This window comes from Elephas maximus, chromosome 2 (assembly GCF_024166365.1).
Source record: "Elephas maximus indicus isolate mEleMax1 chromosome 2, mEleMax1 primary haplotype, whole genome shotgun sequence".
NCBI lineage: Eukaryota > Metazoa > Chordata > Mammalia > Proboscidea > Elephantidae > Elephas > Elephas maximus.
Window position 1 is genome coordinate 35,658,795 of NC_064820.1, and position 288,358 is coordinate 35,947,152.

Genomic DNA, 288,358 nt, shown 5'->3' on the forward strand with positions numbered 1-288,358 from the left:
AGAATTGACTCAACAGCAGCAGGTTTGGTTTGGTTTTTTTGGTTTACCAGTGAGAAAGACCTGTCTACCTCTTCCTAAAAATCCCCGCTGTGTCCAGTCATGAAGTTCACGCTACAGACAAATTTCTCTCATGGAGATGATGCTGCCAGTCCATACAATTTTCTCTGTCTTTGAAATTCTATAGAAATTGTAGTCAGGGTGCAACATGGGAAAATACATATTTTTAATTAGATGAGTTAACATTAAACTTTTAGTTCATCTGTGCTTTTTCATATCCTTCAAATCAATAAATAAACAATCATTTTCAGCACCATCCACAATTCAGCCGGAACTTCATGGGTCAAACAAAGTCAAGCCCTTAAACAAGAATGAGTCTATTTCATATATAAACTTTTTTTTTTTTAATATTTGTAATTGGTTTGTACTCCTATTATTTTAGGTATATAAGGGCTTTCTTTACATCAGCCTTCATGTATATATATACATATATATGTATGTATATATATAAATTAGATATAACTGCAATATAACAAAAAATAAAGTACTTCTGTAACAAACCTACAGGCCTAGAGAGATTACTAGGGAGTCTTTGCAGACACATCTGAGCAGAAATCATAGAAATTAGAAAGCTCTAAAGTGCACGGAAAAATATTTAATGTTCTCTCATCCTAAAGTTTTCTTTGATAGTTTTTCTTTGTTTTGTATCAAGCCACTTTATTTCTGTGCATATGGCACAATTGGTTAAGCACTTGTGCAGTGGTTAAAGCAATCTACTATTAACAGGAAGTTTGATGATTCAAAACCACCAGTGACTCCATGAAAGAAAGGTGTGGCAATCTGCTTCCATAGAGATTTACAGCCTTGGTAACCCTACAGGGTTGCTATGAGTTGGAATTGACTAGAAGGCAGTGGATTTGGTTTTTTGGTTTGGTAATAGCTGAAAGGTTAGCTGTTGGAATCCACCCTGAGTCACTCACTGGCCTAGCGATCTGCTTCCAAAAAGGCCACAGTCTTGAAAACCGTGTGGAGAAGTTCTACTCTGTACACACGGTGTTGCCATGAGTTGAAATCAGTTCTAGGCCAACAAACAATTAACAACAATAACGTGTTCCCGGCTATGCTTCCTTAAGTTTGAACTTACAATATAATACTGACAAAGTAAAAGTGGATAACACAAAAATAAAAGAATTCCAAATACTACAAGTGTCGTTAATTGGAGACCTGGTGGAGTAGTGGTTAACAGTCCTACTGCTAAACAAAATGTTGATAGTTCAAACCCACCAGCCACTCTTTGGAAACCCTATGGGGCAGTTCTACTCTGTCCAACAGGGTCTCTATAAGTCAGAATTTACTCAACGGCAGTGGGTTTTTTTTTTTTTTAGTTTGGTCTGTTAATTTAGAAAGCATTTCTTAAAACATGCCAAGAGTCATCTCAACCACATAGAGAATATATTATCTATAGCATATGTAAGCTTATCTATAGCACATATAAACTCGAAATTTATTACATGTTAGTAATTTATTTACTAATGATAAGTTTATGTGCTACTTGTTAAAAACTGTACTCGAAAATTTTACACTTTTATTTAATTGCTCAGAGTCTGCTCTCTGTACTAGGCTGCAAACTCAGTGATCACGATTGTATTATTCACTATTATAATAATTTTTTTTTTTTTTTATAATTCTACCAACTAGATTAGTATTGGCCAATACTATAGCCAATATCCATGTGAGGCTATTGTACACTTGAAATGTGGCTATTCCAATTTGGGTTATACTGTGAGTGTAAAATGAACATTAAATTTTGAGGACTTAGTAAAAACAATAATTCTAGTATCTCGTTAATTTTTATATTGGCTCTATGTTGAAATCATGATATCTTGGATATAGTGTGTTAAATAAAGTATATAAAAATTAGTTTTACCTGGTTCTTTTTTACTTTTTTTTTATACTTTTTATTGTACTTTAAGCGAAAGTTTACAAAACAAGTCAGTCTTTCACACAAAAACCCATATATATCTTGCTACACACTCCCAATTACTGTCCCCCTAATAAGACAGCCTGCTCCCTCCCTCCACTCTCTCTTTTCCTGTCCATTTTGCCAGCTTCTAACCCCCTCCACCCTCTCATCTCCCCTCCAGGCAGGAGATGCCAACATAGTCTCAAGTGTCCACCTCATCCAAGAAGCTCACTCCTCACCACCATCCCTCTCCAACCCATTGTCCAGTCCAGTCCATGTCTAAAGAGTTGGCTTCGGGAATGATTCCTGTCCTGGGCCAACAGAAGGTCTGGGGGCCATGACCACTGAGGTCTTGCTAGTCTTAGACCATGAAGTCTGATCTTATGAGAATTTGGGGTCTGCATCCCACTGGTCTCCTGCTCCCTCAGGGGTTCTCTGTTGTGTTCTCTGTCAGGGCAGTCATCCATTGTAGCCAGGCACCATCTAGTTCTTCTGGTCTCAGGATGATATAGTCTCTGGTTCATGTGGCCCTTTCTGTCTCCTGGGCTTGTAAATGCCTTGTGTCCTTGATGTTTTTCATTCTCCTTTGATCCAGGTGGGTTGAGACCAACTGATGTATCTTAGATGGCTGCTTGCTAGAGTTTAAGACCCAGACACCACTCTTCAAAGCGGGATACAGAACATTTTCTTAATAGATTTTATTATGCCAATTGACTTAGATGTTTCCTGAAACCATGGTCCCAGACCCCTGCCCCTGTTACACTGGCCTTCAAAGCATTCAGTTTATTCAGGAAACTTCTTTGCTTTTGGTTTAGTCCAATTGTGCTGACCTCCCCTGTATTGTGTGCTCTCTTTCCTTTCACCTAAAGTAGTTCTTATCTAACATCTAATTAGTGAATGCCCCTTCCCACCCTCCTCCCTCCCCCCTTCTCATAACCACAAAAGAATGTTTTCTTCTCAGTTTAAACTATTTCTCAAGTTCTTATAATAGTGGTTTTATACGATATTTGTCCTTTTGCAACTGACTAATTTCGTTCAGCATAATGCCTTCCAGGTTCCTCCATGTTATGAAATGTTTCACAGATTCCTCACTGTTCTTTATCGATGCATGGTATTCCATTGTGTGGGTATAACAGAATTTATTTATCGATTCATCCCCGGATGGACGCCTTGGTTGCTTCCATCTTTTTCTATTGTAAACAGTGCTGTAATAAACATGGTTGTGCATATATCTGTTCATGTAAAGGCTCTTATTTCTCTGGGATATATTCCAGGGAGTGAGATTGCTGGATCATATGGTAGTTCTATTTCTAGCTTTTAAGGAAGCGCCAAATCAATTTCCAAAGTGGTTGTACCATTTTACATTCCCACCAGCAGCGTATACGTGTTCCAATCCCTCCACAGCCTCTCCAACATTTATTATTTTGTGTTTTTTGGATTAATGCCAGCCTTGTTGGAGTGAGATGGAATCTCATTGTAGTTTTGATCTGCATTTCTCTAATGGCTAATGATTGTGAACATTTCCTCATGTATCTGTTAGCTACTTGAATGCCTTCTTTAGTGAAGTGTCTATTCTTATCTTTTGCCCATTTTTTAATAGGGTTATTTGTCTTTTTGTAGTTGCATTTTTGCAGTATCACGTAGATTTTAGAGATCAGGCACTGATCAGAAATGTCATAGCTAAAAACTTTTTCCCAGTCTGTAGGTAGCCTTTTTACTCTTTTGGTGAAGTGTTTGGATGAGCATAGATGTTTGATTTTTAGGAGCTCCCCATTATCTAGTTTTTCTTCTACATTCCTTATAATGTTTTGTATACTGTTTATGCCATGTATTAGGGCTCCTAACGTTGTCACTATTTTTTCTTCCATGATCTTTATCGTTTCAGATTTTATATTTCTATCTTTGATCCATTTTGAGATAGTTTTTGTGCATGGAGTAAGTATGGGTCTTGTTTCATTTTTGTTGCAGGTGGATGTTCAGTTATGGCAGCACCATTTGTTAAAAACACTGTCTTTTCCCCCATTTAACTGTTTTGGGGCCTTTGTCAAATACCAGCTGCTCATATGTGGATGGATTTATGTCTGGATTCTCAATTCTGTTCCATTGGTCCATGTATCTGTTGTCGTACCAGTACCAGGCTGTTTGACTACTGTGGCAGTATAATAGGTTCTAAAATGAGGTAGAGTAAGGCCTCCCACTTTGTTCTTCTTTTTCAGTAATGCCTTATTTATCCAGGACCTCTTTCCCTTCCATATGAAGTTGGTGATTTCTTTCTCCCTCTCATTAAAGAATGCCGTTGGGATTTGGATCAGACTTGCATTAAATGTATAGATCGCTTTTGGTAGAATAGACCTTTTTATAATGTTAAGTCTTCCCATCCACGAGCAAGGTATGTTTTTCCACTTATGTAAGCCTCTTTTGGTTTCTTGCAGAAGCGTACTGTAGTTTTCTTTGTATAAGTCTTTTACATCTCTGGTAAGATTTATTCCTAAGTATTTTATCTTTTGGGGGGCTATTGTAAATGGCGTTGATTTGGTGATTTCCTCTTTGATGTTCTTTTTGTTGCTGTAGAGGAATCCAACTGACCTTTGTATGTTTATCTTGTATCCTGATAGTCTGCTGAACTCTTCCACTTGTTTCAGTAGTTTTCTGGAGGATTCCTTAAGGTTTCCTGTGTATAAGATTTGCAGCCCTGTCATCTGCAAATAGAGATACTTTTACTTTTTCCTTGCCAATATGGATGCACTTTATATCTTTATCTAGCCTAATTGCTCTGGCTAGGACCTCCAACACAATGTTGAATAAGAGCAGTGATAAAGGGCATCCTTGCCTGGTTCCTGATCTCAATGGGAATGTTTTCAGGCTCTCTCCACTTAGAGTGAGGTTGGCTGTTGGCTTTGTATAAATGCCCTTTATTATGCTGAGGAATTTTCCTTCTATTCCTATTTTGCTGAGAGTTTTTATCATGAATGAGTGTTGAAATTTGTCAAATGCCTTTTCTGTATAAATTGATAAAATCATGTGATTCTTTTGTTTTATTTATGTGGTGGATTACATTAATTGTTTTTCTAATGTTGAACCATTCCTGCATACCTGGTATGAGTCCCACTTGGTCTTGGTGAATTATTTTTTTGATATGTTGTTGAATTCTATTGGCTAGAATTTTGTCGAGGATTTTTACATCTAGGCTAGAATTTTGTCGAGGATTTTTACATCTAAGTTCATGAGGAATATAGGTCTCTAATTTTCTTTTCTTGTGGTGCCTTTACCTGGTTTTGCTATCAGGGATATGGTGGCTTCATAGAATGAGTTTGGTAGTATTCTGTCCTTTTCTATGCTCTGAAATACCTTTAGTGGTAGTGGTGTTAACTCTTCTCTGAAACTTTGGTAGAGCTCTGCAGTGAAGCCGTCAGGACCAGGGCTTTTTTTTGTTGGGAGTTTTTTGATTACCTTTTCAATCTCTTCTTTTGTTATGGGTCTCTTTAGTTGTTCTACCTCTGTTTGTGTTAGTTTAGGTAGGTAGTGTGTTTCTAGGAATTCATCCATTTCTTCTAGGTTTTCAAATTTGTTTGAGTGTAGTTTTTCATAGTAATCTGACATGATTCTTTTAATTTCAGTTGGTTCTGTTGTAATATGGCCCAACTCATTTCTTATTTGGGATATTTGCTTCCTCTCCTGTTTTTCTTTTGTCAGTTTGGCCAGTGGTTTATCAATTTTGTTGAGTTTTTCAAAAAAACAGCTTTTGGTCTTGTTAATTCTTTCAGTTGTTTTTCTGTTTTCTATTCCATTTATTTCAGCTCTCATTTTTATTATTTGTTTTCTTCTGGTGCCTGTGGGTTTCTTTTGTTGCTCTCTTTCTGTTTGTTCAAGTTGTAGGCATAATTCTTTTATTTTGACCCTTTGTTCTTTTTGGATGTGTGCATTTATTTATATAAATTGGCCTCTGAGCACCACTTTTGCTGTGTCCCAAAGGTTCTGATAGGAAGTGTTTTCATTCTGATTGGATTCTCTGATTTTCTTTATTCCATCCTTAATGTCTTCTATAATCCACTCTTTTTTGAGCAGGATATTGTTAAGCCTCCCAGTGTTTGATTTCTTTTCCCTGCTTTTCCTGTTATTGATTTCCACTTTTATGGCCTTATGGTCAGAGAAGATGCTTTGTAATATTTCAATGTTTTGGATTCTGCTAAGGCTTGCTTTATGACCTAATATGTGGTCTATTCTAGAGAATGTTCCATGTGCACTAGAAAAGAAAGTATACTCGCTTGCTGTTGAATGGAGTGTTCTGTATATATCCACGAGGTCAAGTTGGTTGATTGTGGTGTTTCGATCTTCCGTGTCTTTATCGAGCTTCTCTCTGGATGTCCTGTCCTTCACCAAAAGTGGTGTGTTGAAGTCTCCTACTGTTATTGTGGAGATGTCTATCTCACTTTTCAATGCTGATAGAGTTTGTTTTATGTATCTTGCAGCCCTGTCATTGGGTGCATAAATATTTAATATGGTTATATCTTCTTGGTGTATTGTCCCTTTAATCATTATATAGTGTCCTTCCTTATCCTTTCTGATGGATTTAACTTTAAAGTCTATTTTGTCAGAAATTAATATTGACACTCCTGCTCTCCTTTGATGATTGTTTCCTTGATATGTTTTTTCCATCCTTTGAGTTTTAGTTTGTTTGTGTCTCTAAGTCTAAGGTGTGTCTCTTGTAGGCAGCATATAGATGGATCTTGTTTTTTAGTCCATACTGCCCACTCTGTCTCTTTATTGGTGCATTTAGTCCTTTTACATTCAGGGTAATTATGGATAGGTATGAACTTAGTGCTATCATTTTGATGTCTTTTTTTGTGTGTCGACAGCTTCTTTTTCTCACTTGATTTTATGTGTTAAGTAGATTCTCTTTATATATTGTCCTTTCCTCATATACGTTGTTGTTGATTTTGTTTCTGCTGAGTTTGTGTTTTTCCCTTGTGTTTTATTTTGACTAGTAGGATAGTTTGTCTCCTTTGTTGTTACCTTATTATTTACCCCTAATTTTCTAAATTTGAAGCTAACTTTTATTTCTTTGTATCGCCGTGTCTTCCGCTCCATATGGAAGGTGTATGATTACATTTCTTAGTCCCTCTTTATTATTTTAATGCTGTCTTCTTTTATATAATAACATTGTTATTACCCTGTTTTGGGCTTTTTTTTTTTAAATATCATGCTTTGTTTTTTTGGGTATCCCGGTCTGGGTTGACTTCTGGTTGCTCTGCCCAGTGTTCTAGTCTTGGGCTGATACTTGATAATATTGATTTTCTAACCAAAGAACTCCCTTTAGTATTTCTTGTAGTTTTGGTTTGGTTTTTATGAATTCTCTCAACTCATGTTTATCTGGAAATGTCTTAATTTCACCTTCATATTTAAGAGACAGTTTTGATGCATATATAATTCTTGCTAGGCAATTTTTTTCCTTCAATTTTTTAAATATGTCATCCCATTGCCTTCTGGCCTGCATGGTTTCTGCCGAATAGTCCAAGCATATTCTTATTGACTCTCCTTTGTAGGTGACTTTTCGTTTATCTCTCGCTGCTCTAATAATTGTCTTTTTAATCTTTGGCTTTGGCAAGCTTGATCATAATATGTCTTGGTGACTCTCTTTTAACATCTACCTTATGTGGAGTTCGATGAGCATCTTGGATAGATACTTTCTCATCTTTCACAATATCAGGGAAGTTTTCTGCCAACAAATCTTCAACAATTTTCTCTATATTTTCTGTTATCCCTCCCTGTTCTGGTACTCCAATCACTCATAGGCAATTTCTCTTGATAAAGTCCCACATTATTCTTAAGGTTTCTTCATTTTTTAAAATTCTTTTATCTGGTTTTTCTTCAAATATATTAGTGCCAAGTGGTTTATCTTCGAGTTCAGAAATTCTAGCTTCTACTTGCTCAATTCTGCTCCTCTGACTTTCTATTGAGTTATCTAATTCTATAATTTTATTGTTAATCTTCTGAATTTCTGATTGCTGTCAGTCTATGGATTTCGCCAGCTTATTAAACTTTTCATTATGTTCCTGAATAATCTAATTTCTTCAGTTTTTTTGTCTGTGTGTTCCTTGGCTTTTTCTGGGTATTGCCTCATTTCCTTCCTGATTTCTTGAAGAGTTCTGTATATTAAACTTTTGTATTCTGCATCAGGTAATTCCAGGAATGCACTTTCATCTAGAAGATCCCTGGATTCTTTGTTTTGAGAGCCTGTTGAGGTGATCATGGTCTGTTTCTTTATGCGGCTTGATATTGACTGTTGTCTCCGAGCCATGTATAAGTTATTGTATTTAGTTTATGCTTGCTTACTGTGTCATAGCTGCTTGCTTTGTTTTATTTTGGTATACCCCTATGGGTTGCTTGAGTGAGCTACCTTGATTATTTTCACCTTTGGAGTTCTGGTATCCTGTCCCCAGCTGGCTAGAGCTGTTATCAGGTATATCAGTGTAGGAATCCCTTCGGTTCTCTTGTATGAATTCAGCTCAGGTGTCCAGGTAGCTGACCATCAAGTGCGTGGTACAGGCTCTGTCCTACAGTCTTAGAGGGGCAGGGGTGAGTGGTGTATATACCGGTATCTGATTGCAGCAGGGGGCCATGCTCTGAACAAGGCAGGGGGCTGAGAACCAACCCCCAAGTATCTCTGAGGAAAACATGTCTCTGTTTCCTAGAGTGCTGGTGGGTGGGCTCTGCAGAGGGACCGTGGGCACCCAAAGTTTTTGGTTGTAAGGACTGGGAGGTACCAGTTATCTTTGGACCTCTGTCGCGTGTGGCTGGGTGATCTGAGTGGAGCTACCAGTCCTTAGGTCCCTGATGTGGGTAGGTGAGGACCACGTTTAATAGGCAAAGTGATGTCAATCTTAGAACACCCACCTCTTCACCGTACAGCTGAAATGGTTGGAGTTTGCCAACGAGGGCCTATTCTCCCAAAATAGGTCCACACAGGTCCATGCAGAAGGGAAAGTTGTTCAAGGTCCATGGACAGTTTATGCCTGGACAGGAGCCGCTTCTGTCCTGAGAGCCACCAGTTAATGGAGCTAGCAAATTACCTTTTCCCCCCAGTTGCAAATTTTTCCTTCTCCCAAGGCTGGGAGGATGGCTCTAGGTGCTCACCAGGGTCTATCTCAGGCCCAGGCACTCAGCCACTGAAGCCTGCTTGGGGGTGGGGGGGGCATAGTAAAATATACGCAAGTATTTAGCTTTTGCTGACAGCGCCATTCTCCTCAGGTTCCAGAGGTGTGAGTAGGCTGTGCAGCTGGCTGCTTCTCCCTAAGGAAACTGCGGCCGAATGCTAGTACCAGCCTGCCACCTCTGCTGCTGCCACTCTGGGAATGGTTTGCCTGAGGGCTCCCCGCAATTCAGGTCCAGTAACTCCTGTCCACTTCTGAAGGGCCTCTTCCTCCCCCTGCCCCTCAGTTCGTTGTCTAAGTTTGCCTTTGATGCTCAGGGCTCCCAGCTTGTCACAAATATACTCGTTTCACTTGTTTTTTCTGGTCTTTGTTGTAAGAGGGCTCGACGGAAGCATCTGTCTGTTCTGCCATCTTGGCTCCTCCCCTTTTTTACTTTTCTTGGTGTGAAATTACAAAATTAATAAATGGCACCTGTGGCTTGTATTAGACAGCAATAATGCATTAAGACTTTCAATAATGTCCCTCATATGAATAAGAAAATGAATAAACATATTCCATAATATCTTAAAATAACTGTTTCCTGCTACATTTATTTATTGTCTTTTTTTTTTTAATATTAATTATTTAAAGAAAATTTGAAAAAATCTAAACAATTGCCTGGGGATATAATTTTCTCTTTTATGTTTTACATGGTTGACTTTTATTTTTCAATATACAATGCTACTATTCATATTATTTATAATATGCAGCACAAACAAATTTTAGCTTTTTAATAAGCTGTCTACTTGACACTAAAGCATAAACACAACTAACGTCATTGAATTGTATGCATGAAGAATGTAGACATGGCAAATGATTTATTACATATATATTTACCACAATAAAAAAATTGCAATTTTAATCTTAAGCCAAACGATCTATTTCCCAGTTTTTAAAAATATAATTACTATTTTTCTCTGAACTGACTACATGTTTTGACATTGTTAATCCTTTTGGTGATACATACTATCATATTTAAAACAAATATTTTGGTAATAATTATCACAGGCTTTGAAACAAAAGCATATGCCAATGGCAATCCCAGCAGGGCAGTTAGTTTCTACTCGCTTCTTCAGAGAGTACTCATGGCCACACACTCTCATTCATCATGACAGACACCTGCATTCTCACAAAAGTCCATGTTGTTGCTGTTAGGTGCTTTTGAGTCGGTTCTGACTCATAATTGCCCTATGTACAAAAGAACAAAACACTGCCTGGTCCTGTGCCATCCTGCTAACAATTGTTGTTATGCTTCAGCTCATTGTTGCAGCCGCTGTGTCAATCCATCTCATTGAGATTCTTCCATTCTTTTGCTGACCCTCTACTTTACGAAGCATGATGTCCTTCTCCAGGGACTAATCCCTCCTGACAACGCACCCAAAGTAACACACAGTCTCGCTCCCCTTGCTTCTAAGGAGCATTCTGGTTGTACTACTTCCAAGACAGATTTTTCTTTGTTTTGGCAGTCCACGGTACATTCCATATTTTTCCCCAACATCAGAATTCAAAGGCGTCAATTATTCTTTGGTCTTCCTTATTCATCGTCCGGTTTTCCTATGCATATAAGGCAATTGAAAACACCACGGATTTGGTCAAGCTCACCTTAGTCTTCCAGGTGACATCTTTGCTTTTTAACAGTTTAAAGTTAAAAATGGACTTGACAGCACTTATTGACATTATTCTCTCTCTAAAAAGTAAAGAATGTTGTTGTCATGTGCTATTAAGCTACCCCATGTACTACAAAGTAGAAATTCCCCGTAGGATTTTCCTGTAATCTTTAGGAGAGCAGGACTCCAGGTCTCTCCCTTGCAAAGCCACTGGGTGGTTACAAGCACAAACCTTTGGATTAGCAGCCGCTTGCTCAACCGTTGCTCCACCAGGGATCCTTACAAAATCCATATAAAGAGTAAACAACTTTGAGCCAAAGCTCAGAGCTTCAGGTTCGATTACCAAGAACTGGCCTATTTATCCAAACTGATACTTAAAGGCAAGCTTTAGATGAAGGTTTACAGAGCAGATTAGTTTCTCATTAAACAATTAATACACATATTGTTTTGTGACATTGGTTGCCAACACCACATGTCAACACTCTCTCCTTCTCCACTTTGAGTTACCCATTACCAGCTTTCCTGATGCCCCCTGCCTTCTCGTCCTTGCCCCTGGACTGGTGTGCCCATTTAGTATAGTTTTGTTTTTTGGACCTGTCTAATCTTTGACTGAAGGGTGAACTTCAGGAGTGACTTTCAGTTAAAAGGGCATCCAGGGGCCATACTCGGGGTCTCTCCAGTCTCCACCATACCTGTAAGTCTGGTCTTTTTTAGTGAATTAGAATTTTGTTCTACATTTTTCTCTAGCTCTGCCCAGGACCTTCTGTTGTGATTCCAATCAGAGCAGTCAGTGGTGGTAGCCAAGCTAGAGCGTTTTTTCGAGAGTACCTAATGCCACCTGGTTCTCCTCTACCTGCAGAGCATTGTCTGTGGGCTATACAATTGAGATATTTGTCTTAATGAGAAGAAATTGCCATGGATCCTGACAGAACACAAAAGGAAAATAAGTTTTCCAGCAGCATATGAAAATATAGAACTTTTAAGCAGCATTTTTTTTTCAGAGAATTTTAGAACTGGCCTATGAAATCCAGCCCAACCCTCTTACTTTACAAATGCACCACCAGCTGCCTTGAGAGGCTAATTGATGGGCTGACTGTCTTAGAGTGAGATGTGTCCTTCTCATCCAGCTCTCTTCTCGGTGTAACATGCGGTTGTCCCTTCACTGTGAATTTTTTTCACGAGAGACATTCGTATAGGTTAACTAAACTAGGGTTTAAACAAGTGGGCTATCAAAATTCCTCAAACTTAGTATATAAGAGAAATAATCATTGGGATGAGGAACACTTGCTTAAATTCAATGAGATAGTGAAATGAGTGACATCAGTCAGAGATGCTAAAGAATCATTTTTTTAGCATGGTAATAGCCATGGATAAAATTTTTTATACCTGTACATGTACATGGCTATGTATGTATTTTCCTTCTGGATTTGTCCTAATTCTGAATGAAAACCATATTGAAATAAACCATCCCAGAATCCTCTGCCCTTAGCCATACCTTTTTTCCTCTAAGATCCTTGGAATGATTATTCTATGAATTGTTTGTCATGTATGGCTATCTTGTATGATTTATAATAATTCAGACATTTCTTCTTTATAATTACATTACGATTATATCTTGAGAACAATCACTGTGCTTTATAAATTGTTTTAATTCAGATAGTCCCTCATTAGAGAATGCACTTTGCATACTAGACAATCAATAGATGCAAGTTGATTGGCTGTTATCAGTTGTCACCCTACTACGGGTCTGTGCGAGGTTAATATATTCCAGATACTGAAAGAAAGATTCGGGTTGAAAGAATTCACAACTGGCAATACCTATTGAGTCCTTTTGTTGTGCAAAGGTTTAATGAGGTAGTCAGCTAACTGAAAGGTTAGAAGTTCTAGTCCATCCAGAGGTACCTTGGAAGAAAGTCCCATTAATCTACTTCCAAAAAATCAGCCATTAAAACCCTAAGGAGAGCAGTTCTATTTTGATGCACATGTGGCTGCCATGAGTTAGAATCGACTCAGTGGCAAATGGTTTCATTGATTATGTGTCATGGCAACGCTGACCAAATCCAGAAGTGAAGGAACAAGGTAATACAAGCTTCCATACTAGGGTTTTCTCGTCTGAACAAGTTCTGTGGCCTTGCATGTCTGTAGTATTTTTCTGGACTAGAGAAGGTCATAGCACTTTACAGACAATGTCAAATTTAGCTTTACGATATTCTCTGAGAGTTGAGAAGGGGCTAATGCTTAGCCCATTTCCCTCTATTGCCACAGGGAAAAATATAAGCAAAGAGCGCCTGAATCATTTATACAGCACTGCACCATAAGGCAATGAAAGAGGCAGGTGCAGGTCTCAGATGGTTGTCTAAGTCCAAATTCCACGCTCTATCTGCTAGATAATCCTGCCTTCCCTCTCAATAGAATATTTCCCTAGATAGTTCCTGAAACATTTATAGCAGAAGTCTGCGGAGTGACTGTTAGAGAAGTTTGTGGATAACTTCCAGGCATCTAAAAATGTTAAGAAGCGGCCACATTTCACTTTGGGTATTCACATTTGAGAAGGGATTTTTCCCCCTCCCCTCAGATATTCAAAAGTTTGATCTAAAGCAAAAGTTTTACTATTCCTCCCTAAACTGGAGGAATGGAAATACCCATGAATTTTCATCAGTTTGCTGTAGGCAGAAATTTGCCAGTTTGTGGGAAAATGGCTTAAAAATCAAAGCTGAGATGAAACACTTGAACTTTTTGTGTGAACCTATGAAAGTAATATTTTTCTTTATCAACTGATATGAAGGTTTGCACAACCCTACATTACTTCGGTATAAAAACAACTTTTCTTGTCTAAAATGTCACGAAACTATTTGGATTCTGCAGGGCGTATTTATAAAAGGATTTTCTTCCTCTTAATTTTGGCATACGCCATTTCCCTTTTATTCTTTATCTAGTCTCATATTTATAGAAACTCCCTGTAACTAAGTTCCTTTAGGAGCCCTGGTGGCACAGTGATTAAGCGTTCAGCTGCCAACCAAAAGGTTGGCAGTTCAAATCCACCAACTTCTCCTTGGAAACCCTATGGGGCAGTTCTACTCTGTCCTGTAGGGTTTCCCTAACCTCCACTGTGAGGTACATATGTGTGAAAAAAAAAAAAAAAAAAACTGGGACTGGGTAAATGGCTTAAAATTAGGTAACTTTTTTTTTCTCAGGGTACCAAAAAACTGCAAAGGCCAGAAACCTGCCCCCTGTCTGGTGTAAACTGTGATCATATTGAATGTAGTAGAGACCTCAGACTAATGTGCACCCCGAACCATAAACATTGGGTGTGTGCTTTCCTGAATAATCAACTATGTTGTGGTAACAAGATGGTTGCTCACTTAGGCCATTTGATCGAAAATTATAATCACCACAGCCAAAGCCGGTTTTGTGTCAAGATGCTTCACCCACTAATGGTGCCAGAAAGATTCATTAGACCACACTTTGCTCTGCTTCTTTCTTTGTCACACCAGCTAGTGAGTCAGTTTTACCTCTATGACATGCATCTAATGAAACCATCTCTCAAGACATTTTCTTTTTTAATTTTAGATCAACAAATATTTCTGGAGGCATCAATTACCTGAAAGCAGCTGTGATAGATGCTATAAATATTTATGCTGATAATCACATTAGTAGTGTAAATATGGATTTTAAAATCCATCCAATCAGAGGAATCTATTTGTTCAAGAAATTAGTTAGCTTTACAAGATGTATGCTTACTCCCAGACAGACTTATAGGTGAAGTACTAGATAATCTTTTCACTAATATTCTATTTTCACAAATCATTTTGTTGGGATTTCTTAATCATTAGACTTGAAAAACAGCAAAAAGTCCAAATAAATTGGCTATATTAGAATGCTGAAGCAAGTGGATGCCTTGACTTTTATTAAATTTGTCTCATACATACCTTCACTTCAAGTGCGAATATAGATCTCTGCCTCAGAAATATCCTATTGTAAGAGTGCAAATGTGTTGAGCTACTTTTGTAGTAATTGTAGGGAAATTTTACACATTCACATTCTCTAGTTGGCTGATTATTCGGATCCCAGATTGGTAAGAAAGAATTGTAAGGCTGCTGGGTGAGTTAGAAAGAGGCACAGGTTATCATTAGAGAATAAAGGAAATCGATCAGCGTACACAGGAAGCAAAACATATACGTGGCCTCATTAGTATTACAAAGTAGACTATTTCCAGCATATTTACTTGTTGTTGTTGTTAGGTGCCACCAAGTCTGTTCCTACACACAGCTACCCTTGTACAACAGAAAGAAAAACTGCCCGCTCCTGCACTGTCCTCACAATCATTGCTATGTTTGAGCCCATTGTTGAAGCCACGGGATTAATCCATCTCCTGAGGGTCTTCCTCTTTTTCACTGACCTTCTAGTATACCCAGCATGATGTCATCCTCTGGGGACTTGTTCCTCCTGATAACAAGTCAAAATTTCATGAGACCAAGTCTCACCATCCTCACTTCTAAGGAGTAATTCAGCTGTACTTCTTCCAGGACAGATTTGTTTGTTCTTGCCGTCCACGGTATATTCAACATTCCCTGCCAACACCGTAATCCAAAGGCATCAATAGTTTGGTCTTCCTTAATTCATTCTCCAGCTTTCACATGCATATGAGGCAACTGAAAAACACCATTGGATTGGGTCAGATGCACTTTATTCCTCAAAGTGACATTTTTGTTTTGAAACACTTTAAAGAGGTCTTTTGGAGCAGATTTGCCCAATGCAATGCCTTGTTTATTTCTTGACTGCCGCTTCCACTGGTGTTGATCATGGATCCAAGTAAGATGAAATCCTTGACAACCTCATTCTTTTATCAGATTAAGCGATGTTGCTTATTGGTCTAGTTGTGAGGATTTTTGTTTTCTTTATGGTAAGGTGTAGCCTTTACAGAAGGCTGTAGACTTTGATCTTCATCAGTAAGTGCTCCAAGTCCTGTTTACTTTCAGCAAGCGAGGTTGTGTCATATGCATAATGGAGGTTGTTATTGAGCCTTCCTTCAATCCTGATGCCATGTTCTTCTTCATATAGACTTCTCAGATTATTTGTTCAGCATACAGATTGAATAAGTAGGGTAATAAGATATGAGCCTGATGCACACGGCTCTTGATTTTGAACCAGGCATTATCCTTTGTTCTCTTTAAACAACTGACTCTTGGTCTACGCAGAGATTCCTCATGAGCACAATTAAGTGTTCTGGAATTCCCATCCTTTGAAATTTATCAAAAATTTGTTATTATCCACACAATCAAAAGCTTTTGTGTAGTCAATAAATTGTAAGTAAACATCTTTCTGGTGTTGTCAGCTTTTAGCCAAGATCCGTCCAACATTAGCAATGATATCCCTAGTTCCACATTCTGTTCTGAATCTAGCTTGAATTTCAGGCAGTACCCTGTCAATACACTGCTGCAATTGTTTTCGAATGACATTCAACAAAATTGTACTTTCTTGTGTTCTTAATGATAACAACAGCAACAACAACAAAACGCCCATTGCTGTCATGTCAATTCCAAATCATAGCAATCCTATAAGACAGAGTAGAACTGCCCCATAGGATTCCCAAGGAGTGAATGGTAGATACAAACTGCTAACCTTTTAGTTAGCAGTGAGTTCTTAATCACCGCTCCACCATTTGTTTGATAATTTCTGCATTTTGTTGAATCACCTTTCTTTGGAATGGACTCAGATATGGATTTCTTCCAGTCAGTTGGTCAGGTAGCTGTCTTCCAAATTTCTTGGCGTAAATGAGTGAGGGCTTCCAGTTTTGCGTCCATTTGTTGCAACATCTCAGTTGGTACTCTGTCAATTCTTGCTTTTCACCAATGTCTTCAGTGTAGCTTAGACTTCTTCCTTCAGTACCCTCAGCTCTTGAGCGTATGCTACTTCCTGAAATGTTTGAACATCGACTAATTCTTTTTGGAAGAGTATCTCTGTGTATGCCTTCCATCCTCTTTTGAGGTTTCCTGTGTCATTCAATATTTTGCCTATAGAATCCCTCAATATTGCAACTCGAAGCTTGAAGTTTTCCTTCTGTTTTTTCAGCTTTAGAAATGCCGCGTGTGTTCTCCCCTTTTGGTTTTCTAACTCCAGGTCTTTGCACATGTCGTTATAATACTTCGTCTTCCTGAAACACCCTTTGAAATATTCTATTCAGCTCTTTTACTTCATAATTTCTTCCATTTGCTTCAGCTACTCTACATTCAAGGTCAACTTTCAGAATCTCCTCTGATATCCGTTTTGGTCTTTTCTTTCTTTCTTGACTTTATAATGACCTTTTTCTTTCTTCATGTATGATATCCTTGATGTTGTCTCACAACCCCTCTGATCTTTGGTCATTAGTGTTCAATGCATCAAATCTATTCTTGAGATGGTCTCTATATTCAGGTAGAATATGCTCAAGTTCATACGTCAGCTCTTATAAAAAAGCTCTTACAGGCATGTTTTAAGGTTCTTCACCTTCAACTTAAATTTGCATATGAGCAATTGATGGTCTGTTCCACAGTTGGCTCCTGTCCTTGTTCTGACTGATGATATTGAGCTTCTCCATTATCCCTTTCCACAGATGTAGTCGATTTGATTCCTTTGTATTCCACCTGGTGAGATGCACACATATAGGCATTTTTTATGTTGTTGAAAAAAAAAACATTTGCCATGATTAAGTCATTGGTCTTGCAAAATTCTATTGTGTTATCTCCAGTGTCATTTCTATCATAAAGATCATGCTTTCCAACTCCTGATCTTCCCTCTTGTTTCCAACTTATGCATTCCAATCACCAGTAATTACCAATGAATCTTGAGTGCATGTTTCATCAACTTCAAACTGTAGAATTTGATAAAAATCTTCAATTTCCTCACCATTGGCCTTAGTGTTTGGCTCTTAAATTTGAGTTATAGTCATACTAACTGGTCTTCTTTGTAGGCATATGGATTATTATCCTACAACCAATGATGTTGTACTTCAGGATAGATCTTGAAATATTCTTTTTGAGGATGAATGTAATGCCATTGCTCTTCAATTTGTCATTCCCAGCATAGTAGACCACATGATTGTCTGATTCAAAATGCCCAATAACTGTCCATTTTAACTAATTATTGACTAGGATCTTGATCTTTATGCATTTTTGATGACTTCGAATTTTCCTAGATTCATACTTCACACTTTCCAATATTCCAGTTATTAATGGATGTTTGTAGCTGTCTCTTCTCATTTTGAGTCATGACACATCAGCTAATGAAGGTCCTGAAAACTTTGCTCCGTCCACATGCTTTGAATAGCTCTTCCCCAGTATTTTGAGTGTCTTCCAACCTGAGGAGTTCATCTTTCAGCGCCGTAATAGACAGTGTTCCGCAGCTATTCATAAGGTTTTCACTGGCCAATTTTTTTAGAAGTAGACGTCCAGGTCCTGTTTCCTAGCCTGTCTTTGTCTGAAAGCTCCACTGAAACCTGCCCACCATGAATAATCCTACTGGTCTTTGAAATACCAATGGCATAGTTCCAGCATCACAGCAGCACACAAGCCACCACAATATGAAAAACTTATAGATGAGTTGTGAATACTTAAACACCACAAATTGACTTGTGTTTTCATTCAACACCTATGTGTTATTACAGGCTCTCTGTGAAGCAGATGCCAGTACGGGATTAAATGGGCAAGAGATTTTTTAGGAGAAATGCCTTTGAGGGACAATTGAGAGGGACCCAAGAGAGTTTTGGTGAGCCCTTACACTACAAGTTTACCTGTCCATTGTGAAGGGCAAGGGGGGGAAGTATGGCTGGAAGACAGTTCCAAGAAAGTTGGACAAGATCAATGACAAATGAGAATACTCAAGTCAAAGTGGTCCTTCAGAGGAATCTCCTATCTTCCAGAAATGTGCTTACTCCCTTGCTGTACTCAGCATTGTCTGGAAGAAGCTCATGAAAAGGGAAAACTTGAAAAGATACTAGTAAAGGATTTCATAGTGTAGCAGCTACAGCCACTGGTCAAGAATACTTCCCTCCGTCCAAGATTTGAGAGGCATATTTTTATGGCTGCCGTAGCCTACCTTTTGCCCAGGTCTACTCTTCACAGGTTCAGAAAGCAGCTCCTTCATGGTTTTCATGGGCCTCTCCCCCAGACTAGAAACTCAGAAAAGAGAGTTTTGATGCAGTTGATCTAGTGACTACAACTGATATTCAAACTCCTTCCTCCCTATCTATTCTTAATTCCCTTCACCATCAGCAATTACCTCAAAATGTTGATGATGGCATATCTTGTGGTGTGACACAAAATATCATTCCTGGGGGGTCTGTATCCTTGATAATCATATTCTTCTCAGCTGGAGGTTGTTGCACATATCTGTTAACCATTACAATAGGCTAAGAGGTTACTAGAATGTGCCCGAAGAAATCACATGGATTTTGTACATTTTCCTCCCCACTCGTATTATGTAAAAAGTAAGCCTACATTGTCCCGCTGATCCGAGTCAATTACTTCTGCCATGTTACCACCATCACTTCTCCTCTGGTGGTCTTTGGGCACTAGGGGTTTAAGGTGCTGAGGCAGCAACTGTAAATTGTATTTTAATGGGGTCTCCACTATGTCCCCTGGCAAGAGTATGCCCCTTTTTGCTTACCCCAGCCTCCAACTGTGCAAAACCTAGAGTTGTGAGGTTGATTTTGGTAAAATTCTCCAACAATATCTGAGAGTGACAATAAGTGAGGATGTTCTTGCTCCTGCTCTTTGGTTCCTGGAGTCATGTATTCGTCCTGTTGGGGATACAGCACCACATAGAGATCTCTGATTTAATGCAACACTACAACCTGAAGGACACATCCCCAACATTTTAGAGTGTTGTCTCTGGGTTGACGCTTCAGCTCAATGTTCAGAAGGTCATTTCAGAGTTCTGTGAGACAGACTGGTTCTAGATGGCACATTACACAATATAACCGGTGAATCCTATGGTCATCTGCCCTTTGCCTCATCTCTTTGCTATGATGTTTGCCCACTGATTGGATATTATATTGCATGAGATTCCTTGCCTGTAGATCACACCATACAGTAGTACTAGATGAGATGATGCAGGCAGGAAAGGCAAACTTATACGCAGAATAGATACACATCCTTGTGTGAATGAACTACTGGCCCTCCCATGATGGAAGGACCCAAATATGGTCAACTTGCCATAAAATGGCTGTTTTGTCTCCTGAAGGAACACTTCACATTGGAGGCTCAGCATTAGTCTCTCTTGCTGACAATTTGGACATTCAGGGGCAGCAACATAAAGATCAGCCTTGGTAAGCAAATATGTTCATTATGATGTTAAGCCCAAACATAGACTCAATCTCTGCCATCACGGCCACTTTGCATGCACCCATTGTGCCGAACCTGGAGTAACTATTAATGAAGGCTGTCTAATGTCAGCTACCTGGATTATATTTATCTACTTGGTTGTTTACTGCCTCATCCTTGGTGGATGCTTTCTAGAAGGCATCAATGTATGAAACAAAAAATCTTTACACTGAATGTCCTCTTCCGTACATCCAATCACATACCTCTACTTCAGTCCCCCTTCTCTCCTCTTTTCAGTCTTTTTCTTTCCAGGCCTCAACCAGATGGTCTGGACACTGGCCACTTCCCAGGAGTGTGTGTGTATATTTTCACCTTTGGCTACTCCTCTTCTCACACAAAGATGATGACCAAGTACATCCCTCATGATTCTGCCCATATCCATTTTTGGCCTGTGTCCAGAGACTGACAAGACCCAAATGTAAACCAAGTTGGGCTTTTCTCACTTGTTTCAGCTGGCAATATAGGAATCGCCATTTGGCCATAGGTACAAGCCAGAGGAAAACACTGGTGCAACATGGAATAACATGGAGTTCTGAGTTTGCTGCTCTGTGGCTTACTGTGCTCTCTGGCCATGTACCAGCTTGATTACAAATGGACCGTTTTCATTTTAGTATAGACTGCTCCTGGGGATGTTCAACTTCCTAATTTGATGAGTACAATAAAATCCAGTTTGTAATGGGTCTTTCTGGATGTGTTGTTGCTTGGTATTCCAAGTTCAAGCATTCTATCTCTACCAGGACCAAACAACACAGCAGAAGCTATTTCTCAAAGATGTGTATTTCCCTGCTTCCGGTGACATGGTCTTGCTCCTGAATTCCACAGCCTGTGTAGTGACTCTCCCGTTGGGGCTTGCCATAGTTCCACTGATACTCCAACACTATGAGGTCTATAAGACTGTATTGCTAAGGCTGCACTACAAATTGCATCTGCTGCATAGCCCTTCAGTGTCACCCAGCATACAATCAGAACAGTATTCTTAAATATAGAATATGTTAACTATAGAACGCAAAGAGGCGTACCAGGCATTGTGATTTCTTCTTTGTGGTAGGAAATGCTAAATGCATCAACCTATCTTTTCTTTTGGAGAGGACATTGCAGCACACCCCTGACCACTAGACTTCTAAAAACTTCAATAAAGTGACAGGGCTCTGTATTTTCAGAGCGTTTGTCTTCTATCCTTTGGAGTGTATGCTTTCTTCCAAAGTTTCCATCATGCTTGTCTCCTCTTGCTTTTCCTGTCCAGTCAGCATGATGTCATTGATATAAAGGATCAGTATGATTCTGTGCAGTGCCCAAGTTATCCAGACCTCTTTTGAGTATATCATGATAGAGACAGGAAGGTTAACACAGACTTAACAAAGATCTGAGGCAAACCTGTAAAGGAATATTGTTCATCCTATATGAATACTTAATTCTGTTCCAAACATGTCAATGAGGCAATTGCTAATGATAATTTCTCAAGAAGGAGACAAAATGGGTGCTGGGAGTTTGCTGGGTATACGGAAAGGCAAGTCACCATTGCCCTGAGAACAGCCTTTTGATTTCAGTCAAAAGCCAGGATAAATTTTCACATTTGTTTAACTAAATTGAAACCTCCATGTGGGTATTATAGTCCCTGGGGGTGAAATTTACTGAATGGCAACTAACAACAATATACTTGCCATGGTTATGCAGGGTCCTTTTAGGGACCCACCCACCTCTTCAGAAATGGGTTTTGTATTGGCAGATTGGCTTGGGTCTGGGAACTGAGCAAGGAATTGTTAATTTTTATTGGATCAATCAACTTCAGGTTTCTGTTCCTCCATTCTTGGCCTTTCGCAGGGAGGGGAAAAGAAGGTAGAACTGTTATATTACACTCTTGTTTGTTAACTACCTATTTTGTCAGCCTTTTCAGTAATTGTGGCCTCCTGGCTTCTGGCACTTAAGCCTTGCTATCTGGTCTCTAAGGACTCCTTTTCTCCTACCGTCAGACGTGGCCTGCTGAGACCTCACTGAGCTTTTTGATGATACTGGCACCCGTCTGACCCTTCTATTTCTAATGGCCTTGGTGAGTGTTGTAATCTATAGACCCTTCTGTGGAATACAGTTCTCTGCTGGGTCTTCTGGTTTCCCGTAGCACATCCACTCCAGCATGCCTGCTTTACCCAGCTTCTTTATTCCTGCCTTTTACTTTTGACAAGGCAACTCAGACGTTTCTACTTCACTTAGTGTTGGTCATCATTTTTCCTAGGCTTCAAACAGCCACTCCAGCAACAAGTCTGCCCTACCTTCTAGGGTCCTTGCCAGGATGTGCCCTATCCCAAAAGTGTTAATTGTCCCAAGTCAAGAATTCTTGCTTACATAGGCATACATTCTGGCGCCCTCAAAATCTCATTCTAGAAGTACTTCCCTGGATGAGGCCAGAACATGCTAGCTAATTCTTGCAGCTCATTAGGTGTATATCTTTCTCAGGCTCAGTGTGGCTATTCTGGGATTTAACATTAATTATCAAACTGCAGCAAGGATTGGAAAGAGAGCAGCTCCTGAGGGGATTATCTGTTTTCTTATTGAGGAGAGGCATCTGCAGGATCTTCCAGCACAGTTAAAATGGTAGCTCTAGGAAAGGGCAGGCCCCCTTTCCAAGCCCAGAGGATCCATGGGGAATGTGGAGCCAATATGCTCAGAGACATTCATGGGATGTTCCAATTGTATATCTAACGGCTTGGGGTTTTCTCAACCAACACCCCGGTCTTTGAGTAACAAAGCCAATCAAATATCTCTGGAGCTCTGCAACTCTAACAGATCTTAAGCCTATTACCCAGCACTGTCTGTGTTTCCACTACAGGAGATTAGGGCCTCTTTGGGAACTACTAAAGAGACCCTCTGGCTCTCACATTTGATCATTAACTGGGTGTTAACAGCCCTGAGTCTTAATTTTCCCTCTTTAGGACATTACAATAATTTAGTAGTAAACAATTAACTCTACTGTCTTTGTAGGCACTGTTGCCCCCAAGCCTTTCAAATACTTGAATCCTTATATCCTATCACAGCATTCCTCTCCACCAAGCATTTTCCTGGTCACCAGTGAAATCCTTAACAATTGAATGACCACCCTGCACCAGGGAACATCTGTGCACCACCTACCACCAGTATGGTGTGCTCGTCACTCATGAGGCAGTAAGTAACTAGTCCCAATTCCCTGTCTTACTGCTTGTTTTGTTTGTTTCATTTTGTTTTTTGGTTAATTCCTGATGCCACTTACTTTATTGGTATACCCCAATAAGCAGATAACACCAAGACAGAAATACGCCTGTAAAGATTTATTAGGAAAACATCTGTGAGCAAAATTCAGAAAGAAAATGGGGGAGATGAAAGAGCAGATAGTAATACAGGTCTGACCCCTTTGAAGGGGAGAGAGAAGGAAGAAAAATTGAGTGCAAAAGTCTTCGACATCACAACAGTTCTAAGAAAGTTTGGCAAGGCTACTGGGGAGTCCTGAAGCCCAAACTGGCCCTCAGAGGAGTCTCCCATGTCCCAAAATAATCTCCTGCCTTAGCATCCCTTGGTCAGTGATTGGGAACAGCCAATGGATGCTTGGCCTTGGTGCAAATGCTGAGACGGATTGCAGTGCAGCAGCTGGGGCTGTCAACAGTGACTCTCCTCACAGTTGGAGATCTGAGAGGTGCATCCTCATGGCCACCACAACCTGTTATTCACTAACACCTCTTCAAGATTCCTACTGATCTATTACCTCCCTTGATTGAAACAAGTTGAAGCCATTTTTTAAAATAAGTCTCCAAAGCACTTATTGGTGACAGTCTCTGGCTCTTACACATGGGAAAAATATGCCTTGTTGACTGTTAATTAAACTACTGAGTTAAAATGTTTAATTTCATCAAAACTCAAAAGTAAAGAACACAGTGACCTTCATGGACTGTATCTTTTCAAGTTAAAAACTTTTTTTACTTTATTTTATTTTAGCTATGTGTATGCCATTGCTACAATCTCTATTTCCTTTGGTTTTATAATTTTATTTTTATTAGCTTTGTCAACCTCAAGAGTTCCAAAGATATTATATAAATTACTTTATGATTAAATTATGAGCTGTAAATTGTTACATTGAGAATTTTAAATAAATCAATGAGTGGGGGCAGGGGGGCGATAAGTGATTTTTAAAAGAAGGTATGTTTTCAGTCATAAATTAAGCATAATTAAAACACTAAATTATTTTGGCAGAATTTAATCACTCTTCATATAGTATTGCATTAACATAGGTAGCAATTCTATAAATGCACAGGAACCTTCTATCTTTCCTTAGGTTTTCTGCACCAGGTTTTTTTCTTTTATCATATTCATCAATGGATAGAGTCTCAAGAGAGGTGATTTTACCTGCATCTACACCTTTCCTGGAATCTCACCAGGTTGCTTCAATATCTATGAAATACAATGTTCATATGATTGAGCATTAAATATCTAGAGACAGAGACTACCTACTCTAAATTAGTAATAACTAACTGACATGATCATTGTATATGTTCATTTTCTTTTTGTTACTTTTATTATATCAATTTTTTCCATACTCAAATGAATTTCTCTTATATATATATGTAATACTCTATTAACAACATATACATAAAACATTTTCCTACTGAGGCAATTTTTTTTTTTTTTTGGTGGTGGGGAGACTCATAGACCTTAAGGATTTTGGTAACCAAGTCAGTTTTCTTCCTGAGTGAAATTCAAGTGCCTGTCTTTTCAAATGATCTCAGAGAAGATAATAAACCTTGTCAATACAGTACAATTGATTCTACTTGTCTGTTATTAATTTATAAGAATGGCCCATCTCCAAAGAAATGATCAAATTGACTATAAAGAAATATATACTGACATTAATATTGACATTAGTATAGCAGAAAATAATGTAGTCTCTTCTTTTTCAGTTGGGTAGACATAGCCTCAGACAAGAAACAGATTTTCAGTAAATAGTATGATGAGTTTATTTCCTTAGAATCCTTTATGAAAAGAAGGAATTTATCATGAATGCAATTCCCATTACGAGCATGTTCTTTACCAATTCCTAATTGCCATCTTTGCTAGATCTGAAGTTAATATATGAGTCAAATGTTCTTCATTTATTGGTTGCAGTAGGGCTACTTAGATTCTTGTCATAGGAACTTCAGTGGAATCAACATAAAACTGAAGAGCCATTTTTAAACCTTTAACTTAAGGTTTTTATTACAAAGCACCTTGAGAAAACTATTCCATTTATCTTCATAGGGTTCAACATTAGTTCATGCTTCACCTTCATGGATACAATTGATGATCAGGGGACATATCCACACCCATTAGAAATATAGATGTGAAGGAGGAGAGCAGAGGCCCACCCAAGGAGAGGTCTGACTAGTAGAATAGAGGAAAATCAGAATAATAATCAAAGAAAGTGAATGTCTCTACGCTGGTCCATTTATATTCACTTTATTCTTTATATTTACAAACTGGATGCCATAATATGGTGGCCTTATTTCATTTCTGAAGATTCCATTTTTATGTGCAGGTTTAAGACTCCTCCAGCTTAGGGACAGGTTGAAGGAAGTCTTGTACATCCCCTACAGTAAGGTACTTAACTCAAAGTAGGAGAATAGTTTCACCTGCTGAGATCATTTGCAATATAGTGCATGAACACACATTTATCTGAGGAAGAGACAACTATAAAAGCAACTACAACATCAAAAAATAATAATGATCACTGTCTTGCTTTCTTTGTGTTTGTTTTTTCACGCTTCCTGTTGGAGTCAGCTCGACGGCAATGAATTTGGGTTTTTTTGGGGGGGGGTCATATTTCTTTCTGTGTTGCAGGATTTCTATAGGACTATGGAAATACTTGCCTCTGAACTCCTTGATCATCAAGTCTAGTGCAACTTTCACTCTTCCTCAGATTCAAGTCTTTGCTTACAGAACATTCTTTTACCTTCTACTTCACTGAGAAAATAATTCACGTGATGTAATCATTCCAATTGAAAAAGTGTTTTCTTGACAAAAGTAATTTCATTTCCTCTTTCTCATTTGACAGGTCCCTCATATTCTCCAAAATGTATTTACCCACCAGGGCATCAATCACAGTTCTTCAAAATCTCAACGATCCAGCTACCACACTTACCACATTCCCTCAAGCCTCATTAATTCTACCTATGTCTCAATTCACCCTGCTACTTTCTTGTGAAATTCCCCTTTACCTACACATACTTCAAAATTTACACTAACTAAAAAAGCTGATAAAATAAGAGTCCAATTCCAAAAGCACTGGAAGAAAGCATAAGTAAGTCTCCTATTAGCATTGGCAAGGTATTTCTAAACACTAAAACAAAGAAAAAAAATCAGAAAGAAAACTAAGGTTATGTTTCCATCATAACATTTTTTAAACTTATAAATTTTAAAAAGATAAACTCAACAACAAATGACAAACTAAAATATTGGTCACATATCATGCAAATAGTGTGCTAATAATCTCAATACATAATTATATTTACAAATTCATATGCAAGGAAAATACGCCAACAAAATATCCCAAAAGGAAATGCATACAGAAGTGAATAGTTAATTCACACACCAAATAAAGGTACATATTTATTTTTTGCATTCACCAAAGATAGCTTGAAAGGCTACCATGTATCCGATCGTGTTCTAGGCATCGTTGGCAGAGCGGTAACTATACCAGAAAAAAAAAAAATAGAAGCTTGTAACCTATCTTAGTTATCTAGTGCTGCCAAAACAGAAATAGCACAAGTGGGTGGTTTAACAAACAGAAATTCATTCTCTCATAGTTTGGAGGCTGGAAGTCTGAATTCAGGGCACCAGCTCCCCGGGTAGGCTTTCTTTCTCTGTCAGCTCTGACCGAAGGTTCTTGTCATCAATCTTCCCCTGGTCTAAGAGCTTCTCGGAAACCCTGGTGGTGTAGTGGTTAAATGCTATAGCTGCTAACCAAGAGGTCGGCAGTTCGAATCTGCCAGGCGCTCCTTGGAAACTCCATGGGGCAGTTCTACTCTGTCTTCTGGGTTGCTATGAGTCGGAATTGACTCAACGGCAGTGGGTTTGGTTTTGGGTTTAAGGGCTTCTCAGTGCAGGGACCCTGGGTCCAAAGGACATGCTCCCCTCCTGAATTTTCATTCTTGATGGCATAAGGCCCCTCTCCTCTTTGCTTGATTCTTTCTTTTATATTTCAAAAGAGATTGACTCAAAATACAGCCTAATCTTATAGATCGAGTCCTGCCCCATTAACATAACTGCCTCTACTCCTGCCTCGTTAACATCAGAGAGGTTAGGATTTACAACACATAGGATAACCGCATCAGATCGCAAAATGTCAGACAACCGCACAATACTGGAAATCATGGCCTAGCCAAGTTGACACACATTTTTTGGGGCACACCATTCAACCCATAACAAACCCAAATAGTGAGAGACTGAATATAAATAAATGTATGTTGGTAAATGCTATGGAGGTAAAAATGAGGGAAAAAAAAGTGCCTGGGTTGAGAATAAGTTAGCATAAATATAATCAACATAGAAAATTAAAAATAGAAAAAAAAAAAAACTCTTTGTCATGAAGTTGCTTTCAACTCATAATCATATAGAACAGATCAGAACTGCCCCATAGGGTTTTCAAGGACCAGCTGATAGATTCAAACTGCCAACCATTTGATTAGCACCCAAGTTCTTAACCACTGCACCTAAAGTACATTAAATTAACACTGTTACTGATTTATTTATGTAAAAGTCAGAAAGGATTGAAAAAATTATGATAATACCCAGTATGGGTGTGGGTGAGGGGAGGCTGAGACTGTGTAAATGAATAGAGGCTTTCTGGCAAAGCAACATGACAGTATGTTGAACATGCCTTTTCAGGATCTAAGTGTTTGTTTCAGTAATGGTGCTTTTAAGAATTCGTCTTATAGAAAAACACACTGGACAAATGGGAAAAGATGAATATATATGGATATTTACAACAGTGCTGATTTTAAAAACAAAATTAGAAGGCACACAAAATAATGACAAATAAGGGATTGATAAAATATCTTTTGATGCAGGCATTCATGAAACACGCTGCAATTTTAAAATCACATTTTTAATGCATCTAAAGACCTATAAAGTCATAGATATTATTTGTAATATATAAAGCTATATGTATATATATATATATTTTATATATATATATACACACACACATAATTATTTGGAACAATGGGTTATAAAACACAGTATTATGTAGTTCCCGTGTTTTGAAACTATGTTTATACAAAGTCTGGAAATATACAAACCAAAATGTCAACATATTTTATTCTTGATGGTAGAATTTTTTTTTTTTGCATTATTGTTCCATAATTTGTTAAGTGTTCTGAGAAAAATAGATTTGTATATTTGACTTATTAAAAATTTCTTTAAAGTGTTTTTTGTTTTAAAGGATCCACAAAGATGATTGAAATATTTATGATGGAAAAAAAATAGTAACTTTGAACTGAAGATAATGTTGTTATGTTAACGTGCAAAAGTCCACAGCTAGTGACAGGAAAATATTAAGATAAACCTTCTTACTCTAAAACCAGTGCTCTTTACCGATTTATGTAAATCTAAAAGGCTTCTACTCAGCGTAACTTATCACTATATGAAAAGCAATGATTTAATTTAAAAACTTTTCTTCACCTATCAGAACTCTTAGATAGCTCTGATTAGATAGATTTGGAAACAAAATGACATCTAATTTTAAAAGTTTGATTATGATTATCTTTGAGAAGATAATCAGTTGTCTCTAATAAAATAAAAAGCAATTAACATATTTTTTAGGGTTTCTTAAAGATTAAAAATTCAAAATGAATTTAAAAGAGCTTTGTAAACTGCAAATACCTGTGCACCATTATTTTATTAATTTTATTAACAATATTCAAGATGTAGTATTCTTTCCTTTTGTTACCTAGGACCCAGAATTCTGAAGTAATTAATGGAATATTCTCAGCTGTAGAATATAGAATTGCTGTGTACCTTCTGGCTGGAAGATACTTCTGGGGAAAAAAAAAGGTTAATCTTCTTTAACAAAAATTATCAACTTTTAAAATTAAAAGGAATGCCCTTAAAAAGCTAGAATTAGAACTACCATACGATCCAGCAATCCCACCCGTTGGAATATATCCTAGAGAAATAAGAGCCTTTACACAAACAAATATATGTACACCCATGTTTATTGCAGCACTGTTTACAATAGGAAAAACATGGAAGTAACCAAGGTGCCCATCAATGGATGAATGGATAAATAAATTATGGTCTATTCACACAATGGAATACTACACATCAATAAAGAACAGTGAGGAATCTGTGAAACATTTCGTAACATGGAGGAACCTGGAAGGCATTATGCTGAAATTAGTCAGTGGCAAAAGGACAAATATTGTATAAGACCACTATTATAAGAACTTAAGAAATAGTTTAAACTGAGAAGAAAACATTCTTTTGTGGTTACGAGAGGAGGGAGGGAGGGAGGGAGGGTGAGAGGGGGTATTCACTAATTAGATGGTAGGTAAGAACTACTTTAGGTGAAGGGAAAGACAACACACAGTACAGGGGAGGTCAGCACAGCTGGAGTAAACCAAAAGCAGTTTCCTGAATAAACTGAATGCTTTGAAGGCCAGTGTAACAGGGGCAGGGGTTTGGGGATCATGATTTCAGGGGACATCTAAGTCAATTGGCATAATAAAATCTATTAAGAAAACATTCTGCAACCCACTTTGAAGAGTGGCGTCTGCGGTTTTAAATGCTAGCAAGCAGCCATCTAAGATGATGCATCAATTGATCTCAACCCACCTAGATCAAAGGCGAATGAAGAACACCAAGGACACAAGGCAATTAGGAGCCCAAGAGACAGAAAAGGCCACATGAACCAGCGACTACATCATCCTGAAACCAGAAGAACTAGATGGTGCCCGGCTACAACCGATGACTGCCCTGACAGGGAACACAACAGAGAACCCCTGAGGGAGCAGGAGACCAGTGGGATGCAGACCCCAAATTCTCATAAAAAGATCAGACTTAATGGTCTGACTGAGACTGGAAGGACCCTGGTGGTTATGGCCCCCAGAACTTCTGTTGGCCCAGGACAGGAACCATTCCCAAAGACAGCTCTTCAGACATGAATTGGACTGGACGATGGGTTGGAGAGGGATGCTGGTGAGGAGTGAGCTTCTTGGATCAGGTGGACACTTGAGACTATGTTGGCATACCCTGCCTGGATGGGAGATAAGAGAGTAGAGGGGGTTAGAAGCTGGCGAAAAGGACACGAAAAGAGAGAGTGGAGGGAGAAAGCAGGCTGTCTCATTAGGGGGCGAATAATTGGCAGTATGCATCAAGGTGTATATAAGTTTTTATATGAGAGACTGACTTGATTTGTAAACTTTCACTTAAAGCACAAAAAATTAAAAAAAAAAAAAAAGGAATGCTATCTCGGCTTCAAAAAATGCTATGCTTGGCACTCCACTCTTAATCCTTCAATCATTAAATAGATGAAAGGATAGATTCAATAGATAAAAAAAAATCAATAGATGATAGATAAATGGATAGATCAATAGATAGAGAGACAGATAGACAGAGATAGATGATAGATAGATGATAGAGAGAGAGAAAGAGATGATAGGGAAGGAGGGAGGAAAGAAGGAAGACTCACATTCATTTACACATTACCTATATTCATATTCTCTGCTAAAATAGTTTTAAAAATACAAAAAATAGTTCGAGGGTAATTCTTCCAAAAGAATGATGGATTTAACATCAGAAAACAGATGTACCATTTGTCTGAAACTAGAAATTTAGTTGATGCCAGAGCTCCTTCCCCCTACCCCCTCACCCCAGAAGCCTTTGTTTCTCATGACATTCCAAGAACATGGTCATTCCCCACACTTAGGGGGGGTTTATACTTTTCACAAACCTTGTGCAGGCACTTTTGGTAGTGTGAACAGAATGATTGGTACGGCCTCAGAAAAAAACTCAAGGATCACATGCGCTTGGCCACCTAGTCCTCTGTCAGGAGATGTCAAAAGGCAGCCGTGCTCCAATACCAACGAAGGGTGATCTTAGAGAGCACCCGTGCTTGGGCAAAGAACAATGACTAACAGCAACTGTACCCTCAAAGATGAAGGATTTAAGGAAAAAGCCCAATAATTCAGAAATACCCATCATAATCACGAGTGTTAGGGATTTCCTTGGAAATGAAGAAAAGCTAAATCTCTCCCAAAGATGCACATGGAAACAAAATATTTTAGTGATAGAAAAACATTTGTACTTTATCATTTTTTTAAAGAATCATACAAGCAAAAGACACCAATATTTGTTTGAAAATAGGATGAAAGCCATATTTGGCAAGAGTGCACTTGAAATCTTTCCAGAATGTATTTTTGTTCTCAATGGAACAACAGAGCTTGGACTTTTCCCAATTTTAAAAAGGCATACACATATTTATATGTGTGCAGGTTTGTGTCAAAGCAAATGAAAAGTGTGACTTTAACAGATGATCTTCTGTCCAGCCTAACCCGAGCCCCTTTTTCCCTGACATACAAGCAAGACTCAAGAGATAAAGACTGATTGTAATGACAGCTGTATTGATGCTTTGAAGGACTTTTCCCGAGGGGAGGGGACTTCGCCAGGTGTGTCGTTTTTTAAAGGTGTTGATGATAAGCATGATACGTATTTATAAAAATACAGTTTCATAAATATTGTTTTGTGTCAATTGTCTTTGCTTTGCTTTGCTTTTGCTCAGAAATCTGTCCTAGAGAGCTTTCCATTGATGGTACATATAACTGTTTCTTTTAACTGTAGAAAGTCCGTTAATAATAAACCCATTGCCTCAAGTCAATTCGAATGCATAGTGACCCTATAGGACAGAATAGAACTGCCCCATAGAGCTTCCAAGGAGCAGCTGATGGATTCAAACCGCTGACCATTTGGTTAGCAGCCTAACACTAACCACTGTGCGACCATGGCCCCCCCCTTAATAGCCAATATTTATTGAACGTCTATTATGTGCAAACACTTTTGGTGTTTTACTTGTATCATATCATTTATTTCCCACAAATGAGTCAAGTACTCTTATTATCATCTCCATTTTACATGAGAAAACGAAGTCCCAGAGGCGTTTAACTGTATCTCCGAGCTCACTGTGGAGAAAAGGCATAACTGGGTTTTGAATCCAAATGTTCTAACTCTTCTCTACTGTATTTCACAACCTCTTTTTATAAATGCCTAAGAATTTTTTTAACCATTCCATGTTAATTGACAATTAGCTTATTTCAAGGTTGTGGTTTCCGTTGTTTTTAAACTGCTGCAGTAACCACGCCTCTCAACTTCTTGGAGCACACATATGAGCACCCCCTAGTGTGCACATTTAAAAGTGCAATTCCTAGTAGACGGTGATTCATGAGTCATCCCTCAGTACTTAGCTTAACCTGGAGTAGAGAGGTTAGGAATCAGACAGACCTAAATTCAAATGTGTTTTTCACCTTAGGGATTGTGGGCAAACTGTTTACTCATCAGTAAAATGAGAATACAGTACCTCTTTCAAACTTTTGGGAGAGAATAAGTGAGCTAATGCATACATTCACTTTAGTCATTGTGGCGAACTAATTAAGAATGAGAGAGCTGGAACCATATTTTTACATTGTGGCCTGGAGAAGCCTGCATGGTTGTCATATTGATCAGATCAAAACACTAAGTGTAAAGTTTTTTTTGGTGGTTTTTGATTCGTTCAATTTCAGCCTTTTAAAATCGGTTATCATTTCTTCAAGTTTTTGTTTTTTTTTTTTAATTTGAAAATCACATTGTCACATGAAAAGTAACAGCAAGGGTAAATTGACCATGCCTGAATGGAAGGAATGTAAAGAAATGACTAAGGGATTCTTCATTTGAAAGCCAAAGAGATGGGGAAGAATGGAATTCAATGCCTTATGCATGGTGAATGTTCGGGATATAATCGCTACCATTATTAACATCTCTGGGAAGCTCCCCCCTGAATCCCCACTCTAAGGGAGGCATCCTAAAATATATTCCCATTTTGTTCTACAGCGCCCTATAAGTCATAAATTATGACTCCCCACTATATCGTAAGCGATCACGTATTTGACGATCTCTCTCTGAATTTTATGTTTCCAGGTAGAAGGGGCTGTAGTATCTCTAGGCATCTGCAAATATACCTCGACGGTGTCCTTGATATCATCCCTGCTTTATGAATGAGTGAATATTTGAGGTTCAGCAAACATTTGAAAAACGCTCTTTCCAATTCTTCCCCATTTTTTTGGCTTTTAAATTAATCATCCCTTGATCACGTTGATTTCTTTACATGCCTTCCATTCAGACATAATCAACTTTCTCTTGTCACAATTTTTCATGGGACAATGATTTAAAAAAAAAAAAAAACCTGAAGAAATGATAACCGATTGTAAAAGGATGAAATCCTTCTGAAATTGGGACAAATCAAAAGCCACCAAAAAACTTGACACTTGGTGTTCTGATTCTGATCCATATGACAACCATGCAGGCTCCTGCAGGCCACAATGCAAAAATGTGGTTCCGGCTCTCTCATTTAGTTATGTACATTGGTCAAAATAAGTGGAGAGTGAAAAATTTCCATTTCATTCTGTGTTGTATAGACACCGCATGAAGCTGTTGCAGTTTGTTTTATTTTGTTTGCCTAGAGGAAAAGTCATTTTGCTGTTTTAATAATACATTGAGGTGATTTAATGACGAATGAGGTTTCAGCCTTCTTAATCAGCTCAGCACAATGACTAGCGTAAAGTGAGTCTGGGCAACCTTAATAGAGATGAGAAGAAATGCCACCCAACCTATGATGAATGATGTTAGCATCACTCAATAATGACTTTACCATAGGCTTTAAACTTTTATTTCATTAAAAGTTTTAATGAAAACTTTTTTTTTCTGTCCTTTTTCTTCTGGCTTCTCTAGTTTTTATTCTTACATTTTAATTATTTCATTATACCTTTGTGTGTTCATAACTACTCCAAACCCTATGTTTGGAAATTTTGCTTTCATTCAGATAGGAATTTGAGATTCATTCTTAGGTAAGGTCAAAAGAAAAAAATACGTGCAGCTAAATTTGCACGTTTGCCAGAATACAAATGTGAAATGAAACGTAGGAAAAACATCCAACCTGAGAATGAAAAGACACACAGAAATGCAGGGAATTGGAAGTGGTCAGGCCTTCATCTGTCTAATTTCTGTAATTTCTTCCCTTTGCCAGATTTCATCATTCTGTATGTGTATGTTGTATAATTTGTTATTAAAATACTCTCCTGGAATTTAAATTGAACCCAGGGCTGGATTCAATCCTAAAATTCATTCCAGCATTGGAAAGTAAAGAATTCAGGTGGCAGAACCTAGAAAGAGAGATGGTCCACATCATGATAAAAACGGATGGAGAGACAAAACATGAAAGAACAAGAAGCAGAGTCCTGCCTGTGACCAGATGCAAAGTTGGAAAGTGTTTAGCAGCTCTGGCAGCTTCTGCCAAAAGAGCAATACTGTAAGGCAGAGGCAGATGTCCAAATGGCCTTAACAGTCAGCCCCAATCCTACCACCATGTACCCAACACACCCATTAAGGGTCGGTGCACAGCAGTCTTGATCTGATGCCCACTGAGGTAGGCTCCAACTCTACTTACAAAGAGCAGCAGGATTATTTCTGACTCTGCTCCAGCCAGCCACTACACTAATGAATTGTTCCCTTCACAGTCAAGTTAGATTTTAAAAAGGAATATTTGGCTTAGTATTAAAAAAATAGAAATAAACAAACACTCACACACACACAAAAAAAAAAAAACCCATTGCTGTCAAGTCCATTTCAACTCATAGCAACCCTATATTCTCTATAGAATAGAGAAATATTAAAATTTCATCTTCAATATCATATAAAAACTTCTCATACCACACACCAAAGTTCCTAAACAAAAGTGTAATTAGCCGGAGCTCTAGGGGAAAACCTGTGTAACAAAGTTCTTATGTTAATACCTAGTGCCGTCGAGTCAATTTAATGACAGTGGCTAAACCCTGAGGAACTGATAAAACCCTCAGCTGTAGGAAAATGCCTCTATCTTAATTCTATCAAGATTCTCGTATCAGTCTCCTAGTTCTTTTGTGTTCACTATAAGCAGCACCATTTCATAACACACTGGGAATTGCATTGCACATGTGCCAAAAATATTTTCATAAATTCACAGTATTTCTGACTGCCATTGTTCAATTTTCTGTGGCTTTTTTTCTAAGCACAGTTACTGCTAATTTCACACTCTTGGAGCCAAAACTTATGGTGGTTCATTAATTTGCAACTGGTGTTGTGCAAATGTTCTCAGTAATTTCTTGTTAGTTGGACAGGATTTCTTTAAGTTACGTTTCAATTACCCAGGAGTAATTGATTATTCTTTGCTCTTGGATATTATCGTTGGGTGCCATTGAGCCCATTCAGACTCATAGTGACCCTTGCATAACAAAACTAAACAGTGCCCAGACTTGCGCCATCCTCACAATCGTTGCTGTGTTTGAGCCCATTGTTGCAGCCACTCTGTCAATTCTTCCTCTTTTTTGCTGACCCTTTACTTTACCAAGCATGATGTCCTTCTCCAGGGACATGTTCAAAGTACGTGAGGAGTCTTGCCATCCTTGCTTCTAAGGAGCACTCTGGCTGTACTTCTTCCAAGACAGACTCGTTCCTTCCTCTGGCAGTCCACGGTAACTAAAATAGCTTCCCAAATTATCACTTAAAGGTTGTGTAAACATCTCTGGTTCAAAGAGGTATGGCTTACAAAGGCATTTATCCATCCACTTAATCACCTAAAAGTCACTTATCGAACATGTACTTAAGGCGAACCACTCTGAAAGAGCTGGGGCTGTGCAAGTATGTTTTATGACATTACAATCCAGTGGAGAAAGAGAAACACTTAAACCAATTTGTGTTATAAAGTGTGGTATACCCTGTCAAGGAGGTACAGATGAAGAAAAAGGAAGCTGCCAACCACTCAGGAAGAGAGAATGTTCATCTCTACACCTCAGGAATTCCTGGAGTACCGTCAAAACAATGTAGCGCTCAGCTAAAGTGCATGCCATTAACCAGGAACTCTGAACATGTAACATTACAGTCAAATAAGGCTATTCAGTGGTCTCTTCAGAGCTTCACCCTCCTTCATACACAGAAGCAAAACGTGAATTCTGAGTTTGAAAAATATTTACCTCAAGAAAAATTTTTAAGACTATTTGTTTCTTATATTTTTTAGACACTTCCACAGCCTTCGTTGAGTTCTACCTCAACATCAGAATCTAAGAAAATTAACAATCTTTCAAAAACCAAAAACAACAACAAAAACCATTTCTGTTGAGTGAATTCTGGCTCATTGCAACCCTGCGTGTTACAGAGTAGAACTGCTTCATAGGGTTTTCTTGGTTATAACCTTTGTGGAAGCAGATGGACAAGCCTTTCTTCCCTGACACTGTTGGGTGGATTGAAACCACCAGCCTTTCAGTTAGTAGTCCTGTGCACACAGTTTTTGCCACCCAGCGACCTTAATCTTTCTAGATTGGCAGTGCTCACTTCAAACAGAAATCAATTAACGGGTACATTTTTTACATGCTAGAATATTACTTAGCAATTAATTTAAGAATTAACTTTTATATATTCCTTAAGAATTACTCTTTAAAAAAAAATTTTTTTAATTATTTTTCTCAGTGTAAAAACTATACATTAACTATCCTCCTGGGCAAATAAAGCCTGGTACTGCAGCGTTTCATGTTTAATCCCTCAAAAATCCAGAAAGAAAATGTAGCACTGTGCTATTAATTGCTAATGCCTTCTATAAAAAACTTTTTGATGATTTTCACGTACTCCACAAGTTCTGCTTCGGTGTCTTTTTTTCTTTTTTTTTTTTTAGTGTGTTTTCAAGTAATCATCAATAGAATTAAATCATTCTGAGTTGTCAGACAAGCACATCAGTAACAGAACATATATTGGGTGATTTTTAGGGTTCTCAAGTTGAGACACTGTTGTGATTATTTATAGCACCTTCTTAAAGGATATAACCTCTAAAAAGCATGAGAGTCTCTTCCATAGCCTCACCATAAAATCTATGCAAATTGATCAGTTGAATTAGTCATATTCTACCTTCTATAAGTAGTGAAGTCAATAACTATAGCTTATAATTATTGGAAACATTCTAAAATCCATTTTCAAAAATAAGAGTTTTGATCTTTTTATGATGATACTCAATGCCTGGCCATCAGTTTAGCAGTAAAAGGACCATAGGAATTATTTGATCTTTATGATCAAAAAGTTTTTGAAATAATTAAGTAATGCATACGCTTGAATAAAAAACATAGAAAGGAATTTGAAAGAATAAAATCACTCATCATCCTTCTCCCCAGGGCTACCACTATTTTCCTGTACACACACACACACAGACAGGAATGCATGAATGAAATCATTAAGGAACTGTTACCTTTCAAAGAAAGAAAATGACAATTAAAATTACTTTGATAGCAATGAAAACTATTACTGTGACAAAAGTAATAGATAATAACCAACATCACAATGCACAGCAATGCTGACATTTCTTAAAATCTCTTGCCTACGGTAATTATGATAATAAATAAATACATGTAAACATTTTCATAGCAATAAATAACAGCAAACATAGCATAAAACTGAAACACCCATCAAAAAGAAATGTTCGTGCTGACAACCGGCTTGTGTAGTGTATGTTCTATGCGTTTCCCTGGATGAGATATTGTCACTGAGACTGGAGAGAGAACAGGATCGGCACTGTGAGTGATCAATTTAAAACAAAACAAATAAGTAAACCTTGTTAGTTATAAGGTAGTGTGAGCAGCAGGGATTGGGCTGGGGGACAACAAATGATGTGCTTTTTAATATCACCTTCTATTGCCCCAGAGGAGGTATGTTGCTTTTTGGTGCAATTAGTTCCCACAAGAACCCTGCTCTAAGGAGCCAGAGGCTATTTTCTGTACTTTCCAGGAACGACTATAATAATATATTTAATTATTATGAAGCTTCCCCCAAGATGCTCAGGGTGCTACATCAACAATTAAAACATCATCATCATAAACAATAATAATTAAAACCACATAAAGTGCACAGTCACGGAGCACCACGCTCAAATGGCACTGTTCAAGGAGAATGACCTTCTTGCAGAGCTTCCTTTAATGAGGTATTACAGAGCTACTTTCTGAAGTTCAAAACCAGAAGCAGTTCAAAAGGCATTATGAATTTACCAACTACAAAATGCCTAGAGGTTAATCTATGATACATCGCTTTTGTATTCAAGAGAATTACTTAGTACCCACAGTTTCCTTTAAAATCAGAGCTTTAAAAAAAAAAAAATGTATTGCCCATTAAAATGAGAAAAAACCTGCCAACAGAATTCCTGACTCAATAGGCAACGCTTGCAGGATTTTAATAGTTCTATCTCCTTTTTTCACATTCCTTTAATGGTGATGATCACTAAGCTGCTTAGTCCATTGACAGTTTGATTTCAACATCTATAAACTGAGGAACAAAATAGTAGCTCACACCAGAGAAATTACTTTAGGGTGTACAAACTAAAGATTCTATTTATCTCCTGAATAATTCAATAATCCTCCTGACGAATCCAATGGAGAGCTAGGGAGATCAACTCTCTACTTTAGAAATATGCAATTTTCCTTGAGATATTTTAAGGAAATGCTGTTCAGTGACATCTTTATAAAAATACAACTGTATTTTCTCTTTTAATTAACAAGCATTTTATTGAAGTCTACTGGATGGCAGTGGGTTTGGGTTGGCATTGGTTTTTCTAATATCATAGAGTGAGAAAATTATACATGTATAACTTAACAAATTTTCACAAAATTAGCACACCCGGGTAATCAGCAGTCCTTGAATAAATAAAACAATTCTGGCTCCACAGAAGCCTTCCTCCTTTCCACTGCAAAGCATTACATTTGTCTCAGGAAAGCAACCAGTAGGCTGACTTTTATGACCATCCCTTTGCACTACTTGTTTTTGAACTGTATCCCTGAGGAACAGTTCCTGTCTTGGGCTAACAGAAGGTCTGGGGACCATGCCCACAGGGGTCCTTCTAGTCTCAGTAAGACCATTAAGTCTAGTCTTTTTATGAGAATTTGAGGGCTGCATCCGCTGCTCTCCTGCTCCCTCAGGGGTTCTCTGTTGTGTTCCCTGTCAGGGCAGTCGTCGGTTGTAGCCAGGCACCATCTAGTTCTTCTGGTCTCAGGATGAAGTAGTCTCTGGCTCATGTGGCCCTTTTTGTCTCTTGGGCTCGTAATTACCTTGTGTCCTTGGTGTTCTTCATTCTCCTTTGCTCCAGGCGGGTTGAGACCGATTGGTGCATCTTAGATGGCCACTTACTAGCATTTAAGACCCCAGATGCCACTTTCTAAAGTGGGATGATTTCTTAATAGATTTTATAATGCCAAGTGACTTATATGTCCCATGAAACCATGGTCCCCAAACCTCTGCCCCTACTACTCTGGCCTTCGAAGTGAAAGAATGCAAACTTTTAAGTTGACTTTCACCTGACATGCTGTGATAAAGGAGATATAACATAGTTAATTTTTGTAAACTTGCATTGAGATAAGTAAAAAAAAACCTCCCTAATCTCTAACCTCAAAGAAAAGATGTGTTATTGGTCTCATCTCTAACCTTAGACAAAAGTCTTTGATGTCACACTGGCCCTCACTGTGTGAGGCCAAGGCGAGAATTTCACATATACACCCTGCACTTCCACTCACTCACTGAGAGAAGACAGAGGTAAAGGGATATTTCTCTAGTCTCTTACTCTTTCCTGAAGACCAAGAGCCTGCTGAGACTTTGCCTACTGCCACCGACCTTGGACCCTAGCTACAAGGGACCTCTGCTGAGTTTGAGCCTTAGCTAAGTCCTCCTCCTGAGACTTCTCGTTAAAGGTAAAAGCCTGATGTTTAAAGATTAGGACTCTACCATTAAATAATATTGTAATTGTTAATTCTGATTCTCTGGTAATAAATTAATTATGGAGTTGGTGAAGAATATTGACTATATCATGGGCTGCCAGAAGAATGAAAAAATCTGTTTTGGAAGAAGTACAACCAGAATGCTCCTTAGAAGCAAGGATGATAAGACTTCATCTCAAATACTTCGGACATGTTATCAGGAGGGATCAGACCCTGGAGAAGGACATCATGCTTGGTAGAAAGTCAGTGAAAAAGAGGAAGACCCTCAACGAGATGGGCTGACACAGTGGCTGAAACAACGGGCTCAAACATAGCAATGATTGTGAGAATGGTGCAGGACCGGGCAGTGTTTCATTCTGTTATATGTGGAGTCGGAATTGACTCAACAGCACCTAACAACAGCTACAGATGAATGTTGTATGCCTTGCCATGACTGCCTTGCAATAAACTAAATGATTTTATGCATGATAAACCTGAGTATCTCTATTAATTTTCTAAGATAAAATCCCACATGACACCTTGGGTGGTACAAATGGGTTGCATTTGTCTACTAACCTAAATGTTGGTAGTTTGAACCCACCCAGTGGCATCACAGAAGAAAGGTCAGGCAACCTGCTTCCATAAAAATCGCAGTCAAGAAAAATCTTTATAGCAGCATGTACGTATTCAGTCTATATTGCCAGTTTTTCAAAATGGCTAGCTCATTTTCCTCAAACATCATGTGTGCATGTGAGCTCCAGTTGCTCAATATCCTCCTCAAAGTTGTCATTTTCAGCATTTTAAAAATTTTTAACTTTTATTTTTAAGTTAATTTGTACAATTTACATTTTTAATATTATCTCATTTTGGATTTAACTTGAATTTCTCTGATAACTAAAGATGTTCAGCAATATTGTTTATACATTTTGGACATTTGAATATCTTCATTTGTGAAGTGCCTCTTTAATATTTTACTCACTTTCTTTTTAATTGAGTTGTCTGTATTTTCTTGATGATATAAAGAAGCTCTTTGCATACCCTGGATATGAGTTGTTTTTCAGATATATGCATTGCAAACATTTCCCTCCATTCTGTGGCTTGGCTATTCTCTCACCTACTGTAAGGATGGCAATTCAATTTGTGTTGCAATTCAGCCACTTGTGGGATGAGACTTAGGGTTTGATTTTCAACAATCTCAGTCTGTGGCTAAAGGAAATAAGGTTTTCTTTCAAGATACACATAACTACTTTCAGGCCGTATATGTGGCACTACAGCTGGGAATTTGAAGTCCTGAGATCATTCTTTTCTTTGCCCACTGTATCCAAGGAAAATAGGAGCATCAGCCAATGTCATTCTAATTATCAATATGACAAAAATGTTCTAAGATGTCAAATACAGGATCACCCAGGACTTTGTCTCTTTATTATTGTTAGTTGCTGTTGAGTTGATACTGAGTCATGGCAACCACATGTGTGCAGAGTAGAACTGTGCTCCATAGGGTTTTCAAGGATGTGAACTTTCAGAAGCAGATCTCTAGGCCTGTCTTCTGAGGCACCTTTGTGTGGGTGTGAACTGCCAACCTTTCAGCTACTAGTTAAGTGTTCAATAGTTTGCATCATGCAGGGATCCCTTGTCTCTTGTAAGTATTGGATTTGATGTATCCAGTGGTGATATTCTGTGTATCTTTATTGCCACAACATGCTGTGGACTATCTTTACTCTTTACTTTTGGAAATAGGTCATTAGTCTCTTTTAATCTAACCAGATTAGAGAAACCCTGGAACCAGTTCAAAAGCCAATCCTTAAGATTCTGTTCCTCTATAACAAGTCTTAGTACAAAAACGTGTATTAGTCAAGGTTCTCCAGGGAAACAGAACACATATGAGAAACAAAAAGAGGAGAGAGATTTATTTCAGGGATCTCTGAGTACTGGCAAGACTAAAATCCATAAGTCAGGAAACAGGCTGAAAACTTGAGCAGGGTGTCTATGTTACAGTCTTGAAACAGTCCGTCTTCTCTAAGAAACCTCAGTTTTTTGCTCTTAAGGCCTTCAACTGATTAGATGTTGTCATGGATTGAATTGTGTCCCCCCAAAATATCTGTCAACTTGGCTAGGTCATGATTCCCAGTATTGTATGACTGTCTACCATTTTGTCATCTGATGTGATTTCCCCATCTGTTGTAAATTCTATGACTACGATATAATGAAATGGATAGTGGCAGTTATGTTGATGAGATCTATAAGATTAGATAGTGCCTTAAGCCAATCTCCTTTGAGATATAAAAGAGACAAGTGAACAGAGAGACATGGGAACCTCATACTACCAAGAATGGAGAGCAGAAGTATGCATCCTTTGGACTCGGGGTCCCTGCACTGAGAAGCTTCTTTACCAGGGAAGATTGATGACAAGGGCCTTCCCCCAGAGCCAAAAAGAGAAAGCTTTCTCCTGGAGCCGATGCCCAAAGTTGGGTTTGTAGCCTACTGGACTGTGAGAGAATAAATTTCTCTTTATTGAAGTCATCCACTTGTGGTATTTGTTATAGCAGCACTAGATGACTAAGACAGATGTTAATCACATCAAGAAAATACTTTCACAGCAACATCTACACTAGTATTTGACCAAACAACTGGGAACCTTATCCTAAATACATACAATTAGTCATCATACATAATGAATTACACTGATTGATTTTTTTAATGTTAACCCAATGTTAAATTCCCAGAAAAAAAATATACCAAACAATTTTTGTTCACATTTTCTCAAAGATTTCCAAATATTAGGAAAAACTATTATAGAATTAATAAAACTTTTAAAAACCTTATTTTCGACAGGTTCTGACTCCTTTCTATAAGGCATGCAAAGTTGCCCACTAGAGATGATGTCATTGTTTTTCACTTATTCATAGGGATGCTTTTGTTTTGACCTGAAGAATTCTCACTTTCTTGGTCCCATTATAGTTCATATAACCAAGAAACTAGTATTTGAAGGCCTTCAGAATAAACAAAATGTAGCATATTTACTGTGTTCTAGGAGAATGCTTTACTCTTAATAACAAAGACTTTATTTTTGAAATTGGGTGAATAACTGGCTTTCAATTAATTATACACATAGCCTTTGTAATAACCAATTATTGTGTCCTCTTTAAAATACCGATGAAGGGTTTTAGAATTATAAGCCAAATTTATGTGAGCTTCCTCAAGTCTTGGAGTCATAATCTACTTTTCAGCATCTCCTTCCAACTCATCTTATACTTCTCAATGGTAAGTTTCATACATACAGGAAGATGTGGTTTATGAAAGATCTAAATGCCACGTAAAGATGTATAATATAGTCTTACTCACTTTAAATGTGTTCTGTCCTTCTACTATATTTGCAACATTTAGAATTGGAATTGTATACCAAATGATATGGAATGGAAATACTTAGTAGCAACAGACTCACCTTTTCTAAAAAGTTTTTTTTTTTTTAGCTTTTGGTTAAATTACACAAAAGAATCACTAATTAAAGGAAGCAAGTGGAAGAATTTATGAACAAGTCATTCAGAATTTGAAGGTTGCCACATATTTTAATGTGGCAATTGACACATATTTTAGATGAGAGAATTAATAATCAGCATTTGAGATTCCAGTAATGTTTCATGTTCAAATATAAAGTGTGGAAACTAAGCCAAGATGTTAGTTTGGGAAGCAGCTGCAAGTCATTTTAGAAGCATGCATGGGCATTCCTTCAATGCTGTCACCGAGGTACCAAATTTAGCACAAAACAACGAAGCTTGGAAAAATCAGAGTCAGGGCTTGGAAGCTCTTCTTCCACAAGAATGTAAAGGTGTGATAGGCTTTGTGAAATAAGTTTATACGATTTAGCACAGCTAAATTGTTTTTTGTTTAGTCATTTGTAGTAAAATATAAATGGCTTGTCTCTGTCCTCATTCTTTAAAGCATGTTAGTATTGAAAGTATACCTTATCTAATGCATGAAAACTTTCAATCAAACAAAATTTTGAACTTGTATTATATCCTTTACACAATATCTAGGGATCATCTAATTTTTTGAATTCCTAGCAGGTAGTACAATGCCTTCCATGTAATACATATTGAACATATATTTAATAATTAAGAAACCCTGGTAGTGCAATGGTTAAGTGCTCAGCTGATATCTAAAAGTCTGGTGCTTCTAACACACTCAGCAGCTCCACAGGAGAAAGACCTGGAGATCTGCTCCCATAAAGACTGTTGTTGTTAGGTGCCATTGAGTCATTTCTGACCCATAACAACCCTGTGTACAACAAAAGGAAACACTGCCCAGTCCTGTGTCATCTTCATAATCCTTGCTATATTTGAGCCCATTTTTGCTGTCACTGTGTCAATCCATCTTGTTGAGGGTCTTCCTCTTACTTACTGATCTTCTACCTTACCAACTTTAGACAATACAGAGCAAACTAGCTTCTCAGTAAACAATTAATACACATATTGTTTTGTGACATTGGTTGCCAACTCCACAACAGGTCAACACCCTCCCCTTCTCAACCTTAAGTTCCCTATTACCAGCTTTCTGGTCCCTCCTGCCTTCTTCTCCCTGCCCTTGGAGTGGTGTGCCCCTTTAGTCTGGTTTTGTTTTATGGGCCTGTCTAATCTTTGGCTGAAGGGTGAAGCTCAGGAGTGACTTCGTTACTCAGCTAAATGGTGTCCAGGGCCATACTCTCAGGTTTCTCCTGTCTTAGTCAGACCAGTAAGTCTGGTTTTTTTTTTTTTTTTTTTTTTGAGTTAGAATTTTATTCTCCATTTTTCTCCAGCTCTGTCTGGGACCCTCTATTGTGATCCCTGTCAGAGCAGTCAGTGGTGGTAGTCGGGCACCATCTAGTTGTGCTGGACTCAGTCTGGTGGAGGCTGTGGTTCTTGTGGTTCATTAGTCTTTTGGACTAATCTTTCCCTTGTGTCTTTGGTTTCTTCATTCTCCCTAGTTCCAGGTGGGTTGATACCAGTGGAGTATCTTAGATGGCCAATCACAAAATTTTAAGACCCCAGACGATACTCACCAAAGTTGGTATAAACTATGTTATACCAACTGAACTAGATGTTTCCCCAAGACCATGGTCCCCACAGTCCTCAGCCCAGTAATCTGGTTCCTCAGGGAGTTTGGATGTGTCTATGGAGCTTCCATGACCTTGCCTTTGTCAAGTTGTGCTGGCTTCCAACATTGTGTACTGCCTTACCTTTCACTAAAGTTACCACTTACCTATTGTCTGTTTAGTTTTTCCTTCCCAGCCTCTCTCCTTCTTCATAACCATCAAAGATTGTTTCTTTTTTGTATATATATCTTTTCATGAGTTTTTATAGATTGACCTATTTCACTCAGCATAATGCCCTCCAGATTCATCCATGTTGTGAGATGTGTCACAGATTCATTTTTGTTCATTATCATTGCTTAGTATTCCATTGTGTGTATGTACCCGTAGTTTGTTTATCCATTCATCTGTTCATGGGCATCTAGGTTGTTCCCATCTTTTTGCTATTGTGAATAATGCTGCAGTGAACATGGGTGTACATATGTCTGTTTGTGTGACGGCTCTTATTTTTCTAGGGTATATTCCTAGAAGTAAAATTGCTGGGTAATATGGTATTTCTATTTATAGCTTTTTAAGGAAGTGCCATATTGTTTTCCAAAATGGTTGTATCCTTTCACGCTCCCACCAGCAGTTCATGAGAGTTCCAATCTTTCTGCAGCCTCTCCAACATTTCTTATTTTCTGTTTTATTGATACATGCCAGTAATCCCAGGGTGAGATGATATCTCATTGTGGTTTTGATTTGCATTTCTCTAGTGGCTAGTGATTGGTAGCAAGCATTTCCTCACGTGTCTGTTAGCCACCTGGATGTCTTCATTGTTGAAGTGTCTGTTCATTTCCTTTGCCCATTTTTTAATTGGATTGTCTTTTTGTTGTAGAGGTGTTGGATTTTCCTGTAGGTTTTAGAGTTTAGAACTTTGTTGAATTTGTCATAGATGAAATTTTTTTTCCAGTCTGTAGGTTGCACTTACTCTTTTTACTCTTTTGATGAAGTCTTTTGGTAATATTAACTGTCTAATTTTTAGAAGATCCCAGTTATCTAGCATATCTCCTGGAATTTGTGTGTTGTTAGTTATGGTTTGTATCCTGTTAATGCTGTGTATTAGGGTCTCTAGCATTGATCTAATTTTTTCTTCTTTGATCTTTATAGTTTTTTGTTTTCTACTTAGGTCTTTGATCCATTTTGAATTAGCTTTTGTGTATAGTATGAGATATGGGTCCTGTTTCAATTTTTTGCTGATGGACATCCAGTTTTGCCAGCACCATTTGTTAAAAAGACTGTCTTTTCCCCATTGATGCACTATGGGCCCTTGTCAAATCAGGTGACCTGACTGTAGGTGGATGGATATACATCTGGGTTCTCAATTCTGTTCCATTTGTCAGTGTATCTGTTGTTGTACTGGTACCAGGCTGCTTTGACTACTGTAGCTGTATAGTAGGTTCTGAGGTTGGGTAGTGCGAGTCCTCCTGCTTTATTCTTCTTCTTCAATTAGTGCTTTACTTATCCAGGGCAACTTCCCTTTCCATATGAAGTTAATGATTAGTTTTTACATCCCTTTAATGAATGCTGTTGGTATTTGGATTGGTATTGCATCGTATTTGCAGATTGCTTTGGGTAGAATTGATGTTTTCACCATATTGAGTCTACCTGTCCATGAGCATGGTATGTTTTTCCAGTTATGTAGATCTCTTTTGATTTCTTGCAGTAGTGTTTTATAGTTTTCTTTACACAGGTGTTTTAAATCCCTGGTTAGATTTATTCCTAAGCATTTTATTTTTTTTAGGGGCTATTATAAATGGTATTGTTTTCTTGATTCCCTTTTCATTGTTCTCTTGATTAGTGTATAGGAATTCAGATGGTTTTTGTATGTTTGTCTTATACCCTGCTACTGTACTGAATCTTTCTATTAGTTCCAGTAGTTTTCTAGTAGAGTCTTTTGGGTTTTCTATGTATAGTATCATATCATCCGCAAATAGGGACAGTTTTACTTTTTCCTTATCTATTTGGATGCCCTTTATTTCTTTTTCTTGCCTTATTGCTCTAGCTAGGACTTCCAGCACAATGTTAAATGGGAGTAGTAATGAAGGGTGTCCTTGTCTAATGAATAACTTTTTGATTAAACAATGAAGCAATTCAAATTTAAAATTTTTGTCTTTAATAATCTTGATGATGTAATAGTCCATGGGCCAAGTTTATTATTATTGTTTTTGCTAGCTGTCATTGAGTTGTCTCTGACTCACAGAGTACTTATATTTAACAGAATGAAAGGTTTACTGGCCATGTGTCTTCTTCATGATCATAGGTATGTTTGAGTCTACTGTTGTGCCAATCCACCTCATTGGGGGTTTCTATTTTTGCTGACCCTCTACTTTACCAAACAGGATGTCCTTTTCTAGCAATTGGCTTTTCCTGATGGCATGTCCAGTGTAAGCAAGATGAAGTCTCAAAATCCTCACTTCTAAAAAGCACTCCGATAGTATTTCTTGTAAGACTAATGTGTTTACTCTAGTGGCAGCGCATGATATATTTGATATTCTTTGACAAAACCACAATTCGAATGTATTAGCTCTTCTTCTGTCTTCCTTTTTTCTTTCCCCAGCTTTTGCATGCATATGAGGCAATTGAAAATACCACAGCTTGGGTCAGGTACAACTTAGTCATCAAAATGACATCTTTGCTTTTTAAAACTTTAAAGGCTATAGAGAGGTTTTTTGCAGCAGATTTGCCCAATGAAATGCAGAATTTGATTTCTTGACTGTTGCTTCTGTGGATGTTGATTGTTGAACCAAGCAGAATGTAATCGTTGACAACTTCAATTTCTTTTGTGTTTATCATGACATTGTTTATCTGCAGTTGTGAGGATTTTCATTTTCTTTATATTCAGGTGTATTCCACATGTAAAAAAAGTTTCATGTCCTTACTCTTACCCCTCATTAGTTATTAATCATGAGGAATCCTTGGAGGTCGGACTCATGTTCAAAACTATTATTTTAGGAATAGAAGTAAAACTTTCTCAGATACTCTAAAGATAAAAAATTATTAAGATGTGAAATTAAAAAAAAAAAAAATCTTTTCCAAATGACAAATCTCATCTTGGAAGAGAGAGTTCTGTGGTTCTGAAGAACTTATACTGAATTTTTACTCAAATTTCACTTTTTGTGTTACTTCTTATCCTATTAATGCAATCCCTAACGGGGCACTTTAGGAAAGGAGTTTTTCCAAAAATTGACAGTGCAGAGGCTTACTTTCTATGTGAATTTTTTCATAACAACTTTATATTGCACTTTCATAAATACTCAGATAAATAAAAATATGAAATTAGTTTGTTATGGATGTTTCTATAATCTTTTCAAACCACATTTGTAAAAGGCACTGTTATGTCTGCCTCTGCAATGCTGTTAAGCCACATATACATAATTCGCTTATAATGTAACATTAAAAAAAACCACTGCCCTTGAGTCAATTCTGACTCATAGTGACCCTATAGGACAGAGGAGAACTGCCCATTAGGGTTTCCAAGAAGCAACTGGTGGATTTGAACTGCTGACCTTTTGTTTAGCAGCCAAGCTCTTAACAACTGTGCTACCACTGTGTTATTAGAAGCAGAAAATTCTGAATTCATAAATGAAAAATAGGAGTATGTGAAGTATGTCAGGCACAGAGTGAATAACCTCTTTGAGTTGGCTTTGCACCTACATATGTGATTTAAAAAAAAAAAAAAAGTAGCATATAGTCAAATCTCTGTAAGGTAGCCTTAAGACATTACTAAGTCGTAACCATCTCTCTTAATCTCTTACCTTAAAGGAAAGATGCTACACATGGCTAATCTCTGATGTTAGAGAAAACAATATAACAAACTAGACTTCATTAGACATTACATCATCTGGTCTTCTCATGAGAAACCCAGATGATGAAAGCATTACAAGCCATGGACTTGAGACCACTCACTGAGAGAAGGCAGTAGCAGACTCTGCCTGCCGTTGTCATTCTCAGACCTCAGCTATGAGGGACCTCTGTCAAGCAGGAGCCATGGCCAAGCCTTTCTCCTAAGACCACTTCTTAAAGATAAAAGCCTGAAGTCTAAAGATTTGGACTCTAATCATTTGACTAATCTTATATTATCATGATTCTCAGGTCCTAATTGAATGACTTGTAGTCTTAACCTGTGTGCCTTGACATGACTACCTTGCAATAAACTAAATGAGATTGTGCATGATAAATTTGAGAGTTTCTTTACTTGAATTCAAATTAATCACCACAGTAGATAGTTTAATGGCTTTTTATATTTATCAAATAATTTTGGGCACCTCTGTCTATCTCCATGTGATATTTATTGACAACAAATAGTTTTCTTCAGATTGCATAAGGCAGAAATGGCCTGTGTCCCAGAACTTTGATTTAAAGAGATATAAAGGAATATTCCATCAACTTAAAAGAATAAAAGTGGTATGGTGGAGGCCTTTATATACTGTGTGCCGTTGTAGGCTTGTCGCTGTTATATTTAGATGCTCCCATATCAGCCTTTTTTTCAAATCTTTCAGCACCTTTTTTTTTTTTTTTTTGGCTTTAATTATTCATTTAAACAATGAAATAGGGAGGAAACTTCACCCATTTCTAAAAATAGCATTAAAACCTTCTAGGTCAAATTATATTATTCTCCACACATTCCTATTGACTTGGTTAATAGCCTTTGATTATGGAGTGAGAATGGAGAACTTACTGGGAGTTCTAAGTTTCTCTCAACAGTACACTTAAAAGTTTGGAAGTAAAATTTTTTATTAACTACCTAAAAACATTTAAAAATCACCATGTCACTTTCATAATTTAGTCCAGAAATTTAGAGCTGGAGCTAGGGAACACTATTACTTGAGAACACACACAACGCACTTCATAAGAAATAACTCTGTTGTTACAGAAGAACAGAGGGGACCCGGCTCTATAAAAGAAAAAGTTTTGTTACTCCCATTCCCTGAAAGGATAAATGTTCTTAACCATATCCAGCATAAATATGTTTGAATGAAATATGCCATGTTGTTACATTTGAATTTTTTTCAGTGTTATGTTGGTGATATATTTACTCTTGGGGTTTGTTTATTTTTCCAGAAAGTTAGAAATCTAGAAACAATATAAAGCATCTACCTAAAGAGAGGTTAGAACTAAATTCTAAGAATTTTGACCATATTTTGTTTAACTTGTTACTGGGATTCATTCTAAATTGAATTAAATCCCAAAAGAAATTTAAGTATTGCTTCTTCTAATGACATTTCCTAAAGAGGTATAATAAGACCAATACCCAATATACAGCAATTATTTTATTTCCATGTATAACGAGAGTATATATACACATATATATATACCAAAACATCACATCTCATAATTTTGAACTCAAAGAATTTTGAAATACTGACATTCAAGTATTAACACAGAGCTATTTTACATAATCTACACCAAAATTATATCTCTATTCCTAAATAGATAAGAATCTTTGATAAATTCTTAGATAGTGTTACAGAGTGAGAGTAGAACAAATTCTTTCTTAATAAATTTAGAAGTGCCTAATAAACTCTATTTTATAGATCTGGAAATAGATACACACACACATATATATCAAAATATATAAATAACATTACATCACAATATTTTCATCTTATTGCAATAATTTCATTACTAACAAACTCTGTATTCTCCAAAAGCAGACATTTTCTACTATGCAATATGAATCCTTTGAACAAATTCAGCCTTCATTTAGGGTGAAGTCTGTTAAAGCCAGCTGTACCTTAGGACTTACTTATCATTGTTAATCTCATAGTTAATTACTCAGTCTCTTATTCTTCTGTACCTTTTCACATGTTCTAGGGCTGTTTGTCTATTAATCCATTTCCTCTTTGGTTTACATGGCTATTTACACTGCACTTCACAGGTGTTCAATACATGTTTTTTGCATAGTATTTAATTAAATTATTCCATCTTTAGAGGCTCAGAATGCTTGACTTATTGATATGACTTCTAAAAGAGACCTTTGTTCATTCTGTTTAATATTTCTTCCATTATCTCATGCTTAGAAGTCCCTCAAACTACAGCTTGTTCCATGCAGAATAACCATTACGATGTAACACTGTTACCATGCTGTGTTTCTACTCTTAAAAACTATCAAGGCCCTCTGTTGCCTAATAGTATAAATATAATCATTCAAACAATATTTATTGAATATTTTCTGTGTGCCAAGGTATTGTTCAGACTTCATGGACTGGGATTCAGGCCCCTTTGAATGTGGCCATAATCAACATTTTTAATAATATCTCCAAACTCTGGCCTCCTTGAATCTTACATTCTAGCTTATTTTGTCTTCTATTTTACCTCCCTTATACACAACTTGTGTTGTTAAGAGCTCCAGCTGATAACCAAAAAGGCCAGCCATTTGAATCCACCAGCCGCTCCTTGGAAACCCTATGAGGTCATTCTACTCTGTCCTGTAGAGTTGCTATGAGTTGGAATCAACTCAGTGGCAATGAGTTTTCCACTTACCAAATTTTGCACATTTAAAATACTCTTTTCCCCAATGTTTAACCTAATTTTAAAGACAGAGTCAAATTCAACCTCCTTTATGAAAATTTAATTGTCTCTTAATTGTGGGCTGCTTTATAACATATTTTATTTATTTTACTGATTTTATTATGTTAGTCAAAACTGTATAATGAAAAGAATATGGGTTTTAGAATTGAGCATAACCCACCCAAAGATCAAATTTCCAGTAACCTAGGCTATTCATGGGATATCGGTTAAATTGTTTTCTGAATGGTTTTCTTAGCTGTACATTGAAATAACTAGACTTCTCAGGTGAAGATTCAGTGAAATAGCATTGATACTTACTTAATGCCTACCATTTTCCTATAGTCTTGTATTTTTTTATATGTATATTTATGTTCACCAACTACTCTGGAAGGCTTTGAGAGCAAAACTATTTTATTATATTTTACTAGATATACTATTATAAACTGCCACGTTTGTCAGTTTGTTGTGCTGCAGGGGCTTGTGTGTTGCTGTGATGCTGGAAGCTATGCCACCGAAATTCAAATACTAGCAGGGTCACCAATGGAGGACAGGTTTCAGCTGAGCTTTCAGACTAAGACAGACTTGGAAGAAGGACCCGGCAGTCTACTTCTGAAAAGAGTTAGCCAGTGAAAACCTTACAAATAGCAGTGGAACACTGTCTGATATAGTGCTGGAAGATGAGACCCACAGGTTGGAAGGCACTCAAAAGATGATTGGGAAAGAGCTGTCTCCTCAAAGGAGAGCCCACCTCATGACGTGGATGGAATCAAACCTTTGGGGACTTCATTTGCTAATACGGCACAACTGAAAATGAGAAGAAAGAGCAGCAAACATCCATTAATAATCAGAACCTGGAATGTATGAAGTATGAATCTAGGAAAATTATAAATTGTCAAAAATGAAATGGAATGCATAAACATTGATATCCTAGGTATTATGGAGCTGAAATGGGCTGGTATTGGCTGAAATGGGCCATAATCATACTATACCAGGAATGACAACTTGAAGAGGAATGGTGCTGCATTCATCAACAAAAAGAACATTTCAAGATTTATACTGAAGTACAGCTCTGTTAGCGATAGGATAATATCCAAAAACCTACAAGGAAGACCAGCTAACACAACTATTATTCAAATTTATGCACCAATCACTGAGGCCAAAGATGAAGAAATTGAAGATTTTTATCAGCTTCTGCAGTTTGAAATTGATGAAACATGCAATCAGGATGCATTGAAATTACTGGTGAATGGAATGCAAACATTGGAAGCAAAGAAGAAGGATCAGTAGTTGGAAAATATGGCCTTGGTGATAAAAAACCATGCTGGAGATTGACAGCATTTTGCAAGACCTATGACTTCTTCATTGCAAATACCTTTTTTCATCAACATAAATGGCTATTATACACATGGACTTCACCAGAAGGAATACACAAGAATCAAATTGACTATGTCTGTGGAAAGAGACAGTGGAAAAGCTCAATATCGTCAGTCAGAACAAGGCCAGGGGCTGACTATGGAACAGAGCATCAATTGCTTATATGCAAGTTCAAGTTGAAACTGAAGAAAATCAGAGCAAGTCCATGAAAGCCAAAATATGACCTTGAGCATACACCACTTGAATTTAGAGGCCATCTGAAGAATAGATTTGATGCATTGGACACTAGTGACCGAAGACCAGACAAGTTGTGGAATGACATCAAGGACATCATCCATGAAGAAAGCAAGAGGTCGTTGAAAACACAGAAAAGAAAGAAAAACCAAGACGGATGTCAGAGGAGACTCTAAAACTTGCTTTCAAACCTTGAGTAGCTAAAACAAAAGGAAGAAATGATGAAGTAAGAGAAATCAACAGAAGATTTCAAAGGGTAGCTTGAGAAGACAAAGTAAAGTATTATAATGACACGTGCAAAGAGCTGAAGATAGAAAACCAAAAGGGAAGAACACCCTTGGCATTTTTCAAGCTGAAAGAACCGAAGGAAAAATTCAAGCTTTGAGTTGCAATAGTGAAGGATTCCATGGGGAGTATATTAAACGATGCAGGAAGCATCAAAAGAAGATGGAAGGAATACACAGAGTCATTATTCCAAAAAGGATTTGCCAACTTTCAACCATCTCAAGAGGTAGCATATGCTCAGCAACCGATGGTACTGAAGGAAAAGTCCAAGCTGCACTGAAGGCATTGACAAAAAACAAGGCTCCAGGAATTAACAGAATATCAATTGCAATGTTTCAACAAATGGATGCAATGCTGGAAGTACTCACTCATCTATGCCAAGAAATTTGGAAGACAGCTACCTGGCCAACCGACTGGAAGAGATCTATATTTATGCTTATACCCAAGAAAGGTGATCCAACCAAATGCGGAAATTATCGAACAATACCATTAATATCACAGGTAACCAAAATTTTGCTGAAGATCATTCAAAAGTGGCTGCAGCAGTGTATCAACAGGGAACTGCCAGAAATTCAGGCCGGATTCAGAAGAGGATGTGGAACTAGGGATATCACTGCTGATGTCAGATGGATCCTGGCTGAAAGCAGAGAATACCAGAAGGATGTTTACCTGTGTTTTATTGACTATGCAAAGACATTCAGCTGTGTGGATCATAACAAATTATGGATAACATTACGAAGACTGGGAATTCTGAAACGCTTAATTGTGCTCATGAGGAACCTGTACATTGATCAAGAGGCAGTTGTTCGGATGGAGCAAGAGGATACTGAGTGGTTTAAAGTCAGGAAAGGTGTGCATCAGGGTTGTATCTTTTCACCATATGCTGAGCAAATAATCTGAGAAGCTGGACTATATGAAGAATAATGGGGTATCAGGATTGGAGGAAGCCTTATTAACAACCTGCGTTATACAGACGGTACAACCTTGCTTGCTGAAAGTGAAGAGGACTTGAAGCACTTACTATAATGAAGATCAAAGACCACAGCCTTCAGTACAAATTATACCTGAACATAAAGAAAACAAAAATCCTCACAACTGGACCGATAAGCCACATCATGATAAACGGAGAAAATATTGTTGTCAAGGACTTCATTTTACTTGGATCCACAATCAACACCCATAGAAGCAGCAGTCAAGAAATCAAACGACGCGTTGCACTGGGCAAATCTGCTGTAAAGGACCTCTTTAAAATGTTGAAAGGCAAGGATATCACCTCAAAGACTAAGGTGCGCCTGACCCAAGCCATGGTATTTTCAATTGCATCGTATGCATGTGAAGCTGGACAATGAACACGGAAAACTGAAAAGAACTGATGCCTTTGAATTGTGGTGTTGGCGAAGAATATCAAATATACCATCGACTGCCAAAAGAACAAACAAATCTGTCTTGGAAGAAGTGCAACCAGAGTGCTCCTTAGAAGCAAGGATGGTGAGACTGTGTCTCACATAGTTTGGACATGTTGTCAGGAGGGATTAGTCCCTGGAGATGGACATCATACTGGGTAAGAGGAAGACCCTCCAGGAGACGGATTGACACGGTGGCTGCAACAAGAGGCTCAAGCATAGCAATGATTGTAAGGATGGTGCAGGACCTGGGAGTGTTTCATTCTGTGGTACATACAGTTGGTATGAGTCAGAATCGACTTGATGCCACCTAACAACAACATAATAACAACAACAATTATAAAGACTAAAGCGTAGTGACCCTGTAGGACAGACTAGAACTACCTCATAGGATTTTCGAAGCTGTTCATCTTCACAGAAGTACGTTTTTACAGACTGCCACACCTATTTCCTGAAGTGCAGCTGGTGGGTTTGAACCACTGACCTTTCCATAAGCAGCTGAGCACTCAACCACTGTGCCACCAGGGCTCATGCTAAAAAGACTAGGAGCATAGAAAACTTTTCTGTAATGATTGATTGTTTTCTAAGTAATTATCCTATGCATATGCTTATAGGGAAACAAAAAATTAAAAAACCATGGAGATAAGAACACAAAAGAAAGTTAATACCCTATCATTGAATAATTAATACTAAAATATACATATATGTATACATTTATGCACACTCATACACACACATATGTGTGTATTTTTATATATATGCATGTTTATATAAATTATATATGTAGGTACACTTATATGTATGCATGTATAAATGTTTATACATTCTTGTATATATAGGTGTGTGTATACCTACATGTGGAGTCCTGATGGTACAGTTTGGTTTGGTTTTCATATACATACATATACACTCAAACATATTTATATGTACATATATGTGTGCAACCATACATGTGTGTGTGTATCTTCACACAAAAACATAATTAACCAGATGAGAAAATATTATCTTCAGTTGAAATATTTCTAAATAGCAATCTCTGTTGGAAAGGCATTCAGAAGTAATAATTCACTATCTTGGAGGGCAGTTTATCAACATTCTCAGGCTTCAGTTTGAAGAAGGCTCAAAATCTGTATTTTGAACTGATCAGATTTAAGTATATGAAAGGAGGATCATTATGTCAGTAAAATATTCCAAAATGCTTTCTTAAATTATGCTAATTGAAAATTATTTCTCTAAAGAGTTGCTTTTAAAGAGCATTTCTGGATTTAGGATGAATTTCAAACTTAATCTTTCATTGCATTATTGATCAACTTGATGAAAGGAGCAGCTCCCATTTTTCCCTATTTTACTTGTTACATTAAAATTCAAACACACGGTTCTGTGGCATTGCCCTTCATTTGTTCTTACCAGGTGGAATGCAGAGCTAATCTCTCAAGGGAATGTTCTTGCTATTTGTTATTGATTTTATAGCTCAAAAGTGTAAGTGGGCAGCAAACAGGCTGGCTTTCAGATTAGGAAATCACCACTTAGAAGAAGAAACCAGCTGGACACTTGTGATAAACTGCTATTCTCTGTCTGAATTTTATACCTAGTAATAGGTAGTTTAAAGAATTAAGCTCCATATGGACAAAGCGTTACTGAGGGGACTGCCACATAACCTGTGCAGGGTTACAGATGCTTCTCCCTGCCTTTTGGGACACATTTTAGGAGAAACGTGTTGTAATCGGGGATTTAGGAATAATGAAAGATTTGGCTTTCATCTGTTTTGCGCGGATTTACCAGAGCTTGAGATAAAGGAAACAAACAGACACAAATGTCAGCTGTGATGGCATCAAAGCAGACTACACAAAATGCCCCCCGAATGTGATTGATCACATGCGCACACACGCGCACATAGGCACACACGCGCACATACGCACACACGCGCACATACGCACACACGCATGCTCACACCACCACCGCTAGGAGTGTAAGATCCAGTGAAGAAATAGTTCCCATGCTTTTCAGAAATGTAGAAATAAATTTTGTCTAAAAGAAGAAAAGAATCTTGATGAATTACTCAGTAGTTTTCTTGACTTTATATGATCTAATCTAAACATGAGTGATAAGAGAAATCCCAACTGCTGATCTACCAGGAGTCTTTTAATTTATAATAATGACTTCTAATTTATAATAATGACTTATCTGTAACCATGTATTATTTAAAATTTATTATAAATAATGTATTAGTCAGATTTCGGTCAGGAAACTGAAAGCACTAAATACTTGAAACAAACAAAACGTAGTGCCAATCTCAAGCTCATTGCTGTCGAGTTGATTCTGACTCAAAGCGACCCGATAGGGCAGAGTAGAACTGCCCCATAGGGTTTCCAAGGAGTGGCTAGTAGATTCGAACTGCCAACATTTTGGTTAGCAGCTGTAGCTCTTAACCACTGCGCCACCAGGGCTCCCAAAATGTAATTCTGAGATTGGTTATACTTGTGATGGAAATGCTGAGTGGCCACACAGGGGAGAGAAAGCAAACCTGACCTTAGCGAAAGCATGAAGCCACTAGTACCTGCAGGCTAGAGACACAATGGGACGGGATGATATTATAGGAGCCCAGGGTTATGAATTAAAAGGAGACTGGGGCCAAGGTCAACCTTTCTAGCAGAAACTGGGTTCATGGAGAAGATGCAGTTACTGCTGGAGAGGGAAGAGGAGAAATAATCCAGCTTTTCCTTTCCACTACCCTCCCTCCCCAAACGGCTAACCAGTACCTCCCATTGGCTAAACCCAACCAGAAGCCATCTAACACAGGAAAATACTGCCTACTGGGGCAATTCCCCTGTGATTTCTGTTTCTGGAAAAAATTATGGAACTGTTCTGAGGATAAACAAGCATGGGGCCAGAAATGGCATTTATGTAATTTTCACATTACAATATGTCAAACCTCAAACTATTTAGAATGCAATACGTTACTTTGAAATTCCAGATGCCTATGGAATTACATTGCCAAACTACTGAAAATAGAAACAATATCAAGGTTAAAGAAAAATTGCTTGCACTGTTGAAAATTTTAGACACTTCTCATAGTTATGCCAATATAATAGTCAATTTTTATTGTAGTTTTCCAAAGATAATTACCATAAATTATTTTGGAAAATACAATTATACCTCTTACTTTAGATAGACTCATCAATGTATTTTATTGTTTTTTGATTATCTTTTCCTAAAATCAACATCATTAACTATAAGAAAATATGCATTTTAAATATTTATTTTCTACAATTTAACATTATCATAAAATATTAATATTCTTGATTTGAGAAAAAATACCAGCTCAAATAACCTGTTCTATAGATTACAAAGAGTACCATAAGTTTTTATTATCATTTATTCTGATAATAATTGGCTAGTTATTTCAAGGTCCCACCACAGATTTAACTTTTCACAGTATATTTCACTCTAGCTGTGAGTGCATGATCCAAGGACTTTATCTATAAGTTAAAGTGTCAACATTTGATCCAGTATTTTTAAATAAATAGAAAATGGTGTTTTCAGTGATACACTCTAATTAAAAATCACATTGTAACCCATGGGAATACGAATAATAAAAATAAGCCTGTGGCATTTTTCTCAATTCCCTTATTCTCTAGCATATCACCAAAGCCCCATTTCTTCAGGCTTATAAGCTTCAAGGAAAATATTTTTAGTAGAAACTAGAATTTTTACATTATTTCTGGTTCAGTCATCTCTATTGCCTGACGAACTTTTGTGATAGCACAGAAAATCTTACGCATTGACAGATCATAACTACATCCCATGATTTCATGATTCACCACCTAAATCAGTCCTACCTCCCTTGAAACAATCTCACCCCTTTTCAGACTTCCACATTAATCTTGAAAACACTGAATTCCTGATTCATGCTGGACTATATTGCAATGCAGTACAAGATAGACAAATATGATAAGGCTATTAAAACCAAGAAATGAAAACATATCTAAAAAGGAAGAAACTAAAAAGAATGACCCCAGTCAAAGGCCCTTCTAACCAAAACTCATAAATGGTAAACATACCAGCACAAATATTACAGAGAATATTTATCTATGAAATACTTTTAGCAGGATATACTTGATTTTTCTGCTGTTGCTGTTAGTTGCTGATGATTCAGCTCCAGCTCATGGCTATCGTATACATAAGAGAACAAAATGTCACCAGGTCCTGAGCCGTCTCCATTGCTGATATGTTTCAGTTCATTGTTTTGGCTGCTGTGTCAATCCACCTTGCCAAGGACCTCCCTCCCCTTTGCCATCTTTCCACTATACCAGCCATGATGTCATTTTCTAGAGATTGGTCTTTCTAGATGGCCTGTTCAAAGTAAGTCTGAACATCCTCATTCCTAAGGAGCATTCTGGTTGTATTTCTTCCAAGACTGATTTGTTAATTCTTCTGATAGTCCACGGTGTAATGAATATTCTTCACCAACACTAAATTCAAATTCATCAATTCTTTCTTTGTCTTCTTTTTTCATTGCCCAGCTTTCATACACACATGAGGTGACTGAAAATGCTATGGCTTGGGCCAGGTGCACCTTAATCATTAAAGTGATTTCTTTGTCTTTTAAAACTTATTAAAGTTACTAAACAAGCCTGGACTGTGAAGATTTATGTCGCAATGTGGTAGGGGAAGGATTTTGGGGATCTGTGAGGATGAATTGGAATTCCACAAGGGAAGAAGAATTTGCCTGTGTCTGTGATGGTTCACAGATCTGATCTGACAATTTGATCCATTGTGTTTTCTCACTGCCCTTTAAAATACTGAATGTCTTTATTTAATGGCCATAAGGTCTGGAGATTAGGAAAGACTTAAATGAAGAAACTTTTAGAACGCCAGCATTAACACATTAAAACGGCCTCCCACACAGTCTCACACCTTCTTGCCCAGCACCCCAAAATGCATTAACCAGTTCGCTTTGAATGAGGGCTACCCTTGCCGCTCTGAAAATCATCAACAGAATATTTTGTTTTTTGAGGAAAAACAGACAACCTATGCTATTTTTGAGACTAGAAATGGGAAACCTGTAGTATCAAATCTTGAACTATTCTCGAGTTAGTCATTTCATCTGTCACGTCAAGGAAAATGCAACAACGGAGTTAGAATAATAGGCCATGTGGGATCCAGCCCCCTTGTAGCTTCTCTCCAGTAAAGGATAATTACAAGCGTGGAACGGGATCTCCTGCAAAACAGAAATTCTGAGCAGATCTTGAGTTTCTTATCTGTACATCTTAAAAACATCACTTCATGTCAGGGAAATGTATACGTTCTTATTCACAATCACATATTTGTTATTATTTAGAAATGTTTTAAGTTACTGTTTTGGAAGGAAGAACAAATTTGGAGTAATCTGCTACCTCTCTTTTTTCAGTTTATGAAAAACATAGAGATTAAAATATCATCTAATAATCAGAAAACTGGAAATATTTTTAAAAGCCTCTGTAATATTAAAGAAAGATTAAACAAGATGTCATTAGTCAAAGTGGCTACAATGTTTTGATATTAAGAAAAACAATAGAAAGTCCTTGTTGTTGTTCTTAGGTGCCCTCAAGTCAGTTCTGACTCATAGTGATCCTATACACAACAAAACGAAACAACGCCCAGTCCTGCACCATCCTCACAATTGCTGCTATGCTTGAAGCCACTGTTGCAGCCACTGTATTAATCCACCTTGTTGAGGGTCTTCCTCTTTTTCACTGATCCTCTACTTTACCAAGCGTGATGTCCTTCTCCAGGGACTGATCCCTCCTGATAACATATAAGTATATAAGATGTAGTCTCGCCTTCCTTGCTTCTAAGGAGCATTCTGATTGTACTTCTTCCAAGACACATTTGTTCGTTCTTTTCGCAGTCCATGGTATATTCAATATTCTTCACTAACACCACAACTGAGCCTCAATACTTCCGTCTTCCTTATTCATCGTTCAGCTTTCCCATGCATATGAAGCGGCTGAAAACACTATGGCTTGGGTCAAGAGCACCTTAGTCCTGAAGGTGAGCCCTTGCTTTCGAACACTTTAAAGAGATCTTTTGCAGCTGATTTTCCCAACGCAATGTGCCATTTGATTTCTTGACTGCTGCTTCCATGGGTGTTGATGGTGGATCCATGTAAAAGGAAATCCTTGACAACCTCAGTCTCCTCTCCGTTTATCATGACGTTGCTTATTGGTCCAGTTGTGAGGATTTTTGCTTTCTTTATGTTGAGGTGTAATCCATACTGAAGGTTGTGGTCTTTGATCTACTTCGAGTACTTCAAGTTCTCTTCACTTTGAGCAAGCAAGAGTATGTCATCTGCGTAACGCAAGTTGTTAATGAGTCTTCCTCCAATTCTGATGCCCTGTTCTTCTTCTTATAGTCCAGCTTCTTGGATTATTTGCTCAGCATACAGATTGAATAGGTATGGTGAAAGGATACAATCCTGAGGCACACCTTTCTTAACTTTAAACCACGAAGTATCCCATTGTTCTGTTTGAACAACTGCTTCTTGATCCACGTACGGATTCCTCATGAGCACAATTAAGTGTTCTGGGATTCCCGTTGTCTGTAATGTTGTCCATAATTTGTTATGATCCACACAGCCGAATGCCTTTGCATAGTCAATAAAACTCAGTAAACATCTTTCTGGTATTCTCTGCTTTCAGTCAGTATCCATCTGACATCAGCCATGATATCCCTGGTTCCATGTCCTCTTCTGAAACCGACCTGAATTTCTGGCAGTTCCCTGTCCATATACTGCTGCAGCCACTTTTGAATGATCTACAGCAAAATTTTGTTTGCATGTGATAATAATGATATTGCTTGATAATTTCCCTCTCAGTTAGATTATCTTTCTTGGGAATAGGCATAAATATGGATCTCTTCCAGTCAGTTGGCCAGAGAGCTGTCTTCCAAATTTCTTGACATAGACAAGTGAGCACTTCCAGCTCTGCATCCATTTTTTGAAACATCTCAATTGGCATTCTGTCAGTTCCCAGAGCCTTTTCTTTTTTTTTTCCTCCAATGCCTTCAGTGCAGCTTGGACTTCTTCCAACAGTACCATCAGTTGCTGATCATATGTTACCTCCTGAAATGGATGAACGTTGTCCAGTTCTTTTCAGTACACTGACTTTGTGTTTTCCTTCCATCTTCTTTTGATGCTTCCTGGGTCGGTTAATATTTTCCCCATAGAATCCTTCAGTATTGCAACTTGAGGCTTGAGAAATGCTGAGTCTGTTCTTCCTTTTTGTTTTCTACCTCTAGGTTTTTGCACATGTCATCATAATACTTTACTTTGTCTTCTCAAGCTGCCCTTTCATGTGAAATATTTTCTGTTAGATTAAAGAGTTAATAATCATTTCACGATCTGATGAAGCATCATTTACTAATTTCTAAGCCTTTTATGTAAGGCTTTATTTGTAAAATACCATGCCACGTAGCTTTTTACTGCATTTTCACTCCGTAAGAGAGAGATCTTAGATATTGCCTCTTTACTAAGAAGAATTGAACCATTTATTAATTAGTAGAAATGACAAGTAATTTTGAAACTTCTCCCTACCTCCTCCTGGTCCAATGGTCTTACATTAAGAAAATTAGAAACCACACAATAAACTTTTCCAATTAAATAAATCTAAGGCACTATGAGCTATGCATAATAAAGTAACATTTTGAGGTCACTGTCAGTTCACATAAAAATCAAATGATGACTCATTTTTTCTCCAGAAAGACAATTTGAAAGATAGTGATAAGACTGAGTTTGAAATACTAAAAAAGTTGTGAGAACATAGAAAGATAAAAAAAGACTTCAAATTAATAATTTTAGAAAGCTCATTGATAGAAAAAAAAAAAACAGCATTTTCCTTCCAAAAGGAATAGTTTCTCTCTGAGATATTCCTGGGTAGAAAATAGGAGACTATCAAAAAAACTATCACCAAAGTAACTTTTATGAATCCATTTATTTTGTAAATAATGAGTACAGGGACTGTACTGAAACAGGGACAAAGTGGCCAAAAAAAAAAAAAAAATGGAGTGGAGATAGTCTAATATCACAGAATTTCCAATATGGTAGAAAGCACATCCAAGAGGTCAAGACAGCTAGGAGAAGGAAAGTAGAGACTCGATAAGAACACGCGGACTGGGAACTATATCTCAACATAGGAGAAAAGAGTGGAACGTAGACTTCAAAGACTTTTTAAATTTGAGACTCAAAAGATGAGTTAGCTTTGGGAAGAAGTAGGAAGTGGAGGGACAGTGACACTGGAGGTGAGTGCTCTCCAGCCAGAGGGAACAATTATCAGAAAACCTGTGGAAGATGGAAACTGTGTAAGGCAGAAATCTCTCAGAGAAGGAAAACTCAAATATTTTCCATTAAATAGAGAGTGATAGAAAAGTGGTGACTACACCCTGTCAAAGGCAGAAAACTTGTGAGACCAGGAAAGACAAGGTAGCCCCATTGAGTTCCAGCTCTCACAGTTTTCCCTGTATATAAGTTCAGGAGATCAGAACTGCAAGATAAGACTTGTTCAAAAACATGAAAGAAATTCAGTAGGGCTGGAGCCTAGCAATGTCAGGGAATTTTAACTTTCCCAGGAGTGATGGAAATAACTGAGATTTCATGCTCAGGACTAACATAATGAAATTTGTATTTGGAAATATTACTTCAGTGGAGGTATGATGTGATGGAGGGATGGGGCCCAGGCAAGAGGAAAGAAAGGTTAAGGAAGTGTTCCCACTAAGGCAGGTCCAAAGGAACAGTGGAGGGGAAGGAGAAAAAGGGACTAATGCTACGGATATTGAGAGGGAAAATGGGAACTGAGTGATTTTTTTTTTTATTTCATGTGGCAAGTCAATTAAAGGAAAAAGTAAACGATGATACCCAATGTCTGGCCGTGCCGGTACTCTTCATTAGCAAAGGGGTGCAGGGGGCGTAGAAGCTATATACCAAAAAATATGAGGAGGGGGACAAAAAGCAAGCAGGTTATATTTCAGTTTTGAATTATTATGAAAGCTGAACCTTTCCAAAAAGTCACAATCATTCAAGCTGTCGCGAGAATATTAGTGAAAGAGAATAATGGCAGATATACCACAGTACAAAATAAGCCACAAAAAAAATAATAAATAAAATAACTGCATAAATGAATTGAAAAAACAGGAGGTTAAAAAAAGAAACTGCAAATCAATTAGCTAACTTGCAAAGTGAACAAGAGTGTTGAAGTTCAAAGTATCGATTTGAATACTAGCTAACTTAATGCAAATCTTACAAAAACCCTACAAAGGAAAACCCAGTGAATGGATTTAAAATTAAGTTTAAATAGCTTCTACCTGTTACAGGCTTTACCATCACCTGTATTATGTACTGTGAAATCCATCTCAGGAATATTACACTTAAGAACATTAACTCTTTTGAAATACGAGGTGACCAAACCAAACTAAACCAAACTGGAAAGGGTAAAGCTTTGTTAAAATAGGGCTACGTATCCAGTGAAACACAGTTCTCTTCCTCAGAAACCGAATGAAAAATGTTTTCACGTATTAAAGCAGCTACACATATTTGTCAAAAATGAGTCTTGTCAAGCATAGTGTTTTTCTTTGATCTTTTAGGCAGGACGATGTAGTATACGCCATGTGGAAATCAGTTTGGCTTTGAACATTCACACTTGGCAAACAAAGATCGGCAAACAAGAAGACTGATAGTACTCTGGCATACAAAGAATGTCAAAGAAGAAGCTGGGCAATTAGTCAAGAGTCTGTATTGAACATAAGCAAGTGGAAAACTATAAAAGATTCTTTTTTTCTATCATGATGACAAAACCATACTAGTGAATTTAATGATATAGACTTGCTTCTTTCAACTAATTAAAGAGCACATTCCTGTTTAAAGCAAGTGTAAGAACTATAAAAGGGGTGATTAGATTAATCCTGTCAACTATGCAACACATTTTGAGTAACTGTGCTCCTTGGGTGGCACAAATGATTTGCATTCATCTACTAACCTAAAGGTTGGTGGTTCGAACCCCTTCGATGGTGCCATGGAAGAAAGGCCTGGTGATCTGCCTTGGTAAAGATCGTAAACCTTGGCTGAGTCAATTCCAACTCTTAGTGACTCTATAGGACAGAGTAGAACTGCCCCATAGGGTTTCCAAGGAGCAGCTGGTAGATCTTAACTGCAGATCTTTTTGGTTAACAGCCAAGCTCTTAACTACTGCTCCACCAGGGCTCCACTATAAATTCTAAAATGTCATTTATTATGATGATGAGATTGTGATAGGCTAGATATATAGGTATGAATAACCAAGCAAGTAAGCTGTACATTTTTTTATGCCACAGTTACTCTCCAGTTCTGCTACGATTAGTTCAGAATGATCATTCTCTCATTCTTTCAACACCTTTGAGATTTTAATATGTGCTCAGGCTGTTGAGACTCAGGGGTATCCACAACAAACGAACAAGGAGAAGACGATGAAAAGGAAGGAAGGAAGAGAGAAAGGAAGGAAGTGAGGGAGGGAAGGAGGGCAGAAGAGAGGGAAGGATGAAGGATAGAAGGAAGAAAGGGAAGGAGGGAGGGAGGGAAGGAGGAAGGGAGGGAGGGAAGAGAAGGGAAGGAGAGAGGAAAGAGAATGGAGGACGGGAGGAAAGGAAGACAGAAAGACAACAATGTTCATAACCTCAAAGAGCTCATATTCTCATTGAGAAGTGAGTTTCCTGTTGTAGAATGCACCCAAAAGACTAAAGAACCCCATGGAAGTGGTATTGAAGATAGGATTCAAGTTAGGAGAAAAGTTGCAAGAGAAAGCTGTTAAGCTTCTTTTTAGCCCCAAGACTTTCTGATGTTACTTTGCAGAAGATTCATATCCACTTTTCATGGTCTGATAATCTAGGTCATATAGATACAGTCCTGGTTTAGTAGAGAAAAAAAAGAAAAATCCATTGCTGGTATCTTTTAATTTCAGCGAGCTTTCTGTGAATTGTATCAGAGATATTATTTTGCAGGGTGTTTCACAGCCACTTTGCTCTTTCCTCCCTAGACTAGGCTGACCTCAGAACCGAATGACATATTTCTTCTTAGAATCTGCAAAGCCACATAAGTCCCTAATGACACCACAGCTACAGAACAAGGAGACTCAAATAATGTCTATTTTTGGAGGAAACTCAGGCTTTATCACTTTTTTGAAGGTGACATAGGAAAGTAGGGCAGGGCTAATCACAGGTAAGATTGGATTTAGAAAAGAAAAAAAATCTTTTTTATAAAAGAGGGAATGTTATAACAGAAATGAATCATAGAATTTGCAGGTAAGGGTAAGGAATAATTACTAACGGAGACAAATCTTCAATAAAAGCAGTGAGAGACCTTTCTACAATGAAATAAGAAAGTTTTAAATTCTTTTAAACATAATTCCTAAACCCTCCTCACACTTTCCATGAATAAAATATTATTTTAGTTCATCTGAAGTGCACGAATTGTGTTTCATAGGCAAAACATTGCTTTCTATGGCCTAAAGTTAATTTTATTTTCAGGGGCTTCCCTAATAACTTAGAAAGTTTAAAAAAAAAAAAAAGTCAACTTCCGTTTTCACAAAACACTTTGATTTAACTTATAGTGGTTTTAGAAAAGCCGTGTTGCAGAAAGGAAATTCTACCATGAGTGCTACAGACACAGAGCCGAGCTCCCCAAGGAGCCCAGACAATCCTTGTCAACCCTTTGAGGTAAAATTTCTCTTACTTTATGTGTATGGTTTTTATCATTTTTGGTGAACCTGATCCTCATTCCATCCCACATCCTTTGAGGTGATTTTATTCAGAGAGCTCACAGTGACTTCATTAAGGCGAACTGTGAAGTGCAGCTCTCCTTGGCCCTGAAAGCTTCTGCTGCCTTAAGAAGCTCGGGAGCACGCTTTAGGCGGTTAATGTAGCATCTATAACCACCATGGCTTGACGGCCACTATAGGCAGAGAAATATTTTTATCTTCCCTGGTTTTTCTCCTTAACATTGTCTGATGAATCTCCTCCAATTTTAAAAAGACTTTATTATTTAGTCACATTTTTTAACTTTTCCACAAGTAGGCAGTATTTCCATGGTATATGTCTAGATAGGAGTTTTTCTTTTTTATTTCTCTTTTCTTTTGGGTGGATTACCTCAATGAGTAAGTGGGTTTTATGGATGAGGTAAGTTAAAGGAAAAGTAAAGGGAAAGAGAAGCTCAGGGCTTGGTCTTTATTCTCCAATAATTAGAGCATGGCAGATGCTTAAACAAATCCTTAATCCCCCTCTCAATGTCAGCGCTGAACTAAGAGGATGATGGAGTATCTACTTATGGCTGGAAAAGCTTAGATAGTACCTTGCTGGGTCCTCCTGCATCTGAGAATGCCAAATACTTAAACAATTCCCAACAGGCAGACACTACGCTGAAGACAACTCAAACACGATCCAATGCAGTCAGAGGCCCTACGTGTCAGACTAGAGTGCCTGGGGCTCCATTCTGATTGGTCCAAATGTTGCTTTGAGGGTTGGGTCTTCCTGAGCACATCCCAGACAGGTCCTCGTTTCCAGGCCCTCCCTGAACTGCTGCCATTCTTCAAGGAATATTTTAGGAATAAACATCCTCAGAGAATTTGAGAATGTTCCTCTGTCCGCTTTGCTGCTAGCTAAGACCCAAACTGTTCATTGATAGCCAGAACATGGCAGTGATTTTCTTTTTCTAATAGAAACATATAAAGAAGACTTTAGTATTGAGAATAATTAGACTATGAAAGAAGGATAATCCTTATCCAGTTTATTAATACCTGAAATTTTGCTCAGTACTGTATGTATATTAGCTCATTTATTCTTGCAATAAGCCAATGATTCAGGCATTCTCAGCTGTATGGTTCACACACATATGCACACATACACACACATATACAAGGATCTCAGGGAGAATAAATGCTTGCCCAAGATAATAGACATATTCATTGCACAGCGATCATTAAGATTAAGTTTATTGGATTTTAGAATCCTTTCCCTTACTGTGGGATTCTGTCCCATTCCTACCACTTACTAAATGTCAGGTTATCTGAAAGCAACTCAACTTCTTTAAGACCTAGTTTACTAATCCATAAAGTGGAGATAAATGCCTTTACTTTACGAAGTTACTCTAAGTGTTAAATGGAAGAATGTATGCATAATCTGGAGCTAGTCAGTCCTAGCACATTGTTTTTAATAAATACCACTTCATTTCTCTTTACCTTCCTTTACTAAATGGGTGCTGCTAAGTGTTTCAAAGGAAGATCAAAAATTTGAGTCATTCATAGGAAATACTTTGCGCATAAGGCATGTCTTTATGGATTCGTATTTTTATTATTTCAAAGGTTTATTATTTTCATTGCCAGTCATTTTCTAATTCAGCAAGTATTCATTGACCACATAGTGTATTCCAGGCCCTGTAGGACAGTACAGAGGAATGAGTAGGAGTTAGTAACACGGAAGAAAAGGTACTGCCAGTAACAGCATGAGCAACACGTAGCAGAATCCAGGAACTATAAGTAATCCCCCTTTTACTGGGGCTCAGTACTGGCCCCTGAGCAAATGGACATGAGTTTAAAATGCAGCATCCAGAAGCCCATGAGGCCCCCTGTTGATGTGGACCAGCAAGAATTCAGAAAATGAGAAATATCTCAAGTTGGGTGGAGAATAGTGATACTTGGTAATCAACCAATGGAAAGGAATGTAGTCACTCCCCTGAACTGGGTATTTACCAAAGCCAAAACCAAACCCGCTGCTGCCAGTTGATTCTGACTCATAGCTACCCCAGGACAGAGTAAAATTGCCCCACAGGGTTTCCAAGGCTGTAACTTTATGGAAGCTGACTGCTGCATCTTTCTCCCACAGACGGGCTGGTGGATTTAAACTGCTGACCTCTGGGTTAGCAGCTGAGCGCTTAACCACTGTACAGCCAGGGCTCCCGAACTGGGTAGTAGGCCATGTTAATACTGGGAAAGGATTACAATGTTTACTCTGGTTGACAAGGAGAGGTAAGAAAGATAAAAGGGTCAAGGGCAAGGGGTCAAGAGGTCAAGAATTACCAGAGTAAATGCAATAAAAAGCCTAATTACAAGGCTAACCTGCAGAAGGTTAGTGCGAGACAGTGGTTCCATTAGGCAGTCCCGGGCTCATCTCATGGGTCCCCAGTATAAGCCTGTTGCTAGGCACCTAATTCCTGACTCTGCTTGCTGGCTGCCCCGAGTCAGCAGTTACAATGCCTTGAAAAGAGATACAGTACTCAAAAGCCAAAACCAACAAACTAAAAATTTCTTTAGAATCAGGTTTGAGCGTACATCTCAATTTAGCCAACTTCCTCATGTGCCTTTGAACAAATTCCTACCACTCTCTTTAGCCCTCAGTTTTCTCATCTGTAAAATAAGCCAGAGTCTATATCGTAGGGATGTTGGGTGTACTAAACATGTTTAGAAAAAACTTTGCAAACTGCATATTAATATAAAATAACCCTGCTATTTAACATCAAACATACTTTATACACAGGTATGACAGTTTGCATTATCAAAAATAAGAAAAACAGCGTATCTGTAATATAATTACTTTGAGAACTGTGAGACAGGACAGAATGTTTAAACAATTCTGACTTACTTGATTTCTGTATATTTGCAATAGGGCTAATTCAGTTCCCATTGTAATACTTGACTGTAAAGCTCACTCTTCTATTTTCTAACTTTACTTTTTTTCTACTGATTTAGTTTTCAGTGGTTTTAGTACTTTTTATTTGCAAACTGAGCCTTTTTAATATAACTGAAATGTCTAAGATCTAATCAATATATTCATAGCGATGTCTCTGTGCTGTTTTATGATATCATAAATGACAAGATAAATTTACAGATTAAAAAAATTGATTTTTAAAAGTTAGATTTAAACCTTCAAATTTTTCTATTATTGGTTTGATGCTTCTGAATGGGAAACAGAGGCGATGACGTTTAAAAACCCTTCAAACTTTACATCTTATTTTCTCCAACAGAGACCAGCCCCAGGCAAATATGAAGGTTTGAGATGTGTGTTTAATTAAATGCCTTCAGTGACTACCCATTGTTTTCAGGATTAATCCAGACTCCTTAGCTGGACCATCAAGATTTCATGATCGTGCCTTTAGCTATCATCCCAAATCATCCCTGCCTACTAAACAATAAATACCATGAAGCCCCTAGCCATTCCAAACTCCTTGATGTTCCTAAATGTATCATGCTCCATTATTCTTCCCTGAATTTGTTTGTTTGCTCATTCTCCTGTACACTCCTCCTTTATTACCACTCATTTCATATTTACATATAAAATACTTCCAATGAATAAGCCTCCAGAAATGCAATCAAGAGCACTAGCCTCTCATTCTTGCCCTCCTTCAACTCTACTTGCTTCTGTTTAACTTTGTCCTTAGAAAGACTTTTCTCCAAGGGCAGTGAGATAACCATTGCCAATCTCATTTCTCTGCACTTCATTGCAGTTCCTCTTCTGAGAGCTCCAGCAAAAATCCCAGGGAAGCCTCTGATTGACCCATCTTAGATCACATGTAATTTCCAGAACCAACCTCTGTGACCCTCAAAAAGGAGACCTTTCATTCCCGCCAGTATGGATCATATGCCCACATACATTTTGATGGGGGGCAGAGGGGTATTACACTACCCAAAGTCTATAGAATACTGTAGAAAAAATAAAAGGTTATTCTGGTGTTCCAAAATAAGGGACATGAATAAGACAAAAAATAATACGTAGAAACATTTCTTTTGGAACCTGGCATTATGCTTCTAACCCAGAAACTTAAGTATCTTCTTTACTCTCACAGGTATCTCTCAGGTACTGGATTACTTTCATGATTTTTTACACTGCATCAGGTTATTGGAAAAAGAGGCCAGCAATTAAAAAAAAAAAAGTTTGATATGGAAAAATTAGATATCCAATTATTATAGTAATAGTGAAAATTTGGAAGAACTTCAAAACAAAGCAGTTTTTATAAGTAATAACTCCGCGATGCGCAAAGGAGTGATTCTAGTAAGAAAGCTAACAAAATCAGTTACAGCCCACAGCAAGCATTGGTCACAAATGTTTCTAAATGAGAACTACGATGTTGAAAAATGAAAAACAGGACAAGAAGAGAAGGAGGAAGAGGCAGAAAAGAGAAGGGAGAATGGAGTAGGAGGGAAGGGGAAAGAAGGAAGAAAAAAACAAACCAAAACAAGGACATTACGGTAAAGCAAAAGCATTTTTTCTTGTTGTCGTTGAGACTGATTTTATTGGAATCATTGGAGAATTATCATGGAGTGAGAAGATTAATCTGATATCAGCCACAACATTGCAGAAGAAAGAAAACTGCTGCTAGCATGAATGTCTTAGAGTTTGAGAGAGTTTGCAGGCAAAGAGAAAACATGACTGGGGCACCTGGCAAAACCATTTTTTGAGGACTACATTTTTTTCTCTCTTCATGCCCCGTAAACCAAAACCAAACCAAACCCATTGCCATCCAGTGGATTCTGACTCATAGTGACCCTATAGGACAGAGTAGAACTGCCCCATGGGGTTTCCAAGGAACAGCTGATGGATTCGAACTGCTGATCTTTTGGTTAGCAACCAAGCTCTTAACCACTAACTACACCAGTAGGGCTCCTCATGCCCCTTACAAGCCTTGAAACCTGGTGGTGCAGTATTCACAGATGTTTGAAATATTGAAGACGCTATGGTTGTCTGAATCTGTTTCCTGAGGATTGGAAATAAGAAAAATAAACCCTTTCCCTATGAACAAAGATTAATTACATAGTTTAGCCTGGTTTTCTAAGGCAGCAGGTTTTCATTGACATGCAAATCAAAATCCTTCTTTTGCATGAATCACCCTGAAAGTACTAATTAGAACCTAAAATTCTTGTTTGTAAATCATATGAATCTTATGAAATATGCTTCTCCCTTAGAGAAGCATTTCCTGAGGGCAGCCATATGACCAGAGTGGGGAGCAGATGGTTGCAACCAGGCAAAGACAACCTTTTAAAGTTCAGAGCAGCCATGCTAGCTGGGGTAGCAAAGCCCTGTTGGATTTCTGTAAGGAAGCACTAAGATAGGAAAATACCTCCTGCTAAGTGGTCCACCAGGCTTTGAGTTGGGTGAGCATTTTCACTCCTAGGTCATCATCTCTGAAAGCAAATAAGTTAAGATCCCTCATTCAGTTATGAAGATGCAAAACTGATGCACTTATAATTTAGAGGAAACAATTAGAGGCCAGGATTTAGATTCTATTGGAATTCAATCTTTATTGATCTGCATGTAAACTGTGTGCTGAGCATAAGCCCACCAGGGTCTGTAAAGATTTCTTTCATTAGAGTATGTTGTGCTTTAGTCTGGGAAGGCATGTGGCAAGGCCGTAACAGTGCAATCACACTGCCGGAGGGCTTGATGGCTGAAGACGTTTAAGATACTCTCTGAAAATACCTATAAAACAAGTACCCATGCTTTGCCAAGCAGATTTCCCCAGCTGATGCTGTGTATCACCCTGATTTCTTGGTACCCTCTTGATATTTCCCATTAGCTGCCATGAAGCTTGAACACCTCCAAGCTCAATGGTGAGAATCTGGAGCACATCTTCAAATTTGGGAAATGAGGGTGTTTTTCAAATTTCAGCAGATTATCCCCCTCTCTTACCTGACAGCATGATCCATGAGGTAAAATATTTTTTTCTAAGTAACACTGAAAGAGAGTCATAATATAAAGGCAAGAGTGTATTCTTCAAATTTTCCATTCACTCTCTTTGACTCCGTAGGTCCTCTACATTCCCTGATATCTCCCTTTCTTTGTTTTTCACCCCATAACGCAAAAATAGCTCTGAACCTGAACTCTGTCTCATGTTCTCTTCTATTTTTGATATGAAAATCATGTGACCATCATATTTGAGGTCAACCAGAGAGCTTCTCAATTTGTGAGTCTCAGGGTAATGCAAACAGTCAACACGCTCAGCTACTAACTGAAAGGCTGGAGGTTCAAGTCACTCACTTTGAATTACTCAAAGAGGTACCTTGTAACAAAAGACTGCAGTCTACTTCCACATATTAGCCATTGAGAGCCCCATGGAGCACACTTCCACTCTGACACACACAAAGTCACCATAAGCCGGAATCTACTTGATGGTAACTGGTTTAGTTTTTTTGTTTTTGTTGTTTGGTTGGTTGGATTTTTGTTCTTCTGTTTTTGAGGAGGTTTAATGTCAAAGATTAGGGATACAGACACAAACTCACCTTCACCTTGCCCTATGCATTTTCTCTGGCACAACTACCACCACACAACAAGAGCTGAGACTTAGCTTAAGGACTTCAGTTCTTTCTTTTCTCACTTGTTTCCCCTCTCTTTCAGATGCTCAATGTATTTCTCCTGTGGGCTGTAGCCTAATATTACTTGTTCTTAGAAAAGCATCCTTCCTTTGGTTCAAAGAGATTTTAGCCATCAAGAAGCTGGTTTGGACACAAAGTAGGAGATTAGGATGGACCTTCTTGGACCTTTAAAAAATCCTGTCACCACTCCTGCTGCTTTAGGCTCCCTAAGATTCAAAAGAAAATACCAGCCAGAAGACAGCTTATAAGCTCAGGGTGGCAGATGACATTGTCAGCACAATGTGAAGCAATACACATGTAGTGTCAAAGACCCACAGCTGTCAAATTTACAGTTACCTCGTTATATTACCTGAACCTTCCCTCTGTCCCTCAAGGTTACAGAGAAATGAAAATACTAGGTTATCTTGTTAGAAGTTTGTTCCCTGTCATACAAAGTTAAAAAAAAAAAAAATAACTTCATAGTTGTTGACTTACTGTTTAGTCAGAAGAGTAGATCTTTCTTTGGATAAGAACCTTGATAAGCCACGGGTTGTGGAAAGACCCTGAGAGCATGGGGGTTAGTAGGAGAAACTTAAAAAAAAAAAAAAAGCGCTGCAGGTTAAACAAGCCAGCTTGAGACAGCAAAGTGGTATATTCTCCCCTCTGTGGAAGGAGAAGAACACAAAGGGAAATGCAGAGAGAGGGAAGTCAGTGAGGGGACAAGAAAGAGGCAAAGTCCTTAGATGGGGAGAGTCACTAGAAATTCCCTGTAACTGGAGGGACCGGAGAATATTTTAAGGTGCCAGGGTTCAGTTTGAAGCTATTATCTTATAAATGCCTTTTCTTTCTTCCCACACTCCCCAATTCTACACTTTTTGCAGATACTACAGCGGAGGGGTGCTCATTTGGGGAACACTGGGCAAGAGTCTGAAATTAATGTTTGCACCAATGCCATTGAAATGACTGAGTGTAAGGAAAGAAAGGGTCTCTGGGTGGTGCAGGTAGTTAACACACTCAGCTCCTAACTGAAAGATTGGAGGTTCAAGTTCACCCAGAGGTACCCAGGAAGAAAGGCCTGGAGATCTACTTCCAAAAAATCTCCCATTGAAAACCCTATGGAGCACAGTCTTCCTCAAACACCCATGGGGTCACCATGAGTTGGAGTTGACTGGATGGCAACTGTTTAAGGAAAGAAGAATACGAAAGGCAGAGGTACCAGGAAAACGAGGACGCCCACATTCCCCTGAAATTACAAAAACCTTGAGATTTCTGTGGTTTCCATAGGGAATAAACAGATGCCCAAGCAAATCTCAAGGAGTGAAGAAATCGCAGTTGATATCTAGGTTATACTTGGTTATCTCATCAGCTGCCTGGGAATTTTTTTCCCTCTGTCCGAGTTTCAGGAATACAGAACATGAAGGTGTCTTAAAAGGAAGTATGTTTCTAGCTTAGCTGGGAAAGAAAGGCATGCTCTGTAACCTCTTGCTTCCACTGCCAGCCTCGAGAACATTCTAACAGAGGCTACATAAGCAGTGATCTGAAAGAAAATCACTACGGCTTTATATAAAGCCTGTGAAAATCATTTCCGATAGATACAATAGATGCATAAGCAATCAAGTCTTTTTTAGGCAATTGAGAATGAAATAAGAAAATAATCAATTTTTAAATGGGTCATTTTTGTTAGCATTGTCTATGTCAGGCTCAATCTAGATATGCATCATAGAACACTTTACCAAGTAAAGAATCAAACTTATGGTTGAAGAAAACCTGAGAAAGAATTTTCTTGTCAAAAATATAAATACTTTGGGTAATCCTCCTTGAATTAAATTTAGAAAAATAACCACAGTAGAAATTATGCTCACCAGCAACCATAGTAAGTGCCGGCACAGAGAAGCTGCCCTTTAGTTGCTGTATAAAATAGGTGTGTTTTCCACTAGAGATACAGCTGCAAAATATTGAGTCACTGTTAGAGTGTTTGAAGTGCAGAAGAGGGAGAAAAAATACCCACCTCTCTAACAGAGAAATTTTGTAAGGCTTCTTAGGCAAGGGCTATAAAATACTGAGAGCTCCCAAGAGGAGGGAGTAGTGTAGGAACAAGGTTTTATTAATTGCAGGGTTTATTAAGCATGAATCAATTCTCTGTGCCCCCTCATATAACTTAGGCTTACTATTCATTTATTGGAATTTTTAGATCCAGAATAATTTTTACAAATCTTTTTCTTTCAGGGCAAATGGAGACTGGGAAGGGAAGTAATTCTTACTACATATTTCTTCTTATGAATGAATATTTTATATTTCATATTGTCTTTTCCTTTATGGTGAATTTTTCTTTTCTTTTTTCTGTATGTGTTTCCTCAGTCCATTTTAATGCCCAAAATTTTAAAAAAAGAAAGAAGAAAAATACATCACGGGATGTTTTTCCACTTCTGAGAATTACGTTCTTGTTCATGATTTCATCCCCACTGCCTGACACACTGCATGACATATAGTAGATGTTCAATAAATATTTGCAGAGGGAATGCTTAAATTATGTACCTGGGCCCCATTCTGGTTATTTTGTGTTTTTCTCCCCAGATCTAATTCCAATTAGACATTCTCACAATCATTGCTATGTGTGACCCCATTGTTGCAGCCACTGTGTCAATTCATCTCATTGAGGGTTGTTATGGACTGAATTGTGTCCCCCCAAAATGTGTGTCAACTTGGCTAGGCCATGATTCCCAGTATTGTGTGATTGTCCACTGTTTTGTCATCTGATGTGATTTTCTTATGTGTTGTGAATCCTACCTCTATGATTGATGTTAATGAAGGAGCCCTGGTGGAGCAGTGGTTAAAGCCAATGACTGCTGACTGAAAGGTCCAAGGTTCAAAACCACCAGTGGCTAAGCAGGAGAAAGATGTGTCAGTCAGCTTACTCTGAGATTTACAGCCATGAAAGCCCTGTGGAGCCACTGTGCATCAGCACTGACTTGCTGGCAGTGGGCTGGTTGGTTGATGATGTTAATGAGGCAGGATTACAGGCAGTTACGTTAATGAGACAGGAATCAATTTATAAGATTGTTAAAGCCATCCACTTCTGGTATTTCTGTTGTAGAGGCATTAGATAACTAAGCCAAGTGTTTTCCTCTTTTTTGATGACCCTCTACTTTACCAAGCATAATGTCCTTCTCCAGGGACAGATCCATCCTGATACCAAACCAAAACCAAATCCAGTGCCATCGAATCAATTCCGACTCATAGCGACCCTATAGGACAGAGTAGAACTGCCACATAGAGTTTCCAAAGAGTGCCTGGTGGATTTGAACTCCCGACCCTTTGGTTAGTAGCCGTAGCACTTAACCACTTTGCCACCTGGGTTTCCACTGTCCTGATAACACGTGCAAAATATGTGAGATGAAGTCTTGCCATCTTAGTTTCTAAGGAGCATTCTGGCTGTACTTTTTCCAAGACAGGTTTATTTGTTCTTCTGGAAGTTCATGGTACATTCAATATTCTTCACCAAAGCCATAATTTAAAGGCATCAACTCTTCCATCTTCCTTATTCATTATTCAGCTTTAGCATGCATATAAGATGATTGAAAATGCCATGGCTTGGGCCAGGGACACCTTAGTCCTTAAAATGATAATTTTGCTTTTTAACACTTTAAAAAGGTCTTTTGCAGCAGATTTGCTCATGCAATTCTTCATTTGATTTTTTGACTGTTGTTTTCATGGACATTGTGGATCCAAGTAAAATGAAATCCTTGACAACTTCAATATTTTCTCCATTTATTGTGATGCTGCTTATTGGTCCAGTTATGAGGATTTTTGTTTTCTTTATGTTGAAACATAATCCATACTGAAGGCTGTAGTCTTTGATTTTCATCAGTAAGTGCTTCAAGTCCTCTTCACTCTTAGCAAGTAAGGTCGTGTCATCTGCATATCACAGGCGATTAATGAGTCTTTTTCCAATCCTGATTCTGGTTCTTCTTTATGTAGTCAAACTTTTCCGATTATTTCCCCAGCATACAGATTGAATAAGTATGGTGAAAGCATATAACCCTGCTGCATACCTTTCCTTATTTTAAACCAGGAAATAACCCCCTTGTTCTTTTTTGAACTACTGCCTCTTGGTCTGTGTACAGAGTCCACATGAGCACAATTAAGTGTATTCTGGAATTCCCATTTATTGCAATGTTATCCGTAATTTGTTATGATCCACAGAGTCAAATTCCTTTGCGTAGTCAATAAGATACAGATAAATGTCTTTCTGGTATTTTCTGCTTTTAGCCAGGATCCATCTGACATGAGCAATGATATCCCTCATTCCACGTCCTCTCTGAATCAGGCTTAAATTTCTGGCAGTTTCCTGTTGATGCACTGTTGCAACCATATTTTAATTATCTTCAGCACAATTTTGCTTGCATGTGATATTAATATTATTCAATTATTTCCACATTCTCTTGGAACACCTTTCTTTGGAATGAGCACAAATATGGATTTCTTCCAGTCAGCTGGCCAGGTAGCTGTCTTCCAAATTTCTTGGCATAGATTAGTAAGCACTTCCAGTGTTGGATCTGGTTGTTAAAACACCTCAGTTGGCATCTGTCAATTTCTGAAGCCTTGTTTTTTGTCAATGCCTGCAGCACACCTTAGACTTCTTCCTTCGGTTCCATTGGTTCTTGATCATATGCTACCTCCTGAAGTGGGCGAACATGTACAAGTAATGCTTAACTCACAACAGGGTTCAGTTCCAATGATTCCATTGTAAATTGTTTCTGACTTAAGTCGAATACTTTTTTTTTTAGTTTTCATTAATATTGGCTTTTTATTATCAGTATCTTCATAAATTTGATCTTTGTCTTTGAAAGTTGGAAACATTACATTTAAGCTTACAAATATATTTTAACATTGTATGTAATACATACTACTGACACAACATACAAAAAAATAAATAGACCGTAGTAAGTGCGGTTTGCCATACCTCAAGTATGTTCTAAATTTGGGGACTACCAGTATATGATGAAACGTGCATATATATATATATATATGTATATATGTGTATATATATGTATATATGTGAATATAGAGAGATTTACTTAAAGGAAATGGTTCACACAATTGCAGGGGCCACTAGGTCAGGCGGCAGTCTGCAGACCTCTGCTGGCACACAGGATTGTGGGAGCTGACACAAAATCTGCAGGTCAAGCAGCAGGCTGGAGACTTCTGCAGGCTTACATCACAGAAACTGGAGGTCAGGCAATGAGAAGAGTGCAGGGTCAAGAGAGAGTGAGCTTTGCCAGAACATCCATTTATGTACACTAGGCAGGCTACACTCCTAAGGAAATTCCTCTTTCAAATGATTGACTGATCACATCAGGTCACATCTTAGAAAGTGATTACATTACATTATAGAAGAGCAACTAGTCCAATATCTCCCAAACCACTGCTAATCATAGCCTAGCCAAGTTGACACCCAACTAATCATCACCCCATCAAAGGCCACCACTCCTGTCAGGTGGCCCTCTCCATTTAACCATTTCCAATAACCACTCCCTTCCTGTTTCCCTTCAAGCCTCTGGTGGTTATAGCTTCCAGCTGTTGCTAGGCCCAGAGGGCTTCTTTCTACCTTACAGTATCCCTAAATCCTGGCCATGACTTTGGAAGTGGTCCTTTTATTAAACTCTCCCCAATTACCCAATTGATTTTGCAATCTCTTCCCTGCCAGGGCCCTGACTAACACAGCTTTATGATTTGTAAAAGACTATCAAAAGTTCAAATGACAATTAAATGAAAAATTCAACTTCTGAACATTAAAAAAGAAAAAAAATTGGCAGTAATCATCTGCAGACCTCAGGCTTGCTCTTTTTTTTTTTAATTGGAGGCAAAATCAATTTTCATTTCTTTCCTGGATAAATGTTTAACAAATTTTATTGAGCAAGTTATGATGTGGGAGCTTTGTCATGATGAAGGTGCTCAGAGGTGTTTTGTAGCTAGTATCTATGATAGCTATGAAAATATTTTTCTACTTAAAAAGTGTGTTAAATTAGACTTCTGTTGAATTTTGGATTAAACTATTAAGTGGTGAAAGTAAAAAGAATATTTAAAAAGAAAACTATAGGAAATATATTGTTAAGCTAAATTATTTAGATCATTTTACTCTACAGCAAAGCTTTACTAAACATTTATTTATATTACAAATAAAGAAACTAAAAGTTCTAAATTTCCTTCATTACTGTAAACTATATTTTATTAGAAATAATTTAATAGATTGCAACAATATTCATATTTTAATTGTCTTTAATATAACATAAACGTATTTAAGAAACTAAGACAATAAAATTATTTTCCAAATCTCTAGCATCCTGGATTTCCTCTTAAAAATAATTATTTATGTGAATTTTATTTATCCCTCTTTAATATATGGTAAGAAATTAAACTAAAATCTATATTGCTTTAACATTAGAGTAAATTAGTAATTTTTACCTTTCCCATAGTCTTTAGATTATACATGTATAAAATAAATAATAATAAAATTATTATAAAATAATAATAAATAATAAAAAAGTATCATAGTGTTTTTTCACTCACCTTCATAGTAGTTTTCCCAATTCAAATATGATGATAAAGTTGTGGAGAAAAGGGTATAAAAACAGAAAAATAAGTGGATAAAATCCTTCCAACTATTATTTCTCTTCTTGTTGGTTTCAACATCAGTACTCTCGATGCCAGTTGGAAGCTTCTAAAACGTAGAATATAACTGGATTGGATTCAAGTCAAAATGTCCTACAGCATCACACTGTTTTTTTCTTATGTGGATGAAAGAACTGATTCCCCTTCCTGGATTATCATTTTTTGCCACTTGCCAATGTGTTTTGGCAGGGTGGGAAGTGCTGGTGAGAAGCATAGTGGGACCCATGTCTTAATCAATTATGACAGGGCTCCCCAACTCATTTTCTCTTACTGAGCTCCTCTCTTTTTCACTTTTCTTTGCACACTGCTCTTGGAACCTCCTGCTCCTTTCAGATCATTTAGCCTGGATAGAAATACTTGTTAGGTGTAACTTGCAAAGACCAATCTGGAAGAGATAACCATAAGATTGGTATCTCCTACTGTCATCTAATTGCCCACTGCTTGCCTCTCTAGCAATTTTTGGTGCCAAGCACTTGTTGTTAGGTGCCATCAGGTCAGTTCTGCCATAGAGTAATCCTATACACAGCAGAACGAAACACTGCCTGGTTTCACACCATCCTCGCAATCATTGCTGTGCTTGAGCCCATCATTGCAGCCACTGTGTCAATCCATCTCGTTGAGGACCTTCCTCTCTTTCACTGACTCTCTACTTTACCAAGTATGATGTCCTTCTCCAGACACTGGTCCCTCCTGATAACATGTCCAAAGTACATGGGAAGTCTTATCACCTCATTAATGCTCTTTTTAAGTTCTGTCTCTCTTCCTTAAAATGCCTTGTATTCAGTGGCCAAACTGAGTTTCCTAAGAGTCCAGTTTCCTAATTTCAGACACTAAAGTGGTTCTTCATTGTTTACTGTGTCCACTCCAAATCCCTCTGCCTAAGTTTTCACAAACCTGCTTCATTTTGTTGCTTTTTTCATGCTCAACTTAATGCCCTCATACTTCCCAGCCAATATTTTCTCTTCTAACCATACCAGACCCACCTTCTCCCAGTCCAACCATATTCATCCCTACTTGTACTGGTCTACTGCCCTTTTTGATGGCTTGAATTTGTTTGAATTATTATTTTATTGTTTCTTGTAAGAATCTTTTGGGCAGTGAGTACTAGGGTGGTTCTGGAAAAATTATAAATAAAGTGGATGATGTGTTATCACGTACTAGGTACTTAAATCCACTGCCTTTAACTTCAGCAACAGTAGGGCAGAGATGCAAAAAGCCACACAAAGCCAGAAGTCCCACTGGGTTTGGAGAAAGAATAGTAAAACAATTAAGATTATGGAAATTACAAAACCTCTAAATGCATTATTTATCTTTAATTTTACAGCATTTTGGGCAGAGAAGATTGCTCACAGGCTATCAACTTTTTCATATTCTATAAGATTTCCTTTGAGGGGTGAGATGTTTCACAAATTTTGTAAATGTTCCATGTATGTCTGAAAATTTTGCGTTTGTTCTATTTATTGGGTGAAACACACACACAAATGCAATGAAGACAGTTCCTTGTGTTGTTCAAATCTTTCACATCATTTCAATATTTTTGCCTGTTTGATCTATCAGTTTCTATTATAATTTATTAAGGTTTCCAACAATTATTGCAGATTTTTAAATTTCTCCTTTAATATGTTAGATTTTTATTTGAGTATCTTGTGTTTGGACTGGGTTTATTATCATTTTCATTAGTGAATCCCCATCTAGCCAAATGAGAAACATGGGGTAGCACTGTGATTGTGAGGGGTGAGTCATAAATCCCAGATATGTTCTATTAGAAAAATGTATGAGAACTATTAATATGATTGATACTTAATAAATGATTAGCTATAAATATGTGCTATCTGATGAAAGAGATAATGTTTAATTCATTTCTGTGTCTGTCTTGCCAAGCTCACTATCTCAAACATTGATTGTCGGAGAATGATTGCTGCGGGCAACAGGGGTTTTTCTGAATACGATGGCAATAAAGCAAAGTCAGGACAGGTTTGTTACAAACCTGGCCAATTTAATGCCAAAATTTCTATTCCCAACTAAACTTACAAAAGAAAAAAAAAGTTTCTTTTAAGGTGTTTGAAATCATACAAGTTATAAATCATAAAACAAGGAAATAGGAAAAATATGATTGAGTTGTGGAAAAATTGGGAAAAGATAAAGACAGAAACATAATATGAAGAAACCAATAATATATGAGTACATTTTGTGCTATGACACCATTAAAAAAAAAAAAAAAAAAAAAACCTGTTGTCATCCAGTCAATTCTGACTCATGGTGACCCTGGATGGTACAAATTGCTTGCACTCAACTACTGACCTGAAAGTTGGTGGTTTGAACCCACCCAGGGATGTCATAGAAGAAATGCCAGGCTACCTGCTTTAGTAAAGATTACAGCCATGAAAACCCTATGGAGCAGTTCTACTCTGTAATACATGAGATTGCCAAGATGAGACCATTAGGGTACTTTGTATTGTTTATATCAATTAATATTCTTAACAGTCTTGTGGTGGATATTAGTATCTCCATTTTATAGAGAAAAACAAAGACCAAAGTACCTAAATAATATGCTTGAGGACAAATAACTAGCAAGAGGCTGAGATACAAACCAAAAATACATCAATGCCCTGCAGATATAGACCACCAAGAACACATCTCTAGTTGAACCTGTTTAGTTTATTATTCATGGAAATGAGTGAGAACACACACCAGGAAGAAACATGGAATGTCTTGGTAAAAGAAGGTTTGTGAAAACCTTATTATGGATTGAATAGTTTCCCCCCAAAATATATGTGGAAGTCTTAACCCCAGTACCTCTAAAAATTACCTTGTTTGGAAATACAGTTTGTGTGTGTGTGTGTGTGCATACATGTTAATGAGACCATACCAGAATATGGTGTTCCTAAACCTAATCACTTCTGAATGGTGTCTTATAAAAAGAATGGAAACAGAAACACACACAGGAAAGATGGATGCCAAAGAATATCAAAGGATGCCAAGGTACGCCAAGAAAGTTCCAGGGCTATCAACAAGGAAGGACCCTGCTCTAGAGCCTTCAAAATTGTGAGACAATAAATTCCTAACTGTGAAAGCCACCCACCCACTTTTGATATGTCTTGTTACAGCAGCACTAGATAATTAAGACAAACCTTTGATTGGGTGATTTGGGCGAGGCTCTATGGCTGCTAACCAAAAGGTCAGTAGTTCAAATCCACCAGGCACTCATTGAAAACCTTATGGGACAGTTCTCCTCTGTCCTATAGGGTTGCTATGAGTCAAAATCTACTCGACGGTAATGGGTTTCTAGGGAAAGAGGTGCTTGCTGTATATTGTATGCTGTTAGAAATCAGGGATAACTATGTGATTGGTTATCTCAATAAATCTTATCTGTAGAGAGAGGAGACTAGACTCAAGATAAAGCTATAATTGGTAAAGAATTTCTTGTCACTCATTTTGGCCCTGTGAGGAAGAGTTTGTTATTTTGTGGGTGGCATAGTGAACTTGTTTTGTCTGTGTGTAGATTAAATTATGAAGTGGTCTTGCTTTTGTCTCATTTTCTCATGGCGTATGAGTTATCTTTTCTGAGGCTGATGTTTTATGGATTTATTTATGCCTGTTTTTGTTGTTGTGTGCCCTCTAATGGATTCCAACTCATAGTGACCCTATAGGACAGAGTAGAACTGCCCCATAGGGTTTTCTAAACTGTAATCTTTACGGAAGCAGATCACCAGGTCTTTCTCCCTCAGAACTGCTGGTGGGTTCGAACCACCAACCTTTCAGTTAACAGCCAAGGGCTTAACCATAATGTAACCAATGGCTTCTTTATATATGTCTAGTAGGAGAAAAATATGACCTATCTGTGAGTACCAGACTGGCCTTTGAATGTCAGGAGCTGCTCTCCTTTTCTTTCTCAAAACTTAAAAAACTGTGTGTCTTCTAATCACACCATATAAAAAAAAAAATAGACAGAAGTCTGAAGAATAACTTTTGCATGTCCATTTTCCACCTCTCTACCACCTACTTAATAGACGCACATGGAATAATAGCAAAGCGTAAAATGTTCCACTTCTATTTCCCAAAAGGGGAAAAAAAGACTCCGAATCCAACTTAAGAATTCTGTTAGGAACATAAATGTCTTAACCTAAAGGAGATATTTTATAAGTTACTTTTTCATTGAATGACAATGCGTTTTACCACAGATCAAAAGGAACCTTGTAAAAGAATGTAGGAGTAACATTTGACAAAAGCTGTCTACTTAGGTGTTGAACTTTCCTACCTTCTCTCCCTCTTAAAATTCTAGAATGCATGCTAAAAGCAAAGTTGACCCTGATGGCTGTGAAATCAAATAGTTCAAAGGGTGAGGGCAAAAAGCAATGATCTGTCCCTCCATCTGATTGAAAACAGCCTTCTTGCTTCAACGGCATTGGGTTGGATTGGGTTTTGCTTCGTTAACACACAGACAACTGTCACTTATGCCTGATGGAAGCTGGAGGACAGATGAATCTGGAGAGCCCAGGTCAGTGAGAACTGTGTTACTGCACAAATTGTTGCATGAATTATCTACCAATTTAATTGTTGAACTTTGACAAAATTTTAAGGAATGTATTACTTCCTAAAACAGTCATTCAATTAAGAGTATTTATAGATAACACTGTTAGAGGTTTGTGGAAAAGGAATATAATAGTATTAATAGAGTGATACGACGTTCTATCAAATTCTGGTCTGCCACCTGGTAGCTGTGTGAAATGATCAAATAACCTTTCTGAGCCTCAATTTCTTTTTGGATAATAAAGAATACCTGCCTAGCCATCCCCTCAGGATTTTTTGAGCTTCAAATGGAAAATGTATAGCAAAGTAATCTGTATACCACAAAGGAACATACATGTGTAAATTATCATTATCTAAACTATAAAAAAAAATACCTAAAATCTACAAAGAAAAAAGTAATCTTTATTAATTCATCCATGAATAAGGACTCTTTTTGTACTTTTACTTTATTTCCTTCAGTTTGAGCCCATGTCTTAAACTCAAATCTTCAGAGTTCGATTATCCTTACTGAGTATGGGTTCACACGCCAAGTATACGAATTTTATATATTACTGTGAAAATTTAAACACATCATCATTGATTCTCCAGCAGAAATGAGCATAATAAAGGAGGGCACCTTAAATTTAAAAAGTAACAGGACTCACAAAAGACATGATTTGTTTCACACTTGCAAATTGTGCATATATCGAATGGTTAAATTCAAATTCTAAAGGGCCCAGTTGATATCTTCAGAGAGAGATTAAATGCTAAAATCATGGTACAGGGCTCCTAAGTAACTGTCACCTTTACAAAATTGTCCCTGGACCCCAATGATCAGCAGCAAGTCAATGTCACTGTATTCAAATACTAAGAAAGAAATGTAATTGCATAACAAAAACTTGACTTTTCACGTTTTATGATTTCTCATTAAATTTATAACACAGGTGCATTTCCTATAATTTTTAGTATCTGAAGAGAAAAGAAGCACATCAGTGAAAGAAAAATAATCCGGTTCTGAGATGTCTGGTGATAAATCTACACAGCTTTGGGAATAGTGAGAGGCTTTGTCCACATTGCAACTCTGGTGTCAGCACGCTACCTTTACGCAAAGTATAAAACTTGAATTGTCTCTGTTATGGTGGAAATTAAACAAATAATGTGTTAGGACCCGTTTACCACAGACTTTCATCCATTCCTTTTACCAGGCATCAAGGCAGAGCCAGGTTTATTCTGGAACTGGTAGTTAGAACACAATTTCTCCCAGAACAATGTCTACAAAATTGTGACATGTTCTCTGTATCTACTTAATAAACAGGATGATACATCCCTGACTTTTAATCTCTAACTACTGGTCATGCGGATAACTTCCTTTACCATTAAACTGCTAAGTCTTTTAGTAACAGATTTCCCATGGTTATTTTCAGATTGAAATTAAAGCAATGTCTCCATTTCTGAAATCAATGCTATAATTTTGCATAGAATCCCCTACTCTCTTGAGTTATCTAAATAATTGAAGCCAAGATTACTTAATTAATCTGAGTATTGTATTAGCTATAATTAAACTACTCTACTTTTTTTTTTTTTACTATTAGGCTGAGAAATGTAGCTGTTGAGTCAACTTACAGGTATAACCTTATTCTTTTCTCTCTGATTTATGTAACAGCTGTGCCCTTTAGTTCAACTCCACAGAGTTCAAAGGCCAGTCTTCTATAGAGTCTGCTCTTGCTGGAGGCCATTACCTAATTGGCTACCCTTTCATCCAGATCCATCAATCCTCAGACAGGTTCTTCACACATGAAGTGAAGTGGAGGTATGTTACTATTAACAGAGAGATTTGAGCAAATACTATTGAGGTGATCAAAAGCTAAAGAAATCTGCACACTGTGTTCTCTGATGTTATTCTCAGGCAGGCTAGAGAAGACAGAAACAGTACAAGTGATTTCAAATGAGCCCTGATGTTAGATTTTTGCTGCGGCTTTTACTGCGATTGGTAGTAGTAGCAGTGGCAGGAGTGGTACTGTTAAGTATTTTCCCCGTTGTTGTTCTTATGTTGTTAAGAGACAGACCATCTTAAGAATAGATATGATGCACTGAACACTAATGACGGAAGACCAGATGAGCTGTGGGATGACATCAAGAACATCATACATGAAGAAAGCGAAAGGTCATTAAAAAGACAGAAAATAAAGAAAAGACCAATATGGATGTCAGAAGAGACTATGAAACTTGCTTTGGAACATAGAGTGGCTAAATGGAAAGTAAGAAATAAAGAAGTAAATAAGTTGAACAGGAGATTCCCAAGAGCAGCTTGAGAAGACAAAGTAAAGCATTACAAGGAAATGTGCAAAGACTTGGAGTTAGAAATCCAGAAGGAAAGAAGATGCTCCACATTTCTCCATCTGGAGGAACTAAAGAAAAATTTCCAGTCTTGAGTTGCAATGTTGAAGGATTTTATGAGCAAAAAATTGAATGATACAGGAAGCATCAAAAGAAGATGGAAGGAATACAGAGCCACTGTACCAAGAATTGGTCAACATTCAACCCCTTCAGGACATAACATATTATCAAGAACAGCTGGTGCTGAAGGAAGTAGTCCAAGCTGCACTGAAGACATTTGCAAAAAAAAACAAAGCTTCAGGAATAGATGAAATTTGAATTGAAATATTTCAACAAACCAATGCAACTCTGGAAGCGCTCAGTTTTCTATGTCACAAGAAATTTTGAATATGCTACCTGATCGACCATCTGGAAGAGATCTGTATTTGTGCCCATTCCAAAGAAAGGTGATTCAATGGAATGTGGAATTTATCAAACAGTATCATCAATATCACACACAAGTAAAATCATGCTGAAGATTATTCAAAAATGATTGCTGAGGTACATCAACAGGGAACTGCAGGAAATTCAAGCTGGATTGAGAGGAGGGCTTGGAATGAAGAATGTCATTGCTGATGTCAGATGGAACTTGCCTGAAAGCAGAATACCAGAAAGATGTTTACATGTGTTTTATTGACTATGCAAAGGCATCTGACTGTGTGGATCATAAGAAATTACATGTAACATTGCAAAGAATGGGAATTCCAGAACACTTAATTGTGCTCATGAGGAACTTGTATGTAGATGAAGCTCCAACTAATAGCTACCCCATGAACAACAGAATGAAACGCTGCCTGGTTCTGTGTCATCCTGACAATTGTTGCTATATTTGAGCCCGTTGTTGCAACCAAGGTATCAAGCCATCTCATTCAGGGTCTTCCTCTTTTTCCGCTGACCCTTTCCTTTACCAAGCATGATATCCTTCTCCAGAAGCTAACCTCTCCTGATAACATTTCCAAACTGTGTGAGACGAAGTCTCGCCTTTTGCACTTCGAAGGAGCATTCTGGCTGTACTTCATCCAAGACAGGTTTGTTCATTCTTCTGGCAGTCCATGGTATATTCAATTTTTTTCACCAACACCGTAATTCATACGCATCAATTCTTTGGTCTTCCATGTTAATTATCCAGCTTCTACATGCATATGAGGTGATTGAAAATACCATGGCTTGGATCAGGGGCACCTTGGTCCTCAAGGTGACATCTTTGCTTTTTAACACTTTAAAGAGGTCTTTTCCAGCATTTGTCCAATGCAATACATCATTTGATTTTTTTGAGTGCTGCTTCCATGGGTGCTGATTGTGAATACAAATAAAATGAAACCCTTAACAACTTCACTATTTCCTCTGTTTATTATGATGTTGGTTATTGGTCCAGTTGTGGGAATTTTTGTTTATTTATTTTGAGTTGCAATCCATACTAAAGGCTGTATCTTTTGATCTTCATCAGTGCTTCAAGTCCCCTTCACTTTCAGCAAGCAAGGTTGTGTCATTTGCATATCACAGGTTGTTAATGAGTCTTCCTCTAATCCTGATTCCATGTACTTCTTCATATAGTCCAAATTGTCAGATTATTTGCTAGCATATAGATTGAATAAATACACTGAAAGGATACAACCCTGATGTTCACCTTTCCTGACTTTAAACCCTGAAGTACCCCCTTGTTCTGTTTGCATAACTCTGTCTTCATCTACATACAAGTTCCTCATGAGCACAATTAAGTGTTCTGGAATTCCCATTCTTTGCAATGTTACATGTAATTTCTTATGATCCACACAGTCAGATGCCTTTGCATAGTCAATAAAACACATGTAAACATCTTTCTGGTATTCTGCTTTCAGGCAAGTTCCATCTGACATCAGCAATGACATTCTTCATTCCAAGCCCTCCTCTCAATCCAGCTTGAATTTCCTGCAGTTCCCTGTTGATGTACCTCAGCAATCATTTTTGAATAATCTTCAGCATGATTTTACTTGTGTGTGATATTGATGATACTGTTTGATAAATTCCACATTCCATTGAATCACCTTTCTTTGGAATGGGCACAAATACAGATCTCTTCCAGATGGTTGATCAGGTAGCATATTCAAAATTTCTTGTGACATAGAAAACTGAGCGCTTCCAGAGTTGCATTGGTTTGTTGAAATATTTCAATTCAAATTTCATCTATTCCTGAAGCTTTGTTTTTTTTGCAAATGTCTTCAGTGCAGCTTGGACTACTTCCTTCAGCACCAGCTGTTCTTGATAATATGTTATGTCCTGAAGGGGTTGAATGTTGACCAATTCTTGGTACAGTGGCTCTGTATTCCTTCCATCTTCTTTTGATGCTTCCTGTATCATTCAATTTTTTGCTCATAAAATCCTTCAACATTGCAACTCAAGACTGGAAATTTTTCTTTAGTTCCTCCAGATGGAGAAATGTGGAGCATCTTCTTTCCTTCTGGATTTCTAACTCCAAGTCTTTGCACATTTCCTTGTAATGCTTTACTTTGTCTTCTCAAGCTGCTCTTGGGAATCTCCTGTTCAGCTTATTTACTTCTTTATTTCTTACTTTCCATTTAGCCACTCTATGTTCCAAAGCAAGTTTCATAGTCTCTTCTGACATCCATATTGGTCTTTTCTTTATTTTCTGTCTTTTTAATGACCTTTCGCTTTCTTCATGTATGATGTTCTTGATGTCATCCCACAGCTCATCTGGTCTTCCGTCATTAGTGTTCAGTGCATCATATCTATTCTTAAGATGGTCTCTAAATTCAAGCAAGATACACTCAAGTCATACTTTGGCTCTCATGGACTTGTTTTAATTTTCTTCAGCTTCGACTTGAATTTGTATATGAGCAACTGATGGTCTGTTTTGCAGTTGGCCTCTTGCCCTGTTCTGACAGATGGTATGAAGCTTCTCCATCATCTCTTTCCATGGATGTATTCCATTTGATTCCTGTGTATTCCATCTGATGGAGGCCCACTTGTATAGTCACTGTTCATGTTATTGAAAAAAGGTATTTGCAATAAATAAGTCATTGGTCTTAGAAAATTCTATCATGCAATCTCTGGAGTCGTTTCTATCACCAAGTCCATATTTTCCAGCTACAGATCCTTCTTCGTTGTTTCCAGTTTTCGCATTTCAATCACCAGTAATTATAAATTTATCTTGATTGCATGTCTGATCAATTTCAGACTGCAGATGTCAGTAAAAATCTTCGGTTTCTTCATCTTTGGCACTAGTTTTTGGTGCATAAATTTCAACAACAGCCATATTAACTGGCATTCCTTGTAGGCTTATGGATGTTATCCTATCACTGACAGTATCGTACTTCAGGATAGATCTTGAAGTGTTCTTTTTGACAAAGAATGTGGTGTCATTCCTGTTCAATTTGTCATTTCTAGTGTCTTAGGCTGGGTTCTCTAAAGAAGCAACATCAGTGAAGCATGTCTACATACAGAGAGAGAGAGAGAGAGTTTTATATCAAGGAAATGGCTCACTTGGTTGGAGAGGTTGGAAAGTCTCAATTCTGTGGGCCAGGCTGGAGGCTTCTCTTAACTCATGTAGCTTCAGGGGCTGGTGAAGCCAAGATCAGCAGATCAGAGAACTGGCCTCTGGCTCATAGACTATGGAGGCTGACAAATCCCAAGATCAGCAGGTAAGCTGGCAGGCCACTGAGTCAGAGACTATGGAGACTGATGAATCCCAAGATGAGTAGGTAAGCTGCCAAATCAAGTCCCAAGAACTAGAGGTGAGAATCAGGAGCCAGGTTCAGAAACCAGAGCAAGCAAAGCCAGAGAGGTTTGCCAGAAAGTCCACATATATTGGATGTAGGCCACACCCTTAAGAAAACTGCCCTTCAACTGATTGGCTGTTCAGAGCAGTTTTTTTGTTGTGCTTTAATTTAATTTTTATTGTGCTTTAAGTGAAAGTTTACAAATCAAGTCGGACTCTCATACAAAAATTTATAAACACTTTGCTATATACTCCTAATTGCTCTCCCCTTAATGAGACAGCACACTTTTTCCCTCCACTCTCTCTTTTCATGTCCATTCAGCCAGCTTCTGACCCCCTCTACCCTCTCATCTCCCCTCCGGACAGGAGATGCCAACATAGTCTCATGTGTCTACTTGAGCCAAGAAGCTCATTCTTCCCCAGTATCATTTTCTATCCCATAGCCCAGTCCAATCCCTCTCTGAAGAATTGGCTTTGGGAATGGTTCTTATCCTGGGCTAACAGAAGGCCTGGGGACCATGACCACTGGGGTCCTTCTAGTCTTAGTCAAACCATTAAGTCTGGTCTTATGAGAATTTGGGGTCTGCATGCCACTGTTCTTCTGCTTCCTCAGGGGTTCTCTGCTGTGTTCCCTGTCAGGGCAGTCATCGATTGTAGCCAGCCACCTTCTAGTTCTTCTGGTCTGAGGCTAATGTAGTCTCTGCTTTATGTGGCCCTTTCCGCCTCTTGGGCTCATAATTACCTTGTATCTTTGGTGTTCTTCATTCTTCTTTGAGCCAGGTGGGTTGAGACCAATTGGTGGATCTTAAGATGGCCTCTTGCTAGCATTTAAGACCCCAGATGGCACTCTCCAATGTGGGATGCAGAATGTTTTCTTAATAGATTTTATTATGCCAATTGGCTTAGATGTCCCCAGAAACCATGGTCCCCAAACCCCTGCCCCTGCTACACTAGCCTTCAAAGTGTTCAGTTTATTCAGGAAACTTCTTTGCTTTTGGTTTAGTCCAGTTGTCCTGACACCTCCTGCATTGTGTGTTGTCTTTCCCTTCACCTAAAATAGTTCTTATTTTTTTACTATCTAATAAAGCCCTGTCCCTCCCTTCCTCCCTCCCCGCTCTCGTAACCATCAAAGAACATTCTCTTCTCTGTTTAAACTATTTCTTGCGTTCTTAAAATAGTGGTCTTATACAATATTTGTCCTTTTGCAACTGTCTAATTTCACTCAGCATAATGTCTTCCATATTCCTTCACGTTATGAAATGTTTCACAGATTCCTCACTGTTCTTTATTGATGCATAGTATTCCATTGTGTGAATATACCATAATTTATTTATCTGTTCATCCATTGGTTGCTTCCATCTTTTTGCTATTGTAAACAGTGTTGCAATGAACATGGGTGTGCATATATCTGTGCAAAGGCTTTTATTTCTCTAAGACATATTACAAAGACTGGGATTGCTGGATCAGGCAGCTCGACTTCCAAAGTGGTTGTACCGTTTTACATTCCCTCCAGCAGTGTAGAAGTGTTCCAGTCTCTCCACAACCTCTCCAACATTTATTATTATGTGTTTTTTGGATTAATGCCAGCGATGTTGGGGTGAGATGGAATCTCATTGTAGTTTTGATTTGCATTTCTCTAATGGCTAATGATCATGAGCATTTCCTCATGTATCTGTTAGCTACCTGAATGTCTTCTTTAGTGAAGTGTCTGTTCATATCCTTTACCCATTTTTAATTGGGTTATTTGTCTTTTTTTGGTTGAGTTTTTGCAGAATCATGTAGATTTTAGAGATCAGACGCTGATCAGAATTGTCATAGCTGAAAACTTTTTCCTAGTCTTTAGGTAGTCTTTTTACTCTGGTGAAGTCTTTGGATGAGCATAGGTGTTTGATTTTTAGGAGTTCCCAGTTATCTGGATTCTCTTCTGCATTGTTAGTAATGTTTTGTATACTGTTTATGCCATGCATTAGGGCTCCTAATGTTGTCCCTATTTTTTCTTCCATGATCTTTATCATTTTAGATTTTACATTTAGGTCTATTACCCATTCTGAGTTAGTTTTTGTGCATGGCATGAGGTATGGGTCTTGTTTCATTTTTTTGCAGATGGATATCCAGTTATGCCAGCACCATTTGTTAAAAAGACTGGTGTTTTCCCAATTAACTGACTTTGGGCCTTTGTCAAATATCAGCTGCTCATATGTGGATGGATTTACATCTGGATTCTCAGTTCTGTTCCATTGGTCCGAGTATCCGTTGTTGTACCAATACCAGGCTGTTTTGACTACTGTGGTGGTCTAATACGTTCTAAAATCAGGTAGAGTGAGGCCTCCCACTTTGTTCTTCTTTTTCGGTAATGCTATACTTTTCAGGGGTCTCTTTCCCTTCCATATGAAGTTGGTGATTTGTTTCTTCATCTTATTAAAAGATGTTACTGGAATTCGGACCGGAATTGCATTATATCTATAGATTGCTTTTGGTAGAACAGACATTTTTACAAATTTAAGTCCATGAGCATTGGAGAAAGAGGATGACTGGGTGCCAGGAGTGGTTTTAAGTTACTCAAACAAGGAAACTACATACAGAATAGCAGCTGCATTTGGAGTTACCACCTGGTTAAGTTTTTGATAATCCACTGTCATTGTCCAAGGTCCATCTCTTTTTGCCATAGGCCAAATAGGCAAGTTGAATGTGGATGCAGTTGAAATCATCACCTCTGCATCCTTCAAGTCCTTGATGGTATCAGCAATCTCTGCAATCCCTCCGGGAATGTAATATTCCTTTGGGTTTACTATTTTCCTAGGCAGAGGCAGTTCTAATGGCTTCCACTTGACTTTTCCCCCCATAATAGCCCTTACTGCACTTGTCAGGGATTCACTGTGGGGATTCTGCCAGTTGATGACTTTATCTATTCCAATTATGCATTCTGGAACTGGGGAAATCATTACAGGACTGGTTAGGGGACCCACTAGACCCACTGTAAGCTGAACCTCAGCTAAGTCTCCATTAACTACCTGACGTCCATATGCCCCCACTCTGACTGGTGGGCCACAGTAACATTTTGGGTCTCTTGGAATTAGTGTCAGTTCAGAGCCAGTATCCAGTAATTCCCAAAAAGTCTGATTATTTCCTTTTCCCCAATGAATAGTCATTCTTGTATATGTCAAGTAAATATTTAGTAGATTTCCCACCTACTTCACTCCTGGAGTCACCATGACTAAGTAGCCTACGCCATAAGCCCATACCAGCCAGACTTGTTTTAATTATTCCTTTGACTCCGCTGTCCATTATGATAACCACACACACCTTGTCTTTGTCAACTGAGTGCTGCCACTTGGCCCCTACCACCTCGGGGTCTAATCAGCCCCATTGTAGCTAGGTGTCTTAATTCAGTTAGGGCACTTCCCACTGTCAATTCTGATTTACATAAGATAGCAATCACAGCAGTCTTCAAGGTTGCTAGGGCTCCCTTCAATAATTTGTTTCTCGTCATTGTGGGAAAAGTTGTGTCCTCTGGGCACTTCCTGTGTGGGCCTGTGTATCTAACCTGATAAATCTATTCTAATGTAGCAATTTTCCTAAGCCTTTGAATTCCTTCTTCTACAGTATGCCAAGACAGGTATTGCACTTCAACTAGATTTACTGTGGACCACTGTGTAATCCATGCTTCAGTAAATCAACCAAATAAACTATTAGATCCTTCCCTAACCTCTTGAGCTGAAACACTGAAAAAAGAATCTGTGCTTTATAAGCCCATATCGATAAACTCAGACTGATCCAGCTTTATATTCCTTGCACCATTGTCCCACACACTTAATAGCCATTCCCACACATATTCGCCAGGTTTGTTGGTACCTACTAGAGAGGTCAAGCAGTTCTTTTGGACTATAGCATACTTCCTCCCTGGTCACACTTTGCATTCACCTTTTGAGGTTTGCTGGGAGTTAAGTCTCGTTATAGGTCTAGAAGTCAAAATTGGTGGTGGGGATGTGTTTTGAGAACACTAAGCATTGTCTTATAAAGCAACTCTCTCAGCTGATGCCCCAGGCAATGATTCAGACAAAGGTTCTTCAGAATCAGCTGAGTTAATCTCATCAGTTGTGGGTGGAAGGGCTAATGGTTTACTGGGGAACTTGGCTTAGCAGACAAAGGTGGAGTAATCTCTTCAGATGGAAGTAAAAGGGCTGGTTCTGTTGGTAGAAGAGATTCAACAGAATTTAGGGGCTCAGTGTCCCCAGATTCCATATTACCTGCCCAATGTCCCCAACCCAAGTTTCAAGGTCCCATTTCTTTCCAATCAATTCCCTCACTTTAACTTCAGACATCATTCAAAGTTGGGAATTCACTTGGCTCTGTAATTCAGCCACTGTTATGGTAAGTCCCTGTGTTTGGTTTTCAGCAATATCAGCTCTATTACTACAAGAAATAAGGCTTTCTTTCAAGGCACAAGTGGAAACTCAGAGGTCATTTATGCAGCACCTGAGCTTTGACTATGAAGCTCTGAGTTCATCTCTTTCTTTCATCACTTTGTCTTGCCAAAGTAGGACCAACCAACCAGCTTCCTTATACTTCTCATTATGACAAAATTGTAGAAAGGCATCAAACATGCCTCACCCAGAGCCTTACCTCTCACCAATACCTAATTTATTGGTGGTGATATTTTGTGTATTCCTATTGCCACCTCACCACATGGATTAGCAATGCCTTATTTTCCACTGGAAGCAGAGTCATCAACATCTTTAAGAATACCCAGACTTCAGAACCAATTTAGAAAACAAATTCTTATAATTTTGTTTCTCTAGGACCACTCTTGGTACCAAATGTCTTATTCTGGGTTCTTTAGAGAAGAGCATCAGTGAAGAGTGTGTGTGTGTGTGTATATATATACACACACACACACATATAGGAGAGAGAGAGGAAAAAAAGGCTTACTCAGCTGTAGAGGCTGGGAAGTCCCAAGTCTGTGGATCTGGTAGAGGCTTAAGGGTTAGTGTTAGACTTCACGAATCACAACTACCTAAAATCACAATAATCAACTGATAGATTTTGAGTGTGAAGCAAAGTTAACTATATACCTCTGAAGCCCAAATAAAGACAGATAGAAGACTAATGAGGAAAGATAATAATATCTGTAGGCTGGTAAAGGATATTCCCCCATAATAACCTTATCCTGAATAATATTCTTATCCTAGTTATGTAAATTCACATGTGTGTAAAATTGTTTATCACTGACTTAACTCGGTAATTATGATCTCAAGTGACATTTTTAAACAGCATAAATGAAGTGATGGATGGTGCAATTTTCTCAATAATAAAGCAGTCAGTAATTATTGGATGCTAATGTACTTGTTTTTTTTTTAATGTACTTGTAAGTGTACTCTACTTTTGGAATCAAGGCATAAATGTTATCAAAATATGAGTGACTATTCAAAACAGAGTATGGTAAGCCCTAAGTATTACAGAGAATAAGAGGTGTAGGAGTTCAGTGGAGGAGAAATGAACATTGACAAAGATGGTTAAAAAGTCTTCAGAAGGAATACACATTAGACCATAAAGATTAAGTAAAGTTACAATAGAGAAAGGAGGGAATTTAGAGCTATAACCTTTGTTGATATTTTATAGTTGGGGTTTAAAAATCCCAAGCCAGTTCTAGAAGAATCATCTTATTCTAGACAAGATTCCTGAAATTTAGAATAAATGATACTAAGTAAAATTGTGATGTCCAATATTAAATCTGAAGCACAGTAACAGCCAGTTGAGACTTACCACTTAGAATAAAACCCAACCAGTTATGTCTTTTCTATTAAAATACATATATTCATCCAATGATTCAAAAATATTTGTTGAGAAGTTGTTAATTATCAGGTACTCTGCTTAAGATCAGACATACTATGAAAAGTAAAGCACATGATGCCTGCCTTCCTAAATATTTTCCCGTGTAATGGGAAAAGAATACAATAAAAATAATCAACAAATAATTATTAAAAGCTGGATAAATGCTAGAAAAAAATATAAGCAGTTTGCTATGATTTAATAAAAAATGCTAGTTAGGAAGGGGAAACAGAATTTAACAGCATAGTGAGATAGGACAGAGAGAACTGTCTTAGGAGAAGACATTTAGTGAAGACCTGATGGATAACAAGCAGGCAATTTTGAAAAGGAAGGCAAGAATTGTACAGAGACCCTGCAGGAGAAATTTATTTTTTTTTTTTTATTTTTTTTTTTTTTGGTAAAGGCTGTGAAGTCATACAGTCCTTGAAGTGTTCTAAGAATAAAAGAGAAGCCAGTGCAGTTGAAGGGAGAAAACAGCAGGAAGAGGGTCAAGATTAGCTGGAGGCCATTAGATTCAATAATTGTAGTGCAATTAGAGGTGCTTTTAAAAAAGGAAAGTGGCATTATCAGATGTGTGTTGTAAAAAGATTACTACAGTTCAGGGAAATAAGGAAAGACCAAATTCAAGTTAGAGGCTACCAAAGTCATCTAAGCAAGAAATGATGTGGACTGGATTAAGGGAAAGGTTCAGAAGTGAATGGAGTCAAGGTATATTAGAAGTAAAACCTAAAGTAGTGGCAGATAGATTGAATGTTGGGGGCGAGAAAGACATAAAAGCCAAGGATTGAGCAAATTAGAAAACAGTGCTTAGATGTGCTTAGATGGAGATTAGGTTATGAGGGAGAAATCAAAAGAGTTAGGTTTGACCTTGTTATGCTTGGCATTCCTAGGAGACACTCAAGTGAGCATGTCAATAAGACCTGTCCTAAACCCAGAGAGGCAGTTTAGGCTAGAGACATATTTATGGGGATTTATTGGCATATAGATAGTACTGACATTTTTGGAACTACATGACATCACCTAAGTGTAGTTTAGATGGAAAATAAAATCACACACAAAATGATGGCCTTGACTTCTAAGTGTTAGAAGTGTTATAAAAGGTAAGTGGCCACTAGCAGTGAATAGGATGAATTGGCAAGGTAGGTAAGGGAAAAACTAGGGGATGATTTCAAAAACACGAAAATGTTTTTCAAGATGAAATAGTGGTCAACTAAGTCAAATATTACTGAGAGGTCAAATGTGACCAGGAAAAAAAATCAGATCACATGATTTGGCAACATGGAGCTTTCTGCTCATTTTGTCAACAGAAGTTTCATCAGAGTGATGGGATTAGAAATAAAATTTATGTAGGTTGATGAGTAAATGAAGCATCTGGGAGTGCAGGAAAGGGGACTTGCTAACAAATCATAGGAGAATTAGCAGAGTATTGAGATTTGGGAAGATGAGTTTCAAATGAAGCTTAATGGTCATGTCAAGTAATTCCCCCCAAGGATGCAGGCACAGAGAAGGTGAATGGTTAAATTCATCCCTGAATGCAACTTTTACAGAAAGACTAAGAAGGAGTAAGGATGTTGGAATGTATTTCAAGATAATGATATAATAATGGACTATGGACTGAAGAACAGAAGTAAAAACATGAACAGTATGAAGATAATAGAAAATGAGTGATTCTAATGATGCACCTTGAAATATAAGCCGTGCTAAAGTTTTTTTTTTTAAAAGAAGGGGAACAGAATATGACTACAAAATAATGAGAAACTTGTGAGATCGTTGGCTTAGAGGTCACAATGTTATTGGAAAAATTGTTGTAGTAAGACTATTGAGCAAGGAAAGTGACAGAGAGATTGCAATCAAAGAGTTCAATGTTTGCATTTGATATTTTAGAGTCAGAATTGAAGAAAGGGATATGGGTGCCAAAGACTAAATTAAGAAAATAGTTGTGAGAGAGGAAGGAGTCATGAGTTCTGAGACTAGGATGTAGAACTAGTGATACAAAGGAATGTGTTGTTGTTGTTAGGTGTCCTTGAGCTGGATCTGACTCAGAGAGACCCTATGTAAATGAAACACTGCCCAGCCCTGCTCCCCTTAATCCATGTTATTCTTCAGCCTATTGTTGCAGCCACTGCAACAATCCATCTCTTTGAGGATCTTCCTCTTTTTCACTGACCCTCTACCTAACAAAGCATGATATCCGTCTCCAGGGACTGGTCCACTCCTTCTAACATGCCCAAAATACATAAGATGAGTTCTCGCCGTCCTTGCTTCTAAGGAGCATTCTGGCTGTGCTTTTTCCAAGACAGATTTTTTTATTCTTCCGGCAGTCTACAGTATATTCAATAGTCTTTGCCAACACCATAATTCAAAGGTGTCAGTTCTTCTTCCGTCTTCCTTATGCATTGTCCAGCTTTCACATGCATATGAGGTGATTGAAAACACCATGGCTTGGATCAAGCACACCTTAATCCTTAAAGTGACATCTTTCCTTTTTAATACTTTAAAGAGGTCTTTTGCCGCAGATGTGCCCAATGCAATGTGTCATTTTATTTCATGACTGCTGCTTCCATGGGCATTGACTGTGGATCCAAGTAAAATGAAATCATTGACAACTTCTATTTTTTCTCCATTTATCATGATGTTGTTCATTGGTCCAGTTGTGAGGATTTTTGTTTTCTTTATTTTGAGATGATATCCTTACTGAAGGCTGTGGTCTTTGATCTTCATTAGTAAGTGTTTCAAGTCCTCTTCATTATCAGCAAGCAAGGTTGTACCATCTGCATAACGAAGGTTGTTAATGAGCCTTTCTCCAAACCTGATGTTGTGTTCTTCTTCATACAGCCCAACTTCTCAGATTATTTGTTCAGCATAAGAATTGAATAAGTATGGTGAAAGGATACAAACCTGATGCACACCTTTCCTGACTTTAAACCTCACCATATCCTCTTGTTTCATTTGAACAACTGCCTCTTGGTCTATGCACAAGTTCCTCATTAGCACAATTATGTGTTCTGGGATTCTCATTCTTCACAATATTATCCATAATTTGTTATCTACACAGATGAATGCCTTTATACACGAATGTAGACACCAGCAAAACTGATGAAATTTGTTGGCTCAAAGTAAAGAGATGCTAGAGCCTAAGATCATCAAGGAATGATGAGGAGTCTGTAGAAAAAAATCTTCGATGATGAAAGCAATGAACAAGGGGTAGGATGGTACATGCACACACACACAAAAAAATCCCTCGATAAATGCAGGATTTCTGCATGACAGTGGAGAATAAATTGGCTGGTCATAACAATGGGGAGATAAGACACGTCTCCAATCTCATATCTGTAAAACCAAAAAAAACTCGATTCCAAGTCATAGCGACCCTACAGGTTCTTCTAACGTTATTCATAATTTGTTATGATCCACACAGTCTAATGTCTTTGCATAGTCAAATCAACTATATCTGTGGAAAGAGACAATGAAGAATCTCATTATCATCAGTCAACTGAGATCCATCTGACAGCAGCAATGATATTCCTTGTTTCATATCCTCATCTAAATCTGGCTTGAACTTCTGGCAGTTCCCTGTTGATGTACTGCTGCAGCTCTTTTCAAATTTTCTTCAGAAAATTTTACTTTCAGATGATATTAATTACTTTGCTTGATAATTTCTGCATTCTGTTGAATCACCTTGCTTTGGAATGGACACAAATATGGATCTCTTCCAAAGGGCTGTCAAGGGAACTGTCTTCAAAATTTCTTGGCATAGACAAGTGAATGCTTCCAGTCTTGCATCCATTCATTGAAACATCTTAATTGGCATTCTGTCAATTCCTGGGGTCTTGTTTTTTGCCAATTCCTTCAGTGCTGCTTGAATTTCTTCCTTCAGTTCTATTGGTTCTTGTTAGTATGCTACCTCCTGAAATGATTAAATGCTGACCAATTCTTTTTTGGTTCAGTGACTCTATGTATTCTTTCCATCTTCTTTTGATGCCTCCTGCTTCGTGCAGTATTTTGCCCATAGAATTCTTCAATATTGTAACTCAAGTCTTGAATTTTTCTTCAGCTCTTTCAGCTTGAGAAATGTCATGTGTGTTTTTCCCTTTTGCTTTTCTCACTCAAGTCTTCATACATTTCGTTATAATAATTTACTTTGTCTTCTTAAGCCAACCTTTGAAATCTTCTGTTCAGCTCTTTACTTTATCATTTCTTCCTTTCGCTTTAACTACTCTATGTTCAAGAGCAAGTTTCAGAGTCTTTTCTGACATCCATTTTGTTTTTTTCTTTCTTTCTTGTCTTTTTAATGATCTTTTGCTTTCCTCATGTATCAAGTCCTGGATGTCATTTCACAACTCCTCTGGTCTTTGATCACTAGTGTTCAATGTTTCAAATCTATTCTTGAAGTGGACTCTAAATTTGAGTGAGATATACTCAAGGTTGTACTTTGGCTCTCATGGACTTTTTTTGATTTTCTTCAGCTTCAACTTGAACTTGCATACGAGCAATTGATGGTCTGTTCCACAATTGGCCCCTGGACTTGTCCTGAATGATAATAATGAGATTCTTCATAGTCTCTTTCCATAGATGTAGTCGATTTGATTCCTGTGTATTTCATCCAGTGATATCCACCTTTACAGTCAACTTTATGTTGTTGACAAGGTATTTTTGATGAATAAGTTGTTGGTCTTTCAAAATACTGTCATGTGATCTCTGGCATATTTTCTATTACCAGGGATGTATTTTCCAAACACTGATCCTTCTTCCTTGTTTCCAAAGTTCACATATTATTAGAGCATCTTGATTGCACATTTCATCAATTTCAGATAGCAGAATTTGGTAAAAATCTTCAATTTCTTCATTTTTGGCTTTAGGGGTTCGTGCAAAAATTTGAGTAATAGCTGTTTTAAGTGACTTTCCTTGTAAGCATATGAACATTATCGTATCACTGACAGCAATGTACTTCAGGATAGATCTTGAAATGTTCCTTTTGATGATGAATGTGATGCCATTCCTCTTCAAACTGTCATTCCCAGCATATTAGACTGATTCAATTTGCCAGTACTGGTTCGATACAGTTCACTAATGCCTAGGATATTGATGTTTATGCATTCCACTTTTTAATGTTTCCAATTTTCCTAGAGTCATACTGCCTACATTACATGGCCAGTTGTTAATGAATGTTTGCAGCTCTTTCTCCTCATTTTGAGTCATGCCACATCAGCAAATAAAAGTTCTGAAAGCTTTACTACAATCACATCATTAAGGTCAACTCTACTTTGAGGATACAGCTCTTCCCTAGTTGTATTTTGAGTGCCTTCCAATCTGAGAGGCTCATCTTCTGGCACTATATCAGACAATGCTTCACTGCTATTCATAAGGTTTTCACTGGCCAATTTTCTCAGAAGTAGATTGCTTGGTCCTTCTTCCTAGTCTGGTTTAGTTTGGACACTTTACTGAAACTATGCACCATAGATGACCCTGACAGTATTTGAAATACCAGTGGCCTTGCATCTAGCATTATGGCAACACACACGTCACCACTGTATGAAAACTGACAGATGAGTGGTACATTTTAAAAAATGGCATACATCAATATTCTACTATATTCTCAGCTTTCTTCTAGAAAACTTGAAATACAGAAGTAACTAAAATTTACAAAAGTTCCTATCCTAATGATGTTTGAATTCTACTGAGGTAAAAGAGACTATAACACAACAACCATAAATAAATAAATTTTAGTTAAAAGAGAGTAAGTTGTATGGACAAAACAACAAGAAGAAGAAAGCAAGTAATGGGAAATCAGAATACTAGAGTAAGGATGCTAATTTAAATTTTGTGTTTGGAGTAGGCTTCACTGAAGAAGTGACATTTAAGCAAATATCTGAAAGAGGTAACAAAGTGAGAAAAATATCCAGGTGGAAGAGGGAGAGAGAAGGGAGTGTGTCTGATGTGTTAAAAAAGAAAGAGAGAGGCGTGTGGCTGGGGCAGAGTGAGTAAGGCAAGGGAAGATTAAAAGGAGATGTAGCAAGAGAGATAAGAGGGAATAGATCGTATTGAGTCCTATGGATCCTTAAAAGGACTTTAGATTTTACTCTGAATACAGTGGCAGGTTTTGAGGAGAGAAGTGACATAACATGGCTGGGTGATATGTTAAAATTAGATGATGGTGAATCAAGGGTAGAAGCAGGGAAACCAGTTAGGAGGTGCCAGTGTTAATCTAGTAGACACATGACGGTGGTTTTAAAAATGGTCACAACAATGGACTCAAATATACCAAGGATCATGAAGACAACACATAACTGAACAATGTTCCTTTCCATTATACATAAGGTCACCATGAGTCAGAGCAAAATCAACAACAGGTAGAAACAACAGCAATAATAGCACTGGAGTGGGGTAAGAAGTGTGCAGATGTTGGATCTATTAGGAAAGCACAAGCAAGAGTTTCCCAATGGATGAATGTGGATTTAAAAAAAAAAAATCCAGGTCAATTGGCATAACATAGTTCATAAAGAAAATATTCTACATCCTACTTTGGTGACTAGCATCTGGGGTCTTAATAGCTACCAAGAGGCCATCTAAGATATAACTATTGGTCCCATTCAGTCTGGGGCAAGGGCAAATGAGGAAAACTAAAGATACAGAGAAAAATATAAGTCCAAAGGACTAATGGAGCCCATGAACTACAGCCTCCACCAGCCTGAGCTCCAGAATAAAGAGATGGTGCCCAGCTACCACCACTGACCACTCTGACAGGGATCACAATAGAGGGTCCTGGACAGAGCAGAAAACAAATGTAGAACAAAACTCAAATTCATAAAAAGAAGATCAGACTTACTGGTCTGGCAGACGCTGGAGGAACCCCTGAGTATATAACCCCTGAACACCCTGTTAACCCAGAACTGAAGCCACTCCTGAAGTCCACTTTCAACCAAAGATTAAATAGACCTATAAAACAAACAGAGTCCTGGTGGTGCAGTGGTTAAGAGCTTGGTTGCTAACTAAAAGGTCAGCAGTTTGAGTCCACCAGCTGCTCCTTGGAAACCCTGTGGGGCATTTCTACTCTGTCTTGTAGGTTGGCTATGGGTTGGAATCGACTTGACAGCAACAGGTATAACATAAACAATAACACAAGTGAGAAATGTATGTCTTAGTTCAATCAAGTATACAAGACCAAATTGGCAACACCTGGACAAAATCAAAGATAAGAAGGCAGGAATGGACAGGAAAATTGGACAAATGGACATGGGGAACCCAGGGTATAAAAGGAAAGGGTGAGAGTACTGACACATTGCGAGAACTGCAACCAATGTCACAAAACAATTTGCGTGTAATTTTTTTAATTAAAAACTAATTTGTGCTGTAAACTTTCACCTAAAGTACGATAAAATTAAAAAAAAAAAAAAAGAGTATAGGAAGTAGCAGAGTTTCTCCCCTGTGCAATGAAAAAAGTGGAGATGTCATTGAGTATAGATAGAAAAAGTTCTGGTTGTTGAGAAAATCAGGAATTTTGTTTCATAAATGTTGAGTCTGAGATCTAAGTGTATACAATTTACTCTCGCTTTGTTCAAAAAAGAATTGAAAACTTACTCATGTTAAACAAAGAAGATGTAAAGACCATAAAGTCACAGAAGTTAAGGAAATCACCCTCTTCTCTAACGGAGAAATCAGCAAACTTCTTCTGTAAAGGGCTAGTAGTAAATATTTTAGCAGGCCTTATGGTCTCCACAACTACTGTGCCATTACAGTGCAAAAGCAGCTACAAACAATGCATAGACAAATGAGCATGGTAGTGTTCCAATAAAACTTTACTAACAAAAACAGCCAAACCAAAAAAATGAAACCCACTGCCACTGAGTTGATTCCAACTCATAGCCACCCTATAAGACAGAGTAGAACTGCCCCATAGGATTTCCTAGGAGAGGCTGGTGGACTCAAACCGCTGATCTTCTGGTTAGCAGCCCTAGATCTTAACCACTGCCCCAAGAGGGCTCCAGAAAAATAACCAGTGAGTGGGATTTGACTTGTCCTGTTGTTTGCTGACTCTTATTTAATGGAAACAATTTTTTTAAAAGTTTAAGTCATGAACTAGATTAAATAATTCAGTTTTTTCTAGACTGTGGATGTATACGTCTACTTGTAACCAAAATTACTATAAGTGGTACATAAACATATAAAAAAAAAAAAGAAAATCTTGGGTTTTAAGTAGCAAAGTAATATATTGGTTTACTTTGTAATTCCAATTCATTGAATACATTATGAAAAGGACTCAGTTTGGTGCTGATAAGACTTTACCAATACCTTGATACTTGATAAAAAATCAAACCCATTGCTGTCGAGTTGATTTCAACTCATGCCAATCCCGTGTGTTTGATAATCTCCTATAATAAAGACAGAAAAGTCTTTGGGCTCAAAGATTTCTTCAAGCTAGAAAATGTAGCCAGAGTCTAATAATATTAAGTTTTTATTAAACTTCTTTGACAGGTTTTCAGTATCAACTTTTATTTCCAGCATCAACAGTGATATGAAGCATTCACTTTAAATATATTTGAGTAGAAAAACTTGAGTGATTTTTTTTTTTTAATTAAAAGGTAAACCTTATAATAGGTGGTGCTATAATATGGTGAAACCTCGAAGATGGTCAGTGAGGCACTGCTCTGATGTAGCCCTTTCATGTGAAAAGGGGGAAAGTGTCAGGTTGGCTGGTTAGCTTGACCTTTGTTCCCACAACTAGCAAATGCCAGAACTAAAATTGGAGCCCTTGAATCTCACTCAAGGACTTTATCCATATCACCAAAATGGCCTGGTTTTTTAGTTCTGAAATAGAATTGTACAATTATTAATTACGTGCTTGCCGAGAAAAACCACTATGTTAACCTCGAACTCCCATTTCCTTATTAGGTCATAAGCAGAAGAGACAATAGAAAGAATAATGATTTCTGTTTCTCTCAGGTGCATAGAAAATTCAGAAATGGATGCACCATGACGTTAATGAAGCTGAAGTTTTAGAGTATCTCGCTTTCCAAGGCCCTGGCAATATGTTCTGTTGGTCATATGCTTTGGTAAAATTAAAGAAAGTAAAATGTTTATTCATCTTCCTTTCTTATATAAATCCTCCAAAATTATATAACCTTCAGGCACCAAAATCCCAGGCCTGCCCCCATGTGTGTCCAATCCTATGATAATTTCTTTCCAATTACAAGAAAATGTGATCCTACCCAGCCAAATAATGAATCCTTTCTTTATCCATTGTTTAGAAAGCTTTAAAAATTTAAACAAATAGTGATCATTAATACATATCATTATTTCTTGTTGTTGTTGTTAGGTGTCTTCGAGTTGGTTCTGACTCATAGTGACCCTATGTTCAACAGAACGAAACCATGCCCATTGTTGCAGCCACTGTGTCAATCCGTCTTGTTGAGAGTCTTCCTCTGTTTTGCTGACCCTCTACTTTTTCAAGCATGATTTCTTTCTCCCCGGACTAATCCCTCCTGATAACATGTCCAAAATAACCTGTCTCACCATCCTTGCTTCTAAGGAGCATCCTGGTTACACAGAATTATTTTGTTCTTTTGGCAGTCCATGGTATATTCAATATTCTTCACAAACACCACAACGCAAAGGCGTCAATTCTTCAGTCCTCCTTATTCTTTGTCCAGCTTTCATATGCACGTGAGGTGATAGAAAACACCATAGCTTGGGTCAGGCACACCTTAGTCCTTAAAGTGACATCTTTGCTTTTTAACACTTTAAAGAGGTCTTTTTGCAGCAGATTTTCCCAATGCAATGAATGTGTCTTTTGATTTCTTGACTGCTGCTTCCATAAGTGTTGATTGTAGATCCAAGTAAAATGAAATCCTTGATGACTTCAATTTTTTCTTTGTTTATCGTGATGTTACTTATTGGTCCAGTTGTGAGGGCTTTTGTTTTCTTTATGTTAAGGTGTAATCCATACTGAAGACTGTGGTCTTTGATCTTCATCAGTAAGTGCTTCAAGTCCCCTTCTTTTTCAGCAAGCAAGATTGTATCAACTGCATAACACAGGTTGTTAATAGGTCTTCCTCCAATGCTGATGCCACATTCTTCTTTGTGTAGTCCAACTCCTAGGGTTATTTGCTCAGCATATAGATTAGGTGTGGTGAAAAGATACAACCCTGACACGCACCTTTCCCTACATTAAACCACACATTATCCCCTTGTTCTGTTCAAATGACTGCCTCTTGATCTACGTGCAGGTTCCTCACGAGCACAGTTAAGTGTTCTGGAATTCCCATTCTTTGCAAAGTTATCCATAATTGGTTATGATCCACACAGTCAAATGTTTCAAATAGTCAATAAAACACAGTTAAACATCTTTCTGGTGTTCTCTGCTTTCAGCCAGGATCCATCTGACATCAGCAATGATGTTGCTCGTTCCATGATCTCTTCTAAATCTGGGTTGAATCTGTGGCAGTTCCCTGTCGATGTACTGTTTGCAGCCTCTTTTGAATGATCTTCAGCAAAATTTTACTCATGTGTGATATTAAGGATTGTCATGGATTGAATTCTGTCCCCCCCAAAATACCTGTCAACTTGGCTAGATCATGATTCTCTTGTATGATTGTCTACCATTTTATCATCTGATGTGATTTCCCTATGTGTTGTAAATCCTATCACTGTGATGAAATGAGATGGATTAGTGGCAGTTATGTTGATGAGATGTACAAGATTAGATAGTGTCTTAAGCCAATCTCTTTAAGATATAAAAGAGAGAAGTGACCAGAGAGACGGGGGACCTCACACCACCAAGAAAGCAGTGCCAGGAACAGAGCACGTCCTTTGGACCTGAAGTTCCTGCACTAGGATGCTCCTAGACCATGGGAAAACTGGTGACAAGGACCTTTCTCTAGAGCCAACAGAGAGAGAAAGTCTTCCCCTGGAGCCGGCACCCTGAATTTGGACTTCAACCCTGCTGGACTGTGAGAAAATAAACTTCTCTTTTTTAAAGCCATCCACTTGTGGTATTTCTCTTATAGCAGCACTAGATGACCAAGACAATTATATTGTTCAATAATTTTTGTATTCAGTTGGGTCACCTTTCTCGGGAATAGACATAAATATGGATCTCTTCCAGTCTGTTGGCCAGGTAGCTGTCTTCCAAATTTCTTGGCATAGATGAGTGAGCACTTCCAATGCTGCATCCATTTGTTGAAACTTCTGGATTGATATTCTGTCAATTCCTGGAGACTTGTTTCTCACCAATGCTTTCAGTGCAGCTTGGGCTTCTTCATTTAGTACCAACCTTCAGTTCCTGATCATACGCTACCTTCTGAAATGGTTGAATGTCAACAAATTCTTTTTGGTGTGGTGACTCTGTGTATTCCTTCCATCTTCTTTTGATGCACCCTGCATAATTTAATATTTTCTCCATAGAATTCTTTAATATTGCAACTCGAGGCTTGAGTTTTTTCTTCAGTTCTTCCAGCTTGAGAAGTGCCAAGCGTGTTCTTCCCTTTTGGTTTTCTATCTCCAAGTATTTGCATGTATCATTATAATACTTTACTTTGTCTTCTCAGGTCATTACTTCTTAAAACAAGGAATTCAACTCAATTCAACATTTATTCACTCTCTGTCTAGAATTTCATTTCCCCGTATCAAGGTATCTGCTGTCTTGCCTGTTCACTTCATTCCAGTTCTACTGAAATGTGATTCCATGGAAAGGTCTCTCTAAACACTCTATCTAAAGTAGAATCCTCCAACCCTATGACTATGTTATTTTTCTTATTACATTCGTGACTACTGGTATACCCCATATTATTTATTTATATGTCTATTTCCTGTCTCCCTCCTCCCAAATGGAAACTCCATGAGGGAGGGTCTCTGATGATTAATGTTGAATGTCAGCTTGGCTAGGCTATGATTCTCAGTAATTTGGCAGACAGTAAGTAATTACCTTTCATTTTATGATCCTATATAAGCAGCCAGCCAGTTGGAAAAGTAATTTCCTTGGAGTGTGGTATGTATCCATAATATAAACAAAAGTTCTGACAAAGCTCTCTCTCTTGATCCTGCATTCAAATCGTTATCCTCTGACTTCTGGTACTTGGGAGGTGAGAAGTCTTCAGCCTGACCCATGAATTTGGGACTTGCCAGCCTCCATAATTGGTGTTATTTCTTTGAAATAAATCTCTCTGTATATATTTATAGGAGTTCTGGTTGCACAGTGGTTAAAACACTTGACAGCTAACTGATAGGTCAGTGGTTCGAATCCACCAACCACTCCACAGGAGAAAGATGTGGTAGTCTGCTTCCATAAATATTTACAGCCTTGGGGGAAAAAAAAAATTTTCACAGCCTTGGAAACCCTATAGGCAGTTCTACTTTTTCCTATAGGGTTGTTGTGAGTTAGATGGCAGTGGTTTGGCTTTTTGTATATACATATTTATATATATGCTTCACTGGTTCTGCTGCTCTGGAGAACCCAGCCTAAAGTGGGAGTTTTCATCTATCTTATTTATTGTTGTAACATCAATGCATGGAACAGAAAATTATGAGGGTAAAAGTGTTTACAGAGCACCTACTGTGTCAGGGCTGTGCTAAGCATTGGGGATTCAGCAATGAACATGACATATAACTCACCATGGAGTTTAAACTCTAGTAGAAAAGATAGATAACAATAACTATCCATGCAGCGACTATTTTAAAAACACAGTTATAAATGCTAATGGGGTACATAGAGCACTGTCATAGCCTTTGAGGGTAGGGAAATCCTCTCTGAGCCAGTGATGTTTATTTTATATGACTCTAGAGATCTATGACCAATGCGTGGTCATCGTATGCAAAGGAAAGAAGAAAATGGCATTTAGCTCCTTGTCAACTCATTATAAGCAGAAACTTTCTTAGTATTAGAAAATGCCACCACACCAAATGAAATGTGCTTTCTTGCTACATGTGGAATTTTCCATATGACAAGAATTATTCATACAAAGTTGTCAGGTCAGTTAATATAACAAATAAAGGATTAGATTAATTGAACTTGAATTTATCTACTAATTCAAGGAGGCTGTAATTAATTACCTTATCTTTTCATTACATAAATATTTATTAAAAACCTACTAAACGCCAAGCACTGAAAGGCTAAAACTCAGAATGTTGTGTCTGTGAATAAAAGAGTATTCTAATCAGAGTCATCTGTATTGGGTCCCTTGGTGGTGCAAGAGCCCTGGTGGTGCAGTGGTTTGAGCCCACTAGCCACCTGGCAGGAGAAAGATATGGTAGGCTGCTTCGGTAAAGATTACAAGTCTTGGAAACCGTTTGGGGCAGTTCTAGTCTGTCCTATAGAGTTGCTATGAGTCAGAATCGACCCAGTGGGAATGGATTTTTTTTTTACAGGTGGTGCAAACACTTTGTGCTCGGCTACTGACTGAAAAGTTGGTGGTTTGAAGCCATCCAGTAGAGCCACAGAAGAAAGGCCTGTTAATCTGCTTTCATAAGGATTAGAATCAAAATAACCCTAGAGAGCAGTTCTACTCTGTAACACTTAGGGTCGGCATGAGTCAGAATCAACTCTATAGCAACGTATATTTTTTTCTTGCTATGTTAATCTTCACATACATCACTGTTCAAAACCTTCAGTGACTCCTCTGTCCAAAAAACAAGGCTTACCTGTCATTTTAAAGGTCTGCTATCCCTGACCCTAAACTCATCTCACAGTGCTACATAATTTTACCTACCCTCAGATTCTCTGTGTAGTTCTCATTAGTTTCTGCTTCTCCCAGACCCTTTCAGTTACAAAGAAAATTAGCTCCATCTGGGATTTCAGTCCTTCCCAGTGCCTAAAGTAAAAATGAACAATCATCTTATGATTTGGCTTTATGTACATTATACCTGAACCCACTTCCAACATTCTATCGGGAAAGAAATTATTGCTTATGTAAGATGAGTATATATTATGGCCTCTCAACTGCAACCTTCCTATTCCATTTGCCATTATACCCCAGTGATGGGGCTGCTACCACTGCATTTTTTTTTTTTTTTACTAATTTATTTTGTTTTGTTGTTATTGTTGTTGACAATGTACACAGCTAAACATACACTAATTCAAAAATTTGTACATGTACAATTGAGTAATATTGATTACATTTTTCATGTTGTACAACCATTCTCACTCTTTACCTTAGTTGTCTAGTGCTACTGTAACAGAAATACCGTAAGTGGATGGTTTTAGCAAACAGTTTAGGAGGCTAGAAGTCTGAAATCTGCCGATTTTGGGAGAAGGTCCTTATCTCCTTTCAACAATTGTCGGCCCAGCTTTCCTTGGAGAGCTCCATGTGTTTGGCATTTATCTGTCCCTGGGTCTAAGAGGTTCTCAGCACAGAGACTTCAGGTCCAAAGAACATGCTCTGCTCCTGGCTCTTCTTTCTTGGTGGTAATGAGGTCCCTCTCTCTCTGCTTGCTTCTCTCTGCTTTTATCTCTTGTAGGAGGTGGATGGTGGAGACTCCAGATACATCTCACCCTAATCTTACCTCGTTAACATAACAAACATAACCTAATCCTCATTAACATGAACTAATCATGTCTCCTTATCATGGGCAGAGGATAAGATTTACAACACATCACAATATTTGGAATCATAGCCTAGGCAAGTTTATGCATATTTTGGGGGGACACAATTCAATCTTCCATTACAAATGGGAGAAATTGAAGGGAAAGAAGGAATAATGGGCACCAAGCAAGTCCAAAACTCAGCAGAACAGTTTACATTAGCTTTCAAGGCTTGAAAATAATTCTCTGTTCTCTGAGACCATCTGGGCAATGGCTCTAATCTCCAAACTCTGGCTGTTGGCCATGTTCTCTGGATTCTGGGTGGAGGCTCCTTGACCCTGGGCTTCAGCTCTGCCTTCCAGATGCAATGGGACGGCAACTTTGCTCCCTTGGCTTTGGGTCATCCCATTCTCCTAGTCCAACTGAGTGGTGACTCCACCCCCTTGGCCTCAGCATGCCCCGTTCTTCTGCCATTTGGACATGGCAACCCTGCCTTCTCAGCTTTGGGCAGCAGCCCTGGCCTTATCCCTCTGGCACTCATGAAGTGCAGGCCCATACTCCAGAACCAAGCTGGTGAAGATCTGACTCCTTGAAATCTCGAAGTTGTAGCCCCACCGTTTGAGACCCAGCAGGCAATGGTTCCACTCTTTGAGACCCCAGAGTTCATGGCCCTATCCTTTAAGATGGAGAGAGCTCTGCTTGCAATACTCCTTGTCCCTTCAGTTTCTGTTTCCTGGTTCTTTGGCTGCTCAGCTCCTCTGGCCCTCAGGCCTGTTGGGCCAGCCTGGCCTCTGCCCTGCTTGGGAAAGTGTCACAAATTGTCACATCAGAGTTAGCTCTCCTGATAAGCTTCCAGAAGCATCCCACTGTATGCTCCCACCCAAAGGTGCTCAGCTCTCTCACTCCTTGGGTTGACAAGCCTAGCTCCACCAACCAGTACCAAGAGGCAGCCCACTCTGCCCGGTAGCTGCCTGCTTTCATGACCCTAGTAACTACACAACAAACTAGGAGGCAGAACAGAAGCAATTAGCTGGGATTTCCCATGAAACCATGCCCTAAACCTTAAACCAAGGGACCAAATCCCATGAGGTGTTTTGTTGTACATAAGCAGCAGCAGCAGCTGCTATTTGTTTGTTTTGCTGTTGTTGTTGTTATTGCAAAAATTTACCACACATTTGCCAATTTAACTTTTTACGGGTATACAACTTAGTGGCATCAATTACATTAACTCCAATCCCTTTTTAATACTGGAGTTCTGCTCTGAAAGCAGACTTTCTTGGCTGGAGCCCTAATCCCCTACCTAGCTCTTGTCAACTTCCATCCAATGTAGGCTGGATATTAAAACCCAGTTCCCATAACGAATCCCAGCTACTGGGTTTGGACTTCCCTCTAAGGTGGGCTGAGACAAGCCTGTGTGGTGGGACCTGCAGGCCAGAGCTCAACTGAGTAGAGTTTTTATGTGGATTGGATAAATATAAAACGTGTTGCTGTCGAGTCTATTCCAACTCATAGTGACCGTATAGGACAAAGTAGAACTGCCCTATAGGGTTTTAAAGCAGTAGCTGATAGATTTGAACTGCTGACCTTTTGGTTAGAAGCCTGAGCTCTTAACCACTGTGCCACCAGTGTGTCAGATAAATATAAGCCATGGAAAAATCAGTGTTGCCAGTAAGGAGAGAAGGGAAGATAAATGGGGTCAAAAAGTGAAAACAAAATGAAGGCATTTGGAAGCTAATTACAGCACAACACGCAGAAGCTAATTAGGTACCAGGAAATGAGCCGGAATGTAAAGTCATGTGGGCAAACAGAGAGAGAAGGAGACACTCACTATAATGGGGACTGGTATGCCTATTTTTTCTGTTGGTGGTGCCAGCTTCATGGTTCATTAGTAATTCAGCACAGAGTAAAAGGTGAACAGCTGCCAGAGGTCTTTTTCCAAAGTGGACTGATCATCCAGAAACATAAAGCCAACATCTGTGATGAGTGAACACCACTGCCTGGAAAACCCAGTTACCTTTCCCCTTGTATACCAAAACCCAACTCTGAATATGTCCGTATTCTCTATGCCACACTCCTTAGCCATTTTGAGTTTGACTGTTGGTTGATCCACTCAGAGGCTGCTCCTGTTGCTGGGTCAGTTTGCATAGCCTCAGTCCCAGGATCTTCTTCCCCTTATATGTCTGCTGCTGAGAACCCAGTGTGCCTTGGGATCAAGCCTGTATTGGTAGGACAGCTTGTGCCATCCTAGTCACCTGGAAAGTCCTCCTCTATCCTTATCCTTCTCTTCTACCTCAAAGACCCAACTCAAATTTTGCCTCCTCAATAAATTGTATGGTATTGGAACCATCTGTAAGTGATCTTTTCTTCTATGGAAAACTATAATCCTATTTTTAAAATATTCGGTGACCATTTTTTATTTTATTTATTTAACGCATATAGCACTTAGGACACTAAGTGTGATTCAAATATTAACTCATTCAATTTTCCCAATAGCCCTATGAGGTAAGCATGATTACCATGCCCATTTTCCAGATAAATAACTGAGGCAGCCTGGCTCCACAGACCATGCTGTGAACTACCTACATTCTAGGCTGCTTCTTAGATTATGCTAAACTTACTTTCAGAATATACTTTGTGCAAATACACAAAAAGCTAGACCTTAGTTCTGTGGCTTCTTGATGGCAGGGATTGTATATTTAGCTTTTCAGTTTCAGGGCTTCTTATATGTTATACGTGTGTCTATTTCCACATGCACATGCCCTCTATACACATATACATGCGCCTTGTACACATAAGAGATCAATAAATGGTTATAGCTTATGGTGATATTGAAAATAATGATAATAAAATTAAAGGTAATTTAGATTAAAAAAAAAAGAAAAGAAGAACCCATTGCCATCAAGTCAATCCCAACTCATAATGACCCTACAGGACAGAGAACTGTCCCATAGGTTTTTCAAGAAGTGGCCAAACTGCTGATCTTTTGGTTAACAGCCAAGCTCATCAATAGGTGAATTAGCTCTTATCACTATATTCAATTAAGAGTAGAGTATGCCTAAATAATCCAGCTAATCTATTTCTTTTTTCTTGAAATAGCCAAATGATTTGCACAAGTCAACTTCTATGTGTACACACTCCTTATAAATCAATTTTATAACACTTTGGGATGACTTATCCATGAACAGTGCTGTAGAGAATGAGATTTGATATCTTTCCCACTTGACAGATAACAAACTTATAAATAGTCCATAGTTCTTTCTAAAGGACAAAAGGCCTAGCCGTGGTCATCCCATGAATTATGAGATATATATTTTACCTCCAGTGTCAGTTGTCACTCTTGTGGTTTCCAAAAGCTCTTACGTTCTTCTTGATAGCACAAGACTCTAAAATAAATAGTGAAAAGGGAAAAAATGTAAAATAACTTGATATTGAAGGATAAAATCTTTCCTAGCTAAGTACCAAGGAATAGATCAGTAGCTTTCCTTCATGAAAATCATAAAATGAAATTAGAAGCCATAGGCAATTTCCAGGTTGTCAAATATCCATAATCACCATAATTTCTGAATTTAATACTATGTAGCTGTGATTATGGTTGCTTTCCTGGCTGCAAACCTCATAACATTTTTGCTTAAACATGCATTTTACATTTATGAAACCCCACTAAAAATGATACGGTCAAATTTCAAAATTAGGTTCTTTTGAAACTTCTAATACATGGTTTCTGCTTCCTTCAGCAAGGCTATTATAAGGTTATTATAAGGGTTTTTTTCCCCCCATTACCAATGCTGAAATATTTAAACATCTGAAAGAAATACGCAAATGTTTCTATGTAAAAAGAAACAGTTCTTTGGAAAACATGAATTACATAAACTATAATTAGAGCTTCAAAATTGAAAGTGTTTAAACTAAGATTACAAATTGCTATGTTAAAAAGATACTGAGACATTTGGGGAAAAAAATTAAATGCCGACTAACTCAATGAATTCTCCCACGTCCCAAGCTGTTCTCTCTCTCTCATCCTTTCCCTCTATCATCATTGAAGAACACTAGACATTGGTTTAACTACAATGAATTCAGGTGTGATATACTTGCCTCTCTTTCCATTGTAGTTGGCAGTTGAAGGTATAAATTTCTGTTAATAATCTTCATCTAAACATGATCAAAAAAAAATTTTTTTAAAACATGATCCAGTGGAAAAAAGACTAACATATGTAAAAATAGAAATTGAATCCGACATGTTTATACTAAATTGGAAATAACCTGCTAATCCTTTTTTTAATAAATAACTTTTGTGTGTTTCTAAGAATTCAATGTAGAGATCTAAAAATTAATTAAATTTAATTAACCTAGATTCATAGCAATGAATGGAGGTGGGGTAAGGAGTAGGATCGGAGCAGGGCTTGAAGTTTCTACTACAGGTCTCTCCAGATAAAAACAATGTGTAATTAAGTGGGCAACCACTAAATTAATACTTATTTGGGACAGTCTGGATTCTATTTTTCCATATAATAATATTTCAGTTTATTTTTAGAATAACACTGCAAGTTAATAAAAAATGTCCAGAAATGACTGAAAAACATTCATATTCATATTAATTAGCCATATGACTGTATAGCTAAATATTTTGGTTTGGGGTTACAAGACTAGAGACCTCTACACTGATTTCTAAGAAATCACCATACTTTTGAGGGGAGAGAGTTCAGGGACTCATTCAGTTCTGTTACACTGCCAAACTACTTTTTAGAAAAAAGCATGGCTACATTGCAAGATTAAGCTGTGTGACCAGTTTTCTCCAAATTGAGATTTATGCATTTTTAGATTAAGGATGTGTTAGAAAATCAGAGAAAACACCACTGGGGCATATTGTGAGCACACTGTAAACACTTTCACAATGGCTCTAGGCCTGTATTCTCTATCCGTAAAACCAAAAAACCAAACCAATTTCTGTAGAGCCGATTCTGACTTATGGTGAACCCCCTGTCTGCAGAGTAGAACTGTGTTCCATTAGGTTTTTAAGGCTACAAAATGAAAGGTCAGTGGTCTGAACCCAACCTGTGGCTTCACAGGAGAAAAGACCTGACGATCTGCTTCCATAAAGATTACAGCCTAAAAAACCCTGTGAGGCAGTTCTACTCTGTCATACAGTTTCACTACAAGTCAGATTAGACTTGATAGTAGACGACAACAAACCTTGCATAAGCAGATCTTCAGGCCTTTCTTCAGGTTAGCGGTCAAGCACTTATTTGTGCCTATCCATACTATGTTCAAAAACATATTTTTTGATTCATTCTTAGAGCAGTGGTGCTTGAACACAAAAGCTCTTTTGATCAAGGGAGCACCCCTTCAGCAGCTTGAATGGATCAGAGAAATGGTGGTGGCAGAACAAGGAACTCAAGAACACATGGAAGAGAACAAGATTATTGAAACCAGTATGTGCTGAACATTCATAAGAATGTTTAAATAGTTCTAAATTTTCAGTCTAGATTGTTAAACTAGAAGGACATACATCTTTTGGATTCTTAGTCACTGAATGAAGGCACCAAATTTGTCATGGAAATTGACTAAGGGATCTTCATGCGAGTAACCTTCTACAATTACATTTCAAGGTAGCAAGGCAGAAAGTAAAAGAATGGGGCGAGAATCAATGAGTGTTGAACTGTATGAGAATAAACATGCATTAGAATAAAAGACAACCACCCATCACGCAGTTTGTCATACTTTAGAGGGTTGCATGTTGCCATGATACTAGAAGCTATGCCACCAGTGTTACAAATACCAGCAGGGTCATCATGGTTGGCAGGGTTTATCTGCACTTACAGACTAATACAGACTAAGAAGAAAGGGCTGCTGACCTACTTCTGAAAATTAGCCAATGAAAATTTTTGGACCACAAGAGGACATTGTCCTACTGGCTTGCTTTGGACAAGTCATCAGGAAGGATTAATTGCTGGAAGAGGACATCAAGTTTGGTGAAGTAGAGGGCCATTAAGGGCAAGGGAGATTTCCATGAGGTGGATTGGCACAATCACCCCAGCAATGGACTCAAACATGCTGGCAATAGTGAGAGTGACTTGTTGTTGTTAGGTGCTTTCAGGTTGGTTCTGACTCATAGCAACACTATGTACAACAAAATGAAACACTGCCTGGTCCTGTGTCATCCTGTCATCTTCACAATCATTTCTTTGCTTGAGCCCATCTTTATAGGTACTGTGTCAATACATCTCACTGAGGGTCTTCCTCTTTTTTGCTGGCCATCTAATTTACCAAGCATGACATCCTTCTCCAGGGACTGTGCCCTCCTGATAACATATCTGAAGTACATGAGATGAAGTCTCTTCATCTTGGCTTCCAAGGAGCATTCTGGCTGGACTCTTCCGAGACAAATCTTCTCTCAGTCCATGATATGTTCAATATTCTTCACCAACACCATAATTCAAAGGTGTAAATTTTTCTTCTGTCTTCCTTATTCATCATCCAGCTTTCACATGATTATAAGGAGCTTGAAAATCCTTAGTCTTCAAAGTGACAGCTTTGCTTTTTAACACTTTAAAACAGGTCTTTTGCAACAGATTTGCCCAATGAAATATATCATTTGCTTTCTTGACTGCTGTTTCCAAGGGCATTGATTGTAGATCCAAGTAAAATGGAGGCCTTGACAACTTCAATATTTTCTCCATTTATCATGATATTGCTTTTGATCCATTTGTGAAGATTTATGTTGAGGTACAATTCATACTGAAGGCTGTAGTGTTTGGTCTTCATCAGTAAGTGCTTCAAGTCTTCCTCACTTTCAGCAAGCAAAGTTGTGTCCTCTGCATGTCGCAGGTTGTTATTGAGTCTTCCTCCAATCCTGATGCCACATTCTTCTATATATAGTCCAACTTCTCAGATTATTCACTCAGCATACAGATTGAATAAGTATGGTGAAAGGATACAAATATTGTACACAGTATCACCTTGTTCTGTTCGAATGACTGCCTCTTGATCTATGTACAGGTTCCTCATGAGCACAATTAAGTGTTCTAGAATTCCCATTCTTTGCAAAGTTATCCATAATTTGTTATAATCCCCGCAGTCAAAAACCTTTGCCTAGTCAATAAAACATAGGTAAACATCTTTCTTGTATTTTCTGCTCTCAGCCAAGGTCCATTTGACATCAGCAATGATATCCCTTGTTCCATGTCCTCTTGTGAATCTGTCTTGAATTTCTGGAAGTTCCCTGTCAATGTACTGTTCTTACCACTTTTGAAAGATCTTCAGCAAAATTTTACTTGGGTGTGATATTAATGATATTGTTCAATAATTTCCACATTCTGTTGGATCGCCTTTCTTTGAAAAAAAGGTGCCAACCTTTTTTTTTTTTTTGAAGCAGGGAAAAATATAGGACTCTTACAGTCTATTAACTAGGCAGCTGTCCTCCAAATTTCTTGGCATAGATGAGTGAGCACCTCCAGTGCTGTATCCATTTGTTGAAACATCTCAGTTAGCGCTCTTTCAATTCCTGGAGCCTTGTTTTTCACCAATGCTTCAGTGCAGGTTGGACTTCTTCCTTCAGTACCATTGGTTCTTGATCATATGCTACCTACTGAAATGGTTGGATGTCAACCAATTCTTTTTGGTACAGTGACTCAGTATATTCCTTCCATCTTCTTTTGATACTTCTTTTGATATTTTTGGCATAGAATCCTTCCTAATTCCAATTCAAGGTTTGAACACTTACTTCAGTTCTTTCAGCTTGAGAAATGCTGAGTGTGTTCTGCCCTTTTGGTTTTCTACCTCCAGGTCTTTGTACATATCATTATAATACTTCAGTTTGTCTTCTTGAGCTGTCCTTTGAAATTTTCTGTTCAGCTCTTTTACTTCATCATTTCTCCCATTCACTTTAATTACACTACATTCAAGAGCAAGTTTTGGAGTCTCTTCTCACATCTATTTTGGTCTTTTCTTTCTTTCCTGACTTTTTAGTGGCCTATTGTTTTTTTCATGTATGATGTACTTGATGTTATTCCACAACTCATCTGGTATTTGGTCATTAGAGTTCAATGCATCAAATCTATTCCTGAGATGGCAGTATATAGTCAAAGTTGTACCTTGGCTCTTGTGGACTTGTTCTAATTTTCTTCAGCTGTAGTACAGATGTAGCCAGTTTGTCCCTGTGTATTCTGTCATTCTGTCTGGCAAGGTCCATATGCATAGTTGCCATTTATGGTGTTGAAAAAAGGTATTTAAAATGGATAAGTTCTTGGTCTTGTAAAATTCTATCATATGATCTCTGGCATCATTTCTATCACCAAGACCATATTTTCCAACTACTGATCCTTCTTCTTTGTTTCCAACTTTCACATTTCAATCAACAGTAATTATCAATGCATCTTGATTGCACGTTTGATCAATTTCAGACTCCAAAACCTGTTGCCATCAAGTCAATTCCAACTCATAGTGACCCTAAGGACAGAGCAGAACTGCCCTATAGAATTTCCAAGTAGCAGCTGGTGGAGTCAAACTTCCAATCTTTTGGTTAGCAGTCATAGCTTACCGTAGCTCTTAACCACTGTGCCACCAGTACTGCTTAGACTGTAGAAGCTGGTAAAAATCTTCAATTTCTTTGCCTTTGACCTTAGTGGTTGGCGTGTAAATTTGAACAATAATCTTATTAGCTGGTCTTCCTTGTAGGCATATGGATATTATCCTATCACTGACAGTGTTGTACTTCAGGATAGATCTTGAAATGTTCATTTTGACTATGAATGAAACACCATTCGCCTTCAATTTGTCATTCCAGCATTGTAGACCATATGAGTATCAGATTCATAATGGTCAATACCAGTCTGTTACAGTTCACTAATGCCTAAGATATCAATTTTATGTGTCCTATTTCATTTTTTAATACTTTCAATTTTCCTAGATTCATACTTTGTACATTCCACGTTCCAGTTATTACTGGACGTTTTGCAGCTCTTTCTTCTCATTTTGAGTCTTGCCACATCAGCAAATGAAGGTTCCCAAAGCTTGACTCCATCCAAGACATTAAGGCAGTTTTCCCTAGACATGTTTTGAGTGCCTTCCAACCCGAGGTGCTTATTTTCTGTCAGTATATCAGACAATTATCACTTGCTAATTTTTTCAGAAGTAAACCACTAGGCGCTTCTTCCTGCTGTCTTAAACTGTGTGCTAAACTAAAACCTGTTCAACAAGGTTGACCCCTGCTGGTATTTGAAATACCTTGGCCCAGCTTCCAATATCATAGCAACCTGCAAGTCACCACAGTAGGACAAACTGACAGACACATGGTGGGAGAATGACTTAGGACCAGACAATGTTTTATTCTGCTGTACCTAAGGTTCCCATGAGTCAGAGTTGACTCAATAGCATCTATCTATCATCTATCTATCTGTCTGTCTATCTATCTTCTATCTATCTATCTATCCATATATCTTTCTATCTATCATCTATCATCTCTCTGTCATCTATCTTGAAAGAGATCATTCCTGTTTTAATAAGTTGATTTTTGAAATTTTGAAAGATGACCTCCAAATTGCACTAAAAGCTAAAATTAAAAAAAAAAAAAACTTTTTCATTATGCCTATAATCATGGATAGTTGTTTTCCATTACAATCCTGAATTCATAAAGGAGAGAGCTAATGCCTTTCTTTTCACGTCTTTATTTTACGAAGTTCATCCATACTAGACAGTCAGTTAGAGAGGCTCACTGGCTGATATTAATCTGCCAAAAGGACACAGAGTTCTTTCATTTTTAATCACTTTGCCATGTTTCCTACCAACATAATACCTGGCATTGTTGTAAAATACCAAGAACAGGATAGTGGGAAGAGAGTAGATTGATATCTATAGATTAATGGAATTTGGATTATACCTGAAGAGAGAAAATAATAAAAACTCATTAAACCAAGAAATTCTTCCAAATACCCCATATGTTGAAGTAATGGCATATGTATCCTGTCACATGAGATTCCTTGTTTGTTTTTAATACTAATATATATTTTTTAAGGGTACTCTTCCTCCAGCATTATAGCACAAGTTCACAAGATTTTCCTGTGATGTGTTGCTATTTCAAACCAATCAAAGTTAAGTGGCACCAGTCAAGAATCAATTTTCTGGGTTTAACAAATGCCCAGAATGTTTACTGTCACTCAATTCATATTCCCTGTTTGTAAGTGTTAGCAATGGAATCTGGTATATTGAGCATCCCTGCAAATATAACAGGGCTATAAGCTGACAATTTTATGACAATCTAGTTGTTAAATCAGATTTATAAAAATTATTGTTGATGCTGCTTGCCATCAAGTTAATTGCTACTCATAGCGATCCTACAGAACAGAATAGAACTGTCTTATAGGTTTTCCTAGGCTAAAATATTTACAGGAGCAAATCACCAAGTTTTTTCTCCCATCCAGCAGCTACCAACTTTTAGGTTGGCAGCCAAGTAAGTGTTTAACCATCGTGTCACCAACCTGTTGCCAAGAAGTCAATTCCAACTCATAGTGACCACATAGGTCAGAGTAGAACAATCCCATAGGGTTTCTAATTCTGTAAATCTTTAGAGAGGCAAACTGTTACATCATTCTCAAATGGAGCTGCTGGTGGATTTGAATCGCCAACTTTTCTGTTAACAGCCAAGCACTTAACCACTGTGCCATCAGGGTTCCTATTGTGCCACCAAGGCTCCTTAAAAAAATGTGTTGTTTTAGGTGCCAACAAGTCAGTTCAGATTCCTGGTGACCCTATGTCCAACGAATGAAACACTGCCAGGTCCTGCACCATCTTCACAATCGTCACTATGTTTGAGCCCATTGTTGCAGCCACTGTGTCAATCCATCTTGTCTAGGGTCTCCCTCTTTTTTGCTGACACTCAACCATACCAGGCATTATATCCTTCTCCAGTGATTTGTCCCTCCTGATAACATGTCTAAAGTATATGAGTCAAAGTCTTGCGATCCTCATTTGCAGGGAGCATTCTGGCTATAGTTATTCCAAGGCAGACTTGCTTGTTCTTCTGGCAGTCCGTGGTGTATTCAATATTCTTCACCAACATCATAATTCAAATGAATTAATTCTTCATTGGGCTTCCTTATTCATTATCCAGCTTTTGCATGCATGTGAGGCAAATGAATATAACATAGCTTCGATCACGTGCACCTTAGCCCTCAAAATGACATCTGTGAATTTCAACACTTTAAAGAGGTCTTTTCCAACAAATTTGCTCAATGCAATAAGACCTATGAATTTTTAAGTATTGCTTCCATGCGCACTGATTATGGATCCAAGTAAAATGAAATCCTTGACAACTTGAATCTTTTGTCCATTTATCGTGATGTTGCTTATTGGTCCAGTTGTGAGGGTTTTCGTTTTATGTTGAGGTGCAATCCATACTGAAGGTTGTAGTTTTTGATCTTCATCAGTAAGTGCTTCTAGTCCTCTTCACTTTTAGCACCCAAGATTGTGTCATCTATATATGGCAGGTTGTTAATTAGTCTTCCTCCAATGCAGGTGCTCTCCTCTTCATATAGTCCAGCTTTTCAGATTATTTGCTCAGCATACAAATTGAATAGATATGGTGAAAGGATACAACGCTGACCCACACATTTCCTGATTTAAAAAAAAACAGAGCATCCCCTTGTTCTGTTCCAACAACTGCCTCTTGGTCTATGTACATGTTCTGCATGAGCACAATTAAGTACTCTGGAATTCTTTAAAATATTACCCATAATTGGTTATGATCCCCACAGTCGAATGCTTTGCATAGTCAATAAAACGCAGCTAAACATCTTTCTGGTATTCTCTGCTTTCAGCCAAGATTCATCTCACATCAGGAATGATATCCCTCCTTCCACATCCTCTTCTGAACCTGGCTTGAATTTCTGGTAGTTCCCGGTAACTGTAACTGTATTCCTGTAAACCTTTTTAAATTATCTTTAGTAAATATTATTTACTTGTGATATTAATGATATTGTTCAATAATTCCTGCATTCTGATGGATCACTTTTCTTTGGAATAGGCACAAATATGGATCTCTTACCGTCGGTTGGTCAGGTAGCTGTCTTCTAAATATCCTTGCATAAATGGGTGAGCATCTCCACCACAGCATTCATTTTTTGAAACATCCGTTGGTATTCGTCCAATTCCTGGAGCCTTGTTTTCTATCAATGCCTTTTGTGCAGCTTGGACTTCTTCCTTCAATACCACTGGTTCATGATCATATGCTACCTCCTGAAATGGTTGAATGTCGACCAATTCTTTTTGGTACAGTGACTCTGTGTATTCCTCCCATCTTCCCTTGATGCTTCCTGAGTCATTCAATATTTCCCCCATAGAATCCTTCAGAGTTGCTACTTGAGGCTTGAATTTTTTTTTTTTCCAGTTCTTTCTTTCAGCTTGAGAAATGCAGAGTGTACTCTTCCCTTTTGGTTTTCTAACTCCAGGTCTTTGCACATTTCATTATAATACTATATTTTGTCTTCTCAAGCCACCCTTTGAAATCTTTTATTCAGCTCTTCTACTTCATCATTTCTTCTGTTCACTTTAGCTACTCTATTTTCGAAAGCAAATTTCAGAATCTCTTCTAACATCCATATTGATATTTTCTTAATTTCCTGTCTTTTTAATGGCCTTTTTCTTTCTTAATGTATGATGTCCTTGATGTCATCCCACAAATCCTCTGGTCTTCAGTCATTGGCATCCGGTGTGTCAAATCTATTTTTGAAATGGTCTCCTGTTTCAGGTGGAATATGCCCAAGGTCCTCTGAATTTGCTGTAACTTGCTTCAACTTGAATTTGCATATGAACAATTGGTGGTCTGTTCCGCAGTCAGCCCCTGGCCTTGTTCTGACTGATAATATTGAGTTTCTCCATTGTCTCCAGCCACAAATACAGTCTATTTGATTCCTGTGTATTCCATCTTGCAAGGTCTATGTGTATAAAAATATAGTTGCTGTTTATGTTGTTAAAAAATTATTTGCAATGAATAAGTCTTTGATCTTGCATAATTTTGTCGTTCAATCTCTGGCATCATTTCCAACACCAAGACCATATTTTCCAACTATCTATCCTTCTTCTTTGTTTCCAACTTTTGCATTCCAATCACCAGTAAGTATCAATGCATCTTGATTGCATGTTCCATCAATTTCAGACTGCAGAAGTCGGTAAAAATCTTCAATTTCCTCATCTTTGGCATTAGTGGTTGGGGCTTTAATTTGAATAATAGTCATATTAATTGGCCTTCCTTGTAGGCATGTGAATATTATCCTACCACTGACATGTTGCACTTCAGGATAGATCTTGAAATATTATTTTTGATGATGAATTGACTCCAACCCACTTCAATTTATTTTTTAACATAGTAGACCATCTGAGTGTCTGATTCAAAATGGCCAATACCAGTCCATTTCAGCTCATTAATGCTTAGTATATCATTCTTTATGCATTGCATTTCATTTTTGATGACCTCCAATTTTCCTAGATTTATATTTCATACATTTCATGTTCTGATTATGAATGGATGTTTATAGTTGTTTCTTCTCATTTTGAGTCTTGCCACTTCAGCAAATAAAGGTCCTTAAAATTTGACTCCAACCACGTCATTAAGGTCAACTCTACTTTGAGAAGGAAGCTCTTCCCCAGTTGTATTTTGAGTGTCTTCCAACCTGAGGGGCTCATCTCCTGGGAATATATCAGACAGTGTTCTGCTTCTATTCATAAGATTTTCACTGGCCAGTTTTTTTCAGAAGTAGATCACCAGGTCTCTCTTTTCAGTCTCTCTTAGTCTGGAAGCTCTGCTGAAACCTACTCGCCATGGGTGACCCTGATGGCATTTGCATACCGGTGGCATATCTTCCAGCATCACAGCAACAGACAAGCCACAACAGTAAGACAAATTAACAGACTCGTTAAAAAAGTGTACACACAGAAGACGATCGTAATGATTATAAAGAAATCTGAACCCATTGTGTTAGTATATTTGTTTTAGTTACCTTTTCAACAATCTAAAGAGAAGCACTATTTTAGTAATATTTTTAAAGTTTAATTTAAAATATATTAGAATTCCCTTCAATATACTAAAAATAGTACAGAACATTTCTATAAGAAACAATTTGTTTTAGGATATACAGGGGACAGTGTAGGGATGTTTCTTCATTTCATCATCACCTTGTCTTTGACAATCATTTTTTCATCTAAATCTCTACATGTTGAAAGACAATCAAGAACTTTTTTCCCACTTTATCTCCAAGGTGTATAAAAAAACTCATAACCTTGATAGTAGTTCATTAGATTTCCTTCTTCCCCTCAGCAAAATAGTCATTCTGCTTATTTTTGTGAACATCCACAATGTTGCTACAACCTAATGTACCTGATTTAGTTTTCTGACTCACATAGCTATCCCCCTAACCAACTGAACCCAGTTTAAAGGTACAGATTTTAGTGTGTATGTTCTTGAGGCAGTGCCTTTTTAAATTTATTTTCTAAGCTTTCTTCCAAGTCTTAATCTTATCATATCAAAGAAAAGGGATGAGATTGTCTTTTTCACTGGAGGCTTTCTTAACAAAAAAAAAAAATAATAATAATATCTGGAAATTTATGATTCCATAATCAATCCATAAAGCTCAACTGCACATAGTGCCAGAGCCTAATAATATAATGATACCTTAAATTTATATAGCAGATGATAGTTTAAAAATCACCTTCACAAACATTACTTATTTGATCATCATAAAAACCATTGAGGTGGGCAGGACAGATATGATCACACAGTTGATGGAGTGGCAGAGTTAGAACTAGATGCCAGTTCTCAAATTCTTGACTTTATTCTTCTTTTCCCTACCATGCTATGCTCCTATTATATGGGAAAAAACCTGTAAATATCTCTCAAGTCTCGTTTTTATATGGTTATACATTCTAGTACCAAGATATAAGGATTCTCAGTGCTACTCAAATAAATTGGTAAATAAAGATTTTATGTCTTCTGAAGTTGCTGATATATAAGGAGTGAAAACTAATTCATCTTTCCCCAATATAATTAATGTTTGAAACAGCAAAACTAATGAGAAGATTTATTTTCAAACTATAAATATTTAGTATAAGGTCTTGTTCTCTAAGTTCCAGTTTTGCATTTACTTTCCATATAATAAATCAATGTTCTAAAAGCTTCACATTACTGAGAAAATATTTCCACTGACTCATTTCAGTGAAGAAAGGTTTCCTTGTGACTTTTTTTAGTTTTTTTGATACTTTAAGTATTTAAAGATTATACATAAGTATAATAAGGAGCCCTGGTGGCACAGTGGTTAAGAGCTCAGCTGTTAACCAAAAGGTCACCAGTTCAGATCCACCAGCCCCTCCTTGGAAGCCTTATGGGCCAGTTCTACCCTGTCCTATAGGGTCACTATGAGTTGCAATCAACTTGATGGCAATGGAACACAAGTGTATTATATATGTTATTCACCCCTGATACCTTATCATGAAAGTTGCATGTTAATATCATGAAAAAGGATGATACTAGGATAAAAATAATGCCATAAAATTGCAGACTGAGCACAAATGGGAAATCAATCATGAAGCATTGTTCATACAATGAGCAGTTAGGAATCATGCATGATGCAATAGCTAACAATAGCCCCATGAAATCATTTCAAACAGAGTTGGACAAGGTCTGGAAAAATCCACCTGGTGGTTAAAACTCCATAGTTTCCCTTTCAGTTGTAGTCACCTTGTAGATAGTCAGGCCTTGGTAGAAGCCAAGGGTCATACAATCTCAGACTAAGGAACAAACATGGAAAAAAAAGTCCAACTTGGCTCTCCATCCCGAACTCAGTGGGAGTTTATCAAGCCAAAGGGATGGAGAGGTGCACTATTACCCAGTGAGTTGCTCTTGGACATGAGAGTCAATCTAGATAATTGATGCCTTGTGATCCACTTCCACTGGAATTTTCCTGAGCTCATTCAATACAATATGTAATTACATAACACTCTGTTTTAACTTCTAATCATGAATTCATTGCTAAATGTGCATTGGTAATATAAGATTATGTTAATATAAGATGATTACAGAGATCCTTAAAGTTCACTTCTTGTGTGCTCTTTTACTTTCTGAGCTTATGGGTTTCATGCTGTGTCTTGTCTGCCTCAATATTAAGGGAAAAAAATCACAGGTTAATCAAAGACTTAAAAATTGAATCAAACCACTCTTTTCCCTACCAAATACAACCAGATTGATTTTTACATTGCTTTGATGCAACTAATTAGTCATATTTCAAATATAGAAGTGAAAAGATACTTTAGTTCAACAGACATTATAAACCCCTCAAAAATGGAGCTCAGAAATGATTTACTGACCTTGGATATATCTAGCCTTTATCACATTTACTTGGCATGTTCTTAAAAATATTCCCCAAAATAGCTTAGCATTTTTCCTCAGAAAAAGAAGCAGAGCAAAGGAGAAATAAAAGTCTTGTCAATTCATTTTGCATGAATCAGACATTAACATTCCACACTAAAGGCTACTTTATGCTATTTCTCACTGGAAAGGAAATAAGAAGTGTTCAGAGGATATCCCAATGAGAATCTGTCTCTGCAGGTTTCATTACCACGTTGCAAATTTCATTAGTCTTCAGACTTTCTCCTGTATACAAAAGCATTAAACACTTCAAAACGTATTTGACTCACTTAATTATTAAGGTCAGAAAATATTTATTATTGTTGTTGGAATATATTATTTGAGACTGTGGTGAAGTTTTTTGAGAAGAATTCTAATTAACCTAATTGAATCAATGTCTTGTTTATAATTTATTTCTCCTTATAGTTCAACAAACATCATTACATCAAGCATTACATGACATGTATTATACAATAAGTGTTTGAGATTTAAAGATGAATAAGATGTGGTCTTTAAAGGAATCTAACTACAAAACAAAACACACACACATGCACACACACACCTTTTCAATATAATACAATAGTGTTTTGTACAAGATACATCAGAAAACACATGAGCTACAGTCTGAAGTGGGATATGAAGAGATCACAGAGCCTAGGAAGACTCCTTAAAAGAAAGACTAAGATATATCTTGAAGCACAAGTCAATGTTCCCAACAAACATAAGTGCAGGGTTGGCACTTGCATGAGACTAAGAGTGAGTGCTCCTTAAACTTTATGCCCTGGGCACCTTCCTCACCTCACCCTACTCTGGAGGCTCAGAAAGAAGAAAACAATCTACAACACCATCTTGGGTCCTCTGCTCAAAACAGATTCCATAGGAATCATCATTGTTGTTGCCGTCGTTAGCTGCTGTAGAGTTGGCTCCAACACATGGCAACCTTATGTAATTATAGAAATTGGGTAATTCCTAAATGTAGACTCCTGAATGACTTGAATTGTTTTATGTGATGTGGTAGTTAAGCTCACAGAAAATATAGACATGAGTTGCTGAATTCCTTTCTGCTGGGTGGTTTTACATGAATATACATAGCAGGGCTACAAGTAAGGCCCTCTTTCCTCATCAGCTCTATAGAGACCCAGTCATTAATCTGATTGTTAGAAAAAGGGACATGTACATATTTGTTTGTTGATTTCACAAAAGAAATTTCTAAAGTCTCAAATTTGGTAATGCCTAGAGAAATAAAAAAAAATTAAAAAGTTACTGTCAAGTCTACTGTAACTCATGGTGACCTCACGTGTGTCAGAGTAGAACTCCCCTCCATGGGGTTTTCAATGGCTGACTTTTTGGAATTAGATAGCCAGGCCTTTCTTCCCAGGCACTTCTGGGTGAGCTCAAACCTCCAAACTTTCTTTCAGTTGGCAGGTGACCACATGAACACTTTTTCCCCAACTACCCAGGGACACCCTTAGGGAAATATATTATATTTTATATGTGTGTGTGTGTGTGTATATATATATATACACACACACACACACATACATATACACGCATATGTGTAGGAGTGTGTCTATATATGTATGTGTATATATACACATACATACATACACATATAAAACTTACCATTCAAACCAGAAAACTTTAGAGAATGAAAAGAGACATTATAATTTTGCTGCAATAACAGGTATAAACTAAGGCTGACCCAGACAAACCAGGATATGCACTTCCCTAATTATTCCCATTACGCATAATACTTGAGAATTATAAGAAACTCAGCAGCAGCTTTAAAAATAAAAGAAGCTTCTTCCTTACATTCACACTGTAGGAGGCCTAGAACCATGCAGAGACTTTCTTTTTGCCTCATCGCCAAACAGCATGGGTTCTTGGTAGTGTCAGTCTACGTACTAGTTTTCCAGTAAGGGAATCATGGTCACACACTTGGCTGATTTTGCGTGTGTTTTGCCTCACCCACTCATGTGAATTATGAAAGGAGGCTGGAGGTGTCGACCGTAGATGAATAGATATGTCGAAGTCATGTAAGAGCATACTGTGGAGGGCCTCTCAAATCTCTAGCCTATTCTCTGCATTTAGGGAAGAGTGCTGCATTCACTCATCCTGTTGGAAAATATTGACTCTCAGCTGCTCACTTCCTTCAGCAATTTTTTTTCTTTCATTTTTCCCTCTGACCCACCTCAGTGGGGTCATTATTTTAAAGATGCCCAAGTTTAAAAGAAACTGTAGCCCAGATAAGAAAGAAGCAAAAGAAAAAAAAAAAAAAAAGGAAATAAACCTGCAACTAAAAATGGATTATTTGAAGTACTTCTTCCTTCAGTATCTTGAGATATTTAAAGGGCAAAGTGGGGTCAAAGATGAGTACAGACTAAAGAAAAGAAACAACTTAAATTGTACTTTAGACTACTTCTTGCTACTTGTCTCTTTTTTTTTACCCACTGACTACCTCTTTGATCGTCTTCAATCTTCAGTCATTCACTCCGTCTTGATAACCAGGCAACCGTAGCTCATAAAAAGAGGTCTAATATTGAACAATGAGACATTCTCTTGTTGTGTTTCCAGAGGAACATGGAGGTAATATACCCAAAGTTCCTTTTAAGTCTTTAGGATCACTCTACTGCCTCTCTTAGGATTTATTGAGTTGGTTTTACTCTGCAGTTGAATTATTGCTCCAGGATATCACATTTCACTTTATTTGCTCAGCATTAATTCAGAATCTCAGATTTTTCACATACCTTGGAAATAAGAACGAAATAGGCATATTTTGTGCTGTCAAAAAGTTCATAAATCACTTCAAGGAATAAAATAACACAGTCAAGGGTTTCTATATTCTGGACTTTACTATTACAAACAATAACATCCCATCACCCACTCTGTCAACTAAATAGGATATTGAGAGTCTAATAGCTCTTAACACTGTGCTAAGGAGACAATTCACCAAAGGCAGGGGACTCTATCTGGGAGCATAGTCACCATTTTCTGTGCCAAATAGCATCAGCTACCATCATATAACTCCCTGAAAAGCATCTATGCTATTGGGTTCTTATGCCAGTTGTCTCACAGTAACAATATCTAAGTCACTCAGAACAACAGTGCATCATCAAGTGGTTGTCTGGAAGGCCCTAGTACCCCATACTTCTGTCAGTTTGTCATACTGTGATAGCTTCTGTGCTGCTGTGATGGTGGAAGCTATGCCACCTGTATTTTAAATAGTAGCAGTGTCACCCATTGTGGGTAGGTTTCAGCAGAGTTCCAGACTAAGACAGACAAGGAAGAAGGACCTGGCAGTCTACTTCTGAAAAAATTGCCAGTAAAAACCTTATGAGTAGAAGCAGGACATTGTGTGGTATAGTGCTGGAAGATGAGCCCCTCAGGTTGGCAGGTACTCAGAATATGATTGGAGAACTGCTTCCTCAAAGGAGAGTCAACCTTAATGATGTGGATAGAGTAAAGCTTTTGAGAACTTCACTTGCTGAGGTAGCATGACTCAAAATGAGAATGGATAGCAGCAAACATCCATTAATCACTGGAACATGTAATGTATGAAGTATGAATTTAGGAAAATTGGAAGTCATCAAAAATGAAACAGGCCAGATAAAGATCAATATCCTAGGCATAAGTGAGCTGAAATGGACTGGTATTGGCCTTTTTGAATCAGACGATCATATGGTCTACTATACCGGGAATGACAAATTGAAGAGGAATGGCATTGCATTCATCATCAAACTAAACATTTCAAGATCTATCCTGAAGTACAATGCTGTCAGTGGTAGGATAATACCTATATGCCTACAAAGAAGACCAGTTAATATGGCTATTATTCAAATTTACACACCAACCACTAAGGCCAAAGTTGAAGAAATTGAAGATTTTTTACCAATTTTGTAGTCTGAAATCAAGCTTGCAATCAAGATGCATTGATAATTACTGGTGATTGGAATGTAAAGTTGGAAACAAGAAGGGTTGGCAGTTGGAAAATATGACCTTGGTGATAGAAACAACTCTGGAGAATGTAATGATAGAATTTTGCAAGACCAATGACTTCTTCATTGTAAATACCTTTTTTTAACAATAATAAACAGTGACTATACACATGGACCTTGCCAGATGGAACACACAGGAGTCAAATCATCTATGTTTATGAAAAGAGACAATGGAGACGCTCAATATCATCAGTCAGAAGAAGCTCAGAGGCCAGCTGCAAAATAGACTATCAATTGCTCATGTGTAAGTTCAAGTTGAAGCTGAAGAAAATTATGGCAAGTGCACAGGAGCCAAAATATGACCTTGAGTATATAACACCCGAATTTAGAGTCCATCTCAAGAATAGTTTTGACACACTGAACGCTAATGACCAAAGACCAGACAAGTTGTGGAATAACATCAAGGACATCATACATGAAGAAAGCAAACGGTCATTAAAAAGACAGGACAGAAAGAAAAGACCAAAACGGATGTCAGGAGAGACTCTGAAATTTGTTCTTCAACATCAAGTAGGTAAAGCGAAAAGAAGAAATGAGGAAGCAAAACAGCTGAACAGAAGATTTCAAAGGAAGGCTCAAGAAGATAAAGTACAACAAAATGGTTGAACATACTCGGCATTTCTCAAACTGAAGGAGCTGAAGAAAACATCCAGGCCTTGAGTTGCAATAGTGAAGTATTCTAATGGGAAAATATTGAACTATGCAGGAAGCATCAAGAGAAAAAATAAAAATAAAAAATAGTGCTATCATGGAAGGAATACACAGAGTAACTGTACCAAAAATAACTTGTTGACATTCAATCATTTCAGGAGGTAGCACATCAACAAGAACCAACGATACTGAAAGAAGAAGTCCAAGCTGCAATGAAGAGAATGGTGAAACACGAGGCTCCAGGAATTGATGGAATACCAATGGAGATGTTTCAACAAATGTATGTATCACTGGAGGTGCTCACTCTTCTAAGTCAGGAAAATTGGAAGGCAGCTTCCTGGCCAACAGACTGGAAATGATCTGTATTAATGCCCATTCCAAAGAAAGGTGATGGAAGGTGAAAACCAAAATTATCGAACAATATCATTAATATCACACGCCAGTAAAATTTTGCTAAAGAACATTCAAAAGCAGTTGCAGAAGTACATTGACAGGGAACCGCCAGAAATTCAAGCCAGATTCAGAGGTCATGGAACAAGGGATATCATTGCTGATGTCAGATGGATCTTGGCTGAAAGCAGAGAACACTAGAAAGAGGTTTAGCTGTGCTTTATTGATTATGCAAAGGCATTGGACTAAGTGGATCATAACAAATTTTGGATAACATTGCAAATAATAGAATTCCAGAACACTTTGTGCTCATGAGAAACCTGTATATAGACCAAGAGGCAGTTGTTTGAACAGAACAAGGTGATACCACATTTTTAAAGTCAGGAAAGGTGTGCCTGAGGGTTGTATCCTTTCACCATACTTATTAATCTGTATGCTCAGCAAATAATCCCAGAAGCTGGACTATGTGAAGAAGAACCTGGCATAGGACTACAAGAAGACTCATTAACAATATGCACATGATATCGTCTTGCTTGCTGAAATGAAGAGAACTTGAAGCACTCACTGATGAAGATCAAAAACTATAGCCTTCAGTATGGATTACACCTCAACACAAAGAAAACAAAAGTCCTCATAACTGGACCAATATGGAGCATCATGATAAGTGGAGAAAAGATTGAAGTTGTCAAGGATTTCATTTTACTTGGATCCATAATCAACACCCATAGAAGCAGCAGTCAAGAAATCAAACGACATATTGCATTGGGCAATTCTGCAACAAAAGACCTCTTTAAAGTATTAAAAACCAAAGACGTCACTTTGGGAACTAAGGTACGCCTGGTCCAAGCCGTGATATTTTCAATCACCTCATATGCAAAAGAAAGCTGGACAGCGAGTAAGGAAGTAAAAAAGTTTTTTTTTTTGAAGACTGGAGAAGAATTGATACCTTTGAATTGGGAAGAATACTGAATACATCATGGACTTCCAGAAGAACAAACAAAACTGTTTTGGAAAAAGTACAACCAGAATGCTCCGTAGAAGCAAGAAAGTGACACTTTCTCTCACATTCTTTTTACGTATTATGAAAAGGGTTTAGTCCCTGGAGGAGGACATCATACTACATAAAGTAGACAGTCAGTAAAAAAGAGGAAGACCCTCAATGAGATGGCTGCAACATTGGGCTCAAGCATAACGATTGTGAGGACGGCACAGGACCGAGCAGTGCTTCGTTCTGTTGTACAGAAGGTTGCTGTGAGTCTGAACAGACTGGACACATCTAACAACAACAACAGTAAAACGGATTTCCTCCGCTTCAAAACCTGTTACAACAAGTAACCATGGGTCTCAAGTTTACCAATTCAAATTTGTTTAAATAACAACATTTTACTTTTATTGTTTATTCCATATTTTTATTTTTTAAAAACTAAGTAGTATATCTACATGGCTCAGAAATTGAAAGACCATAAAAATTTCTACTATAAAAAGACTTCTGCCCACCTATATCCTCACGCAGCTCCAATCCCTTCAAAGACACACAGTAACCACTATGACTAGACTCTTATCTATACTCCCAGCCTTGTTTTATACAAGCAGTATAAACCTATACTCTTCAAGTATCTACCTTTATTACTTAAAAGGTAACAGAATATATATACTGTCTTTGCTGCAGAAAGTTATTAATTAGTTTTATAATTTTCTCTTGGAATTCATTAATCCTTGCTTTTTATCTTTATTCTTTCTTTTTCATTTTCCTCAAATTATTTTGCTATCCCTTCTTACTTTGAGTTGAATGCTGAAACAGAGAACATAAGCTGCTCACCAAATCTGTCTCTTCTTCCTAGGTACCTAGCTCAACCCTACATTTCCCAGCCTCCCTTCAGTTAGATATGCCCATAGGAGTGATTTTGACCCAATAGAACATGAAATAAAGTGATTCTGGACCAGAAATTAGAGAAGAAATTGCATTTCCTCTGCAGTCCTTCCCTCTTTGCTAGCTGGTGGCAGGTGATGATGAAACCCTAGGAGACAATAGAATCACAAAATCTCTTTAATCACTGGACTTATGAGTGCCCCCACTGATCATTAATATCTACCTTGGCCTATTCCCTGAGTAAGAAATAAACTTCTTGTTTTTTTCCTATTTTTGTGCACATGCTACTGTAGACAGTATGTTCAGCTCTTCTGCTATTTAGAATATTTAGAATTTCTGTTGTACTGGTCACCATTATTATCAATTTATAATTTACGAATACTCTCAGTGCTCTACTTCAGTCGATAGTATCTATCTGCTCTCTATTATAAGCAATGATAACATTTTCACTTTTCTTCTTTGTTCGCCTTCTTTTCCCTTTCTATCATGTTATATTTTTCAATAGTATTACTTTTTTAAAAATTTTTCTGTGGTTACTAAATATGCTTTATTCTTCCTTTATTGTATTTTATTGACTGGAAGAAGCCTATTTTTTCACTTATTAGTATCTCTAAAACTGAGATGTGTCTACTATCAAGGATATGTTATAGCTGTAACTGCAAGTATGTTTTTCTTACCCGGTGGTAGCTCTTAAGACACAGGCAGTCTCTGGGTTATGAACAAGACCCATTCCTGAGCACGCCTTTAAGAGTTTGTGGTTAAGTCAGAACAGATGCGTAGGATTGTTATTTAGCTTTACCTATAGGGTCGCTATTTTTTTTTTTTTTTTTATAGGGTCGCTATGAGTTGGAATCGGCTCGACGGCAGTGGTGGGGTTTTAGTGCAAGAAAAGTTTAGAAACCTTTTCAATGGTTTAAAAACTGCAAGTGCAGCAAGCGGAGGTGATTGTGATGAACAATTTGTTGTACCTATGGGATTTTTCAATCATTTCAAAGTGAGAGCAAATTTACGTAACATTAAAGGACAAGTACAGTTTGTAACCGGGGACTGCCTCCGGTGCATCCTATAACTAAGAGTGCCTTACATATGATAAAGTACTATTCAGATTAAATGAGATTGCTGATATTCACCTCTTTGGGGTTTACAATTACGTATAGTTTGGCCCATTATATTTGCCAGTTTTAAATAAAATTTTGACTCTCAGCTATTAAAAGAAAGCCATTATCAAAAACTTCTCACTTTCTTTTACTCCTTTTCTGCCAATTCTAAGTAAAATAATTTCTCCCCTGTTATAACAAATGCGATTTATATTCTATGCCATCACTCTAATCCCTGCATTTATTTTAATCTCCATTTGGAGTTAAACATAGTGCTCGCATCCAGATTTTTTACTGAAGTTCACTGCTGATTGACTGACCAGACAGCTCCACAGCTGTTTCTTCCTCTGCTGCCATGGAGACTCACTGCTTCCTGCATGCATTGCACCTCTCTTTGTACACCTGCCTCCTCTCCTTCTCAGAGACAAGCTGGGTTCAGGATGCTGCTGCCTCTAGCCCTGCTCACCCCAGTTCCAAAAACATTATTAAAGCAAAGGATAAAGCTTTTGAAATTCAGGGAGAGCCCTCCTCCTTTAGCAAGTGTATATTTGATTCCATTTTCTGAAATCTGATGGCGCTGGTGCCCTACCTTCTTTCTGTGTTTCTTTCCTGTAACCCCTCCTTCATGGCTTCCACCACGCTGTGGCGCTTCCTACATCTATTTTGGAGTACGCGCATTATATCTGTCTCCTAGTTTAATTGAAAATACAATTTGTAGTTTTTGATTCTTTGTCTTCCACTCTTCTAGTTGCTCTTTTTATGATTTGCAGAAGGAGAAGGGTGAAAATGCTGACTTATGCAGCCATGTTCACGCAGGAAGTCAAGTTTATTTATTTCTAAGCAGTTCCCCATCTGCAGATGTGATGATCCAAATGTAAAAGAAAGCAGACCTTCCTGATTTAGAAGTAAAGTGAGCTCACTAGAATATAGCAAATGTGTTTTAGGACAGCAATTCATTTCTATTCCATCTCAAATCTTCATGTGTTAAAAGACAATTCTATAAAAACGGGTATGTATAACTTGATGGAAAATTTTCAAATGAAATAGTTGGTTGTTTTCTTCGGAATTATTTAGTGCTTAAGTAAGCAAATCCACAATATTGTTTCAAAAAGAAAAAAACATAGTATTTAAAAAAAGGCACATGTATTTTCTCAAATGCTCAATAAGTCTCTAAATTGAAATGCCATCTTAGCTGTGGAAAAAAAGAGTGCATAACTGTTTTTACTGATTTCTTTCTTTTATCTATCAGTTAGCACCTCAAAAAATACATCTGCTTTTTTAAATTGCTAATATTCAACTTGAAATTACTGAGAAATCCCACTTCTCTATTAAATATGGATCAATAGTATTCAAGGTTAAGAGCCTATCAGTCAATGGAAAAATAAAATCCATGAAAACTCTTCACCCTGTTAATCTTTCTATCATCTAATTTCTTTTTCACAGAAAATAATCCATGGGTATTAAAATTAAAATAAAACACGTAGTTTTGAAAGACTTTGCAAAAATACTAGTTTTATATAACTTTATGTTCAAAGAATCACTTTGCCTAATACGATATAAAAATATTCAGCACACTCAAATCTATGATATAAACTATGAAAATTGTCCATCATATTTTCATAATTTACTACCATTACTTAACATATGTTATATTTATATTAATAATATAGGTTGCAAGAGGAATTCCCAACACTCTGGAAAACAAATTAAAATAAACATAATGGTGCGTGGACATGTCTTAGAATCTAGTTTTTGTTGCTTTTGGCAGAAATATGTAGAATAATGCATCTTCAGTACCAACAAGTTACCACTGAGTCAGTTCCAACTCATGGTGACCCCATGTGTGTCAGGGCAGAGCTGCTCCACAGGGTTTTCTATGACTGATTTTTCAGAAGTGGATTACCAGACCTTTCTTCCAGAGCACCTTTTGGTTAGCAGTTGAGTGCATGAACAGTTGCACCACTCAGAGGACTGTGCATCTTCAGCAGGAGCAGATAAAGATCAGTGCGAATACAAAGCTCACCGAACCAGGCAGGAAAATTTGTTAATCTATGGATGATAAATGTCACATTCAAAAAAAAAAAGTGACTGCAAATTCTGTTAGTGCTTCTAGCCCAGGATGACAAATAAATGGCCTGCATGATGCCAGTTTCCCTTTTCATGGCCATGGCAGGCATTGCTAGCTGATCACAGCAATCTTTTTTCTGTTTGAATGCCACCTCAGAACCTCTTTCAACATAGTATCACAAGTAGTCACTTTCCACCAATCAGACTTGGGCTCACTGGGAACATATAACCCAGTCTCATCTAGCACAATTCCATCTGCATTTTCTCAGATTAACCAAGTCACATTCCCCTATCTTTTTGCAAGTTATACAATAGAGACCAACCAATAACCCAACTCATATAGACCCTGTAGGAAACAGTAGAACTGCCCAATAAGGTTTCCAAGGAGCAGCTGGTGGATTTGAATGGCCAACCTTTCAGTTAGCAATTGAGTTCTTAGGCTTATTTAGGCCTAAGAACTTTCAAATAGACAATAAGCTTTTGGATGCACTGTTCTTTGAGATCTAAAGTCCAGGCTGGTTTCAGTTCATTAAAACCACAGCCAGGTGCAAGACAGACCATAGGGCACCACTGCTTTGGAGTTCTGCTGGGAGTTTAGACAGGATCTGGGCACCTTACAAGGGAGCAGATAGGATAGGGAACACCCCTATTTAAGCCATATCTATCAATTTAATCCCCAAGGATTCCTTGGGTTATTGCAGTTCGGGGATATACCTGCTGGAGGAGCTCTCTGAATGGACAATCAGATATTCCAAGACTACAAGTTCTTTCTGAGGCATAGCTGGCTCAACAGTAAATTCTCACCTTCCATGCAGGAGACTTGAGCTCAATTTCCCACCAGTGCACCACAAGCATAGCCACCACCTGTCTGTCAGTGGAGGCTTGCATGTTGCTACGATGCTGAACAGGTTTCAGCAGAGCTTCCAGACTAAAACGGACTAGAAAGAAAGGCCAGGTAATCTATTTCCAAAAACCAGCCAGTGAAAACCCTATGGATAACAATTGTCTGATCTACAAATAGAAGGGATGGCACAGAACTGGGTACATTTCATTCAGTCGTGCAAGTTTCTTCATGAGTCAACATGATGGCAGCTAACAGCAACAGATGCTTTAGGAAGCCATGAAGAAGGAAAAATGTATACTGGTGTCTTGGTCATCTAGTTCTGCTGTAACAGAAATACCATAGGTAAATGGCTTTAACAAAGAGAAATTTATTTCCTCACAGTAAAGTAGGCTAAAAGTCCGTATTCAGTGTGTCAGCTCCAGGGGATGGCTTTCTCTCTCTGTCAGCTCTGGAGGAAGATCCTTGTCCTCAATCTTCCCATGGTTGAGGAGCTTCTCAGGTGCAGGGACCCCAGATCCCAAAGACATGATCTGCTCCTGGTGCTGCTTTCCTGGTGGTACGAGGTACCCCGTCCCTCTGCTTGCTTCTATCTTTTATATCTCAAGAGATTGCCTCAAGACACAATCCAATCCTGTAGGTTGAGTCCTGCCTCACTAACACAACTGCTGTCCATCCTCCCTCATTAACATCATAGAGGCAGGATTTACAACATACAGGAAAATCACACAATACTGGGAATCAGGGCCCAGCTCAACTGATACACACATTTGGAGGGGGGGACATAATTCAACCCATGACAATTGGGCAATAAAGTGGAAATAAAGTTTGCTTGCATATGTGGATTCAAACCCTTACTGTGTCCCTCACATGTGTGAATTTGAATAAATTCCACAGCCTTTCTCACTTTGGGTCTTCTATTCATGAGTGTTAAAATCTTCCTCAAAGGCTTTATGTGAGGATTCATTGGAATAATACCTGTCGAAACGAATGGCAAAACCTCAACACATCTTAGTTTACTGTCTTACTTTTCCTTGGGGTTCAATATGAGGAGGAGCCACAACTTCCCATATGTTTCCATCCAGAAATTTCCTCTCCAGTTCTCTTCAAAAGCCTGAATCTGTGGCCTAATAACATAAGATAATAATAATGGAAAATTATAACTAGCATCTATTGAGCACATACTATGTGCCAGAAAAAAAAAAAATTAATCTTTACAATAACCCTAGGACGTAGCTTCAGTTTTCAGAAGGGTAACAAAGTACAGAAAGAAATAAATTCCCCATGATCTTAGGATTCACAAGGGAAAAAGCCATGTTTGAATGCAGAACATCTGTGTCATCAGCCCATGTTCTTAATCACTATATATAGACAAATTTTCTCCATACTTCCCAAACCAAAAATCACGTTTCATTACATAAGTTTCTGTAAGTTTCCTGAATTTATTTAGAAGAATAATTAATGAATTGAAAGTTTGTATTCTATATAAAGGAAGTTGTTCTTGTTGCCAGGTTCCAAAGAGTTCGTTCAGACTCATAGCGACCCCATGTACAACTTAACGAAACACTGCCCAGTCCTGTATCATCCTCACAATCTTTGTTATGCTTGAGCCCATTGGTGAAACCATTGTGTCAATCTGTCTCATTGTGAGGGTCTTTCTGTTTTTCACTGACCATCTACTTTACCAAGCATGATGTTCTTCTGCAGGAACTGGTCCTTCCTGGTAACACGTCCAAAGTATGTGAGACTAAGTCTCCCCATCTTTGCTTGTAAGGAGCATTCTGGCTGTACTTCTTCCAAGACAGATTTGTTCGTTCTTCAGGCAGATTACAGTATATTCAAAATTCTTCACCAACACCATAATTCAAAGGCTTCAATTCATCATTGGTCTTCCTTATTTGTTTTCCATCTTTCTCATATGAGGCGATTGAAAACACCATGGCTTGGGTGAGGAGCACCTTAGTCCTTAAAGTAACATCTTTGCTTTTTAATACTTTAAAGAGGTCATTTCCAGCAGATTTGCCCAATTCAATAAGTCATTTGATTTCTTGACTGCTGTTTCCATGAGTGTTGATTGTGGCTCCAAGTAAAACAAATCCTTGACAATTTCAATCTTTTCTCCACTTATTATAACGTTGGAAACCCTGGCGGCGTAGTGGTTAAGTGCTACAGCTGCTAACCTAGAGGTCGGCAGTTCAAATTCGGCAGGCGCTTCTTGGAAACTCTATTGGGCAGTCGTAGTCTGTCCTAAAGGGTTGCTATGAGTAGGAATTGACTCGACAGCAGTGGGTTTTGTTTGGTTTTTTGGTTATTATAATATTGCTTATTGGTCCAGTTGTGAGGATTTTTATTTTCTTTATGTTGAGGTGCAATCCTTACTGAAGGCTGTAGTCTTTGATCTTCATCAGTGAGTGCTTCAAGCCCTCTTCATTTTCAGCAAGCAAGACTGGGTCATCTGCACATTGTGGGTTGTTAATGAGACTTCCTCCAATCCTGATGCCCTGTTCTTCATATAGTCCAGCTTCCTGGATTATTTGTTCTGCATACAGGTTGGATAAGTATGGTGAAAGCATACAACCCCGATGCATACATTTCCTGACCTTAAACTACACAGTATGCCCTGTTCTGTTTGAACTGCTGTTTCTTGGTGTATGCACATGTTCCTCATGAGCACAATTAAGTGTTCTGGAATTCTCATTCTTTGCACTGTTATCCATAATTTCTTATGATCCACACAGTTGAATACCTTTGCATAGTCAGTAAGACACAGGTAAACATCTTTCTGGTATTCTCTGCTTTCAGCCAAGATCCACCTGATGTCAGCAATGATATCCCTCATTCCACTACCTTCTCTGAATGTGGCTTGAATTTCTGGCAGTGCTGCAACTGTTTTCCAATGTTCTTAAGCAAAATTTTACTTGTGTCTGATACTAATGATATTGTTGGTAATTTCCACATTATGTTGGATCCCCTTTCTTTGGAATGGGCACAAATATGAATCAGTTCCAGTCTGTTGGCCAAGTAGGTGTCTTCCAAATTTTTTGGCATAGACAAATGAGCAGTTTCAGCACTGCATCTGTTTGTTGAAACATCTCAATTAGTATTCTGTCAATTCCTGGAACATTGTTTCACCAACACCTTCGGTGCAGCTTGGACTTCTTCCTTCGGTCCCATCGATTCTTGATCATATACTACCTCCTGAAATGGTAGAACGTTGACCAATTCTTTTTGGTACAGTGACTCGGTATACTCCTAACTTTTTTTGATCCATCCTATAGAGTTCAATATTTTCCCCATAGAATACTGCAACACATGGTTTCATTTTTTTCAATTCTTTCAGCTTGAGAAATGTCGAGTTTGTTCTTCTCTTTTTGTTTTCTAATTCCAGGTCTTTGCACAACTCATTATAATACCTTACTTTGTCTTTTCGAGCTGCCCTTTTAAATCTTCAGTTCAGCTCTTTTACTTTATCGTTTCTTCCTTTCACTTTAGCTACTCTATGTTCAAGGGCAAGTTTCAAAGTCTCTTCTGACATTCATTTTGTTCTTTTATTTCTTTTCTGTCTTTTTAACTACCTCTTGCTTTCTTCATGCACGATGTCCTTGATGTCATTCCACAACTCATCTGGTCTTCAGTTATTAGTGTTCAATGCATCAAATCTATTCTTGAAATGGTCTTTAAATTCAGGTGGGATATACTCAAGGACATATTTTGGCTCTTGTGGATTGTTCTGATTTTTTTCACCTTAATTTGAACTTACATATGAGCCATTGATGGTCTGTTCTGTAGTAGGCACTTGGCCTTGTTCTGAGTGATGATATTGAGCCTCTCTATAGTTATAGTTTGTTTACACAGATGTAGTCGACTTGATTCCTATGCATTCCATGTAGAGAGGTCCCTGTGTATAGTTGCTGTTTACGTTGTTGAAAATTTGCAATGAAGAAGTTGTTGGTCTTGCAAAATTCTGTCATGTGATCTCCGGTGTTGTTTCTGTCACCAAGGCCATATTTTCCAACTATTGATCCTTCTTCTCTGTGTGCCGCTATCATATTCCAATCATAAGTAATTACCAATGAATCTTGATTACATGTTTGATCAATTTCAAACTGCAATAGTTGGTAAATATCTTCAGTTTCTTCATATTTGGCCTTAGTGGTTGGTGTGTGAATTTGAATAATAGTTGCATTAATTGGTCTTCCTTGCAGGTATATGGATATCACCCTATCACTGACAGTGTTGTACTTCAGGATAGATCTTAAAATATTCTTTTTGACAATGAATGTGACACCATTCCTCTTCAATTTGTCATTATAGTAGATCATATGATTGTCCAATTCATAATGGCCAATACCAGTCCATTTCAGTTAATTAATGGTTAGGATATTGATCATTACGCATTCCATTTTTGATGATTTCCAATTTTCCTAGATGCATACTTTGTACATTCCACTTTCCAAATATTAAGCAATGTTTGCAGCAGCTTCTTCTCATTTTAAGTCATACCATATCAGGAAATGAAGGTACCAAAAGCTTGACTCCACCCATGTCATTAAGGTGGACTCTACTTTGAGGAGGAAGCTCTTCCCCAGTGGTATTTTGAATGCCTTCCAACCTGAGGGGCTCATTTTCCTGCACTATTTTAGACAATGTTCCTCTGCTATTCATAAGGTTTTACACTGGCTAATTTTTTCAGAAATAAACCGCCAAGTCCTTCTTCCAAGTCTTTCTTAGTCTTGAAACTCAACTGAAACCTGTCCACCATGGGTGACCTGCTGGTATTTGAAATACTGGTCACGGAGCTTCCAGCATCATAGCAATAAGCAAGCCACCACAGTACAACAAGTTGACAGATCTGTGGGGTTATAAAAGATGGGATTCCACAAATGATTATTGCTATTACTATCACTATTACTTATACTATTGAACTATGACCAAGACCATTAGAGAGGTTCAGAACAAAATATCTCACAGAAGCTAAGGTCATTTGTGCCTTCAGAACTAGGGCAGGTATTATGGAACCCCCAAAATTTGAGATAAATCTCAGAACTATTAGTTTCACTCTATCCCTAGTGGTTAATAGTATACATGTAGAAATACAACAAGAGTGAAATAGTAGATTATAAAATCTGCTCTTCAATATTTGGATCAGAAATTGATAAAGATTAGTTTTAGTTTCCCAGCATTGCTATAACAGAAATGTCACAGGTGGGTAGCTTTATAGAACAAGATTTTATTTTCTCAAAGTTCTGGACTCTAAAAGTCCAAATCAGGGTATTAAGAGTGTTGACTTTTTCCTTGTAAGTAGTTCCGGGAAACCCTAGTGCTGTAGTGGTTAAGAGCTACGACTGCTAATTAAAAGGTCAGCAATTCAAATCCTCTAGGTGCTCCTTGGAAACTGTATGGGCCAGTTCTACTCTGTCCTATAGGGTCACTATAAGTCAAAATTGACTCAACAACAACACGTTGTTGTTGTAGGTAGTTCTGGGCATTCTTTGGTTTCTCTGCTTGTAGACTATCCTCACATGACTTCTGTCTGCCCCATCTGTGTTTGCGTGGGTGTTTGTGTGCACAAGTGCAAACTTCTCTGTGTCCATTCTGCTTTTTCATAGCTCAGAAATAATTAGGTTTAGGATCTACTCCACTGGTGTGACCTCAACTAACTGATTGATTACATTACATTAGATTCCATTATGGAAAGTGATTACATTACATCCTCAAGTATGTTGTTGTTAGTTGCCATGAAGTCTATTCCAACTCATGGGGACCCCGTGTGTGTACAGTAAAACTGGGTTTTCAAATCTGTGACCTTTTGGAAATAGATTGCCTGAACTTATTTCCTAGACTCCTCTGGGTTGATTTTGAGCCATCATCCTTTAGGTTAGTAGCGTGCTTAACCATTTTCTCCACCTCGTACTTGCCCCTCCACAAGTATAGGGATTAGGATTCCAATACATATTTTGGGGGAACACAGTGCAATACATAGCAATCACATTTACAAAAGATGAACTCTTTGACATAGTTTAGTGATTGATACGTTATTTGCCCTTGTTTTCTCCCTGGTGATAGCTAACGAAAGGCAAAGACAACTGCTTTCTCTGTGTAAGAGTCACTGAAAACAGAACACCATACTCACGTGAGCCTTTTTTCTGTCCTTTGTCTACAACCCTAACAAGAGTATGATGCCCACAACATCCAAAGAGTTCGCTTCTCCCTGTATTTTATTCTTAGTGAAAATAAAAAAAACAATTATAAACCCTATGGATATTTTAAGACTTTTTTCCATGAATCTGCCAAAAGATTTTTATGGAGTTCTACCCCACACTTCTCTACTCTCAATGGCTTAAATTATGGTAGGAATATTTCCTAATCATTTTTTTTTCTATTTTTCCATTTCAAGAAAAAAAGAGCTTAACTTCATTTGCAGATTTTGTTTTAAAGCTCATGTTACAACTCACTTATTGTACAACACTGAAAAAAAAACAAAGAACAAAAATGAAGACATGTTTCTCTGTTACTACACAAATAATAAGGAGCTTGGTGGCAAAAAGAGTTATGCACTCAGCTACTAACCAAAAGTTTAGGGTTTGAGCCCACCCAGCTTCTGTCCATGCCGAAGGACCTGGCAATCTGCTCCCATAAAGTTTACAACCTAGAGAACCCTATAGGGCAGTTCTACTCTGCCGCATGGGTTCGTTATGAGCTATAATTGACTCAAGGTCACCTAACAACAACAAGAATACAAATAATATAACACAGCTGAGTTCAACACAAACAGGGTCATAGACATTTAATACTGCTATTGTAAGCCTTGCAGTCACTACATCTTACACTCCGGTTTCATGCAGTTGTTTTTATCCTACGCAGCCTCTCCAACACCAAAGATCTCATGGTCCACTGAACATGAACTTATTGTCGATTTGTATTTTGTTTTTCTGAAAAGCTAAAAAAAAATAATGATGTTGAACATTATATTGTATTCAGATGTTGAGACGCCTGTTATATTCTGATGTTTTGACATGAACAATCTGTGGAAATCACTTTTTTTTTTTATCATTGTGTGGGGAATAAATCAGCCTTGTCAGAAAATTATTGTTCTAGTTGTTCCAGCCTCTTCATATCAGGCATCTATTCACTCTATACAGACGTTAGTTTCTCTTAATAATTCCACTCAAGCTTTCACTGCTGCTTTTGATATTACTACTGCTGCAGCTCCAGCACTGTAAGTATGATCAATAGCCGGATGGACCAAAAATTAAATCATTTAATGGATTTCTGGTTGAGTTCATTTAGGTCACTGGTTGTTCACTCCTGCTGGCAGCCAGCATGATTTTAATATCCCTGTATTGTCATAACAATACATGTTTCCACTTGGCTGCTATCCTACAACATATGATGCCAGGAGGCAGTTTAGTTGTGTTTTCTAACACTATGCAAAGAAATTTGATATTAGCTATGGTCAAAGCTACCTGGAGAAAGCTGGTGAAAGTCACAGTGTTTTCTTTCTCCAGAGAAAACTATTATAGGAAGCCACCCTTAACCTACAAGTACATACAATGTCTCCTTGAATGTAAGCCTTCAGTGTGAACGTATGTGTAAAGCACAGGGACCATGAAGAATTACGTCCTCAATCAAGTACAATAAAACCCTAATGTTGTACAGCAGATGCCTGCTGATATATTCAGTATACAGGACTAGCCAGAATAGAAATATATCAGATAATATTACTAGTCACATACTTAACCAAATTCAAACTGAAGTTTCACAATGACTTCTTTGGTCATTAAATTTTATGCTTTCAAAGGAAACTTCACGCTCATGAAATGGCAGATTCACTCCCTTATTTTCTAGACTGTTCTTTGCAAGTAATTTGACCTAAAGAGAAGGGAGTCAATCAAATGGTAACTTTTAACCTCTAGAGTTGATCTCTGACCTGTCAGCTAAGATATCTCACAAAGGTTCCACTGTCATCTTGTGAAAACCTTCTTTCATAAAGCCTAGAAGACATCAAATTGGCATGCATATGTGCCCCAAATGAACCCGGCTGCTAATGGATGATCCACTGTCTCAAAAGTGGTCTCAGTGCTCTCACTAGATATGCCCATCAGCACCTGACTTGACCTGGGACCTCTGCCTTAACCACAGGGTGACAAAGAGGCTTCCGTCTCATAATTACGTCCTTTCCACCTCCCCCCGCTCCCCGCCAAATACAGGTGGGAAGGACAAGAAGGACACAGAATCAGCCCATATCTATCAGAAAGAAATGTTCGTTCATTCAGTAAATCAACGATTTTCCATTAAGGGTGATTTTTCAACTCTCTCTTCGTCTGAGAGGACATTTGGCAATGCCTGGAGACATTTTCCATTATTGTAACTGGGGTACAGGTGCCACTGGTATCTGGTGGATAGAGGCTAGGCTGCCGCTAAACATTCTACAATGTACAGGAAAGCACTGCTCCCCACCCAACACACACACAAAGAGAATTATCCAGCCCAAAATATCAATAGTGTTAAGGGTGACAAATCCTGCAATAAATGCTTACCAAATGTGTGAAAGACTTCTTGCCAGTCACTGGAAGGGGTGGGGCTAACCTCATGCAAAGTTGTGAAGAGTCTCATGTTGACTTTTTTGACTGCTTCAGGTTCGTCATGCAACCACATCCCACAGACACTCAGGTGCCATTGTTCTGAACCTCTTCTTTCACGATAACCCAAAAAATGGCATATTTCATCCTACAACCCATGTTATGGTTTCAATTGTGTCCCTAAAAAATATGTGTTGTAAATCCCAACTCTATACTTGCGGAAGTAACCCCATTTGAGAATAGGGTATTTTCGTTATGTTAGTGAGGCCATATCAGTGTAGGGTGTATTTGAAGCCAAATGACTTTTGAAATATAAAAGCAGTGGATTAGGCACAGAAACAAGGGAGCACAGATGGGAGAAGACAGATGCCACAATACGTGAATCTCACCAAGAAACCAAGGAACAGAAGCTGGAAAGAGAAAATGACCTTCACCCAGAACCTACAGAAAGAGAAAGCCTTCTCCTAGAGCCCATGCCCTGATTTTGGATTCTAGCCTTTTAAACTGTGAGAAAATACATATCTGTTCATTAAAGCCAGTTCATTAAACCCACCCACTTCAGGTATTTTGTTATAACAGCACTGAGAAACTAAGACAGCACATTTATTTCAGGTCCCATTTTCCTAGTTCTGAAGATTGCCAGAAAGTCTAATCTTATGAGTATTTCTGTATTATTACATTAAATATTGTTTTTGAAGTTATGAGTTTTTTTACAGAGAAAACCTAAAGTAATGTAGGTATACATTCAGGGGTTTAACATACAGTTTAATTCACATACACACACGCAGATATTCCTACACAAATAACACACAGTTACCATAATTCATTGAGGGCGTCAGATTTCCTTTGCTGATGCTCTGGCTAAAATGTACCATCCAAGTTGCTGTTCTTTAAGTTCATAATGGAAAACCCAACAATTTTGCTTAGACCTCAGCCTACTAAACAATCTTGATAAATTATCAATTACCAGGAAAACAATTAAATACTCTCCTCAAGTGAAAGTGTATTTAATCAGCTGATTTCAGACAGAGCCAGTTTGGATCAGGAAAGGAAAAATTAAAGCTCTTAATACATTCTCGATAGGTCCTCCTTTCATAATCTCTTTCACGCTTACCCTAAATTACTGTCTAAATTCCACTAACTTCCAAATGTATACCCTCTGCCTAGACCATTTCACTGAGCTCCAGAACTATCTACAAATTGTCTGCTCAAACCCACCATGTACCAAATACCAAACCCACTGCCACTGAGTCAATTCTGTCAATTCTGACTCATTTAAAATCAGCTCACACTCAAAAATTCAAAACTAAATCCATGATCCCTGTACCCTACTCTCAGCCAATCAAAAAAAAAAAAAAATCTGTCCTATCTTAGTATTTTTCTTGTCTCCATGAATTTTATTCATTTATTCAGTTGTGTAAACCAAACACCCAGAAATAGTTCTTGGGACCTACCTTCTCCCCACATAGCAAATCCATCACCATATCCTATAGATAGTACCTTTTCGATATCTTTCACATCCCATCACTTCTTGTTGTGTCTCGTGATACCACCCAAATCTAAGCACCATCAGCTCTTGAATGTGCTGGTCTCCCCAACCTTCTCTGGCTCTTGCCCATGAGTCACCCTAACTATCCACAGATTAGAGGTTACTCACAACATGATGTTAGAGCAACTTCTGTTTTTCCTTTACATAATTTTAGTATTAAAAAAAACTTACTATTTAATTGAAGGTTGGTTTCCCCCTGTAAACACCAAACCCAGTATTCTATCTTTGGCTCCATTTGCCTAGTACATATTCAATATCTATCTGTTAAAAAATTCTTTGTATGCAATTTAGGGAACCTATACTTTTTATATATATATATACATAGAACAGGAAATACTGGGGGCTTAGTGGTTAAGAGTTACGGCTGCTAACCAAAAGGTTGGCAGTTCAAATCCACCAGGCGCTCCTTGAAAACCCTACAGGGCAGTTCTACTCTGTCTTATAGCATCCCTATGAACCAGAATTGACTTGTCAGCAATGGGTTTGATTTTTTTTTTTAATACATAGAACAAGAATAGTCATTCAAAAAGAACAATGGAATAATACATGGTTTAAAATCAGGAAAAGTGTGTGCCAGCATTGTACACTCTCACCACACTTATTTAATCTGTATGCTGGGCAAATAATCCAAGAAGCCTGGACTATATGAAGAAGAAAACTGCACTGGGATTGGAGGAAAACTCATTAAAACCTGTGATATGCAGGCAATACAACCTTGAATGCCGAAAGTGAAGAAGACTTGAAGCATTTACTGATGAAGGTAAAAGACCACAGCCTTCGATAAGGATTACACCTCAACATAAAGAAGATAGAAACCCTCACAGCTGGACCAATAAGCAATATCATGATAAATGGAGAAAAGATTGAAGTTGTCATGGATTTCATTTTGCTTGGATCCACATTCAACACCCATGGAACCACCAGTCAAGAAATCAAATGATACATTGAAGTAGGCAAAACTCCTGCAAAAGACTTCTTTAAAGTGTGAAAAAGCAAAGATGTCACTTTGAGGACTAAGGTGTGCCTAACCCAAGCCATGGTATTTTCAATTTCGTCATATACATGCAAAAGCTGAACAATGAAAAATGAAGACTGAAGAAGAATTGACACATTTGATTTATGGTGTTGGCAAAGAATACTGAATATACCATGGACTGCCAGAAGAACAAACAAATCTGTCTTGGAAGAATTATAGCCAAAATGCTTCTTAAACTCGAGCAAAGATGAAGTGCCTCAAGGAGATGGACTGACACAGTGATTACAACAATGGGCTCAAACATATCTACTGTTGTGAGGATGGCACAGGACTGGGGAGCATCTCGTTCTGTTTTACATGGGGTCTGCATGAGTTTGAATGAACTCAATGGCACCTAACAACAGCATACAACTCAGATATAACACATTAATATCATGAAGCTAAATGTTTTGTTAGCAAATGCAAATATCAGCTCAGAAAAAAAGCATTTATTCTGTGTTCATCTTTTTCTCTTTAAAAGGTTACATTTTAATTTTCATGTAATGGAGTAAAAAAAAACTTTACTCATTTACAGGATATTGTAACTGAGAAGTTTATAAATCAGAACACATATACACTAAGTTATCCACAAACAGCTTTAAAAATCTATGGAAAAAAATCATGCAATGTGCATTTTCCTGTGACTAGAGTTCAATGCGCTCATCAGATTGTCTTTTTGATACAAGAAAGGTTAAAAATATCATGTTATTAATGTTTACTATTTTATCATTTAGTGTTAAAATACCACAGTTACTGAAGCTATTAAATGTGGCTTATGTGACTGATGAGTTAATGATTGATATTGTGTCTTTAAAACATGTTCCCGACATTATTTGAACTATACAAAAACTTGATTTATAAAAAGGGTACAGTGTATATCAGTGGAATAAGAATTGTCTTTTCAGTAAGTGGTGTCAACTAAACTGGAGATTTGTATGTATATATATATATTCATTTGTATATATGTATAGGAAACACTGGTAGTGTAGTGGTTAAGTCCTATGGCAGCTAACCAACAGGTCAGCAGTTTGAATCTACCAGGCGCTCCTTGGAAACTCTATGGGGCAGTTCTACTCTGTCCTATAGGGTTGCTATGAGTAGGAATGGACTCAACAGCAACGGGCATATATATATATATCTCTCTTGACCTATGAACTGGCTCCTCATGAGCACATTTAAGTGTTCTCCAATTCCAGAACCCTTAATTGTGTTTGTGAGGAAACTGTAGATAGAACAAGAGGTAGTTGTTCAAACAGAATAAGGGGATACTGCATGGTTTAAAGTCAAGAAAAGTGTGCATCAGGGTTGTATCCTTTCACCATATTTATTCGATCTGTATTCTGAGCAAATAATCCAAGAGCCTGGATTTTTGATGAACAGCAGGCATCAGGATTGGAGAAAGACTCATTAACAACCTGTGTTATGCAGATGATACAACCTTGCTTGCTGAAAGTGAAGAGGATCTAAAGCACTTACTGATGAAGATCAAAGACTACAGCCTTCAGTAGGAATTACACCTCAACATAAAGAAAACAAAAATCCTCATAATTGGACCAATAAGCAACAACACGATAAATGGAGAAAAGACTGAAGTTGTCAAGCATTTAATTTTACTTGAATCCACAACCAACACCCATGGAAGCAGCAGTCAAGAAATCATACAACATACTGTGTTGCACAAATCTGCTGCAAAAGACTTCTTTAAAGTGTTAAAAAGCAAAGATGTCACTTTAAGGACTAAGAGCCACCTGACCCAAGCTATAGTATTATCAGTCACCTCATGTGCCTGCAAAAGCTAGATAATAAAAAAAGAAAGACCATAGAAGAATTGATGAATTTGAATTATGGTGTTGGCAAACCATACTGAATATACCACAAACTCCCAGAAGAATGAACAATCTGTCTTAGAGGAAGTACAGCCAAAATGCTCCTTGGAGAGAAGAATGTTGAATATGACATGGACTGCCAAAAGAACAAACAAATCTGTGTTAGAAGAAGTACAGCCAAAATCCACCTTAGAAGCAAGGATGGTGAGACTTCATCTCACATACTTTAGACATGTTACCAGTAGGGTCTGATCCCTGGAGAAGGACATCACGCTTGGTAAAGTGGGGGGTCAGCAAAGGAAAGGAAGACACTCAAGAAAATGGATTAACACAGTGGCTGCAAAAATGGCCTCAAGAATAACAAAGATCATGAGGATGGCACAGGGCTGGGCCATGTTTCATTCTGGTGTACATAGCATAGCTATGAGTCAGACTTTACTCAATGGCTCCTGACAACAACAGCAATATATATATACATATGGGGCAGTTCTACTCTGTCCTATAGGGTCGCTATGAGTCGGAATCGACTCGACAGCACTGGGTTTTATATATATACATATACACACACATATATATCCCCACCACCTGTCTATCAGTTTGTTGTACTGCACTAGCTTGTGTGTTGCAATGATGTTGGAACCTATGCCACCAGAATTTCAAATACCAGAAAGGCCACCAATGCCAGACAGGTTTTAGCAGACCTCCCATATTAAGACAGACTAGTAAGAAATGCATGATGATCTACTTCTGAAAAATCAGCCATTGAAAACCCTATACAGCACAATTCTATTCTGACACACATGGGGTTGCCATTAATCAGAACTGACTCAAGGACAACTGGTTTCTTTACATAACTACATAACAATCTGAGGCGAAGCCAAGATGGTGGAATAGACAGATGCTTCTGGCAAGCCTTCGTTACAACAGAGACCCGAAAAAACAAGTGAAATGAGTATATTTGTGACAAGCTGGGAGCCCTGAGCTTCAAACGCAAGCTTAGAAAATGAACTGAGGGGCAGGAGAAGGAAGAGACCGTTCAGAAGCGGAAAGGAGTAACCGAACCTGAATTGCAGGGAGCCCTCAGGCACCATTCGTGGACCAGCAGCGGTGGGCTGATACTAGCGTTGGGCCACAGTTTCCTTGGGGAGAAGCAGCCAGCTGCACAGCCTACTCACACCTCTAGAATTTGAGAAGAAGGGCACTCTTGGCAACTGCTAAGTACTTGCGTATATTTTAACATGCCCCCCACCCACAAACCGGCTTCAGTGGCTGAATTGCCTGGGCCCGAGAGAGCCATTTTTGAGTACCTAGAGCCATCCTCCTGGCCTTGGGAAAGGAAAAAAATTGCATTAGGGGGAAGAGATAATATGCTAGCTCCATTAACCAAAGGAGCTCAGGACAAAAGCAGCTCTTGTCCAGGCATAAACCATCGGCGGACTTTGGGCACCTTTCCTTTCCGCATGGACCTGTGTGGGCCTATTTTGGGAAAATAGGCCCTGGCTGGCAGACTGAAACCATTCCAGCTGTGCGGTGGGGAGGTGGGTGTTTGATTTTTGACATTGCTATGCCTATTAAACAAGGTCCTCACCTACCCACATCAGGGACCTAAGGATTGGTAGCTCCACTCAGGTCACCCAGCCACCCACGACAGGGGTCCAAAGATAACTGGTATCTCCCAGTCCTTACAACCAAAAACTTTGGGTGCCCATAGTCCATCAGCAGAACCCACCCATCTGCACACTCTAGGGAACAGAGATTCGCTTTCCTCAGAGACACTTGCAGGTCAGTTCTCAGCACTTGGCCTTGTTCAGAGCATGACCCCCTGCTGCTATCAGATACCGGTATGTACGCCATTCACCCCTGCCCCTCTAAGACTGTTGGACAGAGCCCGCGCCACACACTTGATGATCAGCTACCTGGAAATATAAGCTGAATTCATACAAGTAAACTGAATGGACTCCTAGACTGATATACTTGATAAAAGATATAGCCATCTGGGGACAGGACCTCAGAGCTCCAAAGGCAAAAATAATCAAGCTAGCTCACTCAAGCAACCCATAGGGGTATATCAAAATAAAACAAAGCAAGCAGCTATGACACAGTAAGCAAGCATAAACTAATACAAAAAGTTGTGGATGGCTTGGAGAAAACAGTCAATATCAAGTCACGTAAAGAAACAGATCATGATCACCTCAACAACCCCTCAAAACAAAGAATCCAGGGATCTTCTAGATGAAAGTGCACTCCTGGAATTACCAGATGCAAAATACAAAGTTTAATATACAGAACCCTTCAAGACATCAGGAAAGAAATGAGACAATACACAGAGCAAGCCAAGGAACACACAGATAAAGCAACTAAAGAAATCAGAAAGATTATTCAGGAACATAATGAAAAGTTTAATAAGGTGGAAAAATCTATAGACAGGCAGCAATCAAAAATTCAGAAAATTAACAATAAAATTACAGAAGTAGACAACTCAATAGAAAGTCAGAGGAGCAGAATTGACCAAGCAGAAGCTAGAATTTCTGAATTCGAAGATAAATCACTTGGCAATAATATATTTGAAGAAAAATCAGATAAAAGAGTTTTAAAAAATGAAGAAAAGTTGAGAATCATGTGGGATTCTATCAAGAGAAATAACCTAAGAGTGATTGGAGTACCAGAACAGGGAGGGATAATAGAAAATACAGAGAGAATTGTTGAAGATTTCTTGGCAGAAAACTTCCCCGATATCGTGAAAGATGAGAAGATATCTATCAAAGATGCTCATCGAACTCCACATAAGGTAGATCTGAAAAGAAAGTCATCAAGACATATTATAAACAAACTTACCAAAACCAAAGATAAAGAGAGAATTATAAGAGCAGCCAGGGATAAACAAAAAGTCACCTACAAAGGAGAGCCAATAAGAATAAGCTCAGACTACTTGGCAGAAACCATGCAGGCAAGAAGGCAATGGGATGATATATTTAAAAAATTGAAGGAAAAAAATTGCCTACCAAGAATCATATATCCAGCAAAGCTGTCTCTTAAATATGAAGGTGAAATTAAGACATTTCCAGATAAACACAAGTTTAGACAACTTGTGAAAACCAAACCAAAACTACAAGAAATACTAAAGGGAGTTCTTTAGTTAGAACATCAATAATATCAGGTATCAACCCAAGACTAGAGCACTGGGCAGAGCAACCAGAAGTCAACCCAGACAGGGCAATCCAAAAAATCAGAGCAAGATTATATTTAAAAAAAAAAAGAAAAAGCTCCAAAGAGGGTAACAGTGATGTTACTATATAAGACAACATCAGAATAATAAAGAGGGACTAAGAAATGTAATCATACACATTCCATGTGGAGAGGAAGATAAGGCGAAAAAAAGAAATAAAAGATAGGTTTAAATTTAGAAAAATAAGGATAAATAATAAGGTAACCACAAAAGAGACAAACTATCCTACTCATTAAAATAAAATACAAGAAAAAAATAGACTCAGCAGAAACAAAATCAACAACAACAAATATGAGGAAAGGACAATATATAAAGATAAGCTATTTTTATTCGGCACATAAAATTAAGAGGGAAAAACACACTGTCAACAACACACACAAAAAAAGACATCAAAATGATAGCACTAAATTCATACCTACCCATAATTACCCTGAATGTAAATGGACTAAATGCACCAATAAAGAGACAGAGTGGCAGAATGGATTAAAAAACAAGATCTGTCTATATGCTGCCTACAAGAAACACACCTTACACTTAGAGACACAAACAAACTAAAACTCAAAGGATGGAAAAAATATATCAAGCAAACAAAAATCAAAAAAGAGCAGATGTGGCAATATTAATTTCTGACAAAACAGACTTGAAAGTTAAATCCATCAGAAAGGATAAGGAAGGACACTACATAATAATTAAAGGGACAATACACCAAGAAGATATAACCATATTAAATATTTATGCACTGAATGACAGGGCTGCAAGATACATAAAACAAACTCTATCAGCATTGAAAAGTGAGATAGACAGCTCCACAATAACAGCAGGAGACTTCAACACACTACTTTCAGTGAAGGACAGGACATCCAGAAAGAAGCGCAATAAAGACACAGAAGATCTAAATGCCACAATCAACCAACTTGACCTCGTAGACATATATACAACACTCCACCCAGCAGCAACCAAGTATACTTTCTTTTCTAGTGCACATGGAACATTCTCTAGAATAGACCACATATTAGGTCATAAAGCAAGCCTTAAAACATTGAAATATTACAAAGCATCTTCTCTGACCATAAGGCCATAAAAGTGGAAATCAATAACAGGAAAAACAGGGAAAAGAAATCAAACACTTGGAATCTGAACAATACCCTGCTCAAAAAAGACTGGATTACAGAAGACATGAAGGAGGGAATAAGGAAATTCATAGAATCCAATGAAACTGAAAACACTTCCTATCAGAACCTTTGGGACACAGACAGCAAAAGGGGTGCTCAGAGGCCAATTTATATCAATAAATGCACACATCCAAAAAGAAGAAAGGGCCAAAATCAAAGAAATATCCCTACAACTTGAACAAATAGAAAAAGAGCAACAAAAGAAACCCTCAGGCACCAGAAGAAAAAAATAATAAAAATTAGAGCTGAACTACATGAAATAGAAAACAGAAAAACAATAGAAAGAATTAACAAGACCAAAACCTGGCTTTTTGAAAAAATCAACAAAATTGATAAACCACTGGCCAAAACGACAAAAGAAAAAGCAGAAGAGGAAGCAAATAACTCAAATAAGAAATGAGATGGGCGATATTATAACAGACCCAACTGAAATGAAAACAATCATGTCAGATTGCTATGAAAAACTATACTCAAATTTGAAAACCTACAAGAAATGGATGAATTCCTAGAAACACACTGCTTACCTAAACTAACACAAAGAGAGTCAGAACAACTAAATAGACCCATAACAAAAGAAGAGATTGAAAAGGTAATCAAAAAACTCCCAACAACAACAACAGCAAAAAAAGCCCTGGTCCAGACAGCTTCACTGCAGAGTTCTACCAAACTTTCAGAGAAGAGTTAACACCATACCAGGTATGCAGGGATGGTTCAACATTAGAAAAACAATTAATGTAATCCACCACATGAATAAAACAAAAGACAAGAATCACATGATTTTATCAATTGATGCAGAAAAGCATTTGACAAAGTTCAACACTCATTCATGATAAAAACTCTCAGCAAAATAGGAATAGGAGGAAAATTCCTCAACATAATAAAGGGCATTTGTACAAAGCCAACAGCCAACATCACTCTAAATCGAGAGAGAGCCTGAAAGCATTCCCATTGAGATCGGGAACCCTACAAGAATGTCCTTTATCACCACTCTTATTCAACATTGCGCTGGAAGTTCTAGCCAGAGCAATGAGGCTAAATAAAGAAATAAAGGGCATCCAGATTGGCAAAGAAGAAGTAAAAGTATCTCTATTTGCAGATGACATGATCTTATACACAGGAAACCCTAAGGAATCCTCCAGAAAACTACTGAAACTAATACAAGAGTTCAGCAGAGTATCAGGATACAAGATAAACGTACAAAAATCAGTTGGATTCCTCTACACCAACAAAAAGAACATCAGAGAGGAAATCACCAAATCAATGCCGTTTACAGCAGCCCCCAAGAAGATAAAATACTTAGGAATAAATCTTACCAGAGATGTAAAAGACTTATACAAAGAAAAATACAGTACACTTCTGCAAGAAACCAAAAGAGACTTACGTAAGTGGAAAAACGTACCTTGCTCATGGATAGGAAGACTTAACATTATAAAAACGTCTATTCTACCAAAAACGATCTATACATTTAATGCAATTCTGATCCAAATCCCAACGACATTCTTAAATGAGATGGAGAAACAAATCACCAACTTCATATGGAAGGCAAAGAGGCCCCAGATAAACAAGGCAGTATGGAAAAAGAACAAAGTGGGAGGCCTTATTTACCTGATTTTAGAACCCATTATACCACCACAGTAGGCAAAACAGCCTGGTACTGGTATAACAACATATACATAGACCAGTGGAACAGAATTGAAAATCCAGACATAAATCCATCCACATGTCAGCAGTTGGTATTTGACAATGGCCCTAAAACTGTTAAAAGGGAAAAGGCAGTCTTTTTAACAAATAATGCTGGCATAACTGGATATCCATCCTCAAAAAAATGACTAAAGGCCCATACCTCACTCCCTGCACAAAAATGAACTCAAAATGCATCAAAGACCTGCATATAAAATCTAAAACAATAAAGATCATGGAAGAAAAAATAGGGACAACGTTAGGTGCCCTAATACATGGCATAAAGAGTATACAAAAGATTACTAACAATACAGAAGAAAAACTAGATAACTGGGAACTCCTAAATATCAAACACCTATGCTCATCCAAAGACTTCGCCAAACGAGTAAAAAGATTACCTACAGACTGGGAAAAATTTTTAGCTATGACATTTCTGATCACTGCCTGATCTCTAAAATCTACATGATACTGCAAAAACTCAACTACAAAAAGATAAATAACCCTATTAAGAAATGGGCAAAAGATATGAACAGACACTTCACTAAAGAAGACATTCAGGTAGCTAACAGATACGTGAAGAAATGCTCATGATCATTAGCCATTAGAGAAATGCAGATGAAAACTACAATGAGATTCCATCTCACTCCAACAGAGCTGGCATTAATTCAAAAAAGAGAAAACAATAAATATTGGAGAGGCTGTGGAGAGATTGGAACACTTCTACACTGCTGTTGGGAATGTCAAATGGTACAACCACTTTGGAAATCGATTTGGCACTTCCTTAAAAAGCTAGAAATAGAACTACCATACAATCCAGCAATCCCACTCCTTGGAATATATCCTAGAGAAAAAAGAGCTTTTGCACAAACAGATATATGCGCACCTATGTTCATTACACCACTGTTTACAATAGCAAAAACATGGAAGCAACCAAGGTGCTCATCAACAGATAACTGGATAAATAAATTATGGTATATTCACAAAACGGAATACTACGTATCGATAAAGAACAGTGATGAATCTGTGAAACATTTCATAACATGGAGGAATCTGGAAGGAATTATGCTGAGTGAAATTAGTCAGTTACGGAAGGACAAATATTGTCTAAAACCACTATGTTAAGAACTGAAGAAATAGTCGAAACAGGGAAGAAAATATTCTCTGATGGTTACAAGAGGGAGGCAGGAGGAAGAGTGGGAGAGGGGTAGTCACTAATTAGACAGTAGGTAAGAACTACTTTAGGTGATGGGAAAGGGAACACACAATAGAGTCGAGGTCAGCACAACTGGATTAAACCAAAAGCAAAGAAGTTTCCTGAATAAAATGAATGCTTCAAAGGCCAGAGTAGCAGAGGCAGGGGTTTGGGGACCACGGTTTCAGGGAACATCTAAGTCAATTGGCATAATAAAATCTATTAAGAAAATATTCTGCATCCCACTTTGGAGAGTGGACTCTGGGGTCTTAAACACTAGCAATTGACCATCTAAGATGCATCAATTGGTCTCAACCCATCTGGATCAAAAGAGAATGAAGAACACCAAGGACACAGGTAATTACAAGCCCAAAAGACAGAAAGGGCCACATAAATCAGAGACTACACGAGCCTGAGACCAGAAGAACTAGATGATGCCCAGCTACCACCGATGACTGCCCTGACAGAGAATGCAACAGAAAACCCCTGAGAGAGCGGGAGAACAGTGGGGTGCAGACCCCAAAGTCTCATAAAAAGGCCAGACTTAATGATCTGACTGAGACCAGAAGGACCCCGGTGGTCATGGCCCCCAGACCTTCTGTTGCCCCAGGACAGTAACCATTCCCAAAGCCAATTCTTCAGACAGGGATTGGATTGGACAATGTGTTGTAGAGGGACGCTGGTGAGGTGTGAGCTTCTTGGATCAGGTGGACACTTGAGACTATGTTGGCATCTCCTGCCTTGAAGGGAGATGAGAGGGTAGAGGGGGTTAGATGGTGGTGAAATGGACACGAAAAGAGAGAACGGAGGGAGGGAGCGGGCTGTCTCGTTAGGGGGAGAGCAATTGGGAGTATGTAGTAAGGTGCATATGAGTTTTTGTGTGAGAGACTGACTTGATTTGTAAACTTTCACTTAAAGCAAAATAAAAATTAAAAAAGAAAAACAAGACTAAAGGGGCACACCTAGAAGGCAGGAGGGAACAGGAAAGCTGGTTACAGGAAACCCAAGGTGGAGAAAGGGAGAGTGTTGACATGTCATGGGTTTGGTAACCAATGTCACACAATAATATGTGTACTAACTTTTTAATGAGAAGCTAGTTTGTTCTCCATCTGAAGTTCAATAATAAAATAAAAATAAAAGAATTCTGGAGGAAATTCAAGAAGCAATAAAAAAGAAAAGACATTTGGAAGACAGCTACCTAGCCACCCAACTGGAAGAGAGCCATCCAACAGAATGAGGAAATTATCACACAGTATCATTAATATAACATGCAAGTAAAATTTTGCTGAAGATAATTCAAAAATGGTTACAACCATATATCAACAGGGAACTGCCAGAAATTCCAGCTGGATTCAGAAGAGGACATGGAATGAAGGATATCATTGTTGATGTCAGATGAATTTTAGCTGAAAGCAGAGAATACCGGGAATATGTTTACCTGTGTTTTATTGACTACACAAAGGATCATAACAAATTATGGATAACATTTTAAAGAACATGAATTCCAGAACACCTAACTGTGCTATGTGGAACCTGTACATAGATCAAAAGGGAGTTGTTTGGATAGAACAAGGGGACACTGCATGGTTTAAAGCCAGGGAAGGTGTGCTTTAATGTTGTATCATTTCACCACACCTATTCAATCTGTATGCTCAGCAAATAATTCTAGAAGCCGGACTATATGAAGAAGAACGCAGTATCAGAATTGGAGGAAGACTATTAACAACCTGAGATATGCAGATGAAAGAGAAGAAAGAGAAGAGGACTTGAAGCACTTACTGAAGAATAGCAAAGGCTACAGCTTTCAGTATGGATTACATCTCAACATAAAGAAAGCAAAAATTCTCATAACTGAACCAATAACCAACATCATGATATACAGAGAAAGTATTGAAGTTTTCAAGCATTTTATTCTTCTTGAATCAACAATCAACTACCATGGAAGCAGCTGTCGAGAAATCAAATGACATACTGTGTTCAACAAATCTGCTGCAAAAGACTCTTTAAGTGTTAAAAAGCAAAGATGTCACTTTGAGGACTAAGGTGTGCCTAACCCAAGCCAAGGTATTTTCAATTGCCTCACATGCGTGCAAAAGCTGGACAATAAAAAAGGAAGATTGTAGAAGAATTGATGAATTTGAATTATGGTGTTGGCAAAGAATATTGAATATACCATGAATTGCTAGAAGAACGGACAGTCTTTCTTGAAAAAAGTACATTCCTTGCTTCTTGACATCTTTAGGTTCCAAAGTCCAGGTCGTTATCTGAAAATCGGCATTCATTGTCTGAAAAAGGAGGATGACCACATCTGATCACAAAAAGGAGGATGACTGTATCATTATATAACTACCAAATTATGTTATTACATAACTGCCAAATTATGGCATTACATAACTGTCAAACCACCGAGAATCTTGGCCCAGGCAAGCTGATGCATAACCTTAACCATCACAACCAGCATTACTCTTTTCTCACCACCCTGGCATTCGTTACTGCCAGATATAAGTTGTTATCACGAACATAGTCAGATAGTAGATTTTTTACTGCTATCATAAATGCAAAATATCAGATAATGAGATTGTCGATAAGTGAGGCGTAAGTGTGCAAGGAGGGCTAGTTTTAGCCGAGGTGGTCAGGAAAAGTCTCTTTGAGAGGTGTCATTTAAGATGAAATCTGAAGGATAGGAAGGAGTTGGCCATGGAAAAGGAGTGAGTGAAGCACAAGTGAGTGCTAGGCAGCACTATAGTAACTAGTAACCAGTTGCCATGGAATCATTTCTAACTCATGGCGACCCCATGTGTGTCAGAGTAGAACTATGCTAGAGTTTTCAGTGGCTGATTTTTCAGAAGTAGATTACAAGGGCTTTCTTCCAGGATGCCTCTGGGTGGACTCAAACCTCCAACTTTTCTGTTAGTAGCTGAACACATTAACTGCTTGCAACACCCAGGAGCTCAGGTAGCTAATACAGTTAAGTCTTCCTGTTCATTTAACATTTGACGGTTAAACCTTACTGCTCCTTTAAGGACAGATTTTACTGTTCATCTAAGCTTTTTACATTCCATCCTCAGAGTAATGTTGCAATGTTGAAACTATGTTTTTCCTCATTAGTTTATTTAATTAATTACTTTAGGCACAGACAGCACAAGTGATTTGCCCAAAGCCACCCATCTGCCAAGTGGTGTGGTCAGGATGGAAGGCCTGGTTGCAGAGTTCACATTTAACCATCACTCTATACTCCCTCTCTGGGGAGAAGATCATGATGTGGGAAAAAAATCAGTGCATTTTAAGAGTTTCTGAAGATCATTATAGCTGCGATAGAGTCAAAGTATAAGATTAGAGAATTAAATAGACTAAATCTTGCATGGCTGTGTGGTGTTCTAACAACACTATGTAAGCATATTGGGAAGTCATGGAGGCTTTAATCAGGGAAAGATGTTATACAATTTTATAATTTATGCTTTAAGGACTCTGCTCTTCATGCTGCCATGTGGAAAATGGATTTAAGCAGAAAAAGAAGGAATAAGGGCCAGTTGGCAGCAGTTATAATCATCCAGGAGATAAGTGATGGTGCCCCCCAAAAGGGCAGCAACAGATGAAATAAGGAAAGAATCAGATAGTTTCAAAGTATATTTTTAAAGTAGAACTGATAGGATTTGCTGATAAATTGAAAGAGTGGGTTAAGAGAGGGAAAAAGAAGAGTCCCCGATGACTCCTAAGAGCCTAATTTGAGAAACTGTGCAGATGGTAATTCTGTTTACTGGGGTAGACTGTTAAAGGACATGTTGGCTGATGAAAATTAAGACTTCCCTTTTGAAACTCTTCATTAGTTTGAACTCAGGAGAAAGCTTTAGACTGGACATGAAAATGAGAAGTCATCAGTCTATGTGAGGATAAAACCACGGGGATTGCTACAGTCATCTATGAATAGGATAGAAAAAGAAGACCCAGGATAAGTCATGAGAAAGATTCTGTGCTTGATTGAGAAGGCCTTGTTGTTAGTTGCCATCCAGTCAATTCCAACTAATAGAGACTCCATGTGTACAAAGTAGAACTAATCCTTATGGTTTTCAAGGCTGTCAGCTTTTGGAAGCAGTTCACCAGTCTTATCTTCCAAACTGTGTCTGAGTGGTTTTAAACCATTGACCTTTTGGTTAGTAGTCCAGTACGTAACCATTTGCACCACCCAGAGGGACGATTGAGAAGGAGGGAGCAAAAATAAGACTGAGAAGTCATGGCCATGGGTAGCAGGAAAACCAAGCTAGTGTCAAAAAAGGAGAGTGTTTAAGAAATGTTGTGGTGGACTTCTGGCCAAAATGGCAGTTTAGTCAGACATATCATGCTGTCCCTTTACAGCAAAGACCCGAGAATCCAAGTGAAACAGATACAGATGACAATACTGTAACCCTGAGCATCAAACGAAAGGAAAAAGAACTAGATCAAACACCAATTGAAAGAAGAAACTGACTGAAAACAGTGATTGAGAAGAGAAGGCGTGGAGGGGCTCTGCTAGCCAGTCTGACACAGCGCAGCCACCTTGAAACAAAGTCAACAGCCATCCTGGGTGAGGAGCACAGAAGGCAACTTCACAGAATTCCTAGCAGGACACAGAATAACCATGCAGAAATACTCAGAGTGAAATAAGGTTCCAATTTCTGGTTTTAGCCAGTGAGAAGAGCCTAGGCACTCTTGCCTGGTGATCAAAGGAGCACACTCCCTCGCCCCCAACCTTCCTAGTGATTACTGACACAAATCCCTCATCCCTGAACCCCTGACCTCCAGACACCAAGGTACAACCCCCTTCTTCCCCCAGTCTTGACCACCACCCTCCCCCTACTGCCACCTTCACACCCAATAAACCCACCAAGTGGCAGCAGGCCACAGTGGCATGGTGCTGACCACCTACCTCACCCCTACTGTCTGCCAACCCCACCAGGCAGGGACAGGCTACTCCAGCACAGTGGCCTCTGCTCTCAACTAGCTGAGTGGCAGCAACCACACATCATGCCCTCACACACCTATCACCCACCTCCCCCCATCTGGCAAGTGACAGCAACCATGCACCTGCATGCTTGCCAGCCCATTGCCCATCCCCCACCCCTCCACTCAGTGACTATCAGCAACCATGTTCCCCCATGCTCACCCACCAGCTACACAACCCCTCATCTTCCACTTTCTCTTCCCTCTCCTCAATCCACAGCTACTATGTCCCTGCTTGTCCACCACACCTATAGCCCTACCCACTTAATGAGCACAACCACCCACTCCTGTGAGACTGGGTAGGTGATAGATGGTGACCAACACCCACCCAGACCATTCACAGCTGCCCAGAATGACCAACAAACAAAGATCCATACTCACACTGCCAGCTGCTGCCTCACTTACTTGAAGATATGCACTCCAGTGCTGCCAGACAGGATACCAGTGAACCAAGATATTTTATTATATCTGGGCTGGCCCCACCAGCCCAGATATAATAAAATAAAACAAAACAAAACAAAAAATCAGAACAGAGTAAAAAACATACAATCAATAAATAAATACAATGACACCTTAATGCCTCAAAGATGATAGACAATGTCAAGTCATTTAAAGAAACAGGACAAGATGACTCAAGCAAATTACTAAAATAAAGAGCCAGAAAACCTTCCTGAGGAAGAAATGGTAACTGAACTACCTGATAAGGAATTCGAAAGACTTATCTATAGGATTCTCGAATAGATCAAGGAGAACACAGATAAAACCAAGGAAAACAGATAAAACTCTAGAAGAACTCAGGAAAACAATACAGGGGCAAAATAATTAGAAACCATACAAAAACACCAACTGTAAATCCAGAAAATAAACACTAAAATTTCACAAATAGGTAATGCATTGGAAGGACGAAGGAGTAGAATTAAATCAATGGAAGACAGAACTGGTGAAATAGAGAACAAATCCCTTGATACTAATCTGTTAGAACAATCAGAAAAAAGAACAAAATCAAAATGAAGACAGTCTAAGAGTGACGTAGGACCCTATCAAGAGAAATCATTTATGCATGATCAGAATTCTAGAACAGGAAGAAACAAAAAGCACAGAGAAAATTTTTATAGATTTACTGTCAGAAAACTTCCCTAATAACATGAAAGACAAGAAGATATCCATCCAAGAAGCCCAATAAGCTCCAAATAGGATACACCCCAAAAGAAAATCACCAAGACCTATCATAATTAAGCTTTCCAAAACCAAGAACAAAGAAAGAATTCTGACAGCAGCTCAGGAAAAAATGCAATGTTGTCTACAAAGGGGAACTAATAAGACCAAGCTCTGATTTCTTAGCAGAAACCATGCAGGCAAGAAAGCAATGGGATGACATATACAAACTCCGGAAAAAAAAATTGCCAACCAAGAATCATATATCCAGCAAAATTGTCTCTCAAATACAATGGCAAAACTAAGACATTCTCAGAAAAACAGAAATTAAGGGAATTTGTAAAAACCAGATCAACCTTCCGAGAAATGTGAAAGGGAGTCTTACAGGTAGAGAACCAACGATGTCAGACAACAAGCTGACATTAAAACACATGACAACTTCACCCAGATACCAACACAGATAAAGAATTTTCAAAAAGAAAACAAAGCTACAAGGAACCAGAAAACAGGGAACCAGAGACATCAATGTGGAAACAACAACAATCTCAAAATAAAAAGGGGAAATAAATTGTGTCATTACAGAACTTCCATATGGAAAGGAAGTCAAGACAACATCAAGATGTAACAAACTGTTTTAAACTTGCTATTGTTGTTGTTAGGTGCTGACTCATAGAGATCCTATGTACAACAGAACAAAACCCTGCCCAGTCTTGCTCCATCCTCACAATCCTTGTTATGCTTGAGTCCATTGTTGCAGCTACTGTGTCAATCCATCTCCTTGAGGGTCTTCCACTTTTTCACTGACCCTGTACTTTACCAAGCATGATGTCCTTCTCCAGGGACCAGTCCCTCCTGATAACGTGACCAAACTATGAGAGATGTAATCTCACAATCCTTTCTTCTAAGGAGCCTTCTGGTTGTACTTCTTCCAAGGATACTTTGTTCATTCTTTTGGTAGTCCATGGTATATTCAATATTCTTTGCCAACACCACAATTCGAAGGCATTAGTTTTTCTTGATCTTCCTTATTCCTGTCAATATACTGCTGCGCTAATTACTAATTACAGTTGCAGTCACTTTTAAATTATCTTTGGTAAAATTTTGCTTGCATGTGATGTTAACAATATTCTTCAATAATTTCCACATTTGTCTGGATCACTTTTCTTGAGAATAGGCATAAATATTGATCTCTCCAGTCAGTTGGCCGGGTAGCTGTCTTCCAAATTTCTTGGCATAGATGAGTGAGCACTTCCAGCACTGTATCCATTTGTTGAAACATCTCAATTGGTATTCCGTCAATTCCTAGAGGCTTGTTTTTTGCCAATGCCTTCAGTGCAGCTTGGACTTCTTCCTTCAGTACCATCGGTTCATGATCATATGTTACCTCCTGAAATGGTTGAATGTTGACAAATTCTTTTTGGTATAGTGACTCTGTGTATTCCTTCCATCTTCTTTTGATGCTTCCTGTGTTATTTAATATTTTCCCTGTAGAGCCCTTCACTATTGCAACTTGAGGCTGGAATTTTTGCTGCAGTTCTTTCAGCTTGAGAAATGCAGAGGATGTTTGTTCCCTTTTGGTTTTGTATCTCTAACTCTTTACACATGTCATTATAATACTTTACTCTCTCTATGGCCACCCTTTGAAATTTTCTGTTCAGCTCTTTTATTTCTTTATTTCTTCCTTTTGCTTTAGCTACTCGATATTCTAGAGCAAGTTTCAGAGTCTCTTCTGATGTCCATTTTGGCCTTTTCTGCCTTTTTAATGACTTCTTGCTTTCTTCATATGTGATGTCTTTGATGTCATTCCACAACTCATCTGGTCTTCAGTCGTTAGTGTTCAATGCATCAAATCTATTTTTGAGATGGCCTCTAAATGCAGGTGGGACATACTCAAGGTCATACTTTGGCTCTTGCGAACTTGTTCTAATTTTCTTCAGCTTCAACTTGAACTTGTGTATGAGCAACTGATGGCCTGTTCCGCAGTTGGCCTCTGCCCTTGTTCTGATGGATGATATTGAGTTTTTCATTGTCTCTTTCCACAGAAGTAGTTGATTTGATTCCTGTGTATTCCATCTGGTGAGGTCCACATGTACAGTCACCGTTTATGTTGGTGCAAAAATGTATTTGCAATGAAGAACCCATTGGTCTTGCAAAATTCTGTCATGAGATCCCTGGTATCATTTCTATCAACAAGGCCATATTTTCCAACTACTTATACTTCTTCTTTGTTTCCAACTTTTTTAGGAAGATAAAAGTAAAGTTCAAGGCAACCACAAAGAAAACTAATAAACCTTCTAACCTAAATAAAAAGAAAATATAAAGAGTAAACACAGAATCAACAGCAAAGAAGGAAATGAAAAGAAAATTCAAAAGCAAAAACAACTCAGCACAGAAAAATATACAGAGCAAAGACATAATCAACAACACAAAAAAGCACAACAAAATGACAACTGTAAATTCATACCTAAAAATAATTATACAGAATGTAAATGGATTAAATGCAGTAGTCAAGAGACAGAGAGTGGCAGGATGGATAAGAAAACATGACCCATCAATACGCTGCCTACAAGAGACACACCTTAGACACAAAGATAGAAATAAGCTAAAAATCAAAGGATGGAAAAAATATATCAAGCAAACAGCTACCAAAAAAGAGCAGACGTGGCAATATTAGTTTCTGATAAAATAGACTGTAAGACAAAAACCAACATAAGGTCAATTCAACAAGAGGCCGTAACCATAATAAATATTTACACACCCAATGAAAGAGATCCAAAACACATCAAACAAACTTTAGTAGAATTAAAAAGAGAAATAGACAACTTCACAGTAATAGTAGGAGAATTTAACACACCATTTTCAATGAAGGACAGAACAACTAGAAAGAAATTTAAAAGATGCAGAAGATCTAAGCAACACAATCAACCAACTTGATCTTATAGACATATACAGAACATTCCACACAACAACAGTATGTTACACACTTTTTTCCAGTGCACATGGATCACTCTCCAGAATAGACCATATGTTTGGCCACAAACCAAACCTCAATAAATTCTAAAACATAAAAATAATACAAAGCATCTTCTCAGATCACAGGGGTATAAAATTAGAAATCAATGAAAGAAAGAACAAGGAAAAAAATCAAACGTATGGAAACTGGAAAACATCCTGCTTAAAAACTACGATGCAATAGAAGCAATAAAAAATGAAATAAAAAAATTCTTAGAGTGAAACAAGAATGAAAATACAACATATCAAAACCTATGGGACACAGCAAAATCAGGGCTCATAACTGAATTTGTAGCAATAAACACACACATCAAAAAAAAAGAAAGAACCAAAATCAACATCTTAACCCTACAACTCCAACAAATAAAAAAAGAACAGCAAAAAAAAGAAAAGGGAGCACAGTCACTAGAAGATATGAAATAATAAAGATTAGAACAGAAATAAGTAAAATAGGAAAAGAAAAATAGAATCAACAAGATTAGAAGTTGGTTCTTTGAAAGAACTGATAAAATTGACAAACCACTGGCCAAACTGACAAAAGAAAAATCCAAGTAACACAAATAAAAAATAAGATGGGTGATGTTACAACAGAACCAACTGAAATAAAAAGAAGCATAACAGAATGTTATGAAGAACTATACTCCAACAAATTTGAAAACCTAGAAAAAATAGACAAATTTCTAGAAATACACTACCTAAACTAACACCTGCCCACCCCAAGCCCGCTGCTGTCAAGTCAATTCTGACTCATAGCGACCTTGTAGGACAGAGTAGAACTGCCCCATAGAGTTTCCAAGGAGTGCTTGATGGATTCGAACTGCAGACCTTATGGTTGGCAGCTGTAGCACTTAACCACCATGCCACCAGGGATTCCAAACTAACACAAACTGAGGTAAAAAATTTGAACAGACCCATAATAAAAGAAGAAACTGAAGAGGTCATAAAAAAAACTCCCAACAAAAAAAAAAAAGCCCTGGCCCAGATGTCTTCACTGGAGAATTCTACCAAACATTCAAAGAAAAGCTGACACCAGATTTACTCAAACTACTCCAAAACATAGAAAAGGGTGGAATAGTCCTGAATTCATTCTATGAAGCAAGTTTAATCCTGTTATCAAAGCCGTGCACATACCGCTAAATAAGATAATTATTGACCAATATTACTCATAAATAACCCAACCCACTGCCGTCAAGTCGATTCTGACTCATAGCGACCCTATAGGACAGAGTAGAACTACCCCATAGAGTTTCCAAGGAGCGCCTGGCAGATTTGAACTGCTGACCTTTTGGTTAGCAGCCATAGCACTTAACCACTACGCCACCAGGGTTTCCTCCTCATAAATATAGACACATAAATCCTCAACAAAATGCTGACCAATAGAATCCAACAACATTACAAAAAAATTATACATCATGAGCAAGTGGGATTCATACCAGGTATGCAAGGATGGTTCAACATTAGAAAATCAATCAAAGTAATACACCATATAAATAAAAAAAAGGAAAAGAACCACATAATTTATCAATGGATTCAGAAAAGGCATTCAATAAAATCCAATACTTGTTCCTGATAAAAACTCTCAGCAAAATAGGAATAGAAAGGAAATTCCTCAATGTAATTAAGGGCATATACTAACAGCCAACATTATTCTCAATGGAGAAAGACTGAAAGTGTTCCCCTTGAGAATGGAAACGAAACAAGGACGCCCTTTATCCCCACTCTTACTCAACATTGTGCTGGAAATCCTACTTAGCACAATAAGGCAAGAAAGGGAAATAAAAGGCATCCAAGTTGGTAAGGAAGAAGTAAAATCATCCCTATTTGCAGATGGTATGATCCTATACATAGAAAATCCCAGAGATTCTATAAGAAATCTCCTGGAACTAATAGATTCAGCAGAACAGTAGGATACATACAACATACAAAAATCAGTTGGATTCCTATACACCAACAAAAAAAACTTCAAAAAGAAAATAATACCATTCATAATATCCTCTAAAAAAAGATAAAATACTTAGAAATAAATTAAACCAGGGACATGAAAGACCTATACAAAGAAAACTGCAAAACACTATTGCAAGAAACCAAAAGAGACATAGATAAGTGGAAAAAATACCATACTCATGGATAAGAAGGCTCAACATTGTGAAAATGTCAATGCTACTCAAAGTGATCTATGGTTATAATGCAATCCCAATCCAAATACCAAAAACATTCTTTAACAAGACGGAAAAACTAATTACCAGGTTTGTATGGAAAGGAAAGAGGGCTGGGATAAGCAAAGCGTTATTGAAGAAAAAGAACAAAGTAGGAGCCTTCACACTCCCCAATCTCAGAACCTACTATACAGCCATGGTAGTCAAAACAGCCTGGTGCTTGTACAATGACAGACACATAGACCAATGGAACAGAATTGAGAACCCATATGTAAATCCATCCACCTATGGTCAGCTGATCTTTGAAAAGGGACCAAAGTCCATTAAGTGGGGAAAAGACAGTCTTTTTAACAAGTGGTGCTGGCAAAACTGGATGTCCATCTGTAAAAAAATGAATCAGGACTCACAGCTCACACCATACACAAAAACTAACTCAGAATGCATCAAAGATCTAAGTGTAAAGCCTAAAACTATAAAGATCATGGAAGAAAAAATAGGGGCCAGCCTACCAAAGCCAAAAAACCCACTGCCATCAAATACATTCTAACTCATAGCAACCCTATAGGACAGAGTAGAACTGCCCCATAGAGTTCCCAAGGACTGTCTGGTGGGTTTGAACTGCCAACCTTTCAGTTAGCAGCCATAGCACTTAATCACTATGTTACTAGGGCAAGCTTAGGGGCTCTAATTTATGGCATAAATAAACTATCAAATGTAACTAAAAATGTAATAACAGCAGAAGATAAGCTAGACAACTTGGACCTCCTAAAAATTAAACACTAATAAAAAAAAAATTTTTTTTTAGTTTTAGTACATCAAAAGACATCGCCAAAACAGTAAAAGATAACCTACAGACTAGGAAAAAAAATTTGGCAATGACATATCTGACAAAGGACTGATCATTAAAATTTACAGAAAACGTCAACGCGTCAACAACAAAATGACAAACAATCCAATTAAAAAGTAGGCAAAGGACATGAGCAGACACTTCACCAAAGAAGACATTCAGGCAGCCAACGAATACATGAAGAGATGCTCACGGTCATTAGCCATTAGGTGCAAATCAAAACAGTGAGATATCACCTCACCCCAGCAATAATGGCAATGATCAAAAAAACAGAAAAATATAAATGCTGGCAAGGGTCTGGGGAGATTAGAACTCTCATACGCTGCTGGTGGGAATGTAAAATGGTACAACCACTGTGGAAAACAGTATGGAGCTTCCTTAAAAAGTTAGAGATAGAAATACTATATGGCCCAGCAATCCCACTACAAGGTATATAGCCTAAAACAGAAGATATGACATGAATACATATATGCACACCCAAGCTCGTTGCAGTATTAGTCACAATAGCAAAAAGATGGAAACAACCTAAGTGCCCATCAACAGATGAAAAGATAAACAAACTGTGTAATACACATAATGAAACACTGCGCAACTTTAAAGAATGATGATGAGCCTGTGAAACATCTCCCAACATGGAGGAACCTGGAAGACATTATGCTGAGTGAAATAAGTCACTTACAAAAGGACAAATATTGTATGAGACCACTATTATAAAAAGTCAAGAAAAGGTTTACACACAGAAAGAAACATTCTTTGATGGTTACCAAGGTCGAGAAAGGGAGGGAGAGAAAATCACTAACTAGATAGTAGACATGTATTCACTTGGGTGAAGGGAAAGAATATTGGGGATGTCAGAACAACATGACCAAGGCAAAGGAAGGCACTGAGAGGTACACAAGAGTAAAAGGCCACAATGGTAAATGCTAACATATATACATACAATCCTGCAATTTAACATTAATAACAAACAATAATTTGCAAGTACATATATAAATACACAAGGTGAATGGATTATGACCCTGAGTATATCCCACCCGAATTTAGAAACCATCTCAAGAATAGATTTGAGGTATTGAACACTAATGACTGAAGACCAGAGGAGCTGTGGAATGACATAGAGGACATCACATATGAAGAAAGCAAGAGGTCATTAAAAAGACAGGAAAGAAAGAAAGGACCTAAACAGATGTCAGAAGAGACCCTGAAACTTGCTCTTGAATGTTGAGTAGCTAAAGCAAAAGGAAGAAATGATGAAGTAAAAGAGCTAAATAGAAGATTTCAAAGGCCAGCTCAAGAAGACAAAGTATTATGATGACTTGTGCAAAGACCTGGAGATAGAAAACCAAAAGGGAATAACACCCTCTGCATTATTCAAGCTGATAAAACTGAAGAAAAAATTCAAGGCTAGAGTTGCAATACTGAATGATTCTACAGTGAAAATATTAAATGACTCAGACAGTACCAAAAGAAGATGGGAGGAATACACAGAGTCACTCTACCAAAAAGAACTTGTCAACATTCAACCATTTCAGGAGGTAACATATGATCAGGAACTAATGGTACTGAAGGAAGAAGTTCAAGCTGCATTGACGGCATTGGCAAAAAACAAGCCTTCAGGAATTGACGGAATACCAATAGAGACGTTTCAACAAACAGAGCCAGCACTGGAAGTGCTCACTCATCTATACCAAGAAATTTGGAAGACAGCTGCCTGGCTAACTGACTGGAAGAGATCTGTTTTGTGCCTATTCCCAAGAAAGATGATCCAACTGAATACAGAAATTATCAAACAATATAATTAATATCACATGCAAGCAAAGCCAAATGTTTATTTCCAACTGTGTTTGGGCATTGGATTTGACATCAGGATTCAAAGACAGAAAGGTAAATAAAAAATAAATTCTGTTCACAAGGATCTAACAATTTAGAAGAAGAAAGAAAAATGAAATCATACATTATGGTAAATGTAATTTCATATCAGAATCATAATGAATCAGATGCAGCAATGTGACAAGCTAAAAAAAATATGTTAATTTGATATTTGGGTCCATCTCTTGAAACTTTCAAACTAGTTGTCAGTCACCTAAAGTAAGATAATTTTTATGGTTATTTTGAACAATGAGGTAAATTATGCTAACAGTATGCCTACCATACTCTAAGTGATTGTAGTCTTTTGGACAACACTACTGCTCTATATATATTATAGCATTTTAGAACATACATTTTCTTAATAGCTAAAAATATATATACACACAAATATGTATCTTCGCATACCCTGATTTACTTATACTTCTAGAACAAAGAAAGATTAAAGCGCATTAATAAACGGAAAATTTCTAATTGTATTAATTAAAATAGAGACATTGTATTTTATGGAATAAATTCTTAAGTATTATACAAATAAATACTCAAAAGCCTATACATTATCTTTATAATTTGTCAGATAAATATGTATTTATGTTCTAAGTAAGAATCCTAATAAATTGTTTCTTTTTAGAAAAGTACAATTGTTCTAAGGCATTAGCAGCCAAAACAAATTCCTTATCACTTGCAAATTTTTTTTTCCCATCACTCATTTAAAATTGTCTAACTCTTCAGAAGAAACTGCTTTAGCTACTCAGAGGGGAGAACAGAGGTGTAGGAAGATGCGCAATTCTCCGGAGTGGAATTTATTAGGGCTTTTTTTTTTTTTCTAAAAGCAGGAAATCCTAGTGGCATAATGGTTAAGAGCTACAGCTGCTAACCAGAAGATTGGCAGTTTGACTCCTCCAGGCGCTCCTTGGAAACCCTATGGGGCAGTTCTACTCTGTCCTATAGGGTCACTATTAGTTGGTATCAACTCAACAGCAACGGGTTTGGCTTTTTTGGTTTTTCTAAAAGTGAGAGACAAAAACTGAAAACAACATAAAAGTCTATCTATAGGAAACCAGATAAACAAATTGTGTTATAGCCACACAATGAAATACTAATCAACAATGAAAAGGAACAAACTACTGATACCATTCATAATTCTACTGATACATGAATGACTGTCAAGAACACTGTGTTGAATACATACTGTATGATTCTATGTGTATGAAGTTTTAGATTAGGTAAGGTTCCTGAGTGATGCAAAATGTTTGCCCTCGGCTGCTAACAGAAAGGTTGGTGGTCAAAACCCACCCAGTGGTGCCTTGCAAGAAAGGCCTGGTGATCTGCTTCCATAAAATTAAAGCCCAGAAAAACCTATGGAGCTCAGTTCTACTCTGTAACACATGGATCACCATGAGTCAGAATTAACTCTATAGCCACAGGTTTATAGATCAGGTAAAACTAATCAATGGTGCTAGAAATCAAAAAGTGGTTACACTTGGAGGTAGTGGGAATGATTAATAAAAAAGGATCATAAGGGAACTTTCTGGAAGGTTGAAACATTCTATATCTTAATAGAGGTATATATGATTGTCAAAGCCCAACAGGCTGAACACATAAGATCAGTGCATTTTACCATATGGAAATTATTCATAGACTTTTTTTAATAATAAATCTTAAAAAAAAAAATGGGAACAGATTAATAAAAGTCTAAATACAAGCTTATACTTACAAAAATCTTCCTTTAACATTTACACAAAATTATATCTTCTGTTGTAATTGTCTCATTGAATGTATTGTTATCATCTTTTAAAATTAAAAAGCAAGAGCTACAGAGGACTCAATAAATACCACATCAAGTTTTAGTCTTTCTATTGATGGAGGTGTTTAACATTCTTTTTCAGAGAGATCAGCTGGCGCTTTGATGTTTCTTTTGGAGAAGCAAAATTTTGTTAGAAAACAAAAACCTTGCACCAACAACTTCAGAAATAAGGAAGGACTCTGTTTCTCATTTTGACTTCTTTCATTCCTTTCATGGTACAATAAACTCAATTAAAGTAATTGTTCTCTTTGTTGACATGTCACAGTCTAATTCTGAATGTCATGATGCAGTGATTGACCTCTTTTACTCCAGGGTGCTCTTTTATTAATCATGTTTATATGGCCCATGTTGGCTCAGAATGGCAGGGCCCTGGTGATTGTTAATTAATTGATTTTCCCAGAAATATCCCCCTCAATACAGCAGGACATGGAATATTGAAAAAAACACTAGGATTTAATGTTTTGAATCTCAGAGGTGCTGTGGTCATTAAAAATTAAATAACGACAGGCAGCTCTTATTAATTTACCACCCTCATGGATATGAGATTAATGAGTGAAAGCTGTGAGGGAAATTGGACTCCTCAGCCTGACAAAGGTCCTGTTGAATTGAGAGCTCTAGGACAACAGTCTTTCCCTTGAAATTGTCTCTCAAATTAGTCCTTTGGGTCACAAACAGGTGGAAGGCCAACAGTAAGAACTATCATGATAAAATTGCAAGTTCAATTTCATTTAAAATATCTTCAAAGAACGTGCACATGTGTTTTATTTTTAAAAAGATACGCATACAGTGTGGTATATCCAGGAGGGTTATTATAATGTCTTCGTCTACAAAGACATTAGCACGCCATGAATGCAGATTGACCTTTTGCCCCATGCCAATTTGCTCATCTTCTCACCAAGACAGCAAGCCAATTGCACAAGTCCCCTGATAAGAAGAGCAGACTTTCTCATGTCTGATATATCCTGTTTAAGTTATAGGTTGTAGAGCTCTGTGAAAAAGATGGAAAATGGAGTTTGAACTGTAGAAGAGATAAAAAGAAGGACCACTGTAACAGCCCAATTGACTTTGTAAATAATGCTAGGTTTCCTGGGAGGATTACTGTTACCACTGAGTTTACATTTTAAGAGTCTCTGGAATGTATTTGCTTGTGAAGCTTTAACCTGAAACATAAATCCTACCCAATTATAACGTGTGGAAGCGTGGTTGTTAGCTAAACAGTAGGTCTCATTACACAGAACATGGTACTTTCTCTTTGTATTACTATCACTGTTTTCCTAACTTTGTCTGATTTAAAAATTGATTTATTTTTATTTTTTAAGACAAAGATCTAGCCTCCATGATACAGGCACTCATTATTTCTACATGATGATGCCAATATGTGTGAAAATAAAAAGAAATCCATGGTAGGTAACCAAAGTAAAGTGAAGGTGTAAAGCAACTTTTTTTTTCCAAATAGTATGTTTCTATTAAAAAAAAAAAAAAATTTTTTATTACCTATAACTGAACTAAGAAGACAAAAACAACTCAACCTATCCTTTATTTCAGATCTAGCTATTTGACTGTAGTCATTTAGATACAATTTATTATGTTAGAAAACATTTTTTGTGCATGGAACAGCAGTCTTGCCAACTGTAGAACAAGATCTAGTTTTTAGGGACTGGTTCAAAATTAGAGTCATGGAACAGAAAAATAGGAGGCAGGGCCAAGATGGCAAATTAGTCAGATGCTTTCACTGATCCCTCTTACAACAAAGACCCAAAAAACAAGTGAATCGATTATACATATGATAAGCTAGCAACCCTGAGCATCGAAGGCAAATTTGGAGAATCAGCCTGAATGATGGGGGAGTGAGAGATGGTGCAGAAGCAGCAAAGAGTTGCTGAGCCCATGCAGTGCCTCGGCTCCTTGGCACGTTCCTTGGTGCCACTGTGACAGGGAGGATGGTAGTTGCCTGAGACAGAGCAGCTTCAGCTAAAGAAGGCAAGCAAAGTGGCACACCCCTGACCCAGTGGTATGTCTACAGTAGGGCTGGCCAAGACATTTAGGACATTTAGGAAGTGCTTTAACGAAAGAAGCCAGCAGAAATGGCGATACTCCGACCCCCTGGTATGATGGCCGCAGGACTGGCTATGGAGTTTAGGACACAGGTGCTTCAGCAAAAGGTGGCAAGCAAGTGATGCAGCCCTAAGCCCCTGGGGCAAGCTCAGTGGGGACCCAGCCAGCACGCACAGGTTACACGTGCCTCTGGAATCTGAGATAAAACAGTGCTCTCAACACAAGATAAGTGATTTTGTCTAATTTACTGCACGTGGATCTAATAGCATCTTCTTTTGAAAGAACTCTCTCCTATCTACCTGATCCCTCCTCCCTCTACCCCAGTTGGCTTTATTAACAGTTGATTTCCCTGGGCCTGAGTGAGATAGGTCCTGCTGCGCTCTCTGAGCCATTCTCCTGACCTAGGAGAAGGAACAAATTAACAAAAGGGGGAAAAATACTCTGCCAACTTCTCTAATCTGGAAGTTCAGAGCAGAAGCAGCTCCAGTCCAGCCACAAATGATCCACAGGCTTTGTCTTTCAACCCTACATGGATCCAGGTGGCTATTATATTGCAAGGGTGAATCTATTCGAGGTCTGACTATAACTGTTTCAGCTATGCAGTGGAGAGACAGGTTTTGGAGGTCTGATACCATTCTGCCTATTAACCAGGGCCTTTTTTCACCTACCCACAGCAGGGGCCTGAGATCTGGAGGCTCCATCTATGTCACCTAGCCACCCGCAAAAGGGGTCCAAGTATAGTGGTGCCTACCAGTCTTTACAGCACTGGGTGCCTAAGAAACAGCTGCAGTGCCCACCATCAGAGCACTCTAGAGAACAGAAACACTCCTTCCTCACTGACACTTGGGAGAAGGCTGTCAGCCCCCTACCTTCCTCAGAGTGTGACCCTCTGCCCCTAAAAAAACCAGTGCATACAACAATCACCACTACTCCTCTAAGATAATAGGTGAAAGCCTACACCACACAGTAGGTGACCAACTATCAGGACACCTGAGCTGAATCTATACAAGCATAGCGGAAAGACTCCTAGGCTCATATACATGGTAACAGCTCTAGCCATCTGGTAACAGGACATTAGTACTTCAAACCCAAAAAAGACCCATTGGTGTCAGGTCAATTCCAACTCATAGTGACCCCGTAGGACAGAGCAGAACTGCCCCATAGAGTTTCCAAGGAGCGTCTGGTGGATTTGAACTGCTGACCTCTTGGTTAGCAGCTGTAGCACTTACCCACTACTCCACCAGGTTTTCCTTAGTACTTCAAAGGCTCCAATAATTAAGTTAGCTCACTCTAGTAGCCTATTTGGGTATATCAAAACAAAACAAAGCAAGAAACTAGTACACAGTGAGCAAACAAAAATTAATACATTAACTTATAGATGGCTCAGAGACAACAGTCGATATCAATTCACATAAAGAAGCAGACCATGATTGCTTCAACAAGCTCCCAAAGCAAAGAATCAAGGACTCTCCCGGATGAAGATGTATTCTTGGACTTACCAGATACGGAATACAAAAGATTAATGTACAGAACCCTTCAAGACATCAGGAATGACATCAGGAACGAGATCAGGCAACACACAGAAAAAGCCAAGGAACACACAGATACAGCAGTTGAAGATGTTAAAACAATTATTCAGGAACATAATGAAAAATTTAATAAACTGCAAGAAACATAGAGACAGCAATCAGAAATCCAGAAGATTAACAATGAAATTACAGAAGTAGACAACTCAATAGAAAGTCAGAGGAGCAGAATTGAGGAATTGGAATGCAGAATGACTGAGAATGAAGATAAAACACCAGGCAACAATACATTCGAAGAAAAAATTAATAAAAGAATTTAAAAAAAAAATGAAGAAGCCCTAAGAATCATGTGAGACTCTGTCAAGAAGAATAACTTGTGAGTGATTGAAATACCAGAAGAAGGAGTGATAAAAGAAAATACAAAGAGAATAGTTGAAGATTTGTTGGCAGAAAACTTCCCTGACATAGTGAAAGATGAAAGGATATCTATCCAAGATGCTCATCAAACCACTTACAAGGTAGATCCCAAAAGAAAGTCACCATGACATATTATCATCAAACTTGCCAAAACCAAAGATAAACAGAAAATTTTAAGAGCAGCCAGGGATAAGCAAAAAGTCACCTACAAAGGAGAATCAATAAGAATAAGTTTGGACTACTCGGCAGAAACAATGCAGGCAAAAAGGCAGTGGGATGACATATATAAAGCCTTGAAGGAGAAAAATTGCCAGCGAAGAATCATGTGTCCAGCAAAGCTATCTCTCAAATGTGAAGGTAAAATTAAGGCATTTACAGATAAACAGAAGCTTAGGGAATTTGCAAAAACCAAACCAAAACTACAAGAAATACTAAAGAGAATTCTCTGGTGAGAAAATCAATAATATCGGATATCAACCCAACACAGAACAGAGCAACCAGGTTTCAATTCAGACAGGGAAATCACAAAAATAAATTAAATTAAAAAAAAAAAATCAAAACAGGGAATCAGTGATGTTATTATGTAAAAGATGACAATAATCAATAAAGAATGACTAAATAAAGTAGGCATAGATCTTCCATATGGAGAGGAAATCAAGGCAATATAGGGAGATACGAGTTACATTTAAAAGTAGAAAAAATAGGGGTAAATATTAAGGTAACCACAAAGAAGTCTAACAATCCTACACTTCAAAATAAAAAAAAAGATAAAGACTCAGCAAAAACAATTTCAACTACAATGAAAAAGAGGAACGCACAATTTACAAAGAAAAACTTCTCAGCACAAAAAAGTAAGTGGAAAAATGAAACTGTCAGCAACACACAAAAAAAGGCATCAAAATGACACCACAAAACTCGTGCATATTTATAATTATGCTGAATGTAAATGGGCTAATTGCACCAATAAAGAGAGAGAGTTGCAGAATGGATAAAAAAACATTATCCGGCTATATGCTGCATACAAGAGACATACTTCAGACTTAAAAACACAAACAAACTAAAACTCAAAGGATGGAAAAAAATGTACCAAGCAAACAACAATGAAAAAACAGGAGGAGTGGCTATACTAATTTCTGACAAAACAGACATCAAACTTAAATCTACCACAAAGGATAAGGAAGGACAGTACATAATGATTAAAGGGACAATATACCAGGAGGATATTACATTATGAAATATGTACCCAACGACAGGGCTTCAAGACACATAACACAAACTCTAACAGCATTGAAAAGTGAGAGAGATAACTCAACAATAATGGCAGGAGACTTCAACACACCACTTTCAGTGAAGGACAGAACATCCAGAAAGAAGCTCAATAAAAACACGGAAGATCTAAATGCTACAATCAACCAACTTGACTTCACAGACATACACAGAATACTCCACCCAACAACATCCAAGTATACTTTCTTTTCCAATGCACATGGAGCATTCTCTAGAATAGACCACATATTAGGTTATAAAGCAAGCCATAACAGAATCCAAAACACTGAAATATAACAAACCATCTTCTCTGACCATAAGGCCATAAAACTAGAAGTCAATAACAGAAAAACCAGGTAAAAGAAATCAAATACGTGGAAACTGAACAAAACTTTGCTTAAAAACAATTGGATTATAGAACAAATTAAGGACAGAATAAAGAAATTCACAGAATCCAAAAAGAATGAAAACACTTCCTATCAGAACCTTTGGGATACAGAGAAAGCAGTGCTCAGAGGCCAATTTCTAACAGTAAATTCATACATACAAAAAAAAAGAAAGACCAAAATAAAAGAATTATCCCCACAACTTGAACAAACAGAAAGAGAGCAACAAAAGAAAACTTCAGGCACCAGAAAAAAGAAAATAATACAAATTAGAGCAGAACTGAATGAAACAGAAAAACAATTGAAAGAGTTAACAAGACCAAAATCTGGCTCTTTAAAAAGATTAACAAAATTGATAAACCATTGGCCAGACTGACAAAAGAAAAACAGGAGAAAAAGCAAATAACCCAAATAAGAAATAAGATGGGTGATATCACAACAGACCCAACTGAAATTAAAGAATCATAACAGAGCACTATGAAAAGTTCTACTCTTAACTAATTCGAAAACCTAGAGGAAATGGACTAATTTCTAGAAACACACTACCTACCTAAACTAACACAGAGACAGAACAAAAAAAAAACAAACCTAAAACAAAAGAGATTGTAAAAGTAATCCAAAAACTTCCAGCAAAGAGAAGCCCTGGCCCCAACGGCTTCACTGGAAAATTCTACCAAACATTCAGTGAAGAGTTAACAACACTACTGCTAAAGGTATTTCAGAGCATAGAAAAGGATGGAATACGTCCAAACTCATTCTATGAAGCCAACGTAACCCTGATACCGAAACCAGATAAAGACACCACAAAAAAAGAAAATTACAGACGTATATCCCTCATGAACTTAGACCCAAAATCCTCAACAATATTCTGGCCAATAGAATTCAACAACATATCAAAAAAATAATTCACCACAACCAAATGGGATTCATACCAGGTATGCAGGGATGGTTCAACATTAGAAAAACAATCAATGTAATCCACCACATAAATACAAGAACCACATGATCTTATCAATTGATGTAGAAAAGGCATTTGACACAGTTCAACACCCATTCATGAAAAAAACTCTCAGCACGATAGGAATAGAAAGAAAATTCCTCATGATTATAATAGGCATTAATACAAAGCCAACAGCCAACATCATCTTAAATGGAGAGAGACTGAAACTATTCCCACTGAGAACAGGAACCAGACAAGGATGCCCTTTATCACCATTCTTATTCAGCGTTGTGCTGGAGGTCCTAGCCAGGGCTATTAGGCTAGACAAAGAAATAAAGAGCATCCAGATTGGTAAGGAACAAGTAAAATTATCTCTATTTGCAGATGACATGATCTTATACACAGAAGAACCTAAGAAATCCGCAAGAAAACCACTGAAACTAATAGAAGAGTTCACCAGATGATCAGGATACAAGATAAACACACATAAATCACTTCAATTCCTCTACATGAACAAAGAGAGCGGCGAAGAGGAAATCACCAAATCAAAACCATTTACAACAGCACCTAAGAAGATAAAGTACATAGGAACAAAGCTAACCAGAGACGTTAAAGACCTATACAAAGAAAGCCACAAGACACTACTTCAAGAAACCAAAAAAGACCTACATAAGTGGAAAAACATACGTTGCTCATGGATAGGAAGACTCAACATTGTAAAAATGTCTATTCTGCCCAAAGCGATCTATAGATACAATGCAGTCCTGATCCAAATACCAGGGGCCCCAAATAAGTAAAGCATTACTGAAAAAGAACAAAGTGGAAGGTCTCACACTACCTGATTTTAGAACATACTATTCTGCCACAGTAGTCAAAACAACCTGGTACTGGTACAAGAACAGATACATAGACTAATGGAACATAATTGAGAATCCAGACATAAAACCATCCATATATGAGCAGTTGATATTTAACAAAGGCCCAAAGTCAGTTAAATGGGGAAAAGGCAGTTTCTTTAACAAATGGTGCTGGCATAACTGGATATCCATCTGCAAAAAAATGAAACAAGACCCATACCTCACACCATGCACAAAAAACAACTCAAAATGGATCAATGACCTAAATATAAAATCTAAGATAATAAAGTTCAAGGAAGAAAAAATAGGAACAATGCTAGAAGCCCTAACACACATCATAAACAGTATACAAAACATTACTAGAACTGCACAAACAGCAAAAGAGAAATTAGATAACTGAGAGCTCCTAAAAGACAAACACCTATGCTCATCCAAAGACTTTACCAAAAGAGTGATAAGATTACCTACAGATTGGGAAAAAGTTTTTAGCCATGACATTTCCGATCAGCAGCTCATCTCTAAAATCTACATGTTACTGTAAAAACTCAACAACGAAAAGACAAATAACCCAATTAAAAAATGGGCAAAAGATATGAACAGGCACTTCACTAAAGAAGACATTCAGGTAGCTAATAGATACATGAGGAAATGCGCATGATCATTAGCCATTAGAGAAATTCAAATCAAAACTACAATGAGATTTCATTTCATTCCAACAAGGCTGGCATTAATCCAAAAAACACAAAATAATAAACATAGGAGAGGTTGTGGAGAGACTGGAACACTTATACACTGATGGTGGGAATGTCAAATGGTACAACCACTTTGGAAATCGATTTGGCACGTCCTTAGAAATAGAACTACCATACGATCCAGCAATCCTGCTCCTCGGAATATATCCTAGAGAAATAAGAGCCTTTACTTGAACAGATATACGCACACCCATGTTCATTGCAGCCCTGTTTACAACCACAAAAGATGGAACCAACCAAGGTGCCCATCAATGGATGAATGGATAAATAAATTACGGTATATTCACACAATGGAATACTATGCATCAATAAGGAACAATGATGAATCTGTGAAACATTTCATAACATGGAGGAATCTGGAAGGCATTATGCTGAGTGAAATTAGTCAGTTGCAAAAGGACAAATATTGTATGAGACCACTTTTATAAGAACTTGAAAAATAGTTTAAACAGAGAAGAAAATATTCTTTGATGGTCACAAGAGGGGGGGAGGGAGGGAAGGAGGGAGGGAAAGGGGCATTCACTAATTAGATAGCAGACAAGAACTAATTTAGGTGAAGGGAAGGAGAACACAATGCAGGAGAGGTCAGCACAACTGGACTGAACCAAGAGCAAAGGAGCTTCCTGAATAAACTGAATGCTTCAAAGGCCAGTGTAGCAGAGGCAAGGATTTGGGGATAATGGTTTCAGGGGACATCTAGGTCTTTTGGCATAATAAAATCTATTAAGAAAACATTCTGCATCCCTTTTTGGAGAGTGGCATCTGGGGTCTTAAATGCTAGCAAGCGGCCATCTAAGATGCAACAATTGGTCTCAACCCACATGGAGCAAAGGAGAATGAAGAACACCAAAGTCACAAGGTAAGTATAAGCCCAAGTGTCAGAATGGGCCACTTAAATCAGAGACTACATCATCCTGAGACCAGAAGAACTAGATGGTGCCCAGCTACAACCACTAACTGCCCTGACAGGGAGCACAACAGAGAACCCCTGAAGGAGCAGGAAAGCAGTGGATGTAGACCCCAAATTTTCATAAAAAGACCAGACTTAATGGTCTGACTGAGACTGGAGGGACCCCGGAGGTCATGGTCCCCAGACCTTTTATTAGCCCAAGACAGGAGCCATTTCCGAAGCCAACTCTTCAGTCAGGGATTGGACTGAAGCATAAGACAGAAAATGATACTGGTGAGGAGTGGGCTTCTTGGATCAAGTAGACACATGAGACTATGTGTGCAGCTCCTGTTTGGAGCGGAGATGTGAAGGCCGAAGGGGACAGAAGCTGGCTGAATGGACACGAAAACACAGGGTGGAGAGGAAGAATGTGCTGTCTCATTAGGGGTGAGCAACTAGGATTATATAGCAAGGTGTATATGTGGTTTTGTATGAGAGATTGACTTGATTTGTAAACTTTCACTGAAACACAATAAAAATATAAAAAGGAAAAAAATAGAAAAATAAATTTTCTGAATATTTGAAAAAAACCCACAAAGCCAAACTGGATTCAAATCCAACTCATGGTGAGTCCGTGTGTTACAAAGTAGAATTGAGCTATGAAGGGTTTTTTGGACTGTAGTCTTTACTGAAGCAGATGACTGGTCCTTTCTTCTGCAGCACCAACAGTGAGTGGGTTGAATATTTGAAGGATTTACTAAAAATACCGCCAGTTACCAGTTGCCATCAAGTCAGTTCTGACTCATGCAATCCCATGTGTGCCAGAGTAGAACTGTGCTCCATAGAGTTTTCAATGGCTGATGTTTTAGAAGTAGGTCACCAGCGTTTTCTTTCAAGGTGCCTCTGGGTGGACTTGAACCTCCAGCCTTTCTGTTAGTAGCTGATCTTGTTAACCATTTGTACCATCCAGGGAATCCTTAAAAAAACAAGTGCTACAAGACTCAAAAAGAAACTTAAGGATCCATCAGCCATCTTCCATGAATTAATTTTAATATGAGGAAAAAATAAGAGGAGACGAAAATATTAGTAGATACCTTTCCACTCATGAAAAACATGTATATATGAAGACTTTATTCTGTTCCAAGAACCAAATATGAAAATATAGAGAGAGACCTTTTAGTTCCTACCTTTCAGATACTCTGAAGTTAGTTGAAAAGATAAAATATGCATCTTTAAAAATTAGAAAAAGTTCCTCTTAAAAATTAAATACATATGACTACCAAAAGACTTTATCAAAAGAGTAAAGAGAGAACCTACAGACTGGGAAAAAATATTCAGGAATCACATACCCAAGAAGGGTCTAATCTCTAAAATATATAAAAAACTGCAACAACTCAACAACAAAAAGACAAACAATCCAATTGAAAAATGGGTAAAGGACATGAGCAGACACTTCAGGAAAGAGGAAATTCAAGCAGCCAACAAAAACTTGAAAAGATACTCACAATCATTAGCCATTGTTATTGTTGGTACCGTCAAGTTGGCTCCAACGCAGAGCTACCCTATGTACAACTGAACAAAACACTGCCCCGTCTTGTGCCATCCTCACAATTATGTTTGAGCTCATTGCTGCAGCCACTGTGTCAATCCACCTCATTGACGGTCTTCCTCTTTTATGCTGATTCTCTACTTTACCAAGCATGGTGTCCTTCTCCAGGGACGGGTACCTACTGATACCATGTCCAAAGTGAGTAAGATGAAGTCTCACCATTCACCCTTCTAAGGAGAATTCTGGCTGTATTTCTTCCAAGATAGATTTGTGGGTTCTTCTGGCAGTCCACGGTATATTAGATATTCTTCGCCAACACCATAATTCAAAGGCATTGGTTCTTCCTCAAACTTTCTTATTGTCCAGCTTTCCCATGCATATGAGACAATTGAAAATAGCATGACTTTGGTCAGGCGCACCTTAGTCCTCAAAGTGTCTTCTTTGCTTTTTAACATTTTAAAGAGGTCTTTTGTGGCAGATTTGCCCAATGCAATGCGACTTTTGATTTCTTGTCTGCTGCTTCCATGGGTGTTGATTGTGGACCCAAGTAAAATGAAATTCATGACAACAACATTTCTTCCATTTATTATGTTGCCTATTGGTCCAGTTGTGAAGAATTTTGTTTTCTATATATTGAGGAGTAATCCTTACTGAAGGCTGTAGTGTTTGACCTTCATCAGTGTTTCAAGTCCTCCTCACTTTCAGCAAGAAAGAGGTGCCGTCTGCATACTGTAGGTTGTTAATGAGTCATCCTCCAATCCTGATGCTGTGTTCTTCTTCATATAGTCCAGTTTCTAGAATTACCTGTTCAGCATACAGAATGAATAAGTATGATGAAAAGATACAGCCCTGATGTACAACTTTCCTGATTTTAAATAATGCAGTATTCCTTTGTTTTTTCGATCAACTGCCTCTTGGTCTATGTACAGGTTCTGCATAAGCACAATTAAGTGTAAGTGCTAAGGCTGCTTATGTACAGTCAATAAAAAAAAATCATTAGCAAGATGTAAATCAAAACTACAATGAGATACCATCTCATCCCTGAAAAAAAATGATGCTAATTAAAAAAAAAAGAAAGAAAACAAATGGTGGCAAGGTTGTGGGGATATTGTACACTTATCCACTGTTGGTGGGATGGTAAAACGGTAGAACTACTATGGAAAAAGCTATCTCACTTTCTCACAAAGCTATAAATAGAAATATTTTATGATCCAGCAATCCACTTTCAGGTATATACACTAGAGATCTAAGAGCAGTGATGCAAGTAGACATATGCACACCTATGCTCATTGCAGCCTTATTCACAATAGTAAAAGGATAAGAAGAACCTAAGTGCCCATCAATGAATGAATGGATAAAGAAAATGTGGTACATATATACAATAGAATACTATACAGACATAAAGAAAAATAATGAGTCCTCAAAACATAACATGGATGAATCTGGAGGACATTATCCTAAGTGAAGAAAGTCAATCACAAAATAACAAATACTGTAAGAAGACAAGAATAGATGCATATAAAGAGACCAACACTCAAGGTTGGTGATGGGAGAGATAGTGCCAAATGTGGATGAAGTGCACACTGACCAAGGTAAATGATGTCATTAAGAAGTGCACAAGAGAAAATGATGTTTTCGGTAAAGGACATGACAAATACAATTTTGCAACCACAACCACAACAATTAAAAATTATGTGAGTAGTTAAGTAAATATATATGGTCATATAAGTATATGAGTATGAATATGTGGGTACATATGTGTGCACAGATAGAAATATCTATAAGCATATGTACATACGTGTATGTGTATGCATGCATATATACCCATATACATAATAAACCACATAGTGGACACAGGTACGGATACTTCCTAGACATAACCAAACACTTCCTGAGTTTGGTTTTCTGGATTTGAAGGTTTAGGATCGTAGTCTCGTGGGATAGCTCAGTTAATTGACGTAATACAGTTCATAAAGTATATGTTCTACATCCCAATATGATGATTAGTGTCTGGGGTCTTAAAAGATTTGAGTGGTCACCTAATGTAGAACAATTGGTCCCTACTCTCTAGAACGAAAGGTAAAGAAGAAAATCAAAGACTGAGAGAAGAAAATAGTCTACAGGACTAATAGTCTACATGAACCATGGAGTTATCTACCGTGAGCCCAGAAGAAGTAAATGTGCCCAGAACCACTACCGACAGTTCTGATCAGGGCCGCAATAGACGGATCTTAATTGAATGGGATAGAAATGTGGAAAAAGAACTCAAATTCTTAAAAAGTCCAGACTTACTGGACCAGATGAGAGAAGGAGCACGCATTGTAAAAGTCCTTTGTAAATGCTAAAAGCTTACGTAAAGGCAAGTTTATGACTATTGAACTATGGTGGTGGCAAAGGAGAGTAGTTGGAGTTGAGAAGAGCATCTGAGTTGAGAAGCAGCAGTTCATGTATTCAGATAGGTAAGGCAGGGCCGGTCACAGAAGGAAAGACAGATAAATTGCATCTAAAGTCTTCATAAAGGTTTAGGAAGGTTTTGAAGATTCTCAAGTCTGAAGAAAAATCATAAGAATAGGGCTTTATTCCCATTCACCTTGGGGAAAATGGCTAATGTGTTCGGCTAATAACCAAAAGGCTGGAGGTTCGAATTCACCCAGAGATGCCTTGGAAAAAAGACCTGCCCAGCTACCTCTGAAAATTCAGCCATTGGAAACTCTATGGATCACAGTTCCACTCTGACACACATGAGGTTGCCATGAGTAGGAATAGACTCAGCAGCAACTGGTTAACAGCTTTGCACAAGACCGATTGTAGTGGGAATACCTTGAAAGCAGGGAGGTTACAAAGTTATTGCAGCAATTTTTGTTTGAGATGATAAGAACCTGCATAATTCTGGCTCAGATCAACATTTATTGAGTACCGAATATGGTCTAGGCACTACACTGGGCACTGCGGGTGGCAGTAACACTGCCTTGAGGACCTCACAAAATATTGACCATGATTCCCCTGCAACTCAGCAAGTACACTGAGAGTGCTATGAATATGTTGTTATGGGGGTCAGAGAAGAGGCATTTAGCCCAGCCTACGTGGGAGAAGGAAGATTTTTGTTATCCTTGAATTTTGTCTTGAAGATTGAGAGTTTCTAATGGCTGGAAAAGGGGTGATTCTGAAGGAGGAAAACTGCATGGGATCATACAGAGTGCAATGGCAGTCATTTAGCCAGAATATGGGGCAGTTCTACTCTGTCCTATAGGGTCACTATGAGTTGGAATCAACTCAATGGCAATGGGTTTGGTTTGGTTATAGGGCTTGAGAATGACTTTATAGATGAAAGAATACTATTCCAATTATGAGACTAACATGGTAAGATTTGAGTTTTAGAAATATCCTTCTGAAGTTGGATTAAGGCAGGGCAAGGTTAGAAAAAGGAGCCTAATTAGAACACCATTCTAATAATCCCAATGAGAAAAGAAAAACGTTCAGGGATAGCAGAGATGAAGAAATAAGGAAAGATTCTGGAAATATCTGAGACATAAAATGGAAAGGACTGTAGTGTTGATTCGGTAGGAAAAGTAAAGTAAAAGGAACTACCTAGGATGATTGCCCACTTTCTGTCTTTGTGAGCTGGTTAAACGGATGGTATGTCATTAATTGTTATTCAGAATTCAATAGGATGATTCAAGTGGGAAGGACAATGAATTCTTGAACATGATCAATTTAAGTACCTGTGAGACTGTGGTGGATAGGCAGTGTAGGCTATATAAATCTGAATCTTGGAGGAGCAATCAAGACAAATATAGTAAGTTTGGGAATCGTTAACCTTTAAGTAATTTCAAAATGGTGAGTTTGGATGAGATTCTAAGGGAAAAAAATTATTGCCTGAAAAGAACAATGAGCAGAAGACAAAATCCTGGGTACAAGAGTAGTTAATGGATGAGAGGAGGAAAAGGTTGTGAGAAAGGCGACAGAGAAGAAATTGGCAATGTTGTAGGAAGAAAACTGATAGAAAGTGCAGAGGTAGAAGCAAGGGAGTAGAGAACTTTCAGGACTGTAGCAGAGAGGAGCATACATTGCATGTGATTAACTGAACATGGCAACGGATAGGATTTAAGGGTGATTTTGGAAAATCCAGGTATGATTCTTACAAGTATTTGAGTTCTAGGACAAATAACACTAGCATTAATAGGAAGTGCCTTTGAGGTAGATGAGCCTAGGAGACATTTTATGGGTGTGAAGTTTTTGCCAGTCCCCATTTGCAAGCCTCCAATTGATGTGGGTCTACAAAATACCGCATAATTTGCTACTCAATTGCGTTAAAACTCAACTCCATCCCTGTGTTCAAGGACTGTTAGGTTCAATCAAGGAACTCTTAACAGTTGGTAGACTTCACAAATCAGAAGGAACAAGACAATTTCCACCAAGGATTGTGATTCTTATAGTTGTTTCTTTCCTTACTTTATAATGGCAACGTTAGTTAGACTCCCAGACGCTACATAAAGTGAAACCATTCACTCAGGCTGACATTTATAGAGGCTAATCAAATGGCTGTGAGGTAGAGAAAGTAACTAATCCTCATACCTGAAAGAAGTTGAAAAGAAAGCATAAACTACATAGTTTAGAAGCCAATGAGTCAGCAATGAGACACATTCAGAGAAGGGTAATTATGCAGACAATTCAATGCCTACTGAAGTGTGTGCACAGAAAAGCCTACCTCACTGCACCCCCACCCCTGCCACCAATCTGTGAGAAAGACAAAAGCAAAAACAAAAAAATAAACCCAGTGCCGTCGAGTAGATTCCAACTCATAGCGACCCTATATCAAAAGCAAAGGCAAGCTTAAATTAGCGAGGGATTCAACATGTTTCCCTCATACCACGTGGCTATGTGAAAGCCACTCAGCTGCACTTTCTCCCATTTTGCAAAGGGGTGTGGATGAGGATCTCTTCAAACAGTCATCTGGAAGGGGAACATGGGAAGTTGGAGTGTGCAACACCACTCGGTATGTTTCCAATATAAGAGAAAGACAGATCATATGTGCATGGTTTCTGTTGGAGTCTGCTGGTGGTCTCACACTTCTCCTAAGGTCATGTAACGATCACCATGTTCAGTTAATCTGAGGCTATCCCCAGGGCTTCACCCTTCCTCTTAAACTGCAGCAAGATCTAGAGATCCACATGGCTAAACAGATGCATGAAAAGTGAAGAAACACTGAATAAAACAAATAAAGGAATACCCACAACTTCGCTCTGAAATCTGCTGTGCAGCACCGATACAAGGGAATAAAACAACTTTAGTTGGATTTTGTCTATTTTGTTCATGTCTGGCACTCAGTAAAACAAACCAGAAGAAGAGTTAAGCAAATTACCCAAACCACTTTAGTCTGTGGAGCTCATGGGTTCAAGATGTGTAGTCATTTGAAAAGAATACTTTGCATCTCAAGAGCATCTTTAGGTCAAGGGCCTCTCAGTGTGTACAAACGTGAATTACTCCTTACAAAACTCTGCAACTCTGCCCACATGTAGACACAGCAATCTTCAGAGAGATTTAGCAGTAACATGTCCCTCTGTGTTCAAAGTCACTTGTGGAGTAAGAAGTAAATCTTGAGACTTTCTGCTGCAGTGCTCTGCTCCAAGCATGATTTGACATTTCTGCCCTCACTTCGCGTCACTGGCTCTTCAAATATTGGGAGAAGATGTGACTTTAGAGATAGAGAATTTATGAAAGTAAAATGTGGAGTCCCAAGACAAAAAGAAAAAAAAAAAAAAATGCTACTACCATTTAAGGGTGACCAGACTCTTCCCAGAAACCCTGTCGGCGTAGTGGTTAAGTGCTATGGCTGCTAACCAAAAGGTTGGCAGTTCAAATCCCCCAGGGGCTCCTTGGAAACTCTGTGGGGCAGTTCTACTCTGCCCTATAGGGTGGCTATGAGTTGGCATCAACTCACCAGCAATGGATTTGGTTTGGTTTGGTTTAAATTCTTCCCATTTAAAATGTTACTGCTTTCAGGGTTAATGTGTTCTCAAATCTGAAGCGTGTGCACATTTTCCCTGTTTGTTCAGGAAGCTCACCTTTTATTTCTCATGTATTTTAAATTATTATTTTTTTTAAGTCACACAATGACTTCCTTGGGGATTTCTTTTCCAGAAACCCGATGAAGCCAACTGCCTGAAATAAAATAGTACGTAGGTGACAAAATAAATGTCAAGAGGTCATGCATCGAATCGTCACCTCTCTCCTCCCGAAGTGTTCTCTAGACCCTTAGCACTCACCGTCTGCTTAATTTTAATGCTAACAAGCATAGTCACGAGCTTTTCTGGTTTAGAAGGAAAGTGGGAGGTGGCTAGTAGCATATGAACAAAAATTATCAAGTGACGCTTCTCATAAATAAAATTTTTTTAACACAAACTACCAAAAAATACAAAAAGCCAAGCCCTTTTTGAGAAGTTTGCATTTGCTAACAATTGATTTGAAAAGTGTGTTAGTAACTAGCTGTTGTTGCATAAAAAAATTACCTCCAAATTTAGCAATTTAAAACAGGGCACATTTATTATCTCACAATTCTTGTCACTGGGGAACCACAGCACAGTTTAGCATTTCCTCTGTTTCAGGGTCTCTCACAAGGCTGTGACGAAGGTTCATCTGGGGCAGGATCTGCTTCCAAACTTACTCAGTATTATTGAGAGGATTCAGTAGCTGGGAGGCTGTTGAACTGGGGAATTTAGCTCCTCACGGCTATTGCCCTCAGTTCCTTACTACGTGAGCCTCTCCAACATGGCAGCTTGGTTCATCAAATGTGCAAGCTAAGAAGTCGATGGAGAGTTTGCTGGCAAATTGAAAGTCACAGTATTTCCTAACCTAATTGTGGAGTTTTTGTCATTTTCTATTGGTTAGAAGCAAGTCACTACATCCAACCCATACTCAAGAGAGAGGAATGAACAAGGGCTTGAATACCAGGAGAAAGGGATAATTGGGAGCCATGTCAGAAGTCTGCCCACCACATAACCCCCAACTCAAAAATTCTTATTTTAACTTTGTACTATAGCTTTCATCTTATTTTAAAAAGTAATACGTGTTTATTTAAAAGTTAGAAAACTACAAAAATCCTACAACACAATCACTTTAGGTAAGACTTTTAATATCCTTTAGTATTATTGAGCAGAAGCAGTTGCTCTTGATCTTTAAATATAATGTGCTACAGGATAAAGTCACGGCAGATTGTTAAGCAGAAGCAGGTTAATATAAAATGTTAGAATTATATAAAAAGTGAAAGTTTATATGGTCCACCAGTTCCCAGACTTTTAAATATCACAAATCAGTGAAAACACACACACACACAAGTTAGGACGATTAACATAGAGTGTTTTGTTATTTGATTTTGCCAAGAAGGGCCTTTAAAAATCACATAAAGATCTTCTCTTCTACAGCTTTATAAAACAAAGTAAGTGTTAAAACCAAAATGGCAGGATGAACTTAATCTCGGAATAAAGGATAGTATTTTAAACTCACTTTATTGTTCTTTTTATCTTATTTTATTGTTTTTGGTTTTGTTCTAGGTCATTAAAATTTTTGTTAGGGACAGGTAATAAGTTATGGGGGTGCCAATTCTAAAACACCAATCTAATTGAATACCATGTATGCTTTAGGTTAGGAAAACAGAAAGATTAACAGATTTACCAGAGATAACAGGGCTGGTTAGAGGCATAAAACTAGGACTGAACTTTCGAAATCTACTCGACAGCAATGGGTTTGGTTTGGTTTTTGAACTTCTTTGCACTCTCTTAGTTGAGTAGTTTGGTTGTTTTTGTTTGTTTGTTTTTCTTTTTGTTTTCTTTCTTTTCGTTTCCCTATCAAGTCAACCAAATTGCCAGAAACATAGAGGAAAAAATAATAATAAATAAATAGCACTTGGAAGCCCTGGGGCTGCTAAAAGTGATTAAGTTGATCAAATTTTTAGAATTGGGAAATTTTCTCTATTTAGTTCAGTAAAACAAACCTGCAGACTTCTTCAAAACTTTGCCAAAATACTAATTCTGTCAAGGCTCCCTGTTGTGCCTTTGGCATGATTAGTGACTACCATCAACTCCCTGCAGGCTCTCCAGCCACCCAAGGAGGGAGGTGCTGCCAGGTGACCCTCTCTGTCCCTGCGCTTGTATCACAGTCTTCTCCACTCAGGCTGCCCCATTCTGATGAAACGATATTTCTGCTGTTGTTGTGTGTGATTGAGTCAATTCCCACTCATAGCAACCCCATGGGATAGAGTAGAACTGCCCCACAGGGTTTCCTGTGCTGAAGTCTTCATGGCAGCTGATCAACAGGTCTTCTCCCCTGTAGAACTGCTGGTGGATTTCACCCTCCAGTCTTTAGGTTAGCAGCAGAGTGCTTAACCATTGCACCACCAGGGCTCCTTGGGAGTAGCTCTAGCCTTTTCAAATTGCCAACTCATTCATACTTCTTTATCTTTTCTAGCAATTCTTGGACCAGAAGTTTCTCCTCAAAGCATAAGAAGTGTTCCAAGTACAAAATAATTTATTCGTATACTTTTTCTGAAGATGTTGTTTTCACAGTTAAGATTACATAGTTGTGATTAGAATATTCTTCAGCTCCTTACACTTTTAGGATTTTTACACTTTAAATTTTAAATGTTTTCCTCTTAAGTCATAAAAGACAAAAGTATGAATAACTGTGAAATTTTAGTTAAAATCTGCAAGTGCCCACCCCAGGTTGCCCCTGAAAATCACACAGGAAACTTTCTAAATTAAGCATTCTAGGAATTCAGTCCAGACATCCCGAGTAAGAACTTCTGGGGCTGTAGCCAGGGAACGTGAATATTATAAAAAATCCCCAAGGGACTTTGATGTACAAGAAGATTTGTGAATTAACAGTCTAACAAAAGTGATCAAAAAAAAGTTAAATACAAAAATCTGAATGAAATGACAGAAGCAATTTATTATTAAATTGTTTCCCTTGGTTGAAAATACAATAAAATACCTGCCTCTGCAGTTCCTAGTGTACAGCTAAATGAATTAAATTGGTTAATAAATTTATCTGATATGCCACGTTTACAGAGTTCCCCATTGAGTGATTGATGGTTGAGCAGAATCGAATTCCTGAGGGGAAAAACAGTGATTTACACAGGCTTAAGAAAATGAGAAATTTGCTTAACTGTTTAAAGTCATTTATTAAAAAAAAAAAAAAAAATTCTGTATCATGCAGGACACATTACTAGAATCTAACCAATAACCAGGTGCTGTCGAGCTGATTCTGACTCATGAAGGCATCATGTAAGTCCAGGTCCTATGTGCTCCATAGGATTTTCAACGGCTGATTTTTCTCAGAAGTAGATCACCAGACCCTTCTTCCAAGGCACCCCTGGTGAATTTGGACCTCCAACCTCTTGTTAGCAGTGAGAGCATTAATTGTTGTACCACCCACAGACTCCTACTGGAATATAGATATACACAAAACCATAACCAAAGGTGAAATGCTACTCCTGAAAAAGGGTGGGATGTAAGGACCTGTTGAGAATGTTGGTGAGCTAGCCCAGTACCAAAAGAGACTATTGGGAGATAAATTTTCACGGGTGTCTCATTTTCCTGCATGACTTCTGAGCATAGGCATTGACAGCTTTTGTTCTGGACTACATTTTCAAGGATGTTTGTACAGTGCTCTGCCTTGGCACATAGAGATATAGTCTCCCTCCTAGGCAAAGGGCAGATTTGTTTCCTGACCAGTATAATAATGGTAATGTCTTTCTCTGGGCAAAGGTTTGGCAGGTTCGTGTGCACCTCTTCATAAGATTGGGGTATTCCTAAACTCAGGGTTCCTTTGCTGTGACACAAACCCACTGTGTGCAGAGCATCCAAATGGATCTCCACATTACCCCTGTGGGATTAGAGGGCCATGGGGAACCCATGCAAACATGCCTGCTGCTCACACTGCCTGCTGGACCATGACAAATAAAGTTCTTTGTCTGTAGCCCAGGATTCTCATGTCTTCTGCCAACATCCATGGACCTGTGCCAGGCCAACATTTTAGCTTGCACGTAGGGTAAAATCCCAGACTCTTAACAGTTTTTGACAGATTCTTATATTTCTAAGTTCTTCTTTTATTACTGATATCACATCTGTATGCCCTTCATGCCATTTCTGGTTTCTGTTGCTGCCTTCTTATTCTACGTCCACTTTAACACCCACACTTTTCTGTACAATGAGAGAGCAAAAACTTCTAATAAAATGACTGTGCCACAGAGCCAGGTTCTGACTGAACACAGCCATGCTGTATGGCAATGGAGTCTGCATCAGTAATTCTAAGAAGAACCCTAGCGCCATCCTTTATGGCATAAAAGGCAGATGGTTGGTTATTCTTGCTCTTCATATGACATTTATGGTTCTCTGCTAAAGGTACAAAGACAAAGGAGCTCCATATAAGTTATAAACAAATATTCGGTCTCTATATCAAGGTCATTTTAAATATAAGAGCTCTGTATGGTGGCAGCAGAACCATGGTGGCCATTTAAAGTGTAAAGGGCATTAGGTAACTAAGGACTGAGCCGAAGCAGTTCAAGCTTAAAATAGCTCCACATGGGAGCAACACTGTCATGGCAGCTTTGCTTTTCAGAGAGAGATCACGTCCAAGAACAGTGTTCCCCCTTTAATATCCACATCATGTCTACTAAAAGAAAGGGAGCAAATATCATTTCTATGACATAGAAACTGATTGACAAAGTAGTAAAGTAATATGCCAGCTGTTATATTAATCATTGGCTAAGCTGAAATTTCTTTTGATTGACTTCTCTTTCCAATAGTTTGAAAGCTGCTAATACACATTGTATTTCCACTTGATATAAATAGTCCACTAAGTCCTCGAGTTAATGGTAATGCTGAGTATATATGATTGCTTCCAAATCTCTAGCCTAGAGACCAGATTTGCAAAAATTGACAGGTGAAAGTTCCACTTGCCAAAGAAAAATATTGTTTTCTCTTCACCACTGTACAGGGTAAATTATTTCAGAGCTGGAAGTGGGAAATCCATAAAGACTAGATTGGTCAAAGGTTAATTCTGATCCCTTATGGAATCATTTAATTAATAGAACAACTCAACCATTCAATCAACAAGTATTTTCGAAGTGTCTACAATGAGCCCAGCACTGTTAGATGCTGGAGATTAACCACTAAAGAAGTCACTCAGTGATAAAAATCTGGGGGGCCTGAGGAGGAGATGGTGAAGATTCACTGGGGCGGAAGTTAGCCAGGTACATGATGGATGGGAAATATATCTTCCAATAGGAGGAAAAAGCACTTTTCAAAAGCTATAAGCCTGAGCAAACAAATACATGATGATGTTCGTTTTGAAAATGATGGAAATTTTTGACTTCAAGATTTAGTTTGGCAGTGAAGTCTTGGGAAAAAATTCACTTATGATGCAGTCCTAACACTAGTAATGGAAATATTTACAAACATGTATTTAAAAAAAAAGAAAAGACAGGATACATCAACATCAAAAACACTACTTCATATATTACACACATTTACTAGATCTAACGTGGATAAAAATGTAATTTTGACAGACTTTTAATTATGTTTTACATACTGAATTATATAAAATTCTGTTTTATTCCTCAATAAATCTGTCAATTCCACTTTCCAGAAAGGTACTATGCCAGCATGTCAAATTATTGGTATTAAACATATGTATTAGGATTTGAGTTGGATATACTTTTTAAAAAAATATTTATTGTGTTTTTGGTGAAAGTTTACACAGGAAATTAGGTTCTCATTTAACAATTTCTATACATCTTATTCAGGAGCCCTGGTTAAGCATTCAGCTGCTAGCCAAAAGGTCAGCAGTTCCAACCCACTAGCCGCTCCTTGGAAACCTTATGGAATAGTTCTACTCTGTCCTATAAGGTCGCTATGAAGTTGTTGTTAGGTGCCATTGAGTTGGTTCCGACTCATAGCCACCCTATGTACAACAGAATGAAACAATGCCCAGTCCTGTGCCATCCTCACAATTGTTGTTATACTTAAGCCATTGTTGCAGCTACTGTGTCAATCCATCTCATTGGGGGTCTTCCTCTTTTTCACGGACCGTCTACTTTACCAACCCTGAGTTGGAATGAGTTGGAATCAAATAGATGGCAATGGGTTTGTTTTTGAATACATATTGTTCAGTGACATTGGTTACATTTTTCCCAATATATCAGCATTGTCATTATTTCTGTTTCCCTTAATCTAGCTTCTCTGTCCCCCCTTACCTTCTCATTTCTGCTCTAGGGAAATTGGATATACTTTCAGTTGTACAGATTATTTTGTGAAGGGGAACAAAGTCCTAAAATGACTTTAATTCTACTCTAAAATACTTTGCATGAGCTATAGAACACCATGATTCATCCAAGACTCTTATTCTGCAGGTTAATAATCACTCTTCAGAGACATAAACTTTGTTCTTGGAAAGAATCGAAGACTATTTTCCATCCTTGGGAATAATTGTGAGGAAAGTGAGATTTGAAGGCTGACTTCCCACCTTCTTTTTCTTTATCCATCTCCTTTTTCTTTGTGCCCTTGCTGCCCCAGGAATCAAATATCTTTATAATGTCCCTGATTATTAAAAGACACGGCTTCCGCCACCCTTTCATCACACACTATGCCAATAGTCAGTACCGTAAATGCTAAATATACCCATCCTCCACCTTATCAGGTAACACTTGCTCTTCCTCTGGAGTGCAAGTCATGCCTCATTTTTTTGTCGACATAAGCAAGGGAGGTGAGATGTCAAACTCTGGCACAGCTCAGTCATTGGCTTAGGGCTGCTCCAGGGGATCCAAACTCCCAGGCACTTCCATGACTCCATACCCAAGAGAAGTCATCCAAGTGGAGTTGCAGGTATACCACAAGAAGCAAAAGGAAAAGTAGCTAAGTGATGATCAAGCAAAAGCGGTAAGAGAGATCCAATAGGATCTGGGCAGAACACCAACAGGGCCCTTCTACAAAAGTCATAGGGAAATAGCAAGTGGAACTGAGTTCAAAGCAAATGATTCAGAATGATTCCCCAGAACGCCTTGCTTAAAAGTATGGATTTCTATGACCAAAGGAGGCAGAGTAGCTACTACCTTTAGTTTAAAGGAATCCATTAGAGCCCAGTTGCTCAGTGGTTAAGAGCTCAGCTGCTAACCAAAAGGTTGCCAGTTTGAATCCACCAGCTGCTTCTTGGAAACCTTATAGGGCAGCTCTACTCTATCCTATAGGGTCGCTGTGAGTCAGAATTGGCTCAACATCAACAGGTGTGGTTTTTGGTTTATTAGAGCCCAGAGATTAACAGTTGAGTTGCTAACCAAAAGGACAGTGGCTTAAACCCACCAGCCACTCCACAGAAGAGAGATGTTGAGGTCTGCTGTCTTCCTAGACCTAAAGGAGTGACTGGCATTCAATAAATATTTGTTGCATGAAAGAACGAATGACTCATGCAGAAGACGTGGTCAATATTTTGTCATTTTAGTATAATTAAGCACTTGTGAATACGTAAGCTGACTTACTCAAACCAGCAGAGAGTGTGTTAGTCCAGGGATGGAAATGTTCTGTTTGATGTGGGGAAGTCTGCAGGTTATGCCATCCTATTGAAGGAGGTTTGCTTTTTGGTTTTGACCATATTTACAAACATAAATATTTAAATATTTTAATTATGCATTAAATCCCCTATAGCACATAGGATCTTTTTCAAGAAAGCAAGTGGGTGAAAATATAAACTGAATGTGCCCACTGTTGCTCTTTTCTCTGTAACCTAGATCATTGCATGTTTTTCATGCATGCCTCACATACATTGGTGACAAGGTTGATTAAAATACGCTAGATCAAAAGGCAGGAGGCTTAGGAGCAGAGAAAAAGCACATATTAATATTAGTTTTTCTTTTTAATAGGCCTCTACTGGGTAATTCTTTGTAAATGTATTGGAAGATGTAACAGAAGTGAGGGATGATAGGTATACTACATGCCACGCACACTGCAGTATTTCACAGCAAATGGCGGTCCTGGAGGCAAGTAAGTACTGACTCAATTGAACAATATAGTGGGTCTCATATACTAACCACCAGCTATCTGACAAGCCTCTACATGCCATGAACTGTGGGTGAAAAATGTGGCTGTGGTACTAAACCAGCTACTCTAATCAAGGCTTTGGTTTGGTGTGCTCAAAACCAAGAGGACTGGCCAATGGATTTCCCACTCACAGAGGAATGAAGATCTGTGCTGATCTAATGCTTTAATAATCTTTAAAGATAATATTATACATTGCTTACGTAATGACACAATAAAATATATTCCACGCTAAGGGACTTGAGCGTATGAATGAAGTTTCTGAGAGATGTTACTTTATATTATCCTATTAAATCACATTGTATCTTTCCTCCTTTGCCTCAGTTTCTCAAACCCTGACAAAGGGAATACTGTTTAACTCTATGAAAACTACTGAAAGAATTAATATTTGAAAATGCTATGACATTGTTCCTGTACGAGTAGGTAAGTTAAAATTACCAGTACTACCATGTTGCAATATTGCATAACCAGTAAAACTCAGATAAGAGATCCAATGCTTCGATGGACCAGGTTAGTATCTTTAAAATAATTTTAGTGGTTGAAAGGTAGTTCTAGAAACATCTCAAGGAAACAGACAGCTGCAGACAGACTCTGAGGAGTGGTGAGTCCCTGTGTGAATGCCACAGTTAAACCCAAGGGGTAATCTGGTGGCTCACAGCATCATTTAATGCTTTAAGGGCAGCTGTTCTGAAGCTTGGGCTTGGCTTTTTTTTTTTTTCCTGGTCTCACTGAGCTGACCAGGAACAGTCCTTGAGCATCTTTATGCTGTGAGACCATTTGAAACAGAGGGGGACCACTATTGGCCAGGATTCCTGGCAGGTGTCCCCTGCAATTAGTGTTGCTGCAGAAGGATCAGGAGCAATGGGGGTTCAGATGTAGAATTCTTGCCTTCCATGTGGAAGACCTGGGTTCGATTCCCAGCCAGTGCACCAATGCATCTGAAGCACAGCCACCAGTGGAGGCTTGCATGTTGATATGATGCTGAACTGAAGACTGAGACGGGTGGGGAAGAAAGGCTTGGTGATCTGCTCCCAAAACTCAGCAAATGAAAACTCTGCAGATCACAATGGTCTATTCCTATGTGAATTGAGTCTTCGTGAATCAGGAGCCCAGAGAACAGCACCTAACAACACAGAAAGGTAAGTCCAGGAAAGTCGTGTGAGTAAAGGGAACACCTTATACTGTCGGCCAAAAAATGAATCAGTCAGTATAGAAAGAGCATGTACGAACACATAAAATAGTATCCTTCCCTGTGGGTTTCATTTCAGCCTCTGCCACAGTGAAGATATAAGGGCGAAAGGAGGCGGGTAAAGTACTTCCTCTGCCTGGATTTATCCAACCATAGTCTAGACCCTCAGGTCTTTTCTTCTTCTTCTTCTTCTAGATTGTTGTTGTTGTTAGGTGCCGTCAAGTCAGTTCCAAATCATAGTGACCCTAAGTACAACAGAACAAAAAACTTCCCAGTTCTACGCCATCCTCGCAATCACTGCTATGTTTGAGTCCATGGTTGCAGCCACTGTGTCAATCCATTTTATTGAGGGTCTTCGTCCTTCTCACTGACCCTCTACCTTACCAAGTATGATGTCCTTCTCCAGGGACTGATCCTGCCTGAGAACACGTCCCGAGTCCGTGGGATGAACTCTCAGCGTCCTTGCTCCCAGGAAGCACTCTGGCTATACTTCTTCCAAGACAGACTTGTCTGTTCTTCCAGCAGTCCATGGGGTATTCAATATTCTTCACCGACACCATAATTCAAAGGCTTTAATTCTTCTTGAGTCTTCCTTATTCATTGTCCAGTTTCTACATGCGTATGAGGTGATGGAAAATGCCATGGTTGAGTCAAGCACGCCTTAGCCTTTAAGGTAACATCTTTGCTTTTCAATACTTTAAAGTGGTCTTTTGCAACAGATTTGCCCAATGCAATATGTCATTGAATTTCTTGACTGCCGGTTCCATGTTCATTGATTGTTGATCTAAGTCAAATAAAATCCTTGACAACTTCAATTATTTTCTGTTTTTATCATGATGCTGCTTAATGGCTCAGTTGTGAGGATTTTTGTTTTCTTTATGTTGAGGTGTAATCCATCCTGAAGGCTGTGCCTTTGATCTTCGTCAGTAAGTGCTTCAAGTCCTTTTCTCTTTCAGCAAGCAAGGTTTTGTCACCTGCATATCTCAGGTTGTTAATGAGTCTTCATCCAATCCTGATGCCCTCTTCTTTTTCATATAGCCCAGCTTCTCAGATTATTTGCTCAGCAAACATATTGAATAAGTACGGTGGAAGGACACAACCCTACTGCACACCTTTCCTGGCTTTAAACCACACAGTAACCCCTTGTTTGGGTCCAGTGGCTGTCTCTTAGTCTATGTGCAGGTTCCTCACAAGCATAATTAGATGTTCTGGAATTCCCATTCTTAGCAATGTTATTCACAATCTGTTAAGATCCACACAGGCGATTGCCTTTGCATAGTCAATAAAACACAGGTAAACATCTCCCTGGTATTCTCTCCTTTCAGCCAGGGCCCATCTAACATCAGCAGTGATATCCCTCATTCCACAGCCTCTTCTGAATCCAGCTTGAATTTCTGGCAGTTCCTTGTTGATGTACTGCTGCAACTGCTTTTGAATGATCTTCAGCATAATTTTATTTGTGTGTGACATTAATGATATTGTTCAATTATTTCCCCATTCTGCTGGGTATCACCTTTCTTTGGAATAGGCATAAATATGGATCTCTTCCAGCCTGTTGGCCAGGTAGCTGTTTTTCAAATTTCTTGGCACAGACAAGCGAGCACTTCCAGCACTGCATCTCTTTGTTGCAACATCTCAACTGGTATTCTGTTAATTCCTGGAGCCTTGTTTTTCACCTACGTCTTCAGTGCAGCTTGGACTTCTTCCTTCAGTACGATCAGTTGTTGGTCATATGCTACCTTCTGAAATGGTTGATCATCAACCAATTCTTTTTGGTACGGTCACTGTATTCCTCCCATCTTCTTTTGACGCTTCCTGTGTCTTTCAGTATTTTGTGCATAGAAACCTTCAGTATTACAACTAGAGGTTTGAATTTTTTCTTCAGCTCTTTCATTTTGAGTAATGCCAAGCTGTTCTTCTCTTTTGGTTTTCTAGCTCCAGGTCTTTGAACATGTCATTATAATACTCTGCTTTTTCTTCACAAGCCACCCTTTGAAGCTTTCTGTTCAGCTCTTTTACTTTATCACTTCTTCTGTGTGCTTTAGCTTCTTGATGTTCAAGAGCAAGTTTCAGAGTCCCTTTTGATATTTATTTTGGTCTTTTCTTTCTTTCCCATCTTTTTAATGACCTTTTGCTTTCTTCATGTATGATGTTCTAATGTCATCTCACAACTCATTTGGCCTTAGGTCATTAGTGCTCAATGCATCGAATCTCTTCTTGAGATGGCTTCCAAATTTAGGTGGGATATACTCATATTTTGGCTCTCCCAGACTTTTTTCAATAACAGTGGCACAGCTTTCAGCATCACAGCAACAGGCAAGCCACTACAGTACGACAAACTGGCAGATGTGTTCTCTAGATTAGCTGATCAGAAATACATCCACTTAGTGCTAAAACTATGCCCACACCACTGAAGTAGCTGCCCAACATAGTTAAATGGTTCTTAAACTTAAAAATAAAGATCATCAATAAGCTTGCACTATTAGTGGAAGGTACTAAAAATAAGACGCCGTTACTAATTTTTAAAAATGTTACTGAAAACATGTGTGCATGTTATAAAAAAGTCAATGATAAGTAAGCAGTTGGGAAATATATTATAAAAGTACTATTTTCATGTCATCACCAATGGATCCATAGCTCATTTGAGTTTCTCTTTGGCTGTTGCAAATTTTATGAATTCTGTTTGAATAAGAAATTCTGTATGCCAGATGTATCATGTGTGCCCATCCATGTAAAAGTCAGCCTAATGAGGCTGTTGTTTCTACGTATAGTTACCATTTGAAGCACATCTATAGGGTTACATATTCTTCATAAATTCTGATTTTAAAAATTAATTTCTTGATGTTTTGAAAATATTTCAAGGTAAATTAAAAGTATTGTGGCTTGCTTCCTTTTCATATTGCTGAAGCGAATGTGAATTATTTTACAAGGAAAAAAAAATGGGTCAAGTAGCAATAGGCCTCCCTGGTACTTAGGTAAAGATCCCAGATGTCCTGGTTTTTGACAGACTGTACTTGTTGTCTAGGATTTGTTTATTCTTGACCTTAAATATTTTCTCTGCGGACACTTGTAGGCAATAGATTTGAAAGTGCATTGGCCAAAGCAGAAATTCCCTTCCAGGAGCAATATTTCAAAGATCTATGCATACCTTTATAAACAGCCATAACTTATAAGGAAAGTAGTAATTCACAAGCCATATCATCTCACCATTTTCCCAAAATTATACATAACCTAGAACCTCATAGAAGAGGCCAATAAGAATTTCTTGATCCTCTGACAAAAGAAAAGAAAATGTTGTAACACAATCCCCCACTGGAATCAATACTAAACTCAATCACAACATCTATACTCTAGACCTATGATTTCCCCAACTCTTCCCCCAAGCCACAATTATTTGTAATTATGATATGATGTATGCATGTATGCAATGAAAATTTACGGGAGTTAAGAACCAATATAAATACGCTACATATCCTTTCACTCCAGAGTAAAAGGTCTCTGTTTATACAGCATTTGGGTATTAATGGAATAGATTTTACATGTTTTCAAAACAAGAGGTTCTATTTCTTCTGCCAAGTAAAGGAGTTCTCTAATTTTAGTTAAATTTTTGTTGTTTCACAGCAAACTTTCAAGAAACTACTTTTCCAACACTTGTTATTGATACAATGACTGCTCTTGCTTGTCATTAAGAGAAGTAAGAGACATAGGAAAACCTGGCAGAAACACTGCTCCATAACATTTGAAATGTCATTGTTGGCTTTCTCTCCACCACTTTCCAACATAATGACCCTTATTCTTACCAACCTTTGTATCAACCTTCCACTTTTATGCTAAAACAAAAGTGTATTTTGTTGTTTTACCTTCTTGCTTGCCAGCTGTTTCTAGGGGTCCCATGGCCATTGTTTGGCTCTAAGAATAATCTTTAAGAAGAAAGAACTTACTGAACATGATCAGAAGAAGCCCTGATAACCACAAACATTAGGTATAATGCAAAAGGCTCTTGCTTGTAGCCATGATAATAGCTAATATTCACTTCAGGCTTCCTATGGACCAGGTGTTGTGCTAAGATTCTCTCTGAAACCTCACAATTGTTGTCAGGTGCTATTGAGTCAGTTCACACTCATAGCTACCCTATGTACAACAGAACTAAACACTGCCTGGTCCTGTGCCTTCCACACGGTGGTTGTTATGATTACGATTAGTGCCCATTGCTGCAGCCACTGTGTCAATCCATCTCCTTGAGGGTCTTCCTCTTTTTTGCTGACCTTGTATTTTACCAAATATGATGTCCTTCTCCAGGGACTGGTCCCTCCTAGTAAGATGTCCAAAGTATGTCAGACGAAGTCTCGCCATCCTTGCTTCTAATGAGCATTCTGGCTGTACTTCTTCCAGACAAGCCACCACAGTATGACAAACTGACAGATGCTTGGGGTTCACAGCAATTAAGAGGTAGAAACTACCCATTTACCCATTCAGATGAAGGAAGTTAAGTACCACTGACTTACCAGTATCATGACAGATGTGGGATATAGTGTGATTACCAAAAGATCCATGCTCACTGCCTTTAGGGAGCTCATAGAGCAAAAAGCTTTCACATATAAAACACCAGAGTTGGGACTTAAACCTTGTATCCTCCAACCACTAAGATGTATTGCCTTAACCACATGTCCCATTAGGGAACATACAAGCCCTTTCACATCCTTTTCTAGTTAAATAATTAATCAGGTCTTAGAGCTTCAAGCCAAAGATTCTCATTCCAAGCCCTCCAGTAGGCAGGTATGAATTTTGCTCCTGACTGTAACCTTGGGAAACACACTTATTCTCTCAGAGACCCAATTTCCCAATTCTAAAATGACCTAGTGTGATTAGACGATCTTTGATTCCCTTCTAGCTGTAGAGTTTTAGATTTCTTGTTGGAAAAATAGTTCTATGTAACAGATGGGCTCAGTAAGATTTTTAGCGTAAGAAACCTATGAAATATGACCTGTCCAGTCACAGCTAAGGAGATGGGCAAAGCAGGGTATTTCACCAGGGTAATGGGGTCAGTGAAAAAAGGAACTCATTCTGTGACATAATTTCCTTTTATAATGCAACTCTGCCCTTAGTACTGGGCATGCGCTTTGCTAATCATTGCCTATTACCCTCTCAGGTGGTCAGAATCATCTGCTGCTATAAAGGTGGAGAAAGGGAGTGAGGGAATTAGAAGAGAGAGTTGTAGAGGGCACATTTACAGAACCAGAAAATAGTGGAATGTGGGGTGAAGAAAATGGACAAACAGAAAGGTAGGACCTGAAGAAAGAGTCATCCACATAAAAAGCCTCTTCTTCAGTCCTTTATATTTATATAGGATTTCTGAGATGGAGAATACTTGAAAAATTAATGGTTAAAAAATCACAGAGACTTTGAATTCTAATAAATTTAGGATTGAGAACAAGCTATTTGACCTCGAAGTTTTTTTTTTTTTAATTTAACTGAGTCTCCATTGTCTTATCTGAAAAATGGGAATAATACCCACTTTAAATTTAAATATACAACATATGTGAAGATGATATTTGCAACATTCATAAATTAAGTTTCCACCTGCCTTTTGCTTCCAAAACCACTGCTGCTGAGTTGATTCTGACTCATAGTAATCTTATAGAACAGAGTAGAACTGCCCCATAGGGTTTCCAATGTTGTAAATCTCTACGGAAGCAGACTGCCACATCTCTGTCCCACAGAGCAGCTGGTGGGTTCAAACCACCAACCTTCTGATTAGCAGCCAAGTGCTTTAACCACTCTACCATCAGGGCTTCTTGCTTTTTGCTTAGAAAACTGCAAATCAGGGAGATTAAGTGACTTGCCTAAGATGCCACAATTATTTAGTGGTATAGACCTGGTGTCAAAATGGTTAAGTGCAACGACTGCTACCCAATAGATCAACAGTTGGAATCCATCAGTCACTCCTTGGAATCCCTATGGGGCAGTTCTACCCTGACCTGTAGGGTGGCTGAGCCAGAATTGACTTGAGAGCAATGGGTGTGTGTGTGTGCATGTGTGTGTGTGTGTGTTTTGGTTCATAGCGAATCTACTAGAAGACAATGAACCCCCAACTCCTTTTCTCTATCATACTGAGAACCTGCCTCCATTCCAGATGACCCAGAGAAAGAGCTGGTGATCTGTTCCCATAAAGACTGCAGCCAAGGCAACCCTATGGGGAAGTTTTACTCTGTCACATGGGGTCATTATGAGTCAAAATCAACTTGACTGCACACAACATTTTTCATCTCACATAGTTGCACGTAAGTCCTTTGCATCTGTTTTGTGTTCTTCATTAAGGCTGAGAGAAATATATGTAAGATCAAGTAACACATAATCCAACTTAGCATCTGTTGGCATTGATATTTTTTTAAAGACGTTTCATGATATTACTATGGGTCATGTGTTTAATCTAACACCTTCATAAACTTGTTTGCATCTATGAATGTCAAGGTTTTTCTTAGCCAACAACTTCCATTATTCAAAGAGTGTATTCTCATAACACAGTTTTAGAAGGCTCAGCCCAGAACAATGCTACCTTGGGATAGAGTACACCTGTGGGCTATATTCCTAAGGCTATCCCTGACCAAAAGTGATCTTTCTGGATTTAGATTTACTGCTGTAGCTTCCTAGGCCACAGCCCTGCCCAATCCCAAGAACAAACACAGGCATCACCAAAAATGAAAGCCATTAACTCCCAATCTCCGGACTGACACTTTTCCTTCTTACCATGAAATTAGAATTGCATACTGATATAATATGGATCTTTCCATGCATGACCTAGAAACCACCACCCTTTGTTGTCTTACGGTCCTGACTTGTTCATTTAAACCTTCTATCTCCTGTATGTTCAACTTCTCCCTCTCCTCTGTCTTCAGCCTATCAGCCAGTAAACAACTTCAATCTTTTCTCCATCTATCATGATGTTCCTCAGAGGTCTAGTTGTGAGGATTTTTGTTTTCTTTATGTTGAGGTCCAATCAATAATGAAGGCTATGGTCTTTGATTTTCATTAGTAAGTGCTTCAAGTCCTTTTCACCTTCAGCAATCAAGGTTGTGTCATCTGCATAATGCAGGTTGTTAATGAGTCTTCCTCCAATCCTGATGCCCTGTTCTTTTTCATATAGCCCAGCTTCTGGGATTATTTGCACAGCATACAGATTGAATAGGTATGGTGAAAGGATACAACCCTGACACACACCTTTCCTGACTTTAAACCACCCAGAATCCCCTTGTTCTGTCCAAACAACTTCCTCTTGATCTATACAAATTGTGCCTCATGGGCATAATTAAGTGCCAGTATGACAAACTGACAGACACATAGGGGATTAGTTTAGGTATTACCTCCTAAAATCTAGATCAAGTTATCTCCTAAGTGTGTTCATAGCATCCCAGTTCCTAGTTTGTTCTGTATCTTAGTACATGACATTGTAATTGTGAGCTAACCTTTCTATAATTCTTGTGAGAAAGCAACATCTGGAAAGATGGATATTGTCTTTCTTGCTCCAACTCATATCTTCAGCAATTATCTCATGCAATAATCCCCTGCCACCAAAATTCCTACTTCTTCGACTCCTTCTCCCAGAGAATCAACATTGCCTTTATTGAAATTTTCCAAGCTTATCACCTTAACCACACTTTCTCCTGACTCACTTTTCGCCTTGCCAACACTGTATTTCCTTCACTCATATCTGGGGCCGCTTGCCACTCTGAACTCACTCTTCTGGACTAAATGTTGAAACACAGTATACAGAACTGAGACATGAGAGAAGCACAGAGGAACTCACTCTTCCCCAGTATTTTTTTCCTTCGATTTCAGCTTTTTCCTTCCTCCCTCTAATTTAGGCTTTTTTTTTTTTTTTCTTTCAGATTTTAGAAAAGTTTTCCTATTTTATCCAGTGTATTCACAAAGACCCTTTATTGAGACTTCAATAACCTTAGATATGGACATTAATTAATGAAGATTACTCTGGATACATATCTCAGGCTTGAACTCTTTTCTAAGTTCTAGTTCTGCTTCTCCATGTGGTTACTGAATATGTTTGCTCAGATTTCACTACTACCTCAAACTCAAAATGTCCCTGTATGAACTCAAATTCCTCTTCTCCAAGACAGCAGTCTGCACTCTACTTTTCCAGCTCCCTGCCTCTATGTGTGACAAGCTGAGAAATGCTTTCCCAGCTTTCTCTTGGCTTTATGTCTTGTTTTCCCTACCTGAGAAATTCCCCTCTTCCAGGAACACAGCCCACATTTGTCATTTGCCATTATTTGGCCATTCCATACCTTCGAAAAATGTCTTCCCACATTTTCAGTATTTTCTAGATTATTAATCTTTTCCTACCACCATTAAAGCCAAATCCCAGATTCCCTTGCATGTGTCTTGAGCTCACTGACAACCTAGAGATGCAGAGAATGAGGGAGTCTGAGGAGGACAAAGCAGATATATCTAGTTTTCAGAGGCAGCATTTCCAAGCATCTAGCTTTGTATCTGGTGCTCAGCCATAATACCAGTGGTATGTCTCCTGGGAAGGGTCTGTAGTATAATTTAGGGTGTTACTTATGGAGGGGAACTCTTCATGGTAGTTTTTCCGAACCTCTCACAGAATCTGTAAGCTACCATATATCCTTCTTAAGTTTCTTTCAGTTAAATTAAGTGTGCAGTTCTAGTTTCCAGTTAACAAACCCCCACTGACACCCTGAATTTTAAAGTGACTTATATAAACTTTGTACTGATTGAGATATTGTTACAAAAGAGACTGATCAGAAACTATCAATTGCTAATTTTAACTTCATAAATGAATCTTCTTGTGCACTGCTTTCATTAATGTTAAAAAAGGCAATGCAGAGCCCACTATAAGCATCATAATTTTTTACCTTAGCAAATGAACATGTTATCTGATCTTCTTGAGTCCATTCTTCTCCACTAGTAATAAATCCTGCATATTATTATATACATATTATTACCTGGTGGATTTGTTTAAAATGTTGGATTTTTGTTTTTGTTTTTAACCAACTCACTCAAAGAAAACCCATTGCCATCGAGTTAATTCCAACTCATAGTGGCCCTATAGAACAGAGTAGAGCTGCCCCATAAGGTTTCAAGGAGCAGCTAGCAGATTCAAACTGCTAACCTTTTGGTTAGTATCCTGAGCTATTAACAACTGCACCACCAGGGCTCCAACTCACAAACTCACTACCCACTTCAAAACTTTCAAAATCTGTACATTGCCTGTAGCATAAACCTCAAATGCCTCTGTGTGTCATTTAAGCCTTTCACAGTCTAACTCAAGTGAATTTCATCTTCCATTATAAGCCATTTCCTTTTTTCAAAAAAATAAAATTGAACAACCCAAAATCATCCAGCTCCTACAGTACATGATATTTTGAAAAACTCTTTTATAAAAATTGTTTCTTTTCAAACATACAATTTTGTGGGCTCATAACCCTCTTTCTGCATATGAAGAATCTGAGACTAGGAAATAAATTTAATTTCTGAAGGTCACACAAATAATAATTGATAGAATTGGGATTTGAAATCAAGTGTTCCTAGACTTTTCCCTTTATGATTCGCTTTAATGTGGTTTCCCATACATCTCCCAGCCTGTAGGTTTTTGCTTATGCTGTGGTGGGGACTGGAATAGCCAAACCTTGTTCTTTCTTCAGAGCCTACCCCAAGACCTTCACTCTTATGAAGTTTTTTTTGATTCATCCAACTGATTTTTCTCTTCAGAAATATGTATTATTCATTATCTGCACCACTCCCTTTGATGTCTAACCATCTAGCAACTCGTATTAACCACTTTATATGTGTTTTTTCTTCCTGTTAGTGAGAGTCGATCCTACAGGAATAAGATTGCCTGGGTGGCACAAATGATTTGTATTCCACCACTAACTTAAAGGTTGGCAGTTCAAACCCACCTGGAGGTATTGTGGAAGAAAAGCCTGGCTATTGCTTCCATGAAGATTACAGCCAAGGAAACCCTCTGGAGAACTTTTACTCTCTAACAAATGGAGTTGCCATAAGTCAGAATTGACTCCATGGCACCAGGTTTTTTGTGTTTTTTTAAGTACCCTGCAAGGTGCTATACACAAAGAGTGTGCTATGATACACTCATCAGATAGAATATTCTCCACTCTGGGGTCATGAAGAAGGATATTAAAATCATGGTTTATATTCATTTTGATTTACAGATGAAGGTATGTTCCCAATCCCTTGAACAACTGAGCATCTTCTTAATATTAACTTCTTTAAAAAAGAGAAGGAATACGTATACATTTTTATTACTTACCTTTAACCTGTAGTGGCAAAAAAAAAAAAAAAGGCAAATATGCTCTCAAAAGCACTTTCGGTAATTTCAAACAAATAATAAGTTCTAATTTCATTGGTAAGCTCGGTGATTTTGTTTTAACTGAAAAAAGCAGCTGGTGATCAAGCAGGGGAAGGTAACGCACCACAGTTGAAAGATCATCTTTTTTTTTTTTTGAAAGAGGATAATTTCTTTGCCTCTGTACCATAACCCACTGAAAGCAATGGACTTGTACAGAAATTTTAGATGGATTTTTAAAAAGTGTTTTTAAGGCCAAACAAATATGAAGACAGGCTCATTAGAAATATTTTATATTTCTTGCTAATCTACAGAACAAAACCACATGGAACAAGTCACTCAACCTCTATAATTAGATACTACACATCAGAAGACTTCAGAAATAAGATATACAGCACTTCGTCGGTGCATGACTAGGTCAAATTTGCTATTTTAAAATTTAAATGACCGTATTAAGTGGTCCAATTACTATGCTCATTTGTGTAGGATTTCAAGCTCAAATTTTATCCTTTGTGTGTGTATAGCACAAGGAAGAGTGACTACTATGACCATAATTGTGTGTTTTTATCTTCGATAATGAATTTTCTTTCCATTACTGAGATCAATTCTAAATTTTTGTTTTGTAAGTATCAGGAAAATATAAGAAATTATTTTAGTCCTCTATAGAAGGCTGTTGAAACTAAAGTGTCTTAATCACACTACAGTTCGCTTTCTATTTTGACTGTACATCACAGAACCCTTTACAAAGAGAGCTAGCGGTATTCACACTGGCTGCCCCAGTGATTACACGACTTTGGCCGTACATTATCTTGTTGCCTAGAAGCCAAGGCTGAGAATTTTCAACTGAGTTGTTCCTTTATTCAGAACATAGCCTGCATCTACTTAAATATTTGTCTGGTGTATTTCTGTGTCTAACTGATGTGAGTAGATTGTAGGAGAGCTAAGTTGGCACATCCTGGAGAGTTTTTGTAAATAATTGTTGCCTGAAATTAACCATGGTACCATATGACATGAATATGGACATGTTGGAATGGCTAAATTAATTATGCCCTAATTAGTTTATTCAACCTTATAGATCCAGTCATTATTAGAATCCTGGAGGTTCAGAAACAACCATATAGTAATATGAATAAACACTATTACAATAATGATCATACTTGTTGTATGTCTGCTCCTTAGGGCCTATCACAGCACTGGTCTAAATGAGTTGGTAAGCTGTCAACATATGCGCAGACTGCAGGGTTAGGTAGTTAGGGAAAGTCCCTCAAAGAGCAAAGCTGGCACTGGAGTAAAGTTGAGTCAGGACTCTTGCATATTCTTCATCCTCAACCCAAACACAAAAAAAATGATGAGACAACCAAGGTCCCAACAACAGGAGAAAAGAAGTTAAAAGATGAGGAAGATAAGGTTTGATAATATGCACAGGATGTAAATCTTTCCTCCTCCTGGTACGTATTTCAAGGTCCAGAGCTTGCAGCTAGCAGTTTCACAAGAGCTACAGGGTTCAGTTCAAGAAACATTGATTCCTGTAGATATCCTTTTCCTCACCAAGTATCACTGAAAGTCCACTATGTGCCAGGCATTGTGCCAGGCACTGTGCCAGGCACTGGGAATTCAGTACTGAGAGGATAGCTGACAAGGAGGTAATAGTCCAGCAGAGACAGCATACAATAATCAAATAATTTCACCACTGAGCAATGGATAAGACATGTGCTAAGTGCTTCACGGGATAAGTACAAAGGTCTACATAATCATATACTGATTATGTGTCAGTAGTCAGAAAAGCTTTTCTGAACAAGTAATATTTGAGATGAGGCCTGACAATTAAAATTTAGGTTGGCGAGGTATATGCATTTGGGTATTTGAGGACGGGAGACAGGAGGATAGTTTACAGAAGAGATGAGATGTGAGTGAGATAGTGAGAGAGGAAGAAACCCTGGATATAGTATAGTCCAAAAATAAAAGGAAAACAAGTGTTCTAGAAAAGGGCATTGGTCAACTCCATCAGAAGTTTCTTGAAAGGTCAAATAAGGTGTCATCAATGTCATTGGAATTTGGTCAGATGAAGATCAGTGGTGACTTCAGCAAAACAGCTTTAATGGTGTAATGGAGGAAAAGCTCTGTTAGAGGAGGTGGTGGAAATTAAAGATGTGGAAATACAGAACCACCATACATTTTCCTTTCAAGTAATTTTCTATCAAACAGTGTATAAAAAGTTTGCAAGAGAGTGGTGTGGGGTTGAAAGTCATTTTATTGTTTGGTTTTGTTTATTTTAAACATTAGAGAGCCTTGAGTATACCTAAAAACTGCTTGGGAAGACCCAGTAAAATAAACAAATTAAAGATATGAGAAGGAGACAGCTGATGGATGGTACGCTTCCTGTGAAGTTTAGAGGGATGTGGAAGAACCAATCAGCTGCTCTGATAGTTTATGCCAAAGAATTTAGGATTTGAACTTGACTATAGTATTTTTCATTGTAGGTCAATTACCTGATGTCATTTCAAATGCAGGTCATCTCAATAGGTTTTAAAACAATAGAATATCTCTTCTGCTGCAAAGGTTTGAATATACCTTTCCTGAGACTACACTTTCACATCAAACACACTTGCAAGAGTTTACAAAATTGTTAATTCTTTCAGTGTAATAAGTATTCCAATTAGTTGTTTCTGCTTATATTTACAAACTTTAGCCTTGACTCTGGGCCTCTATCATCTGCACAAGCTGCTATTTCTCTAATTTCTGTGTGTCAGAGTTATCTAACTACTCTTCAAGGAGTTCTTTCTCTCGTCGTTTACACACCCAGCCTTTACACGTAGCTATACTAAACATGGAGCTCTGGTGATTAAGAGCTCAGCTGCTAACCGAAAGTTTGGCTTCTCAAATCCACCAGCCACTCCTTGGAAACTCTACGGGGGCAGTTCTACTCTGTCCTATAGGATCGCTATGAGTCAAAATCGGCTTGATGGCAACTTTTTTTTTTTTTTTAATACTACGTGCATAGCTAATCCAACTCAGATAAATCTAAACCTCTCTCCTCAGTAACCATGCCAAGAAAGCAGTTTATAATGCATAGCCTGAGACCGACTTTATTCACAAAGTCCACATATTGCAGCTCCCACTAGTCCCTGCTTGGGAAATTCTGTATCACTTCACATTCTGTTAGGAAAATTTAAAACTTGACCATGAACTGTCTAAAATTTAAAATTTGTCCATGAACTGTCATGCATGCAAATGTCACCTCTAAAATAATATAATTTGTTTTCCTTTTTTTTTCGTAGTTCTTTGGTTTCCCAAAATTCCAAACAAAATCTGGGGCACAAAGTAGATGCCATTTGGGTACATTTTGTTTAGGCTGCACAATATTCCATCATTACTGATAGACTAGCTAAAATCCTGGATGCTCTTGCTGCTGTCTTGATATTAAACGAGATTTATAGGTGAAGTTAACAAAACCTCTCAAAAAAAAAAAAAAAATCAAGGCAACTTTTGCTGTGGTGCCGAGTTTCTTAGTTTCAAATTATGTTGAGTTTGGCCACCCCTGAGAAGATCTTTAGGTTACTTGCATGTGTTTTGAAGGCACGTTAATGCCATATGGATGCATCCTCCTCTAGCACAGACTGGATTTATAGGTTTGTTTTTATCTTTTATCAGGACATTGTTTTATATCATACTGCTGAGATGGCAGAATGGTAATAGCGTTCTCTTCTGTATAGTTAATGGAAAATTTTTACTGCTTTCAGATTCCTTATATAACTATATTTCCTCTTCAGGCGTAACTCCATTTGACTGTCCCTATTCTGAAAAAAACTGAACTGTAATCTCTTGAGAATCTTTGTGTGGGAGCATTTCTAGATGACTGACCCAGGATCTTTTCCATGATACCAATAACTTATTGAGTCATAACAGCTTTGCCCACACTTTGATATATTCCAGAACAAGTGCTGTTCTTATTCTCTGCAGCGACTGCATCGCCGCTGAAGAATATCCACTTAATAAATCTGAACTTACTGCACAATTTATTTCACTCGATTCTAATTGAAAATGGATCAGGAAAATACAGATCGAGTCTAACACGGTCTGCGACAAATTCAAAAGTCCCTTCAGAAACTCAGTGATCATCTTATGACAACCAAAGCTACCTCTCAATCCTACTTTCAGGTGAAGTGTTTTTGTGAAGCTGATTAATATTTCATTGTCATCAACCACAAACATATATATTGGGAATCCACAACTTTAGGTGCTAATCAAAATTTAGACGTAGTTTCTGCTTCCATGGTAATTACAGTCTACTTGTAGAATAAAGTACTTGATACTTTGTCTCTCATTAGTACTATGCTAAAGAAAACATCACTCAATTAGAGAAAAGCTTAATTTTGAGACTGCACAGCTAATACCATCATCTACTAAGCCCTTTGAGCAGCAGAGCAATAGACGTCCACACAAAGAACCACAATTACGGTCCTTACATGTTATTCTTCTATAACTCCTCAGAATCAAGGAAAATCATTCAACAAAAAAAGAAATAAGAGCAACAATTTTCAGAAGATCAACTGCAAATTATTTTTAAGGAAATCTTCTTGCAGCTCATGAACACTAATAGCAAAAAAAAAAAATGGTTGGTCTTTATTTGGCATAAAATTTAAATGTGTGTACATTTTTTCTGTCAAAGTATAAGGAGACCCTGAGTGGTGCGAACAGTTAAGTGATCAGCTAGCAGTCAAAAGATTGGCAGTTTAAATTCACCCAGAAACACCTAGGTAGATAGGCCTGGCAATCAGCTTCTGAAAACTCGCAGCCATGAAAACCCTATGGTGCAGTTCTACTCCGCAATACATGGGGTCGCCATGGGTAGACATTGACCGGAAGGCAACTAACAACAACATCACAGTATGAAGAAGAGATCAGATCAATTCGTAAACCATGCATAAAATATAAAGATGATAGCATCAACAATATGTCTATCTACACTAGAATTTCATTAAGCAAAAGAATATTCGTCTTTAGCTAAGAAAAAGAAGTCCAGGCAAGTAGAACTAAAACCACATGTAGACTATCATTACGAGTATGTACTAAGAACTATTGTGCTTTTATGATTTTAAGATAAGTATTTTTGGATATTTACTATTTATGGTTATATCAGTACTTCAGAGAAAAATTTGTTTACCAAAGGTTTCAAAGGCCAAAACCATGGAATTGCAAAATATTTTCTCTAGCAACTACTTGATAAAGTTCGTCTTCTTAAAGATGGACAATGTAAAGGAAAGTCCTAATTGCTTGGTGTTTTGACTTCCTCCTTTGCAAACGACCAATATCATCCCCAGACAGAAACATTTTGTAGTCAGGGTTTTAAGAGTGGTAGAGTTGCTGATACTTGGCATATCTGTGCTCCTGTTGCTGTTTAGTCTGTAGTTTGAATGGAAACATTGAAATGGCAGTCCTTGACACTCATTTCATTAACCTTGTAGAGTGCTGGGCCATGCCATGCTCAGATGGACTCTTTAAAAACTGCTGCTTGGTGATGTTGATGATGATGATAATGATGATGGTGATGACAATGACCACTGGTAGTTTAGACGGGGACCTTCTGCTGTCCCCTAAATATTATTTCCTCCAGTTGGTCAATTACTTGGCTTGCCCTACTAATGATAAAGGGCAATTAAAATGCATACTCAAGATTTTAATATCTTCTTAAAATATTAGTCATTGCAAAGCTGTCAATGGTAAATTATTACTAAAATAAGAGAAGCTCAAGCAGGTTAGTATTCACCTGCAAAAAAAAAAAAAAAAAAAACTGCTTTTATATCTAGAAAAACATTTTTTAAAAAAAACAGAAATAACATTCTTGTTGTAACAGAAAATTTTTTAATATAAAATACATAAAACAAAAACCCTCCTCCATTCTTCCCCAAGATCTCTCATCAACTCTGCCCACTCCCAAGATACTTTTTCCATAAACAGAATAATTCACAGTACAAGTAACCGTGCATTCTTCTTTACACTTAAATTTTGTGTGCATTCTTGTGTAACCTCTAGTTGGAAGTTACATGCTGTTGTTCTTAGGTGTCGCTCCTTCTAGCTGGAAGTCATATGCTGTTGTCATTAGGTACCATCCACTAGATTCTGACTCATAATGACCCTATATACAACAGAATGAAACATTGCCTAGTCCTGCGCCATCCTCTCAATCATTGCTATGTTTGAGCCCATTATTGTAACCACTGTATCAGTCTATCTCATTGAGGGTCTTCCTCTTTTTTGCTGACCCTCTATTTTACCAAGCTTGATGTCCTTCTCCAGGGACTGGTCCCTCCTGATAATACTTCCAAGATATGTAAGACAAAGTTTTGCCATCCTAGCTTCTAACGAGCATTCTGGCTGTACTTCTTCCAAGACAGATTTGTGGGCCATTTGAATGGGAAAGATATTCTGGAAGCTGTCATGTCCCTTGTGTTTTAAAATGCTATGAGCATCTGAGTGGGTGAAATGGCACACTAAAAAGATGGCCTCTCACAAGATAATCCCTCATCTTTTAATGGACCCAGTGCATTTCATGGCAGCTGGATTATTGCTTAGAACTGAAGTTAGGGAGTGAGCCATCCTGGTTATCCAATATCTGCTCTTGTCAGTTTGCAATATATTCATCTATAAAAGTCTGCTGCCGGAACATTCAGTCAAGGTGGTCTGACTCTCAGCAAGATGGAATGGAAGTCTGTTGGGAGCCACTGAGCCATTCATGAGACACCAAGGCTGCAGCTGAAGGGCCACCTGCTATTTCTTAGCCTTGTATTCACTAAAAAAAAAAAAAACCCAGTGCCATGGCACTGCTCCCTCTGAAATAATTTTGGGGCCAGACTGGAGCAAGGGCACTTTGGCACGTGGCTTTTCAGCAGGCAGAAGTAATTAGAATAAGATGATTAAACTATTTAGAAAGATTTTTTATCTCTTTTAAACTTGTGCTTTGTTAGTTTAGGGTGGTTCTAAAACACGTGTCCATAAAACTATCCTTTTTTTCTTGCTTTTTTAGAGTTTCTATTTTTGTTACAGCACAAACCTAAAAAGGTGAAAGTTTGTTCTTTCTGTCATATCTCTGAGGATTTCACATCATTCTTATATAAAAAGAGAAATTGTTTGAATTTCTTCAACCCGTCACCAGATGAGTGTGAGTGCTGAACACTGAATAAAAAATTTAAAAAATAAAAATTCATGAAGTTGGGTTTTCTTGGCTAAAATTTTTATGGAAGCACATTGCCATATTTTTCTTCTGTGTCACAGCTGGGTGGCTTTCAACTGCCAAATTTTAGGTTAGTAGTTGAGCACAAACCATTTGCACCATCCAGGGACCACATACTAAATTTTGTTGTTGTTGTTAGGTACCATTGTGCTGGTTCTGACTCAAAGCAACCCTAAGTACAACAGAAGGAAACACTGCCCAGTGCTGTGCCATCCTCACAATTGTTGCTATGTTTGAGCTCATATTGCAACCACTGTGACAATCCATCTCATCAAGAGCCTTCCTCATTTTTACTGGCCCTCTACTTTACCAAGAATGATGTCTTTTCTCCAGGGATTGGTCCCTTCTGATAACATGTCAAAGTAGGTGAGATGAAGTTTTGCCATCCTTACTTCTAATGAGCATTCCACTGTACTTCTTCCAAAACAGATTTGCTCATTCTTCTGGCTTGTTTCTTGTTATTAGGTGGCATGGAGTCAATTCTGACTCATAACCACCCAATGTAAAACAGAAAAAAAAAAAACACTGCCCACTTGTGAGCCATCCTCACAATCGCTGCTATGTTTGAGTCAATTGTTTCAGCCACTGTGTCAATCCATATCGTTGATGGTCTTCCTCTTTTTTGCTGACCCTTTACCTTCCCAAGTATGACGTTCTTTTCCAGGGAAGGGTCCCACCAGACAATATTTCCAAAATACACAAGACTAAATCTCACCATCATCGCTTCCAAGGAGCACTCCAGTTGTACTTCTTTCAAGACAAACTTTTTCATTCTTCTGGCAATCTATGGTATATTCAATATTCTTTGCCAACTACAAATTCAAAGGTCAATTCTTCTTTAGTCTTCATTATTCATTATCCAGTTTTTGCTTGCATATGTGGTGATTGAAAATACCATGATGTGGGCCAAACACATCTTAGCCTTCAAAGTGACATCTTTGCTTTTTAACACTTTAAAGAGGTCTTTTGCAGCAGATTTGCCCAAAGCGATATGTCATTTAATTTCTTGACTGCTTGTTCTGTGGGCATTGATTATGGATCCAAGTAAAATGAAGTCCTTGACAAATTCAATATTTTCTGCATTTATCATGACATTTCTTATTGGTCCAGTTGTGAAGATTTTTGTTTTCTTTTTTTTATGTCGAGTGTAAGCCATACTGAAGGCTGTAGTCTTTGATCTTCATCAGTAAGTGCTTCAAGCCCTCTTTTTCAGCAAGCAAGTTTATGTCATCTGCATATCTCAGGTTGTTAATGAGCCTTCCACCAATTCTGATGCCCCATTTTTCTTCATATAGTCCAGACCCTGGAATTATTTGCTCGGCATAAGATTGAGTAAGTACCATGAAATGATACAACCCTAACACACAACTTTATTTTAAACCTTGTTCTGTTCAAACAACTGCCTCTTGGTCTATGTATAGGTTCCACATGACCACAATTAAGTGTTCTAGAATTGCCATTCTTTGCAATGATGTCCATAATTTGTTGTGATCCATACATAGGCCTTTGCATAGTCAATAAAACACAGGTGAACATCCTTTTGGTATTTTCTGCTTTCAGCCAGGACCCATCTGACATCAGGAACGATATCCCTCATTCTGCATCCTCTTTTGAATCCAGCTTGAATTTCTGGCAGTTCCCTATCAATGTACTGCAGTAACTGTTTTTAAATTATCTTCAGCATAATTCTACTTGCAGGTGATAGTAATGATATTGTTTGATAATTTCCACATCCTGTTGGACCACCTTTCTTTGGAATAGGCATGTATATAGATCTCTTCCAGTTAGTTGGTTGGGTAGCTGTCTTCCAAATTTCTTGGCATAGATGAATGAGTACTTCTAGCATTGCATCCATTTGTTCAACCATCTCAATCTGTATTCCTTCAATTCCTGGAAACTTGTTTTTCAAAAATGCCTTCAGTGCAGTTTGGACTTCTTTCTTCATTACCATTGGTTCTTGGTCATATGCTATCTCTTGAAATGGTTAAACACTGACCAATTCTTTTTGGTACAGCGATTCTGTGTATTACTTCCATCTTTTCTTAATGCTTCCTGCATCGTTCAGAACACTGAATAGGTGGCAATAAATGTTCACATGAGTCAAAACTCCTAACTCAGAACTCCTGTACTTGAGTGGATTAGATTGAGCTCCATGGCCTACTAAAGGTTTATCCTCAAGAAGAGTGATCAATAGTTTGGTATTTTAGTAAAAGATTAAATATAGATCAGACAGAGAAGTGGAAACATACTAACAAGAATCACATGAGAATGTGATGCAGAATTTCCTCTCAGTAAAACAAGAAACCAAAAAAGATGTTTGATTTGATTTCCAATATTTTGGAAAATAATACAAGAATTTATCATTAGTCCAGAAAATAAAATGAGTGGTGCATTGAAGAGTTGAAATTTTATGATATATATATTTTTTGCATAAAAAAAATCAGTAGATAACATGGATCAATTAATAAATACAGAAGACAAAAATTTAAAGTGATAATGAATACAAAGCTGTATAAAGCCCAAAAATAATTCTCGTATATTAAAATCTTAGAAGAAACTGACATATATTAATATGATTACAACCAATAAAACTAGGGAATACTATTTCTGCATCAATGATTCAGTCAAGTTTGAATTAATTGTTTAAAAAATATAAAAAATAAATGTTCAGAGAAAAAATGATAATTTACACATAAAATTATCAAAAATACTAACTTATAGCTATTAACTTTATAAAGACAAGTCCATAATATGATTCACTCATAATAAACTAGACTAATGGATTAAAATTGGGAGACCAACTATCTCTAATTCACACCTGAAGCAACTGAAAATATAAGCTAAGCCTTCAGCATGCTAATTTTAGGGCTCACCTTAATTCATTACCCATTCACAAGATGCCTAACATGTTTCAGGCACTGTGATAGTGATAGTGACCAAGGAGACACATAAGAATGTAGCCCCTGTTCTTCAAAGTTGACAACCTTAAAGGGAAACAGTCTTGCAGATAAATGATTACAGAAATCTATTCAGAGCCAAGCACAGAATAAATTCCCCAGTCTTTCTGGAAAGATAAAAAGGTTGGAAATGCAAAATTTCAGCCAAATCTTGAAACTTAATTTGAAATATGATAGAGGACAAAGTCTAAAAAAAAAGCGGGGGGAAGGATTTTCAGAAAGTGGACATGGCCAGGGCAAAGGCATGACATAAAAAGAAAAAAAGAAAAAGCATTAAAAAGCACCCTAAATTTCAGGCAGTACGAATATGTCTTAAACATCAGCATGCAGCATTCGTGCCTTAGACTGGGATCAGAATGAATAGGCAGATCACCAGGGCTTTGCAGATTATTTCAAGGAGTTTGGACACAAGCAATGAGGATTCAGGACAGGGTTTCAGTGAGAAAGTGGTGGGATCAGATTTGTGTTTTATAGGCTAACACCCTAATAGTTCATGCTGAGTGACAATACAAAACTGTATTTGTTCTTGCAACTTCTGAATATGTGCAAAACGTGGTGTATGATAACATCTCCTGGAGGACCTGCTTTGGATGATAGTGAAACAGTGAATTTACCTTAGTATCATAGACTGCTCAAGATAAATGAGATCTTGCAGATCATTTATATCACCCTAACTCTTATGATTAATTTATTCATTCATTAACTTCTCAAATATTCATTGAGCATCTACAATATAATAAATATATTTCCTGCTATAATGGAACATTCAGATTATCCCATCCAGACAACAAAGAAAGCATCATAAAAATAAATCTACATTTGTAAATAGTGATAAGCACCTGGTAGTAATGTATAGGATTTTATGAGAATGTTATATAGGAGTCTTACTTACATGGTGGGCTTGGAAAAGACCCATTTGAAAAGTGATTATTAATTGAGGTCTGAACAATGATTAGTAGATAATTAGATAAAATGTGAAGATGGGAAATGTTATGCAAAGGCAATGAGGAAGAAAAGAGCTTAGGACACTCTTAGAATGAAAGAAGCTAGGCACATTTGTGAATGGGTGAGCAAGGAAGAGGGTGGCAAGGGAGATGCTGGGAGAAATCAAAGAACTGTAACAGTTGAAGTAAGGTAGCTGTCTTAGGCTAGGTTCTCTGGAGAAGCAAAACCAGTAAAGCATATAAATACATATATAGAGAGATTTATAACAAAGAAAAGGTTTACATGACAGTAGAGGTTGGAATGTTCCAAGTCCGTGGATCATGATAGAGGCTTCTCCTGATTCACATAGTTGCAGGGGCTAGAGAACCCAAAATCAGCAGGTCAGAGGGCAGGGTTCTTGCTCATAGGCTGTGAAGATCAACAAATTCCAAGATCAGCAGTAAGCTACTGGCTCAAGTCTCAAGAACCAGGGGTCAGATGAACAGAAGGCAGCTATAGGATCCAGAGCAGGCAAAAGCCAGAACATTCACTTATATTTGGATGAAGGCCACTTGCCCAAGGTAACTGCCTTTCAGCTGATTGGCTACTTATGCAAATCCCATCATGGGGGTGAACACATATAAACACCGAGAATCATGGCCCAGCCAAGTTGACACAAGATCAACCGTCATAGTCCACCCTTTGTCAACTTGGCACCTGTACACATCTTCCCAAACCATACATAACCCCTGAATAAAGACAATTACATCTCCCCAAACCATACATAATCCCTGAATAAAGACAATTACAAAGTTATACTCGTGTCTAACATACAAATAACGATTGTACAACCAAAACGCACTATCCCTGTTTGCATCTTATATTTTATAAGTAAAGAAAACAAAAATATTTGATGCACACATACAAAGCAGAAATACTCATAACCATTACAGTCTTCATTTTTGCAACTGACCACATGGACGTAACTGGTATTTCGAACTACCTTCTTCCACCACCCATTCCATATTCCCTTTGCCCTCAGCAAGCACGTCAGCTGGTCTTGGTTCTTTACCTGGTGGGGTGACCCAAACCTTCATTCCTGAAGGGTCTGGGTCATTAGTAGTCATGTCAGAATTGGGTTGCTATAGTTTTCCATTGACTTTAATCACAGGGCATGGCAGTACTAAGACACGCCCTAAGGGCTCTCCTACATTCCAGACATACTCTTCTTTACCTCCACTATATAATAGCAATCCAATTTCCCCTTGGTAATCAGGATCAGTCACATCAGCCAGTATGGTAACTCCCTTCTTAGCTTGTTTATCCAGAGGCATAAGGAGCCCAGAGTGGCCTGGTGGCATTCTTAGCTTCCTGTTCAATGGAATTAGTAATGCGTCTCCACATGGGAGCATTCCCTCCTTTGAAACTAAGAGCTCTAGACCCACAGAGCATAAGGTCGTGGGGACAGGAAGCAAAAATCTTGCCAATGGGTCAGTAGGTGAAATAGTGAGTTGTGCCACTCCCATTTCCACCCCTTTATTCCTGGACCCATGAATCCTGGCTATGGGAGAAACAGCACCATATACTGGACCCTGGTTCAGAGGATATACAGCTTCCTGGAGAACATTGCCCCAACCTTGCAGGGTATTGTGACCTGGCTGGAGTTGTAATTGTGTCTTTAGGAAGCCATTCTATCGTTCTATCAAGCCAGCTGCTTCAGGATGATGAAGAATATGGTAAGACCAGTGAATTCCATGAGCATGGGTCCAATGCCACACTTCATTTGCTGTGAAGTGAGTCCCTTGATCAGAGGCAATGCTGTGTGGGATAACACGATGGTGGATAAGGCATTCTGTAAGTCCACGGACAGTAGTCTTGGCAGAAGTATTGCATGCAGGGAAGGCAAACCCATATCCAGAGTAAGTGCCTATTCCAGTAAGGACAAAATGCTGCCCTTTGCACAATGGAAGTGGTTCAATACAATCAACTGGCCACCAGGTTGCTGGTTGATCACTTTGAGGGAGGGTGCCATATCAGGGACTTAGTGTTGGTGTGTGCTGCTGGAAGATTGGGCACTCAGCAGTGGCTGTAGTCAAGTCAGCCTTGGTGAGTGGAAGTCCACATTGCTGGGCCCATGCATAACCTCCATCCCTGCCATGATGGCCACTTTGTTCATGAGCCCATTGAGCAATGACTGGAATAGCTGGGGAAAGAGGATGAGTGGTTTCTACAGAACACATCACACTATTCACTTGATTGTTAAAATTATCCTATGTTGAGTTCCCCCTTTGGTGAGCATTCACATAAGACAAATATCTTCACTTCTTTGGCCCATTCAGAGAGATCTATTCACATACCTCTTCCCCATAAATCCTTGTCTCCGATTTTCCAATCATGTTCCTTCCATATCCCTGACCATCCAGAAAAACCATTGGCCACAGCCCATGAATCAGTATACAGTTGCATATCTGGCCACTTCTCCTTCCAAGCAAAGTAAACAACCAGATGCACTGCTCGAAGTTTTGCCCTTTGGGAGGATTTCCCTTCACCATTGTCCTTCAGGGAGATTCCAGAAAGGGGCTGTAGTGCTGCTTCTCTTCGCTTTCAAGGGGTACCCGCATATCACGCAGAACCATCTGTAAACTAAGCATGAGTTTTCTCTTCTTCAGTCAACTGATCATAGGAACTCCCCATGAGGCCATAGGTACAGATTGGGAGATGGAAGTTAATGTGACAGGAGTGGAGATCATGGGCATTTAGACCACTTCCTCATGCAACTTACTTGTACCTTCAGGTTCTGCTCTGACCTGATCTCATATATAACACTTCCATTTAATGATGGAGAGTTGCTGTGCATGTCAAACTATGACTTTGTGGTTCAGACAACACCCAGTTCATTATGGGCAGCTCATGCTACATGGTGACTTGTTGTCCCATGCTTAAGCATTCAGCCTCTACTAAGGCCTGATAACTGGAAGCCGAGAATGCTACCTGGCCACATTGGGCTCCTTATGCTTCTGGATCAACAGGCAAAGAAGGGAGTTACAATACTGGCTGATGTGGCTGATCCTGATTACCAAGGGGAAATTGGATTGCTATTATATAGTGGAGGTAAAGAAGAGTATGTCTGGAATGTAGGAGAGCCCTTAGGGCGTGTCTTAGTACTGCCATGCCCTGTGATTAAAGTCAATGGAAAACTATAGCAACCCAATTCTGACATGACTACTAATGACCCAGGCCCTTCAGGAGTGAAGGTTTGGGTCACCCCACCAGGTAAAGAACCAAGACCAGCTGACGTGTTTGCTGAGGGCAAAGGGAATATGGAATGGGTGGTGGAAGAAGGTAGTTCGAAATACCAGTTACGTCCATGTGGTCAGTTGCAAAAATGAAGACTGTAATAGTTATGAGTATTTCTGCTTTGTATCTGCACGTCACGTATTTCTGGTTCCTTCATTTGTAAATGGGGATAGTATGTTTTTGGTTATACGATCATTATTTGTATCATGTTAGGCACCAGTATGACTTTGTAATTGTCTTTATTCAGGGATTATGTATGGTTTGGGGAGATGTGTACAGGTGCCAAATTGACAAGGGGTGGACTGTGATAGTTAAGATTGTGTGTCAACTTTGCTGGGCCATGATTCTTATTGTTTATATGTGATCACTCCTATGATGGGATCTGCTTGAGTAGCCAATCAGTTGAAAGGGATTTACCTTGGGCATGTGGCCTGCACCACCTTTTATCTTACAACAGATAAAATGAAAGAGAACCAATCCTGGAACAGCGTGCATCCTTTGGATCCCAAGTTCCTGCCCACAGAAACTCCTAGACTGTGGAAGATTGATGACAAGACCTTCCTCCAGAGCTAACAGAGAGAAAAAGCCTTCCCCTGGAGCTGACACCCTGAAATTGGACTTCTAGCCTACTAGACTGTGACAGAGTATATTTCTCTTTGTTAAAGCCATCAATTTGTGGTATTTCTGTTGTAGCAGCATGAGATGACCAAGACAGTAGCCAAAGAGAATCTGTTTGTCAAGTTTAAAGTCAGACCCAGGCCTTATCTCAACACTGATATAGAGGTATAGATATATAGCAATGTAGATATATATCTACATGGATATATACCTATATAGATACATAGATATATGGTAGATATACAGATATATGTATGTAGAGAGAGAGGGAGCCCTGGTGGTGCAATGCACAATGGTTAAGTGCCCAGCTGCTAACCAAAAGGTTGGCAGTTCAAACCCATCAGCGGGCTCCAAGGAAGAAAAGATTTGATGATCTGCTCCTGTAAAGATTAAAAAAAATCCAAACATGTTGCTATCAAGTTAATTTCAACTCATAGTGACCCTGTACGACATAGTAGATAGAACTGCTCCATAGGGTTTTCAAGACTATAATCTTCACAGGAGTAGATTGCCAGGCCTATTCTCCCACAGAACAGCTGGGTGGGTTGGAACCCCGCTGACTTTTCTGTTAGCAGCTGAATGCTTAACCACTGTGCCACCAAATCTCCTTCCCATAAAGATTACAGCCTAGAAAATCCTATGGAGCCATTCTCCTCTATCCTATATGGTTGCTATAATCCAGAATCTACTCAGTGACACACAACAACAACAAATACATATATCAGTATATAGAATGTATATATCCGAGGGAGAGAGAGAATTTTCCCTATAAATCAGTATCTCTTCATGCCATCTATGTTGGAAAAATTTCTTCTTGTTTCTGATACGCTGTGTTATATTTTTGGTACTTTACTTTTTAAAATATTAGATTACCAAAATCTCATGCTGGTCTGTAAAAACGAATCCATCTACTCTGGCCACATCATTTTCCATACCCTGCAAGTACGAAATTCAAATGAGGAAGCCTACCTAAATATCAGCAACCCACTAGGATTATGAATAGAAAAAAAGAAAGGAAAACAGGAGATGAGTGGCTAATAAGTTATTCATGAATTCAAACTATCTAGAATAATTAAAATACCCACTTTCAGCAAATAAGCCATTAACTGCAATTTTGCTGTTTTTTAATGATCTGATTCACACTGTTTCAGGAAGTTTCCCTTAATGTATGTATATGATTATGTAGATCAATGTTTACATTTTTGCATTCTTATAAACATGGAGAGAAAATAAAGTATATAAATAAATTGTTCCCTGGCTACCAGAAAATGTTTGTATATATGAAAAAGTATGGATTGTAATAACATAGATAAAGGGTTTTGGGGGTGGAAGGCCAAGCAATCTCTATTCTCTACGTTCTTGTCTATTATTTTGGGGTGTGGTAGAAATAACATCCCAAATCCTTTTCCTCTTACAATGAATTTCTTAAGCTCTTTCTCAGATAAATACATTGTTGTAAAAAGTGGTAAGTTTTCATTATGTGGAGAGAACTGTGTGATTTTTATTCAGACAGCTTTGTACTCAAGTAACTCAGAGAAGGAATTTATTTTTCACCACTTCAAGCTTGTCATTTATTTAGTCCTCAGTGGGGAATCGTGTCTTTGCTTTGGTGGAACTGAGCAATTTGTAGAGGAAAGGATAAAGTCCCTGTAGTAGGTTCTGAGGCCAATCTTTCATAGATCCCTGGCACACGTGATGATCGATTACCTCCAAAGATAAATACACTTACTTTGTAACCCTTATGCCTAAGTTAACTTAATTTTTATATCTGTCATTACCCTTTTTTTTCTGAAATGATAATGTTAATCCTGTTCTTGAAGAATATAAATACCGACGCCAAGCATTGTAGACTGCAGATGCAAATTTCTGCCTGTCTTTGAATTTAGATTTGGGGCGTGTAATAGAAAAGGAGAAGAAAACTAGATGCAGGTGCTTTGATTCTATTAGTGTGTGCTGTGCCCGTGAATGGCATGTACTCCATATACCTGAGAATGAAATAGAACAGAAATTTTTTAAGGGTAAGCTTTTAAGATATGTTTCTATTCAGCAAGTATTTAGAACCCAGATATTTGCCTTATTTCATTTTTGCTTCCTTTGGTGGAAAGGAGGTGTCCTGGAAAGAAAGAAATAAATATATTTCTTAGTGCCACCGTAGGCGTATACAGATGAATGCATTAATTATAGCTATGGTCCCTGGGTGACATAAATGTTTAAACCCTTGGCTTCTAATGGGAAGACAGGCAGATCAGATCCACCAGGAGGTTTCTCAGAAGAAAGTCTGGTAATCTACTTCTGAACGGTCACAGCCATCTAAACCCCGATGGAGCAGTTCTACCCTAAAATCCATGGGGCCAACATGAGTCAGAATCGGCTCTACAGCAACCGATTTGGGTTTTTCAATATTATTCAGAGACAGAGATTTTACAGCTAAGAGCCTCTGTTTACCTACTTTGTAGGGTGCATGGATTCGTGAACTGCCATATATATAAATACCAGCCCTTAGCCATTTTTATTCCAGAAATCAAATGATATCCTAAATTTAGGGGGTAGATAAAGCTCAACGGTGTATATCCAGTTAAGGAAAAAGAAGGCATATTTCTTGGATCTACATAGCTTGATGCTCTTAAATCAATACCTAAGAATCTTCTAAAGCTAGTCTGTATGGAAGCAATCAATCACGAATGCCTAAAAATAAGATACTATGTGGATCTGCGATGAAAAATCACTCCAAACAATTTTAATCTCTTTCAAGAGAGCAATACATCCTGTTTTGCACTACTAGGCATCAGAATCATTTGGTATTTTCCTGGATGGGTCAAGTAAATGGAGGAAAATGATCTTCCAGCCAAATTTAGGAAATAATTTATGCTTACATAAAGCTCAATTTATGCTCTGCAAAGCTAGATTTCAAAATGAGCACCACATGGGCGGAATTTAAACATTTATTCTCTGTAAACCTGACTGCACTCTGCTTCTGCTAACCTTTGCCATAAGGCTCAACTCTTCCACCTGTTTTCGCACTTCTAAATTTTTGAGAAATCTTGTGGGTGGAGTGAGCTAATAGTGTTTGGCTTTTTTCGTTGTTGTTGTTGTTGGAGGAGTAGGAGTAGGGCTTGAGTCCACTGCTAATGAGCCAAAAAAAACAAACCTATTGCCGTCAAGTATATTCCGATTCATTGCAGACCAATGTGTTACAGAGTAGACCTGCTCTATAGGGTTTTCCGTAATCTTTAAGGAAGCAGATCTCCAGGCCCTTCATGAGCAGTGCCACTGGGCAGGCTCAAACCACCAACCATTTAGTAGTTGAGTGAAAGCCATTTCCACCACCCAGGGACCTCCATTATTAATGAGCCAGTAACAAAGTAATAATTGTTGAAACCAATAAGAACAAAAACACAAATCTGGGCCTTAAATTGCAAGGACTACCCATACAAGGAAGTCATTCAGATAATCCAGAAGGTACATATTATATTATTATTACATTATCAAAGTTAAATTCTTCTAGAGCATTCCTAGATATTTGAAAATATAGCTACCTTTTGTTTAATATATCCATTTGAAAAACTTTGGCCTAACATATTAAATATTCCAAGTACATCTGCATTCTAAGAGCAGACATTTTTAAAATGGAAAAGACTCAAAGAAATTAGTCTCAAAGATGGAACAACAGACAGATGGTGAGGAAATTATCTGGGGCCTACAAGCCTTTCCCAGGGCTTCCCGAATTCCATCCTGGAGGCAGTTGTTGACTGTTTTCTCAGAAGACGTGTTCTGAGAATAGGCACCTCTGTATGTAAGAGACAAAACTCCTGAAGCAAAATATCCTATAAAGTGCTCTGTTATTAATACCTCACTGAACCTTAATTGGATATCATTTCTGAGAATGTAATCGTTCACACATATCTGTTCAAAGGCATAAATTCCATTTTCTTTTGAAAAGCAATCTGGCATTCATGATTTTGAGATGTATGTAGGGATTTCAGAGCACTCTCTGTCCTTTACCCACCCTAACAAACACTGATTTCCAAATTAGAGAAATAAGATTGTCATATGAAATTTTAACTAAATAACCAACCCAGAGTGGAGTTAAACACATATGTGTACTGTCACGTTAAGTTATAGAAGTTCCATGTGGAATGGGTAAGATTTGAGTAGTGAGTCAATCAGATGATGAAAGGAGAAGAACCTAGACACTTATGAGAGAATGTAAATAAATAAACAAACAAATCAGCATTAATAGTGGTCACCCAAATTCTTCAACACCCAAGGGCTTGTCTCGCTTCATCAGTAAAAAAAAAAAAAAAAAAACTTTTTTTTTTTTTTTTATATAGCATGTGTATATTTTGGGTATGGATTCTCTATGCTAATTTAACAGATGCCATCAACACTCATAAAATTACTAATTCTTCCTGTGCCAATGACTCAATAATCAACAACAACTTTCTGATTATAATGTGGCTTCTTAAGACGCATGCTTACAAGGGAAGAAAGTAATGGCCACAAGATGCAAGCATCCAGGATCTTAGCCAGTTTACTTCTAATTTTAAATGAAATCCGTTGATTTTGCTTTTATGCATCAATGTCTATGAACTTGAATAACATGAACCTAGCTTGAGAAACAGAGCCTCTCTCATTTTTCCTCAAAGCCAGGGTTCTGAACTTACAACACTAAGAGTTAGAGTGAGGAGTACAGTAAACTCATCAGGGCAGAGGCACCCTGAGGTCACCTCTAGACAACCAACAACAATGACAAAAAAAAAAAAAAAACCCGTTGTCATTGAGTCCATTCCAACTCATAGCAACCCTACAGGACAGAGTAGAATTGCCCCATAGGGTTCCCAAGGCTGTAAATCTTCATAGAAGCAGGCTGCCACATCTTCCTCCCAAGGAGCAGCTGAGCACTTTAACCACTGTGTCACCAGGGCTTCTCTAGACAACCCACTCTGGTGCTATTCTGATGCTGCACGCTTCCTTAAAATTATGACTTATACAGGAAAAAAGGGAGACAATTGGTGGAGAATGAAGTCTAAGTAACCCTAGGCCAGGATTAATATCAACAGGGGTGAGAAAATGAACAAGAGTAGAAAGCTCCTAAGGCAAGGCTTGATGTAGTGGAAAGAAAGCAGACTTTGAGTGACCTTATTGTTCAATTGCTGTGAGCCAGATCCCTCAGCTGTAAAATAAAAATAATAATGCCTACTTCACAGAATTTTTTTAATATTAAATGAAATAGTAAATGTCAATCTCGGAGCCTGCGATAGGTATTTAATACATAATTTACTCTTTCCATTATCATACTTTTACCCATGAGTTTTCATATGAGATCAGCCTGCCTCAGTCCTATGGAGAATTTGAAAACAGGCCGTTCTAGTCTCCATATACTACTTTTTCTGCCAAAGTACCTGTTTTTCTTAAATTTTTTTTTCTTCCATGAGTGGAGGAAAGTAAAATGGATATAATAATTTATTCTCAGATGTTGGTACCTACTATTGTTATTAACAAGTGTTTTGTAGAATCTAAGAAACTCTGAAAAACAATTTTTCTAAGCTGTCATTCAGCTTGATCATAAAGCTTAATCCAGTGACATTATGGTTGGTTCTCTAATTTGCAAGTCATTTTAAAATACCAGCTAAGAGAGGTCACTACTTCACTCCAGAAGATGGACAGCTACTCTGGAAGTCCAGGCTTTAAGGAAAGGACAAGGTCAACTCAGGGAACCTATTCTTTTAGCAAACTCCAAGGACAGAATTATCCAAAGTTTTCCCATGGATTACCAGGACTACAAACACTGATAGAGGTACTAAAAGGAGCCCCGGTGGCACAACGGTTAAGTGCTCAGCTGCTAAACAAAATGTCAGCAGTTGGAACCCACCAGTACCTCCAAGGAAGGAAAGACCTGGAAATCTCCTTCCGTGAAGATTTACAGCCTAGGAAACCCTATGAGGTAGTTCTACTCTGTCCTATAGGATCGCTATGAGTCAGAGTCAATGGCACACAACAACAACAACAGAGATATTAAAAGGTTTTTGTCCTTGTGACTAATCTTTGCCTTCATCGGCCTTCCTGGAAAAAAATAATAATTCTAGATCACTTTAACTTTAGACATATGTTTTGCTATGTTTATGATAGATCATGTTATTGATATTACATCTTGTTTCTATTACGCTGCTCAATTCCCCATGTAAGGAAAGTGGCAGAGCATGTCAGAGCTTATCAAGAAAAAGAGTAAGAGAAAATGTCAGATAAGGGCAGTGAGTGAGTATGTGATGGTGCTACTTATAGAGCACAAGAAAGTGGAGAAAATCTACTTTCAAAGTTATAATTTAAAGTAAGTCACAGTCTAGTGACTCCAGTCAGATGAAATTAATATAAATAAGTAAATAAACACAGGTTGTGGCAATCATGAATACCTATTCAAAAGAGGACTGGCTCCTACAATTCCTACAAAGAAATACGAGTCAAAGCTTAAGGGAATTTCTATATTAAGGTCCTAGCTATGAAGTCATGCCATGTCTCCATATAGCAGGGTGAACTCTCTCTTATATGGCTTAAGCGGGCAGAGGTGAGGACTTTATGGCATAATAATGATCAGCATTGGCTGCCTACTATGTGCTTGGCACTATTCTAAACTCTTTCCTACATCAACTCATGTAACCACACCACAGCCCAATGTGACAATACTACTATTATCCTCATTTTACCATTGTGGACAGGAAAGCACAGGAAGTTAAGTGTCACGTCCAAGAATATTTTGCTTGAAAATGACAAAGCTGAAGTTTAAATCCAAGCAATTAGACTGTAGAACTGCATTCTTAACCAAGGTATTATACTGCTTTTTGTTGAATACAGGCATTCCTGCTATCATACCATATATTTGTTTCTAAAAAAACCTTGCTTCCTGTAAAATCACATAGTGAAAAAGCATTGGTTTTAGGAAGAGCACAATTAGAACAGATGACTCAAAACTTTGTACCAAGATAATTAAAAAAAAAAAAAGTATCAATCCTCTTAAAAAACACAAATACAGTCAAATATGGTTGGCACTAGCATCTAGTATCCCAGCTAATTCTTTGTAACGTAAACCCTGGGGCTTATACACTTTACTTTGAGGTGTACTGCCTGGAGGGCATTTGCTTCTAATAGAGACATTTTCATCAAAATCAAAAATCTAATTCAGGCAGCAGCCAGTTGTGTTCATGCACATTTTGATAAGAGAGGAAGTGTCAGCACAGCTTCCTTCACGGGCACTCACAGTTTCACGGTCGCTTAACAGAGTGGAGTGTAGACACGGCTTTCACTAAAGGATCACAATGCTGTAGAGTTTTGGAACATACTAAAATTGTCAGAATACTAGAATATACTAGCCACATTGACTCACAGTTAAAACTATCCTGAACATGATGTCCTTCCTGCTTCTTGAAAGCTATTTACTGAGCATCTACCATGTATGAGGCACTGTGCTGAGGGCTGGGGGTCTACAGGGCATAAGATGGACCTGGACTCTCTCATCTTGGTGACCAGAATCTCTCTGTACCTTTTAGAAGAAACGTACAAATTCTGGTGTGACTCCAGGCTATCATCGTTTTACAAGAGAAGTGTGAATTCTGGATTGTTGCACTAACTCATGGAGGAACTAGCTTTTCATATTCTAGATTTTGCTCTCAGTCAATGACAACCCTCCCCCTGCACAGGTCAACACATAATAAAAACACAGAAAATGGATGAGGTCTCTCCAAATTTGCATTCTTCAACCCACTAATTTTTTTTTTTTTAATGTTATAGTGACATAACTCATCCATCTGACATAAAATGCAAACATGGTGTTCTGAACGACTTCATTGTCCTAGAAACTGTAACACATCCCAGACTTGGAAATCATGTTATGAACAGAAAGAATCCTCCTAAGATGTGGCAATATGCTGCTCTGATTTCTTAAATAAAATGCAGCATCTAAAATGTAACCCTATTTAGATCAAAGTGAGGAATCCAAGTCTATCAACATCATTCCCAGCTTCCTTACCACCTCAATATCTACAAGTTGATTTCAGAGATTATTATAACAGTGTATGAAACAGTGTTCACTAGGGATGGTGTATACTTACCACCTGTGCCAGTTCAGGTCTTCTGTGATGTTGACACCAAGATGACATTAGATATGCAAGAGCTTTAGTGGGTGAATTGCCGGTGAATGGTGAAGGAGGAGGGAGAAGGAACAGATGGGAATAGTTTTCAGATAGTAACATAGGTCTGACACCCGTAAAAGGAGAGACATAAGGTAGGATTGAGTAGGAAGACCCTCAGACCACAACACGGTACTCAGAAAGCCTCAGCCAGGCTGAGGGGGAGTCCTTGTGCCTTATGAAAGTCCTGCACAGGGAGAAATGGCCCCACCAGAGTACCTTCGCCATGCTTGGTCAGTGGCTGGGTGCAGTCTGAGAGAAGCGTGGCCTCTGCACGAAGGCCATCAGTCAACTATGCTTCCTATGGCAGATCCGACTGAAAGGAGGTGCAAGCAGCACATCTTTATGACTCCATAGCACACCACCTAAACTTTTGGAATAGTTGACAATTTCTTTCTAGGGCTTAATGAGAACGAACAGGGGAGAAGTAGGGCACCTATCACTTGGAAAAGTATGTCTAGCTCCACTTGTGGAAGGTAGCAGCAGATGGCATTTTACTGAGATTTAAGAGCCCTGGTGGTACAGTAGTTAAGCACTTGGCTGCTAACCAAAAGATCAGCAGTTTGAACGTACTAGCTGTTCCACTGGAGAAAGATGTGGCAGTTTGCTTCTATAAAATCTTGGAAACTCTATGGGGCAGTTCTACTCTGCTCTATAGGATCCCTATGAGTTGGAATCAACTTGAGAGGCAATAGGTTTGTTTTTTTATTTTGGTTTGTTTGTTTGTCATCTTTTCACAGAGGCAGTGGAGCCAGATGTCTTATGGTTCCAAAGACAGGGCAAGTCACTCTGGGAGGCAACCAGGTGACATCACTATCACTCATATACTTAATTATAGGTATCAATCATATACTTAATTATCAAAACAAATGCATTTATTGTCACCAAAAATATTTTTATATTATTGGCATGAAGAAAGTGAAGCTGCTGAGGTCAGCCTTGAGGAACACTGATACTTCAAAATAGCCAACGGTTTTCCCACCACTTACTTAATATGGCTGGCTTCCTTATGTGCCTTACTTACTCACATGACGGTTCTCAGCTCTTTGTCTTCTCCCCACATCTTCCCTGTATATCCTACCCTTCTTTCTAACCTCTGACAGACTTCGTTATAAAAGCTGGAAAAAACAGAACTTATTCCCTATCCATCCATGGTCAAAGTGGTTACTACTGTATAATTTCAAATAATTATTTCATAATCAATCCAGTCTCTCAAGCTAGAAAGTTCTGTGTGCACTTTTCCTCTAACCTCAGCCTTCACAATGACCTTTAAAATAAATTAGTCGTCGAGGTCCCTTGAGGACTCTATAAGATAACCTGTGAAAATGCCTAACACAATGCCTGGCACATACATAAATACTCGATGCATCTCAGTCACTCTGAATTAAAGGAATATATGTTATAATATTTTAATAAAACTTTTTTTCTAATTCAATTAACCAGTGGGCTCACAAATTACAGAGTTAGTGCCAGATCACTGGAGAACTTACTCTGACTTTATAAATTGGATCTTAAGCATAACTGGAATCCTTTGTGCCACTGAAGCAGCATCAAATCTGCACTGCAAAAACTTGTAACGTTCCCTCTGTCCATGCTACACATGTCCTCCTAACTCTTTAATAGTATTTTGCAGTTCTGAGTGTATAATACTCCCAAAGGACATTAGGTAAAACACAATGGAGAGTTATAGCAGTCTTCTAGATAATCCAATTATCGGAGAATTTTGACATGAAAACCTTAAATACTCCTTAAGATTCAAAAAATCTGGATTCAGAACTCCATCTCTGCCCTGTGAAAAGGCTGTCCCAAATTTTCTGCAGATTCCTGGAAATATACAATAGCGTAGTTCCCTCTGTTCCAACATCCTCTTCCAGCTGAATTGTTTTCCTAAATGTGGAACTCAGTGCATTCCTTGATTTATATTTACACACACACACAACCAAAACATTAAGAAACACAATGTCATAGGCAATTTTTAATTTGGGCCCCTATATTTGTTTCCTAGAGCTTCCATAACAAAGTACCGTAAATTGGATAAAAAGCTTATAAGAAATTTACCGTTTCCGAGTTTTGGAAGCTAAGAGTCTGAAATCAGGGTGTCTAGCATGTTGATTCCTTCTGAGGCTTGGAAAGAGAATTTGTCCCATGCTTCTCTCTAACTTCGTGTCAACCAGTGATCCTTGTTATCCGTTGGCTTATAATTCTAATCACCACCTCTGTAGTCAAGTGACTGTCTCGCCTCAATATCTGTCTCTGTGTCTCTTCTCCTGTATTATAAGGATGTCACTCAGATTGGATTAAGGCCCACCCAACTCCAGGATGACCTCATATTAATTTAAATGATAAAAACTTCAAAGACCCTATTTCCAAAACAAGGTCACATTCACAGTTACCAGGGGTTAGAATTTCTATCTATCCTTTTTGGGAACATAATTCAATCTATTATGTTCAGCCAGTTATGACTATGCAAAGACATATGACTGTGGAGATCATAACAAATCATGGGTAACGTTGCAAAGAATGGGAATTCCAGAACACTTAATTGTTCTCGTGAGGAAACTATACATTGATCACGAGGCAGCCATTCAAACAGAACAAGGGGATACTGCATATTTTAAAATCAGGAAAGATATGTGTCAGGGTTGAATCCTTTCACCGTACTTATTTAATCTGTATGCTGGGCAAATAATTCCAGAATCTGGGCTACATGAATAAGAATGGGGCATCAAGTTTGGAGGAAGACTCATTCACACCAGCATTACGTAGATTACACAAACTTGCTTCCTGAAAGTGAAGAGAGCTTGAAGCACTTACTGATGAAGATCAAAGACTACAGCCTTCAGTGTGGATTACATCTCAACAAAAAGAAAACTAAAATCCTCACAACTGGACCAAAAATAGGCATCATGATAAATGGAGAAAATATGGAAGTTGTCAAGGATTGTGTTTTACTTGGATCTACAATCAACATTCAGGGAAGCAGCAGTCAAGAAATCAAACTACACACTGCTTTTGGTAAATCTGCTGCAAAAGACTTCTCAAAAGTGTTAAAAAGCAAAGATGTCACTTTAAGGACGAAGGTGGGCCTGACTCAAACCACGATGTTTTCAATCGCCTCATATATATGAGAAAGTTGGGCAATGAATAAAGAAGAATAAATGCTTTTAAATTATGGTGTTGGCAAAGAATATTGAATATACCTTGGACTGCCAAAAGACTGAACAAATCTGTCTTGGAAGAAGTACAACCAAAATGCTCCTTAGAAGCAAGGATTGGAGACTTCATCTAACATACTTTGGACATGTTATCAGGAGGAATCAGACCCTGGAGAAGAACATCATGCTTGATAAACTAGAGATTCAGCAAAAAAGAGGAAGACCCTCAATGAGGTAGATAGACACAGTAGCAACAACAATGGGCTCAAGGACAACAATCATGAGGGTGGTGTAGGGCCAGGCAGTGTTTTGTTTTGTTGTACATAGGGTCACTATGAGTGAGAACCGACTTGATGGCACCTAACAACAAGTACAACAATTCAATGCAGAACTGTCTACCGTCTGGCCCTCCAAAATTCATATCCTTCCCAAGTTCAAAATACATTCACCCCATTCCAACATCTCCAGAAGTCGTAACCCATCCCAGTAGTAATTCTATGTCCAAGACCTCATCTTCTATATCATCTATCTCAGATATGGTTCAGACCCTGGATATGATCCTTCCTGGGGCAAAATGTCTCTCTATCTGTAGACCTGTAAAGCCTAGAATACAAGTTGTCTGCTTCCAAAGCACAATGATGATACAAGCATGGATAGACATTCCAATTTCAAAAGGGAGAAACTGGAGGGAAAACGGGTGATCACAGGTCCCAAGTAAGTCTGAAATCTGTAGGACTGGCTTACAGGTTATAAATTCAAGTAAGAATTGGTGTTGAAGCCTTGAGTCGGAAAGCCATAGTGCATAAAAATTTGGCAGAATTTCTATGTTGCACTCTTGAAGCAGAATTCTTTTCTTCTTCAGGAAACCTCAATTTTTGCTGTTAGCCCTTCAACTGATAGTATGAGGCCCATCCACATTATGGAGGGTAATGTGCTTTACTTAAACTCAACTGATTATAAATGTTAGTCACATCTAAAAACTTTGATAGCAACTTCTAGAATAGTATTTGACCAAACAATTAGGCACTATAGCATAGCCAAGTTGATACATAAAATCAACTATCAGAGTCCACCCCTTGTCAACTTGGCACCCATACACATCTCCACCCTGTACCCAGTGCCGTCAAGTCAATTCTGACTCATAGCGACCCTATAGGATGGAGTAGAACTGCCCCATAGAGTTTCCACAGACTGTACTTAATCTCCAAATAAAGACAACAACGAAGTCATACTTTTGCCTAGCATGGTAGAACTATCCTGTGTACGACTGAAATTGTGCTCTTTCCCCAGAGGATGCAAAATCCTACAGAGATGTTCAGTCTTCTCTTCAAGCCTCTGAATCAACAGGCAAATAAGAGAGTTACTATACTGCTTGGGGTGATAGATCCTATTATCAAAAATGAATTGAACTCAGCAATTTCTATTCTTATAAGTCACCCTGCTTATTCTCCCAAAATCTGTATTAATTTCTTAGGATTTTTGTGACAAAGTACCATTTGAATGATTTATAAGAACAGAAATATATTGTCTCACAGTTCCAGAGGCTGTTGTTACTGTTTTAGGTGCCATCCAGTTGGTTCTGACTCATAGCAACCCTGTGTACAACAGAACAAAACAGTACCTGGTCCTGTGCTAGTCTCATAATCGTTGTTATGCTTAAACCCATTGTTGCAGCCACTGTGTCAATCTTTCTCATTGAGTGTCTTCCTCTTTTTCTCTGACCCTCTGCTTTACCAAGCATGATGTCCTTCTCTAGGGACTGATCCCTCCTGACAACGTGTCCAAAGTATGTGAGACATAGTCTGGCCATCCTTGCTTCTAAGGAGCATTTTGGTTGTACTTCTTCCAAGACAGATTAGTTCATTCTTTTGGCAGCCCAGTCAATATTCTCCAACACAACAGTTCAAAGGCATCAATTCTTCTTCAGTCTTCTTTATTCATTGTCCAGCTTTCACATGCACAGAAAGCAATTGAAAACACCATGGTTGACTCGGGCACACCTTAGCCTTCAAGGTGACATCTTTGCTTTTCAACACTTTAAAGAGCTCTTTTGCAGCAGATTTGCCCAATGCAATGTGTCAGACTTTGGAGGCTAAGAGTCTGAAATCAAGGTGTTGGCCATGTTGATTCCTTCTGGGGCTTTAAGGGAGGCTCTGTCCCATGCCTGTCTCCTAGCTTCTGGTGGTGGCCAGCGATCCTTGGCCTTCCTTGGCTTTCAGCTCCAGCCTGTGCCTCTGTTGTCACACAACTGTCTGTGTCTGTCTCTGTGTCTCATCTCCTCTTTTATAAGGACATCATTTGGATTAGAACCCATCGTATTCCAGTATTACCTCATGTTGACTGGTAACATCTTCAAAGCCCCCGTTTCAAACAAGTTCCCATTCACAGGTACCAGGAGTTAGGACTTCAACATATGTTTTGGGAGGACACACAATTCATAATAGTCCAATGATACTCACCTAGTATTGATGGCCTTGTGTAATTCCTCCCCCAAGTGTTAGCTATACCTAATGACTTGCTTCTTCTAACCAATAGAATATAGAAAAAATGAGCTAGTGTCACTTTTGTGATTAGGTTACAAAGGGCTGTGACTTCCATCTTTTTAGTGGACTATCTGTTTTGCCTTTTTGGCTGCATACTTTAATAAAGCAAGCTGCCATACTGGACAGACCCACATAGCAAGGATCTGAGGGTGGTCCCTATCTAAGATCTTCCAAGGACATGATGTCCTTCGTCCAACAGCTTGAAATAATACTTTCCTGTCAAATCTTCAGATAAAACCCCAGCCTTGTTCAACACCTTCAATGCAGCCTTGTGATAGACCCTGAAGTAGAGAACCCTGCTAAACCAGTCCCAGATTCTCAACCACAGAAACTGTGAGATAGTGTGTGTTGTTTCAAGCTAAGTTATATGCTAATTTGCTATGCAGTGATAGGTAATGTGTACACAAAAACTCAGATGCACGTATATTTTTGTGTTCAACACAGTTTACTGGAAACTTGGGAAGGTAAAGTGGGAGTTTACAACATAGGCATGCAAAATGAAAATAAAATATTAAAAATTATGCACAATCCTTCAACACTCTACTATGAGGATTTTTCTTGTTTGCTTGTTTGTTTTTTTAGCTATCATCCATCTAGGTAGAAGCTGCTCCATTCCCTCCTTCTATTTTTCTTACTCAAACCCTCATTCTCATATTGTATTTCAGCTCTTACTCCGAGTTCACTTTTAGCTTCTCACTCTCTAAATGTACAAACCAAACAGGAGCCCTTCTACAAAATGACTTACCGTAAGCAGGATCCAACTTCTTTGTTATTGATAACATATTTATTCAGTAGGCATCCATTCCCTACTAAATATGAAGCAATATTCTCAGCACAAGGTGTATAGAGGTAAGTTAAAAAATATCTAGTCCTTCTCCTTGTGGAGCTTATGTCAAATAGTTGGAGACACAAATTAAACAGACAAATGAGTATATAAATAAATAATAACAAATAGAAAAAAAATGCTTGGAAGGTAATGACCAGTTGCTGGGCTAGAGTGGAGTGATTTGCTTGAATAGACTTTTTTTTTTTTTAATCCCAGAAAAGCTCTATCTTTTAAAGTAACATTTAGGTTGAAATTTGAAAAATGAGAAGGAGCCTTTGAAATTTGAAAATGGAAAGACACTTTGTATAAAGGCTGTATCCATTACCCAGTTCCAAAGCCACAACCACATTTTTAGGTAGTTGTTGAGTGGTACCCCCACTTTCTAGTACCTAATTCTGTCTTAGTTTCCTTGGGCTGCCATAGCAGAATGCCACAGTGTCAGTGGCTTTAAATAACAGAGATTTATTTTCTCACAGTTCTGGAAGATAAAAGTACAAATCCGAGTATCAGCTATGTCGATTCCTTCTGAGGGCTTTGAGAGAATAACCGTTCCATGCTTCCTTCCTAGTTTCTGCTGACTGCTGGTAACCCTTGGCATCCCTTTTTTGCTTATAGAGGTATCCGCCTCTGTCATCATGTGGTGCCTGTCTTTCCCCTGCATGTGACCCTGGTTCTGTGTCTGTTCTTCCCTTTTATAGGACACCACTCAAAAGGGACTAGACTTAGGCCCCACCCTACTCCTGTATGGCTTAGCTAATAATACCTTCAAAGAGAGACCCCATTTCCCCAGATGAAGTCATAGTCACAGGTACAGGGTCTGGAACTTCAAGATGTCTTTGTTGTGGGGGCACAGTTCAATCCATAACAAATGGAAAGCTATTGAAAGATCTTAAGGGCACAATTTGACTTTCATTTTTTAAAGAATCACACTGGATACTGTGTGGAGAATGGGTTGGAAGTGATATAAAAAGAGAGCATATGGACCAGTTAAGGAGGAACTGAAATAGATCAATAGAGAGCAGCTGGTGTAATAGATAAAAGAGCGGAAATGGAATTGGTAAAAGACAGGAAGATGCAAAGATACTGGCTGGAGGTAGAATCAACAGATTTGGTGAGGTAGGCAGAAGCATCAAAGATAACTCCCAGGCTTCAAGATATCACTGAAGGCAGCTGTGATTATGCACAGCAGCATGTTCCTTTTCTTTTTTACACTTAGAAACAAAAGAAGGAAAGTTCCCAGTGGCACCCAATATTGCTCTTTAGTTTTTTTTTTTTTAAACACTTTCATTAAAATTCTTGGTTTCAAATTACATCAATACTATGGTGACACATCACGGCTGTTGTTCCTCCAATTTTATATAAATAGATAGCAAAAAATTCGATTTTCATTGTTTATATTATATATTGTTGCGCTCTCATGTGCAGTGAGGCAATATGACATACTTTGACAAGAAAAGAGAATCACAGAAAGGGTCAAAAACCACAGATGTTCCAAAGAGAGCTTTTGCCCAGCCCATCCCAGAGCTGTTATTTGGCACTTTTATGTGCTAAACATTTGACTAACATCACTGATGAATCTTCAGAAAACTTTTTTTTTTTAGGATAAGTAAGTTTGAGGCTCCCCCTCTATAGAAGGGAGAAGGTAAAGAGGTTAAGTGACTTACTTTCAAGCAGAAGGAAGAATCGACCTCAAAGCTAGGAGAAGCTCTCAGAGTATCTTAATCTTAATTATATGTTCATTATTTTAGGACTGAATTAAATATCATTATTAATTGATGCATGTGAAGTGGCTGAAATTCAGGAAGGAATTTTGAGAGTGGAGTGGAGGGAATCTGTAGGAGGGAAACATTTCTCTTCACTTACAACCTGCGTTTCACAGATGACACAACATTGCTTGCTGAAAGTGAAGAGGGCTTTAAGCACTTACTGATGAAGATCAAAGACTACAACATTCAATATGGATTACGTCTCAACACAAGTAAAACAAAAACCCTCACAACTGGACCAATAAGCAATATCATGATAAATGGAGAAAAGACTGAGGTTGTTAAGGATTTCATTTTACTTGGATTCACAGTCAACACCTGTGGAAGCAGCAGTGAACAAATCAAACGATGCATTACATTGGGCAAATCTGCTACAAAAGACTTATTTAAGTGGTTAAAAAACAAATACGTCACTTTAAGGACTAAGGTGCACCTGACCTAAGCCATGGTGTTTTCAATCACCTCACAAACATGGGAAAGCTGGGCAATGAATAAGGAAGACTGAAGAGATATTGACACTCTTGATTATGGTGCTGGTGAAGAATATTGAATATACCATGGACTGCCGGAAGACCGGACAATTCTGTCTTGGAAGAAGCACAGCCCGAATACTCCTTAAGCAAGTTTCACATTCTTTGGACATGTTACCAGGAGGGCTCAGTCCCTGGAGAAGGATATCAGGCTTGATAAAGCAGAGAGCATCAACCAAAAGAGGAAGATCATCAATGAGATGGATTGACCCAGTGGCTGCAACAACTGGCTCAAGCATAACAACGATAGTGAGGGTAGCGTAGGACCAGGCAGCGTTTCTTTCCGTTGTACATATGGTCGCTATAAGAATCAACTCGACAGCCCCCAACAACAATAACGTACACAAAAGAGATAAATTCTCTCTACACTTCCTAGGACCAGAATATGAAACCACCTGGCGTTTTCTCCGGCCTTGAGGCCAGGCACCACTCAGATAGTAGTGACAGCAGGCATAGTTCCTAAGTCACTTTCTGGTCTGATGAACGTGCAGTTTATCCTCTTCTGTTTATCTATAGAAGTCCCTGGGTAGTGCAAAGTGTTAAGCACTGGACTACTAACGAAAAGTTTGGCAGTTTGAATCCACCCAGATGTGGCCATCTACTTCTGAAAGGTCAGAGCCATTGAAAACCCTTTGGAGTGCAATACCATTCTAAAACTCATGGTGTTGCCATGAGTTAGAATCAGCTCTATGGCAACTGGTTTGTTTGTTTATTTTTTGATACACCAAACTTGGTACGTGCACCCTTGTTATTAAAGGATTGGGAAATCTTTCAGGTAAAGGTAGAATGAAACTATACCAGCTTGACGAAACAGATGATGCTTTGCCTATTAATCAAGAAGAAAAGAAAAAATTACTAACAATAATAGTATTAACTCCATAGGTGTTTTGGCAAGTAGAGCTACAACAAGACTTAGTTGCTGCAATGAGAAAACTGGAGTATAAAGAAACACGCAAAAAAAGGATGTGTAAGACGTCTGACATCAGCTTGCAACCATAGCTAAAATATAGGGCAAAGCCCACCTTTTACCCTGCAGCCGGACTGCATTGGTATCCTAGCTTTAGTGTGTATCAGAATTTCCTAGGGTGCTTCCACAGTCCTATGCCCAGAGATTCCTTCTGGCAGGTCAGGTCTGGGTCAGGACTCACAAATCTGGATTTAATAGGCAAAGCCCCAGGGGGACGCCAATGCATGCAGAATTGCTATTTTGGCGTCCACTATAATGCCCGGCACACAGCTGTAGCCATAAGGCTCACTCAGCATGATTCTGGACCATCCTTGGAGGCCCAGGGGCTGCAGCTGTCTGCCTAGGTGAATGCTCTCCCTCCTTCCGGCAGCTGCATCCTCCTTGCATACATCTGGGTGGACGCATTCCATGCCTCACGTGTGATTCCTTAAGAAGGTTGTCCAGAGTACCTCACTTATGAATCATTTCCTGAGTTTCCCCAAGCTAAATGATCTCCTTAGTGCTTCCAAAGCACTCATTTTAATACTTTTATTATACCATTTATCACGTTATATTATAATCATCTTCTTCCATGAGTCATCCCCCTATCAAAGTGAGAGCCTCTAGAATATGCTTTGTTCATTTTTATAACTCTGGCACCTAGCACACTTCTTGGCACCATGCAGGCAATGAGTAATTTTTCTTTTTTGTTTGTATAAAAGAATAAAAGTGTAAAAGAACCATGTGGACCAGGCCTTGGTTAGTGCTTCACGCCACATGGGCACTGTCTTAGTTTCCTGGTGCTGTCATAACAGAAATATACACATCGGTGGCTTTAAAGAACAGATATTTACTTTCCCACAGTTCAGGAGGCTAGAAGTCTGAATTCAGTGCAATGACTCTAGAGGAAGGCTCACTTCTTTCAGCTCTGCAGGAACCTTGTGCCTTTCAGTTTCTGTAGACCCCAGAATTCCTTGGTTCCTTGGTGAACCTCACCTGGTGTCGGTCTTCCCCCATTTGTGCTTGCTTCTATGTCTAATCTGCTCTTTTTAAAACTCAGAAGTGCTTAGGTTTAGGATGCACCATACAGTGACATGACCTCATTAACATAACAAAGAAAACATTATTCCCAAACTGGACTACATCCACAGGTGTATATATATATATATATATACACACACACAAAGAAAAAAATAAAAAACACAGTTGTCCTCAAGTCAGTTCCAACTCATGGTCACCCCACATTTATAAGGTTAAGATTTCAACACATATTCACATGTTTTGGGGGGGACACAATTCAATCCATAACAGCTGCCTAAAACATTAGCAGCTACCTGGTTTAGCTAGACAAAAGAATAATAAATTGACTGTCTGAAGCTCTGGGCTTCTTCCTCTTAGGACTAAAGCACTCGCGGTCCCAGTTTCTGCATCTATCAGATGAAAAGTTCCTTTCCCCATCACAGTTTTTGTGGAGGGAAATAGGCATGAAAGGCTCTGAGAATGGAAAAGCACTATACACAGTGTGGTTAATGTAAGGTACTATTTAATTAGGAGGCTGCTGCAGTCTGAAGAACTCCTAAATTGCTAGCAGTGCCACAGAGAATCTCAGCAGGGCTGACAATGAGTAAAGCTTGCATTTTCTCTCTTTGGCTGCATAGGGACTTGTACCATGGTGTAATTTTTATTAATTTAGTTGAATAATTTGATAAACATAATTGAATCTGTATAAATAACTGTCATTAGCTGTGTTTGTAGACAAAACTAATGAGAAGCTGAGGGAAGTTTTGTGCATTGCATTAGCTTTTTTTTTCTTAAATAATATTTTATTGTGTTTTGAGTGAAAGTTTACACAGCAAATTAGGTTCCCCTTTAACATTTTATGCACATTGTTCTGTGCCATTGGTTACAGTTTTTAAAATCTGTTAGCATTCTCATTATTTCCATTCTGTTTGTTCTATTTCCATTGATTTAGCTTCCCTTCCCCTCCTTGCCTTCTCATCTTTGCTTTTGGGTAAATGGTGACCATTTGGTCTCACGTGGTTAACTTTTTAAGGGAGCACATTAGTCATGGGTGGTATTATTTTATAAGCCAATCTATTATTTGGCTGAAAGGTGACCTACAGAAATAGCTTCAATTCCCAGTTCAAAGGGTGTCTTAGGGTAATAGTCTCAGGGATTCCTCTAATCTCTATCTGTCCAGTAGGTCTGGTGTTTTTTAGGAATTTGAGTTTTGTTCTACTTTTTTTTCCCATTCTATCTAGGACCTTCTATTGTGTCCCTGGTCACAATGGTCAGTAGTAATAGATGGTTCTTCTAGTTCTTCTGGTCTCCAGTGAGAAGAGGCTGTGGTTCATGTAGTCTTAGTCCCGTGGACTAGTTTCTTCTTTGAGCCTTTGATTTTCTTCATTCTCTTTTGCTCCATATGAGTACAGGCCAGTAGTTTTACCTTAGGTGGCCACTCACAAGCTTTTAAGACCTCAGATGCTACTCACCAAACTAGGACGTAGAACATTATCTTTATGAACTTTGTTATGCCAAATGAGTAAGTTGTCCCCTGAGACTGTGATCCTAAGCCTTTTGACCCAGTAAACCAATTCCTCATGTTGTTTAGATTTGCCTAGGAAGGCTCCATAACTGTGCCCCTGCTTTAGGCTGAATTCTCTAGAGAAGTAAAACAAGTGTGTGAATATATACAGATACACACACACACACACGTATATATACATTTTATGTGTCTGTCAGTTTTTCATACTGTGGGGCCTTGCGTGTTGCTGTGATTCTGGAAGCTATGCCATCAGGAGTCAGATACCAGCAGGGTCACCCATAGCGGACAGGTTTCAGTTGAGCTTCCAGACTAAGACACTAGGAAGAAGGGCCTGGAAGTCTACTTCTGAAAAGACTTAGCTAGTGAAAACCTTCTGAATAGCAGTGGGACATTGTCTGATATAGTACCAGAAAATGAGCCCCCCAGGTTGGAAGGCACTCAGAAGACAACTGGGGAAGATCTGCCTCCTCAAAGTAGAGTTGACCTTAATGACACAGATGGAGTCAAACTTTCAGGACCTTCATTTGCTGATGTGGCACAACCCAAAATGAGAAGAAACAACTGCAAACATCCATTAATAATTGAAACATGGAAAACACAAGGTATGAATCTAGGAAAATTGAAAATCAACAAAAATTAAATAGAATGCATGAACATTGATATCCTAGGCATTAGTAAACTCAAATAGACTGGTATTGGTCATTTTGGATCAGACAATCATATGGTCTACTATGCTGGGAATGACAACTTGAAGAGGAATGGTGCTGCATTCATTGTCAAAAAGAACATTTCAAGATCTATCCTGAAGCACAATGCTGTAAGTGAGAGGATACTATCCACATGCCTTCAAGAAAGATCAGTTAATAAGACTATTATACAAATTTATGCACCAACCACTAAGGCCAAAGATGAAGAAACTGGAGATGTCTACCATCTTCTGCAGTCTGAAATTGATGGAACATGCAATCACGATGCGTTCATAATTACTGATGATTGGAATGTGAAAGTTGGAAATGAAGAAGAGGGATTGGTAGTTGGAAAATATGGCCTTGGTGATAGAAATGATGCTGGAGATCACATGATAAAATTTTGCAAGGCCAACGACTTCTTCATTGCAAATACCTTTTTTTCACCAACAAAAACAGAAGCTATGCACACGGACCTCGCCAGATGGAATACACAGGAACTAAATCAACAACTTCTGTGGAAAGAGACAATGAAAAAGCTCAATATCATCAGTCAGAGCAAGGCCAGGGGCCGACTGTAGAACAGACCATCAATTGCTCATATGCAAGTTCAAATTGAAGAAAATTAGAACAAGTCCACGAGAGCTAAAGTATGACCTTGAGTATATCCCACCTGAATTTAGAGACCATCTCAAGAATAGATTTGACACATTGAACACTAGCGACTGAAGACCAGACAAGTTGTGGAATGACATCAAGGACATCATACCTGAAGAAAGCAAGAGGTCATTAAAAAGACAGGAAAGAAAGAAGAGACCAAAATGGATGTCAGAAGACACTCTGAAACTTGTTCTTGAATGTTGAGCAGCTAAAGCAAAAGGAAGAAATGATGAAGTGAAAGAACTGAACAGAAGATTTCAAAGGGCGGCTCTAGAAGACAAAGTCAAGTATTATAATGACATCTGCAAAGAGCTGGAGATAGAAAGCCAAAAGGAAAGAACACACTTGGCATTTCTCAGGCTGAAAGAACTGAAGAAAAAATTCAAGCAAAAAGCAAGTCTCTGGGAATTGATGGAATACCAATCGAGATGTTTCAACAAATGGATGCAGCACTGGAAGTGCTCACTCGTCTATGCCAAGAAATTTAGAAGACAGTTACCTGGCCGACTGACTGGAAGAGATCCCATATTTATGCCTATTCCCAAGACAGATGATCCAGCCAAATACAGAAATTATCCAACAATGTCATTAATACCACATGTAAGCAAAATTTTGCCAAAGATCATTCAAAAGTAGCTACAGCAGTATATGGACAGGGAACTGCCAGAAATCCAGGCTGGACTCAAAAGAGGACGTGGAACCAGGGATATCATTGCTGATGTCAGATGGATCCTGGCTGAAAGCAGAGAATACCAGAAGGATGTTTACATATGTTTTATTGACTATGCAAAGCCATTTGACTGTGTGGATCATAACAAATTACGGGTAACATTGTAAAGAATGGTAATTTCAGAACACTTAATTGTGCTCATGAGGAACCTGTATATAGACCAAAAGGCGGTAGTTCAGACAGAACAAGGGGCGAGGTGGATACTGTGTAGTTTAAAGTCAGGAAAGGTGTGTGTCAGGGTTGTACCCTTTCACCATACCTATTCAATCTGTATGCTGAGCAAATAATTCCAGAAGCTGGACTATATGAAGAAGAATAAGACATCAGAATAAGCAAAAGGCTCATTAATAACCTGCTTTATGCAGATGACACAACCTTCCTTGCTGAAAATGAAGAGGACTCGAAGCACTTACTGATGAGGATCATAGACCACAGCCTTCAGTATGGATTGCACCTCAACACAAAGAAAACAAAAATCCTTACAACTGGACCAATAAACAACATCATCATAAATGGAGAAATGATTGAAGTTGTCAAGGATTTCATTTTACTTGGATCCACAATCAACACCCATGGAAGCAGCAGACTAGAAATCAAAAGGCGCATCACATTGGGCAAATCTGCTGCAAAGGACCTCTTTAAAGTGTTGAAAAGCAAAGATGTAACCTTGAAGACTAAGGTGCTCCTGACCCAAGCCATGGTGTTTTCTATCACCTCATATGCATGCAAAAGCTGGAATAAGGAAGACCAAAGAAGAATTGATGCCTTTGAATTGTGGTGTTGGCAAAGGATATTGAATGGACTGCCAAAAAGACAAAAAAAATCTGTCTTGGAAGAAGTACAACCAGCATGCTCCTTAGAAGCAAGGATGGTAAGACTGCATCTTACATACTTTGGATATGTTATCAGGAGGGATCAGTCCCTGGAGAAGGACATCATGTTTGGTAAAGTAGAGCATCAGAGGAAAAAAGGAAGACTGTCAATGAGATGGACTGACACAGTGGCTGCAAGGATGGGCTCAAGCATAACAATGGTTGTGAGCATGGCACAGGACTGGGCAGTGTTTCGTTCTGTGGCATGCAGGGTAGCTATGAGTTGGAACCAACTCAATGGCACCTAAGAAGAACAGCAGTGTATATGCAGAGACAGAAACAGAGATTTATTTCAAGGAAATGGCTCATGTGGTTGTAGAGGCTGGAAAGTCCCAAGTCCATGGGTCAGGCATCAGGCTGGAGGCTTCTCCTGATTCACATAGCTGTGTGGCTGACAAACACAAGATCATCATGTCAGATGGCAGGCTGCTGGCTCATGGGCGGCAGGCTGCTGGCTCATGGGCTGCAGAAGCTGATGAATTCAAGATCGACAGGTAAGACAGCAGACCTCTGGCTCACAGCCTGTGGAGGCCATTGAATCCCAAGTTCAGCATGCATTACAGAAAGCTGTTGGTTCAAGTCCCAAGAACTGGAGGTCAGATGATGATGACCTGGATGCAGGATCCAGAGTGAGCAAAAGACAGCAACCTTTGCCAGAAAGTCTACATGTATTGGATGCAGGCCACACTCCCTAGGAAACTCCCTTCCGATTGATTGGCTGCTCATAGCAGATCTCATCATGGAGGTAATTACATTATATCAGATCTCATCGTTGAGGATTATGTCATTACACAACTGCCATACTACATCACAGCTGCCAAACCACTGAGAATCATGGTCCAGCCAAGTTGACACGAAACCTTAGCCATCACAGCCCTCTATGTGATTTCTTATATATGTGGGTACATATGCGGCACACACCAACATGTACATACATATGCCTACAGATACAACTATACATGCACATGCATTTACTTGTAAATGCCTTCCTGTACAAATATATGCATCTGTATCTACCTATGTAACCACACATTTTTTTTTGTTGTTGTTTTTACTGTTGTTGCAAAATTGTATATGTTATAGCATTTACCAGAATTGTCCCTTTTACCCATGTACTTCTTAGTGTCTTTATTTACCTTGGTCAGGTTGTGTTTCTCCCGTATTTGAAATTTCCTTTCCCATCACCAAAAGTAACAGGTGTCTACCATCTAGAAAGTGATTCCCCCTTCTTCTCTCTCCCATCCCTGGAAAACATCAAAAAACTTTGTTTTCCTTGTATGTATTTTTGACTTTTTGTAGTATAGGCAGTCCCTGGGTTACAAATATTTGACTTACATACAACCTGCAGTCATGAACCGTTCCCCGTATGTCTTTCTTTGAATGCAAACCCAAAGACCATGCATGGGAAGGGACTCGGTGGTGTCCTGCCTCACCCCTAACTCATCCCACAGTAGCTGACAGGTACTCCCACACCCACTCAGCCCCAGACCCCAGGCCAGGTGAGAGGCTGCAGACATGGAACCAACTTCTCTCAGCATCACCTGGCTGGTATTATTCATAGCTGAGTGTAGCAAGGTGATCCCGAAACCCGATCTGGACCCTGGCTGTCCCTAGTCCTGGCCCAGCCTTACCGCAGCTGCAACCCCAGCCCTGTGCTGTGCAGCCCAAGCCAGGTGCCAGGCTTCCGGGGAGAGTGGGGAGGGATAGTCTGGGAACAAGAGGGACGAGATCCTAGCCACTGCTGCCAGAGGAGGGAGTGAGGCCAAGTGCAGGCCCACCACTAGCTGCACATAGGCTGCAGAGTCCTCACTGCCACTACATTGCTGGCAACATACAATGGTTTGTAATAAATGAGTGCTACTTTGCAATGCATATTGAAACATGATTATTATTATTATTACTGTATTTTGATGTTAAAGATGTTTTAGTGTACCCGGAAGTGTTTCTTTAATGTTTTTTATGCACAGATAGTATACTATATACTAAGACAAATACTAAAAAAAAAAAAAGCTAACGTGAAATATGAACCATAACTAACTGTTCCTACTTAAGTACAAATTTGACTTAAAGACTGACTTAGGAAGGGAATTCATTCGTAATCCAGGGACTGACTGTAGTGGGACCATACAATACAACTACTCCTCATTTATCGACTAACTCATTATCCAACATTTCATATTTACGACAACAGTGAAAAATCTACTGTCCCACTATTTTCTGCATTAACAACATAGGTTTGGCAGTAACAAATGCCAAGGTCTGAGGCAAGAGCAATGCTGGCAATGATGGTTAAGGTTATGTCTCAACTTAGCTGGGCCATGATTCTCAGTGGTTTGGTAGTTATGTAATGATGTAACTTGGGAGTTACGTAATAACTTTAATTGGCAGTTATGTAAAAATATAATTTTTCCATTATGGAATGATGTAGTCTTCCTCCATTTTTGAATAATGCCAATTTTTGAACAACAATTTGGTCTTTGGAACCTAACCATGACCATAAGTGAGGAGTGGGTGTGTTTTTCTTTTTGTGATTGACTTATTTCATTCAGCCTAATATCCTCCATATTCATCCATGCCATGTTTTGCTGACTACTCATTCTTTATGGTTGCGTAATATTCCATTGTATGCATGTACCACAATTTGTTTATCCATTCATCCATTGATGGACACTTAAGTTGTTTCCATCATTTTACTGTTGTGAATAATGCTTCAATGTACAAAGGTGTGCATATGTGTATTTGTGTCACTGCTCTTATAACTCTAGGATATATACCTATGAGTGAGATAGCTGGATCATAGGTATTTCTATTTCTAGTTTTTTCAGGAAACACCGTACTGTTTTCCATAGTGTTTTTACCATTTCACAATCCCACTAGCAATTTATAAGCATTCCAATCCCTCCACAACTTTGCCAGCATTTGTTTTTTTGATCATTGCCATTTTTGCAAGGGTGAGATGGTATCTCATTTTTGTTGTGATTTGCATCTCTCTAATGGCTAATGGTCACAGCATCTTTTCAAGTACTTGTTGGCTGCCTGAATGTCCTCTTTGGTGAAGTGTCTCTTCATGTCCTTTGCCCATTTTTTGATTGGACTTTTTTGTTGTTGCTGAGTTGTTGAAGTTTTCTACATATTTTAGAGATTAAACCCTTATCAGATATGTCATTGTCAAAGATATTTTCCCAGTCTGTGAGTTCTCTTTTTACTCTCCTGGAAAAGTCTTTTGATAAGCTTCAGTATCTAATTTTTAGAAGGTCCCAGTTATCTAATCTATCTTCTGTCATTCATGCATTTTTGGTTTTGTTTGATAGGCTATTTATGTCAAAAATTACATCCCCTAGATTTGACCCTATCTTATCTTCCAGGAACTTCATAGTTTTAGGTTTAACATTTAGGTCTTTGATCTATTTTGAGTTAGTTTTTGTGCATGGTGTGAGGTATAGATCCTTAGTTATTTTTCTGCATATGGGTATTCAGTTTTTCCAGCACCATATGTTAAAGAGGCTGTTTCTTCCCCATTGAATGGACTTTAACACTTTGTCAAATATCAGCTGCTTGTAGATGGATGGATTTACTTCTAGGTTCTCAATTTTATTCCATTGGTCTAGGTGTCTGTCATTGAACCAGTACTAGACTGTTTTGATTATTGTGGCTGTACAGTAAGTTTTGAGATCAGAAAGTGTGAGGCCTCCTACTTTTTTCTTCTTCAATCTTGCTTTAGCTATTCGGGGACTTTTTCCTTTCCATACAAAGTTGGAGATCAGTTTTCCCGTTTCATTAGAGAATGTCATTGAAATTTGGATTAAATTGCATTATATCTATAGATAGTTTTTGGTAGTATTGACATTTTCACAATGTTAAGTCTTCTAATCCATGGGCATAGACAGAATGTGTTTCCATTTATGCAGATCTCTTTTAGTTCATTCGAGTAGTGTTTCTTGGTTTTCCTTGTTTAAGTCTTTTAAACCCCTGGTTAGATTTATTCCTAGATATTTTATCCTTTTGGGGGCTATTGCAAACGGTATTGTTTCCTTGATTTCCTTTTCAAATCCTCCTTGTTAGTGTAGAGAAATTCAACTGATTTTTGTGCACTGATATTATACCCTGCCACTTAGGTGAATCCTTCTATTAGTTCCAGTAACTTTCTTGTGGAGTGTCTGAAATTTTCTATAAGTAGGATCATGTCATCTGCAAATAAGGATAGTGTTTTTCTTTTTTTCCAATTTCGATATCTTTTATTTCCTTTCTTGCTTTATTGCTCTAGCTAGGACTTCCAGTACAATAATGAATAAGAGTGGTGATAAAGAGCATCCTTTTTTCATTCCCATTCTCAAGGGGAATGCTCTCAATCTTTCTCCTTTGAGAATAATGTTGGATGTTGATTTTGCATATATGCTCTTCATTATATTGAGGAACTTCCCTTCTGTTCTTATTTTGATGAAAGTTTTTATCAGGAAATCTGTGTAGATTGAGATAAGCATGTGATTTTTTTTCTCTGTTTTATTTATTTATGTAAATTACATTGATTGGTTTTCTAATGTTGAACCATCCTTGTATCACTTGTATGAATTCCATTTGATCATGATGTATTATTATTTTTGATATCCTATTGAGTTCTGCTGGCTAAAATTTTGTTGAGAATTGTTGCATCTATAGTCATGAGGAATGTTAGCCTGTAGTTCACTTTTTCAGTGGTGTCTTTGCCTGGCTTTGGTACCAAGGTTATGCTGGCTTCGTAGAATGAATTAGAAAGTACTCCTTCCTTCTCTATGCTTTGGAATAAAAAAAAATTGGAATAGGTTGAGTAAAATAGCTATCAACTCATCTCTGAATCTTTGGTAAAATTCTCCAGTGAAGCCCTCTGGGCTGGGACTTTTGTTGTTGTTGTTGGAAGTTTTTTTATGACCTCTTCAATTCTTTTGTTATGGGTCTGTTCAAATTTTCTCTTTTTTTGTTAGTTTAGGTAGGTAGTACATTTCTAGAAATTTGTCCATTTCTTCTAGGCCTCCACTCAGAATCCAGAGAGTGTCACCAATACCTAGGGTCTGGAGGGCAGAGCCATTCCCTAAATGGTCTCAGAGAACAGAGGATTATTTTCACATCTCAAGAGCTAACGTAATGTGTTCTGCTGACTTGCTTGGTGTCCGTTATCCTTTTTTTCCCTCCAATTTCTCCCATTTGTAATGGAAATGTCCAACTTGTGTCTGTTCCACCATTGTATTGTGGAAGCAGACAACTTGTATTCTAGATTTCACAGGTGAAGAGGAAATTTTGGATTTTGGAGTTGGAGTTGATTTAAGGCTTTTGCTACGATATGATGGGGCAAATATGTTTTACATATATCAAGGACATGAATGTTTGGAGGCCAAAGGGTGGAATGTCATGGACTCAATCGTGTCCCCCAAAAACATGTGTCAACTTGGCTAGTCCATGATTCCCATTATTGTGTGATTGTCCACCATTTTGCCATTTGATGGGATTTTCCTATGTGTTGTAAACCCTACCTCTATGATGTTAATGAGGTGAGATTAGGGGCTGTTATGTTAATGGGGCAGAACTCAATCTACAAGATTAGGTTGTGTCTTAAACCAATCTCTTTTGAGATATAAAAGAGAGAAGCAACCAGAGAGACACAGGGACCTCATACCACCAAGACAGCAGTGCCACGACAGAGCATGTCCTTTGGACCTGGGGTTCCTGTGCAAAGAAGCTTCTAGACCACAGGAAGACTGATGACAAGAGCTGACAGAGAGAGAAAGTTTACCCCTAGGGCTGGTGCCCTGAATTCAGACTTCTAGCCTCTTAGACTGTGAGAGAATAAACTGTTAAGTAAACCATTCTCTTGTGGTATTTCTGTTATAGCAGCACTAGATGACTAAGACAGTATTATTTTGATATATTTGGATTTGTTGAGGCTTGTTTTGTGGTCTAAAATATGATCTATTTTGGAGAATGATCCATGTGCATTAGAGAAGAATGTGTATTGTGCTGCTTTGGGGCAGTTTGTTCCGTATATGTCTATGAGGTGAAGTCAGTTGATGGTGTTGTTTAGATTTTCTGTATGTTTGTTGAGTTTCTTTCTACTTCTGCCCATCATCAAAAGCGGTGTGTTAAAGTGTCTTACTGTTATTGTAGAACCACGTATTTCTCTTTTCAATTCTGTTAGAGTTTCTTTCATGTATTTCAGGGTTCTGTTCAAATTAGTACCAAGGGATTTCTCCCCTACTGCTGACTCTTTTCTCCATTGATTCAGTTCTACTTCTATGTCCTTCCACTGAATCAGCTATTTCTGATATTTTATTGTTAGTCTTCTAGATTTCTAGTTGCTGTTTTTGTATGGTTTCTAATTGTCTATTTATTTTGCCATTTTTTTCTTGTATTGTTTTCCAGAATTCTTCTAGGATTTTGTCTGTGTTTTCCTTGATCTCTCTGAGGAGTCTATATATATAAGTCTTTTGAATTCTTTATTAGGTAGTTCTATCACTATTTCTTTCTCAGGAAGGTTTTCTGCCCTTTTACCTTGCTCACTTTATCATGATTCTTCATATGATTTGTTATTGCCTGCTGTCTCTGAGGCATTAAGGTGTTAATTTATTTATTTATATATTTGTTTATTAATTGTATGTTTGCTTTGTGCTAATTTTTTTGTCTTGTTTTTATGTATCCAGAGCTTTGTTTTTCTCTTTCTTTTTAGAATGTCTTTCTTCCTTTGTATATTTTAATTGTTGTTTTGTGGTTCTGGTCTATGTGTGACTTTGTGGTGTCTGTTGGCTGAGTGTGATTTCCTCTCACTAGCTACGGCTGCTCACCAAGAGGTCAGCAGTTCAAATCCGCCAGGCGCTACTTGGAAACTCTATGGGGCAGTTCTACTCTGTCCTATAGGGTCGCTATGAGTAGGAATCGACTCAACGGCAGTGGGTTTTGGTGGGTATAGTGAGTCACATCTACATGCAAGTCCTCTGTGGTTAGGTTTATATGTCTTCCCTTACTTGATTGAGATGGGAAAGCTGGTTCCTTCCCTGATATTGGGTGACAAGTATTGGGTGTTCAGGATACCTCCACACCACTTGTGGGATGGTGGGGTCCTTCTGGATTGGTGAAAGTAGTTACCATATTCTCTGGAGGTCAGAGCAGGATGTTTCTGTAGCCACTGTGAGGGAATGTTACCCCAATGGATGGGATAGGCTTATTGTATTTGAACAAACTGGCATCTTAGCTGGTGGTGAGGATTCAAGGGGTTTTAGTGCAAGTACAGATGGCCTACAGGAACTGTTTGGGTATGATATTGCATCCATGAGGAGGTTGGATAAGGGCACTAGGATCTCCTGCTTGTCATCTGGCAGAGGTGCAGATGGCGTGTCAGGGTGTGAGTGGCATTGCTGATGAAGTGATGTGTTTGTCCAGCCAGTCACCAGGGCATGGATGCAGGGAGCATTCCCACCAATCCTAGGTTGAACACCTCCAGTTGTGTGTGACCACCAGTTGCTGGGTGGTTGCGGCAAGGGTGCATGAGTCACCAGTCATCAGGTGGGTGGTATAGGAACTCAACTACCAGTTGTTGGGCAGACTGGCTGGTGTGGGGGTGGACAGAGCAGGCATAAGCCTCCAGTTGCAGATCTGATGGTGTGGGAGTATGCACTGCGGGTCACTGTGGGGGGAGACACATCACTGGTCACCAGGAGCGAGGGGGAAGAAGAATAGGAACATGTTCCTTCAGTCACTGATGTTGGTGCCAAGGCACTCCCCACAGAGTGAAGCTAGCAATCAAGACCTAGGCCTGACCAAGTGGGAGGAGGGGTTGCAGTCCAGAGTATGGTTGGGTAGAGAATCTTCAGCCATCACTCCAAGGATTCTCCACTTCACCAGTGCCATCTGCCCAAATGATGAGGGACCACTGCTGGAAAGTAGTTCTGTCCTTATTTTCCCACACCTTCCTGCTTTATGGTCACCTGGATCCCTAGTACTGTCATCTGCCCACCTGCACGTCTCCTCCTTAGATGCAGTTTATGTTCTGCTCACCTTGCTTCACTCCAGGTTTGTCTACATAATACCTACATCTCCTATTGGGGATTCCATGAAGTTACCTTCCTGTGCTCCTCACCTGAAAATGTTACTCATTTTGTCTCAAGACTGCCACACTGTGCTGGGCCAGCTGGCAGTGCACCTACAGTCCTTAAGTCTCCTTGTTTTCTGTTTTCACTCAGTTTTCCCCTTCCCTTCTGTGTTCAATCTAATTGTTCATCCTTCTGTTTGCTGTTCTGGGTTCCCAGATTGTCTTGTGTATCTGTTTTACTTTGTTTCTTGGTTTACTTCATTTCTTTGCTGTAAGGGGACAGCATGGTGTGTGTGACTAAGATACCTTCTTGGACCATATTCGAGTTAACTTTTGTTTGTATTTTTTGGCGGTCACAGCATATGGTCAGCTCCTTATAGTGAGGTCTGTACTGAAATAAAACCCCATCCATCACCTCAGTGATATACCATGGGCCATAGTCTTCTTTCTTTCTGGAATGAAATTTATATCTTAGTATCATCCCTTAGCCTTATGAAGCCTATGGGATGACAAAGAGAACATATATTACTGGAAGATGATGGGAATAAAAAAGAGTGGAATAGACTGGTATGGAAATAAGACTCTTTTCTGGCTTCTCTTAATGAGCATATTAGCCATGTAAGCAATTTGTCACCTGGGAAAACACTGAGGACATAAAAGAGAAAGGAGGAAATATCATGTCATTAAGGTGCAAGGAGGAAAAATATGGCAGTGATCATCATTGGATACCTTGGTGGAGAAAAGGGAGCAAGGAAGAAAACAAGGCAAACTTGAGGTACTTACTGGGATGGACGCTATAAGAAAAGCTCAGTTACTTATTCAATCCAATCAATAACAAGAAAAAGTGAGATGTGGCTGGCCTCTCCTAGAACTGTGAGGGACTTTTTCTCTTGCTTTCTCATGATTCCTTTAACGTATTATTTGTCTTCCCACAAGCTGGTAACACCCTTCTTTCTCATCTTTTGACCCCTCTCTATTGCAAGTTATACATAAACAAAGGAAAATGACACTTTGGGAGAATTTACATGAAAGTATCTCCAATTTTATCATCTACGCTAACAGTATGCCATGTCTTCTTCGCTCTAAAATTTTTGTTATGGATCGAAATGAGTCCCCCCAGAATATGTATTGTAATCTTGACTCCTACACTTGTGGAAAGGAGCCCTGGTGGCACAGGGGTTAAGTGCTTGGTTGCTAACCAAAATGTTGGCAGTTTGAAACCACCAGCCTCTCTGTGGGAGAAAGATATGATAGTCTGCTTGAGAAAAGATTACAGCCTAGGAAACAATTTGGGGAAGTTCTGTTCTGTCCTATAATGTCATTATGAGTAGGAATCTACTCAATATCAATGGGTTTGTTTTTTTCTTTTTTTGGTATACCTGTGGATGTAATCCAGTTTGGAACTAGGGTTTTCTTTTTTATGTTAATGAGGCATACCAGTGTAGTGTGGGTCCTAAATCTAACCACTTCTGAGTTATACAAAAGGCAAATTAGACATAGGCATATACCGTGGACGACAGATGTCATGGGAGGATCACCAAGAACCAAGGAACACCTAGGGCAAGCAACAAAGAAGGAATCAAGATCATGATTTGAACTTTCAGCCTCTTGAACTGTGAGAATACAAATTTCTGTCCTTGAAGCCACTTACTTGTGTTATTTCTGTTATAGCAGCACTAACTAAATGACATCATATTTTGAACTCAAAATGACATAGAACAAGTAAGATGAGCACTCTGCTGTCTACAGAATAAAAAAAGTTATGGCCGTGAGCCACAGGGCCTTGCCACCTAAAAGTGCCACATACATGAACGCAAACAAATGTGTCCCAAGACTTTTTATTAATGCCTTAATTTACTGCTTTTATTTTTATCCAGAGTTATTCCCTGTTCTATATCTTTGCCTGCTGTTGGACAAGCAGAATGACAGTGGCAGGAATGAGGAAGGAAGAGAGCAAAGACTTTTTCAATGCGAGAACACAGTTCAAATCTTAAGACAAAAGGTTTATGGGTTCGGGATTGTTAGCCTTTCTCATAACTTTCACATCTCCATGAGCCACTGAAAAAGCAACCTGTCTTAATCTGGGAAAATCTATTCCAAATTTTACTTGTCTTTTCTTGGTATGAGGAGCACTGGTAGTGCAGTGGTTAAGTGATTGGCTGCTAATCGAAAGGTTGACAATTTGAACCCACCAGCCGCTCCACAGAAGAAAGATGCAGCAGTCAGCTCCCATAAAGATTTACACCCTTGAAAATAGTATAGGGTAGTTCTACTGTGCCCTATAGGGTCGCTATAAGTCAGAGTCAACAGCAAGGGGTTTGAATTTTTGGTTTTTGCTTAGTATTTCACATCTGATTTTTTCTAAAAATAACTGAAAACTTGGAAGTAGATGGCATTATTATCATTATTAGTACAGCTTTTCAAAAAATTTCAGAGGCTCTGATATTATTTCTAAATCTATCTCCTTTCTTTTTTCTCTAGATCATACCCTCATATCTGTGCCTTTCATTACATTTATTCTCCAGAACGACCGTGAATGATGGCTAACCACTAGAGCACTGCAAATGTTCCTATCTGTGCCTTTCATTACATTTATTCTCCAGAATGACTGTGAATGACGGCTAACTCACTGCAAATGTTCCTACTTGAGCCTCTTCTCCTTATCCTCCTCTTGATCTCTTCTTGTCTGTGATACTCCTGATCTTGGGGACAAATTCTCTTCAGTTTACCTGTTGAGCTCTGAGACCTTTACAATATTGGAATACAGAAAACTGTTTACTTAGGAGTTTAGAATTTAGAGTAGGCACTTAATAAAAAAGTCAGGCAGAGAGGCAAAAACAAGCAGAGTTTAAGATTCCATACAAGCTATTATCTAAGAGGCAGTTTCTTTCACCTTCATATTTCATCAAGCTGACTCATGAAAGTGGTATTGGGAGCAACCTGACAAATTTTCATGTGCCTTTGCTTCCTATGATGGTTAATGTTATGTGTCAACAGGGCTAGGCCAAGATTCTCAGTATTATGTAACTATCCTCCATTTTGTGATCTGACTTAAGGGGAATTCCCTTGGGGGTATGGCCTGCATCCAATATACATGGATGTTCTGGCAAAACTTTGTCTAGCTGCATCCTACTTCAGACTTGTCTTCTTCTGAACTTCAGTTCTTGGAATGTGAGCCAGTAGCCTGTCACCTGACCTGAAGGTTTTGGGATTCACCAGCTCCCACAGCCCTGGGATTCAGCAGCCTGCTCTCTGACCTGCTGATTTTGGGTTCATCAGCCCCTGCAGCCATGTGAGTCAGGTGAAGCCTTCAGCCTAATGCCTGACCCGTGAATTTGGGACTTGCCAGCCTCTACAACTGCATGAGCCATTTCCTTGAAATAAATATCTGTATATATGCATTTATATACATATTGGAACACTGGTGGCATAGTGGTTAAGTGTTACAGCTGCTAACCAAAAAGTCAGCAGTTCAAATCTACCAGACACTCCTTGGAAACTCTATGGGGCAGTTCTACTCTAGCCTATAGGGTTGCTATGAGTCAGAATCAACTTGACGGCAGTGGGCTTACATATATATATATATATACACACACACACACACACATACACATCACTGGTTTTGCTCCTGTAGAGAAACCAGCTTAAGACACTTACCGATGGCCAGTTAGCTGGATGTGGTGTATTAGACTCAGGGAAACTGGAAATATCCTGACCACCATGTGTATTATCAAATAAAATGGGGAAAGTCATGTTTTTACTATACTATTTATTTCCTATGGTTTTCTTCATTTTTTTTTAACTAAACTTTCCATAAAAGTATATAAAGCATCTACTATGTGCTGTGTATGGTTACATTCTGGTTAATTAAATATCTATGGTCTACACGCTCAAGGAACTTATAGGCCAGTGGGAAAGAAAGACATAGGCTGATCTATACATTTCGAAGGGACTCAAATGTAACAACTATTGTGAAGATGGCACAGGATCAGGCAACTTTTTGTTCTGTTACACATAAGGTGTCTATAAGTCAGAGCTGACTCTATGATAACTAATAAGAACAACATACATTTCAGAGAAAGGTGTGCACGTAGAGGCTATTATAAAGATACTGTGGAAACACTTTTAGAAACTCTGTGCAGTTCCTTTTGATAAACATGGCTAGAGACATTTTCAATTAAGGAAAACAAAATAAAATCAGAAGTCACTATCTGTCATTATTATAGAAGCATGTGTCCTTTGAAATCATATGACAAGCAAATACCTTCATTTATTGAGAACCTACTTTTAAACCTGGCATTGAGTTTCTTTAAAATTTAACTTTAGCATATCTGGGAATATCTCCTACTTTCTCTAATACAAATGCTCCTACATCTTTAAACCGGTCTCTTAATACGTCTCTAAACAGACCAAGTACATTCATTCTGTGATGCCTTTAATATATGTTTCTCGAGTACCAATGACATGCCAGATTCTGCGTGGGAAAGCATGGGCAACAAAACAGTGAGCAGGAGTTAACTAGGAGAAGAAAGAGCGTGGGATGAAATAGGTGTGCCATACAGAGTGAAGAGTATATACAGAACCCCAGGAGTAAGACAGAACACATTGCTCACTGAAGAATTCAAGAACCTCATTAAGGGAACAGAGAATATCAAATAATAAGAGTGGACTTGTAAAGGTAAGTGAAATCCAGATGATAAATCATGTTGCAGGCTATGCTAAAGGGAGGAGACCAAGATAATAGGCAGGCCTGTCAGGGAAAGGCCTACTGCAAATAACCACAGACAAAAAAGAAGAAATAAATTAGGGATGGTGAGGATGGAGCAAAGTGAAAGAATTTGAGAGATGTTAAGGACATAGAAAAGATATATCACGGTGAATGATTTGATGGGAGAGGGAAGTGTTGGGAAGCAAGAAGAGAAAATGAAGAAAGGAGCCCTGGCTTCAAGCCTAGACAACAGGACGGATGATAGCGGTGCTATTCTTGAGATACAAGCCAGAGAAAAAGTAGTGTGGGGAGGGGCAAGGGAAGATTAGGAATTCAACCTGGCATCCCTGAGTTTTCAGGCATGGATGACACCTCAAGTGAATATTACCTTTAGAAAACATGGACTATGAACTCAATAGCATTTGTAAAACTGAATAAAAGAAATCTTCCAAGCAGAATTTTAGGGCAGGAGGGGGCTATAAAGCAGAATTCCTCAAATACTTCATATGACATTTATGTTGTCAATTATTAAAAATTACATTTCCAGTAATTCGTAAGCCATAACCCATCTATAGGGATAGTAGCTTTCCTTGTTACACATTAATTTAATTTTATTAATCAACTCGTATGTGCTAGATGCTAGACATGGAATACTGAATAAGATATGGTCCCCTTAAGCCTGTGTCCTCAAACTCAAGATGCATGGAAATGCCATAGCTGTTTTGGCACAGGAACTGGGAAGCCTGTCCTCCATTCTTATGTGAGATGAGGTAGAGTTTAGCACCTAAAGCAAAGTCCCTAGAAGCAGACTGGTTGGATTCAAACTGCAGCTTCATGACTTACCGAGTAGATATGGTTGGAAAGCTTCTTAAACTTTCTGTGCCTCATCTTTTTCTTTTTTTTTTTTTTTTCCTCACCTGTAAAGCAATCGTAATAATAGCTCCTCCTTCATAAGGTTGTTTTAAAGATTAAAACAAAGCAATTAGAAATATCCTTGGTATACAGTACAGGTAATAAAAGTGTCAACCATTATTGGTGCTACCCGAGTACATTCAAGGACAGAGAAGCCAGTGAAATTAGTGCCTGGTTTGTTTGCTCTTTGATTTGAATGTGTTTTTGACTTATGTGGGGAGATTGAGAAGGACTGTGGGTATACTTGCATATATCAAAAATAAGTAGTAACCAGACAAGTTTATTGATACCTCTCAGTGTGTTGTTACCGTTAGATGCTGTTGTATCAATTTTGACTCATAGCAACACCATGTGACAGAGTAGAACTGCCCCATACGGTTTTCTAGATTGCAGTCTTTATGGGAGCAGATCACCAGATCTTCCTCCTATGGAGACACTGAGTGTACTGGAACAGCCAACCTTTCAGTTAGCAGTGAGCACTCAACCACTACACCACCAGGGCTCCGTTCTCCTGATATCTCACGTAGGCTAACATAAGACTCCTTGTAATACAACTGTTGATTCAATCAAAGTTACTAATAATAGGAGCCTCTCAGAAATATTTGTTAAATGAATACAAGAATGAAGGGGAGACTCAGGGAACCAGGTATTAAGACCAGGATAAGAACTTCTTCATTTGGCCTAGGGGAAGAAAGCAAATGCAGAGCTGTGGAAATGGGGACTGTGCGTTCCAGAGACAAGACTATGGAATGAAATGAGGTTCATACAAAAATCGGGCACGTAGAGAACAGATTTGGAAAGTCCGTACACTGGAGAATATGTTTCTTAGTGGCTCAAGAAACACAATCAACCCCAAGGTGAGTCCATCTGTGACTTAGGAGACAAGAATCAAGGGTAAGGAGAAAATATGCCTCACTAGATAAGCAATGAAGTAATAGGCTGGGATAAATTTCCCACTATACTGTGCTGATTTTGTGTAATTGCCTACCAGCAGGTGCTAGGCTAGTAGACTGTGAATCATAATTGAAACTGAAAAAATTTAATTATAAAATTTTGAGCAATTTAATTTCACTAATATTATACCATGAAACACGAAGCATCATGAAAGACACCTAATAAGGGAACAAAAGAGAAGAATAAAATCTGGGTACAGATTGGGAAGTTACACACTGAGCACAGAGCCTCTCAACACAGCACAGATTTCAGTAAGAATCAATGTGGCTGTACAACATGAATTTCTAATCCTGAGGCCCACTATTGACAAGTATGGACACACCTCCTCTAAAAAAAAGAGAGCTGCTTTAAACCATGCTGATCCGAACACAGACGAACAGCATCTTTTCCAGACACTCTAGATTTATTGCCTTATTTCAGCACACACTGGAGTTGAGCACTTTCCATTGGTTTTGATGGTGCTCATCTGCTATATTCATTTAGTCTTCCTTCTGTAAATAGTGGTGAAGTGTGATTCATTCGATTCCTAAAGGACTCCTTCAATCACAGCCCACGTCCAGAAAGCGAGTATGGCATTAGCTCTGGAAGGAGCTTGCTATGTTTAGCATGAGCTAGTGCTACCTATATCATTCAAAATGACTGGCTAGCCATCATGGATGTGGTGCCTCCAATTAACCTGTTCCATAAATACTTTTTAGTGAAGTTGGGCCACAGAGATTAATGGATTTCAATTTGGAAATTTTATTTGAAATTGACCAGTCCTGGGATAGATTAAAAATAATGCAATTGACCACAAGCACAGAGTCATGAACTTATTAATAAACTGGCAAAGTTATAACTGAGAAGCTATCCCCAGCCTCCATTTCACCATCTATAGAAAGCCATAGCAGAGGCTTAATAGGCTGCATCTGTCTTGAAAAAAAAGGACAACAACTTCTTCATACAAACCTGTTGTAAAAGATTTACGTGCATTACAATCCCATAGTGACTCCAAGGTAGAATTGATCTGGTAACCATATTTAGATTTCTCTTAGTTATCATATATTTGAAAAATACAACAAGTAGGTACATGGGATATTCATTTCATAAAGGACACTGTGAAACTGTCACACTGTGAAGTGTGAAAATTGAAATTCACAATTTACTACTGTTTTGTCTACATAACCACAGAATGGCTACATATGATTGAAAGACCTTGTATCTCAAGAATCAATTTTTGAGACCTAACAATTGCCATGGTACATATGAGACTGTCTTAATGAACTACAGTAAATTAAATTGACCAAATATTTCAGCAGGTTCAATCACACAATACAACATGGTTTTCAGTAAAAATCAGCGTGAATTTCTAATCATGAGACCCACTATTGGAGAGTGTGGACACACCTTTATTTGAGTGCAAAGCCAAAACCAAAAGCAACCCGTTGCCTTCGAGTCGATTCTGACTCATAGCAACCCTATAGGACAGAGTAGAACTGCCCCATAGAGTTTTCAAGGAGCACCTGGTGGATTCAAACTGCCGACCTTTGGATTAGCAGACGTAGTTCTTAACTACACCAGCAGGGTTTCCATTGGAGTGCAAAGTCAAGTAAAATCATAATCCATAAAATCCAGTGTTAATCTAGAAAAATACTCAGTTCTAATCCTTCACTCCAACGCATTCAAAAGGAACAACTGGTTAATTGTCTATAATTTCTATTCAGTTGATCAAAATGAGCCTCATCCCCTACCAGACTCTTTTCCCATGAGTTATCTGTGTGTTGCCCTCAAAGAGAATTCCCTCTGTGGTTTCTACCTGGCAGCAAAAGTCATACATAAGAAGTTATTTTATTTGACTTCATATACTCAATTTGTCCTTACACACTCTTAAAATAATTGCAGTATTGAACTCTTGATGGCTGAGAATTGTTGGGAAGATCATGGAACGTCTGGGTTTGTTGGCCAAATAATGACTCTTTCAAGTAATTCACTTTGCTGTTTACTAACTCAGAACTGGGAAAACTATATAAATTTAACATCCTGAGCCCATAAGCTATAAAGAATATTAAAAGCGCAAAAGTGTCTCACATTGTTGTTGTTAGGTAAAGTCAAGTCGATTTTTGACTCACGACGATCCCACATAAGTGAGTAGAAATGCCCCATAGAGTTCCTAGGCTGTAATCTTTACGAAAGCAAATTGCCAGGTCTTTCTCCTATGGAGCCACTGGGTAGGTTTGAACTACCAACCTTTCAGTTAGCAACCAAATTCTTAATTACTATGCCACCATGGTTCTTTTTAAAGTGCTTCATAGTGCCCCCAACAGGTTGGAAATAGCAATTTAAAAAAAAGAAGGTTGAAAATCTCTAAAATTAACAAATGGCCAAATAAGTTAATCTGTACTGCAGGTTCCCCCAAATGTGCCAAACCAAAACCAAACCCAGTGCCGTCAAGTCGATTCCAACTCATAACAACCCTGTAAGACAGAGTAGAACTGCCCCATAGAGTTTGCAAGGAGCGCCTGGCAGATTCGAACTGTCGACCCGTTGGTTAGCAGCCGTAGCACTTAACCACTGTGCCACCAGGGTTTCCCCCCAAATGTATGCCATTTCTAATATGATGCAGCTATTAATACAAGAAACTGAAAACACCTCAATAAAATCAAATCGCTTCTGCTGAATAATGCAATGAAAAAATGTCAACGGAAAAACAAAGAATAAAAGTGCTAGTACAAACCACAACTAATTATAACCATCTATTTACAATATTGGAAACCCTGGTGGTGCAGTGGCTAAGTGCTATGGTTCTAACCAAAGAGTCAGCAGTTCGAATCCGCCAGGCGCTCCCCGGAAACTCTATGGGGCAGTTCTACTCTGTCCTATAGGGTCGCTATGAGTCGGAATCGACTGGACGGCACTGGGTTTGGTTTTTTGGTATTTACAATATTAACCATTTCTAGTTTTCAAATTGTCCAAAGCTGCCATTCCTCACATATATTTTTCTGACATACTTGCTGGATTCACAGAATGGGAAAGTTTCATACAAAATCACCTCATATCTACATTGCACTATCATACTATCTCTTGTTATCGCCAAGCCATTATCAAAGGAGAAATCCACATCTCTGGGCTCAGAAATCCATCTAAAATATCCCCAGTAGGAAATAAAAACATTATATGCAAAAATCAAAAGCAGAAAAAAAAAAAAGTGCTGACACGGTTCAGTTTCTCAAAACAATTACTTTTTAAATTATCTTTCCATCTAGTGTCCTTGGTGTACAATGCAGTTTTGTTTTTGCAGGGAATTATATTATCCACTTCCCTCTAGCAAAGGAGTCCCTGGGTGATACAGTTAGTGCACTGGGCTGCCCATCGAAAGGTTGGAGGTTCAAGTCCACCCAGAGGTGCCTTGAAAGAAAGGCCTGGCAATCTACTTCCAAAAAATCAGCCATTGAAAACCCAATGAAGCACAGTTCTACTCTGACATACATGGGTCATCAGGAATTAGAATTGACGGCAACTCATTTGGTTCTTCTAGAGCAAAAGGATGGGGCGGCAACAGGAAAAGAGGCAGAAATGCCCCAACATCTGAAAAGCATATCGTATTGATTCTGAAAAGCATAAATTCATTTTATATTTCAGTATAATAATAAGATGATTAAGATGCATAAATCTTGAAACAAAGCTGGCCTATTTAAAAGTTCAGACAGAACCAAATTATAGAATATCATTGCTAAGATGTGGTGAAGATTAAGATGATTAAGATGCATAAATCTTGAAACAAAGCTGGCCTATTTAAAAGTTCAGACAGAACCAAATTATAGAATATCATTGCTAAGATGTGGTGAAGATTTCAAACCTCAAGGTTTTCACAAATTGCCAAGGCTGAAGTCACCCATAGATAATATTTTATTTTTCCTATTTTAGAAGCATATCCTAGATACAGCTTAAAAAAAATAGGCTAGTCTAATGAATAGACATGTATACAAAATGTCTAGAGACAGTGTAGACAATGTAGAGACCTAACAAAACTGCCTGCAAGAACTTTATCACTTTTAACACACCTCTACCGGTAATTTTACAGGGGAATTGTTCACACTTTTCTGTCAAAATAAATTTCACATCTTAGCATTAAGCCTCCTCCCACTTCCTTAAAATCTTTGTGTCTGTAATAATTGGAGGGATATCCCAGAAGTCTGCTTGCATGCCAGGTGATTAAAAAAAAAAAAACATGCTGGTGTGAGAATCATCCTACAAGGATTTAATTCAAGCCATCACAAGTCAAGGTCACGCTTGATCTCGGCTCCCAGAGGTGCCAAGAGGCAACTTTCAATGGTTTCAAATCATGGGCCAGATCATTAAACGAGCTGACTGACTCACTCATTCTTGCTATTAATAAAGAACTCATCTTGGAGATTTTCTGCACGGCTGTATGGATAACTTGAATTTATGTGGACCTCAGCAGTTCAAAGCCTGAATTCATTTTCTTGAAACAAGCAGAATCTGAAGTTTATTAGCATAGAAAAGAGTTCTCTATTCATTAGATTATTCTGAGTGCTGTCCATTACATAACAGGCCACGCATATGGAATCTTTAGAATAAAAATTGTGATTGCCACTCAGTGGGGGAGTATTTCTGAGATGTGACAGATTTTATAACTGTGAAAAAGGGGCTCTTTGCCTGTCTGGGTCTCTTAGTCTTTCAAACATGCTTTTTAAATTAAAATTACAGCACATAGAAAACTTCTTTACCTGTCTTAGTTGCAGATAATTGTTCCTCCTCTTTGAATATTTGTCCTTTTCAGGATAAGTGTTCTGGACGAGATAACCTAACAAGTGGCAAATGGGATCCCTTTGCCTTCATTTGGGCTGGTCCAAGGTAATTACTGATTAAAAAAAAAAAAAATTACTGATATAATATTATAAAATAGGTTCAAGAAATATTGGCCTCTTTTTTAATTAAGTTTTCAGTCATTTTTTACTTAAGTTTTTCATAAACACAAAGAAGGCTAAGTGATTAAGCTTTTCCCTGCCAAATTTTAGTTAAAAGAATGTAAGGCCTCACCATGAATACTATCTTTGAGTGGCCTTCCAGTGCCAAAGGCAGGGAAACCCAAGCCAGGCACGTCTGGCAATCAATGGCAATGAAATGGAATCAAATGAAAAAGCTAAATTAAAAAAAAAAAAAAGAAGAAGATAAAAGACCTATTTATGGTCCTTGAAATTGTTTAAAAATTGAAAAAAGACTCAAGGGTCCATGCTCTATTTTTACGTACACTCATTTGCGGATTTTAATCCATTTATTAAGCAATTACTCTTCTAAGTATTGGCCATGTTTCAATCAATTGGGATGCAAAGATAAATAAAATTCAGTTCCCTAGAAAGGGAAAAAAAATGTAGAACAAAATTCAAATTCCTAATCAAGTCCAGATCTACTGGACCCATAGAGACGGGAAGAACCCTCAAGACTATCGCCCTTTAAATAAATACGCTTTGAACTTGGAACTGAACCCACTCCTGGTGGTCACCTTTTATAAAAATAATAGATTGGCTTAATAAATAAACAGTATTACCCATGAGTACTGTGCTGTCTTAAATAATCAACTAATACTAAACAAAACAGTCAACATCTACCCTAAAACAAAGATGAGAAACTAAGGAGGGGCAGGGAAGCTAGTTTAAAGGAAACTGAATAAACAGAATGGAAATAATGAGAATGCTGACATGTTGTGAAAAATGTAACCAATGTCATAGAACAATCTTTATAAAAATTATTAAATAGAAACCTAATTGGCTGTGTTAATTTTTGCCTGAAACATAATAAAATATTTTTTAAAAATCCAGTCTCCATCTCAAATAATTTACTGTTTAATGAAACAAGTAAATGCAGAGATATAATTGCAATACTCCGTGGTAAATGTCGGAGAAGAGGTACAATAATGTACATCAGTGGCACCACAGGGCAGGTCTCAGCATCTCGGTGACAAGAGGGCAAGAGAAAAGCCGTCACAGAACAGGACATACTTGGTCGGGATCTTGAATGATGAATAGGTCTTACATAAGTGGGCAAAGAAGGGAGGGTGATGACGTTAAAAGTGGAGCATCATGGCTTAGGAAATAGAACTTCAAAGAGCTTAATATGCTTGAGCAAGGAAGGCGAGTAGTATTCTGGGTTAAGAGAAAACATAGGCAAGAGGGAAAGGGGAAATAAGTCACGGAAGGAAGAACGCAGTAGAGGGTGGACCTCCTCTTGTAGACAATATGATGATGACACCTAAGAATTTTGTTAGGTCATGTCTAAAATGATTTTCATAATTAAAAGATAACCCTGGAGGATAGTTTTAATAGACTGAGCATTTCTGCATGTCCTCCTTCTTGCCTAATATTCCATAAAATGACTCCAAAAAGTTATTTTTAGAAAAATAAGTCCTTAAGATGAAAGAAAAGCAACAACACAAAGTGGTCTTATGGACCAGAAAGGTAAGAATCCCTGAAATCAGATATCAGAAGGGATTTCAGCAAGATTTCTTTGAAGGCAAGGTAATGTAGAGACTTCTAAACCTTGAGTTAACAAGTATAACAAACAGGAGCGGGGTTTTTCCGGAAGAATATCATTTCTTTTACCAATCAGTTTGCATAGGAGCTATTAAGTAATTGCAAACAAACTAAAGAAGGAGCACCGGCACTAAGATCAAAGAGGCCATAATAGGGGGAGCTTCCACCCCTAAGAAATACAGGGAAGCCCCAGAGCCAGAAATGAAGCTTGTAATGATCAGGAAAGTAGCAAAATACATACAGCAAAAGGCTGAATTAATAAACAAAGAGATTAAGCCAAGAAATTCTTCCTGAACTAATGGCAACCAGATATATAGATGGAATGTGTAAAAGGACAATTATGTGTCATGAAAGATGTGTTTAGAAGGTTCAACATCTGCCTAACAGGAGTTCTGGAAAGAATTGACTAAAAACTACAGGGAGTAACTGCCAACACAAGGATAATAATAATTCCGGAAATGAAGACAAATTGGAGTCTTAATTCAAAAAGACCTACTGAGTTCTGAAGAGGATGCAGAGAAACAGATCCACAACCAGACACATGGTGGTGACACTTCAAAATGCCAAGAACAAATGTAAGTCTTAACATCTTTCTAATCACGTGTTTCTTAAAACCTTCTAGAGAGTGAAAAATAAAAGAAAAAGAAAACTGACACTGAATTAAGGAATGCCAGATAAAATACAGGATTCCCACTTATATTTAAATTTCAGATAAACAAGAAATATATATATATTAGCGCAATGCAGAGTCAGTTTCTCGCTTCACTGCCTACATGGCCCTTAAACGCTGAAACTGTAATGAAAGAATGCATCCTAGGGGGAGCAGACCCTCTTCCCTAGTGCTTTAGCTTTAAGTTCTCCTAGAGCCTTAGTAGTTTACTAAGTATATAATTAACTGCATGCTGGCAAGATCTAATCTTAGATCCCACAAGCAGAGCTAACATTCTTCCTTTGACACCATCAAAGCCGACCACAGGACTGTCACACACATTGAACCCAGATTGCATCAAGCAGCTCCCATCTTCTTCCTCCGCCCTTTTTCTTCAGCATGTAGTAGACCCCTCCAGTTCCCTCCCTATCCCAACCATATTAGCCTTGGATTCCTTGGTCTTCTGGTTCCCTTTACCCATGATGTATCTAGGGAATTCTCTTTACTCATGATATATCAAGATGTACTTAGGATGCAAAAGAGATTTCCCTCTCAACTCACCTGAGGACCTTTTTGGGGGGAACTGGTAGAAGATGGAATTTTACCCTTTCCTCTTTGTCCCATTTATTGTGTAAGTAATAAAGTTTATGAAAATGCCAGTAGGTAAATGTCAGCTATTTGCTGAGATCTACAGCCCTGAATGAACTTACTTTCATTTTTTATTCCTGGCTCATTGCATGTAAGTATGTCCCAAAACTGCATATTGCATAGAACATATTTATACTTTAAAAAAAATGTTGCTTATCTGAAATTCAAATATAACTTCGTGTCCTATGTATTTATTGTCTAAATCTGGCAATCGTAATTAGATTCCTCACTCACAAGAAAACACTGAATTAATATTGTCAGTGTTCTAAATGTGAAATTTTATGTCCAGCCAAATCATAATTCAGAAAAGTTAATCCTACAAAAAGAATTACTAAAGGGTATATGTAGCAAAAAATTTAAGTCTAAATAGTAAGTTAATAGTATGTTAAGGATAATAATAATATGGAACTAAAATCACAAACTACCAACTTGGGAGGTAGATAAAGAATGTTTTGGCAGGAAATGGTTGGGGGAGGACAGTATGCTAAATTCTTGTGCTAATCACCGGAAGGATATGTGAGAGTCTAAACATCATGGATAGAAAATATGCAGATGTATTTTTTTATATACAGGTAGTCCCTGGGTTACCAATGTCCATCTTGCAGACATCTTGTACTTGTCCTTTAAAAAAACCCAAAACCAAACCTGTTGCTGTTGAGTCGAGTCCTGCTCATAGCAACTGCGTAGCACAAGGTAGTACTGTCCCATAGGAATTCCAAGGAGCAGCTGGTGGATTTGAACTGCCAACCTTTTGATTAGCAGCTGGGCTTTTAGCCACTGAGACACCTCTGCCCTCGCTTTGAAGTGATTGAACCAACCCCTACTTGCAACAAACTCTTCATTACGATCACCTTCACTTGCTGCATATGCAGCTTTTAAATCAATGAAAAAGCTTCCAGCCTTTTCTTGAACTAAAGTAAGGATAAATATGTACTGTATGCACCTGTCACAGCTTACCTACAAATTGACTTAAAGACACACTTAGGAACAGATCTCATTCAAAACCCGGGGACTGTCTATATAATTAAAAAAAAAATTATTTTTAGAAAAATATTAATTCAGTTATAAGACACTCTCTCCCCCATACATGAGTCACACTGGCCTCCACGCTGTTCCTGGAACATGCTGCACACCTCCCCAAGCTTTGCCATTGCTTTTCTGTTCATCTAGAACGCACTTCCCAGAAACCCGCATGATATTTGCACTCCTTCACCTCCTTCAGAAAACCTGGTGGTATAGTGGTTACGAGCTACAGCTGCTAACCAAAAGGTCAGCAGTTTGAGTCCATCAGGTGCTTCTTGGAAACTCTATGTGGCAGTTCTACTCTGCTCTATAGGGTCACTATGAGTCAAAATTGAGTCGACAGCAGTGCACTTCCACCTCCTTCAGGTCTTCCATAAACTGTCACCTCCTCAGTGGATCTTTCCTAACCACCTTACGTAAAATTGCAATGCCCCTAACTTACTGGCATTCCCTATCCTCTCCTTTCACAAATTCACATTTTTTTAATCACTTATTATCAACTACCATAGTATGTAGTTATAATCTAAGCTCCATGAGGGCTGGTACATATTAAGCACTTGATATTTAAGTGAGTTGTTGAAATAAGTCAGTAGAATTTAATAAACCAGTAAACTGAGATGTAATGGTTAAAAGAAAGTATGATAAGAGAAAAGAAGTCACAGATAACTGGCTAAATAATCCAGTATTTTGAGAAGAACTTGGTATTGAAAGGATGATAAGTTTAGTGTCCAGGTAAAGATGTACAATATGCGGTATAAGACTACAACTAAGAAAGAGTACTATACTGGAAATTTACATCAGAATGTTAACTAAATATAGAAACACAGATGGGATAAGATTGCTCAGTGAGAGTTTGTAGAATGAAAAAAGGGCCAATGATACAATAATAGAAATCCTGGAGCCAACAGTCTTTATCAGTTAAGGTGATATTATGGGTTGAATTATGTCCTCCAAAAAGACATGTTGAAGTCCTAACCCCCAGTATCTGTGAATGAAACTTTATTTGGAAGTAGGGTCTTTGCAGATGTAATTAGTTAAATTAAGATGAGGCTATACTGGAGGGAGCCTCAAACACACCAGCCTTTCCACTGGACAAAGAGATGACAGTCTCTTCTCTTAAGATTTACAGCCTTGGAAACACTATGTGGCAGTTCTACTCTGTCCTATAGGGTTGCTATGAGTTGGAATCAACTATACAGCAATGAGTTTTATACTAGAGCAGAGTGGGCCCTAATCTAATCTGACTGTCATCCTTATAAGACGAGGAGAACAGATAAAGAGAGGCACACAAAGGGAGGACAATCATGTGAAGACAGAGGGAGAGATTGTAGCCACAAGCCAAGGAACACCTGGGTCCAACAGAAGGTAGAAGAGGCAAGAAAGGATTCTTCCCTTAGAGTCTTCAGAGAGAGCATGATCCTGCTGACATCTTGATTTCAGGTTTCTAGCCCCCAGAACGGTGAGAGAATAAATTTCTATTGTTTTAAGACACCTAGTTTGTGGTACTTTGTTATGGCAGCCCTAGGAAACTAGTACAAATGGAGATAATCAATGGTTATCAGGAACAATCAGAGAGTCAGACAATTAAAGACAGTGGTGATTATGGAGGGCATGAGGATGAAGTTTCTTGAAACAGGGAGTGTACACTGTCAAAGGCTGCTACAAAATCAAAAAAGATGGAGAAATTACAGATGGGTTTGAATATTAGTAATTTTAATATCAATTGGAGATTGCCTGCAAAAATCACCCCAATTCTGTGCCCTTTCCTGGATCCACGTCCTTTGTAACATGACTTCCACCTCCCCCCATCAAGATAGGGAGTCTGTTTTCTCACCTTTTGAATCCGGCTGACATTGTGCCAGTTCCAACCCTAGGCCTCAAGAGGCCTCCACACTGCCACCTGTTCTCTTGGAAGCCCACCTACTCAACCCACAACTGTTTGCAGGCACACGTGTGAGTCCATCTGAGATGAGACTAGAAGGCTCGCCAAATGTTAAGGAGATCTGTGAACAACAATAATAAATGCTTATGGTTTAAAGCACCGAATTCTGAAATGGTTTGTTGAGCAGCAATAACCAGCTGTAAAAACAGTTAAGGTGGGTTTAGTAGCTGAGACAAGAATGCAATGGGCTAATAGGGTAAAGGTTTCAGGAAGTGGAGATGGCCACCGTAAAATACTGTTGGAAAGCTTCTGTGTGAACAAAATAAGAAAGCTGAAGTCAAGGGAAATTTTTATTTAGTTCATAGGCCTTGATCAATGTTTATTCATAGGCTGTGAGGAAGGAACTGATGGAGAAAGAAAAGTTTTGGGTAAAACAAAAGGGATAGAGAGATGAGTGATGAGATGGGAGGAGATGGAAAGGGGTAAGTCCAGAACAGAAGTGAATCAATTAGCCTTGGAAGGTAGAAAGAACTGTCTTTCAGGACTAGATGAATGAGGGTAAGGAATATAAGTGGAAGAACTTTAAGACATAAGAGGCAAGGAGCAAGATTAGCTCTGTAGGAAAACACAGTGGTGGAATGGGGAGCTTGCAAAGGCAGGGTTTGTCAGCCTCAACGCTATTGAAATTTTGGATAATTGTTTATTGCAAGGGGCTGTCCTGTGCATTATAGGATGTTTAGTAGCATCTATGACCTCTGCCTGGTGGCAGAAAGAGTTTGGCAGTTTGACCCACCCAGGGGCACCTTGAAAGAAAGGGTGGGCATGAGTTGGAATCAACTCAATGGGCAACTAACAACAACAATAACAACATGGCCATTGCCTACAAGATGCCAGGAGCACCTCTGCCCCTGGTTGTGACATCTAAAGATGTCTCCAGACATTGCCAATTATCCCCAGCTTAGTTGAGAACCACTGGGAAAGGGGGCAAATGAAAAACTTGATAAGGTCTGGGGAGGCACAGTGTTTCTAATCGATCGACGTGTAATAGATGAAGAACCTATTCTACAACATTTTCAAAAATGCATAAGTGATGTCACTTGAGAAATCTCAAGCTTTAACGCTGCTTCCATGGTCAACAAAAGATGCTCTTGAAAAATTTTGTCCTCTCTGCTCAAGAGCTGAACCATAGGTAGAACCCTATAGCAAACACTTGGAATAAAGTTAAATCTTCTCCAAAAATGCTCTTTGCTTAACCTTCTCCCTTCATTTTACCTGTCAGTTCCCTACCTCTTTGATCTTCCTGTGCAATACTGAATCAAGCTTTTGTACCCCAGACTTCTTCTTAAGACTCTTTTTTTACTTGCCAACCCCAAGAAAGTCCTTCCAGAGCAGTACAATCTGGTGTGATTTGTAAGAGGTATAACTGTAGCTTCTGGAGCCTTTTGCAACAGCTTGCCTGCAAGGTGACAGGTCTGAATATTAAACAAGAGAAGGGGAGGTGATACTCACACTCATTGCTATAAATTATGCCTTCATTCATAAAACCACTTTACTTAGCTGTAATTACTCTGCTACCCGTTCATGCAAGTGTGGCATTCAGGAAACAAATTTGATTGGTGAATAAACACAAATTAGATGACAGGACAGAGGTAAGCACATGAAAACTGAGAGGAGGCATTCAGTATGCAAATTCCCAAGTCTCTATATGCATCCATTTACAACTCTTGGCTTGGCATAAATTGTAGAACAGTAAAAGTGACTGACTTTCCCCTCAGTTCTGATTTTGAAAGCCTGGTGGCAGAGGATGAGGGTTGGTTCCCAGCAGAATTACAGAGCTCAATAGTATAACTGTCAAAACCTCTTGTAAAGGAAGGGGAGCTACCTGCGTTATCTGTGTTGGGAAAAGTCTTATGTTGATAGTGTCTATTCGCAGAATTGGCATTTAACAAATAAGTTAATTAAGCTCTAGCCTACATGCTGTTTGCCATGCATTTTGTGACAAGTTCTATTGTATTTTTGTGTTAATATTATGCTGAAGCAGATAACATCTTTCCTCATTCAGTCAAATCAAAATGTGGAATCTGGGCGCAGAATCTAAGCTAGAGAAAGCCGGGGCTTTTTCCTCCCTTATTCTTCTGTTTGATTCCTATTGGGACAATGACTAGCAAAGTAAAAGTATTTATTTTATCAAAAGCAAGCATGATCTCTCTCGCTGAGTATCTTTCTGAAATAAAATGGAAAAAAAGAATTGGAAGGAGGTAGGTAGGGAAGGAGGAAGGCAGGAAGGCAGGCAGGCATAGAATAAAGAGTAGAAAAGAGAAGAGAGGAAAATAAGCACTTGTTTAATTATTCTGGAGAGAAAAATGAAACTCTTAGCTACATTCACACTTTGCATTAACCCTCTGAATTGAGATTCTAATCAAGAAACAATTTTCATTTGTTATGTATTTGTATGCATTTTTCATCTAACATAACACAGGCTCACACAACATGAGATTAAGATAAATTGAGGTCTTTCCTTTTCCTTCTTAATTTACTTCCCTCTTCCATACACAAACAACATGTAAAATATGAGAGATTTGACCTAAATTCCATTTTAACAAAAAGGTTGCCTGAAGTTTACAGTCTGAAAATAAAGAGGGGTGGGGGGAGGAGGGAAAGCTTGTGTTTGATTTTCCAAAGTTCAAATCTAGGAAATATTAGCATAAGCACTTTGATGATCGTGACAGTAAGTCTAGAGAATTAATCTCTAAAGCAATCAGAATTCAGACCTTCTACAGCTTTATAGATCAGAATGACCTATTTTAATTAATTATTCCAGATACAAAGAGATAGGTGCTTTACATAGAAGATTAGAGCTGTTATCTGCATTCAGGGTTAGGTTACCTTGAGTAAGTTGCTCTCAAAACCTGACTTTATATAAGATTTTTTTGAGTGATTTTTAAATTTTTGAAAAGCTATGTGGCCCTGCTGGGAGACAGCATAATAACAATGTGGATAAGAGTCACTCTTCCTAGGTTTTAATTCTGGATCCATGTCTTATTAGCTGTTTAATAATGGGCAAGTTATTTGCCCTCTCTTTGCCTCAGTCTGTTCATCTATAAAATGTGGACAGTTATACTACACTCATAAATAATCCATGGTTGTCATTAGTTGCCATCTAGTGGATTCCAACTCATGGCAACCCTACGTGTTGCAGAGTAGAGCTGCGTCATAAGGTTTTCAAGGCTGTGACTTTTCAGAAGCTGGTCACCAGGCCTGTCTTTGGAGGAGCCTCTGAGTGGGTTCAAACTGCTAACCTCTTGGCTAGTAGTCAAGCATCTAACCATTCTGACACCCAGCTGCCTAAATACACCATACAAACCTATAGTTACTTGTATAGTTACTTGTATAGCTAATATTATTAATATATAACTGTTATTATTTTTTTATTTATCCACCACCCATCTGTCAGTTTGTTGTACTGTGGTGGCTTGCATGTTGCTATGATGCTGGAAACTATGCCACTGGTATTTCAAAATACCAACAGGATTGCCCATAGTAGACAGGATTCAGTAGAGCTTCAAGACTAAAACAGGCTAGGAAGAAAGGCCTGGAAATTTACTCACAAAAATTAGCCAGTGAAAACCCTGTGAATCATAACAGAATGTTGCCCGATATAATGCTGGAAGATAAACCCCCAGGTTGGGAGGCACTATACAGTGGGAGCAGTGGATGCAGCACCGGAAATGCTCACTCATCCATGCCAAGAAATTTGGAAGACAGCTACCTGGCAACCGACTGGAAGAGATCCATATTTATGCCTATTCCAAAGAAAGGTGATCCAACTGAATGCAAAATTATTATATAATATCATTAATATCACACACAAGTAACATTTTACTGAAGATCGTTCAAAAGCAGTTGCACCAGTATATCGGCAGGGAACTGCCAGAAATTCAAGTCAAATTCAGAAGAGAATATGGAACTAGGAATATTGTTGCTGATGTCAGGTGGATCCTGCTGAAGGTGGAGAATACCAGACACATGTTTACCTGTGTTTTATTTACTATGCAAAGGCATTCCACTGTGTGGATCATAACAAATCATGGATAACATTGCTAAAAATGGGAATTCCGGAACACTTAGTTGTGCTCATGAGGAACCTGTACACAGACCAAGAGGCAGTTGTTCAAACAGAACAAGTGAATACTGCATGGTTTAAAGTCAAGGTGTGTGTCAGGGTTGTATCCTTTCACCACATTTATTCAATCTGTGTGTGCAGCAAATAACTCAAGAAGCTGGACAATATGAAGAAGAACAGGGTATCAGGATCGGAGAAACACTCATTAACAACCTTTGTTATGCTTGTGACACAACTTTGCTTGCTGAAGGTGAAGAGGACTTGAAGCACTTACTGATGAAGATCAAAGACCACGGCCTTCAGTATGGATTACACCTCAACATAAAGAAAACAAAATCCTCACAACTGGACAAATAAGCAACATCAAGATAAACAGAGAAAAGACTGAAGTTTTAGAGGACTTCATTTTAGTTGGATCCGCAACAACACCCATGGAAACAGGAGTTAAGGAATCAAATGACGCACTGTATTGGGCAAATATTCTGCAAAAGAACTCTTTAAAATGTTAAAAAGCAAAGATGTCACTTTAAGAATTAAGGTGCGCCTGGCCCAAGCCAAAATATTTTCCATCACCTCATATGCATGGGAAAGCTGGGCACTGAATAAGGAAGACCAAATTGATGTCTTTGAATTTTTATGGCGTTGGCGAAGACTGTTACCATTGACTGCCAAAAGTCCAAACAAATCTGTCTTGGGACAAATACAGCCAGAATGCTGCTTGGAAGCAAGGATGGCAAGACTTCGCCTCACATACTTTGGACACAATATCAGGAGGGACCAGTCCCTGGAGAAGGACATCGTGTTTGGTAAAGAAGAGGGTCAGGGAGAAAGAGGAAGACCCTCAACAAAATGTAGTGACGCAGTGACTGCAACAATGGGCTCAAGCATAAAAATGATTGTGAAGATTGGGTGGAACCAGGCAGTGTTTCCTTCTGTTGCACATAGGGTTGCTTCGAGTCAGAACTGACTTGATGGTACCTAACAACAACAACAACATATAATTGTCACAACAATGGACTCAAACATACCAACAATCGTGAAGATGGTGCAGGACTGAGCAGTGTTTCATTAAATTGTACATAGGGTCGCAACGAGTGAGAGCCAACTCAACAGCAACTAACAACAACAACATTATTACTTATAATAGAACACAAGGATTTATAGGTATAGTTCACACATTAAAACCAGAATATATCATAATGTGATAAATCAGCATTGTAATCCCCAAAGGAGCAATTATAATCTATCTCATTGCATAGTGCTTACCTGTTTCACTCAATTTAATGATATATTTATGTATATAAAGATTAAATTAAATAATGAAACCAACTAATAATTATTGTTAATACTTACTGAACACTTACCATGAGCTTGCACTGTTTAAAATGTTTTTCAGTTGTTATCTTCTTTAATCCCCACAGTAAATGCATGGTGTGGATGTTGTTATGATTATTTCCATTTTACAGATAAGAAAATTGAGGCATAAAAAAGGTTAAAGAACTTGCCTACAGTCAGACAATTAGGAGGTGGCAGAGTCAGGATTCCAGCTCAAGATGTCAAGTACCCACAACCATGCCCTTAACCAGTATCCTAAGGTCTATGGTTCCAACTTAAGAAATTTTAATTATTCTTGTTGCTGTTGCTTATTAGCTCTATCTTTTTAATCAACTGGTTTTAGCATATGGTACAGACATAAATATTTAGTGAGAATTGGACTGGATAGATGAATGGATGAATGGATGGATGGATGGACAGGTGGATAAGTGAATGAATGATAATATATAAGAACTGAAACAAAAAAGAAAGTTCCTTTTGATCCTTCAAACCTGGATAAAGAATTATTTTCACAGATACTTTGACTTTTAGTTTTTATTTGACCCCGAAACCAAACTTTAATGTAGTTGATGAGGATGTAATCTTCTTTTACGGTGTCACTCTTTTGGACATTAATTGACTCCTATTATTGTCCGCTGTCTTAGTTATCTAGTACTGCTATAACAGAAATACCACAAGTGGATGGCTTTAACAAACAGGAATTTATTCTCTCACAGCTTAGGTGGATAGAAGTCTGAATTCAGGGCATCAGCTCCAGGGGAAGTTTTTCTTCCTGTTGGCTGAGGGAAGGTCCTTGTCATCAATGTTCCCCTGGTCTAGGAGCTTCTCAGCTCAGGGACCCTGAGTCCAAAGGACACACTCCCCTCCTGTCTGTTCTTTCTCGGTGGTATGAGGTCCCTCTCCTCTCTGCTAGCTTCTCTTTTGTATACCTCAAAAGAGATTGATTTAATATACAACCTAATCCTCTAGATTGTGTCCTGCCTCATTAACATCATAGAGATTAGGATTTACAACACATAAGATAATTACATCAGATCACAAAATGGAGGACAACCACACAATACTAGGCATTATGGCCTAGCCAAGTTAACACATATTTTGAAGGGGCATAATTCAATCCGTGACATGCATCAATGCCACCATTATGAAAATACTTTTTCCCGAAACTTCAAACAACAAAAATAGTTTAAAAAAACTTCAGCAAGCCAAGGAAGTCATATTTTCGCATGAGAAATGGCATTTAATAACTTCCCTGAGTCATTTTTTTAATGTATTAGAAACTAAAATCATTAGCAAGTCACAAACCACAGTAAAAAAAAAACTATGAATCTCTAAGAATGTTGTTTTATCCAGCAGTTTCAGCCATCATTAGCCAAACTGACTGCATACTTTCTGTAGCTAAACCATGTCTAATGGCATCTTCACTAATAGCATTTGAGTAAATTCATTTTTGAAAGGATCATTGAGTGCCTTAGCTAGTTAAACCGGAAACCCACAGTAATCAGGATGAGGCATTGCTTGCCTTCTCCTATGGTTTCTTCATTAGCAGTTGGTAATAATGGCAATAGTTAGTTCATAACTAGTACAATGTTAAGGCGATCCCTGAGGTGCCCTTATACACTCTATTTAATTTTGGCTTCCGGTTCTGTCAGTTTATTTTGCAAGTCAATTGCCTCCCTGCCATTCCCAGCTCTCCAGAGTTTGCCTAACTTGTGGAAATCAAGCTGTTTTCTTTCTGCTTCATGCATCGCTGCTAACAACAGCAAAGTATCTGAACACAGAATTCAGTCTTCAGTGCTAAAACTATGTAAGCATCTGAAAATGTACAGCTTTTCAGTGTCTTGGTTTAATAAGAGTTAAAAGAATGATTAAATTCAGCTGTACTAAACAATTGTTCTCATGTGTCTTTGAAACTTTTTATCTGCCCCACAATCTTTAGTATCCCATATTCTGTCTTATAGGTCCTTCATATCCTCTACCTCATCACACAGCACCTAGCATATCGCTTCATACACAGTAGTCATCTAATAAATGCTCATTAATTAGCAGCAACCAAACAATTTTTTTTTTTTTTTAAACAATGTGGTGTGTAGCTCATACTGTTTAGCAAACATGGATACTGGGAATCCTATCTATAACTGTATCATTTTTAATGCTCACATTTACCACCCCCATAAGACACTTGGTGGTTCTATTCATATAGTTCTTGAGTAGTGTAAGTTAGTTCAGATTTCCATTAATTTACTTTCCAGACTCAACACAACAGGTTATAGTACTGCAATTTCTCCAGTAATTCCTTCCCCATGACAATTTTTCATATCTCCCTGAATCTATGCACATTCCATCTATTTGCTTCTAAGCAGAGTTGCTATGAACAGTGAAACAGAAAGAGGAAATAAATCTTTTGAATAATTACAGAATAAAATGGAGTATTGTTTTTATGCTTGAATGGTCCAAATTAGTTGCATACATTAATTTATTGAATTGATAACCAATGTGCTCTGTATTTTATTTCTGCCCAGGAAACAAATACTGGGAAATAGAAGAGTCTAATTCCTGGACTACTGCAAATGATGTCCAAATTCTGGAACCAGTCTTCTGTTTAAAAATTTTGAATGATTATGAAAATTATTCTATAAAGTTGCAGGGAAAGCAAAATCACTGACTAGAGAATACAGTAATTCCCAATATGCTGTAATTAAAATGAATAGCAGTAAATGTTATTTTGGCATTTGTTTTGATAAAGTTTTATAATGTTACTTTCCTTCTGTAGAACATGAAATGGCTGCAAACTTCACAAAGGAGACTCTGAAAGCTACAGACTCCAATTTTTTTTTTTTAGCAATTTAATTTCCTCCTGTCTTGATTCTATTAGAGCAACATAAATTATAACAAAAATTTAATAAAGTGGGCAGTTAAATGGATTTAATCTATTTGCTTCAGAATAAATAAGATTAACCAGATAAGATGTAGATTTGAAAACTATTTTAACTGATAAGGTAAATCAGAAATCGAAAACATCCCTAAAACTACATAGTCAGATAATTAAGGGAAATTATTTTAAGATGAAAATAAAGGGTAACAAGCAATATAGTAGAGATTTTTTTCTTGGTAAAAATAATTAACCTTTGGAAAGGCTTTCCGTCAATGCAGTTAAGGAGTCAGACACCTTCCTGAAAAGCAAATAGTAAGAAGCAAATCTTGGTCATAGTCAGTCTCTAGAGAAGTAAGAATATCTTCCAAGTTTTCTTTTTCCCCATTTTTGAAATCTGCCTGTTCTGTTTTGGTTATTTTTTCTTATTTATTGTTTTGCAGATTAATGCAACACTCTGAAGTCATCAAAATAGACACAAAGGACCCCAAAGAATTTACAGCAACGTCAATACATAGTAACAATAAGAAGCCTCCATTGTACAACTGCTTGGAGTAGATTTTAGGGAAGGAGCACATGAAGAAAAAAATATATATATATGGATTTTGAGAGGCTTTCCCAAGTCTTTCTTTGACCTAATCAGTCAGACATAAAATGCCTTTGTGGGTTAGGGTCACCAGATTAGCACAGTTTTGGAACAGAGTAATTGTCCAGAATATAGTTGATGAATGAATCAGCAGAATGGAATAGAATAAAAATTCACCTTTCTGGGAAAAACCTGGCATGAATTAATTATCCCAAGGCACCCAAATTTTTTCTCTTAAATAATTTGTTTTCATTAACTGATATGCCAATCATTTTGCTAACTGAGGTTAAAATGAGCTCTGCAACCAAATTAAAATATCATCATTTTTTAGGAGTAACCCGGGATTAATTTTAAACAGCATTATTGTTAATAAATAAACCAATATTGTCATCACTGATTGTGTATCTCTTTTATGGAAAGTGATAAACCACTTATTTCTAGGAAGTGTTTGACCTCAGACTCCCAAATACATTAAAGGAGCAGTAGGGAAGAGGCGAGGACCATGGGAATGACAGTTTTAATAGGAGGGGATTTTAGATACGACTATTGTGTATAATCTACCAAAATCAAGAGCACAACAAAAGCTCTTGATGATCAATAGACCTGTTTCTGGGGACAAAAAAAAAAAAAAAAAAAAACCCAAACCCATTGCCATCCAGTGGATTCCGACTCACAGCGACCCTATAGGACAGAGAAGAACTGCCCTCATAGGGTTTCCAAGAAGCAGCTGATGGATTTGAACTGCCCACTTTTGGTTAGCAGCCAAACACTTAACCACTGCACCACTAGGACTCAGGGACATCTAAAATTTTTGTTCTAGAGAATCCACAGAGTAGTGAATCTGAGTCAGGTTCTCTCTTAACATTAGTAAACTTTAAAATCACAAAATAAAAAGTTCAAATACAGCTGAATGATTCAAATTGTTATGAGTAATGTATCAAATACTTCATGGGAAAAGAACAAAAGAGATTTCATTAGTTTTAAACATTTAAACGCCCACACATCTGTCAGTCTTTCATATTACCTGTTGCTGTGATTCTGGAGGCTATGCCACTAGTATTCAAATACCAGCAGGGTCACCCAAGGCGGACAGGTTTCAGTTGAGCTTCCGGGCTAAGATAGACTAGGAAGAAGGATCTGGTTGTCTACTTCTGAAAAGAGCTAGCCAGTGAAAACCTTATGAATAGCAGCAGAACATTGTCTGATATAATGCCAGAAGATGAGCTCCTCAGATTGGAAGTTACTCAGAAGAATACAGGGGAAGAGCTGCCTCCTGTATTCTTTGAGTCAACCTTAATGATGTGGATGGAGTCAAGTTTTGAGGACCTTCATTTGCTAATGTGGCACAACTCAAAATAAGAAGAAACAGCTGCAAACATCCATTAATAACTGGAACGAGAAATGTATGAAGTGTGAGTCCAGGGAAATTGGAAATCTTTGAAAGTGAAATGGAACACACAAACATCAATATCCTAGGCATTACTAAGCTGAAATGGACTGGTACTGGCCATTTTGAATCACACAATTATATGGTCTACTATGCAGGGAATGACAGCTTGAAGAGGAATGGCGCTGAATTCACCATAAAAAGAACATTTCAAGATCTATCCTGAAGTACAATGCTTTCAGTGATAATACGCATATGACTAAAAGGAAGACCAGTTAATCTAACTACTATTCAAATTTATGTACCAACCACTAAGGCCAAAGATGAAGAATTTCACCAATTTCTGCAGTCTGAAATTGATCAAACATGCAATCAGGATGCATTGATAATTACTGGTGATTGGAATGCAAAAGTTAGAAAAAAAAATCAATAGTTGGAAAATATGGCCTTGGTGATATAAATGATGCCAGAGATCTCATAATAGAATTTTGCAAAACCAGCAATTTCTTCATTGCAAATACCTTTTTCACCAATATAAACAGTGACTATACACATGGACCTCACCAGATGGAATACATAAGAATCAAATCTACTACGTCTGTGGAAAAAGTTGATAGAAAAGCTCAATACCATCAGTCAGAACAAAGCCAGGGGGGCTGAGTGTGGAACACACCATTCACTGCTCATATTCAAGTTTAAATTGAAGTTGAAGAAAATTAGAACAAGTCCAGGAGAGTCAAAGAAGGACCTTAAGTATATATATCCCACCTGAATTAAAGACCATCTGAAGAATAGATTTGACACATTTAACGCTAATGAACGAAGACCAGACAAATGTGGAATGACATCAAGGACATAATACATGAAAAAAGCAAGAGATCATTAAAAAGACAGAAGAGAAAGAAAAGACCAAAGTGGGTGTCAGAACAGACTCTGAAACTTGCTCTTGAACACCAAACAGCTATAACAAATGGAAGAAATGATGAAGTAAAAGAGCAAGACAGAAGATTTCAAAGGGCAGCTTGAGAAGACAAAGTAGAATATTACAATGACATATGCAAAGACCTGGAGGTAGGAAACCAAAAGGAAAGAACACACCATTTCTCAAGCTGAAAGAACTGAAGAAAAAATTCAAGCCTTGGATTGCAATAGTGAAGGATTATACAAAGAAAATATTAAAGGACACAGGAAACATCAAAAGAAGATGAGAGGAATACACAGAGTCACTGGTCAACATTCAGCCATTTCAGGAGGTAGCATATGATCAGGAACTGACGGTACTGAAGGAAGAGGTCCAAGCTGCAGTGAAGGCATAGGTGAAAAACAAGGCTCCAGGAATTGACAGAATACCAACTGAGATGTTTCAACAAATGGATGCAGCGCTGGAAGTGCTCACTCATCCACCCCAAGAAATTCAGAAGACAGCTACCTGGACAAATGACTGGAAAAGAGCCATGTTTATGTCTATTCCAAGAAAGGTAATCCAATAGAATGCTGAAAATTATCAAACAGTGTCATTAATATCACATGCAAGCAGAATTTTGCTGACGATCATTCAAAAGGAGCTGCAGTAGTACATCCACAGGGAACTGTCAGAAATTCAAGCCAGATTCAGAAGAGGACATGGAACCAGGTATATCATTGGTGATATCGGATGGATCCTGGCTGAAAGCGAAAATACCAGAAAGATGTTTTATTGACTATGCAAAGACATTCAACTATGTAGATCATAATAAATTATGGATAATATTGCAAAGAATGAGAATTCCAGAATACTTAATTGTTCGCAGGAGGAATCTGTATGTAGATCAAGAGGCAGTGTTTTGAACAGAACAAGGGGATACTGTGTGGTTTAAAGTCAGGAAAGACGTGTGTCAGGGTTGTATCCTTTCACCATACCTATTCAATCTGTATGTTGAGCAAATAATCCGAGAAGCTGGAATATACGAAAAAGAATGTGGTATCGGTATAGGAGAAAGACTCATTAACAACCTGCTTTATGAGATAACACAACCTTGTTTGCTGAAAGTGAAGAGGACTTGAAGCATTAACTGATGAAGATCAAAACTGCAGCCTTCAGTATGGATTATACCTCAACGTAAAGAAAACAAAAATTCTCACAAGAGGACCAATAAGCAACATCATGGTAAAGGGAGAAAAGATTGAAGTTGTCACAGATTTCATTTTACTTGAATCCATAATCAACACCCATGGAAGCAGCAGTCAAGGAATCAAAAGACACATTGCATCGGGTAAATCTGCTGCAAAAAAACCTCTTTAAAGTGTTGAGAAGCAAAGATGTCACCTTGAGGACTAAGGTACACCTGATCCAAGCCATGGCACCTTCAATTGCCTCATATTTGTGCGAAAGCTGGGCAGTGAATATGGAAGACCAAAGAAGAATTGTTGCCTTTGAATTATGGTGTTGGCAAAGAATATTGAACATACCATGGACTGCCAAACGAGCAAATATACCTGTCTTTGAAGAAGTACAACCAGAATACTCCCTAAAAACAAGGATGGCAAGGCTTCTTTTCATGCACTTTGGAGATCTTATCAGAAGGGATCAGTCCCTGGAGAAGGACATTATGCTTGGTAAAGTAGATCAGCAAAAAAGAAGAAAACCCTCAACGAGACGGATTGACACAGTGGCTGCAACAATGGGCTCAAGTATAATAATGATTGTGTGCATGGCGCAGGACTGGGCAGTGTTTCGTTCTGTTGTACGTGGGGTTTCTATAAGTTGGAACCCACTCAACAGTACCTAACTACAACAAACATTTAAAACTACTTAAATGATATTTATATAACTTAAATAAAAAGTAATAAAAACAACTGTAAAATCCAAGCCATTGAGTGTATCATTTTAATTCTAAAGTAATTAGAATAAAATACACTCATTATCTAAAATCGAATTTCATAATATGTACTTATTCTTTTATTGGTTGATAGTGTGCAAAGTGATAGAATCTCATTTCTCAAGAGTCAAATTCTCCATGCTCTCATTTCACAGTTTTTATATACTGACTGACATAATTTTGAAGAATGTGAAAGGTCCTATTTCATCTACATGTTTTCCAAACAATTTTTACAACTTATTCTTGTTAATCATCATTTGAATTTCCTAAAGTATAGCATTGATAATAACCAAATTTCAGGAGTGTAAAACATACTTAGTAATTGACAACCTCAGATCTATAGCCTTCTGATGAATGCCCTCTTTTATATACAAATTTTCTCTGTGAGAATATCTCAAAATTTAAAAGGAATTATTCCTATTTTGATAGTACCAAGCCTAAAAAAAGAAAAAAAATCCCCCAAATAGGCATTGCGATTGACTTGACTCCCGCCATTTTACAATATCAATTTTTTTCCTAGATATATCAAAACTGCCTACAAAATCTGGTAAGCAGGTGTCTAGATTGGAATCTGAGATCCAGGACAATTGTTACTATAGCTTCCCCAGCTCTCGCTATTACATAAAGGTCAGCATGGGCAACCTCTTCTAAGACTTAAAAAACATTGATGGTCCCCTTTCTAGATCATTTTAAAGGCAAACACAAAGAATACTCCAAAGCACTCCCCTCCCGCCCTCTGCCACACACAGGAAACCTGAAGGCAAAGAAAGGTATGCTAGTCTTCCC